The sequence below is a fragment of the Mustela lutreola genome, chromosome 1 (genome assembly GCF_030435805.1).
Source record: "Mustela lutreola isolate mMusLut2 chromosome 1, mMusLut2.pri, whole genome shotgun sequence".
Taxonomy (NCBI): domain Eukaryota; kingdom Metazoa; phylum Chordata; class Mammalia; order Carnivora; family Mustelidae; genus Mustela; species Mustela lutreola.
Genome location: NC_081290.1, coordinates 50,753,798 through 51,042,155, shown reverse-complemented (window position 1 = coordinate 51,042,155; position 288,358 = coordinate 50,753,798). Strand labels below are relative to the sequence as shown.

The 288,358-nt window shown below is 40.3% G+C and overlaps 1 protein-coding gene across 2 annotated transcripts; it reads right to left on the bottom strand.

Moving 5' to 3' along the window:
- Positions 1 to 129,834: 129,834 nt before the first annotated feature.
- On the bottom strand, positions 129,835 to 254,338 carry ADGRA3 (adhesion G protein-coupled receptor A3). 2 transcript variants are annotated; one of them, XM_059164658.1, is made up of 19 exons: positions 254,002 to 254,338; positions 217,952 to 218,023; positions 204,847 to 204,918; positions 198,697 to 198,768; positions 194,485 to 194,556; positions 191,899 to 192,059; positions 189,535 to 189,748; positions 184,909 to 185,073; positions 181,714 to 181,915; positions 180,645 to 180,800; positions 164,791 to 164,952; positions 161,710 to 161,913; positions 154,396 to 154,609; positions 153,977 to 154,185; positions 145,121 to 145,245; positions 143,877 to 144,000; positions 134,148 to 134,293; positions 131,566 to 131,661; positions 129,835 to 131,425 (listed from the first exon to the last, which is right to left on the bottom strand). In XM_059164658.1, the coding sequence occupies exons 1-19, from the start codon at positions 254,253 to 254,255 to the stop codon at positions 130,183 to 130,185; spliced, it is 3,963 nt and encodes a 1,320-aa protein (XP_059020641.1). In that variant the 5' UTR covers positions 254,256 to 254,338; the 3' UTR covers positions 129,835 to 130,182. The 2 variants fall into 2 exon arrangements, with proteins under 2 accessions (XP_059020641.1, XP_059020648.1); XM_059164665.1 differs by lacking the exons at positions 204,847 to 204,918; positions 217,952 to 218,023; positions 254,002 to 254,338 and adding an exon at positions 200,310 to 200,376.
- Positions 254,339 to 288,358: the final 34,020 nt, after the last annotated feature.

The following is a 288,358-nucleotide window of genomic DNA, read 5'->3' as shown; positions in this document are numbered from 1 at the left end:
TTTTGCTTTTATTTCCCCCAACTACTATAAATATCTTTTGGAAAATGCCTGTCTTTGATCAAACTTTTATTTTCCAGCAACTAGGACAGAAATCCGCTTCATCATGGATACTCTTGTAAGGACCTACTTAGCAAGAGGCTTTCATTAAAGTTAAACTGTTTCTGCTCCCCTTTCCCCAGGGGATTCACTTAAAAACAAGTCCTGGAAACCAGCTCCAGGTAACAAAGCCCAGATACAAAGGTGGGTCAGGCCAGGTGGAGATATCCCATCAGTGGCGGGGATGCATATTGTCTCCCTGGTTACCAAGGAGTTTGGGCCCCGCCCTTTGGGAGCCTTTTGGGTGCCAATCCTAACCAAGGTATGATAGGCTAAATAAAATGTCTACTAGGGTAAATTGTAACTCAGTTGGTCACCGAGCATCACTGTGGAGTTTCCTGTGTGTGTTAAAATCTCATTGATCACCTGTGCGTGGCCAGGCCTGACCGCATGGCCTTTGCCCTTAAAAGTTAGACTGTGCCAGCTTGCATTCCAGATGAATGGATAAAGAAGATGTGGTATATATACACAATGGAATACTATGCAGCCATCAAAAGAAATGAAATCTTGCCATTTGCGACAACGTGGATGGAACTAGAGCGTATCATGCTTAGCGAAATAAGTCAAGCAGAGAAAGACAACTATCATATGGTCTCCCTGATATGAGGAAGTGGTGATGCAACATGGGGGCTTAAGTGGGTAGGAGAAGAATAAATGAAACAAGATGGGATTGGGAGGGAGACAAACCATAAGTGACTCTTAATCTCACAAAACAAACTGAGGGTTGCTGGGGGGAGGGGGGTTGGGAGAGGGGGCTGGGGTTATGGACATTGGGGAGGGTATGTGCTTTGGTGAGTGCTGTGAAGTGTGTAAACCTGACAATTCACAGACCTGTACCCCTGGGGATAAAAATATATGTTTATAAAAAATAAAAAATTATTAACAATGAAAAAAAAAAAAGTTAGACTGTGAAACAGAGAAGGGTTGCCCTCTCTCTGTAAGAGCTGCATCGGGAACGTTTGGTTAGATTCTTGATGCTTGGTGCGAAATAAAGCTTTGCTTGACCTTCACTTGATATCAGTCTCGCTCCTTTAATCACGGACCCATTATTGGGGCATAACACTCTTTGATTTGTAATGAGTGAAAGAGCAAATGGGTATTAAAAATAAACAAAATGAAAGAACTGGAAGTTTGAGGTGGATGACTGAGACGAGGTGGAAGGGGAGAGGAAGAAAGAACAAGATCTGGATTAAGAAAAATGAGTTTCATAGGCCAGCAAATTCTGACAGGAAGATAATCTGAATGAAAAATTACTAAAAGGGAATCATGCTTCAGAATTATTATGTCCTGTGGCATTGCATTTGATGAGAAATTCCCTTTTGCACTTTCGGCTCCAAAGAAATTTCATCTAGCCCTCATGAATCAGTTTCAAAGTCAGGCTGAAGCATGGGTTTGGCTGTTGCCACAGAGCAGTCTGTCTCTCTCCCATCAATGGGAGAACACACAGCCTTTTTCTCACAGGGTTGTCTTCTTGGCCTCTAAGAACTAAGGAAGCCTCAGCATCCTGCTTGTCAGAGATTCTGCCCTTGAGATCCCTGCCTGAGGGTAGAATGAGCAACAGCAGGAAATGAAGCTTTTGACACTTGATAACCTCACCCCCTCAACCAGAAAGCAGGGAGTGATCTCAGAGCAAAGGGGACAATTTCTGTGAAAATGTTCAGAGGGCTTCCTAAAGAAGGAACTCTCTCTTTGTAAAATCTTCTTTTTGTTTCTTGTTAAGGAATCTTCTCTCCAAAGTTCTTTTCCGCTGCTTTAGGATTAAAATTAGCATGCACAAATGAGAAAGAACCTATAATAAACCTTTCCTCAAAGGAATATGGAAGAAACTAAAAAATAAATTTAAATACTTGTGTCTTAAAAGAACCTGTTCACATCTCCTCTTAAGTTACAGTTTCCCTTACGCAACCCCCATTTCATCATCTGTATGTTAGAGACAGAACATTGCACTTTTTCTGAAATTTGAAACCTGAGCATGTCACTTGCATATTTCAAACCCCTCAGCTATCTTTTGGACTTGACCCTGACAGTATGAAGCAATCATGGTCTAACCTACAAGGTCCAAACCACCTCTCTCCCAACACTCTTGTGTCCAACTCTGGACTCCATGCTTACCCAAAAACTTGGAATTCCCAGGCAGAGCATCCCCATGTTTGCTAGATTTAGGATGTAAAAAATATTGGATGCCCAGTAAAATCAGGTTTTCAATAAAAATTTTAGTATAAGTTTGCCCTACACAATAATTTTAGGACATACTTATACTAAAAAATTATCTTGTTTATATAAGTTTCAAATTTAACTGGGCATCCTGTATTTTATCTGGCAGACTTGGCCCCATTCTACCCTATAGCCCATTCTTCAGGATACAACTTCGTGAACACACCTTCCTTCCCCACCCACCTCAGTCTGAGCTGTATGGCTTCCCTGATGGGCTTTAGCATCCCCCCATGTTTACTCTTTTTATAAAACTTACTACACTATTTACAATTGTCTGTTTACTTCTAAAGCTTAGTTATTAGATTATAAATTCTACAAGGATAGGACTTATGTCCCATTGATCACTGTATCCCCAAAGCCTAAAAAGGTGTCCACAGTATAACAGTGGTTCAATATTTACTTATTAAATGAATAAAAAATTCACTGTTTACAAAGCACCTTCACAACTCAGCAAATTATCTACTTCTGTATTTATAAATGGAAATTTGCTCTCTGCCCTAGGATAATCCAAGAGAACCATTTTAAACATCCATCAGAGTACTTTTTGCTGTTGATCAAAATCTTTCAAAGGCTTGCCACATCATTAGAAAAAAAACCCAAGTCCTCCATAGCTCATAAGTCCCAGTGTGAACTAACACCTTTTCCTTGCTTATTGTTCACCAAGCACTGCAATCTTTGCTATCCTTGTCTTTGATACTTCTACCCAATGGTCTACCTCAGGGCCTTTGCACTTGCACTTCCCTCTGCCTAGAATCCTTTCCTCAGGTGTATGTAGAGTTCCCTGCCTCATTTCCTTCAGGCTGGACAGTATCCTCATAGGAAAAGCCTTTCCTGGCCACCACCCTCTCTAAAATAAGCCCCTGGTCACTCTCCAGGCCTTTACTCCACTTAAGTCTTCCTCAAAGCACTCATCACTATTTGATGATTTATTATATATTTATTTATTGGTTTGTTTACATGCTGGTTTTCCAGAACAGTATGAGTTCTGAAGGCAAGGACTTTATCTGTCCTCTCCCTTGTATTCTTATACTTAGAGCAAAGCCTGGAATGTGGAGATGCTTAATAAATATCTGTGGAAGAAAGGAAGGGATGGAAGAAAGAACAAAGGAAGAAAGACCTTTACATGTTCTTTGGAGTCTATTCCCATCTGAGATGAAGGTTTAAACATATATGCCCCATAGAAAAGTATATACTGTCTTAAATTTACTAGAAGGTATACATGAGTAAAAAAGAGCCATTTCAGAAGTAAAATATTCAAGGATGGTAGAAGAGGTGCTTTCTACCCAAGGGCTGGGTTAGTGAGAAATACAGGAGGAATACGAGCCACAAATGGAAAAGAACGTTGAAGAAGCAGGTGACGACAAATGTTGGTGAGGACACAGAGAAAAGGGAACACTCTTAACACTGTTGTAGGAATGCAAGCTGGTACAACTATCCTGGAAAACAGTATGGAAGTTCCTCAAGAAGTTGAAAATAGAGCTACACTATGACCCAGCAATTGCACTACTGGGTATGTATCCCAAAGATACAAATGTAGTGATCCGAAGGGGCACAAGCACCCCAATGTTTATAGCAGTGTCCACAATAGCCATACTATGGAAAGAGCCAAAATGTCCATTGATAGATGAATAGATAAAGAAGATGTTCCATGGATGGAACTGGAGGTACTACGCTGAGTGAAACAAGTCAGTTGGAGAGACAATTATCATACGGTTTCGCTCATATATGGAATATAAGAAAAAGCACAGAGGATCAGAGGAAAGGGAGGGAGAACTGAATGGGAAGAAATCAGAGAGGGAGACAAACCATGAGAGACCTTTAACCACAGGAAAGAAGCTGAGGGATGCTGGAGGGAAGGCGGGTGGGAGGAAGGGGTAATTGGGTAAGGGACATTAAGGAAGACATGTGATGTGGTGAGCACATGGTGTTACAAGCAACTGAAGAACTCCTGAACTGTACATCAGAAACTAACGATGTACTGCAAAGGTTCATTCACTTTCAATCTTACTGTCTTTATCCCTCTACCTCTAACCTCCATCGTCAACACCATGATAGGCATTTTTACTTGCCTATCCAACATCGATTCCCACTTTCTTGCCAACAAAGCCCATTTGTCATATTACTCCTGAATTTCTCCCTCATCCATTTCCCTCCCTCCCCCTCCCTTCATCTAGGAGTCGTGATTTGATCTAAACCAGGGGTTGGATGGTATAACTTTTTTTCTGAAGTACCGAATGATAAATATATTAGGATTTCCAGACCCTATGGTTGCCATCACAACTACTCCACTCTGAGGCTATAGTGTGAATGCAGCCGTAGAAAATATGTTAGTCAATTGATGTGGTTCTATTCCAATAAAACTTTGTTTGGAAAAGCAGGCAATGGGCAGATCTGGCCTAGGAACCATTGTTTGCAATCCCTGCTGTAAACTATCCTGTTCCTCCATATTCCCAATCTCCCACACAACTAAAAAAGGTGACTCAATCCCAAAAATGAGACTGTGAATTGAATGGCTGGCTGTGGGGGAGAGGTATAGAATCCGATCATTGCAGGAGTAGCTTTTGCTTTTCTGACAAAAGAGAAGGGACAATAGCTCTATTTTTTTTTTCGTCTCCTTCTTTCCTGGTTTACCATTAATATGGCTAGAGCTGCAGTAGCCATTGTGAAATCATAATGGAAAGGACAACAGAATTGCTGAGACTTGGTCCTGGCACCACTGGATCCTTGAATCAACAGCAGCCTACCCAGAGTTCCTGAATTGTGAGCAAAGTTAACACTTACTTACTAAACTCTGCCCTAGTTTGGTTTTCTATTATTACCAGCCAGATGCATTTGTAATTGATACAAAATTCACACACACATGCATGCACATACACAGAGGCACACACAGGAACACAACAGAGGTAGGAGTGTATTCGCCCAAGGGTTAACAGCAAAAACATCTTGCCCCAGTATCTGGTGGCCTCTTCTTTATACTTTTCTGTTCTGCATTAATGTTATAATCATAAAAACTATGAGCATTTTTTTTTTACCTCAGGAATGACAAATTTTATTTTATTATTTTTTAAAGATTTTGTTTATGTCAGAGAGAAAGCTCAAACGGGGAGCAGCAGGCAAAGGGAGAAGCACACTCCCTGTTGAGCAAGGAGGCTGCCTGAGCCACCCAGGCATCCCAGGAAGAACAAATTTTAATTTGGGGGGGCTCTATCAGCTGACTTATTCATAAGAACAACTAATTCTTTTCCTTAAAAGGCCCTTGCCTGTGCTGAGAGAAACAGGCAAACTTAAAGATCTGGTGTAGAAGGAAGAGGGAGAAGGAGGCAGATTGGCTAGTCATTAAACCGCCATAGCGATGGCCATTCTGTTGGGATGGGAAGCTGCTCACTCAGACATTTTAAGAGGAAGAGTCAGAAGCCCCTTACACTTTGTCCATCTCCACCCCTGTTTCTTTGCTAGAAGACACTTGGGGTTTGTTTCAAGTGCTGATTTTTGCATCTTAGCATCTGTTATGGTTTGAATTGTGTTTCCTAACCCCCACCCTGTGCCCACCAAAGATATGCTGAAATACTGATCCTCAGCACCTCACAGCATAAACTTACTTAGAAATGGGGTCATTGCAGGTAATTCAAATTAAGATGAGATCAGATTAGAGCAAGTTGGCCTCCAATCCAATATGTCTGATATTCTTATAAGAAGAGAGCCGTATGAAGACACAAAGACACACATGGAAATGCCACATTAACAATGAAGGCAGAGATTGCAGAGTGATATGTCCCTAAACCAGGGAAGGTCCTGGATTGCTCACAAACAACCAGAAGCTAAGAGAAGTCAAGGAGGATTCCCCTACAGGCTTCAAAGGAAGCATGGCCCTGCTAATGGCTTGATTTCATAGTTCTGGCCTTTGGAACTATGAGACAATAACCTTCTGTTGCTAAAAGCCACCCAGGCTGTTGTACTTACTCAAAGAAACTAAGAGCATCTTTGTTTTTGTTTCTTTCCTCAAAGATAAAAACAATTGCTAAGCATCTTTTGAAAACACTCAAATGTGTTTACCTCATTTTCCAAACAACCTTGTGGAATAGGTGAATTTGTGTATGTGTGTTGTGTGTACTTGTGTGTGTACATATATATATTTTTAATGAGAAAATGAAAGACAACCTCAGCTGTTTCTACATCATAGCACTCCTGGGATGCATCTTCATCTGTTTACAAATTCTGTCACTTGTGGGAAAGAGTGCATCGGTCTATTGCGGATGCTTAATTCCTATGACTGGGTCTAATGGTTCTCAGCACACATTTATTCAGTGAACAACTAAAATGATTTGTCCAAGAAAGGAGGGAAGAAAGCAAGGTCATATCTACTGAACATAGGCTGTGCATCAAGACTTAACCTTTTGAACTTCTTCCATTTTTATCCCCCTACTGTTCAAGAAAGGAACTGTTACCCACAATTTACAGGTAGAGAATCAAGTGCCCAAAGGCTACACCTGGTTTGGCAAGAATTATGTAGCCTGGAAATGGCAAAAAAACAAAAACAAAACAAAACAGAACAAGTCAGTCCTCATCAAGAGCTGGTGCACTCTCAAAAATTGCTCACTGAATGCAAAATGTATAACTTTCACAGAGAGAGATTTGGAAAAATCTACCAAAATTACTTGTACATTTACCTCCGACCCAGCAGCCTCATATCTTAAAAATACACAAGCAAGTAAGAGGAAAGCACAGAGCCCATTGTATTTATAATATAGTTATAACAACAAAAGACGAAATAGCCCAAGTGTCCAACAAAAGGGGACAGTTTGAATAAATCTAGTATTAATAATGGAAGGGTCTCCTGGGTGGCTCTGTCTTTAGCTCAGGTCATGATCCTGAGGTCCTGGGATTAAGCCCCGCATCGGGCTTTCTGCTCTGCAGGAAGTCTGCTTCTCCCTCTCCTACTCCCCCTGCTTGTGTTCCCTCTCTCGCTGTGTCTTTCTGTCAAATAAATAAAATGAAATAATAATAATGGAATATCATGTACCTACAAAAAGGAATGCAAAGGATCTCCACATGTAGCCATGGAGTGATCTCCGGAACACTTCAAGCTGAAAACAAGAGGATGAATCGTGTGCGAAAGAGCTAATTTTTATTTAGATAAGGAAAATAATAAATATATGTGTATACTCATATACCTACATACACACAAACATATATTTGTATTTTGTGAATTGGAAATTGAGTGAGCTGGGAGCACCTAAGTGGTTCAATCAGTTAAGTGTCCAACTCTTGATTTGGGCTCAAGTCATGATCTCAGGGTCTTGAGATGGAACCCCATGTCAGCTCCCTGCTCAGTGGGGACTCTGCTTGAGAATCTCTTTCCCTCTGCTCCCTCACGTACTCTCAAAGAAGAATGAGGAGGAGGAGGAGGAGGAGAAGGAGAGCCTGAAACTATAAAGTAATAAAAAGATTACCTATGAAGGAAGGGCAACGAAGATCGAGAAAGTAAATAAAAAGTTAGAACTCTCAGAATGCCCCTTGTTTAATTTTTTTTTACTCTAAAATTATATAAATATTTACACATTTAAAAACAAAATTTTAAAAAGACAAAAAAATCTCCACAACTAAAAAGGAAAAACAACAACAATAAATATAAATGCATTTAACTATAAGAAATCAGTGATATAACCCCCTTAGGGAAGAATGCTTTGACACTTTAAAGTATTTTCCACTGTACTTCCTTAAAGGAATAAATTCTAAGGACAACAACAACTACTACAAACAGCAAAGACATCTTAAACCAAATTCAGTAATCTTACACCAAATTCAGCAATCTTAAATCAAATTCAGTAATAATACTTGCATTAGTCGATAACAGAAAAAAACAATAAATTACACTAATGTCATTAGAAAGCAAAACATGTAACAAAGAACTTCAAGCATAAAAATCAAGGCATGAACCATGTACTGCAGTCTTTGAATTAGAAATTTAATATAAACTCATGATTTTTTTTTTTAATTTCCAAAAACCAAATACTACATCTTATCCCTGTCTATTGAGTTGGCCTTGGAGCAAGGACAAGAACATGCCTAAGCATCCAGATTGTGGTCCTTAAATTCTTCACGCCCCATACACAAAGGAGCTTAGGAGAAATGCACAATGCAATGTGTGGGGCATAAAATACACAAGATGAACACTCGATAACATGTACTGCCATAAATAATGCCACCATAAATAATGAGACCTTGACAAAAAGACAGGAGGATTGAACTTGAAAGGCTTTCCAAAGGTCACAAATGGGACCGGTCAAGCACTGAAAATAAATTAATGACAGCAATGTGGTCAAAACACACAAATAAATAACACTACACAAATTCATAATAATAATAACAACAACCCAGAAAAACCTAACGGGTCACCTTAAATTGTAGCAAAACCACCATCTCCGTATTCTGAAACCTAATGAAGAGAAACAACTGGCATTTATCCTACTTTTCATATACCAAATTTTTTCAGGGAAACTAAATTATCGATAAAGTTCTTCCTTAGAGAAGAATTCCGGCTAATGAATGCAGAAGGAATGTTAGAAAAACCAGTGTTTTGTAACTATGAATGACAACAGATCTGAACAACAATTGTCAACAGCTGCAAAGACCACTGGGTGAGTCCCCGAGAACATTCTGGGTCTCACTCACAACACCTGCAACCACTTGTATTAGTATCTATTACTATCCTAACAAACCCCATCTAGCAACTTAAAACAGTTGTGTACCTTACCGTTCTGTAGGGAAAAGTGGGCTCAGCTGGTCTCCCGACTGCAGATGTTAGGCCAGAAGCAAAGTATCAGCCAGACAGGGCTGTAATCGGATGCTGCTCTGGAAAGACTTGGTTCCATGGTTCATTCAAGCTATTGGCCAAACAGGTTTTGGATTTGGTGCTGCCCTGGGCTACAGAGGCCTTGCTCAGAACCCCATGTGAGGGCACACCACACCCTTGTCTGCCCGCTGTCTCTCCCACTTCCCTCCTACCTCCTTCTGTGTCTCCCTCATGCTGCTTCTGACTTCTGCTGGCAAGAGCTCCTGTCTTCAAGGCTCATGGGATGCAACTGACCCCACCTGGGTAATCCTGGCTCCTCCTACTGGAAGGTCGGCTACCTTAATCAATCTACGAAGTCCTCTTTGCTGGAGAGTATAGCCGATTAGGGGTGGACATCTTTGGAAAGTGGGGGTATATTTGGCCTACAACCCTACTGACCAAGTTTAACTTCACGAAACTGAGACAGTTCAACCTCCTGAAAGTGATCAAATATATCCACCCATGCTGTGAGAGGATTTCATTCAAAAATGGAACTGGAGGACAGGAAATGGAGCATTTCTTGCATGTGCCTTCAGGAAAATGAAGTTTAACAGACTGACACACCGGTTTCCCCATTAACCCTGATTTATAGAAAACCGAAACATCCCTAAGCCAATGAATGCCACCAAGAACCTCCACCCATCCCTAAGTCAGTGAACTTGCTGCTTGAACGCTAGCTAAACCCTCCTCTCTTTGCACTCCTTTCCCATAAAAACAGCTTACTCCAAACCCTCCAAGACTCCTCTCTAGCTTGCCATGGTTCCTGTGACCTGAAATGCAATTCTGCAATTTCCGAATAAAGTAAATTTCTGGTCATTCAAACTTGCCTCAGTTTACCTCTTTATTTAGGTGGACAATGCAATGATAGAGACAATACATGGCATTGCCCATGGTGTCTAGATCTAGCTAACAGTTTTACAGTAAATTGGGAAGATAAAAAAACATTTTTCAAATGCCACATGGTTCAGTCAGCCAAACTGAGTATGTGGGAAATTCTACAGAGCAAATGACTCAGGATTCTCAACAACAATATGGCAGACAGAAATAAAAGGATGGTTAAACTGAGAACACTGACAACACCAAATACCCATGAAAATGTGAACAACAGGAATCCTTATTTATTGCTAGTGGAATTCAAAATGTTATAGCCATTTCGGAAGATGTTTTGGCAATCTCTCAAAAGTAAATATACTCTTACCATATGGTAAGCAATCATACTCATTGGTATTTACCCAAAGGAGTTGCAAACTTATGTCCATAAAAAAAAAAAAAACCCTACATATGGGCATTCAGAGAAGCTTATTCATATATGCCAAAACTTGGAAGCAACCAAGATGTCCTTCAGTAGGTGAGTGAATTAAATAATTCAGCACTAAAAAGCAATGTGGTCAAAGCACACAAACAAATAACAGCTCATGAATTCATAATAACACCAACAACAACCACCAAGAAAAATCTATTATTCAGCTCTAAAAATATATGATCTATCAAGCCATAAAAAGACATAGACGAATCTTATATATACATTATATAAGATATATATATATATATATATACACATTATATATTGCTAAGTGAAAAAAACCAATTTGAAAATGCTTTATGTTTCTGACTATATGACATTCTGGAAAAGGCAAAACTATAGAGATGGTTAAAAAAAAAAAACTGTGGTTGCCAGAGATTGGGGTAGTGGACAGCGATGAAGAGATAGAACAAAGATGATTCTTAAAGTAGTAAAAATATTCTGTATAAAGCCAAAATGATGAGTATGTGTCATTATACATTTGACCAAACTAATAGGCAGTACAACACCAAGAATGAACCAGAAGGTAAAGCATGTCTTTGAGTGATTACAAAGTGTCAATGTAGGTTCACCAACCATAACAAATGTACCACCCTGTTGAGGGTATAGATAATGGGGAAGGCCATGCGTATGTGGGGCACAAGGAGTACATGAGAAATCCCTGTACCTTCTTCTCAGTTTTGCTCCAAGCCTAAAACTGCCCTTAAAAAAAAAATAGTCTCAGTCTTATCATAAAATAAAATTTAAAAATTATTACAAAATAAAATTTTAAAAAATTCTAAATATAAATAAATAAGAGGGTGGGAGGAGGTAATGGCTGTAGATTATGAAGATGTATGCAACAAATTAATCAAATGCAATGGGTGGGCCATCTTCGGATCTTGATTTCATCAAACTAACTGTAAATATACATTTTTGAAACATGTTAGTAAAACTTGAAGGCACATTGATTTGAGATGGTAATAATTATTGTCTACTTTGTTGGTTTAAAGTTGTGGGGGTTTTGTGTGTGATATTGTGGGTTTTGGAGAGGTTTTTATTTCACTTTGTTTTGTTTTGTTGTTTAACTTCTGGTTTGTTGAAGACACATTACAAAGTATTGATCGGGTGAAATGACGTGACGTGTAGAGTTCGTTTGAATATCCAGAGAGAGATAAAGAAGAGTTGTAAGAAGACATAAGCAAAACAAGATTAGCAAAATCTTTTTTATTATTAATATTGAGGTATAACATATAAAATTAGTTTCAGGTATACAACATAATGATTTGATATTTATATATACTATAAAATGATCACCACTATAAGTCTAGTTACCAAACATGACCATACAAATCTTGGCCATTATCCATGACAAATCTTCATACTTGTTCAATCTGAGTGGTAGAAAAACAATTCACTTTACTCTTCACTTTGTGTATGTTCGAAGATTTTCTAGACAAGATATCCACTATATTTTGTCACTCCCAAAGCCACATAGATGACTAGAGTTCTAGAGCAGGAATGTCACATCAAATCCTTTGGCTCTACCTTCATAAACTATCTCAAATAAAACCATTTCTCAATACAATCTTGTACATGCTCACTTACTGTAATAGTCATCTGCTGATTCTCTCCTTACTCTTCACTGTTTCCACAGAACAGCTGGAATGATCTTCTCTCTCTATTTTTTAAAGATTTTATTTATTTATTTGAAAGAGAGAGAGCATGATGGGGGGAGGAGCAGGAGAGGGACAAGCAGACTCCATGCTGATCATGGAACTCAATGGGGGGCTAGATCCGATGACCCCGAGATCATGCCTTAAGCCTAAATCAGGAGTCAGATACTTAACCAACTGAGCCCCCAAGCAGCCCTGGAGTGATCTTTCTAATACATAAATCACATTGTGTGCCATACCTCTTCTCAAGCCCTCCAAAGGCTTTCTACTACACATCAATGAAGGTGAAAGTCTTACCAAGGCCTATAATGCCTTATGGAATATGGCCTCTTTCTTTCTCCCAGATTTATTTATCTATATTTATTTATTTATTTATCTATATTTATTTATTTATATATCTATTATCTATCCATGCTTTCTTGGTTTAATACTCTTTAACTATCTGGCCTCCTTATTTGTTTCTCAAATAAATCAAGTCCTCTCCTGCCTCAGGATCTTTGCACATACTATTCTCTCTTCCAGGAATATTCTTCCCCCCAGTTCATATCTTATTCTCTCACTTTCTTTAAGATTTATTTGAAATATTGACCCCTCAGAGAGCTCTTTTTTGACCATTCTCTCTAAAAGAATGCTCATCGCCCTTCAAATCCCCCTGCCCTACTTGATTTTTCAACATAGTGATCACTATTTATGTGATGTTATTTTTATTATGAATTTCCTGTACATGATAAATATAAGCTTCATGAAAATAAGAACAATATTTGGCTCAAAATTCTGTCCCTTGCATGTCAGATGGAGCCCAGTGCTCAAATATTTATTCTTTGAATGAATATCAACCAAATGAGACTTAGAATATAGGTCCTTTTTGGGGCACCTGGGTGGCTCAGTGGGTTAAGCCTTTGTCTTCAGCTCAGGTCATGATCTCAGGGTCCTGGGATTGAGCCCCATATCAGGCTCACTGCTCAGCAGGGAGCCTGCTTCCCACCCATCTCTCTGCCTGCCTCTTTTTTTTTTCTTTTAAGATTTTATTTATTTATTTGACAGACAGGGATCACAAGTAGGCAGAGAGGAGGCAAAGAGAGAGGGGCAAGCAGGCTCCCTGCTGAGCAGAGAACCTGATGCAGGGCACGATCCCAGGACCCTGGGATCATGACCGGAGCCAAAGACAGAGGCTTTAACCCACTGAGCCACCCTGGCACCCCTCTCTGCCTACCTCTTTGCCTACTTGTGATCGATCTCGATCTCTCTCTCTCTCTGTCAAATAAATAAAATAAAAATCTTTTACAAAAGAAAAAAGAATATAGGTCCTTTTATTCACAGCCACACTGTCCAGTCATTTTCCTTCTTCATGTCTTTAGTCTTTCATTTACTAATATTCAAGTAACCTAGAACATTTTCAGTGTCTTAAAGCAAGGGATACATGTTAAGACACATACTACTCCTCAAGTGAACTTAATGTCTTTCTGGAGCTAGAGAACCAAAGAGAAAATAATTCATTGCCTGGAAAATTCTCAAAGATGGCTTTCTTATAGATATGTTTTCAAATTCCTTGTCTAGAGCATGAAACTGCAGAAATTCAAGCTTTCCTTTTTATTGGGAGGCCAAGCACCCAAGGTTCACTTAAGTGGAGTATCATAGTCAAATGCGATATTAAGTCTTAATCGCTCAGAGAAGGAAACACTGCTTTCTCCCCTTGGCTCATAACCTTAGGCAAAATCCCAATTTACTTTAAAATGCACAAACAGTTCATGGTTCACTTTTCACCAACCTGTCCCTGAGCTTTGTATTCTTGCTTTGTACTTTCCCTTTGTATAAACCCTCTGATTATTTTTATCCACAGGCTTGTCACCCTCACCCAGCTTTTAGTTTTTAGCAGAGACATTTTAAGGTATACTTGAAATTAAGCTTTACATTGGCACTGAAATTGGCAGACATGAGATCTAAAGAATTGTATCCCAGATTTGCTAATACTTTCATTTTTACTTCTCTACAAGCTAACCAATGTAAGCATATATATTCTAAAGCAAATGCATGTATTTTCATTAGTTTAGTGTCCTCCATGACTTCCAATCACTGAATGGCAAGAAAGCATCTACAGTAAGTCCTATGTTAAAGCAAAGGTTGCTAGAGAAAAAGCAGGTTTTCAGAGATACTAGTTTGGAGTAGTGTTGCCACAGACATGCAAAGTTTACTAAATATTTTTCTTTGTCCCTCACCTCAACCTTCCAAGGAAAGTGATTCCTCTCATTTCACAGATGAAGACCAAGTTTAAAGAGAAATAACCTATTCAATGTTGGAGGGGTCATTGAGAGGATATAACCACTGGTTGACCCACAAGCTGGACCTGGGCAATGGGAGGCCCCTCACCCTCTCCCCTGTCCTTGGAATTACTTTTTCTGCCCACAGTTCCCAAAGTAGGAGCTGTTTTCAAGGCTGCAGCCTTGGGAGAGGAAGGTATTCTTGAGAACATCTGGACTATGTACACGCAGTTAAGGCCTCTATAAACTTTAGATATTTAGGTGGGTGGGTGTGGAGATCTATATTTCTTGCAACTATCCAAGACAAGCCTTGTATGTAAGTTCTCTTGCTTATTAAGCCTGTCACCTAGAATATTCCATTCCCGGTATTTTCAATGGGATTTACCCTACTGTCCTTTTTACCAAGGGTTAGAGGAACATGACTGTGGCCAAGGGACTGACAACTCTCTATTCTCCTGACCATAGTGATTAGTTTGGGGACCCAAATTTGGTGGGTCTTATGGAATTATGGTCTCTTTCTCTGAGATCACAAGCTTTAGGGAAAACTAAGCCAAAGTTATCTCTGGCAAATCTCCTGGGTCAAATCTGGATGATATCTTTCAATGTGAAAAGGCTGGCCAACAGAACCAGGGTTAGAGGGAAAATGATATTGCATTTATTTGCTGATGCGAACTTGAGCTGAATTTCTGGCCAATGTTTCTGGCCAGAGTGCCAGTAGACTAGACTCAAATCCAGGTCCTCCAAGAGTCAGTTCTCTCTTATAACTACACCCACGCAATCCTAGCCTTAAAGGATCATAAGAGTCCATGTCATGGGTTTTTTCTGGTCACTCAGAGGTTTTACCTCTATACTTTGGTGCCACAAAGAGCTGGTTTCAAGGCCTGCTGCAGCACTTACCGGGTCTATGATCTGGGACAACTTACCTGACCCTGTTCTCAAAAGCATTATCACTATAATGAGAATATATGTAACGGGAGGACCTATCTCATAAAGCTGTTACTGTCTGTTCAACATCTAACTTGCACATGGTGAACACTCAGGAGATTATAGCATCCATAATTATCATTCACTACTAAATGAGAGATCTTTAACGAGATAAGGTAGAGAAACAAGAACCTTTCAAAGACCCATATGTAAAAACAATTAGTAGAATGCACAGATGACTTTTAGCAGCATCTATCACATAGATTTGCAGGAAAGGGAATGAGAAAGCCAGGAATTCTGGGTTTTATTGGAAAACTGACTCAGTGCTTCTGATACTAACAACTTGTATGAAAGAAAAGTGATGTAATGAGGGATAATAAAAAAAAAGTTAATATGTACTGAGCATCAGCCGGGTGTCAAGCGTGTCCTAGGCACTATCGTAAACAACACATCATTTAATCCCTACAGACATTCTGTAAGGAACCAGGCATTATGACGCCCACTCTATGGATCTGAAAAGAAAAGCTATGAATGGAATGAATGGAAACACACTGCTAGTAAGCGGAACTAGGATTTACCAACAGTAATATCCGGTCTCAGATCCGTGTTCTCTTGCCGTAGTGTGCCACTCATAATGGGTCAGTATAACAACCCCCGTGTATTTGGAAAACACGTTCTCCCATAGATGTGGAAAGACATGCCTTCTTCCCAGATCATAAACTCCTACAGCTATGCCTACTGTCTCTCCTCTAAAAGAAGGGGACCCAACACCTTAAGTCATGAAACCAAGGGAAATCTTATGCTTATTGTATCGCCCATTCCAGATGCCCCATCTTCTCCCCTAAAACTCCTTCTTGACTCTTGACTCTGAATTACCAATAAATTGAGTCGTTTTCTACTAGAGCCAGAATAGAGTTAACATCAAAAGGTCTGGACTATTTCCAGATTTTTCATTTACCATCTGTGTGATTAAGGACTTTCTCCAGCTCCCTGTCTATGAAATAGGAACAATACTTGCATATTCACTTTTATCTAGGTAGTGATTGTAAAAAAAAAAGCCCCAGAGAGAACCAACCATAAAACGAAATAAAAACTGCAAACATGATTACTTGCTTTGCTCTATTGTGCTCATTGTCTTTTCCTTCATCCTTTCAATATAAATTCCTCAGGAAGAAAACAGTATCTCTCCTTTTTCAGTTCCACTGCCTGGCCCCCTGCTGTATGCACAATTGGAATCTATTGATTTATGAACCTTTCACTAAATCTAGAATACCACTTCTTTCCAGTTCCTTGGTCTCCAACACCAACCTCTTAAGATTGGGGAAGCAGTTATAAATGAGGCTTTATAACAACCTAAAAATAACTTCACAGCATCCGCAAAGAGCCTCTTCATTGGTTACATGTTCTGCCACCCTTTCACTGTGCAGAAATGACCATATCAAAAAGCTCTGTAGTGAAAGACTGTGGATGTGAGGAAGTACACAGTATTTTTAGCACATGCCCTATTCCAACAGCAAAATATCTTGAAATGTTCATGGAATGCGTAGCTGTCTTGGAATGGACTGCACCATCAAGTAGAGTTCACTGTCATTATTCTTAGTATCGTTCCCCTCCAAACATTCATCTTCTTCACCCTGAAAGAGGCTTGGCCTTAGCTACTTGCAAACACTGTAAAATAAAAACAACTGCTTTCTCTGTTTATTAAATTCTCCAGGGTCTTGTTTTTTAGGCTATGTCCCAAGAAACCAAAAATATGTTAGGGAGTCAAATAAATTTTGGAAATGTTGCACCTTTCAGAACCTTCTTGGAAAGTCACAGTGTGTTCATTTGCATATTTAAAATTCATAATAGACCTGCTCTAAAGGAGTCTTTTAATTTAATTTAACATAATTCTTCCCTTTATGGACCTTGTTCAGGTAACACTAAATAATAGTAAAGAATTACTGTTCATTTTGTTAAGCGTAACACTGTCTATAGTGGGTGCCATAATGAGCCCCAATGAGCCACCCTGATCCCCTTCAGAAATTCAAGATTATTCCTTATGCCACTGGGAGTACTGCCAGCTGCCACCTGCTATGCACCCTCTCCAGAACTGCCTTCAAATTGCTTTTGGCTGAAGACAGACACCCTCTTCCAGGTTATATCCACTTCCTGGGAACAGGAATATGGGAGCATCACAGGAATATAAAGGCCAAACTTTCTCCCCCAGATTCAGGACAACTGAGAAGTGCCCAGCTTTATAACTTTCCATGGGGGCCAGCAGATCCTTTATAGAACCTACCTGTCAGCTCACTCTGGCTTCTTTTCCCTCTCTCCTGTAGATGCTAATCCTGAAAATCCTAATAAGCTTTCTGCTGGCTACTCCTCATCTCAAGAGTTCACTTTCCAGGGAAGCAGACCTGCAATAATAGCATGGGGAGTTTTTATTTTATTTTATTTTATTTTATTTTATTTTATTTTATTTTTTTACCCATCTGGAGATAAACCCTGAAGAATTTAAGGAAGAGATGATATGATGTTTCACGATTGCAAAGGAAAATAATGTGTAGAAATTGATGGAAAAGGATTGGCAAAATGTTAAAAATTGTGGTGACTGAGCAATGAGCACATAGAGGTTCTTTGTAAAAATTGTTTTTTGGGGGCACCTGGGTGGCTCAGTGGATTAAGACTCTGCCTTCAGCTCAGGTCATGATCTCAGGGTTCTGGGATGGAGCCCTGCATGTGGCTCTCTGCTCAGCGGGGAGCCTGCTTCCCCTTCTCTCTCTGCCTGCCTCTCTACTTGTGATCTCTCTCTCTCTCTCTGTCAAATAAATAAAATCTTTTAAAAAATTGTTTTTTGTATGTGTTTGAAATTCTCTATTATTAAATATTTAATATTTAATAATATTTAATATTAAAATAATTTAAAATATTAAATATTTAATAATATTAAAATATTATTACCGAAGCTTCCAGAGAATCCTCTTTTCGAGTAATACTGCTATCATCTAAAAAAACAAAAACAAAAACAAAAAAACACTGCGATCATCTCGGAACAGATCTGATGCTCTTTTGGTCTTAACTAGGACCTACATAAACCCGGAGAGTTTCCCTATCACTTCCTATGGCACAGAATAATCCACTGACTCTGGATCAGAGTTCCTCAGATGGGCCTCATTAACATTCCTGAAAAGGTCACAGATGCTGATAAACAGCCAGCTCTGACAACCAGATGCAGTAGCTAGAGAGGCTTGGAAATCAATTGTTGCCTGATGATAGACCCACCCTTCGAGGTTACCTAAATGTGCAGAGCTAGTGGGACTGAAAATGCCCTCAGGCATAGGGAAGAGGGTGGAATGATGTAGAAAAAGCCTCAGGACACCAGACCAAGATAGCAGAACCAATTAAGCATCTGAGCCACCACTTGGACGGCTGGAAACCGGAGAGTGTAATTACTTCTCATCTGGAACATTAGCCTTTCCTTGAAATCCTGGGAAATGACCTGGGGGCAGCTCCAGGGGACTTTATAAATAAAAAGTAGAACACGATTCTTTGCCTCTCAGACCTGAAGAGCCCAGGATGGAATTGTTAGCATCTCATCAACAGGAGAATAATACTATTAATGATGGAAGGCAAACCAGGCGGCTATTAGGGTTTTTTTAATCTCCTTAATTAAGACTCCCTTTCTTGGAGTAGCCTAAAGTGTTCAGCTCCTGTTCACCAAGCCATCTGCTCTGCCTGCAGTTTCTCTCCCCTCATTTCCTCCCAGAGGAATCTTTAGAGCTTCGGGACACGAGGAGACCTGCCTGGAGCTGGATTTGCATCTCTGAGTCTATTTTAAGGTTTCTTTTGTGAACCTAATGGCTATGTCCTGTCATTTCCTACTTTCAGCGAGGGTTTGTGTCTCCTCTGAACACTGAGGAGAGCTCAGTTCTCCCCCAGGGTTTCTTTTTGACGTAGACAGACACTCGCAGCCATAGAAACTATCTGGCATGGCAACATGTGATAAGATCTTCACCTTCATCCTTCAGGGTCAGGAGGAAACAGGTTGCTCCAGAACCTTCTCTGCAGCCTGTTTTCACAGACAAGTCCCTCATTCAAGAGCACCTTCGGGCCAAGAGTTGTGTAGTCTCTGCCTTGTCTTCACTGATCCTCTGGTTTATCAGACCCTCCGTGACCCTGTGCCTTCCTCCTTCCTGAACCCACAGTTCACCTTCCATCAGGAGCCATGCTGGCTTCTTGGCAGCTCCTAAACCTGCCAGTCACATCGCCTCCCTTCTTTGCACTTTGCACTTCTGTTCCCTTTCCCTGAAACGTTCTTCTCCTGGTCACTGTTGCTTGGTTGGCTCCTTCTTGTCATTTACATCGAGGATGAATGTCACCACCTCAGAGACACCTTCCCTGACTGCTCAGACAGAAGTGACCACCTCATCATCCCATTTTTAATATATATATTTTTAAAGATTGTATTTCTTTATTTGAGAGAAGAGAGAGAGTGCACAAGTTGGTGGGGGGCGGGGTGAGGAGAGGCAGAGAGAGAGGGAGAAGCAGACTCCCCAATGAGCAGAGAGCCCAACACAGGGCTCAATTCCAGGACCCCAGTATCATGACCTGAACTGAAAGCAGACATTTAACCAACTGAGCTACCCAGGCACCCCACATCACCCCACTTTAATTATCTGCACAGCACTGATATTTTCACTTGTTTATTTCCTATTTCCCCCTCCCCCTCAATCAGTAGGACAGCTGAACAAAACAAGACACTTCATTCTACCCTCTCACCGCTTGCCCACAGTGCCTGCAACTGGGTCTGGAATGCCATAAGTGCTTCAGAAATAATTGCTGGGTTAATTAATTATTAATTGATCATGTTTTTTATTTCATCTTCCTAACTTAACTAACACTAAAGGTACACCTGATTATTTATTCCCTTTCCCAAAGGAGTCAAGGGGGGGTTAAGAATTAAGTAGCATGGACAAGGTCACTCAGATCTCAGGAAGAATAGGTTCTAGATTCTAATCCATAGCTGATTCCACCTACTCCAGCCCTCAGGTCTGTGAGGCTTCTGGTGAGATGTGAGAACAGGTCACTTGTGTGTCCGTGACATCTACGGATGTAATTTTGCTTTGTTCCAGGGATGGGTGACCCACAGTTCCCGTTGGGGACCATTTCATTTTGTGCCCCTCATCTTACTAGGGAACATGCCAACCCACAAAGGGAAAGTAATTGGCCCAAGGCAAACACACAGCAGCCAGAAGCAACCTCAGACTGAGTCCCCCTGACTCCTCATTCCAAGCCATGACCCACCATATATAACTGCACACGTCACACCTCCCCGGAGGTGATGAGGGACATCTGGGCAGTGTCTGGACTGCAGGGGCACTCAGCACTCCATGCAAAGCGCCCACATGGGCCTTTATGTGCCCTCCCAGAGGGGACGCCATTTTCCATTCTATACATTATTAAACTGCCTGCCATCTATTTGCTTACCCGCTTCCTGAGAGAATTCAGAGGTCTAAAAGGAAACTCTTTCCACCTTCTTGGACTCTAGAAGTTTTTGGAAAAGTAGGTGAAGGCACAGAAGTTATTCATCTTAGAGGGATGAACTGTGAGCGCTCACTCAGTTGCTGACTCATCACTTCCCTTGCTAATTAATAGACAAATCTTAAGGTGCAGTATTTTAACTAAGCAGCACTTGGGGAGTTCACAATGATATTATACAGAGCGTTCCCAGGTTTATGCTTCTTCTGGTCCAGCGATTTTCTCTCTTTCTCTCTCTTCCCCTTAGGACATTCTTATCCAAAACTAAAATCCCACTTGGGATTCCACAATATTTGATGAGTAAGATATAATAGATAACAATAAGCCAGGAATCTTCTCATTCTAAAGCATGCTTAAGAAACAAACAAACAAACAAACAAACAAAAAACACCTCTAGAAGGAGATGTAGCAAGCAACATATGAACAGTGTTTGTCTTTCCAGGTGTGGCTAGGAAAGAATTATTTTCTTGCTGCAGCTTTCTATAGTGATCTCCGATAGGAAGCAGGTAAAACTTTTATAGTGAAGAGGACAACATTGTATCTCTGAAAAGACAGTGAAACAGGAAGCCAAAGCTGTAGCTAAGAACTGCAAGCTAGGATTTGGAGCCACCTGCGCAGTTGGCTTCAGCCAGCTGAGCAGTGCAAGGTACTATAATACAGTTTTTGTCATTCAAAGCAGGAGTGAAACCTGTCACCATGGGTCCTTCCCTTGTAACAGCAGAAAGATGGCTGGGAGGGGGGTAAAACACCAGACCCCAAAGAGGGAATTATTTTTATAAACACTATTCATTTGAGCAGAACAGGGACATTGCTTTGTCTTGAAGGCAGTCACTGGGCTTAGCCTCACTGTTGTCCAGCAGGTGGACAAAGCCAGCAGTCTTCTCACGGGCCATTCTCACGGGCCATTTCGTGCTGTTTGTTTCCTTTGTGCTGACTTTGCTTGCCTCCTACAGAAGAGTTAGCAGGGGGAGGAGCCACAGGAAGGGCTCAGAAATGAATCCTGAAGAAAAGAATGGGTCAAAATGAAATCATAAAGCCAAGAAAAAGCCAGGCAAGAGAAGAGAGAAAATGTTCTCTGCACTCTTAAACAAGTGGAAAAAGCAAGAGTTGAAAGAAAGTTCAGCAACCTTTTGCTTTTCTATTTGTAAATATTTTCTTCCCCTATGCCCTCCTCCCACCGTCCTCCAAGAAAGTCTGGAAACAAATCTTTTACTGAACTGTGTCCCTAAGACCTGCTCCAACTTCTAAGCCTGCACAGCAGCTGGGTGTGGAGTTGGTAAGATGTCAGCCAACTTGGGTTTCACGGCCCCAAAGTGCAGTCTCAGACCTGGGGACTTTCGGGAGGCATCCAGCAACAGAGAAAGCACATAAGTTTGTTGATGAAGGCATGCTAAGGGGATTGGAGAGAAGGAAGCTCAGGGCCAGAATTACAAATAAAAAACACAAGCCCACAGCTAGAAATGAGAAGCCAGCGGAAAAAGGTAGGAAAATTCAAGACTTTCCCACGAAACAGGATGCAGTTACATGGCGCTGCCTCTACTAGGGTGGTGGCGCTGTGACGAGTGGTTGACTTGGCTGAGGTTAAAAATTGGTCCAGGGACTGATTCAGTGTTAGCGACTTTGGCAGGAAGCTCACGTGAATCTTACAGACCTCACCAAAAAGATGCCACTAAAGATGAAGATAGCCAGGTCCATTGAGAATTAGGCTTTCTGAGACTCATTCATTCACTTCCTTTCACTAATCATGTTTGTGATCTTGGGACCTTGGGCCAGGTGCTTAGAGTATAACAGGGATCAAAAGCACAGATGTGCTGACCCCGTGCTCTCCGTGGAACTTCCTAACTAATCGAGAAGGAAGATATGAATCATAAACAAATTGTATACAAAAAGTCGGAATTAAAGCCATAGGTAAGTGATAACATTGTGTCATTGGAAAGCAAATTAATGAAAGATTGATCCTCACTACCTGAATCTTGAACTGTTGAAAAATACAGAGGATTTGGTCAGATAGAAATAGAGGCTGACCAAAAGATGGCCTGCAGTGTGGGGTTAGGTGTGTGACAATAATGGCTGCTTTGCTACAGCGTGCTTGAGGTTTGAGCTGCAGGAAAGACACACTTACCTGGCAGGACTGCACTGAACAGATGTGAAAACAGAGCCCAGAAAGGCTGCTCTGGTTATTATCAGACACCAACGGGACCAGTCACCCCACTGTCTGAGGGGATCAGGCAAGGCTAGAGGCCAGGACTATTTAAGGAAAATTCCTCCTCGTGGATTGATGCAGTGGGAATAAATATTCCTCTCCTATATTCCCTGTCTTTTGTTCTCTTAAGCCATGGTTAGTTAGTCAGGGTTGTGCAGTCATGTACCTCAGGAGGGCTCAGCCAACTATGTCATCCAGCTCTGACTTTCAGAAGTCTAGTACCGAAAATTGTCTTGGCTTATTTGAGTATCTTCCTGGCACCTTGAGGACAGTTTGTCCCGAGAAGATCTTTAGATGGTTCTGAAGAATATAGTGATAAAACTGTACCCATTTTCTATTCTATTTTCCATCCAATTATATCAGCTCTTAACAAATATATGGCCTCCTGAGAGTGATGCCACCATTTGGGTATTACCATACAAGACATTGGCTATGGCCAGTGCAGTTGACATAGCCAGAGCCAATCTCAGGTCATGTTGTTGTTGGGAAGTGACCTCTAAGAGCTTGTAGATAAGCCTCGTTATCCACATGGATTATCACAAATCCAGTAGTAATGGTTTCCTAACTTGTTCCTTAATGCTATTCTAAATAACAGCCTCTCCTAGGCCACTCTCAGATTTTAAAACCAGAAACTCTCACACCTGAACTCTCTGCAGCATACTCTGTGCTTAGTTGTATTTTGAACCCCTGACTTACAGACTTGGCCAAAAAAAAATGTAAATGCTAAAATAACTGTTCTATCCACTAGATTTTTAGATATCTAAGTACGAACCCATTCATACTTAGATTATCTAAGAACATAATAAGATCATCTAAATATGAAATTAGGTGGTATTAGGAAAACTAGACAGCAACATGCAAAAGAATGAAACTGGATCATTTGCTTATACCAAACATAACAATAAATTCAAAATGGATTAAAGGCTAAAAGTGATACGGAAACGATTAAAGACCTAGAGGAGAACATAGAGAATAACCTCTTTGACATTAGCTATAGCATCTTCTTACTGGATAGGTCTCCAGAGGCGAGGGAAACAGAAGCAAAAATAAATTATTGGGACTTCATCAAAATAGGGAAACAACCAATAAAATTAAGAGGAAACCTACCAAATAGGAGAATATTTTTGCAAATGGCATATCTGGTAAAGGGTTAGTACCCAAAATATGTGACGAACTTATAAAATTCAATACCCAGAAAACAAATAATCCATTTAAGAAATAGTCAGAAAATATGACTAGACACTTTTCCAAAGAAGGCATACAGATGGCCAACAGACACATGAAAAGACACATTCATCATCAGGGAAACGCAAATCAAAACCACAATGAGCTATCACCTCACACAAGCCAGAATGGCTAAAATTAACAAGACAGGAAATGACAGGTGCAGCCACTCTGGAAAACAGTAAGGAGGTTCCCAAAAAAGCTAAAAATAGACCTACCCTATGATCCAGCCATTACACTAGTATGTATTCACCCAAAGGATACAAAAGTACTAATTTGAAGGGATACATGCCCTCCAATGTTAATAGCAGCATTATCTATGAAAGCTAAATTATGGAAAGCACCCAAGTGTCCATCAACTGATGAAAGGGTAAAGAAGATGTGAGATATGTGTGTGTGTGTGTGTGTGTGTGTGTGTGTGTGTGTAATAGAATATAATACTCAGTTATCAAAAAATGAAATCTTGCCATTTGCAATGACATGGGTGGGGCTAAAGGGTATTACACTAAGTAAAATAAGTCAGTCAAAGAAAGACAAATACCATATGATTTGCTTACAGGTGGAATTTAAGAAAATAAACAAGCATGGCCGGAAGGAGAAGAGGCAAACCAAGAAACAGACTCTTAACTACAAAGAACAAACTGATGGTCACCAGAGGGGAGGTGGGCAGGGGGATGAGTGGAACAGGTGATGGGGATTAAGGAGAGCACTTGTGATGAGCACCAGGTGATGTGTGGAAGTGCTGAATAACTTAAGTCAGCTAATACTGCATTGGAGGTTAACTCACTGAAATTTAATAAAAGCTTGAAGGGAAAAAAAAGTGCGAACTTGGAAGGGTTGGTTGTCTTTTTCTTCTTAATCAGTATTTAAAAAGAACTGTACCTGCTCTTGAGGCCTGCATGTATAAAAGTGCTCAACCCAACATCACTGAACTAGGTCCTGTATGGATCACTACACAATGTAATAGTGTGAACTGCACTCAGTGTGAGCTAACATCCAGTGTAGAATTGTGAACTGCCTGCAGTGTGAGCTAATATTCAGTAGGGTAATGTGAAAGACATACAGAACTAATACACAACAGAGCAGTGCAAACTGCTAAACAGTGTGAAGTGATTTGGTATAGTAGTGTGAACTAGCATACCATATATTATAATATAGTGTGAACTAGCACACTGTATATTATAGTGTGAATTATGGTTCACACAGTGTAGGGTGTGAATTAGCACACTGTATATTATAGTCTAGTGTGAACTACAGTTCACACAGTATAGTAGTGTGAACTAGTACACAATATATTATAGTGTGAACTATAGTTCACAGTGGATAGTATGAACTAGCACACAGTATAGTACAATATAATGTCAACTATAGTTCACACAGTATAGTAGTGTGACCTAGCACACCATATATCATAGAGTGAACTATCATTCACAGTGTATAGTGTGAACTAGCACACCGTATATTATAGTATAGTGTGGACTATAGTTCACACAGTTTATAGTGTGAACTAGCACGTGGTATGTTTTACCCTTGAACAATGTGGGGATGAAGGGCACCAGCACCCTGCACAATCAAAAATCCAAGTATAACATCTGATTCCTCTAAAACTTAACCATTAATAGACTAGTGATGGTCAGAATCCTTGTTGACAGCATAGTCAATTCACATGTACTTTGGATATATATTATACACTGTAATTGATACAATATACTAAGGTAGGGAAAATATTATTAAGAGAATCATAGGAAAAATTTTTACTTAAAAAACACATTTACTAAAAAAAATACAGTCACTGAACTATATTTCTTAATAAATAAAATCCATATATAAGTGGATCTGAGCAGTTCAAACCCATGTTATTCAATGGCCAACTATATAGGAGTGTAAACTGTTAGTGTGTACTAATACATAGAGTAGTGCTATGAACGGATAAATCAGATAGACAATTACACAGTATAATTGTGTATACTTGTGTATACTATATTATATAATTGTGTGTAATTGTGTATCCCACTGCAGTGGGAACTACTATGTCAAGTAGTAATAGGAACCATTTCACACATAGTAATATTCAGTACCATGGTGTTAACTACTTCACAATACCTTTCTGTGCAGGCCACACAATCTTTGAAACTTTTCTATAAATCTAGGATGACTCCAAGATAACAGCTGATGCTCGATAAAGCTTTCCCTTTGTTGTACTGTCCTGATAGTTTTTGAACTCTCCTCCTCTTCTTGCAGCCTATTACCATAACACGTACAACCTAAAGATTCCAAAATAATTATTGCAGCTTAACTAGAATTTGATTCAGAGCATTCTTATTAACAGCAGAATGAAGCAACTCAAATAGTAACACAAATTCTGTGGAATATATAATGAATAAAAGGAGTGTGTTAGGCTGAGGACATCTCCAACAAGCACATCAAAGAACAATACATACAGCATGATTCTGATTACTAAAAGAAACAAATCCAAGAAAAGTAAAGCAGGATGAAAGCAGAGAGGGAGACAAACCCGAAAAGACTCATAATCATGGGAAACAAACTGAGGGTTGCTGGAGGGGTGGGGGTAAAAGGATGGGGTAACTGGGTGATGGACATTAAGAAGGGCATGTGATGTAATGAGCACTGGGTATGATAGAAGACTGATGAATCACTGACCTTTACCTCTGAAACTAATCATACACTATATGTTAATTAACTGAATTTAAATTTTAAAAAAGGAAACAAAAAAATTGTGAGGCAATCAATTACAGAATTCTTAGTATTAGGAAGAATGAAACTTTTCCTAGTCCCTTAGCACAAGCATAAGCTTTTCCCAGAAAAAATCACCTCAAGTGAGACTTTATTAATGGGACACCAAGTGCTATGGAAAGCAATGTTCTCAGAGGCAAATACAATGAGAAGTTTCAAAGGGCCTTTGAAGTGACTTTCTATAGATGTTGAAGGTAAAGCTGCACAAGAATTCAAGGAAAGCAATTCCCAAAAGGCTAAATGAGCTTATGCTACATGCATAACATTCTGGTGGCACAGGGGATGATAAAAGAATGCAGATTGCCCGGGAGGGAGATGAAATGCATGTTCCATACCCCTCGCCCTACAAGTTCACACTCCCTCAGAAGGGCTTCTGTTTGGGGCTGGGAAGAAGAAGAGAGTTCAAGGTTGGCTCTGATCCAGCCTAGAATACAAAGATTCTGATAGCTGGTTGGAGACATCTCACTTGAGATAATACACAGTGATTAAATGAAGAGGCAAGGTTATAGGATTCTATTTAAGAAGAAAACACTTCTTGAGTTTCATAGCAATTGATATGACAATGGAGAAGTTACTTAGTCTCTTTCAATTGGGACAAGAGTAACTGCCTTTCAGGGATGTTACCAGCACTTAGAAATTCATTGGGCCAATATGACAACCAATGATAATAACAGTAACAGATAACAGCAATAATAATAATAATAGTAACAATGTCTGTCATTTAGAGTCCTTGCATTATGCACTCATGTACACAGTAAGTCCTGTAGATGTATCTTCCTTAACCCTTGTAATAACCCAATATTGTCAATATTTTAATCATTTCTTCTGAAGAAACAGAACCAGAACATTAAAACTACTTACTGAGAGGACAAAACTGGTACTTGTCACAGCCAAGTCTGAATTCAAATCCCAGCTCCAACACTGACTGGCTATGTGACCTTGGGTAGGTTACTTAAATTCCATGTGCCTCAGTTTCTGTATCTGTGAAATGGGATAATAACAATCCTTCCTTTGTGAGGTTGTTGTAGAATTACATGAAATAAGAGACATAACATATCTAAAAACACTGTAAATCCTCAATGAATGACAAGCTTTCATATTATATAAACATCGCATGGGAAGGAGTTGGGCTAACACTTTATAAAAATGGAGGCAGGCAGGGGCACCTGGGTGGCTCAGTGGGTTAAGCCGCTGCCTTCAGCTCAGGTCATGATCTCAGGGTCCTGGGATCGAGTCCTACATCGGGCTCTCTGCTCAGCAGGGATCCTGCTTCCCTCTCTCTCTTTGCCTGCCTCTCTGTCAACTTGTAATCTCTCTCTGTCAAATAAATAAATAAAATCTTTAAAAAAAAAAAAATGGAGGCAGGCATTTAACCAGAATTTTCACTTGGATCAAAGGCTACCTGAGCTTTTTATTGGAAAGCAAACTGCAGTAAAACTAGGCTTTTTTTCAGAAAGCAATATTAAGAAGAAGAAGAAGAAGGTGAAGAAAGAAAGCAGCAATATATCTGATGGAACATAGGAACACCATTTAATGCAGTCTCCAATGTTTTATGAATCATAATCACTATTACCAATGTAACTTTTTCAGCTCTAATTGAATATTACAGCATTCATCAAGGCACATTAGTCCATAGAAGGAGGTATGATACCAAGGGTCCTCCATTTACAAGGTTAATGTAAGTGATGGAGGTCCCATTTCTCTCTAAATATTATAAGAATGGTCCTGTACCATTTCCATTATTTCTGCCGTATTTGCATGTAACATGCTTTAATGTTACACATTTTCTCCAAGTTGAATCATTTTTTACTGATCCAAGTTTTACTGAACTACTGAAAATGAGTACCATCCAGAATGAGAATCTGTCTCTATGGACCATGACCTTAAGAAAATCAAGATGATACTAAAATAGAGAGTTTAAGAAAAACAAAGCAGCAGGCTTACATTGTAAAGACACCATTGAACCAGACATTGAAATGGATTTGGATTCCAAACACTGTTGGAAACCCTTCTATACTTGCCTTCAAGTGATCAGCTTTAACCACTACTGGGACAGAGAAACCATGACCTCCCAGAGCCAATCGTTTTATCTTCATACCCAGATTCACTATGAGATCAAAAGTGAGCCACCTCAGTGTAATAGCCTTGGTGTGTCTAACTCAGGGCAATTTTCTTGCCTCATACTTACAAAATCTAAGTTGGTTATTATATACTTTTTCTTGCCTCATACTTGCAAAATCTAAGTTGTTATTATATATACTTCTTTCTGAAATGGGACAAAAGCCTATTAGTTATCAGGAAAATGTAATTTAAAACCACAATGCAAAACCAACCCAATGGCTAAATTTGAAGAAGATAGACAATATCAAATGTTAGTAAATGCAGAAAATGATATTGTCACAACTACCATAGCAAATAAGTTTGTACATATACTCTGTATAAAATGTTTGGCAGTATCTATCAAGCTAAACCCATGTCTATCATATGACCCAGCAATTCCATTCCTAGTTAAACACCTAACACAGTTGGGTAACTATGCTCACAAAAATGAAAATGACCTAAGTATTCATTAATGGTATATAATGCATGTAACGCATAATTAAATTGTAGTATATTCACACCAGGAAAACGACATGACAATGAGAGTGATCAAATTACAAATGCCCAGAGTAGGATAGATACATATCATGGGCCTAATATGGGGAGAAAGGGGCCAACACAAGTGGGTTTTACTCTTTTAAGCACTGGGGAAATATTAAATAAGAATGGGAGAAATTGTCCGTAATGTAACTGCTGAGCTAAAATACAATGGCCATCACCAAATCACAGAAGTGACAGTAATATTAATATATAGAATCAGATTTTTAAAAATATTTTATTTATTTATTTATTTGACAGAGAGAGAGAGAGAGAGAGAGAGATCACAAGTAGGCAGAGAGGCAGGCAGAGAGAGTGGGAGAAGCAGGCTCCCCACTGAGCAGAGAGCCCGATGCAGGGCTTGATCCTAGGACCCTGGGGTCATGACCTGAGCTGAAGGCAGAGGCTTTAACCCACTGAGCCACCCAGGGACCCCATTTAATCAGATTTTTATTCTCTAAACATAGTAGGGAGTTTATCAAGACTATCAGTTTGGGTGCTGGTTTTTATGCTGCTAACAGAGACCTGAGTAAGCTGTAGTTTAAGCCAGAGGGCCAAACATCACGAAGTAGATAGATTTGTGTTTCTCTCTTGCATAATAATTCAAACAGGTATAGCAGTTCAATTCTCCCAAGTCTGCAGAGGTCAGAACGTGCGCTATTTTGCTGCTCTCTCATCTTTAAGGTGCTACTGTGCCTCTGGTCCAGGAAGGCTTCCTTTCCTTATCTGTAACACGGACAAGAGGAGGGGGAAAGGGATGGAGCTGCTGCTTCCATTACAGGGCACCCCGACAAGTTACACCCAGTTATACCCATCCAGGGCACTCCTAGAAGTTTTGCTTATATCCCATTGACTAGAAATGAATCATATGGTCACATCTAGCTATAATGGAGAATGGAAAATGTAGTCTCTCTTTTGAGCTATAAATCTGGGCTTTTATTATGATAGAAGAAGAGGTGAATATATCTGGAGGAGAAATAGCAGTCTATGTCACAGCATGCAGTTTTCAATGATGATGTACAATTAAGATATACTTGGTAAGTATATCTTCGTAAGTATATCTTCCTAAGTATATACGAAGTATATCTTAATGTATATCTTTGTATAACTGTTAAAGCTAAATCATGCATCGAGTTTCACTGCACTATTTTCTCTATCAATGTTTATGTTTGAAAATTTCATAGTTAAGAGTTCTAAAAATTAATTGTATCAGCATATGCTATGGGATTTGTTGGAGTTTGGGTTAAGAAGGAGGATTTGTCAAGGTTCAGTAAGAAAACAGTAAGCAAACGGAGGCTTAAAAGTGCTTGCACTTGGGGCACCTGGGGGGCTCAGTTGTTTAAACGTCTGCCTTCAGTTCAGATCATGATCCCGGGGTCTTGAGATAGAGCCCCGCTTCAGTCTCCCTGTTCAATGGGGAGCCTGCTTCTTCCTCTCCCTGCCCCCCCACTTGTGCTCTCTCTCAAATAAATAAATAAACTCTCTTTTTTTAAATGCTTGCTTGTAGAGGCTTTCCTTCTTTTGCTATGCTTGAATGCATAGGGATAAACATGAAGTAGGCTCCTGAAGGGTGAAAAGTCCATACTATTAACCTTAAAAATAAAACTGTCAGTTATTTTACCAACAAAAATGGGTTTATCCAGGAATAGCAGAGAATTGCAATTCAAGATAAGCAAGCTATGGCAAAACTATAGTCAAGATCAACAACAACAAAAAAGGAGAGAGAGAGAGGAACAGTATTTTTATGGAGGTGAAGGAGGAAACTGGGAAGAGTGAACAAAAGTCCATTGGCGAAAAGCAAGAGTTTAAAATGACAATAGTTTCTCATTGACTGAGTTACAGGGGTAGTCGATTGTAGGAGAGCAAGATGCATCTTTTCCCTGTTGGGACCTGTAAATGACAATTCTTCCTTCAGGTGACATCAGGTGGAATGGCTTCCCTTCTAGCCTCTCAACTCCACTTTAGTGAGTTTATCCTCTATTAATTTTCACAATATGGAGGAGAATGGAGGTACCACAGCTGACAGCTTGTCACCCACCAGATGTGTGAGTGAAGCCATTCTAGATCATCAAGCTGAAACCGTAATACTAGCCAATCAGAAACCCACGACAGACACCATCAGAGAGAAGCTGAACTAGCCTGCGTGTCATCCAAGGACAGAAAGGGGTTAGGATAGATGGGCCTTTGCAAATTCCAGAGGAGCCAGACAGCCTATGTGGTACTGACGAAGCTTCCTCTGAGCCAGCTGCCAACAAGAAGCAGAAACAAACAAAAAACTGATCTGATCATTCTTTGAGGATCTTAGAGATCCTCAATCTCTATGTTATTCTGGTGGCTCCCTGGAAGACCCAAGTACCTAGAGTGAGGATTCTCTTTCTAAAAGATAATTTTTGATTCTGGCTTTTGGAAGCAATGCCCATCCCATTCCAGCTGTGGTCTAGGGGCCTGCCAGGGGCCACCATGCATGCCTCCTGTTCTCACTGGTTCTGCTCCAACCTCCAGAAAAGGAAAGTGGGTGCTTTTGGTCATTCTTTATCTGAAGAGACCTAGGATTTCATTTTATAATTATCCCTTTGTTCTTGAAGTTTTAAACTTGTTCCTAACCTGAAGTCTAAAAAGAGTACATGACCTCATGCAAATGAGATCTTTGCATTTAGCATCCTACCGGGAGCATCACTTCTCAGAGAACAACTCATTAGCTCTGAGGGCTCATGCAAACTCTCCCACTCAGAAACTTTGAAACCTTAGCAACTTGAGGAAATTGAGGCCCACTTCCTTTGTGTATGCAGTGAGGAGAATAGTAAGTCTTTTAAAACCAGCCCTGGGGGTGCCTGGGTGGCTCAGTGGGTTAAAGCCTCTGCCTTCAGCTCAGGTCATGATCCCAGAGTCCTGGGAACAAGCCCCTCATGGGGATCTCTGCTCAGCGGGGAGCCTGCTTCCTCCTCTCTCTCTCTCTCTCTGCCTGCCTCCCTGCCTACTTGTGGTCTCTGTCAAATAAATAAATAAAATTAAAAAAAATAAATAAAATAAAATAAATAAAACCAGCCCTGGTGAAAAACACAAGTGAAGTGATCTTTAACTATATGCATAAGGTTTTTTTCAAGTTCTTATTTCTCCTTAAGTTTAATGTTTGTAGGGATTGAGGAACACTTTTCCTTAAGTTCTAGAAAATTCTTCCTGGCCTCAACAGGCTGGTGGTAAAATGAGGGCTGCATTCAGAGTTTCACATGGTGTTCTGACGCTGCCTCCATCCATGATTGTAAGACCTCCAGTTCCCTTTATTGAATATTGTATTCTTATAAACTCTTGGGTGTTCTCACAGGTTTTTCCAAGTGCTTACCATTTTAGTCCTTTTAGATATAAGGCGGCTTTTGACACGGTTATTATGGCTTCTTCCCTCTCTAGTAGTCCGTAAGGACTCAGAGGCTCACAAAGCCATCACCACAATTAGGAACACTTCCCTAGGAAAACTACAATGGCTCAAAACAAACATGGAGGATGTTGCTGATCTAAAATTTCTGCTCCCACCCTTTGGTCCACTTCCATCTTCATCAGCCCAGTATTTCTTTGGTTTGGAAATTAGTCTCGATTTTTTTTTTCTCTTAACCTTGTATGCATTATTGTCTCAAGACATCCATCTTAGAAGAGAGTGCTGTTAGCTGTCACCTTCATAATGAAGGTCAGACAGGCTCTCACTACCTCCATGTTGCACTCAGCTCTGTGGGTCTTGGTACCAAGCCTCTGAGCTCCCACTTCTTGGTGAGGATTTGAGGAGATTACCCTTCTGAATCCTTTGTAGCCCTTTCTTGGGAATACTCAAACATGAGTACATGATACTGGGCTAGGAAATAACTTAAAAGAAGGGCATTGTACCCCAAATCTCCTTCCTCTCTGATTCTGAGACATTGTTTTTGAATCAAATGAATATTTCTCACTTCTTTATCCCCTTATCAAAATTCTGCATGGGGATGTGCTTCTGCCCTTCATGCCAATGGACTCACCACATCACTCCCTGTGACCAGGCACTTATGAATTCTAGGAAGGACACAGTCCTGACCAAATCTAAAGCAGCCACCACATTTTTGGGGAGGGGCTCCATTTCACTTATAGAATCCCTTGTGGCTATCCCTTCTCACAACCTTACATGAAAGATGAAATTCCATGGATTTGTGAGCTAGTGAAACCATTTGGGTTAGTCAAGTTTGTCATCTGCCAGTACCTACTGATTACTACTAGGAATGGAGTGAACATGGTATTTGGTACAGGTGCTATGCAAACTCTGAACCTGAAATATGTTACCATATGATCATCTTTCATGGGAGAGAAAATAAGAATATTGTGATTAGCTATATGTTTTCCTTTCTCATAATATTTCTTGCTTCTCTTCTTCTTAATTCTCTGTCTTATTTCTGGATCTTAATAAACTCAAAATAGACTGTTTACTGCTTGAAATTTCTTTGTTTTATGCCTTGAGCTATATACCAAGGGAAAAAAATCACCAGTCAATCAAACATACCAAATCTTTGCTATAAAAAGGAGAGAAAAATATTCAGGATGTTCCAGACATAAAACTATTCCAATTTTTAATCCTGTTTTACAGAAATTGGAAACTTGGTGCTAAATTTAGCTGGATCTGACCTGTTTCACCTAGACTCACTTACCATTAACAATGAGAAAAAATTTTAAAACTCCAATTCCTGTCAGTTCCTGCTATTAATAAAAAAAAGCATTTCCTTAATCCTTCACCCAAGAGCAGTTTCATTATAGTTTCAAAGTTCATGGCAAGAATTCTGTTCAAAACGTTATTTTTTAAGAAAATTTTATTTTAAAAGAAATGGAAATTAAGTAGTTTGATAGTACTGTGTTTATGAACTATTCACTTTTTTAAAAGAAAATTCAAAAGGACAGTATGCTCATCTCATGAATTCATCCTAAAAATTGTAACTGTTTCTTTAAATTCTTGTGGAGTAGCAGGTGGCCAGGAAGTCATCTTTATTAAATTTAAAAGCTTTTGACCTTGAGTCACCATTCTTTTAATTTTCCTTTGGAGAATGAAAGAGTTAATTTATATATATATATATATATATATATATATATATATATATATATATATTTTTTTTTTTTTTTTTTTCATGAAGGAGAGACTCTAGGTTCTGAATCTCTGAGCTCAATGCCAAGGCTGCACTAAATAATGAGAACTGTATTACAGATCATTTCATCAACATTGCAGAAGGCTTCATACTTGTTAAAATACCACTCTACCCTTCCTCTGTAATAAGCATGTGATATGGTGTGAGAGCAAGAAATCGAATCTATCTGAAAATGCCTTTTGCTATTTGTTTAACTCTGTCTTAATTTCTTGGCAGTTTTTTCACTACCACAAATTAAGATGCTGGACTCTCAGGCACTTAGATACTCTGGCCATGCCACTTCAAGTAGAGAGAGCTTCTTGACACATTAGCTAAAAAAAAGGTATGGCAGGGGCATGTGGGTGGCTCAGTTGGTTTAATGAGTGCCTTCGGCTTGGGTCATGATCCCAGGGACCTGGGATCAAGCCCCAAATCATGCTCCCTGCTCAGTGGGGAGCCTGCTTCTTCTGTTGCTCTCCCTGCTTGTGCACACGCTCTCTCTCTCTCTCTCTCTCTCTCTGTTAAATAAATGAATAAAATCTTGGAAACAAAAAAAAAGCCATGGCAGAGCCCCATGAGCAACTTAGGGGACTGTCTCCCATGAGCCTCTTTTGACCAAGAATTTGGTCCTTGGGCACTATGTATTTCACTCATATCATTTTGATAGGTAAATCTTCATCCTTTGAGGGGAGAGACTGAGCACAGGGAATGGGTCAAATTCAATGTGAACTAAGGGTCCAGGGTAACCTGGTGCAGGATACTTTTGGTAATGGGACTACATTGGTAAGAGCTGGTTCCCAAGGAGAGATCTGTATTGGGAAAATATTGTTGGAAATAACTCCAATTCCTACAGTGACAAAAAAGGATAACAGCTATTTGGACATACAAGTTGTAATATTTTTCTTACATCTTTCTGTTTTATAATCATACCTCCACATCTGAAACCCGAATTTCGTATAAATCTGTGCATAAGCATCTCAAGGCCAGGTTTCATTCTCAACCTGATAATTGTATGAAATCATATGCACTATGAATCTTAGCCCTAAATGTATTTCCCCATCTCCAAGGCCACTCAAATATTCAATTTAACCTTTACTTTTATATTCTTATTTGCTTTGAATGATCTTAGAATGAGGGCATTGGCATGTACCTAAAGAAAGAGAACACAGCTGAATAAATAAACTAAGTCGGACACTGCAAAAAGAGTAGGAGTCACAAAGAGCAATGAGACCTTGCCCCTGTTCTTGAAGAACTTACAGACTAATGGGAAAAAAAAAAAAAAAAAACCCACAAAACAGTAACAAGAGCAGCAACATTTCACTACACTATCTACACTATGGCAAGTGCTATGGAAAGGTATGCCCCAGATGCAATGAGGGCTCAACATCAGAGCATTTAGTCCATCCTAGGAGTTCAAGATAGACCTCTTGGAAGAGATAATGTCTAAGCTAAGTCTTCAAATCTCAAGTAGGGGAGGAACACTTCCACTGTAGGGTAAGGACTTCCAAAACACCATGCCTCAATAAATGCAAAGAGAAAATGGACAAACTATTTTCCAAATGAACTTTTCTAGAATGCTAGAAATTAACGAAAGGCTTATAATAATATGAGCCATATTTATTAAGTGAAAACAACTGATTCACAGTAAGAAAATGAGATTTACTGTGCTTTGACTTACATTATTCCCATAACCCTCTTCCAAGCTCTGCAGTAGCTTTGAAAACTAGCATTGCCACAACTGTGATAGCTGTGAAAAACAGCAGTCTAGCAGACACTGGAGAGGACAGAATGGATTTAAAGCACTGTAAAAAGCCCAATCACCAGAGAATTGTCACCATTTAACCTCTCTGGTGCTCCCTGTAAATGCCCCAGTCACAGGACTTGTCCTTAGATGACCTACTCAGCTCTGACTCCATGGGAAAATTCCTAACCCCAGGATATTTGTCCCAAAAGTAAACAGCAGCAATTGTTTAATATCATAGCTGCCTAAGCTGGGGACACAAATTGGGACATAAGAGGCTTCCCAAAAAACTTAAACAAGAATTCTAGGAGTTGAAATGTCTATGGAGAGTTTTGAAAACCTCTGGTATATTCCTGGGGATCCAGAAGACCATGTGCATGCCAGAAAGATCTGAGAAGACCCTAAGCTTTTACCCCTGGCTAACCTTGAGGCTCTTTGCATGTAGTAAGAGAAAGATAAAGTGGAGTTGTAAATTGCCAAAGTATTGAAGGCATGCCCCCAACAAACTATACAGAATCCCTTGGAAAAGATTGATGACTTATTGCTCGAGGCATTTAAGGGAATTTCTTTCCAAACATTAGTTGATCACTAAGCAGAGACTTCAGTGACCACACACAACACAGGATACAGATACTACAAAATTTGTTCAGAAAGTCATTAAACAAACAACAAACAGAAAAACAACAAAGTCTATGTGGGTGGTGGCGGGGGGATCTGATTTCCAAAGTTGTTGTTAGGAAGATAACACAAAAAACACATAAGAGAAAAATCACAGGAAATTAAAAGTGGGACACTAGAAAATATCTAACACAACAGACGACAGTAATGGAGAAATAAAGAAACAAAACACAAGTCATATAGAAAAGAAATAGCAAAATGAGAGAGGTAAATTCCGTCTTACCAGGAACTACATTAAATATAAGTAGAATAAACACTCCAATCAAAAGGAAGTCTGCCAGAATGTATACAAAGACATGATCCAGGTTTTAACTGTCTACAAGAGACACGCGTTAGGTCCAAAGACACAAACAGATTGAATGTAAAAGAACAGCATGTAAACAATAACCAAAAGAGAGTCAAATGACAATACTAATATCATACAAAATAGACTTTAAGATCCCAGGGTCTTGGGATTGAGCCCATCAGGCTCCCTGCTCAGCAGAGAGCCTGCTTCTCCCTCTCCCTCTGCTGTTCCTCCTGCTTGTGCATTCACTCTCTTTTTATTAAAAAAAAATGTTTTTATTAAAGAAGTGTTTCTAGAGACAAAGAATAGGTTATAATGATAAAAGGATCAATCCTTCAGGAAGCTAAAATAATTATAACAAACATTTTGCTCCCACTCCATTCAGTTCCAGAGTTAAAATATATATATATATTTAATATATATGTAAATAAATATTTACAAATATATATCTATAAATAAATACATATATAAATATATATTTACTTATATTTATATATATGTAGAGAGAGAGAGGAAAAAATATACACATATACCCCACATGTATACTAAGTATGGAATAAAATAAAAATATTCACCTAAAGAAAAATCTGAATAAAAGGTGATTTCTTTGTAATTTTGTTTTTCAATAATATTTGATTCTGTGAAAAAAGAAAAGCCATGGAATGAAATATTGTCAGGAAAATTACTGATAGGTCTTGCTTTTGCTGTTAATTTTAATTATCCTAATTAATCTGGGCTCTCTTGGACCTGTCTTCTGGTTCTGTCATTAATCAGTGATTTAACTTTACGTGAGTCATTCTTTCTCTTTTCCTAACTAATGAAGAAGTTGAACTAGAAAGCCTTCAATGTTTTCTTTCAGCTCCAATAATATTTGTATTTCTGAAGTATGGATTAAAGTTTAGTTATCATCTACTTACATGTTAAATTTTCCTTGCCCCACCATAAAAGCTACAGTAACAAAATCACTAATAAGTTAAACATTAGAAAAAAAAATGTTTCATTTAGGTTCAGGAAGGGAAGTAAGTGGGGAATTAATATCTTAGTTGATTAAGTATGGGTTTTACAATTGCCTATTTTTCTATTAGTGCCAAGAAATCCAAGGTATAGTGTCCAATTATAGCCAAATTGTCTTCAAGACCACTTTTAGAACTTCAGAAGGTTTGATAGACCTATTTTTAAACTGTGTTTTTAAACTGCTTGCTTTGGAAATTTTTATAGAATAACTAATAGAAATGGGTTTTCAAAGAAAAGTAGGTTTATTTCTCTAAATCTAAAACTGCTCTGCATATATTTTTTAGCCTTGTGGAGCCCATGGAGATATATACTATGTTGTACAAGAGACTCCTAGATTATATAACCCTGTTTCTGAGTACACCCACCACACCATAAATATTCTGCAATAGATGTGTGACAAATATTATTATTTTCTCTATTAAGTTATTCAGTTGGAGGTTATACTTTCATTGCTATGCAAATATGTTTAAACAATGACCTATTTGCAAATACTATGTCTATAGCCACAAGAATAGATAATACCAATATTACATTTCCTCTGACTTCAGCCAAGCATAAATGCAACAAATGGGTTTATTGCTCCACTGTGTTCAGCTTAAATCAGAGATTTAAATTTGAATAGTCCTAAATAGCTCTCTGTACTCAGGTAGCACTCCCTTGACCATCTGCCAACATGCACGTTTCCTAATATAGAACACTGTTCCCACAGGCAAATTCATCTCCTCAGTTTTCTAGAAGCTACCGAAAAAGCTCCGCATAGGTACAGGCTCAGACCTTCCCTTAGAAATGGTGAACACCTCAAAAATGAAAATCATCCGTTTCCTTGAAAAATTAAAATACAATTTGGCATGCATACTTTCTCTGGGCCCAACCTTGCCTTAGAAACATGCTTGGTGATTGACTAGTTATTTATTTGAATCATTTAAGAGCTATTTGAAGACAGATGAGCTTAAATCACATCTTTAAACAAAGCAAAATAGATTTAGACTTCCACAAACATCTGTTAATATTTCATACACACTGAATCCATTAAGATAATTCACCTTATGGAATAACTCACAACAAGGTACTCCTTCCACAACACTGAAGAAAGGAACATTCAGTTATGCAAATGATTCCATTTAAACTGTGCTCAGTGAACAAGAGAAAGGGTAAGTGATTCAGACAGTATGCTAATCACCTTCACATCTACAGAGCTCTAGGAAAGCCAAGGCCAACAAGGTCAAAATTTCAGCAAGGTTCTAGAATTATAATATTCTGAGGGTGGAAGACTTGTCAGATCATCCACATGATGGAGAACCAATCTGAGCTAGGTGTTTCCTCTACTTGAATCTACTTCATGGGTGACTTTTTCCTCTGCTAACATATTAGAATGATTTGGGGTAATGAAATAATACCTGGTGATCTTTCTCAAATTATTCAACTTGGATCAAATAAATAAGTGGTTATAATCACCTTGCAGCTGTGAATAAAGTGACCATTGGTCCTTGGTAACTGAGGCAGAGATACTAGCTGCCATTATTTGGCAGTAGCCCCAAGAAACTCTGAGTTGAGTTTCATGAGAACTTCTCATGAGAACTGAGAGTCCATTGGCATGATCAAGAAGATTTTGTGGCTGAAAATTTTGGCCAGGGGTCATACTGTGTTTGGGACATCTGCAAGGGTTTGGTGTACTTAAAGTAGCAAATTCTGGCACAGAAGTGTCCTTCAGATATCTCAAAGACTGGTTTTAATGCACTCACCAAAAAAAAAAAAAAAAAAAAAAAGCTATTTCTATCATTCCTTCACATTCCTACGGGCCTTGAATTTAGCATACTATTTAAGTATGGAGTACTTCTGGGCTAGACACTGTACTAAACAGTATGTAGTTTCACCTAATCCTCAGAACAATATTATAAGATAGGAAATGTTATATTCATTCTACATTTGAAGGATCTTTGGGTCAGGGAGTTTAGGGTATTTACATCAAAAGCAAGCACAGAATTAGGATTTAAACCCTGGTCTAAATGACCTCCAAAGGCCATGCTGATAACAATATGCTGCATAGCATGAGTTATGATGCCCCCTGACCTCCAAGGCCATGGGGTTCCCTCTTCCACCCCTAGGTGTGATTTGAAGTGTCAGCCTAGAGTTCAAAACTCACTTGCCCGAGGCTTTCCTTAAAAGATTTTAATTCCATGGGTCTGGGAACCAGGCTGGTAGTTTTTAAAAGTCACCCCATGGATTCTGATGCACACTTTCCATCAAGAACTACTGAATCATATGACTTAATGATTCTATAACATGGGAATCCATATATATATATTACCAGACATTCTTGGCAATAGACAAAGAAATTTTTTTTAATTATTCTCAAAGTTATTCTGGACCTGGGTAACCACACCCTGCCAGCCCACTTGATTCCTCTCTGTTTCAGCTTTTCATTTGTAGTCCTTTACTCATTCACTCAACAAATACGTGTAAGTTCATAATACGTATCATTCAGTGCACACTAGTAAATACAATGATAAGAACATTTCCTCATTTACTACGTAGTGGTAAAAATAGTGACAACCTCTTGGGTTGCTGTGAAATCCAATGCAATAATCACATAAAGGGCTTCAAAAAGGGTTTAGCATATAGTAAACATTCAGTGAAGGTTACGTATGGATGTTGTCACTGCTCTTTTTCATTTTTTCGAGTAAACAAAAATTTTAATTTCCTATTATACTACGTGCTATAAACAAAACTATAGCAGGGTAAAGTAATAAATAGCAGCAGGTAATGGGTGTAAGATGAAGGTGCTGACTGGTGGTCTTAGAGATGTTCTTCATTTCAGTGATATTTAATTAAGTGGCCTGAGGGAAGTGATGAAGCCAGCCACACGGCCACGTAGGGAAAAAATTCCAGGTCAAGGAAACAGCCAGTGCAAACTTTCTTAGACAGAAATTAACTAAGGTGTTAGCCACTTTAATTATTGTCATTTAGCCACAGGTGGTCATGTAAGAGACAGAATGTAACTGTCAATGGAATGTTTCTCAAAAGGCTGAATATCTTGTTATGGGATGAATTATATCCCACCCCTTATTCCCATGTTGAAGTCCTAACCCCCAGGACCTCAGAATGTGACTGTGTTTCAAGACAGGGTCTTTACAGAGGTAATTAAGTTAAAATGAGGTCATTAGGATGGGTCCAAATGCCATATGACTGGAGATTTGGACATAGACATGTACAGAGGGAAGACAACATGAAGACACAGGGAGAAGATTGCCATCTATAAGCCAAAGAGAGTGGCCTAGAACAGACCTTCTTCCATGGACCTCAGAAGAAACCAACCTTGCTAACACTTTGTTCTCAAACCTTCAGTCTTCAGAACTGTAAGCAAACTAATTTCTGCTCTGTTCAAGCCACCCAGTCTGTGGTTCTTTGTTAGGGTGGTCCTAGCAAACTAATACAGACCTCATCCTCAAGAATAAAAAGGAATTTTCCCCTTCAGATGGATCTATTTATTATTCAAATTAAAAGTTAATTCTGAAAATATTTTGATATATTCAAAAGGATAATAAGTATTAATTCAGATTAGGCCTCCCAGGACTTTTTTCAAGTGGGTTGGTCAAATAGGAACCAGTTCAAAGGCAAACTAGTTCTCTAGGAGATATCTGGACTAGTTGAAGCTCAGTTGACATCTTCCACAACATCCTGTCCAACACGTGATTGTTAACTTTTGTTGTGGATGGATTTAATGGCAGGAATTAAGATTCTGGGGAAAGAGTACAGAACAGTCATCTGATAAAATATCAAGCACTTTATAATTCCCCTTACCACAATGGGGTCCCAAGTCTTCTTGTTGGGAGCAACATGCTAAAAGTCAGATCATGTCTGAGTCCACCTTCCAGATTGTGTGCTCAGTAGGAATTACCCAGGAATCATATCTAAGAATAAGAGGTAACAGGGTTGTAAAGAAGAGGAGCTTGGTGACTAGACTGTTCTTTTACCCTCAGAAGTTCCTGACCAACCAGAGAGAGCTGGGGCTGAGAAAACTGAGCAATGTTGTATTCATCAGGATTGGAGGGACAACAGCAGGAAGAGGAACAGGAGTAAGAAATGACAATGTTTGGGAAGTGAGGACTGAACCCAGACCTAAAGCTTCTATCACAGAAGGTCTGTATGGATATCCCCTTAAGGATGAAAATTAAGAATTTTAACTTTTAATTTAATTTAATTAATTTAATTCTTTTAATTCTATTTTAAAAAAAAATAGAATTACATTCTATTGCATGGAAGATGAGTGCTTACAGGGGGTGAACTACCCCTGAAAATAGACACAACGGAGGAAAAAGACTTGACTGCATTTGAATGAAAGTGGCACTTTCAAGAAGGGGAAAAAAAAATTTTTTTTTTCACCAAGAATAAGATGTGCCAGGAGGCAATGTTGCCATGACATTTCAAAGTGCTGGTTGCACCGAGAATCTTGGCTGTAAATTGAAATGAAGCCATAATCAGGTAGCATTCAAACTCAGGCATGTTATAATTAAGTAATTTTTTGATCCAATGGTTTTATTAAGTTTCTCTCCACAAAAGCCAGCACTTCTCTTCAATTTCTATCGCATCCATGATATTTAGCTACTGCTCAAGACTTCCTAATAGAAAGGCTAAATATCTCGCTTCCTTTACTTGTTTATAAATGATAATACAATGACTAAAGCTAAGATACTGGAAGTGTATGACTTACTGAAATATAGTCAAGCCTTTTTGAATGAATTGGTCACACACAAGGCAAAATTATAATTTCAGCACCACATACATGCTATGAAGATTGATTAAAGGGGGTACGCCTGGGTGGCTCAGTGGGTTAAGCCTCTGCCTTCTGCTCAGGTCATGATCTCAGGGTCTTAGTATCAAGCCCTGCATCGGGCTCTCTGCTCAGCAGGGAGCCTGCTTCCCCCTCTCCCTCTGCCTGCCTCTCTGCCTACTTGTGATCTCTTTCTCTCTCAGTCAAGTAAATAAATAAAATCTTTTTTTTAAAAAAAAGGATTGATTAAAGGGATGGAAAATAACTCATGGATTATCTACTTCCTTGTCTGGGACAAGGACATTTGAGTAGAGACTAGAATAATAAGAAGAAAGCAGCCATGATAAGATCTGAAAGGAAATTATTCCAACCAGAAGAAGCTGGAAGTGCAAAGGCCCTAAGGTAGAATGAACCTGATGTAATTGAATGACAATAACAAGAACAGTAAGACTAACATGTAGAGTGTGAAGGGGAAAATAGGGGAGACCGGATTGAAGAGTCAGGCAGGGTAAAGATTATGTAAGACCCGAGGGGGTAAAGTAAGAAATCTGGATTTTATTCTAGTTGCAATCAGAGTCCCTTAAAGACCTTTAGCAGAAGAGTGATATTATCTGATTCATTTTTCCTGAAGATCCCAGGGGCTTTTCTGAGGAAGAATGCAAAGGAAACAATAAGATCATCTAGGAGGAAATTTCAAACCAAATGATGAAGGTGGCTTATTTACAGTTTAGTTAGTGGTGATGGTGAGATAAATTGCTGATTGATTGATTAAGGGGTATGAGGAAAATACCAATTATAGAAGAGTCAAAGAAGGATCCTAGGTGTAGGGTCTGAGGACAGTGATGCCACTTATAAAGACGGGAAATTTGGGGGAAGAATAAATATGATAGGAAGGACTATCAATATTTCTGCTTTGCTCATGTTAAGTTTGGAATACCAAATAGGCCTCCACATAGAGAAATTGAGTAGTAGTTAAATATAAAAGCCCTGGGCTCAGGTTAGAGTGTTAAAATAAACCTATAGATTTGGGTTCCACTATCATAAAGATGGCACGCTTTAGAGGCAAAATGGAGACAAGATCATGTAGAGTGTAACTTAGGGAGCTACGAGAAGAAGCTCTGTGTCAGTCCTACACTTGGAGATCTGACGAAGGGATGAAGCCAGCAAGGAAGGTGGATAAGAAATGACCAATATAGTCGGAACACACACACACACACACAAACAAAAACAAAGAAAAGGGCATGGTCAACAATTACAAATGCTGCTAGGAATTCAAATTAAATAAGAACAAAGAATTGACCATTGGGTTTGGAATTAATGGGAGTGGGAGGAGGTGGAGACCTTGAATGAAGAAGAAGGCTCATGAAGTTGTTCTTTGAACAGAGAATGGCAAGATGGGCTTAAAGAGACTCTGAGGCCAAGAGACAGATTATTTTCTAGTAGGGTGATATTTATGAGTATGTGGTAAGCCAAATGAAAAAATATCTAATGGAGAGAAGTTGATTGATTGTATTAATTATGCTAGGCTAAGTTATTCTGCAATAAGATATAAAAAACAAAATCTCATTTGAACAGAATAGAATTGAATTGCTCATTTTCAACCATAGTTACTGGCGGAAGGAGTACTGGAGTGGGGGTGCATTTCTCTGTCTTGGTTTTTGCCGGCATTCAAAGAGACTCCTTCTACTTCAACACAAACCCTCCAAATTCCTTGAAAGGAGAGAAAGGTCAATGCAGGGGGGTTGATGGCAAGGTGTAGAGGTGGCATAATATATTTCACTTTTTGCCCACATTTTATTGGCCAGAACTCAGTCATATTGCTCCAATAACACAGTGGGAGAATGAGCAATATGATCTTCCAATGTAGTCTGCAGGGAAATGAACTGGGTTTGATAGATACCTATCATTGTCACTGCAGATGTCCCTACTTAATGGTTTCCAAATATGCATTTCATTCTTTCCCACACATATAGAACATGCTCACCCTTCCCCAGAGAGGCAACCCAGAGATCTGACCTACAATGAAACTAGTTCCGAGTCCAGGATTTCTGGGTGACCTCTCCATTTCTGGATGTGGTTTTCATTGTCTATGAGCTAAATAGCAAAGAGCCTATGAGCTAAAAAGACAAGTTACCTTCCTCCACTTCCACATACGATATGCAGTGGTGGCACAGGGACAGAATAAACAGGTAGACTACTTCCAGTCAAAAAAAGGAAAATTGGGAGATGCTTCATTGTCACTTGTCTTTAGCAACTCCGAAATACCACTGGACCAACTTTGTGGAGGTCTACCATGAAACAGGTGAGAGCTCCTTGAATAGACTCCAATTCTGCTCTCTGAAGGAAAAACTCTTCTTAATTCTGGATTCACTCAAGGATATTCTTTCCAATTTATTAACCCATGTTGGCCACATCTAATTTGGGTGTTGGAGAGTGTGCCCTTGTTGAGAATTGCACCAGTCACATGGCCCATGTCCTGCATGAGGGCTGTTCTTAGATTCCCTGAACAGTTAGGTTTTCTTTTAGGCAAGGCTCAAGAACCCTTTGGCAGCAAACCCTGTCAAATAATCATTATGCTTCTGATTTTCTTTTTTCTAGTGAGATCCATGAGTTGATAACTATGTTCAAGGTTATTTTGTAGATTTAGATCACAGATTTCTCTATTTCTTTACTTCCTTACCCCCAAGACTGTCTCTCTCTCTACCTTTAGGCTGTAAAGCTTGAGTAGACAGGTGATTTATTTGACTCAAAGCTGAACTCTGCCTTAAAGCTGAGTGATTCCATTCAACTAAGAAGTCTCACTGCATCTGTCTCTCACAGCCTTTTAAAATCTCATCTCTTCCTTTGAGTCTGCAGGCAGTTGACATCCAATTCAGTAGGACCCTGACTTTGTAGACCTTATTCCCTTTCATTTTTGCATATAACAACCCATTTCTTTTCTGAGCTCATCTCTTATTTGCACCACATTTTATTGATTATAAGATGCCTATTCATTTCTCATGTTAATCTCTTAAGACTGGCCACATTTCATAACCAATGCAATAAAAAGTCTTTATGGAGAACTTAATTGAGTTTATTTTTCCCTTTCTGGGTAGTACACAAAATGAAGGTGTGTCTTACAAACATAGTCTATGAACTATAGAAATAATTTACAAAGTGTAGCTCATAACAACCAACATAAACCTATTAACAATCCCTTTCAATCCCTCCCTTAAGAACTGTACACTCAGCACATAGGTAGCTCTCCAAGTGACCAAAGGTATCATTTTTATCAGAGTTTTGCCACCACAGATGTAGATTTCCTCTCCATCTGTATTTCTATTTTTGATTTCTCAACACTTGCCACTCAACTGCTAAGCAAATATCCTGGTATCATTCCCTGGGAAGATACAGTAGTTTTCCCTGCCACCTCTGCAAAGAAACTACACACATGCTTGCACAGTTTATTCTGGCTTTTGCTCCTCCCTTCCCATGAGAACAGCATGTCTCAAGTAAATCCGACCCTTCAGTTTAAGTCCCAAGATAACACATATAGACCAAGGCTGAGTAGATGAAAAATAACATGAAATCCAAAAGATACTAAGTTTAGGTGATTTTTAGAGATGATTTCTATTAACCATTCAAGGAACAAATAATCCTTATTTCATACAAACTGCATCACAGAATATTAAAAAAGAAAGCTACAAATTCATTTTATGAGGCTACTGTAACATTGATATCAAAACTAGAGAAGAACAGCACAAGGGAAAAAGATTTTAGCCAATCTCACTTGAAAATATAGAGGCAAAATTTGAAAATGTGTGTAAGTATAATACATTTAGTAATCTATTAAAAGTATCCATCAAAATCCTTGAGGAGAACACAGGCAGCAACCTCTTCGACCTCAGCCGCAGCAACATCTTCCTAGGAACAACACCAAAGGCAAGGGACGCAAGGGCAAAAATGAACTATTGGGATTTCATCAAGAGCAAAAGCTTTTGCACAGCAAAGGAAACAGTTAACAAAACCAAAAGACAACTGACAGAATGGGAGAAGATATTTGCAAACGACATATCAGAAAAAGGACTAGTGTCCAGAATCTGTAAAGAATTTAGCAAACTCAACACCCAAAGAACAAATAATCCAATCAAGAAATGGGCAGAGGACATGAACAGACATTTCTGCAAAGAAGACATCCAGATGGCCAACAGACACATGAAAAAGTGCTCTATATCACTCGGCATCAGGGAAATACAAATCAAAACCACAATGAGATATCACCTCACACCAGTTAGAATGGTTAAAATAAACAAGTCAGGAAATGACAGATGCTGGCGAGGATGCAGAGAAAGGGGAACCCTCCTACCCTGTTGGTGGGAATGCAAGCTGGTGCAGCCACTCTGGAAAACAGCATGGAGGTTCCTCAAAATGTTGAAAATAGAACTGCCCTATGACCCAGCAATTGCACTATTGGGTATTTACCCTAAAGATACAAACGTAGTGATCCAAAGGGGCACATGCACCCGAATGTTTATAGCAGCAATGTCCACAATAACCAAACTCTGGAAAGAACCTAGATGTCCATCAACAGATGAATGGATCAAGAAGATGTGGTATATATACACAATGGAATACTATGCAGCCATCAAAAGAAATGAAATCTTGCCATTTGCGACAACATGGATGGAACTAGAGTGTATCATGCTTAGTGAAATAAGTCAAGCAGAGAAAGACAACTATCATATGATCTCCCTGATATGAGGAAGTGGTGATGCAACATGGGGGCTTAAGTGGGTAGGAGAAGAATCAATGAAACAAGATGGGATTGGGAGGGAGACAAACCATAAGTGACTCTTAATCTCACAAAACAAACTGAGGATTGCTGGGGGGAGGGGGTTTGGGAGAAGGGGGTGGGATTATGGACACTGGGAAGGCTATGTGCTTTGGTGAGTGCTGTGAAGTGTGTAAACCTGGTGATTCACAGACCTGTACCCCTGGGGATAAAAATATATGTTTATAAAAATTAAAAATTATTTTAAAAAAGTATAACAACTAATATAGGTTAATCCCAGAAAATCAAAGATAATTCTAAATTAGAAAATCTATTACTAGGAATGCCTGGGTGGCTCAATGGGTTAAAGTCTCTGCCTTCGGCTCAGGTCATGATCCCAGAGTCCTGGGATCAAGCCCATGTCAGGCGCTCTGCTCAGTGGGGAGCCGGCTTTCTCCTCTCTCTCTCTGCCTGCCTCTCTGCCTATTTGTGATCTCTGTCTGTCAAATAAATAAATAAAATCAAAAAAAAAAAAAAAAGAAAAAGAAAATCTATTACTATAATCACTAGAATAACATATTAAGGGAAAAAAACATATAATGATCTCAATCAATGAAGAATCACTAAATCCTATTTCGGAAACCAATATTATCCCATATATTAACTAGAATTTAAATAAAAGCTTGAAAAAAAAGGAAAAATCACCTGACAAAAACAATTTCATGAAGAAAACCTATAAACAAAGAAACAGGGAAACTATTTTTCTCAATAAAAATTATATATGAAAAGAACTACACTAAGTCTTTTTCCTTACAACCAAATATTAAAGGAATTTCTTAGAACAAAAGTGCAAAACAAGGATACAACCAAGATCATTTACATTCAGCAGTGTATCAAGGCCTAGCCAAGATAAATAAGATATAAGAATTGAGGCTAGAAATTATGTTCTGATTTGCAAATAATATAATTATAAAAATTCCTAGATGATTTGCCAACAAATTATCAGAACAACTAAGGTAATTCAGCAAGGTTTCTAGAAGAACTTCAGCAAGAAAAATGAGCAGCCTTCTTTATGTGGTTAATAATCAATTAGAAAATGTAATAGAGGGGCTCCTGGGTGGCTCAGTGGGTTAAGCCTCTACCTTCGGCTCAGGTCATGGTCCTAGGGTCCTGGGATAGAGCCCTGCATCAGACTCTGCTCAGCAGGGAGCCTGCTTTCTCCTCTCTCTCTGCCTGCCTTTCCATCTACTTGTGATCTCTGTCTGTCAAATAAATAAATAAAATTTAAAAAAAAGAAAAGAAGGGGCACCTGGGTGGCTCCGTGGTTTAGGCCTCTGCCTTCGGCTCAGGTCATGATCACAGGGTCCTGGGATCGAGCCCCGCATCGGGCTCTCTGCTCAGCGGGGAGCCTGCTTCCCTCTCTCTTTCTGTCTGCCTCTCTGCCTACTTGTGATTTCTCTCTGTCTATCAAATAAATAAAAATCTTAAAAAAAAAAAGAAAATATAATAGAAAAATATATGAAACATGTTGAAATATTTGAAATATATGAAATAATATCAACAAAAAAACTTAAGGCTTGGGGCACCTGGGTGGCTCTGTGGGTTAAAGTGTCTGCCTTAGGCTCAGGTCATGATCCCAGGGTCCTGGGATCAAGCCCCGCATCAGGCTCTTGGCTCAGCGGGGAGCCTTCTTCCCCCTCTCTCTGCCTACTTGTGATCTCTGTCTGTCAAATAAATAAATAAAATCTTTAAAAAGAAAACGACTTAAGGTTTGAGGAATAAATTTCACAAAAGATTTTCAAGACCTTGATGAATAAAATAATAAACCATTATTAAAAAGGGAAAAATTCAAGGGAACAGCTGCCCCAAATAAGTGAAGACATATACAGTGTTCAGGAATAAGAAGAATCGATTTCTTGGTGGCTTAAACAACACACATGTATTTATGTTACATCTCAACAGTTTAGAACTCCAAAGGGTCTCATTGGACCAATAAAAATGTATCAGCAGGAGTATGTTTCTGGCACATCTAATCAGCATCTTTATCTTTTCACACTTGTCAAAGTTGCCTACATTCCTTGACTTGTTGTCCCCATCTTCATCTTCAAAGCCCACCATGTTGCATCTCTCACCGTTCTGTGGAGTCAGAGCTCCTTCTGCCTTCCTCTTTGACTTCTGAGGATGCCGGTGATTACACTGGGCTCCCCTGGGTAATCTAGGATAATTGTCATATCTTAAAGACAGCTGATTAGCAACCTTAATTCCATTGGTAACACCAATTCCTTTTGGCCATGTTACCTCATATATTTCCATGTTCTGGTGATTAGGATGTGGCCCCTTTGGAAGGCTGTTATTCTGCCTACCACAGACAGCATTTTAAAAGATCAATAGGCACCCAGATGCATCCAGGTTTGCTGAAGCCTGAAGTTTATAACAATTTAGAACAGGTGCTTTCTTTAAGAAAAAGAATACAAAAATATTTTTGAAAGGCTTATAGAAATATATGGCTATGTAACTATAGTGTTAAAACTCTTGCTGGGGTCTTAGAAGAGTCTAGTAAAGTGAAGATACCTAAAGTTTATGCTGCATTAGCTTTATAGTAATTCTATCTCTGAGCAAAAAGTTATGATTTAATATAAGTAAGCTGGAATCCTTCATTAGCAATATGGACAAAGATAAAAACAAATGCCTTATATTACCTCTTCCAAAAAAATCCCAGCAAAATAAAAAGTTAAATACAAAACAGAAGTTCAAAACATTTAGATGAAAATATAGTAAAGTATTTTTATAACCTTGGGACAGAAAGGGATTTTGTTTTGTTTTGTTTTTAGGCATATCCTAAAGAAAATATGGGGATTTTAACTGCATGAAAATTTAAATCTTGTATTAAAACTTGAAACTCTCCAGTTTCCCTTTGACTCCCACTCAGTTTTGTCTGCGTTCAATCCTTGTCTCCCCACCCCCTAGTCTGAATTCTCTGTTGCTGCAGGAGTGGGAGGAGTACGTGGCATTCCGTCCTGCAAGAATTAATAACTTCAGGTTTGGCTGTGCAATAAAGACAGATGGCCCCTTGCATAGGAAATGGACAGCATGCCGTTCAGTGTAACACTGTCCAAACTCCTCTCAGATGAAAGGAGCTCAAAGTCTAATTGTGTGATCACTGAATGCTGGAGACTGCTGGACTGAGTCTGCTCTATGTAGCATACTCTTCATGAAAGAGCTGCCTTGGCTGGTCTTGTGATAATCTTCCTAACTATGTTATTTTTCCTTAAGGAATAAAAGGGTTTGGATGAGTCTTGGAAAGCAGGGCTATTGGGAATTAGAGGGAAATATCAGTGTGGGGAGAAAGATGTCCATCTATGTTTTCTGTCAGGCTGCTCTACACTAAATTAAGAGTTTTCTATAACCACTTTATGTTCAAATTTCACCCTCTGTTTATTAACAGAAATGAAGTTAAAATATAAAAATCAGTATCCAAAGGTTCATATGTGTGAAATTTTGTAAGAAATGCTGGAGCCACATTTCAAGCCTGTGGAGGTACTGGAGTGCTCATGTTTCACCAAGTCCTTCTTCCCCGCCTTTGACGCCTCTTCTGCTCCAGGGAGAAAAGCTTTGACTAACACACCTGCAGTCACCTCGTCAGCCATGCCTGTGCTGATCTAAATCCTGAAGCGGCGCAGAAGAAAAGCAATGAAGACTGTTCCCCAATGTTCCTTTGACTGCCATCGCTTCTGAGTGCCAAAGGAAGCCAAGGAGCTTGAAGGCTGTCACAGACACTCTCTTGAAAACAAAACAAAACAAAACAAAAACAGCATGTCAAGTGCCTCCAATATTCCTTTGGCAGCCAGAAAAAGTGCTACTGTCACTTGAATTTCTCTGACAGAAGCAAGGAAGGTGCCAACTAGGTTTTCTTGAAACCATGTCCTTGCACAAACACGCCATATCTCCATGCTTCTGCCATTAAATCTGATAGCCGTTTAAACCACAAAGGCCAGCTCCAATTTTTGTTAGGTTGTTTTTGTCATTCCTTTAGTTCTCACAACATGGGAAAGTAGTAGGAGTTAAGGAGGAAAGGACATGCATCTGGTATATTCTGCTACTTTTTCTTTTCTCCAGGACTTCCTCTTTCTCTCTATTTCCTGGGTTAGGAAACCAATGCTAAAACCAGCAGTAAGTGGGGCAACATCTCCACAGGAACACTTCCTGCCATGTTCTTTTCATGCCAATTACAATGTGCTGAGACCAGTTACCTCATTTCCCCTCATTTTACCTTTCTTTTTTTTTTTTTTTTTTAAGATTTTATTTATTTATTTGAGAAAGAGAGAGAGACCATGAGCAGAACAGAGAGGAAGAAGCAGACAGCCTGCTGAGCAGGAAGCCCCATGTGGGGCTCAATCCCAGCACCCTGGATCATGATCTGAGTAGAAGGCAGAAGCTTAATGGTTTGACCCAGTCAAGCTTAATGGTTTGACCCAGTCAAGTGCTCCTGGTTTTCCCTTTCTTACAGCATATAAAACCCACAGCACCACTTCATTCGTCCAACAAGTATATCTTAAGCAACCTGCCAGGGCTTTCCATTAGCTACAAGAGATACAAAGGCAGATAGAATATGGTTTCCTGCCCAGAGGGAGCCTCTGATTCATGAATAGGACAATGCAGGAACAATAACAATGGAATGCTAGATAGGCTGTGTGTGGGAGCACAGAGGTGGGGCACCCAGCCCCACTTGGAGGGATCAGAAAGAGCTTCCTAGAGGAGATAACATCTCAGCTGGGTCTTATGTGAGTCACAGACACCCAGCTAAGAGAGGAAAAGGGACAGGAGCAGACCAGGCAGAGGGAATGATATGCACTAAGGCAAGGCTTCTGAGTCTCAGAACTACCAGTATGTGGGGCCAAATAATTCTTCCCTGCAGGGGAGGACGGCTGTCCTGTGCATTGCTCAATGTTTAACAGCGTCCCTGGCTTCTGTTCCTTAGATGACAATAGCATCCCCTTCCTCAGTTGTGGTCATCCTAAATATGTCTGGATATCATCAGATTTTACCCCTAGGGAACAAAATTGCTCCTCTTTGAGAACCACTGTGCTAAGGAGACTAGAAAAGGTTGGCATATCTACAGTGTAAATTATGAGACAGAGAGCAACTAGTGTTGGAGGTGAGGTAAGCAAAAGCCAGATCTCCCAAGGCCTTTCAACTTTAGGAAAGAGTGTTTCCTCTTTTGAAAAATAGAAATAGTGATACTTTCCCTAGAGGAAGGTGATGAGGGCTAAGTCAGATCACACAAAGAATGTAGCTCAGAGCTTGCAACACATAAAAAGAGATTTGTCCCCTCTCTCCTGTTCAGTCCCACTGTCCAGTATGGGAGTTAGGAGGCTGCAAGGGAGGCCAGGCCAAGGGTGGAATGAGTGGGAGGCAGAGCCCCTGAGGCAGGAACCGTGAAGCCAGAGGCAGAGCTGATGAATGCAGAGCTGGACCTGCTCCCACCTGGTGAATGGAAGTTTGAAATCCTCCTCGACTTTGCCTTTATCCACTTCTGAGCTTATCTTTCCAGAACACCTGGCTCACATGTGTTAGCCACATTTCTTTGTCTAATGGTAATCTCAACCCAGCAAACCGCTATCCTGTTCCTTATATAGACATACTAGGTCATGGAAAAGGGGGAGAAGACACGATAATAAATAGAAAATCTGGCCTTTGGGACCTCCATATAAAGTGTGAGGAAAATAGACCCCTGCTCCTCCTGTGAGGAAAAACCTCCCTCTCTCTAAGCCAACAGGTTCAGGTCCTAGCTCAGCCATCTGTGTCTCTCAGAAGCCAGTGCTGGTGGTCCCCCTGTCCCTGCTGGAGTTCAAGCTTCATTTCTCTAAACGACACATAGCATCTATACCTCCCCTCTACTGTAGCCATTGGCATGCTGCCATATAACTGATTTGTCAGTTGGCTTGTTTACTAACAAATGACATAAGCAACTTGAAGGCATACATTCTCTATTTCTCAGACACTGACTGAATTAACGTGCCTAGACACATGGCCTCAGGACAGCACTTCTATGCCTGAATGAAAGCAAACCGAGACACTTGCCTCCCCTCATTTCCATGCTGGCGTGTGATATAGCTCACATGTATTTTGTTTAAGTTTTGCGTCTCAGATTTTCTGACCTCCCACCTTGGCTTCTAGGGCTGCCGTTAACAATGCCATAAAATTAAAACAACCTTGGTGACTTTAATCAACAGAAGTTGATCTTCTCATAACTCCAGAGGCCAAAAGTCTAAAATCAGTACCACAGGTCTCAAATCAAAGTGTTGGCAAGGCCATGATCCATTCAGAGGCTCTAGAGAAGATTCTTCCAGATTCTGAAGGTCATGGGCATTTCTGGGCATTTTGTGGCAGCCTGTCCTCAATCTCTGCTTCCATGGTCACACTCTTCCTCCTTTTCTGTGTCTGTCCTCTCTGGTCTATTCTAAGAACACTTGTCATTAGATTTAGGACCTGTATAATCTAGGATAATCCCTTGATCTCAAGATCCTTAACTTAATTTTATCTGCAAAGACCTCTTTTCCAAAAAGGGTCACATATGTGTATTCTGGGGATTAGTCTTGGACAGATCTTTTTGGAGGCCACCTGTCAAACACTAGCCCATCCTTCAACCAAGATGCCTTGTTTAGAAACTCCACCTGGTATGGTTAGTTGCTATAAGATTTTAGCCTTTTGGAATCCAACTTTCTATAATGAGACTTAAACAGAGAGGGTAGGCTCTTTAGAGCTCTACCTAGTTATAGTAGGTAACACATGTGTTTAAAAGTATTTTTCTTTCCTCCAGCATGTTGCAGCAGAAAGACCTCTGTGCCCGGCATTGAGCATAGGAAGACAGAATCCTAGGTTTGCACCTTGAAAACAAGTTAGCTACAGTTTCCTTATTTGTAATCAAGGGCCTTGGACAAGTTCATGGGTTTCTTTACCTCATGTCCATATTTTCTTTCATTTACTCTTTGTAAAAAGCCTTCAAGGTGGGAACTATTGCAAAACTGATTCTTAGAAATCAGGAAATTGTGACCTCGTACAATTAAGCAATTTGCCCTTTATCACAATATGGGTCAGTCTAAGGCCTGGTCTGACTCCAAAATCTCTCCTTCCCCCAAAACCATGCTAGACATCTCTTCCACCATATCTGGGGCAGGAAACTCTCCATTTTATCCAGAATTATTCAAATATAGGATTTCATCAGAGAACCAGATTCAAAACACACCACACACACAGACACACAGACACACACATACACACTCTCTATGCATAAAAGATTCTATAAATAATTGAAAATCAGTTTTCATTTGCTTGACACTAAGTGCTGACAGGGCCCTGAACAGGGACCTACTTCAGCATTTTTCAGAGGCTTTGCTGGTATTTGATAACTACTTGCAGTGAAATAAACTCCCTGTCAAACAGGCTGGGTTTGAGATAAAAGTTTCTGCACAACAAAAATCTCTTTTCCTAGATTGTCAACCCAACCTCAATGAGGTAGTGACCCTGTTATGACTTTTTTTTTTTTTTTTTTTTTTTTTTTTTTGGTCTGTGCTGGCTTTTAACCTGATTTTGTGGTTTGCCAGACAAATAGCCAACTTAGTTGAAGGCCAAACCTGTGGCAGGAGAAGAAAAAAGAGGGCAATAAAAACTGTACACTGAAAAGGAAGCTTTCTTCGTCTGGTAAATAGGTCTTTCCTCCAAGGAACATATATTTTGAAATATTTGGTCCTCCATAGTGCATTTGCAAAGTAATAATCCATCCTATGTTTTTGTTAATTATAGACCCAGGTAAATGCCAATCAGAGTTTCTGATTAGAAGTTTATCAGGATTTTCATTCTGAGTTACTGTACTTATATGAAAAGCTCCAACTCCTAGCAGCAAGACCTAATACTGTCCTAGGTCTTAACACCTGATGTTAAGGATGAGAAAATCAAAACACTGGGGAGTGGGAAGAGGTTGGTGAGGTGGGAATGGGTAGGAAGAGGACATCTTGCATTCCCTCTAGAGGCTGGAGTGGTGACCCCTCACATCTGGGGCTTGCAGACAGAAAACTGTCATATTAAGCAAAGCAAACTTCATCCTGGAGCAGGGCCCATACTAATGGCTCATGCTGACTTCAGGATTTATGAGCTGTCAGGAGGAAGCTTGTGACTACCTGAAGGCAAAGCTACTCTGTCACAAAGCTACTCTGAGAAATGACAGATTACACCTTCAGTTTTCTCAAGAGTCTGATGAGGCTAATGTTATGGGACCAATCTACAGATAGATCATTTAGCTTTGACTTCACCCATGACCACAGGTTCACCCTTAGTGACATGACAAGGCACCTGGGATCACCTAGCTTCCTCTTCACAATGACCATCATTGCACCTAAATACACATGGTGCACTCCCTCCCTTCTTTAAGTCTTTGCTGAATGAACACCTGCTCAATAACACATGTGCCAATCACTCTTTTAAATGACCATCCCCCACCAAGGCACACCTGATGTTTCTTATTAGCCTTTTTCCTTATCTATAGTAATGGCCAGCTTCTAATAAACCCTATAATTTATTTATAGGTTCTATCTCTTTTCTATTTTCTATCTCCTCTGGTAGAATGCAAGATCCATAAGATCTATGAGGACAAGAATCTTTGTCATTTTCATTCATGATGGAATCCAACAACTTACTACACTGTCTAGCACATTGTGAGTTCTCAGTAAAATCTTTAATGAAAATGAATGCAAATATCAGCACAAAATGGCAACTATAGAAGATCTTGACATACATGGTGAATGGTAGAATTGCGATCTTTTTGTTTGTTTAGGATAAGATATATTTTGTTTGTTTCTCTACTTGGATAGAAATGACCACCAGTAACTCTAGGTAATGAGATACACAGGATGCAAAATATCAGGAAATGTCCCCTGGCAATGCCAAGGCATACTCCACCTCTGAAGACTGCTTATTTAGAGCCCAAACCTTGCCATCATCTTCCAAAAGCTCAAGCTCTGAGTCTACCACTGTGTTTACCGTACATGAAAAACAAACTCTTTAGGACTCAGTAAACTATAAAATGAAGGTAGGAGTAATATCATGTTTAAGTAAGATGATCCATGGAAATCCATGAAAAACCTAGAAGACTCCCTAGTTATTCCGATTATCATTATATACTTAAATCCTAAAACACTTTTAGTTTATCTTGACTTGATAAGCTTTCAGCCAGTAGAACATAACCATGTATCTATCAATAAACAAAACCAACCACAACCATCTACCCATGCTCATATTGATTTCTTAGAATCTTTCTAAATTATAGTCAATCAGCTTCTGAAAATCTGTCCCATCAAGGTCCCAGTTCACAATCTAATTTCTTTGATAATCTCATTCTATCACTTTGGTTTTCCTAGCTTCTTATGCCACCTCAGGAAATCTAACTCAGACTAACTCCATCAGCTCTTCTAACTTAGATTAAGTAAGTAGGATATGCAGCCAAAACAGTACATCAAAATCTGAGTTGTGAGCTTTGGGCTTATCCCTGGCCCAACCAACTGATTCTCCTTGACCAAAGGACTTAAGTGTTCTAAAGCACAAAACTTGACTGTTGAATCCATCACTTATTTTCTTTGATGTTATACAAGATATTTACTCATTCATTCATACAGTCAGTGTTCACTGAGCATTAGTCTATGTTTATATACCGACATTAATGCCAGGATAAACTAATTTAATATACAAAACCAAAATATACTGTGTAAATTATCCCCAAGACTTGCAATATATTCAATGACATGTAATATATTTTCTCGCATAGTCAATACAAACTGGGTAACTGTACATCTTGCTACCTGTGAATCAGAGTAATAAACTATCAAGGGAAAAGGCAGATATACCAATTCAGATCAATAGAGCTTAATGTTGCTGCAAACTTATTAAATGCCAGGCCACCATTGCCTTTCTCATGAAGGATGAATTGCCTAAGGAATATTAATAAATTTCTAAAATGAAAAATCTTATATAAGGCCATTCCTAACTGAGACATATATCATTCCTTTTACAATTCAGATTTTCAAATACATAAATGGGACAATAAATTTTGAGGGAAGCTATTCAACAGGCAGTGGCTTCAGTTCTTGCTCCTAGCATTCTCTGTTAGTGACAGTATCATCAACATGAGTCCAAAGAATGAAGCTCTGTTTTGATCTTTGGGAAAATCCAATTCTAATACCACAAAAATGAATTACTCTTTCCTTTTACCATCACCGTTACTATTTGATCATGGTAAATGTTCTATCTTTGGCTTGATGCGATTAAATTACAATCCCTTGTTTTGTTATTACTCTCACTTTTTTCAAATTGGATTTTTCTAAAGGACACATTCTTTGTGCAACCTGAGCCATGGTGCTATTGCTTGGTGCACAGAGAGTCTCATGGAAGTTGCTCCTTTCAGCACTCAGATGACATACAGTTGCGTGGACAAGATTGCAGAGGCAAATGAAAGAGTCTGCAGGCTTGGAGGGAAAGGCATTTAATTATAGTTTGAGTTCCATGTCTGAATTTCTTGGGGTACATCCAAGGTTTCCACCTCAGTGTGGGCATCTATAAAACAGGTAAAGCACGTTTCATAATCTACCTTCTCACAAGAAAATTATCACCCACATCTATTCCTATTCAGGAACTCTGGCTATGGCAAGACCAGTGAGATGGGGACAACGATCTTTAAAACAGTGTGAGAGCTAGTGGTGAAACTGGCCAAATTAAACCATCACAATTATTAAATACAGAGAAGAGGCAATAGAAGGAAGACAAGAGTAGCCCCTGCACCATTTATTGACCACGTGGCAGATGCCAGGCCTTCTGTAGGTGGCTTTATATCCCTCATTGTAAATCATCCCTGCCATCTTGGAAAATTAGTATTATTCCCATCTTTTTACACAAAGGAACCCGTGGAGGTTTATAGACATCAGAGAGTTGGACCAAGTGCTCACATATAACAAGAGCCTGTGATTAAATTAAATCCAGTTCCACCTCTGATGCTTAGAAACAAGCTGTAGCTATGTAATTGTCATGGGATGCAGAAAAATTTAGGGGGGAGTGGTGGGCTATCATATACTTTACAATTATCTCAAAATCTCCAGTGGTGGGGACTATGTGTTTTCTGTCTATAAAGGCTGACTCACATGCTCCTTTCTTCTCCTTTGTTCGGTATTTCCCAAATCACAGCAAATCTTTAGCCATCTTTGGGATATTCCACAGCACAGTGTGACTTAGCTCACTGATCTCGTTATGTCACTGCTAGTAACAGTTGTTGTATATGCAGCAAGGATTATCATTACCCTTCTATGTCACTATTCCAGAATCTCTGGTGGCCCTAAGTCCAAAAGCAATGGAAATAGCCATGTTTGAGACCCTCACAACCATATCTGACTTTTTAACTTCTAGTGAGAATTTACCATAGTGGGATGAACGTTCTGACAGCTAAACCACCTGTCCACTCAACACACTGCACTCTTTGCTATATTTAGGACTTGGCCCATACTGTTTTCTCTACCTAATGTCTTTCTGCTCTATGTCTGGTGCAATTGTATCAATGGTGTTCATTCTTCATGGCCCAGGTCAAATATCACAGCTTCTAGAAAGCTTTCTCAAAAACTCCCAGACAAAACTAATCTCTTTCCTGTTTCTATTCATATTTTATACTTTGCTATGAAAATCTAGTATCTATTTAAATAGAATCAGTTGTGTTCATCTCCCTTATTGTACCTCATCTCTGTATTCCCTGCATCTAATACAGGGCCTGGAGCATAACAGCAGCTCAAAACCATTCACTGGGCTGTGTGGACAAATGAGCTCCTCATTGTAAATTTTTAGAAATTGGAAAGATGGCATGTTGAGGATCATCCTGGATATACCAAAAATGTACTACCTTGGGAGGTAAGTACTAAATTATATTTAACTTTCAACTTCTGTGTAAGGATTTTCTGGAGATAAAATTCATTCTGAAAAGACTGAAGGAAGAAACAGAAGACTGAGCTGGGCGGCGGCACGAGCAGAGGGAAAGCAATGAGGCAATGATAAATGCCCCATGGAAGCATGTTTGCTTGGGTTAATAGTTCCTATTTGTAGCCTGGACTCCACATTTGTGAAATGCTGGGGAGTTCACAAAATGTTTCTTAGTTAGAATTATCTGGGGGCGCCTGGGTGGCTCAGTGGGTTAAGCCGCTGCCTTCGGCTCAGGTCATGATCTCAGGGTCCTGGGATCGAGTCCCACGTCGGGCTCTCTGCTCAGCAGGGAGCCTGCTTCCCGCTCTCTCTCTCTCTCTCTCTCTCTCTGCCAGTCTCTCTACCTACCTGTGATCTCTCTCTGTCAAATAAATAAATAAATAAATCTTAAAAAAAAAAAAAAAAAAAAAAAAAAAAAAAAAGAATTATCTGATGCACAAAGTATGATCCCTCTTTGTTAACAAAGAACTGAGCCTCAGAGAACTGCTCAAAGGTCACATGGAAGCTTATATAATTGGTTGGTGGCTGAGAAGAAACTAGGACCTAAGTGCGGTTTTGGGAGGCTTTGGTTTAGTTTGATTCCACCGTTATTTGCCTTACAGCGTACACTGTGTCAATCAACAACTTGCAATTGGCAGTTGTCCTCAGCTCACTCTTCTCCGTTATCCCTTTTTATCACTTTTTTTCCAATTTCCTTCACTTTTCTCCCTGAAATCCCTGCACAGACTCTTTTAGATTGTCACTGTGAAGAAAAAGCCCTGTAAACAATGCCAGGTGCTCTGCCTCGCCTTAAATCATTAAACCCCAAGTCTGCAGCAGGAAAGTGACTATTGGCAGCAAATTGGTCTTTTCAGATACACCTGTTCATACAGAGAACTGTCACTCCTGGGAGAACCATCCTAAAATATTGACTGTTCTACTTTCAGAGTTCTCCAAGGTACTGCCATTTAATACACTTGGAGAAAAAAAGTGCTGTTTGCTAATAGTATTTCATGTCTACTGCTCTATAGCTGCCCAAATTTCAAGTCAACAAAAGTATATTGAGCATCTAATACAGGTCATGCCCTGTTATGAACACTGCAGATTCTCCAAGTTAAATGAAACATGGTCCCTGCCATCACCGTGGTCTTAAGAATAGTAAGTTATAGTACAGTAACTGAGTAGAATACAGTAGGGTGAATTTATATCTCACAAACTGAGCAGAATGGTCACTCTACAAATTTACGGCTTTCTTTGGCCCTTTCAAAGCCACTAAGCAGTCCAGGCACCCCTCTGCCTCTTCCTAGGCACCTTCCTAGGCACTCCTTTCTATTGTCCACAAAAATTCATACCTTCACCACCCCTCACTGCTCTCCTAATACCTTGATCCTTACGCTTGGCAAAACACTGCCTGTCACCTCTTAGAGAAGGTTGAAGAAGTCCTTTCATCTTCTGAGCACTGTTGTCTCATCTACTGTGGCAGCACGGGCTTATCTGGAGCCTCTTCCCTCTTTGTGCCTTGCTCTCCTATCTCCGTGGAAATGAAAGTGATGTTTTTACTCCTACTGGCACCCCATATCCTCTTGCTTCTCCAAGACTTCCCAACACTAAATGGCCTCTACCTGTGCTGTCTGGCTAATATTTTCCACCATCCCTGTTCAGACAGTTGAACAAGTCACTCTCATTCTCCTGGTGTTCAAGTCCGAAACCTGAGTCATACTTGACTCTTTTCCCTTCCTGCATGTCTAATCAGTCACCATACGTGGAGATTCAAACTCCTAAAGTCCTCTTCCGTCCATCGCCGTCTGTACTAATTGCCATTGCCTCAGTTCAAGCCAGAATCCTTTCCTTCAATGGTCATTCTAGTAGCTTCCTGACTAGCTCTTTCTCTTGTTCTATTCTTCATTCTCTCCAATCTAATTGATGCCATGCTTCCAGAGAGCTTTCTAGTATCTGCAACTAACCATGTTCCTACTCTGCTTAGCATCTTTTGATGGCTCCCTCTTGCCTGTGGAGTAAAATTAGACTCACTTATATAATGCACAATGCTTTCCCAGATCTGCCTCCTACCTGCCTGGCCAGCCATTCTGCCTCTCCCACTGACACCCCAGCCTTCTTAAACTTTCTTCCTCCCACATCTTTATCCTCTTGTTCATGTTCCCCCTCTGCCAAAAACATATCGCCCTTTCCATAGTCTAGCTTTGTTAAGTCCTTTCCCTTGACAGATCCTTCAGGAAGATTTCCCTGACTTCCGTTAGGTCCCTCCCATGAACTCACACACACACACTGACGATGCGGTCAGTAATGTCAAATGTTTAGAGAAACCAGAAAAGGAGAGTCATTTTACCTGTTAAAATATTGTTTATTTAGGGACTCTATCTAAACCGATTAATCTAAACAGCCCATGTATTATTTGGGGGCTCTGTTTCTTTGAAAACCGAGTACTAAATTATTACGACCTCACTCATTTTCCTTTTTTGACATGAAACCCCTGTTTTTACAGAACCTAATTTTCATGTCAGGAGGAATTGCTTCGGAAATTCCAGCTCCAAAGCACAGCAGATGCAGACGGCTCTGGGAAAAGAACAGTCAGAGGCAGTTAATCACGAATGCCTGCTTTTCAGTAAGCAAAGCCAGATGCTACCGTTGTAGGTCAGTGACAGGTAAACTGCAAATAAAGTAAATTATCACATAGGCCACATCACATTTCAAAGCTTTAATTGAGGTTGAGGTTTTTCATTCTTCAGGAGAAAACATGCACTTGTTTTCCATCAGGAATGAATAAAGACATCCCTCTCCTCCATCTGGATCAAAAAAAGATCACCCAATTATATATAATCAGTCCACTGGAGCCTCTGTCCTGAGGACAGGCTCTGACCGTGCCATCATTGCCAACAATGGTGCCCTGTGTAGCTTGTGGTCTTGAGAATCCTTTTGCCTGGGTTTAAGCCCTGGCTTGGCCACTTAGTGGCTGTGTGGCTTGAGGATGTTCCTTGAACTCTCAGTCTGCTCCTCCACAAGAGAGGATTAATAAAGATAATAAAATTTACCTCACAGAACTGCTACAAAGATTAAGTAACATATGCAAAATTCCCAACACCTGTTCAATGTCCAATAAGTGGCATTAATAGTTATGTCAGTATTAAATGACAAAGTCTAACAGAATCCATTAAGAGGGAAACACTCTTCTTCTACAAGTTTTGCTCATGTTTTACTCCCTCTCCTAAACTTCACCTCTAACTATCATTCTTCTGACAGCACAGTGCAGCTGCATTTGGGACGATGGTTGAAAAAAGATTTGGACTGATGCAGACAATTTTACCATCAAGATCTTAATTCCAGTATTTTTGCAATGATTTTAATTTTAAGAGGGAAATTTCGGGGCGTCTAGGTGGCTCAGTGGGTTAAGCCACTGCCTTCGGCTCAGGTCATGATCTCAGGGTCCTGGAATCGAGTCACACATTGGGCTCTCTGCTCAGCAGGGAGCCTGCTTCCCTCTCTCTCTCTTTCTCTCTCTCTCTCTGCCTGCCTACTTGTGATCTCTCTCTCTCTGTCAAATAAATAAATAAATAAATCTTTAAAAAAAAAAAAAAAAAGGCCCTGGCTCTGTATTTCAAGAAAAGATCCCTGCCCAAGATTCAGTTTGCTCCCTGAGTCTTCCTCTTACAAGGTGGCCTGTCAAGAGCACACTGATTTTTATGCCATCATACTGGGTAGTTAGGTCACAGAGGAACCCCTCTACAGAAATTCACATTGCCCAGCCTGTGACTAAAGAAAAATGCCCAACACTTACCAGATAGAAAGGTCAACAGAATTTACCTTGGGGTTTTCTTTAAAAAATTTATTGTGGCCCTTACTATCTAAAGCAAAATTTTAAGTTTGTCAGAACTGCGGAAGATATACTAAAGTAGTGGTTTTGAAAACTATTCTGGTATTTATTTTGATTGGATCACTTCAAAAAAATAAGGGAAGAAGGAAGGAAATGGAGAGAGAGAGAGAGAGAAGGTGGGAGGAAAAGGACAGAAGAAGGAGGAAGAGATCATTTCAACTTTTTGTTTTAGAAAATACCACTTTTGGGTGCCCGGGTGGCTCAGCCAGTTAAGCATCTCTCTTCCACTCAGGTCCTGGATCCCAGTGTCCTGGGATCCAGCCCCACATTGGGCTCCCTGCTTAGCGGAGGAACTACTTCTCCCTCTCCCTCTTCTGCTCCTTCTGCTTCTCTTCTCTCTCTCTCAAATAAATAAATAAAATCTTTAAAAAAATTAAATCTCATTTTTTTCCTTATTTACATATCAATGCAAAAATCTATCACTAATTAAATGCAAAAATCGTCCACTAATATGGACAGATGTAGTCTGAGTTCTGGGTGAGAAACAGATGTAGGTATATACTGTACACACACACACACACACACACACACACACACATAGTATTTAATATAGGACAAAATTGGAGGAAATAATTTCTAGTTTCTTTTTACAAGAATTTGAATGGTTTTCGAGCATGTACAACACATTCTGTTACACTGTGTTTTGTATCTCCTTCTCTTTTTTTTTTTTTCAAATTTGTTTCACGATACTCCCTTGAGAAGAGTAGCCTATGAGTTCACAAATTAAAGGAAAATTGTCAAAAAGGGTGAGCAATTTCTTGTGTAGGAGCCAGGGACTGGGTTCAACTCTAAATTTTGCCGTGTCAACTCTTACTTCTTTTTTCTTAGCACTTATTTTCCATTATTCCCTTAATGGGTTTGAATGTTTCTCCGAGACCTTTCTAGAGTCTTCAGTTCTATCCTGTAGGTCTATTTCTCTGTCTCTCGAAAGCAAGTGTGTACACACACGCACACACACACACACACACACACTTGTTTGACTCTAGACTTAGATTTCCTCATTCATTGAACAAATATGCATTGAACACCTGCTCTGCTTCCATCTCCATTCCAGACATGAGGGATACAAGAAGCCTACAGGAAGCTTGCACTTTGCATGGGTAAAAGATATTAAAGAAATGTATCAAACAAAATATTGTTGATCACAGTCATAGCGAATGCTAGAGTAGAACATAGAGTATGAAATCACAGCTCCGAACATGGGGATCTAACCCAAAATGGAAAAAAGCACACTAAAATATTAGTTTTATTAAGAACATATTGCACTGATCCCTCTGTGGGCAGATCCACTCACTTCCTGAGGGTGTGAACTAGCTCCCTTTCCCCTGGCTTTCTCACTGCTTAAAGCAATTGTACACTTTTGCTCCATGACACCTTGTCCCCATACCAGACCAAAGGTTATAGAAATCCCAAAGCCTCTCAGGGTTCAGCAGGTGCCTGCATTCTGATTGTCACGAGGCATCCCCTTATGCTAGCTTTTTAACATGTATATGTTGTAGCTTCCATTATTAACCTATGGATATGTGTCTTTGGATTTGACCTTCTATCTCAGGTATCTTTCTTTCTCTTGATGACTCTTGTTGAGTACACACTATAAAAATGGACATAAGAGGATTTTTACTGTTACTTTGCTTAGCTCTTTTGTATTCCTTCTCGCAATCACAAAATGTATAGTGGACACCGACCCTGTGCCAGGCATTGTGTGACCTACTGAATACACGGCTCGGAACAGAGCAGGCATAACCCCAGCCTTCACGGAGCTTACACATTAGACTGACTTTTTGTTGCTATATGTTTCCTCAAATACTTTCTAAAATGTCTTGAAAAAGGCTTAGCACTGTCAAAGATGTGGCTGCTGCAGAAAATAAGATTTCTGGTCCTGCAGAATTGAAGTTCTTATGAGGGAGATGCACACAAAACAATACATTAGATTATGTTGTGAAACAAGGAAATGGATATAGATTCGAGGGTCCAGGGGAGACGTCTCTGAGGAGATGAGGTTTGGAAAGTGCCTTGAAGAAAAAATAATCTTGGATAATTGATGAGCAGAGAGGAGCTCATCGGGGTGGAAATGACAGAGGACGATTTGATAAGATTGGAGAAGAGAGGAAAGAGACAAGGTTATCTAGATGCAGGCTGACCAAAAGAGAAAAAAAAAAAAAGGTGGGGTGTTAAGTGCGAAGATAAGTTTTTGAGAATTGTTTTGACGTGATAACATGAAGGGTTTTCTTTTCCTGGTAAGTGAGGAGCTCTTGGATCCTTTTCTAGTCATGTTTATGCTACAAAAACTATTTTTGAAAATGTATCTGGATTTCAAGGATGGGGAGACAGATGAGAACATTGCTGATTTGATTTAGGCGTGATATGTGTACAAGCATGTACCCAATGAGACTGAAAGAAGTGAATCTAAGAGATAATATATAAGACTGTGCTACAGTCTGAATGAAAGGGATGAGGGAATGATGGGCAGGAATATAGGCCAGGAAATGTAAGGAGTCAGAGAGTGAAGGACAGACACAAGCAGATAGCACAAGAGTCTCGGTTAAGTTGGGGGTTGTTGAATTTTACTTGGTGGTGGAGCTTTTGCAAGAAAATGTCCTGTGTTTGTTTAAAACCAAGGACTTGGTGCCTGGGTAAGTCTAGCCTAGAAGTCGGGAAGTCACTGGAGCAGGAGGGATGTACAATTCTGAAAATAGATGCGCTCTATGGATGAAGGGGATACAGAGACAAACCCAAACTTTCAGAAGCCAAAAAAATAAAAAGCAATAACTATCTACTAGAAATTTTAAAAAAATGAGAATAATTAGCCTTCAGATGATAAGAATGCCTATGCCATTGGTATCAGACATTTATTATGCTTACAAATTTCTTGGGAAAATGTAAATGCTAATGGGGAGGGAGCTTCTTCATTAGGTTGCCCTTACTCTAATTTTGTAGTTTCTAGAGAGGTCAACACTGTTGGCTTGGAAGAGGCCAGCTTCCATAATTACCTGACAAATGCTAATGATGTGTGGAAAAATGGTAAACTCCCTATAAAGACAATGAGAAAATGGAAGCTGATTTATTTCCAGTAGCTGCATAAATCATAAGAAAACTTGAAAGATTTAATTAGGAACAAAAATGGCCCCCAGACAGTTTAGTAAAGGTGGGTTTTTCCCCCTAGATTCTTGTCACTGTTAGCTCAAGGCCCCCTATGTTGAAAGCTTTAGTGACAGATAACAAGCTTTTATTTCCGACTCTTGCAAACGATTTGTGATCTTGTCATTGAGTATGTTCTACTTACACCAACGTATTTGCCAGTGAACTCTCACGACCCCTCTTCCCAGTCACACAGGAGAAACTCACAAAAGTATTTAAATTTTAAATTGCAATTTTACTTTTAAAAATACCAGAGAGTGAAGGTATAATTGGAAAGATATAATCCATGTGACGATTTCTGAATGCAGACACCGGTTCTGATACTCAAAGCTTTTAAAAAATCAAAACACGTTTCAAGTGTTAGTATTCTGTCTTGGTCTGGCTGCCTTGAGTGAAGCATATTTCAGTCCATACTACACCCACTTTCAGGAAGTTATTCCCAAATGGAATATTAACCGTGGTATTGCTAGTTTCTTATTTTTAAGTGTCTATCTCACTAGGCAATTTAGGATGAAAGAATACCTTACAGTTTTAAGGTCTCACTCTATCATCTTGTTCCGACAAAACGTTTACCTAATTTCAAAGTCCTTTCCTTCTGAAATCATTCATTCATTTACAAAGAGGAAGGAGGAAGAGAAGGAGAAAAAGAAGGGGCACCTGGCTGACTCAGTTGGTAGAGCAGGTGACTCTCGATCTTGAGTTCAAGCTTCAAGTTGGGTGTAGAGATTACTTTAAAAAAATAAAATAATTCACTCATCCATTCAACAACCATCTAATTGATAAGTGATGTGTGGATAGATAGAAACAAGACAGAAGAGCCCCTGATCTTACGAAACTTACGTGTGTGTGTGTGTGTGTGTGTGTGTGTGTGTGTGTCTTGTGTGGCAAGGGTGCAGGGGGTACTGGGAGGAAAAGACAAACAAAAGAAAAGCTAGGACCATTTCAGATATTGGTAAGTACTGTGAAGAAGGAAATAAGGAGTGAGTTGCTGCTAGAGGGTGAGGAGGAGACCTCTGAGCTCAGATCTGCAAGAAAATGGGGAGCCATCCATGGGCGTGTCTAGGGAGAGCGAGTTCCATGTGGAAAGTCTGAGGTGAGAGCAAGCTCAACAAATACAGAAATAGAAGAAAGGTTGAGATACACATGGTGGTATTGGTTCTAACTTGCAGCCCCTACGATGGTGCACTGTTGCACATTTCACAGCGATAACTATGTGGAGCCGAGAGGAAAAGGCGAGGAGAAGCAGGAGTGGGACAGATCACATTGGGTCTTGCAGGTCTTAGCTGGGGGCTGGCTTTCATTTTAAGCATAACAGGAAGCCCCTAAAGGGTTTCAGACAGTAGAATGTGATTCGCTCTGTATTTTTTAAAACCTACTTATGGCTGTGCAGAGAATACACTGTAGCATGGCAAGAATGGAAATGAGACAGATGCAACCAGTTGCCGAAGAGGACCCAGGGCAAGTGGACAGCAGCCTGAATTTGGGAGAAAACAGTGGGGTTGGAGGTGAACCAGCAGGTTTAAGATGCAGTTTAGGGGAAGAGTTTGGCTGGACCAGCTAATGGACTGAATGTGGACGATCAAGGGAAGGGCCAATTCATGCGTGATGCCTATATTTTTGGTTTCATCAGCTGGGAAGATTAAAAGGAACAGAGTTTTGGGGGAGGAGTTGGAGCAGGAAACCGAGAGATCACCACCCCCCAACTCTTCTGACCAGTTTTCTTACCTTAAATACACCTTGTCGCTGTGTGTGCTATGTTTTGTTGTAACTTCTATTCTAATAGATTTCAAGCCCCCAGAAAGGGTCTTATTTTATTCGTGTTCCAGATACTACTTAAGTGTCTGGCACATAGTAGGAGCTCAAAATACACTTATTCAATAATCCATGAATTGAAGTAAAATGCTACAAATCTAATTGTTTTTCTCTTTGGAAAAGCAGTGTTTGCATAATTGAATATTTCCTTTTACTTTGACTTATGAACTTTAATTCACACTGGAAAATGCATACCATAAAATAAAAAAGCTACGACTATGATTTAGATGTGCCATAATTAAAAGAAGTCCATATTTATATGTAAAGCAGGTCATAATTTATGTAAAGAAGAAATCACATAAGTTATAAACAAGAAATCTTTGCAGTCCCTACAGGGTTTGGGTTAGTCCCCATGAATTTAGTAGGGTTTCAATACATATTTATTTAATAAATGGAATTGAAAGTAACAGAGTATTTTATGTAAAAGCTTTCATTGGTCTATAAAAATTATATATGAGCGGGGTCCTTCAGAATAAACTATTAAAATCTTGGGAGGGTTTAAATTTGCTATCTTGGAAAAGAGAACCATTGGTATTTAAAGGCCCGAGTAAAGAATCAAACAGGCACTTTTCATGCCAATTGACCCCTGGAGATTATTTTTTCCAAGGCTGCCCAGCATGCTAGCTCAGTAACGTGTTCATTGCATGTAACTTACTGTTTTTGTTGTGCCTGCCACCTTGTATCTCATAGGAAAATGAAATGTTTAAACCACAAAATCCCAGGTGGTTCAGCCGACAGGTATAAAAAGCAACACGATACGGAAATAAAACGTTGTCAGTTTTTGATTAATGGGAGGAGAAGTTTTGATCTAGCAGGCGGGCTTGAGTTTTTTTCTTTTCCTAAGCCAAAGTGTTCTATAAAATCTCTAGCTACACAGCCACTATCAAAAAGCACGGAGAAAAGTCTTTCTCTGGATGCAGTAAGGAACACACTGGAAATGCTGGTCTTCCTTCAGTGTAGCTAATATATAAGAAATTGTAGAGACACAAGACCTCAGGTGGAGAAACGGGGCTGATGAGGACTCCGCGGGGGTATAGCTGAAAAATGAAGCCATGACAAGGCTTGAATTCTGCATTTCTTGTCTAGCAGGACCCAACCAACCTGTCATGGGGTGCATGGGAGGGGAGGGGGGACATTAAAAAGGGTGCCAAGAAAGCACAGCAACAACAATAAACAAAAGTATTATTTATTAGATCTTTTAGTAAACAATTTCTGTGGCTCAGACAGTGCCACAGGTGTGTATCTGTAAGCCCTAAGTTCACAGTCATCTCATGAGGCAGATGTGTTGTTACCCCCACTTCTAGCAGAAGAACCAGCCATTCAGAAATGATACAGAAACTTACTCAGAATGATATTGCCAGGAAGAAACCAGCCAGAATCCAAACCCAGCTATAGTGGATCTGAAACACCATCCTGAACTACGGAGTGATGCAGAAACAGGTGACATCGGAGGGCCAACGCATGAAGCAGAATAGAAACAACTCCCTTAGCCACATCTGTGACCAGGTCCTAGGGAGAACACCATACTGAGGAGGAGTCCTTCAACTTTGATAAAGTACTCACTGTCTTTCGTGAATGTATTTAGTAAATACAGCTTTTAAGTATAGTTTCACTTCTTCTCAACTACTTCTTGCTGTCTCCAAAATGCACCAAAGTAATGCCCCATTTGAGGTATTATTGAGGAAATGGACCTCAAATGACTAACACACCTGCTCATGGCGGTCAGGGTTTTTATTCCCAGAGGGGCAAACCAGGTAAGCAGAACGCCCCAAGAAGGTGTCACCTGAACAGGGACCTGAGTGTGCCACATGACAGAACAGGTGGAAATGTTGTTCAGTCCCTTCCCCAATCCCTTAAGTGTCTACAGTGTTTAGTATGTTTCCACCAAAATAGTTTTGTTTGGGCTGCATTCAGTAAATATATCTCTGGCCCATTTTCCAGGTGCTCTGTGATTGTAAGCTGTGTGTACATCACGAAGGCCAGCATTGACTGTAGTTCAACTGACATACTTTCCTAAGCCCTTTTCATTTTTACAGTTTATGATCACCAATGCCCAATTCTGTGTCCAGTAACTTTCTAGGCACATGGGGGTTGATGGTAAGCTTTCTTAGAGGTACAATCCTGTTAGTCAATCTCAAAGATAAGAGAAAGGATGAAGAAAAACTCAATTCTTTGATAACAAGAATGAAATACAGGAGTCTAGAGAAGGGAAGGGAGGAGCTGCGATTAGCAAGGAAGAAAGGATTAGCAAAGCAGTAAAGATGCACTGGTCTGTGACAGATGTTGGGATTTGTGATCCCAACATCTGGGATTGGTGATGTTGTTGGGATATCAATGCTTACCGAGCAGCAACTATGTACCCAGCAACTTCTGAACACGTCATGTAATTTCTCATAGGCAAATTTCATCGATTTTACAGATGGTAACAGGGAGTTGTAAGAGAATATATTACCTTGGCCAATGGTCATATAACAAATAAGAGGTACTCAACTATTCAAACTCAGATCTGAATACGTCAAGATTCTGGGCTATTCCAAGTACACCAGAAGACGGACCATTATTTCATGGCTCGGGTTATAACCTGAGTAAACCTGAAGGTTCTCTCTGTTCTCAGGTATGCCAGACTTTGCAACGTGTCCTCTGCAGGGAAAATCTTCTTCCTGTTTTCTCTTGGTTAATGTGTAACATGTCTATCAAGTTTCCATTAAAAATCAGCTCATCAAGAAGTGATGGGTGGAAAAAGGGAGGAGAATCAGAAGATCCCCTGAACCTCCAGAGTGAGTGAACCCCCTGTCTTCATAGCCACCTGCACCCTCACACCTGTATTAGGATTAGGCTTGGCTAAAAGTTCTGACCTTTGATTCCTTGGTCTCAGAGAACTCCTTCTTCTCTCACCCCTCAGCTTTCATTTCCCCCCAGGCTGTAGGCTTACTTAGCACGTGGTTGTTTTCAGAAGTGTCTCAGGTGAAAGTCACACTGCCTCTTTGGCCATAGCATACAAGTGTCACCAGCTTTCCAGCCTGTGTACCTGTATCTTTGCCACTCACCTCCTAATGGGGAAGACCGTATCACATTTTTAAGTTAAGTCCAGGAACACAGTTGAAAAGATGAAATTTTAGGCACGCCTGGGTGGCTCAGTTGGTTAAGCAGCTGCCTTCGGCTCAGGTCATGATCCCAGTGTCCTGGGATCGAGTCCCACATTGGGCTCCTTGCTCGGCAGGGAGCCTGCTTCTCCCTCTGCCTCTGCCTGCCATTCTGTCTGCCTGTGCTTGCTCTCTCCCTCTCTCTCTCTGATAATTAAAAAAAATCTTAAAAAGAAAAAAAGAAACGATGAAATTTTAAATTTTAAATGAGAAGTATCTTTAGGGGGGAGAATGGAATTCAATTAAACCAATGGAAATCAATCCAACTTTCCTACCTCCCATCTGTTATAAATTATTGGGAATCACTTCAATTTAAAGTGCTTTGTGTGGGGCTCCTGGGTGGCTCAGTGAGTTAAGCATCTGCCTTTGGTTCAGGTCACAATCACGGGGTCCTGGGATAGAGCCCTACTTTGGGCTCCCTGCTCAGCAGCGACCCTGCTTCTCCCTCTCCCTCTGTGCTCTCTCTTGTTCTCTCCCCCCTCCCAAATAAAGTCTTTATAAAAAAAAAAAAAAGTGCTTTGTGCAATATAGTCCTCGAGAATGATGAAAACCATAATTCAGCATGTTTTTTCTTGATCTTCCAACATTACATCTTATTATCAAAAGTCTCTCCGTTCATTACCTATATTTTCCCCAAACTGCCTTAGATTGCAAACACCTAGTTCTTTTCCTGCTAACAACTCACAGCAGCCTCTGGCAGATGAGGCTGAGAGAAGTCTTCATTCCAGGGTGCTGCCCTCATTCTTGGGGTTCACAGCTCCAATCTGGGCTCTTCTGGGATGCCCCCTGAGCCCTCCACTTAACCTGTATTTGAAGCCTTGGGTTTAAAGCCAAATTACTTAAAACTCTTAACTTTTCCCTCGGCTCTGGTAAGTGGCCTTGGGTCTTTAAGAACGTGTGTGCATTTCTCTGCTATTCTAACAGAAAGTGACAATATCCTCGTTTGTGTGTGTCTGTGTATTTGCTGACAAAACTGAATGAATCTCTCATCTCTTGGCTACAGTCTGGATGCCCAAGGAACAGACTTTAAGACTCCACGTCCTTCCTCTCCTTCCAGACAATGCGGGTTGGCTTTTCCTTTCCGTGGGTCGGTACGCAGATAGATGAGCAACTGACAGGTGGAATTGATAGATACATGGATGAGGAGAGAGAGGCATGTGTGTGTGGTTGGGTCAGACAGACTCGAAATCTAGCTTAGGCTCATCCTGAATGGAAACCTATGTTGGTGTCCCCAAGGCTCCTGAGAATGTTCCTTCTCTCACACTCACTCTCCTTGAGCTGCGTACTCTTGTCTGCTTGCTTTCTTGCTTTCGCTTCGACGTAGGCAGCAGTGGCAGCCAACTCCAGAAATCTCACCTGCTGTTCCATGGACTGATTTATCCTGTCTTCTGCTTTTGACCCTAGCTGCTTCCCCCACTTCATGCACTCTGATTCACTGGCCATAAGAGCAAAAGCCCAGGGCATCCTGCAAAGCTGTCTTTCAGAAGGCCACGCTGGGCTCCTGAGTCCATGCAGGGTCTGTCTTCAGCTTTGCCTGGTGCTGCAGAGAGCACATCACAAATCCCAGCAGACCAATGAGGTTTCTGGGCAAAGCCTGCCCTATTCAGCCCTTCCCACTACCAAATGGGTTCCTGAAAAACAAACAAACAAACAAACAAAACTGCTCTTGAGCCTCTGGATTCTAGAGTCTGCAAAGGGAAAATATCCTGAACAACCAGCTAAAGTCCCTGAGCCCAGAGCCAATGCTCAGGGCAAGGCAACAGTTCCAGAACTCCATTCCTCCCAGGACTTGATGCTACAGCAATTAAAGATTTATTCCTATTGACAAGCACCTTAGTAAGAACTAAATAGATCGGTTTCTTCTTAAAGCGTAGCTATTTTCATCCTCAGGGAAGAAAGAAATATTGTTTAAGAGGGAGATAAAAACAAAAACAAAAACAAAATGATGGGGAGATATAGAATATGTAAGGAAGAAAGCTGGAGAAATCCTGGGTGAGACTAATATGGTGCCTGATCAGGGGATTTGAGAAATAGGAACCTAGACCATTTTAGTCTTAGAGCAAAGGCTCTAACCTTTGGAGAGGGTGATGAGAGACACAAGGGGATGGCGTCCTTTCCCTACCCGTAAGTAGAGTGTGGAGGAGGGGCAGTTCAAAATCAAATAAACCTCATTTCTCATTATTTCTATTCAGATTCTCCTTCACACACTCCATTCAGGCCCCTGCAGCCCCTCCTGACATACCTCCACCATCCCAGACATGTCACCAGCGTGTGCAACAGAGTGGACCTTCTTTCTGCCTGCCCACTCAGAGAGTTCCCTAAGCCTCTGTCCTGACTTCCTGCTCTCTTTAGGACTTATCACCAGCTAGCATGTTTTACACATTTTGCTGACTATGAACAGACTTCCGTCTGTTTTGTTCCCTCATTGTAGCTCCACTGTAGCTAGAGAAGGGCCTGGAGGGCTAGAGCAGACCCCTACTCAGTATTTGTTGCTACTTTTCATGAATGAATGAACAAATGAGAGCCTGACTGCCCATGGAGCCCATTCAAAGTTCTGACCTATTAGCTCTTCCCCTTCAGACACTGCAGTTTGACTTTTCTTTTTTATGTTCATCAGAGCCAAAATCCATATCCTGATCACCTAGGACTAAAACAAAAGGATGGGTTACTTTCAGGAGACTCTCAGTCATACAAGCCACATCAAGTGAAGGGAAGGTTGTATCTAATGTTTGCTTTGTTTTGTTTTGTTTTTATTTTAGTGGGCTCCTGCCCAGCTTGAAGTCCAATGCTGGGCTTGAACTCATAACCCTGAGATCAAGACCTGAGCTGAAGATTCAGCTGTTTAACCGGCTGCATTACTTGGGCACCCCCTCCCAAGTATTTCTTTAGCTTAAAGAAGAGCTTGTTTTCCTGTGTGCAGCAGACACTCACATGTAGGTGTGTTGAGCAAACCTGTAACTGTAACAGGAACGCTGCTAGGAATAAATGACAGGCTTTCTAAAACTTGGCTGTGAACCCAGTGTCCAGGAAAGTGTGTTAGACCACTTATACCATTCTTTTCACATGAAAAGACATCCTCATTCCCAAACAAGGTCACAAAATACATTCTGAAGTAAAATTGGCTTGTAATTTGGGACTTGCCTAGAATACTAGAGATGTAAAATGTGGAGCCCAAGGCCAATGAAACACGCTCGTTCTGACAAGTACAATGGGCAACTTGTGAATGGTTTACACTGGTGTATTGAAACCTGGGCAGAAGATACAGGCTATCAGCCCAATGAGTAGTAAGAGCTTGAGTGATAGCACCTCTATTTTAAGAATGACAAAGGCAAAAGTCTGTGGTTAATGTCTGCTGTGGCAAAACCAAGACTGGGTCTTTGCGTGCACCTGTCTTATTTTACTTACCATTTCTCCAGCAAAGGCATCCTCCAGTTTCTCACCCCCACAAACAGTGATGCAAACAGGGATCCTCAGATGTGCTGAAGAGGAGTTTATGAGCAGGAACAGGGTTGTTGGAGTATTACGGATACACACACACAATTTCATTTGCACTTCTGGATCTCTCTCCCCCATGTTTCTACTCGTGTACACTTTCTCCAGCAGAATATGAGAATTCCCATTGCATTCCCATCACCAGTACTTGCTATTTTCCTAATTACCAATCTCAGAAGTATGAAGGATTGTATCAGCCTTGTATTACCAACCTGAAGAGTATAAAGGATTAGATCATCATTGTTTTAATTTACACTTCTCTAATTATTAGTGAGTACAAGAATCTCGGATACTTAGAAGCATTCAGGTTCCCGTCTGTGAATTGCCAACGCACATCTGTTCATTATTTTCTACTTTGTTTTGTTTTAATTGCAGATCAACAAACACTTCTATTATGTCCTAGATAATACTCCGCTGGCTTTTAATGCTGCAAATACAGTTCCTGATCCCTAATTTGTAAGTTGTTTTGTTACCTTCACTGTCCTTTCCTGCCAAAAATCTTTAATTTTGTTGTAGTCATTATCCAATTATCCAGCCCACTCTTTGAGATCTTAAAAAACTTTTTTATTACTTTTTTTTTAAGAGCTAGAGAGAGAACACGAGTGGCAAGGGGCAAAGGGAGAGGGGGAGAGAGAGAATCTTAAGCAGGCTCCGTGTCCAGCACAGAGACCAACATGACTTGATCCCACAACCCTGAGAACATGACCTGAGCTGAAATCAAGAGCTGGATGCTTAACGGACTGAGTCACCCATGTGCCTCCTCCTTTTTTTTTTTTTTTTTTACATTTATACATTTTCTTCATGGAAATATGTCTACAACGTATTGTTAAAGGAAAAATAATGAGTTCTAAATTAGCAGGTATACTATGATCCCATTTATATACAATGACTCACAGATTAGTAACAAGTATGCCCCCCTTGTTGGTTTGAGTACAAAGTAAAGCCATATTTCTTTTACTGTTCAAATTACAATAATCCAGATCCTGTTTTGCTCAGTTTAACAGAAAATATCACTTTCTTTTTCGGCTCCCCTGTCCCAAGATCCCTCAATGTCAGTTTTCTTGATCTTTTCATAGAACCAACTCTTGGTTTGTTGATTTTTTTTCCCCCTACTGCTTTTCTATTCTCTATTTCATTTATATCTGCTTTAATCTTTGTTATTTTCTTCCTTCCGCTAACCCATCTTTGATTTTTAGGGCATGTGCGTTAGTATTTTTTCTAAAAAGTCACATTTTTAAAGTTTAGCTTTCTAGCTGGCATCGATTTTTAAACACTGGTTTTCTTCTCATACAAAAAGCAAAGTTCTTCAACGATTATCAATCAAAGAGTCCTTTCTTTCTCCATGATTTGTAGTGCAATTTTTATCATTTAATCAGGTGTAGATTCTGAGTTCTTCTTTATATTCCATTGGCCCTTTGAATTCATGTATTCTATTATCAATTAATTAAACAAATACTTACTGAGCACTTGCTATAACTGAGACATTTATTTTACATGCTGGGAAAACAGACACATGCCTGGCTATCACAGAGCTTATCTTAGGATAGGTAGGTAATGTAGAGCCTTCAAAGTCACTGAAAGAACTCTGGCATTTACTAAAATAACAACAACAGCCGGCACATATATTGTGATTACTGTGCACCAGGCACTGTTCCAAGGGCATTACACATATTAATTTACCTAATCCTCTCAACAAGCCTGGGATATACTTACTACTATTATTCTGCATCTTACTGATAAGGAAACCACAGCACAAACATCTTAAGTAACTTGGCCAAGGGCATACAACTACAGGGGGATGAAGCCAGAATTCAAATCCAATCAGTTTGATTCTGGAGCCTATGCTCTAACCCACGGCCTTGTACTGTCTCTAACTGGGAAGGGAACCCACTGTGTGAAACCACGAATGACCCAGATATTAGGTTTACTTAGGCTACTGTGTTGAAAGTAGGCTGTAAGTGGGCAAGAGTAGAAAAATGAGACCCATGAGGGATTCTTTCAGTGGGCTCAACAAGAGATAGTGGTGATCAGGACTAATTAGTAGCCAGGGAGGAGGTAAGAGGAGCCACATTCTTGATTTGTTGACAACTGGGCAGTGGAGTGTTGGAGAGCGAGAAGAGTCACTGATGATTTCAAGGTTTTTATTTTGAATGACTTGAAGGATGGAGTTGTCATTTACTAAATGGGGAAAACTGCCTGAAGAACAAATTAAGGGAAGAAAACTCCCTTAACCTTTTAGATGCTATTATATAAAGGGATCAAATAGGTCCCTTTTAGATGTCATTAGACACTGAGATTTCAATCTGTAGTTGTATATGTGAGTCTGGAATTCAGGGCAAGATCTAAGACATATAAATATGAATAACATGACCATATCAATTTAAAAGATTAGAAGATATCACCAAGGAAGAGAGAGTAGGAAGACAAAAAGGTCCAAACACTGATGTCAGCGTATTCCAACATTAAGAAGGCACATAGGTGCAGAGGAAATAAAAAAAGATTAAGATGAACAGTCAGTGAAGTTGGTGTAAAACCAGGGGGCTACAGTTTTAGAGAAGTGAAGTAAGATGAGTGTTTGGAGGAAAAAGTAATCCACTTTATCAAATACCCATGACAGGTGTTGATTAGTACCACTGTTTGTTTTTGTAAACTCATGTCTCAGATATTATTAGTTATAATAATTTGTTTATTTCTTATTGGCTTATGAAAGAGCTCATAAATCTATAAAGAAGGACTGTTTCGTGTCTTGTCTCCTTTTCCTATTAATATACTTCTATGGTAGTTGTTAGAAATGCCCACCAATATTTCCTTATCTTTCCCTTTCGGGGTCCCTATTAGGATTTCACTTCCTGCCTCCCCTGTCCATGGGTGGGACCAGGGACTCTTTCAGGCCAATTGAGTTTTCAGCCAAGTGACATGTACCCCTTTGGAATCACAGCATTTAATGGTGGATGCCAGGCCTGCCCGAGCTGTCTTTGCCCCTTAGATGGCAGTGTTCAAGATGATGGCTCTTCCCTCAGCCTGCCTCTCTGAGTGGTAATGAGGTCAACCTCTCTGCCAACCCATAAGGAGCATTTAGCAAGAGGAACAAAGTCTTGAGGTGGTGGTGGCCGGTGGTGGTGGCCAGAGGCAGTGGTGAAGGCCATGTGCCCCAGGGGGACCACGTCTCCTGCCGGCCACCCAGAGCTGGCCAGGCCTGTGTCACAGTGTGAAGGAGGGCACAATGGGTCAGCCAAGAGGATGCCCAGGCAGTCCTGCAATCACAGGCAGGTTCTCTGCTCCCTCCCATCTAGAGATTAGGTCTGAGGGAAACCGAGTTCCTGCCAGATTGGTAGCTCTCCAGACCAACGCCAAATCCTCTTCCAAGTGTCTTCAAAATGATTTTCTACCAAGACGGCCTTCTATTCCTCTACTTCACCTACCTCCATGAGGGCTTTCTCACCCTCGGGCTGACCTGCACCTCCCCCCAGCTGAGCACTCACGGGGAACCCCACCCCTCACCAGCACCCCAGCTGCAGAGAAGGTGGCTTCACAGACCGGTCAGAGCGGGAATGGCCGTGACCCCCAAAGAACTGTGCAGCAGCACCTTTCCCATCTTCAGCTGCATCTCCCTGGGAGAGGCCCAAAGATCCTTCCCCAAGGATTGCCTGCAGCCCATCGTGCTGGGGTCAGGCCAATGCCCAACTGAGCTTCCTCCACCAGCAGACACTCAAGAGCCTCCCCACAGCCCGGCCCTTTGTGCACAGGATATTTGGGATCTGCGAGGGTCTCAGCAGGCAGTCGGCCTCATACCCATCCGCCCCACCCCGGAGTGGCGCTGCCCCAAGACAGCAGGGTCACCCGCCACCCACGCACCTCCATCACTGGCCAGCCAGCGAGAGGAGGGCGATGCGCATGGCCCAGGAACTGCTTTGACGGCCCGATCGCCATGGGCATCAGCTTGACCATCTTCAACCTCATGCAGGTCCGTCGGTAGCACCTGCAGAGCTAGCTGCCTCTCCTGAGACATGGAGCCAAGCTTCAAAGTGCGGGGAACTACTGACCCCTTTTGTTTCTGAGCTGGTGGGGTGGGCTTGGTTCCACCTTCCAGGTCATGGCGGAGCACCTTGTAGAACTAGCTGGGGGTGGGGGAGTGGCTGTACTTGGTCCCAGTGGTCCAAGAGTAAAGCCAGCTGGCCTTGAAACACAATGGGCTTGGTGAATAGGGCACAGTCTCCCCTACCATCCTCCCCAGGGCTGGCACTGCCTTCCGAAGGCATTGCCCTAAATGCCCTGAGCTGGGAGTGACAAACACCACTTCCTGGCGCTCTGTGACCTTGGACATGCTTCTAGTTCTAGTGACCCTCTGCCCACGGGCCTCAGAGCCAGACTTAGCCTGCCCCTATGCTCAAAGGGAGCGGGGAGCTCCAGAGTGAACAAGAAGCTGGCCTCCAGGTCCCTTGCCAGGTCGGGCCAGCCTCTGGGTCAGCTGCAGCCCTAAATGTAGCCTCTTCCCAGTCCCGCCTCTCCCCACCCTTCCTGTCTAACCATGGCTTCCCAGAGAATCTGAATCCTCTTTCACCAGAGCCTCCTGATGGGGAACAGCCTTCTCCCAATGGCATTATTCTGATCTTGGGACTCCACAGCCCAAGTCTGGGTGGCAGGAGTGTGTTTCTCTTCCCACTCCGTTTGTAATGTTCCCAGGAAGGTCACACCTCCTCCAGGCTGCAGGATTTGAGGAGTTGCCATGGGTTGGGGTCTGAGTCATAACCTGGGGGCATCTGGCACATCCTTGGCTCCCCACCTGAGCAGGCACTTGGCCAAGACACAGGGCAATGTAGGGCCCACAGGGCTGTCTGATTTCCACGAATGGAGTGCTTGGAGACTGCTGGCAGCTTTCATCTTCCTAAAGTGGGAGACCCTGAGACCGTGTGTAGCATGGGGGAAGCTTGGAGGAATCAGAGTACCCCAGGGCAACTGGTCTCATGGAGAAGTCCCCTGGGGCCTGCTGGGTGTCACAGGGATGAAGAAACCCCCATGTCTGGATGATGTTTGGGGTTTCTTGATTTCTTGGTTTTGTTTTTCAATCCGGCTCACCCTGGCTTTGGTCACAGTAAACACTGACCAGCATGATACAGTTCTACTCGGAGGGTGACCATAGGGTCAGTTTTCATGAATGGCTTGGCTGCCACCATGTGTGAAAGGGGTGCTTGAGTGGCTCAGTCTGTTAAGTCTCTGGCTTCAGCTCAGGTCATGATCCCAGGGTCCTGGAATCCAGCCCCATGTCAGATTCTCTGCTCAGCAGGGAGTCTACTTCTCCCTCTGCCCCTTCTCCCATTTGCAGTCTCTCTCACATAAATAAAATCTTTTTAAAAAGAAAGGGGGGGGGGTGTGCCTGGATGGCTCAGAGGGTTAAAGCCTCTGCCTTCGGCTCAGGTCATGATCCCAGAGTCCTGGGATGGTGTCCTGCATTGGGCTCTCTGCTCTGCAGGGAGCCTGCTTCCTCCTCTCTCTGCCTGCCTCTCTGCCTACTTGTGATCTCTCTCTGTCAAATAAATAAAATCGAAAGAAAGAAAGAAAGAAAGAAAGAAAGAAAGAAAGAAAGAAAGAAAGAAAGAAAGAAGAGTAAAGGAAAGGAAAGGAAAGAGGGGCGCCTGGGTGGCTCAGTGGGTTAAAGCCTCTGTCTTCAGCTCAGGTCATGATTTCAGGGTCCTGGGATGGAGCCCCAAATCGGGCTCCCTGCTCAGCATGGAGCCTGCTTCCTCCTCTCTCTCTCTGCCTGCTTCTCTACTTGTGATCTTTGTCTGTCAAATAAATAAATAAAATCTTTAAAAGAAAAGAAAAGGTAAGGTCTGAGAGGGCATGTTTGCCCACACACACATTTCCAATCATGGCTTTCATTTCTCCCCTTTGTTCTGTCCCTTTTTTGTTCTTGCCTTGGACCTGAGGTGTGAAACCCATCTCTGTCCTCCCTTGCATGTGTCTGCTGGTGAGCCCCTGTCTCCCTCCCAGGGTCCAGGGCAGACCGTGATGGCTGTCCTGTTAGGTGGGCTTCCCACCAACTCTCCCAGCCTTGCTTACTAGCTTTGCCAGGCTGGACAGGAGAGGCAGGGACTATTCACAGGAAGAAGGGGTGAGGACCCAAGGGCCTCCGGGTGAAGGAAAGTAGCAGGGGTTGGGGGTCCACTCCAGGCAGGTGAGACCAAATGAATGGTTGGGTCACAATCTATACTGAGCTGCAGGCTGGGCAGCAGAGGGGAGGGCCCCCAGGTCCTGCTGACCCCCATGTTCGTCCCCAAGGTGGCTCGCCGCAGAGTGGGCCTGGCCAGCCCCCTGCACCCTGAGCCCTGCATGCTGCCAGGCTGGTGCTCTCCAAGGTCACAACCCTGCCTTTGGTGTCCATCCTGATCTGGAGTTACCTTTGATGTCATGAACACACTTTGTTTATATATTTTAAAGCTAAGTGCCAAGATATAGTGTATTTAATAAAAACGAAAATGACCTCCCAAAAAGAACTACTGTTTTGTTTTGGTTTTTTTTTTTTTTAGATTTTATTTATTTGTTGAGAGAGGGAGAGAGAGTTTGCATGAGCAGTGGAGAGGAGCAGAGTGAGAGGGAGAAGCAGGCTCCCCACTGAACAAGGAGCTTGATGTGGGGACTCCATCCCAGGGCCCTGAGATCATGACCTTAGCCAATGTCAGATGCTTAACCCACTGAGCCACTCAGGTGCCCCCAAAACATGTTATCTTTAATATCAATATACTTTTTAGTATTTGGGGGCAAGTGGAATCGTATAGGAAGAGAATAGAAATAGAAAAGCAGTATTTTGAGATAGTATGTTGAAATCTTTTTTGTTCCCATTTCTTTCAGACCCTTAACTGACTGAGCCACCCAGGCACCCACTCTTGGGGTTTTTAAGCAATTAAAGTGCTTAGATTTTATGAAGTGTAGCATAATCTCGATCATCCTGATTTGATATGTGTGATATGTCTCTCTCTCTTTTTATAATCTTGTTGCTATTTTTATTTATTTATTTATTTATTTATTTATTTATTTATTTGACAGAGAGAGAGAGAGAGAGAGAGATCACAAGCAGGCAGAGAGGCAGGCAGAGAGAGAGAGAAGGAAGCAGGCTCCCCGCCGAGCAGAGAGCTCCATGCGGGGCTCGATCCCCGGACACTGAGATCATGACCTGATGGTCAGGACCTCCAATTCCATGATGAAGAGTGATGGTGGTAGTGAGGAATCCTCATTAATTATTAAACACCATTACATAATGTTTGTAGTGGATTTTAATCAAGTTAAGTAATTTTCCATTTATTTCTCATTGCCCAGATTTTTTTTTCAATCACAAATAGGAATTGGATGCTATCAAATACACTTTCTGCATCTATTCAGTTAACATGTGATTTTCTCCTTTAATCCACTTGATGTAGTAAATCCCTGTTATAAACCATACTTGGATTCCTGAGATAAACCCTAATCATGATACATTGTTACATTGTAGGATTTAATTAATATCTCATTTGCATTTAGTCACTTATATTTGCAAGTGAAAAGGGTCTATAATTTTCTTTCTCATATTTTTGTGTTTGGAAGAATGGTTTTTCTAGTCTCATAAAACAAATTGCATCTAACAACACTATCATGCCTTACACCTTAAACCTATACAATTATGTTTATCAACTATTTCTTAATAGAACTGGGGAAAAATGAATTGAGCATGTCTTTCTGTTTTCTGGAAATAAATCACTATGGTAGGAATTATCTGTTCCTTGGTAATTTGATGAGACTCAATGCAAAAATTGATTTATTTGTTTTAATAGTTTTAAATACTTTACTTATTTTAATTTTTGATTTGATTAATATTCTGTATTACTTGTACTCAATTTCATTGATCTCTGCATTTATCTTTGCTACTGTGGATCAAGTGAGTTAAGCATCAGTAATAATGCCTGGGATAATAAATGCTATAATATAAATGTTAACTTACTGTTATAAATTGTGTTTTATTTCTTATTTGGGTTTAATAATACACATTCTTAATTCCTTTTTCTTTGAGCAACCAGTTCATTTGACTTCAGGTTTTCCTGTAGTAAATGTTTTTAAAGCTATACATTTTGCACTGAATACTCCCTTAGCCATATTCCATAAATTCTGTCATATGATACTTTTGTAAATCCATTCTAGTTATTTCATCGGTTTATCATTATTTGTCCTTTTCCCCCAGGGTTATTTAATATTGTGAATTAGTTTCCAAAACTGTGCTGGTTTTCTAGCTTTCCTTTTGTTCCTTATTTCTAATTTGATTGCATTTTCCTGTTATGTTGATTCTTTTATTGGTGAAAACTTAACTGGGGCACCTGGGTGCCTCAGTTGGTTGGGCATCCAAATCTACTTCAGCTCAGGTCATGATCTCAGAGTCCTGGAATCCAGCCCCATGCTGGGCTCAGTGTTCGGTAGGGAGCCTCCTGGAGATTCTCTCTCCCCTCTCCTCTGCATCTTCCCCCACTCACGTACACTCTCATTTCCACGCTTCTCCCTCTCTTTCTCAAATAAATAAATAAGTCTTTAAGGGAAGTGGGTGGGGGGATGGGGTAATTGGAGGATGGGCATTAAGAAGGGCACCTATTGATATAATTAACACTGGGTGTTCTATGCAACTGATCTATCACTAAATTCTATCTCTGAAACTAATTAAAAATGAATAAAAATAAATAAATCTTTTTAAAAAACCCAAAACACCTTTTTATTGTCACATAGTATTTTTAGAGTTTGTAAGTGTTCTGTGAGCATTCAGTAATGCTAAAAATTTTCTACGTATATTTTGTATTTGTATTTCTGTATAAGTCTGAGCATATTAATTATGAGGGTCTCATCTTGCATTACACTTAATTTTTGTCTGTCTGCTGACTTTCAAAGAAACGTGTTAAAACACTACCCCACTGTCTTCTTATAAGCAGTGCGGTTGGACTCAGCCCCTCTGCCTAGTTCTAATGTTAGATGCTTCAAATTAGGATAAATGTCAGCATCACTCAAACATGACGCCCCAGCCTGGCCAAGGCTGAGCTGGAGCTATGGGTTTACTAGGCCTCGCTGTGGCTCAGGCATAAACAACAAACCACCACCACCAACAACAACAACAACAAAAGAGTACAAACGAAGCCGATTCCCCAACCTCTCTCCCATGGGTACTCTGGTACCCTGTATTCTTCCTACTATCTCCCAGGAGATCCTCACAATTTGACAGTACCATCTATGTTTCTATGTTCCACAAAAGCTAACATTCAGTGGGTCACCATTAAATCCCAATAAGCATAGAAAGGACTAAAAGGTGATTAAACAAAGTACTGGACACATTTCTCCAGTACCTCCTCACCTCTGTAGCATTCCCAGATCTGAGATCAGGGTAGGAAGCCAGTGATGCAGGCAGTTCACCACTTTGCCAGCTAAGACATTCAGGAAGTCTTTGCTCCTTTTCACCCACTTTAATGGACCAGGGGTCTCTATCATGATACCATAATGCTTCTCTGCCCTGGGCCCTTGCTCCATTACTTAGCTCCCTTGGTGTTTTTCCCATCTTAATTCTCTCTACTGGCTTCATCTCTTCAACCTAAAAGCAGACTCAGTATCCTTCTACCCACCTTTTGTTTCTTTTCTTTCCTCTCCTCTGGGACTTCACTAAGTTATTTTTGGAAAACTGACTCTGCCATTCACTTCTAGTAACCTGTATTTGGGCTAGAGCCAGAAGACGGGGCAATGACAAAACAAGGATGGAATCACCTCGGAATGCAGCGTTTTGATAGTCCATGTACAAATGGAAGGGAGTGTGGACAGATGTGGAGTAGAGTTCAGGAAAAGTCTAGAACGGGAGGAGAAAGTGCTTAGATAAAGCAGAAAATGTATAAAATACTTGTTCCAGAAAGTTAGTTACTAACAAAGTTAATAGGTTTGCTCAGCTGTGTATCCACTTGAGTTTGAGGAACAGGATTTATCAATGTACCTGCCCCACTGTGTGATCTCCTCTAACAAGTTTCAGATGCATGGAGACCGCCAATCCTGAAATTAGCAAAGCTTTGTGAACCCTGGATGTGCTAGTCATCTCCTCTAGATTAATCTTCTTAAATCCGTGTTGGGGTTAATTGACTTCTCTGCAGTAATATATGCAGAGAATCCACTGCCTGCATAACAAAATGTAAGGGGGCGCCTGGGTGGCTCAGTTCATAATCCCAGGATCACAGGATAGAACCCCCCATTGGGCTCGCTCCTCAGCATGGGGTCTGCTTCCCCTCTTTTTCTACCCCTTCTCCCTGCTCATGCTTGCTCTTAAATAAATAAAATCTTAAAAACAAACAAACAAATAAATAAATAAAATTTAAATATTTCTTAAGAAGGCATTCAAGGTCTCTCCATAATTTGGCCCAAATCAAACTTCTCAGCTTTACCTTCTCTATCTCATTCACTTCCTGTCATGTTGAACTATTGGCCCTTCTCAGAACACATTCTGTTTTGTTTTATAGGCCTTTGATACTGCCTTTCCATTTACTGAAGAAGACTTCTGCCTTCTCTTTATGTTCCCCAGCCTTACCTCTCAGGTGTGTCCTTAAAAACCGAATGCAAATCCCAGCTCCTCCATCAGGCCTTCCTTCTCTGACTGTCCAGCAGGTTCTGGCACCTTCAGAGGCTTCCTTTATTTTAGTTGTCTGGGTCCTTGGCTTGGTTAGTTAACACATCACCTGGTAAGAGAGGGGCAAGAGATCTGGTGTTTCACTTTCCTCCCAGAGTCCATCGTCTCCTCTTCCTCTGAGAACTGCACTTAGATGTTCCTTTGGGAAACCACCTCTCCTATACTTTTAATCCATTTAACTTTGGGAGAGGCACCCTTGGACGAGGGAGGCATAAATAACCCAGGCCCACAGGCAGTAATTGGCTCCTGCAGGAAGCAGCTAGGTCAATGTAGCCATAGAAATTCAAATCCATGACCATCAGGTCCTGGAACTGCTTCTAGAAACATGGAGAGGCAGAGGAGCTCCTTCCTGGTGCTATAAAGCTGGCAGAACATGTTTCTGAAGCAGTTAGGGGCAATCTGGCCCATGGGAAGAGGACTTTGCTGAGAACTAAGCCAATAGAATAAAGGAAATCCAGAAGAATGGAAGACAAATATTGTTGATGTTTTCATTTGTGTCCTGGGATGTGCCCATGCCAGAGGAATCTCTCGGTTCTTCAGCTATGCCCCAATGAATGCCCTTTGTTCATGCAGTTGGGAGTTTTAAATCCTTCAAGTCCTATCACCTCTACAAATAGCCACACACAACATTCTCTCCCAGCTCCAGGCCTCTGGGGCACCTACTGTGTAGATACTAATTCAATATTTAGGACAAAGTGGGATATACAGTCATTGACATGGTTAATTCATTGTCTGCCTCTCCACCCAACAGCAGATTATCTGAGGGCAGTTTTCTGCCAACTCTGACGCCTGGGTTTGAAGGCTGGTTTTACCTCTTACCCGCCGAGTGACACTGAGCAAAGCAGTTCACCTGCTTAGGCTTCTGAATCATTGTCCATAGATGGGAATTAAAATGGTAACAACTGAAAAACAAAAACAGAAAAAATAGTACCATCTCAGAGACCTGCTGTGAGGAATTAATATATGGAAAGCCCTTAGAAAAGTATCTGGCACATAATATGCACCATACCAGTAAGCCCTATGTAAGTGTAAGCTATTTTTATTACTATTATTATCACAACGAGGCTGATTATCATTATTATTATTTGTAACCCCACTGCCTACCGCAGTGCCCCTCAATTATAAAGAGTGAATCACTCTTAACTGTTATGTAAGGAATTTTAATATAATACTTGTTTGCCTGGCCCTACACTTTTAACATGGATCAAACCACCAAGGGATTAAAAGGAAGCCCCTGCCATCTCAGCTCAGAACACTGCCATAGTCCCAAATCTCCCTGTCTCATTTCTACCCTTTCCTTCCCCTTTCCCTCTGTCCCTGCCTGAGCTCACTGTCTGCCCTATTCCTTTCCTCGCTCATGCCTAGCACCCAACAGGCCCTAGAACTTAACAGATTTCTCCTTGTTCGTTTCTTATCTTCAGCTATCTCTCTGCCTTACAGTGGTTCTTCTGCATTACCTCACTCTGGCCTTCTGCCCTGGGAGATTAGCTAAAAGTTAACAGGAGAGCATCTATTGCTCAGTAAGGCCTTAGAATATACTCTAATCAGAATTTAAAATGTAACCACCAAGACAAAGGAAGTAACTAATACTAAGTATTTCAAAAGGACTAAGAATGAAAATATATCTTTTCTTCAACTAAAATCCTGTCCCCTCCCCCATGTCTGTTTTCCTCCAAGTTTAAGGAGAAATTCTAGGTTAGGTCGTGGCACTGCCTGTCAACAGCAGTCAGTCACCTAAACAGGACTAGGACACTGATTGGGTCAGAGTAATCACTTACAATCTACTCATTTACAATCTCAGGTTGGAGGAAAGAAGGGCCACTAGTTTGCAAATCATGAGCACTACTGAGCTCAATTTAAAGTCTATTTATTAGGACCTGGCCATGCTGAGAGTTGAACACAGTCACCAGTCTGGATGCAGAAGAAACTGCCATCATTCAGGATATTACCTGAAGCAAAGTGGGAGATAAAGTTAGCAAAAGGCACACAACCCATAAAAACATCTATGATTTAAACATGAGACATTTCCAATGTGCTAAATTTGGAATGATTTGCTTACCATTGGTCCTGCTGGAAGAAATAAAATGCACAGCTTGGGAAATGAAGGAAGAAAACATATCAATGTTTTGCTTATAGTGCTGAAAGAAACGGAATTATCTGAACCATGTGAATTCCAAATGTACCCATTTTTAAAAAGCACATTGGCTATATTTGGAATACAACTTGAGAACTTAGACTTTCAAACTCCTAAAAATTCAATAGTGGAATTTTTAAGGCAATTTATGGTTTCCATACAACAAATACATATAAGCTGCACCTTTATACATGAACACACTCAGCAGAAAACTTTTCTGTATGGCTTATTATAAAAAATATCAAAGGTCAAATAAAATCTTATGAAAAGTCATATAGTAGCAGAAGGCATCCTAATAGGACACTGCATGTAATGTTGGTCATTGATTCTTTCTCACCTAGAATGAATTACAAAGGCACAAATACCACGTTAAACAATGAAAAAAGTGTGTGGGGGGGGGGATGAGCATACTCATTAGATTTTAATGTATATTTTTTCCTAGGTCAACTTCCCAAGAAGCAGATCCTGAGATGGAGGTTCACGTGCAAGGGATTTATCAAGGAAATGCCCATCAGTAAAACCAACACGAGGCTGAAGGAAGAAGGACACAGAAGGGGAGGAAGTCAAATAAGAGTATTATCTCAAGCAAAATCCCACACAGCTTAATCCCACAGGGGACTTTGAAAAAGAAGTTACCACCTGAGAGTTGTTCTAATCTGAGTCAAGGAAGGAGGGTTTGAAACTCCATTGGCAAAGAGCATTGCCAAAGGGTCAACCCAGGAGGAACATAAATTCCCATGTATTCAAAGAAGGTTCCAGTAGACCAAAGAAAGTCTTCCCCAAAATCATTTTAGATTATGAATGATGGGCATAAAAGCACAGTGAAGTCTAGAGACACAAAGGAACAGTGAAGAGGATTATTATAGAATCCAGATAGAGTACTAACATTATTTACTATTTGGTTCTTTAATGATGATTATTCATATAAGAAATGCCTCATACCAATTTTATTAACTTTATTATCTGAAAATACTGGATAGATACACTTGCACAATTCAAACACTGGATATATCTTCCTGATATGAATGGATGGATATGTTTAACTGCCTATACAGATTAACTCAAACCAAGAATTTATTCCATGTTCCACCATTTTTATTTATCCAATCACTCAAAGGTATTCATTGATTGGCCAGTACAGAGAGTCAATTTAACCATGTTGTTAATAACTTTGGAGTCATGAAGAACTTGTTTTGAAGCTCTACTGGTTACCAACTCTATGATTTGGAGCAAATGACTAAATTCTCTAAATCCCTGTATAAAATGGGGACAATCATATAAGGATTAAATGAGATGTTACATGTAATTGACTTTGCATTAGTGGATATCACATAAGTGTTCAATAAATGTTAATGAAAATTATGATAATGTTCAAGGCAGGGTGATAACTTCTGTGTATGCTGTAGTATGCTTCAAAGAAAAACAATATGTGGTCCCTGCCTTAAATAGTTCATCTTGGAGGGAAAAGCATAAATAAACATTTAGCACAGAAAAGTAATCCAAGAAAGCAATGTATGATGCTAAGTGAGATACATAAAAAACTAACAGATATCCCACCACCAATCTCTCCTTCCCACTAACATGATCTCCACACACTGACATTGGAGTTCTTTTTCTAAAACATAACTCTAATAGTGACACTCTTGTGTCAGTAACTGGTAATGTTTCCCTTGTATTATCTACATTAAGCAGTCCAGGTTCCATAGCCTTCACCCTTGATCTATGTGATCCCTGACCCCAGCAATCTACTAGAGTAAATGTCTTCGGCTTCATCCCAGTTATAGTTCTTCATCCCAGGACAGTTAAGAATATTTTTCTACTTGTGTGTCACAGCTCAAGCTGTGAGATTCCATGTGGAATCTCTTCTCCACTTCTTACTGTTGAAATTTCTCCATCCTTAGACGTCCATCCCAAGTGTCATCTCCTATATAAATCTTCCCTATCTCTTCCATGCAGATTACTTCTCCTGTATCCATCTCCTGTAGTACATTGCTCTACTGACTAATGGGCACTGCCTGGCTTGATACTTGTTTACTAATAGATGCATCAAAATAAATGGCTGGAGAGAAGAGCTCTATGCACTGAGACTGTAGCGTCCACTTAGTAATGTCTCCCAAAATGTTGGACTTGGCACTAAACTGTAAGTTTCCTGAGGCCAAGGATGACCCCTAAGATATCATGGTGAATTACAAAGAAGGTAAATTAGCATACTGCCATATTGTGGAAATTAAGGGAAGATAATTTCAAGAAAGCAGATGAAGGATTTGGTGACAAATACTTCTGAGAAGTCCAGGAAAACAATGAATGAGATTTGTATAGGCAAGGTCATTGGTGATTTGGGAAAATGCAAATAAAAGCTATGAGACATTGTAGCTAGTGGTGGGAGGTTGAGGAGATTTATGTCATGGGAAAGTAATTTGTAACATTTTTTAAAAAGCTGTTTTTGTTAAAGGATAAAAGAATGATTCATTTAAGGGAAGACATATTAAAAATACTAAAGAGGATTATTTGAGAAGGAACTGTTTTTTTTTTTAACTATACTCAAAACTTTACTCTGTAATTAAATAATGTGATTGTGTAATTCCTATAATTCCAGAATGTGGAAATTAAAACCACCCAAACTCTAGCTTGACCTTTGTGCAATTTAGCATTTTTCTATTACCATTATGCAGCTAGATTCACATATTTGAATTCCAACAGCAATTGTCTGCTTACTGCTCCATTCTTAGGTAAATTCCCCATTGCTTCTTAAAAAAAAAAATCTTAAGTTTTTTATATTAATCTCAGGTGTACAACCTGGTGATTTCATATTTATATACATTCCAAAATGGTCATTACAATAACTCTAAATTACTGTCACCATACAAAGTTGTTAAAATATTATTGACTATATTCCCTATAATGCCGTATATTATACCCCTGTGTCTTATTTTATAACTGGAAGACTGTACTTCCTAAACCCCTTCACGTCTTTCTTTCTTTCTTTCTTTTTTATGTTATGTTAGTCATCATGAGTTTTTGCTGTACTGTTCCATGATTCATTGTTTGCATGTAACACCCAGCACTCCATGCAACCTGTGCCCTCCTTAATACCCACCACTAGGCTAACCCATTCCCCCACCCTCCCTCTCCTCTGAAACCCTCAGTTTATTTCTCAGAGTCCATAGTCTCTCATGGTTCTTGCCCCCTCTCTGATTTCCCCCAACTTCTGTTTTCCCTTCCTTCTCCTAATGTGCTCCATGCTCCTCATGTTCCACATATGAGTGAAACCATATGATAATTGTCTTTCTCGTTTGACTTATTTCACTCAGCATAATCCCCTCCAGTTCCATTCATGTCAATGCAAATGGAGGGTATTCATCCTTTCTGGTGGCTGAGTATTATTCCATTGTATATATGGACCACATCTTTATCCATTTGTTTTTGAAAGGCATCTTGGCTCCTTCCACAGTTTGGCTATTGTGGACATTGCTGCTATGAACATTGGGGTGCATGTGCCCCTTCTTTTCACTACATCTGTATCTTTGATGTAAATGCACAGTAGTGCAATCACTGGGTCATAGGGTAGCTCTATTTTTAACTTTTTTTTAAATTTCTTTTTTTTCCCTATTTATTTTATTTTTAAATTTATTTTTAGCATAACAGTATTCATTATTTTTGCACCACACTCAGTGCTCCATGCAATCTGTGCCGTAATACCCATCACCTGGTTCCCCCAACCTCCCACCCCCGCCACTTCAAACCCCTCAGATTGTTTTTCAGAGTCCATAATCTCTCATGGTTCACTTCCCCTTCCAATTTCCCCCAACTCCCTTCTCCTCTCTAACTCCCCATGTCCTCCATGCTATTTGTTATGCTCCACAAATAAGTGAGGAATCTCCCTACTGTTTTCCAAAGTGGCTGTACCAACCTGCATTCCCACCAACAGTGTAAGAGGGTTCCTCTTTCTACATCCTCTCCAATATTTGTTGTTTTCCAGTCTTGTTAATTTTGGCTATTCCAACTGGTGTAAAGTAGTATCTCAATGTGGTTTGAATCTCCCTGATGGCTAAGGATGTTGAACAATTTTTCATGTGTCCGTTAGCCATTTGTATGTCTTCTTTGGAGAAGTGTCTATTCATGTATTCTGCCCATTTTTTTCAACTGACTCTTTGTTTTTTGGGTGTTGAGTTTGAGAAGTTCTTTATAGATCTTGGATATCAGCCCTTTGTCTGTAGAGTCATTTGAAAATATCTTCTCCCATTCCATGGGTTCCCTCTTTGTTTTGTTGACTGTTTCCTTTGCTGTGCAGAAGCTTTTTATTTTGAGAAAGTCCCAAAAGTTCATTTTTGCTTTTGTTTCCCTTGCTTTTGGAGACATGTCTTGAAAGAAGTTGCTGTGGCTGATGTCGAAGAGGTTACTGCCTATGTTCTCCTCTAGGATTTTGATGGATTTCTGTCTCACATTGTGGTCTTCTGCCCATTTAGAGTTTATCTTTGTGTATGGTGTTAAGGAAATGGTCCAGTTTCATTCTTCTGTATGTAGCTGTCCAATTTTCCACTGGTTCTATACAGTTCTACCTTGGTCTGCAAGGTTGAGTCTCTCCCTTCAAACTCTCAAATCCACTCAAGATGACCAGATTCCCCAGCCTGTTAGCAGAAGCTTCCAAATGTTCAGGACAGCTGGAGAGTAGCTTGATCGTCTGTGCAAGGTCAGTGTGGCAGGGGTCCGCAGTAGAGGGTGGGCTTATCATGGGTCACTTCCAAACGAAGGGCCTTTCCTCTCCCTCCCACTTTGGGGACTCCCTCGTCCTTTTTCCCAGTTCTTCCCTTCCAGAGTCACTGCCCTACCTTTCCTTTTCTCTTTCTCCAGGCCCAAGCCCTCAACCTTATGGTCTATGAGATAAAGAAAAACAAAACAAAACAAAAGCAGACTCAAGAATCTTTATTTAGAATTCAAGTCAATAGTCTGAATCTTTTTATCAGCATTGTGTGGGGTAAGGAAGGGAAAAATCCTTAAGAGATACAGAAATTAGATTTGTGGTTATTAGAAGTGGGGTGTATGAGGTGGGCAAAATGGGCGAAGGAGTCAAAAGTTACACATTTCCGGTTCTAAAATGAGTAAGCCAAGGGGTTGTAATGTAAAGCACAGTGACTATAATTGATTATAGGGTTCTGTATATTTGAAAGGAGCTGGGAATGCGGATATTAAAACAAGTTCTTACCACAAGAAAAAAATTTGCAGCTATATATGGTGATGGACGTTAACTAGACTTACTGAGGTTATCCTTTTGCAATTAATATAAATATCAAGTTATTATGCTGTACACCTGAAACTAGTATTAAAAAGAAAAACCGCATATTCCAGTAAAAGCAAATAGGAATAGAAAAATATACTAAAAACAGATTAATGACCTGAGGCACAATTCTGGCATGTTATGAAACAGATTAATAATAATAGTGCTTATTATCTGTCAGACATTGGTCTCATCCTTTATGTTTATAACTTATGTAATCATCATATAAACCAGTGAGAGCAGTGCAATTATTTCTGCCACTCTACAGATAAGAAATGGAAGCACAGAGTGGTTAAATATTTTGCTTAAGGTCACTCAGCTAAGAAGTGGTAGAATTCTGAGTGGAATTGAATTCTGAGTCTGGATGGTCCAGTTCCAGAGAGTCTACACTCGTAATCATCACACCATACTTCTAGGATATCATGTTCTTCAGTCTGCTACAACACATCTTCTCTAAAATAAAAACCATCACTTTGGGATAATATTTCAAAAATAGATATTTTTATATTACCACCCTGTAGAGAAAGACTATGTCATGCAAATCGGCATTCTCTGGTCCCTATGTTGGTCCAGCTATAAAAGTGCAAAGTATAGTTGTAGATGCCTAGTGAATGCAATATTGAGAATATTATATGTGAGATCAGAAGTAGAGTGACAGTAACTAGTTACATTCATTACCTTAATTTACATGGATGGTTTATAAAACCACATATAACTTGCTCTGAGAGTACGTAGGTGGTTTTTAGATATATTGAGAAATGTGGGAACTGACAAAATAGATTTGTCTCAGTTGTATGATTTCAATTAAGTTTTTATATAACTACTTTACACATTGCTTGAGTAATGTGAAAATCATCTGCAGAGGACAGCATGGTTATGTCATATGGGTTCTGAGGTAGCTAATTACAGTTATCTCCAGAAACATACTATAAATATTCTCTACATCCAAATGAAACCTTCCTAGAGAACCATCTATAAATACAAATGAAAGCATTGCTGAGGAAATATTAAAAACTGGTAATTGGTTTTTTTTTTTTGTTCCCCATAGAATTTCTATATAGAATTAATTCCCCTTAGTGTTGACAATATCTAAAACAGTGGTGCTCACTCATTCTAAGCAGTTAATTGTGTCTTTGAAATATAGTTTCCTGGACATCCACAGAAATTCTGATTCATTAGGTCTGGGCATGGCCCGCAAATCTGTGTTTTTAAACAAGTTCCTCTGGGAATTCTGGTACAGATGATTAGCCCACCACACTTTGAGAAACACAGATCAGAGACAAACAAACTCAGGGCATTGTATGGCTATGTCCTGAAGACACACATGCTTTGCTCAGTAGTGCCTGGGAAAGAGACCATTTACCTGGTTTGGTCCACAGCCATTGGCTACCCAACTGTGGTACCACGCTTAAACACTGCTTACAGATTCAGTGACTTGGGGTTTTGAAAACCAACAAAAGGATTGGTTGAAACTGAACCTGGAAAACAGAATGAACTCTCTGCTATTTACTCAGTAACTATTTAATACTTGCATTATGCAAACATGTACATAGCAAATTTTTAGGAGCAGTTATTAATATCTAATCTCTCCTCATCTAAGGACTAACAAAATATATCCAGATGACATTAGGAGTAATGTTTTTGTCCTTATTACTGTACAAATCATCCCTTTTTATTGTCTTAGTTTAATGGAATCTGCTGACTCCCTTCTTGTCTCAAGTGTTCACATTGATTCTGCCATCTATACTATCTGTAATCATTCATTAAGGTCTTTGTCAGTGATGCATCTATAACTATGGTTTTCCTCCTTTTCTTAGCTACTGCACAGATCTGTGTAGAATTAAAATCTGTTTCTCCTCTGACTTCGTGAACACATTCTCATGTCCAGTTATGACAGTATGGGGACAAATACCATCTTTGTTATGACAAAGTGAAGATGACAGAGACAGTCTTGCCTTTTCACAAGATAAGAAGGGCTGCCAAACTGAGTGATGTCTAAAACAGTTTCCAACAATGGGCAGAAGGTTTTACTTTTTCAGTATGTGTTACATAATCCAACGCCCAAATGGATGTTGCTATTTAAACAGACCACTCCCTCTTCTGTGTGGGTTTTACAAGCTTAGTTTATGTTACCATGTTGGCTCTTTTGTGACACAGAGTTGCATCAAAATCTTACTTGCTGGGGTTGCAGTTTATAGTGGAAAATACATTTTCAGTATCGTTGGAAAGCTTGGAATTTTATAGAGTGGTTTTTTTTTTTTTTTTTTTAAGTGGGGTTTAGGAAAAGGGTAAATCTTAAACATGCCAAGAACTATGGAGAGACAGTTGATAATTGTTTTCTATCCATTCTTTTCCAGTGATAATTTCCTAGGAAAACCACAGGATCAAATCTTTCTTTATATCCTTCACTGTATAGATTTCAATTCTAAAAATTTGTAAGTCATCAACAAGGCTAAAAGGAAGAGTCAGGTACCTTTGTGCTTCTGTGACACACACCTCTCATCTCACTCAGTAAGTAGAACCCTGATGAGAATCCTTACATAACATGCACCATGGAAACTGCAGTCCCTGTGGGTCCATGGCTCTATGTGGGGAGCCAGAAGGCTCAAAGTCAAGCATCTGCACCCAAAAGTATGTCTGGGAAGATTGGAAACCAATCACAAAGAATTTCTATATTTTAGCTCCCTTAAAAAGTAGGGGAAGAAATCCTATTATCCTAAGTACAAAGAAACCAAAGTAAAATCTGGCTTTCCCATTAGGTTATGTGTTCTACAAAACCATAACAAAACAAACAAGGATGGAAGCAACTCTGAGTCCTTGCTTAACCTTAAGGTCATCCTAGTTACATTCTGATCAATAAACTTCAGAAGTAGCTGTCTTGTTTTTTTCCCCCCTCAGACACATATCCTATTTCTTGAATTCTATGATACTTACTATTTTAAAGTATCTATCCATTCTTAAGGCTCTAAAGTTTTTGTTCTGCCCACTTGTGTAAAATTTGAGGAGTAATTTTTTTTTTTTTTGCTTTTCCTTGAAATTTCTTTGTGTAGTTAAAAGTCTCAGAACTAACATTTGTATTTTTGATAATTATTTTCAGAGCAAATAAACACTTCAGTTTCATTAAGCTCAAGACAAAATAGTCATTTTTTTTCTTAAAAAAAGAAAAAGGTTCAAAAGCTCAGTGTCATATTGGTTCATTAGTTGGGATAAATACACCACAGTAAAGTAAGATATTAATGTGAAGGAAAACTGGCTGGGGGTATAAGGAGATTCTCTGTACTATCCTTGCAACTTTTCCGTAAATCTAAAATTATGCCCCCCCACCACCAAAAAAAAAAAAAAAAAAAAGCTTTTAAGGAAATTCAATGGGTACAAAGAACAGAGATAAATGAGGTAAGAATTATGCGAGACTATAAGATGATCTAGCACGACCACCTGCTGAGCATAGAAATCTTTTTGTCAACCTCACTCAGAAAGTGTCATCTGGGTTAGAAACACTTAAATTGTATTGCAGGCAGAAAAAGCTCTAAGCCAAGGAGACTTAACAGACTTGGGAGTCTGAGAGACTCCTTACAAAGTTCCCATGATGGAGTCCAGAGCTCTCTCTCTGCAGATCCCATTTTGGAGCTATTCCTTGGAGTCATCTCTGGCACGGGCCCCTCCAGTTCATACCCTCAGTTCAATACTTTTTAAATGCAAAGAAAATCTCACGTTTTCTGTTAGTTTGCTAGGGCCACCATGACAGAAAACAACTAGACCTCTGTCCTTGGCTTGTAGCGGCCATGTTCTCACCATGTCCTCATGTGGTCTTTTCCCTGCATGCACACATGCCAATACCTCTTCTTATGAGGACATCCATCCTACTGGATTAGACCCCTGGCCTTATAATCTCGTTTCATTTTAATTACTTATTTAAAAGCCTTATTTCCAAATATAGTCACATTGGGGGGATAGGGCTTCGTTCAGCATGTGAGTGGGGAGGGGGGAGCACAATTTAGTCTACAATACCCCTTGTAAGTATTAAAGTCCTTCAAATATGGGAAAATTGCAGTGAGATATTACAGTACTTTATGGAGTATGGACCTGGGGTTAGTCCTATGTTTAGATTCCAGCTCAGGCACTAGTCAGCAAGATGCCTAAAGGTAGCCATTGAACCTTATAGAGTCTTCATTGTCTTACATGGAAAATAAGAATAATGGTAATTACTCGATATGGTATTATGAGGCTTTAATTTATAATTCATGTAAAACACTTAATAGGATATCTACAATATAGCAGGGCTTTACTTAATACTAATGATAATAATGCATCTTGAATGGTGCCTGGGTGGCTCAGTGGGTTAAAGCTTCTGCATTTGGCTCAGGTCATGATATCAGGGTCCTGGGATCAAGCCCCGCATCGGGCTATCTGCTCAGCAGGGAGCCTGCTTCCCACCCCCTCTCTCTGTCTGCCTCTCTGCCTACTTGTGATTTCTGTCAAATAAATTAATAAAATCTTTTTAAAAAAATAATGCATCTTGATTCTCCTCTACCCTAAGAAACCCTTACTTCTTTGAAGTAGTTTCAGTCTCCTGAACCTAAACTGTGTGTCCTCAAGGTGACTGTTCAGGTGTATCCCCACACATAGGTTACATTCAGCCAACCACTTCCATGGGGCTGGAAACATAAATCCTAATACTAAAAGTGAACAGAACAGGAAGCAAACTTACTCTTCTTGCTCTCAGATCACAATACCTTCACATTCAGCTATCCAGTAAAACCCCAGAGTCTTTCTGACTCATCAGTCTACTTCTTTGGAGATTTCTGCTAAGGCAAGTATCATCCTCACCTAATGGGAGGGTCAGTTTCCTAGAACCAAAGGCATGACTGCACATTCATTTATACCAAAATTCATCTTGTTAGCATCACGTCTTCTTCTCATTCTCTAAGTGTTCACAGATCATGTTCGTTCTCATCAATGATCTGTTGTAGAGGTTTTTTTAGATCTACCCAAGTTTACTGGAACAGAAGGGAACAGCTCCAGCGTGACAACTGTGCAGATATCCATATAACAAAGCTTGAATCGGAGCTAATCCACCTCCTGGCAGAACACTATCCTGGAGGGCAGAAAGGGTGGGCGGCCTTTAAGGAGCTGCTAGGAAGCCATCTCATACCCATGTCTCTATCTCCCTGTGTGGATGTTACGAGAGAGTTTCTTCATCATCTCCTGGGTTCTGATGAAGGACAGGCAACTCAGCAGCAGAGCATCCCACAACTAGTTTTGCAGTCATTGCCCTCTGGGTGTGATCCTTTTTGGTGGATAAGACACAGAGCTCACTCCTCTGACTTACTCTCCTTCCTGTTCATTCATTCATCATGAACTGTCTACATCTAAAAGGGGCTCCATGGGGGCATCTGGGTGGCTCAGTGGGTTAAAGCTTCTGCCTTCGGCTTGGGTCATGATCCCAGGGTCCTGGGATCGAGCCCCGCATTGGGCTCTCTGCTCAGCAGGGAGCCTGCTTCCCTTCCTCTCTCTCTGCCTGTCTCTCTGCCTACTTGTGATCTCTGTCTGTCAAATAAATAAATAAAAATCTTAAAAAAAAAAAAAGATTCTCTAAAAAAATAAAAAAAATAAAAGGGGCTCCATGTATCTCTACTGGTTGACCAGTCAGGCTTGCCTTTGCCTCGTGTTCTAAGTGTGGATGAGCTTGTGGCATAGGGAAGCTTCTCATCCTTTAAAATAGGAAATAAGTTTACCCAACTCCAATTCTTTCAGAGTTTTTTACTCCTCAGAATTGAGAACAGCTAAGACTTAAAGCAGCTGGTTGCTGCTCATTTCCTTAGGATCTTTTAACCCATTTGAACTTCCTTTCATGCTTATCCAAGTTCATTACATACTTCATAGCTTCTGTTGTGCATGCAAACTTCAGCCACCATTACCCACCACCATATGAATGTCTTGGCTCTAGAAATCACAGCCTCTGACTCCTGGAAAGCTATTTTGCTTTGTGGCACACAGATGTTCTTTTATTTGGGCACAAAGCAAGTAGTGACTGTCAAGGAGCACTCAAATACTAAGGGGTTAACACTTAATCAGCAGTCCTTAGCAGGCATGTGTTCTTTACAGGTACAAACCTATTAGATTCTCACAATAGTATTATTTAGTATGTTACATTATTAATGGTGTCCATCCTATAGACAATTAAAACTGCAAAAGGCTAATTACATTCTAGTCACCACAAGATGAACAAGGCATGACCCCAGAGGTTCAGGGGCTCACAGTCCAGCACCTCTGAGTCTGTAAGTTCTAAGTCATTGGTCCTAAAACTGTAAATGATACACTAATGAAGGGCTTCCTGAATCTAGGGCTAACCAGAAGTAGAGCACATGGTGCCAACAGGTGGAAACAAAAGAAGATCATGAAAGATGAAGGAAGGGAATGAGAAGACCTGAGCTGAGATCATGACCTAAGCTGAAGTCAGATGCTCAACCAACTGAGCTACGCTGGCACCCCAAAAGCAGTATTTTATAGCTCACATAGAGAGAGAGCAAGTTACTGTAAGGAAAAGGCTCACACTGTTGCAGAGGCTGAGAAGTTGCAAGGTCTAGACAGCCAGCAAGCTGAAGACACAGCAGAGTCAATGGTATAGTTCCGATCAGAGTCCAGAGGTCTCACCACCAGGGGAGCTCATGTTCTACATTCCAGTCTAAGACTGGGTCCCAAAGCAGGACAAGGCTGGTGTTCCCACTTGAAGACAGTGATTTCTCTCCTATCTTGCCATTTTGTTCTGTTCAGGCCTTCAGTGGATTGCATGGACTCCACCCATCCCCACCTTAGTAAAAACAATCTGCTTTACTCAGGCTAGGATTCAAATATTAATTTTATCCAAAAACACCCTCACAGACACACTCAGAATGACATTTAACCAAATATCCGGGCTCCCCCCTGGCCCTGTAAAGCTGACACACAAAATTAACCATCACAGCACCATCAAGCCATCATTCCTGTTCAGGGTAAGAGCAAAAAGAATGTATTTTAAACAACATGTGTCTGATGTCATATATATCCCTTCTGTCCCTATGCTACCAACTAGAAAGTAGTCACATATACAGGGAAATAGCCAAGCTTTGTGGAGTCTGAGATTTAAAAGACACAACACTTAACATTTATTTAGAAATAACAAAATATACAGATTTTTAAAGCTGTCAATTTCCACAAATATTACAAAATCCAGAAAAGCAATGGTATTACTCTCACCAAACTTTCATAATACTATTATCCTATGCTAGCTTTTTTTTTTTTTAAGATTTTATTTATTTATTTGACAGAGAGAGACACAGCAAGAGAAGGGACACAAGCAGGGGGAGTGGGAGAGGGGGAAGCAGGCTTCCTGCTGAGCAGGGAGCCCAATGCGGGGCTCAATCCCAGGACCCAGGAATCATGACCTGCGCCGAAGGTAGATGCTTAATGACTGAGCCACACAGGCACCCCTATTTTCCTGTTTTTGACACTATATTTTGATTACTACTTCACACAATACTCTCTAATTATCATTTTGTAAAGTGAGAATAGAAAAATAATTTCCTGTAATACGAATTATCAAAATTTGTATTTCACTATTGATGGTTTAGAAAAGTTCCTTTCAGCTTCACAGTCCGCTGTTGGTAATGTCAATATCAGGCAACATATGATACTCTGAAATGAATAAAACATGTAACTTAAGATACAATCTGTTTGTAGAACTGCTAAAGATTTATGTACCACAAATTTAGGAATTCTGATCTGTTCATTTTCATGCAACTCTCATGTAAGTAAGAAAAGTGTGTAGCATGTTTATAATTGTACACTTTAAGTGTACTCCAGATGGGAAAGAAGTTCCATTTTGACAAGGCATCAATGAAAACTGAAACCTCTGACCCCAACCTGATCACTGAAAGACCTTTCCACAGTCTAGCTTCCGACTCTGCACAGTTCAAACCTACTTTCCCCTCCAGTACCCACACACTTAAGGGCCCTGGAGGCCCCCTCTGCACTGAGCCAGCTAATGATAATGAAACTCTCCAAAGAAATGATTGCAAATCACACAAATACATCACAATGAAAACTAAATGGACACTACTACTCTTCCCCTAGATCCCCCCAAACACCAGTGACCACTCCCTCAAAGTGTAATAAAGAAAAAGCTGGAAGGCAAAGACATAGTCGCCTTAACCTACTGTGATCACAGTATCTTACTCTTACAAATTTTCAAAACTTAGGACAAAACAAAACAAAACAAAACAAAACCCAAATACCAAAACTTAAGATTGGGTGAACATATTGAGAGGGTCCCTCCTGGGTTTGGGAAATGACTTTTGCAAGTAAGGAAGGATCCTGAAGCTTACGTGTCACTGGTTTTGTTGTAAATCTCCTTCAGAAAAGGCCATAAAATGTAGTTACTAAATGAGCAGCTGTGAACCTATCTAAAGGCATAGGTTCTACCGCTGAAAGACAGAATGAGAGAAATGAATACAGGAAAGCCATCAGCGATCATTCATCTCTAGCTAATCTCTATTCAGCTTCTTTCAGTGATAATCTCTGTCTAGGGAGAGAAGAGTTGAGAAAATAGGCAAATATTTACTAATGCCTGTCGTATTTTCAGTGCTTATGTCATGACTGTGCAAAAACTTATAGTAATGATTTATTTGTTTCATATATTTAGAAATAATGGACATTGATTCTTGAACCAGGCTTTGTGTGAACACAACCTCAGCTCATCTAGGGGGGCAAAAGCAAAAACAAAACAAAACAAAACAAAGAGACATCTCAGAGTAATGCCTCTACCCACATCTTCCTATTGTTTGAGAAGCACATATCCTCATGCTCATTCTCCTTCATAGATAATTTGTATTTGCTAGCTCTTGTTGCATAACAAATCACCCACAACTTAATAGCCTATTATTATTTTTCACAACTCGGTGGGTTTGTTCAGGAGTAACTCAGTTCTCTGCTGGGAGAGCCAAGGCTGGGTGGCCTAAGATGGCTTCAATCATAGATCTAATGGTTGGCAGCCTGGCATGTGTGCCAGCATCTCAGCTGAGACAGCTTGTGTCTGGTTCACATGAACTCAACTCCTCCATATGCTAGCCCATGCTTCTCTCCATGACGGTCTAGGGCTCCAAAGAGGAGTAAGAATAAGTAGCGTTTATATTTTTGGTTGTGTCACTTTTGCTAAGTTCCTCTGGCCAAATCAAGTTACATGGTTAAGCTTAAATTCAAAAGAGAGAGAAAATAGACTCCATGTTTTGATGAGAAGAGCTTCAAAATATTATGACAATTTTTGCAATCTACCACCATCCATACTCTAGCCAGAATCACTTCAAATCTTCCCAAATGGGAAATATGCAAACCCACAACCCCAGGGCCCTGAAGTCTCATTTAATTATGGTAACAGACTCAAAGCCTGTGATCTCATGACCTATATCTTGTCAAGATGCAGATAAGGCTGCTTGAATTCAAATCATGAAGAACTTCTGTGGGTCCAGAGACCTGGTTAACTAAGAAGACAAACTATCTCCCTTCAATGAAAATGCATTGGCAAGACCAGAACAGGATAACCACAGTGGACACTCCCATTCAAAAAAAAAAAAAGAAAGAAAGAAAAGCAGGACGCTGGAAATATTTCTTAGTTGAAGTTTAGATCTTCTCTCTGGGAAAGATTACTCTTTGTGCCATTTTCTAATCTCATCTTCTCCCTCTAAAATATCCTTCCTTTTTAATAAAATTCTCCATGTTTCCAGAAGACAATGCTTCTGAGGTTCCTTCTTAGCCATGAAAGTTGGAATCCTAGAGGTCTTCTCTCACTTTTAACTTTCTCTGTCCTTTTTGGCCCAAGGTGGATGTACATTTCCTAGCATAATTTTCTTTAAAAAGTGATTTGCATGTTCTACGCTAATTAGCTGGGTTCATTTCATTTGCCAAACACCACATCCGTAATTCTTCCAGAGAAATTTCTCTGTACTGGACCACAATTTAAATAACTGAGCAATTGGATAGTGCTAAGTCAGAGTCTTGGCTGAATTCTTTCTGGTTCTGATGCTTACTGTTCCTGAATGATGGTGTCATCAGTGGCAGCAGTGTAAAGGCAATGGAGGCAGAAATGGGGGTGGGTGATTATTATTATGGCCAGTCCTTACGAGATTTCTACTGGGTATCAGATGTCAGGAATGAGGGTGCCCAGGTGGCTTAGTCAGTTAAGCATCTGCCTTTAACTCAGGTCAGGATCCCAGGGTCCTGGGATCAAGCCCCATGCCAGGCTCCCTGATCAGCAGTGAGTCTGCTTATCTCTCTCCCTCTGCCTCTCTTCTTGCTCCTGCTCTCTGTCTCTCAAAAAAATAAATAAAATCTTAAAAAAAAAAAAAATGTCAGGAAGGGGTATAACTGTAAATGTAGAATCTGGTATATTTAGCCTTTGTGTTGTATTTGTTTTTTATCTGCAACAATATGGACTCCTTTAACTCTAAATATTCCTTTTGCTTGTCCCAAAACTCTAGCCTTTTATATCTTCACTTAGATGGGGTCTAATATTATCAAACTCCATGAAAACAGGATTTCCATACTAAATATGAAAAGAAACAGAATTTCTGGCAGGCTTTTTGATTTCTTTAAATAAATTAATTAATTCCAAATCAATGTCTCTGCAGGGTCCTTAAATAAGGCTAAAGAAAGGAGAGAGGACAAATCTGTATCACTTCAAATTAGAAAAATTGATCCAGAAAAATAAGGATTTCTACAAGCCATGTAAACCAAGAATTAATGGTTCTACAAAATACATTAAGTTCAGCCTTTAAAAAAATGGTGAAAATCGATGACATTATTACCAGGTGTATGGACAATGAAAAAAAGTTCTGCCAAATTCAGAAAAGAACAAAACTGCAGAGATGCACAATAATGTTCCCTCGACAAATCTAATGGTCTTAATTATATGGTTTTAGTCTCTTTAACTGAGAAACATTCTTAATAGCTACTAACAACTCTGTTTCTACCTTAAGAGCTGTAGCTTTATCACAATTAGCTCTTCTAATTTTCTAAAGAGTTGATAAAATTTGCACTTCATGAATAGAAAATGTATTTTGAGCAAACTGTTTGATAGACCTTGGTCACCTCTATAGGGAATGAACAAATGACACTGCAAGTTGTCTTCAAATCTAATGGGGAAGAGGGCTTCACTTCCAGCAATGCTAGAGTAACTGAGATCAGATTTGTGCAACACAGTAAAGAAGTAGGGAAATGGAGAAAACATGTGAAACTCTTTGTGGACATTAGAGAACATGCAGCAAAGGACAATCCCTAAAGGAGGGGCAACATCTAGGAGGGTGATACAGTCACCCCAGCTTTCTGCCTGGTAGCACTGTCTCAACTGTGCTGGAAAAGAGAACCCCAAGCAGAGCACAGGAGTGTCAGTGAGTCCAGAAAGGAAAGACTGGCACTCAGCGAAGCCAGTGTGGTTGTACTTGTAGAAAAGAATCAGAAATGAGAGGAATATACAAAGAAAGAGCCCCAGGAATCTGCATGGGGATCTGCTCCAGATAATAACTGAATGCTAGGTTGTGCAGGCATGAGGCAAAATTTCACCTAGTCAGGAAAGAGCATTTGAGAAACTGAAAGAACTCTTACGTGGAACTGACAGATGTCTGGGTTTTAACCAGGCACAGCAGGGGGGCTACAATACCCACCCAGAATAAACACCTGAGGGTTACTGGTAAATTACTGTTAAGTTTTAGGGGTAAACCAGCCTCATGGTGAAGTCCACACTACAAACCCCTGAAATAACAGCCTGCTGAGGATTAAATAAATCCTCCAGAGTCTTAACTGTCTTCAAGAAGAAAAACTCTAGTGCTTAAGACAACAAACTCCAGCACTCAACATAGAAATCACAGTGTACATCCTTCATTTAAAGTCAACAGACTTAAAAAAAAAAAAAAAAAAAAAAAAAAGTCAACAGACTAAGAAGCTGGAAAATGTCACCCAGGAATGATGGGGGGTGGGTGGGTGGGAAGCCAACAATAAAAATCACTAGAAATGGCATAGGATGACAGTATCAGACAAAGACTTAAAGGAGCTATTGTAAATACACTCCATATTTTATTCTAAAGAGAAACATAGACATGATGAAAAATACAAAGAAAGACCAAATTAAGTCCTAGAGATGAAATATACACTATCTTAAGTGAAAAGCTGGATGGGCTTAACAGAGATTAGATACTTTAGAATAAAAGATGGGTGAACTTGAAGATAGAGGAATAGAAACTATCCAAACTGAAGTACAGAGAGAAAAATAGATAAAAAATGAACAGAACTCCAATGATTTTTGGACAAGGTCATGCTGGTTTATGTGTAAGGAAAAGAAAAATCAAAGGAACAGCCTGCAGATTTCACAAATTTGATAAAAATACTAAACACATAGATCCAAGGAATATATACACAAAGACAGACACACCAAACACATCATAATGAAACTGCTGAAAACTAATGACAGAAATCTTAAAAGTAGTCAAAAAGATAAATATTTTACTTAAAAAAATCATCAATTCATCAACAGGCATAACAGCTCTAAGTTTATATATGCACTTAATTACAGAGTTTCAAATATATGAAGAAAACAATGACAGAACAGAAGGCAGATAGGTTGAATATTCTGAACCAGTAAAAGAATGAGTAGACAGAAATCAGTAAGAATGTAGACATCCTTAGTAATGCTGTCAATCTAACTAATCTAACTTACATTTATGAAACATTCTATCCAAAACAGTAAAATATACATCCTTTACACATGTTCACCAAACACTCAATGAGAGAGATCACATGCTGGATATAAAACAAGCCTCAAATCAACAAGGCCTAATGACTTATGAAGCGTGTTCTCTGATAACAAAGGAATTGAATTAGGGAATCCATAAAAAATAATCACATCTGGAAAATCTTCCAGCATACTTCCAAACAACTCATGGGTGAAAGAAATAATGAAGAAAATTAGAAAATATTTCAAAATGAAAATGAAAATTGAGGGGATCCAGCTAAGGTAGAATTTAAGATAAATTTTATAGCTCTAAATGCTTACATTAGGAAAGAAGAAACAATATCTAACAATGGTGAAGAGTTTCCATTTCAAGAATAGAAAAGAATAGCTTTGAATTAATAAAAGGCATGTATGAAAACCATATACCTAACTCATATTTAATGGTGAAAGAATAAATGGTTTTCCTTTCAGATTAGAAATGACATTAAGAAAATGAAATAAAACACCTACAGATGAGAAAAATTAAAACTGTCTTTACTTGCAGGTAACATGATCACATATATAGAAACTCCTACAGAGTCTACAAGAAAATTACCATTAATTGCCATGTAAATTTAGCAAGTTTGCAAGATTTATTAATCATAAAATTGTATTATTTTTCTATCTACCTCAATAAATAATTAGAAACTGTTACTTCTTTTCCTTCCTGTTAATCCCATTTTGCTTTGTTCCGTTGCAATTCCCAACTGTTAATTTGTTATCCAGTCTTTTCATGTACTACATTCAAATCAAAACACTCAGTTAACCACAGCTCAGGAGGAGTCTCTTATTACCCGTAGCTTGCAAAAATGGCCATTCCTCTTCCTATCTGTATGCACACTCCTTTGAAGTATGACTTTGTAGCTCTTCTCATCAGCACATAGTCTGTTCTCTAGGTCCTTGCATCTGGGCTTATCCACATGATTTAGTTGTTAAGCTGAACCTCAGAAAATGCATCAGAAGCAAAGGCACTAGGGTGCCTGAGTGGTCAGTTGTTAAGCTTCTGCCTTTGGCTCAGGTCATAATCCCAGAGTCCTGGAATCGAGTCCCACGTTGGGCTCCCTGCTCAGCGGGAAGATTGCTTCTCCCTCTCACAGTCCCCCTGCTTGCTGTCTCTCTCTCTCTCTGTCAAATAAATAAGTAAAATCAAAGAAGAAAAAAAAAAAAGGAGGAGGAGGTAGGAAAGAGGAGGTGGGTGGGGGGGAGGAAGAATGGAAGGGGGAAACGTGGGGGAGGGAGAGGAGGAGAAGGAGGAGACAAAGATGAAGACGAAGAAGAAGAGGCAGAAGCAGCAGCGGCAGCAGCAGCAAAGGCATGAAAAGTGCTTGGGCATTGGAGTTTACTTTCTCTTCCTTGTCTTTGGAACCCTGGGACTCCTGTATGAGGAATCCAGAGCTAGCCTGCTGATGGATGAGCGAACACACAGAGCAAAGAGACGATGCCAACCGATGCCCTCCTCCAGCTACAACCGGGCTGACAGCTGACCGCTGAGATAAGCCAAGCTGAGACCAAAAAGCATGCCTACCCAAACCCCAGTATCATGAGAAATAATGCTTGCATGAAGCGACTAAGTTGTGGGATGATTTATAACACAGTAATATCTAACTGGTACAGGTTACTCCTGTTCTCGTTCCAGGAGTAAAAGCAAATCACATGCCCACAACTCACTTCGATGTCCAGTGTCCCCAGCAGTTGTGGGAAGTAAGCTTCTAATGAACAGTAATGCTCTATGCTTCAGGGGTTAGGCTGTGGATCATCTTGGTTCTTTAGAGATACAGGAGGATATATTTAGGTGAAAAAATGATAGGATGTCTAAGTTTTCACTTAAAATAGTCCTTACAGGAAAGGAGGGAAAGGAGGAAGAAGGTAGAGGGACAGATGAAAGAAGTGTGGCAGAAGAGTGATAATTACTGACAATGGGGTGTGGACAGAGTACATTCACGTGCTTGGGCTGTCATGACAGAATTCCACAGGTGGGTGGTTTAAACAATAGCTATTTCTTTTCTCACGGTTCTGGAGGCTGGAAGCTGAGGTGAGGGTGCAGGCATGGTTGACTGCTGGCGAGAGAGCCCTCTTCCCCACTTGCAGGGGGTCACCTTCTGTGTCCTCAAGTGGTCTTCCTGTGTGCATGCATGTGGCGAGAGATCTCGCTCCTCATCTTACAGTCCTGAGAGAGGAGAACTTCATCCTTCTGACCTCGTTCAACCTTAGTCACCTCCAAAAGTCCCCATTTCTAGAGTCACATTGAAGGTGAGAGCCTCAACAGATGAATTTGGGGTGGGGACATGATTCTATCCACAGCAGGGGGATCCATTATACTATCATTTCTAAATTTTTACATTTTGAAAACTTCTGTCAGGTTTAGAAGGTGTAACTGTATTTTGACTCCTGTGTATTTATACTTGATTTAGTGAGAAATAGAAAATGCTGGAAGGTTCTGTGGTCCCATTATACCATTAAAAATCTCTAGATTATTAGAAATGACAGCTCAAGACAATGATAATAAAGATAGTTAATGTGCAATCTTCCACTTCCTTCCAGGTTGCTGGTTCTACTATAGTTCCACGTCTGCCATAGAAAAAGAAGCCAGCCAGCTTCCCCACTGCTGTGCCTCATCTCCCTGTCTATCTACAAGTGGCTTTAGCTTTGATCCAAATGGACATACTGGGGGAAGAGAGCAAGAAAGGTGTGACTGGAACAGGAACTGTCATATGTTGGCCCTGAGCTCTCTGGGACCAACTCAGCCACAGTTTCCTTGACACAGATGGATGCATACGGTCCCCTGGAATTCCTTCCTAAACCACAGAAAGTCAATGGCCCAGTTCCAGACTCTTCTGGCAGAGACTCCCTACTCCCACAGAGGGCAGTCCTGGACATGCCAGCAATCTCTCCTGCAAAGCCTGTATCTGATCCATAGAAAATATTCACCCTTCCTTTCCCCCCAGTCTGTGCCTGTCAACCTACATCACAGCAGCAGCATGCTTGAGCTCTCTCCCCAAAGCAGCAACCTGTGTCTTAGTTTCCAATTACACAGCAACACGTTATTTTACAGTTCAGGAGATGAGATGTCCAAAATCAGTTTCACTGAGCTCAAAATCAAGGAGCCACGAGGGTGGCATTATTTTGAAGGGCTCTGAAGAAACGTGGAGAACCCATTTCTTGCCTTTTACAACTTCTAGAGGCTAGCTGCGTTCCCTGGCTCATGCCACAGTGCTCTGACCTCTACTTCCATTATGACGTCACCTCTGGCTGACCCTCCCATCTCCTTCTCCAGAGGATCCTGGCTATCCAGGGTCTGGGCCACCTGGTTATCCAGGATCATCTCACCACCTCAAAATCCTGAACCGTTTTTGCAAAGTCCTGTTTGCCAAGTGGGGTAACATATTCACTAATTCCAGGGATTAAGATGTAGACACCTTTGAGGGAACATCCTGCTGTCTATGTTTCTCAGGGGCTGGGATGACTTGGACCCGAATTCATTATACCTCCATTTCAGAGAACACACAGCAGCCTTCCCTGGTTTCTTCTGTCCCCACACAAAGGGCTATCTGGCCTCTTCTCTGATCCTTAGTTTGTCAGATAGACACAGAGCTGTGGAATAGGTACCTTCACACTTCTTCTACAGAATTTGTATGCAATGCTCTCACTCCATTTGGTATCTTGATATTCATAGAATCAGCACCTTAGTTGAAACTGAGGCGTGGAATGTTCCACTCTAACATCCTGTACATAACTATCTCCCTAAAGCAGAAACATGAAACTATAAATAGATCCTCATGAATTGTTAAATTCTTAAAGCTTGTCTTCTGTTTGGTGACAGAATGTATTTAATGAGTCAAAGGGAATTTCAATATTCAAAGGTGAATATTAAATGAGTAACATTCTAAAGAACACAAAAATACTTTTAGGAGAGTATTTTTGCTTCTGAATAGCTTTTCAGTTAGTTATACTGTTCCTTCTTGAATTAAGAGCTATCACTCAATCTTCTGTTCATGTGAAAAAGAGTAATTTGAGCTAGAGAGCAAACGTCACCTGCAAAACAGTAAATGTGTATGTTGGATGCTGGTGTACTCTATTTTGCCTAAAGAAAGGTACTTTTTCATTCTTAAGCCTATCTCTCATAATGTGATAGCTAAAACATTTATAAAATGCACAATATAATGGTGCCATAACTTACATATATCCATTATTAGGCATTTCTACTCAAATGATAAGAATGAATGGAGTGTTTATGCAAAAATGAAACTACAGTATTTGATAGTCAGATCTGGAGTATTTATTCCATCAAAACAGAGATGTCAAATCTCTGAGAACACACCAAAAATTGAGATGGAGGCCCTATTGGTGTATTAGTTTGAACTCTTCTGGGAAGCAAGTAACAAATCAACTATAGTTTCAGCCAAAAAAAAAAAGAGGAGTGGGGGAGCAGAAGACAATGATAGAATGTATCACACAGAACTCAGCAGGCAGGGAATGCAGTTGGACTGGAGGAAATTTCTAAACTCTGTTTCTTGTCTCCACTGCCTCTGGTTTTCTGCATTGTTCTCTCTGGCTGAAGGATGACATGACAGAATATAGGACAGCCAAAGGGGATCCTAAGTCTTTACCCATCAAGTGACTAGAAGAGATTTCTTTTGTTTATTTATTTTTTTAAGATTTTTATTTATTTGAGGGGGGTAGGGGGCAGAGGGAACAGACTCAATCCTGGCACTCTGGGATCATGATCTGACCCGAAGGCAGATGTTTAACCAACTGAGCCACAAAGGCATCCAAGAGATTTCAAGAGAGTTCAAATTCCCAAAGAAGCAATGGTAACCCTGGCTGGGGTCATGTAGCCATTCCTGGAGTAATTAATTATGGCCAGGAGATCACACTGCTTGAAGATGTCACTCACTGTAGATGAGCGTGAGATGGAGAGCTATAAGAATGTAACTGTAACAGGTCACTCCAAAATGCTGGGATAGAATAATGCTGATTAGCTAAGAGACAGTCCACATCTGGACTCATAAATCCTATAGGTCTCCGAGAGTATGTAATTTCAGGCTTGTATTATGTTTGCTTCTTCCATCTGTGGAATTGGCATCAAGCAAGGCCATATTTATTTTACTATTGCTAGTTGGGGATATTCATAGAAGGATGCAGGCAGTAAAAATTTAAATATGAACCCATGTGGTTATAAACTCACAGAGGAGATAAACCTATTTTCTATCTCTAAAAGTGGGTAGATTTCTTCATGTGGCTAGAGTCCCTGAGGCACTCAGTATTGCGTGGTAATCTTGGCTGCAAATTCCTGCCTCTGTAGGTATCAAGGTCTTCTGTCAACACAACCAGCCAAACCTTTCAGGCCTGCCATGGGGTCAGGTTGCCAATGGAACCCTGATGTCAGTAGAAGGTATGGAGATCTCATATAAACGCAACTCATCAAACATAGTTTGCTTTCAGTGCTAAGAACTTTCAAGTTGCGTTATAATATTTCTAAAGTTTCAGGGTTTTCTTTATTTTTTCATAAAGCTAAACTACTTCAGGGAATATTCTAGGTGAGAAAATCATCTATGTGTCTCCTGAATCATAGTTAGAACTGTTCTGCAGCGAGATACTTTCCTCGGGTTTTGCCAACACCAAGGAGTCTCTCAGGCAATGTATCCTCAAACGGAAGCACATTCTGGCATCTTTACTACATGCCATTCACCCTAGAAACATCTAATGGCATGGAAAAAGAAGAAAACCTGTCAAAATGAGGAGTTATGAAATTTAAGCATGTAAGGGGATCCTTCATGGGCAGGTTAAAAACAGAAATGATGAATAAACTTAAAAAAAATAGTTTCTCACTATACTCTAAGGCAAGCAGAAGTAGCCTATTATTTTATTTAAAATAAACAAAAAAGAAAACATGAAGGCATTTACACAAAGTTTACAAGATTTCAATCACTAAATCCTATGGTCCTTATTATTTCCAAACAACATTCACAGAGAAACACACAGCTCTAACTGTAGATTTTTTTTTTTAATGGAAAACATTAAAAACCCTTTTAAAACGTCAGAGAAAGGGGTGCCTGGGTGATTCCGTTGGTTAAGCATCTGACTCCTGGATCTTAGGGTCGTGAGTTCAAGCCCCGTGTTGGACTCCACACTGGCTGTGGAGCCTGCTGTAAGTGAGTAAGTGAGTAAGTGAGTGAGTGAGTAAGTAGAAAGATAGACACCCAGGCAAAGAATAGCAATGCAAACCACAAAAAAAGGGAGAAGGAATAATGAAGAACAAAAGGCCACAGCAGGAGAAAGCAATCATAAAATAGATAATACCAGAGCTGATTTTCTGAAAAGTTTAACACAAGTGACAAACCTCTATGACAGAATTTCCTAAATGAACAAAATCCAAGTAGAATTATCAGGAATAAAATAGGTGAAATTAGTATACACTTTAAAAAATAATTTTTTCAAAGATTTTATTTATTTATTTGAGAGAGGGAGAGAGAGAGCATGAGAAGGGAGAGGGTCAGAGGAAGAAGCAGACTCCCTGTTAAGCAGGGAGCCGATGCGGGACTCCATCCCAGGACTCCAGGATCATGACCTGAGCTGAAGGCAGTCCCTTAATCAACTGAAAAACACTGGCATCCCTAGTATACATTTTAAAAGATCAGACGAAATTAAAAAAATCTTTATGACAATAAATTTGTCAACATTTTTTTTTTAAATTTGTCAACCTTTGACGAAATGGCTGGATTCTTTAAGAAAATATAAATCTGGGGGCACCTGGGTGGCTCAGTGGGTTAAAGCCTCTGCCTTCGGCTCAGGTCATGATCCCAGGATTCTGGGATTGAGCCCCACGCCGGGCTCTCTGCTCAACAGGAAGCCTGCTTCCTCCTCTCTCTCTCTGCCTGCCTCTCTGCCTACTTGTGATCTCTGTCTGTCAAATAAATAAATAAAATCTTAAAAAAAAAAAAAGAAAGAAAATATACATCTGATGCAACTGAAAAAGAAAATACAGAAAAATTTTAATAGTTCAAGATCTTTCAGAAATTTCAATCTGTAACTGAAGAAATACCTATGGAAAAAGAAAAACAAAACAAAACAAAACAAAAACTTGAGGCCCAAGTAACATCACTTGAAAATACTTTCATGTACTTAAGGAAAAACTAAACAATCTCATAAAAACTCCTTCTGAAAACAGAGGAGTATCAAGTATCACAATTCATGTTAAGAGACCAGGATAACATTCACCTAAAACCCTTCAATAAGGATATTAAAAGAAAAGTATAGACCAATTCCTCTAGTAAATGTAGATGCAAAAAGTACATATGAAAACCAAATCCAGTTTTCTAAAGAAAGGGTAATATTATATGACCAAATAACACTTACTCTAGGAATGCAAAGTTGGTTTAGCATTCAAAATGCAGCTGAGTACTTGACTATGGTAATAGAATAAAAAAGAAAACCATGCATTTCAAAAATATAACAAAAGCACTTGATAAAACCCAGATCCCATTCATGGTAAAAACTCAGCTATCTAAGCATTAAAAATACTTTCTTAATATCATGAAGGGTATCTACAGAACACCTATTTCAAAATCATATGTCAAAAGGTGAAAGATTATGATTATCAGGGCAAAAATCCTCAATAAATACTAGCAACAAAAATTCAACAGCACATCAAAAAGATTATACAACATGGCCAAGTGGGATTTATTCCTGGAACGAAAGGATGATTTAACATATGAAAAATCAATCAGTGTTAATATACCACATTGACAGAATGAAGAGAGAAAAGACATGATCTTCTCAATTGCTGCAGAAAACACATTTGACAAAATTAAGTACCCCTTCTAACAAAAAATTCTTTTAAAAATCTAGGAACATAAGGAAACTACTTCAATATAGTCAAGGCCATCTATGAAAAGCCCATAACTAAAATCACATTCAATGGTGAAGAAAAACTTTCTCCTCTAAGATCAGGAACAAAACAGAGATGCTAACTTTTATCATTTCTATTCAATATAGTACTAGAAGTCCTAGCCAAAAGCAATTAGACAAGAAATAGAAACAAAAGGCACCCCAATTAGAAATGAAGTTAAATTATCTGTTTCCAGGTGACATGATATTATATACAGACAACCCTAAAGATTTGGGGGAAAAAAAAAAAAACTGAAACAAAACCCTGGTAGAATAAACAAATTCAGCAGAGTTGCAGGATACAATAATACCAAGACACAAAAATCAGTTGTTTCTACACAATAACAATGAATAATCCAAAAATAAGTTGAAGAAGACAATCCCATCTACAAGAGCATCAAAAAGAATAAAATACTTGGGAATATATTTAACCAAGGAAGTAAAAGTCTTTTACACTGAATACTACAAAACACCGCTGGAAGAAATTTTAAAGAAGACACAAATTGATGGAAAGACATTCTGCGCTTATGGATTGGAAGGCTCTGTATTAGGATGTCAGGATATTATGATCACCATTCTAAGTGATCTACAGTTTTTTTTTTTAAGTATTTATTTATTTATTTATTTATTTGATACAGAGAGAGAAAGAGCACAAGTAGGGGGGTGGGTGGCAGGCAGAGGGAGAGGCAGAAGCAGGCTCCCCAGTGAGCAGAGAGCCCCATGCAGGGCTCAATCCCGGGACTCCAGGATCATGATCTGAGCTGAAGGCAGATGCTTAACCTACTGAGCCACTCTGGCACCCTATGATCTAAAGATCCTTCTCAAAATCCAAAAAGTATTTTCTGCAGAAATAGAAAATGCAATTCTAAAAATCATAAGGGATCTCAAGGGGTACCAAGTAGCCAAGTACTTTGTGTTGAATTATATACCCGCCAAATTCCTATGCTGAAGCTCTAGCCTCCCCCAAGCCCTCTCCACATAGCTCAGAATGTAACTATATTTGGAGATAGGACCTTTAAAGAGCTGAGTTAAAATGAGGCCTTTGGATGGGTCTTAATCCAGTCAGACTCTGAGAGGAAATTCAGATCAACAGGGACACCAGGGATGTACCCACAGAGAGGAAAGGCCATGTGAGAACAGAACAGAATGGGATCATCTGAAAGCCAAGAAGATAGGCCATTTAAGAAACCAAACCTGCAGACACTGTGACCTTAAACTTCTAGCCTTCAGAACGGTGATAAAATAATGTGAGAAATAATAAAAATAATAAATAAATTAAATAACTGTGAGAAAATATTCTGCCGCTACACACCCTGCCTGTGCTACTTTGTAACAGTCTGGTTTTTTGCTACTTTGTAACGACAATTACAAAGTAGCTAACTAATTACTAGCTAACTAATATAGCAGTCCTGAAAAAAACAAACTTAGAGGCCTCACAGTTTAGGATTTCAAAACTTATTACAAAGCTCTAGTAATCAAGAGTATGGTACTGGCATAAAGACAGACATACAGACCAATGGAGTAGAATGGAGACCTCAGAAATAAACTCTCAGTTACAGGGTCAAATGATTGTCAACAAGTGTGCCAGGACCATTCAACAGTGAAAGGACTGTCTCTTCCACAAATCAGGTAGGAAAGAATAAATATCCACACACAAAAAATGAAAGTTGGATCCTTACCGTAAACCACACAAAAATGGCTCTTTCATCTGGGCTGCCAACATGTCATGCAGACTAAGGAAGACACAGAAACCTCGGCGCCATCAACGCCAGGGCCACTGCTGCTTCGGCAAACACCAGAAGGACCCAGGAGGCCTAGGTCATGCTGGCCGTGTGCATCGCCACAGGATCAACTTTGGCAAACACAACCCATGTTGCTTTGGAAAAGTCAGTATGAGGTATTGCTGCATGAAGAGTAACTCGAGCTTCTGCCCAACTGTCAACCTTGATAAACTGTGGACCTGGGTCAGCAAGGATCCATGGGTAAATATGGCCAGAAACAAAACTAGAGTTGCTCTTATCACTCGTGTGGTGCAATCAGGCTACTACGGAGTTTTGGAGCAGGGAGAGCTTCCAAAACAGCCTAATATCATGAGAGCTGGGGAGAAGATTAAGCACTGAGGGTTCTGTGTCCTGGTGGCTTGAAGCCACGTGGAGGGAGGTTCATTCAATGCTAACGAGTGAAAAAAAAAATGCAAAAATGAATTTAAAGTGGATCAGAGACTTAATTGTAAGATCTTAACTCTTAGAAGAAAACAGGGGAAAAGCTTCATTACATTAGGTTCGCAGAAATTTCCTGGATATAATACCAAAGCATAAGGAACACAACTAAAAATAGATAAATAGGACATCAAATTAAAAACTTCTGTGCCTCAAAAGACACAAGTGACATAATGAAAAGACAACCTACAGTATGGAAGAAAATATTTGCAAATCATACATCTTCTAAGGGGTTACTATCTAGAATATTAAAGTACCTTCAACTCCACCACAAAAAAACCTAATAAATCGATGAAATAATAGAGAAAGGATCCCTATATTTCTCCAAAGATACACAAAATGGCCAGTGACAATCTGAAAAGATGCTCACTATCACTTATCATTAGCAAAGTACAAATCAAGACCCAAATGAGCTACCCCTCACACCTATAGGAAGACTGCTATGGAATAAAAAAAATCAAGTGTTGGTGAGGATCTGGAGAAATTGAAACCCTTGGGCAAATGGTGAGAATGCAAACTGGTGCAGCCCCCAGGGAAATATTTCGGCAGTTTCTCGAAAAATTAAGAACAGAATTGCTATATGATATGGCAATTCCACTTCTGGATATAAATCCAAAAGAATTGAAAACAGGGTCTCAAAGAGGTTACTTGTAGTACACCAATTTTCACAGCAGCATTATTCAGAAGAGTGAAAAGATGGAAGCGATCCAAATAAAGAAAATAGGGAACATATGCATAAAGGAATATTATTCAGTTTTAACAAGGAAGGAATTCTGATGCATGCCCCACCATGGATGAATCCTGAGGGCATTAGCTAAGTGAAATAAACCGGTCACAAAGAGACAAGTATGTATGATTCCACTTATAAGAAGTACCTAGAGTAATCAAATCTATAGAAAACAAAGTAGGACAGTAGTTGTCAAGGGCTGGGTGGAAGGGAAAATGCAGAGTTGTTTAATGGGCATTAAGTTTCAGTTCTGCAAGACCAAAAATTTTGGAGATTAATTACATTGAATGTATTTCCCCTTTAGCAAATAAGCCTTGCAATAATTCCTGTTAAATAAGAATATTAAGGACATAGATCAGGATGGACACTGAATTTCCACGTATTTACCGAATTCTTTTAAAAATGTTGACCATGCTTAGCGAAATAAGTCAAGCGGAGAAAGACAACTATCATATGATCTCCCTGATATGAGGAAGTGGTTATTCAACATAGGTGGTTAAGGGGGTAGGAGAAGAATAAATGAAACAAGATGGGATTGGGAGGGAGACAAACCATAAGTGACCCTTAATCTCACAAAACAAACTGAGGTTTGCTGGGGGGAGGGGGGTTGGGAGAAGGGGGGTGGGGTTATGGACACTGGGGAGGGTATGTGCTTTGGTGAGTGCTGTGAAGTGTGTAAACCTGGTGATTCACAGACCTGTACCCCTGGGAATAAAAATATATTATATGTTTATAAAAAATAAAAAATTTAAAATTTAAAAAAAAAATGTTGACCATGACGTAATTTGGGAACTGACATGAAATCTAACACTTTTGTTTGGAACTCATAATAGGGATTTTTTTGAAGGTAAAATTTGTAACAGGTTAAGAAGACTGGGTGGGAACAGAGCTCGCTCTTGTCTATCCTAGGACTCTATCCCTATGGCTACCTGGTTATTTGTTCAGCAAACCATCTCTCCTTCCTTCCGAGTCACACAGCTGGACTTGGTTTCCTGGCCCACTCTGCACTTAGTTGTGGCCACAACTTTTCTCTGGTCAATGTGACATGCCATAGGCCATCTCCAGGCCCGATCCCTACAACCCTCCCATGTGCTACCACTCACCCTCTGAGGAAAGGCCTAGAGAGCACAGAGCTGGGGTGAAAACCCCTGAGGGAAGCTGCCAGACTAGTGACATATATAGGAGAGCACTGCTTCACAAGAAATTCTTACTGCAGTAAGCCCTTAAAATGATGCATTCTTTAAAATACAAAGTTTCAAAGAAAATACTTAACTAAGCAGTAAAAATTGTTGATCATGGTTGCCCACTAAACATTTTTACTCAGCATTATGTAGGGATGGACACCAATCACAAAACAAACACTCTGCTTAGTAGTGGAGGTTCATTACTTCCATGTAGAATATTTTCCTAGAGCCATTCATCACCTAGCTGGGGACCCATGACTTCTCCTGGCTTTGTGAGCAATCACTATTTGCTCATGTGAACACTACCTATACAAACCAATGTTCATTGATGTTATATTCAAAGACACTGAACACAATGATCACAACATTCCAGAAGGCATTAGCTAGAGTCTTTACATTGTGAATTCATCTAAAGAACCCTTTAGAAAGATTTTGAACTTTTAAAAAAAGTGCATGGAATATTCTGGTAAAAATTTTCATCAGGACCTTCTCAAACTAGATGATGGCAGCCAGTATGGATTAAACATATACACTCATACATACTTTTCTTCCACCATATTGTAGACATAACACAATTAGAAGGACAACATGTGTTTCAGGCAATATAAAGCAAAAGTTGGCTGGAAAGAATCTAACAAGATTTCAGCCAGGAATTAATTCTAAGCATCCAACTCTATAAGTGTAGGTAGTGGTCCATCTCTTACTATAATAGGGCTCCTGTAAGTTCACACTCGGTGTCCACCTCTGAGGCACTGGCATCCCCAGTGAAAAGAAGCTGAAAGAAAGCTATGACCAAAGGCTGCTGAGGGTTTCACATATACCAGACAGGATGAGCCAGCCTAGAGTGACTAGAGTACACAAAATAAACAGTTACAAATTCTCCCAGAGGAGTAGGCTTCATTGATATAAATAAATGTATTGGATTTATCATCACTTGTATTTTGCTGGAAAAAAAAGTGAGTAGACCCACATGCCAGTATTAATATAAATGTTGGAGAAGTATGGCAAAATTGGCGAGAGTGATGAATGACCCAAGTTTGGGAAACACTATCCTAAGTGCTATAAATAATCAAATAATTTTTCAGATAAAAGCACTGGAGTGACTATTAAAATAATTAAATGATTCTGGGAATCTGAAAAGAAAGAGAATTAACAATTGTTTTAATATTTGGATTGCTGTTGAAGGACTTACTTTTCTTGATGATTTAGTTTAATTCCTGGCTGAAATGTTTTCAGTTAATTTTTTCTTACTTTCGCATTTTTTATGGTCTCAATCAACTTCAGCTTGGGCATTCTGAACTCAATACCTGAAACACGTAGGTTTGCATGTTTTAACTTTCTAATTTTTCAATAATAAGCAAAATGTAAGCCTCAGCATCTATATATAAATTGCCATCTGTTCATAAATTACATTTATATAAATATATTGAATATGGGTGCAGAGTTACATTAAATTGCATGTGCAAAAAATTCCAAATTTCTAAATTAATTAATTGCTACCTATTTTGACCTGAAATATTAATATACATTTGTACACTTATATAAATCTCATCACAGAAATACTTAAGCACAAACCTGATTTTTAACTGTTACCCTAAAAACATAGGCTAGCATTTAACACTAGTAAATAACATCACTTTATTATGTTATATTATACAGTGCATGACCATAGGATTAAAAAACCTTTCATGGAATAAAATAATAAATCACATGCATTTTCTTGAGCAGGACATGACCAATTATAACTCATTATGAAATTAAAACTCAAAAGAAATAACAGGGATGAGAAAATTTTGTTAAACTATAGATCATAAAAACCTGCAGAGCCCAAGTCATTGCCTCCAGGGAAGCAAGGCCATGTGCTGCCAAGTGTGGTGACCACATCAGAGATGGGTCCTGCTCCTAGACACTAGAGCATAACTGGCCAGCACGTTCAAGTCAGAAATTCTTTGAGGCCCAGATGCCAAAAATTTTAAATGGGGAAAATGAATTAGCCAATCTCTGAGAAAACCAAAACACCTCTTCACAGTTTATGGTTCTATGAAAAATAGAGAAACCTCATCCAGCAATGAGCCATAAATCATAAATGACAAAGGTGGGGGGATACAATGTGTTCTTCATATCCTATACACAAACATAACATTCAGATTCCATCAAATACTGTGTGGAAAGCATAAAGTCAATGCTCCCCACTCTCTATGCTTTGAATATCAACACACTCCAAATATTTTTAATGGAATCTTCATTTTATTCCAAGTATTGGTTTTTTTTCCTGTCTTCCACCCCTCTCCTAGGCCCAGGTTTCCTGTCTTCTATTACCTACAAAAAGTTATGTTTAACAGATGCTTACGGAATGGCCAATGTGTCCAGGAAGGGAAATTCCTCACTTCCTGTGAAGAGGTAGGAAAAAGCAGAGGAACAAAGTTCTTTGTCTATATGGAGTCGACCTATGGGTCAGAAAAAGAGGTCAAATATTGTAAGAATGCTCTGCAAAATATAAGGGCAAAATTAAAACAGTGATAAGGAAATAAGCATTATTCACTCCATCTCTTACTAGTTTATCTTTGTTATTTCTGAACATTATCCTACACATATACATCAACTTCCCTGGAGACCCTGGGCCAGGCAGAGGTTCAGCATGCAAGTATCAAGTCTATCCATTTGGTTTCCTTGTTTCCCCTAACAAAAACAAAAGTGTCTTTAATATCTGACAAAAGGCTAAACAGAACTACCAGTTTTATTATTACAAAGCAAAATAATATCTAATGCAGTAATCCAATGACAAGTGAACATTCACACTCTAATAAGTGATCTTGTGAGGTCTCTTGAGAATTACTCTAAGTGAAACAGTACATCTCAGGTATCAAGCTAAACTTGACTCTCAGCATTTCTTGAATGTATACTTTGAATCTGATTTGATTCAAACCTTTAGTTAGCTGTCACAGATCTGAGCTGTGTGCCTCACTTCTCCAGTGTTGTCTTGCCTGAGGGCATGGATGCATAATAGAGTCAGGGCAGACCCATTCTGATCTTCAAAGCAGTTGTAGGAATGAACTTTCAGGGAAGAAGGTGGTGTGGGAGGACCCTAAGCTCTCCCTATCCCATGGACCCAACCAGGTAACAGCCAGGTCAGTGTAAATAACCCAGAAGATAACCCAAAGACGGATAGGACAGACTCTCCACAGCCAAATGTAGAGAAGAGGACCCACTGAAAAGGGTAGGAAGGGCAGAGACAAGGTTGGGAGTTAAACCTGCAGGATTCTCCCCAGGAGGAAGGGGCATCACAGGTGGAGAGAGAAGAGAGAAGCAGACTTTCAACCCAGGAAGTATGCATGGGAAAGATGAATTCCCATAATGTTTGGCTTTGAAAACCAAGTGGCCAAATCTCGAGTTCTTACATTCAGCAGGGCTTAACACCCAGAACTTAAAAAATCAGCAGGCTCTAATCCAAGACAGCAGAGGATGGAATTCCTACCACTGTGAAAGAGACAGTACAGCAAACAGCCCCATGGAGATGCAGCATAGAAGCAGCAGTATGAAACATTCCTGGGGCATACAGGAGATAGATTTGTTTACTAACCTCAGAGCATGTGCTGGAGGACCTGGGATCTTTGGGAGACTTCTCCAGAAAAAAGGAGCTGGCAGGTGCCATGTCCGCCCTCCCCCCCACACCTCATTCTAGACACATGGACATCTGTGAGAACCAGCATAGTGTCAACATTCACTTCCTAACTTGCTGACACCATGCCCCACCCCGATGTTCTCCTGCAGACACACCCCCTCCAGCCAGGTACAGAAAAGTTCCCCTACCACAGCAGACCCACACAAGACCTGCTAACACCACAAGCCCACCCGACCTCCCCTCTACCTGCCATGCTTCTACAGATCCACTCCCTCCGCCTGACCTTCCCACAGGGGACCAAGGCAGACCTTACTGGTACTATGTGCCCCAATACCATGTTTTCTGCCAATGAACCCCCTCCACTTACTCCTGTCTAGAGCCCATACAAAGCAGTGCCACAAGCCTGACAGCATGCCAGCAGCCCTGACGGGCCAGCACCACTCCGAAGTGACCCCTGCCCAAGGGAGAGGGGAAGATAACTACACACACTGGTCTGACTGCAATGGGCTGGTGGCAGACATCAGGTCTGATGGCAGGCCCTGTTTTACATTGAACACTTCTAGAACAAGATAGGGAAAGCACCCAGCAGTTCAGCATGACTATAACTCTGGCAAATAACTGGCCTGACTCAACTTAAGCCCAAGGTGGCCCCACACTGGCCCACTAACACAGGGACCAAATCCTGCCCATAACAGGCAAAGGGAACCACTGCAGATAATTGAAGCACCAGGTTCTGAATAACAGGGGACACTGTACTAGAGGACCCTACAGAACTCTTTTTCATAAAGCCAATGCTTTCAAGAGCAGGGGACATAGCTTACTTTCCTAACATAGAGAACAGAGTTAGACAAAATGAGGAAACAAAGGAGTATGTCCCAAATGAAAGAACAGGACAAAATGACAGCAAGAGAGCTAAACAAAATGGAGGTAAGTAATATACCTGCCAGAGAATTTAAGGCAATGTTCCTAAAGATACTCACTAGACTTAAGACTATATGACCTCAGTGAGATCATAAAGAGAGAAAACAAAAAAGAACCAGAGATGAAGAACTTGCTGAAATGAATAATACCCTAAATGAACACACAGTAGACTAGAGGAAGCCAAAGAGCAGACCAGTGTCCTGGAGGACAGAGTAATGGAAAGCAATCAAAGCTGAATAGAAGAGAGAGGGGAAAAAATAATATAAAATGAAAACAGACTGAAGGAACTCAGTGACACCAACAAGTGTAAGTGTAATAACATTTGTATTATAGGGATTTCAGAAGGAGGAAAGAGAGAAAAGGGGGTGGAAATTTTAGTTGAAGTACTAATACCTGAAAACTTTGAAATTTGGGGAAGGAAACAGAAATCCAGATCCAGGAAGTACAGAGAGGCCCCAACCAAATTAACCTGAGGAGATCTACGCTAAGACATAGTAATTAAATGGTGAAAAGTAGTAATAAGGAGAAAAATTTTAAAAGCAGCAAGAGAAAAAAAAGCAGTTATGTACAAGGGAAACCCCATAAGGTTATCAGTTGATTTTTTAGCAGAAATTTTGTAGGCCAGAAGAAAGTGGCATGATATACTCAAAGTGCTGAAAGTAAAAAACTTACAGCTAAGAATACTATATCCAGTAAGGCTATCATTCAGAATAGAAGGAGATAAAAGAATTTCCCAGGCAAACAAAAGTTAAAGAAATTCATCATCACTGAACCAGCTCTACAAATAATGTAAAGTGGACTCTTTGAGTGAAAGGGAAAGACCGTAAGTAGGAGTAAGAAAAGTAGGAAGCACATAGAAAAACAAGTATAGCTACCAAAATCAGTCAAGGAATTCACAAAACAAAAAGAATTCACAAAATAAAAGGATGTGAAGTATAATACCAATACCTAAAATGTGGGAGAGGAGAGAAGTAAAAATAGAGGTTAGAACCTAAGTGACCTTCAACTTAATATAGACTACTATGTGTAATTATACACAAATCTAATGGTAACCACAAATCAATAACCAGTAACAGAGCTGCAAAAAACAAACGAAAGAGAGAGAGAGAGAGAATAGAATCCAAGTCTATCAATAAAGACAGCAAACCATGAGAAAAGAGGGCAAGAACAGCAAAAGCAACCATCAAACAAATAGCAAAATGGCAGTAAGTACATACCTATCAATAATTACTTTGAATGTAATGGACTAAATATTCTGATCAAAAGACACAGGATGATGGAATGGATAAAAAACAAGACCCATACATATGCTGCCCACAAGGGACTCATTTCAGACCTAAAGACACCTGCAGATTGAAAGTGAAGGGAAGGAGAAACATTTATCATGCAAATGGATGTAAAAAGAAAGGGTAGCAATTCTTGGATAAAACACACTTTAAAACAAAGTAACAAGAGACAAAGAAGGGCACTATATAATAATAAAGGGGACAACCCAACAAGAGGCTATAACAATCATAGATGTTATGCACCTAACATGGGAGCACCCTAATACATAAAGCACTATTACAAACATAAACAGGTAGTAATACAGTAATAGTAGAGGATTTTAACACCACACTCACATCAATGGACAGATCATTCAAACAGAAAATCAGTAAGGAAACAATGGCTTTGAATGGTACAATGGACCACATGGATCTAACAGATATATTCAGAACATTCTACCCTAAATTAGCAGAATACACATTTTTTTCCAGTGCACATGGTCCATTCTCCAGAATGGATCACATACTAGGCCACAAAATAAATCTCAACAAATTGAAAAAGATCAAAAGTCATAACATGTGTTTTTTTTTTTTTTTAATACAACACTAAGACACCAAAAATTAACCCCAAGAAAAAATCTGGAAAGAATATAAAGAGGTTAAAGAACATATTACTAAACAATGAATGGGTCAACTGAGAAATCAAAGACAAAATCAAAAATACATGGAGACTGGGGGGCGCCTGGGTGGCTCGGTGGGTTAAAGCCTCTGCCTTCGGCTCAGGTCATGATCCCAGGGTCCTGGGATCCAGCCCCGCATCGGGCTCTCTTCTCAGCGGGGAGCCTGCTTCTCCCCATCTCTCTGCCTGCTTCTCTGCCTACTTGTGATCTCTGTCTGTCAAATTAATAAATAAAAAAATCTTTGGGACGCCTGGGTGGCTCAGTTGGTTGGACGACTGCCTTCGGCTCAGGTCATGATCCCGGAGTCCCGGGATCGAGTCCCGCATCGGGCTCCCAGCTCCATGGGGAGTCTGCTTCGCTCTCTGACCTTCTCGGCTCTCTGACCTTCTCCTCGCTCATGCTCTCTCTCACTGTCTCTCTCTCAAATAAATAAATAAAATCTTTAAAAAAAAAAAAAAAAAAAAAAATACATGGAGACAAATTAGGAAGAAAACAATGGTCCAAAATCTTCGGATGCAGCTAAAGTTGTTCTAAGAGGGAAGTTTATAGCAACAGAGGGAAGTTTACAGGCCAACATCATGAAGTAAGAAAAAATTCAGCTTGACCTTACACCTAAAGAAGCTAGAAAAAGATGAACAAACAAAACCCCAAAACTGTAGAATTAAAGAATAAAGATTAGAGCAGAAATAAACTAAAAAGAAACTAAAACATAAAAACAATAGAACCGGTCAATGAAACCACAGGTTGGTTCTTTGAAAAGGTCAACAAAATTGATAAATCTTTAGCCAGAATAAGAAAAAAGAAAAGAAAGGATTTAAATGAATAAAACTGGAAATGAAAGAAGAAAAATAATACTACCCCAGAAATACGAAGGATTATAAAAGAATGTAATGAAAAATTATATGCCAACAAATGGGACAAACTAGAAGAAATGGATAAACCATAAAACCTACCAAAACTGAACCAGGAAGAAATACAAAATTTGAACAGACCAGTTACCAACAATGACACTGAATCGGTAATCAAAAAACTCCCAAGAAACAAAAGACCAGGGTCAGACAGTTTCACAGGTATATTCTATGAAACGTTTAAAGAAGAGTTAATAGCTATTCTTTTCAAACCTTTCCGAACAATGAAAGAGGAAGGAAAGCTTCCAAATTCATTCTATGAGGCCAGCATTGCCCTGATACCAAATCAGATAAAGGCATTGCACAAAAGGAGAACTCTGAGCCAATCTCTCTGATGAACATGGATGCAAGAATCCTCACAAAATGTTAGCAAACTAAACCCAAGAATACATTAAAAAAAAAAAAAAAATCAGTCACCATGATCAAGCAGGATTTATTCCTCAGAGGCAAGCATGGTTTCATATTCAGAAGTTGATCAACATGATAAGTCACATCAACAAGAAAAAGGATAAAAATCATATGATTATTATAACAGTATAATACCCATTTGTGATTAAAAAAAAAAAAACAAAAAACCTCAAAACAAAGGTTTACAGGGAACATATCTCAACATAACAAAGTCCTTGTGTGAAAAATCCATAGCTAACATCATATTCAATGAGGAAAAACTGATAACTTCTCCTTTAAGGTCAGGAACAAGAAGACAAGGATGTCCACTCTCACTACTGTTATTCAACACAGTACTGAAAATACCAGTCACAGCAATCAGACAACGGAAAGAAATAATGGGCATCCAAATTGGTGAGGAAGAAGTAAAGCTTTCACTATTTGCAGATAACATGATACTAGATAAAGAAAATTCTAAAGACTCCACAAGATAACTAGAACTGATAAATGAATTCAGCAAGGTCACAGGACACAAAATCAATACACAGAAACCCATTGCATTTCTATACAATAAAAATGAAGTAGCAGAAAGAGAGATTAAGAAAACAATCCCAGGGGCAGCTGGGTGGCTCAGTGGGTAAAGCATTTGCCTTCTGTTCAGGTCATGATCCGGTACTCCTGGGATGCAGCCCATGTCTGGCTCCCTGCTCAGCAGGGAGCTTGCTTCTCCCTCTCCCTCTGCCACTCCCCCTGCTTGTGTGTGCTCTCTCTCTAATAAATAAATAATATCTTAAAAGAGACCATTTATAATTGTACCAAGGTAATAATAGTAATAAAATAATAGTAATAAAATTCCTAAGCATATACTTAACCAAGGAGGCAAAAGATCTATAGACTGAAAACTGTAAAACACTGACAAAAGAAACTGAAGATGACACAAACAAAAGGAAAGACATTCCACGTTCATGGATTGGAAGTACAAATACTGTTAAAATGTCTATACTACCCAAAGCAATCCATAGATTTAATGCAATCCCTATCAAAATATGAACAGCATTTTTTTCATTTTTTTCACAGAACTAGAACAAAGACTCCTAAGATTTGTTTGGAACCACAAAAGATCCCAAGAGCAAAAGAAATCTTTCTTTTTTTTTTTTTTTTTAAAGATTTTATTTATTTGACAGAGATCACAAGTAGGCAGACAAAAGCAATCTTGGAAAGGAAGATCATAACTGGAGGAATCACAATCCCAAATTTCAAAATACACTACAAAGCTGTAGTAATCAAAACAGTAGGTCACAGGCACAAAAACAGACCCAAGATCAATGAAACAGAACAGTGAGTCTAGAAAAAATGCACAATTATATGGTTGATTAATCTTCAACAAAGGAGACAAGAATATGCAATGGGAAAATGACCGTCTCTTCGACAAATGGTGTTCAGAAAATTGGACGGCTACATGCAAAAGGAATAAAACTGGACCACTGTCTTACACCATACACAAAAATAAATGCAAAATGGATTAAGGACCTCAATGTTAGTCCTGAAACCACAAAATTCCTAGAAGGAGCGGAGATAGTAATTTCTCCAACATCAGCCATAACAATATTTTTCTAGATATTTCTCCTGAGGCAAGGGACACAAAAGCAAAAATAAACTACTGGAACTACATCAAAATAAGAAGTTTCTACACAGCAAAAGAATCAATAAAACTAAGACAACCTACTGAATGGAAGAAAGTATTTGCAAATGATAAATCCAATAAAGGGTCATATCCAAAACATATAAAGAACTGAAACAACTCAACCCCCAAACACAAAGAATACAATTTAAAAAATGGGCAGAAGAGAAATACAATTATCATATGACCTCTCTGATATGAGAAATTTAAGAGGCAGGGCAGGATGGTTGGGGGGGTAGGGAAAGCAAAAATGAAACAAGACAGGATTGGGAGGGAGACAAACCTTAAGAAACTCCTAATCTCACAAAACAGACTGAGGGTTGCTGGGGGGAGGGGGGTTGGGAGAAGGGGTTGGGTTATGGACATTGGGGAGGGTGTGTGCTATGGTGAGTGCTGTGAAGTGTGTAAGCCTGATGATTCACGGACCTGTACCCCTGGGGCAAATAACACATTATATGTTAATAAAAATAATTTTAAAATGGGCAGAAAACATGAAGACATTTCTTCAAAGAATTTATGCAGATGGCCAACAGACACATGAAACAATGCTCAACATCACTCATCAGGGAAATGCAAATCAAAGCCATAATGAGGTCACCTCACACCTGTGAGAATGGCGAAAATCAAAAACACAACAAATAACTAGTATTGGCAAGGATATGGAGAACAAGAACACTTGTGCACTGCTGGTAGGAATGCAAACTGGTACAGCCACTATGGAAAACAGTACAGAGACCCTCAAAAAATTAAAAATAGAATTACCATGTGAACCAGTAATTCCACTACAGGGTATTTATCCAAAGAATATGAAAAAATATGAAAACACTAATTAAAAGATATATATATACACCCCTCTGTTTTTTGTAGCATTATTTAAAAGCCAAATTATGGAAGCAGTCCAAGTTTCCATCAACAGATCAATGGATAAAGAAGAGGTGGTATGTACAAGCGCGTGCACGCACGCACACACACACACACACACACAGAGGAATATTACTCAGCCTTAAAAAACAACGGAATCTCGCCATTTGCAATGACATGGATGGATCTGGAGAGTATAATGCTAAGCAAAGTCAGTCAGTCAGAAAAAGACAAACACCACGTGAGTTCACTCATATGCGGAATTTAAGAAACAACACAAGCAAACAAATTAAAAATGAGAGAGAAACCAAGAAACAGACTCTTAACTACAGAGAACAAACTGATGGTCACCAAACGGGAGGTGGGGGATGGGTGAAACAGGTGAAGGGGATTAAGAGCACATTTATTATGACATGTGTTGAGGAATATATACTAATGTAAAGTACTGTAACAGTGCACATTAACTATACTGACATTAAAATTGTTTTTAAAATGCAACATATTAAATAACTTTAAAAAAAAAAAGGCAAAACAAAATTTCAGAGATGGGCTCCAGTGAGACTAGGGACCAGGGATGTTTGATGACTGCAGTGAATCAACACCAATGACAACATTTGGATCAGGGCAGTTTTTGCCCTCTGAAAGCAACTGAAAGATGAGTACTTCAGCATGAACCTGAGGAGCTCTATTTAAGAGCAGGGTAAGAGCCAACATAATGGCCAGTACTGAAGAACTCAGAATAAGTGAGTATGATTCTTACTTTTATGGTTGCTCCTCCCTTACATTCAAGAATAACAGATGTGCAGAATGTATAACAAAATTAAACCAAAATATAAATCACTGAAAAGCCACAAAAGTGACAAAACAATATTAATAGGACTGAAGTGATACAGCAAAGTAAGGCAATTTAGAAAGAGCTTTTTAGGCATTTTGATTTCCAAAAAAAAAAAAACATTCCATGAGATCTTTAAAAAAACCTTGTAGCATTTAAAAGTGTATTTATAAAATACATCCACCCAAAAAAGCTTTGATTTATAGGTTATAATCGCTGGAGTTAATTATGTGAAAGTCTGAGAACTGTTTTACATATAGTTCTTATTAAGACATCCCCATGTGTAAATATAGTTAGAACTACATGCCTCCCTTATAAAACACAAAAATGTAAGACTGACACAAGGACAAACACCTATTTATTGTATTAAATACAAGCCTGAAATGTTAAGTAGATAGAACAGGTTCCAAAAAACTACATTTCAGATTCTCCAAGTCCTGCTGGTGCTTTACAACTAAAACAGTGCTCGGAGGGCTTTTTCTTTTCTTTTTTAATTCATAAAAAAAAGCAACAATCGGGGGATATAAAATATGTAAAATCCCAAATGTAGAAGTTTATTCAAAACTGTTTCGAATCCCTAAGGTGGCTGTAAACCGTTTGCACACGTTCGTAGCTTAAAGGAATGTGAAACTCACAGTTTGTTGGGTTTCTGCCTCAGAACCACTCCCCCCACCCCAGCTCCCCCACTGCTACACAGCAGTTTCGTGTTTCCACAGCCCGGTCCTAACGTTGCCAGTGCTCTCTGTACCCAGCAAGGGGCCGTCCTGCCCGTTGCTTTTGACTGGTCCATTCTGGACAGCCAAGTTGAGTCCGTAAGACTTCTGCTGGCTTTCAAGTTCAACTACAATTGGCTTCCTTAAGGCATCTTTCTTACTACTGTTTGAAATGGGCTTTTCGAAATTTCTGCTGCTCTGGGGGAGTGTGCTACAGCCGTCGCTGCTCTCCTGCTGCGGGGGGTTGTACTGTCTCTCCCTGTGGGCTAAGTACGCCCTTCTGCTCCTCGAGTGTCCTTCGTTACTGCCCGACCGGCTCTTAGGGAAGCCGTTCTGCACACTGCCCTCCACGCTTGTTGGGACGTCATAGGCGTATTCTCGGAGGACTGTGAGTCGGCTCGCTCGGTGTCCTTTACTCCTGTTTTTATGATGGCGGCCCGGGTGCACGTTTGTGCGAAACTGAACCTCCAAAGGCGCCACGTGCATCTTGATATCATTGTCCATCGAATGTTCTGTCAAACTGTTGTCGAGCTGAGGCGCGGAGTTCAAGGGCAGAGCGTTGGCGTGGCACTGAGCCGCGGCCGCCTGCAGGTTCGTCAGTTTGCAGCCCTGGGAGGAATTCTTGAAGCTCGACGTGCTCTTGTTGGTGCACGAGGACTCGGCGCTGCTGTTGGTGCACTTCGGGGCCTCTCCGTTGGTGCCACCGGAGCTGGGGGGCTGCACGTTGACCTGCACGGAGTACGAGCTCCGGCCGGGGCAGCAGGTCATGACCCACGCGAGTCTAACATCCTCCCTGTTCACGCAGTGGTGAACCACAATGAAGGCACTGAGGCTTAAACACGAGGCCCCAAAAAAGAAGCTAAACACCAAGTCCAGAGGGTAATACAGGGAAACGGCCAAGGCCCCGAACATCCACAAGGCGACATAGAAGAGCAAGGTGAGACTGGCCCCCAGCAGTTGAGAATGAAACGTGTGCTCATTTTCCAGTGCTGACGTGGAGATGAGAGACAGAGACAGCGAGTCCTGGCGACGCCCTGCGCCATTCTCGTCAGCCGCCAGCCGCTGCTGCTCCTCTGTGGGCTCTTTCAGCTCGTACTTGCGCTCAGGGTGCCTCTTCAACTGAATGAATATGCTGAGAAAGTACATACAGTTTACGAAGGTGATGAAGCTGGCAGGCCCATAGAAGGCTCCCAAGGAGGGCTCCCAGGCCATCCAGCAGCTAGAAGAGAAGACGAGAAACGGGTCAGAGGCGACACACCAACGAGCTGTTCCAGAAACTGCAATCAAGTCAGGGCCTGGGAAAATCATTAAAAAGGGAAGCAATCGGGTCCAGGTACACAGAGAACACAAAACACTCACTAGGGTGCATTTGGCCGACTGCCGTAATTCTTGATGTTTGCCGCAGCCGTTATGCCACAAACTATGATGGGTATGCCACCTCCGATCAGGTAAAACCTGGAAGGAGGAATAATGCAAATATCAGCTCATCACTCCCAAGTTATCAGGGTGTACACATCCCAGTATCCCTGTCCTGCAAAAGCCCTTCCTTCGTGACTCATTATTATTCCTATCCCCATTAACAAGCTGGAGGTTAACTTTTGGAGGCTGTTAGGTTAACAATAAGTTTCTGAAATTTTTAAAAAATTTTTGTTTGGATAGCTCTTTTTTTTTTTTTAAAGAACAGGCTACCAAGTTTCCAACTGAAGGAAAGCTGGTCAGCTTCTGCCACCCTGTGGACAGGACAGGCTACTGCAGGTAAGGTTTTCATTCTTTTCTTGCCGACGGAACTGCCTTCCAACCAGAAAGTCAGCCCATTACCAAGTAGACTTGAATGTCTTGCTGTGCCATAGTTCAGACTAAACACATGACATTAATTGTTTCTTAATGTCTGGCTAAGCCTGCGTGTTCTGGGACACCCTAACGCTGTGTATGCTTGTCCCTCGTCACTCAGGTAAAGCAGGTGCCAGGTCCCAGCAGCTACACACGTGCGCAGGCCCTTCCTGACCCTCCCCCGTGGACACACTGGGGACAGCAGAAAAAAATGACGGTGCCATAATAACAGAGGGAGAAGAAGTGGTGGCAGGTCCTACCAGAGAAACATCCTTTCTCAGCCAGAGCTTCTTTGAGCTCTCTGAAAAGAGTTAGTAGGGACTCTGTGCCCTGGCCAGTTCCTCCCAGGCTGGGTCATAATCCTAACTCTGAATCTGCCACTTCTAGAGACACAGCCCGAGTCCTGAGTTGGCTGGCTGAAGATAGCATTGGGGATTTAACACCTGTGCTTGGTGTTTTTTGTGTTTTTTGGTTTTTTGTTTTCTTTTTTTCCCCCCTCGGAACCTAACAGGAAGGAGGGTGGGATCCCCAAACCTCTTCTTCAAACACCATCTCTCGGTTCTTTTAAGGCCAGGGACAGAGGTGTCGAATAGAGTCCTATAATCTGACTCTGTGGCCGAGCGTGCCTGCTGCCGCCCGTCGTCCACGCACCACTCGCCCCCTGAATTTTGTATGTTCTCAGGTGTTCTCTTTCAGTTCTTCCCTTGATTGGCTATGGCCCATCTACTAAATGTCATTATGGCCCCAGGACCATGCTAAGTTATCCCTGTGGCATCTGGTTCATCATCATTGCTTCAGTGACTACATGTGAGAACATATCCTATGCTGTTTCCAAAACGCCTAACACGTCTTCCCCGTGGAGCACCCTGTTTCCAAAAATGTAATCTACTCACAGAAAGAACTAGTGAGCCTACCTCCTCTGCATGTACCCTCCCTGCCCCCCATTCTACATTTTCCATATTCTCAGACGGTAAAAGTGCCATGTGCTAAGGTGCCCTTGGTGAACGAGAGTAATCTGAAACAATCTTTGAATTTCTCTCCCTCCCACAATTTTAAATCTAACTGGTCATCCATCCCAGAGAGGCTGCTTCAAGTGTCCTGAACATGCACCCCCTCCATTCTCTATGAGGGGAACTGTTGTAGTTTCAGTCCTCACGCGGACCACCCAAACAACCTCAGCAGAATTCCTTATCCTCAGGCTCTCCAGTTTATATGGCGTCCTAATGCAAGGCTGTCCTTCTAGAAAGATACCTCGTCCAGCCATTCCCTGAGATAAAAGTCTTCCACGGAGCCCCACATTTTCACACGGTTCCCACAGGCCTGACACGGAGCTTTCACCCTGGTTCCACCCAAAGTTTATTTCTCCAAGTTCCTTCAGGTCTCCACGTAATCCTGTGTCTGCAGCATCGCTTCTCCCCTTTGCCCTAATCACTCAGGAAGGTCATCCCTAATGGTTAATACTTCCCAATACCCACCATCGCCCCAAATTAAGGGCGCCTTTGTTTGCACTTTCATGAGAACCTATCCCTGCTACAGTTCCCACACCGCCCTGAGGGGCTTCTTCACGGTCTCCTCAAGCAGACTGTAAACTCCTCAGAGGCAGGGCGGCTTGGGTGCCTGGCCCAGTGCCAGCCACACAGCCAGCGGTGGATCCACAAGGTCGGCACTGGTCAATTTTTACTCATCCAGCCCGGTAATCCATTATTTATTACAGTTGGGAAGAAGAGTGTAACTCCAAAACTGTGTTGTCTTTTGTAGAGAATAATTAAATTGAAACATACTTATGGAGATTAAAATCTCCAACATGACCTCTAAGGAAATAAAAACAGCGAATATTTTCTCAGAGCCTGTTAGACGGCCAGTCCCACCTTAAGGCACTTATTTATTCCCACGTTGCAGATGAGGGAGAGAGGCTGGGAAAGGGTGGAGAACTTCACGAAGGGCTCCCAGCTGCAAGGCTACGCAGCCAGTACTCAAACCCAGGAAGCCCAGCTTCCAAAGTCCCTTCTGGACTTTCCAAAATTTACTCAGCATTGTTTTGTTTTATTTAAAGTAACTTCACCTCAACGGTTCAGTGGACATTTAATATAATAAACAAAGATCTTAGATACCTGAGCATTGGTCTTGGTGGAGGTGGCAGTTCATCGGGATCCTGGCATCTTTTCGCCTTTTTAGTGACTTGTTTATAGATATTTCGAGCTGTCACTCCCACCCATAGTACTGTAGCAAGGGTGGAATAATGAAGAATTATTCCAACCTAGAAAGAAGATTGAAGAATATATAAACTAAAGGAAAAAAAAAAAATCCCCAGTAATAGCTGCCTCCAAGGTTTACCAAAAATACCTGGTATGTAACTTTCGAAAACAGAACTCAAAAACCGTATGAAGGTATATCCTAAAGACGGATTCCTCTGCCCCCTAATGAAACAAAGTATCCAAACAGACATAGAACAGAGGATGAGGTGCTCTCACAGAACAAACCAACATTTGAATCTAGGAGGCCCGCAGACCACATAAAATGTACACCCAAGATAATCCTTCATACCTCATGGAATGGACTCTTAGACAACATTAAATCAAAAGTGTGTTTCTCTCAGATGCCATGTTCTAAATCAGAGTTCGGTTTCTGAGGCCCGTGGTAAGGAGGAAGGCAGAGGGCAAGAGTAGCCAGAAGTCACAGCACACCAAGCCTCGTGTGACAGACTTGAGTTGTTCTAATTCAGAACTTTCATATATGGCAACGGTAGGTCAGCAATATAATATACTGTTGGTAAGACAATGAGGTCTAGAATCAAAACTTCTATCTGGTGCTAAAACCAAGACCCTCCCCCTTTATCTGTTGTGATACCTCAGCAAAGGTGTGTAACATCTCAAGCACTATTTCCTCATTCATCCACAGAGAGGGAGACGAAAGTACTGTGGGGCTAAGATCATCTACATAAAGCATTTAGCACATTGACTGGCAGATGAGAAGCAATCAAGAAAAATGATATCTATATTTTTATTATTACTTATTCAAAGTGTGCTTTTAAGTAAATAATGTAACCTCTCTAAATTAATTTTCCTCATTAGAAGAGTGGGAATATCATCAATAACCATCTCAATCCAGCATTTCTGTAGGGACTGTATGGGCACAGTATTTGAGACGTTAACAGGTTAACCTAATAAATACTGGAAATCTGCAATAAATGTAGTGCTCACACTAACTTTCTTTCCCAAGGGGGTGATGGAGGACATGTTTACAGGTGACCTGTGTGTGAAGTAACTCTATTTGGAGATAAAATTCTAGACAAAGCTATATATGGACCTAAGAAAGGTTTAAATCCATTTTAGGAAAAGTATATCTGTCATTGGAGCATCAAGGACACTATTCAGCTTTCTTATCTGACTAATTACTTACTATCTGCTCGATCATTTCTTTTTTTATAATTACCACAGGTAAAATCCTTCTAATGAAAATCTTTAAGACAAATTTTTTTCATTCTAAGAGGATGGCTCTCAGGTCTCAAGAAAATCAGACTGATTGACATTATCAAACCTAGAGCAGTGATAAAAGCATTTAGATTGCAGCCCAGAGTTCATTTTCAGGCAAATGAAATCCCAAGTCTTATTTTGCAGGGCAAAAATGAGGACAGTCATTGTCCAGTGTGACTCTTGCTCTGACCCGGGAAGTGGGCATCCAGCTTGGCCAAACTAGAAAACTCATAGTTATTTTCTTCTTTAGGAAAAAAGTGGCTCCTTGGTTTCTATTAGTTTTACTGTCTGTATGGTTAAAAGCAGTATTTACAGAGAAAAGTAGAACAAAAAGCATAAAATAAACCTGAGGCTATATGGAATCATACCCATTACTAGAAGTAAAAATATTATAAATGAATCTGGTACACAGACACAGAAACGTTCAAGACAAATGCCTGACATTGACTCAAAACGGTAGGCTCCTCAGAACCGGAGGTCAGAAGAACGAGACCGAGCGGCGAAGTTAGTTTAAAAAATAGGAGTGAGGGCGCCTGGGTGGCTCAGTTGGTTGAGCGACTGCTTTCGGCTCAGGTCATGATCCCGGACTTCCGGGATCGAGTCCCGCATCGGGCTCCCAGCTCCTTGGGGAGTCTGCTTCTCCCTCTGACCTTCTCCTCTTTCATGCTCTCTCTCACTCATTCTCTCTCAAATAAATAAATAAAAATCTTTAAAAAAAAAAAAAAAAAAAAGGAGTGAAAGGGTACCTGGGTGGCTCAGTGGGTTAAGCCTCTGCTTTCGGAACAGGTCATGATCTCAGGGTCCTGGGATCGAGCCCTGCATCGGGCTCTCTGCTCAGCAGCGAGCCTGCTTCCCCCTCTCTCTCTGCCTGCCTCTCTGCCTACCTGTGATCTTTCTCTCTGTCAAATAAATAAAGAAAATCTTAAAAAAAAAAAAAAAATAGGAGTGAAAACATTTTCAACACAGGCGGTGCAAGATAGAGCATTTTTTGATTTTGGATCTAAGAGGGAAAACTTAACCTTTAGATTCTGAAGTGTTTTCTAAGGCATTTCAAAATTTCCAGAGTGTTCACACTTGAAAGATAATAAAAAGCCTTCAGTCAAACAAAATCATTACCAACAGTAGAATTTTAGGGGTCTGATGTCACCTAGTAATCATTATGTAAACAAATCGTCAGATATTCAACAAGAACCAGAATAAAGGGAAAGCAGAGAACTGGCAGAGATGGTATTTCTTTTGGAATGGGATATTTCCTACTGTTTTCTCCATCAGACACTTGAAATGCAACCTCACTGTCAAACTTCTTTCACATAAATCAGAAATACACAATTGGAAAGTGTGTAGTTGGGGAATAAGGAATCCAATTCATAGGGAATTTAAATGATTAATTAAACGCAACAGATGATTACTTTAAAAAAGTCATCTGACCTCAGGACATCAATTTCCAAAACTGCAAAATAAAATAATTGTCCTAGAGAGTTGCACTTCATGTTACTGAACCATAAGCTCTCACAAATTAGTGACCGGACATTATAACGATCCTATTTTTAACCACCAATAACCCTAAGATAGTACAGCATGCATAGTGAGTGTGCAAAAAAAATGATCTTTATATTCATACAATCACATATGAATATATGCAAAATAGTAACAGCTTCCACTATTGAATGCCCACTCTGTGCCCCAAAACGCATGAAGACAATTTGTAAGTGCTTCCGTTTTATCCTCCTGATGTCACTATTCAGTGAAGGGCATTAACCTTGAGCAAGGCATGCAATCATCCCCTGGAGATCACCTGGTCAGTGGCAGGGCTGCAGCTCAAACCCATGTGTGCTGGTTTCCAAAAGCCATGCCCCTATTAGGCAGTGCTGGTCCTCACTAAACAGTGAAGCACAATGACCCCAGGGGAGGGACGGAGGACACCTGAGTCAGCGACATTGGCATCTGAATCTCGCCTCTGCCACCCAACAGCCCTAGTGATTTAAGACAAGTTGTTTTAATTCTGTAAGACTCAATGTCTGTATTGGTAAAACAGAGGAGTAACAAGTACCTCCTGGGATTAATATGAAAGTTAAGATAACACATCGGCAAGTAGTTGGCAAGTAAAATGTCTTAAAACTCACTGATTAAGTGTCCCCAAGGCATTTCACGTGCCATGGCAGAACTCTGGAGAAGAGACACAAAAGGACAGCAGAGAAGGTTAGCCGGCTCTGGATTTAATAAATTAAATCATGGAGTGGTGGAGCAACACGGTGACTTAAGTAAGATCCGGCCAAATCTTTTCACTGCATCGGTAAGGAAACCAAGGACCAGAAAATTAATTATCACACAATCATTTGGCTGCACATCATGACCCAGAACCCAGGACCCTTCCAACCGGGAGTCAACAGCCCTGGCTACTCTGTCCCTCGGCTGCTCAGCTCTCCTTTAGCTCCTGCTGCAAAAGAGAGTCCAGACCTGCAAAAACGCACCCGTGGTCCCCAGGAACAGACTTAAGACTCAGAGTGGGAAGGAAAGTGCCTCACGGCACCCCCAACAAGTTCAACCCATCACTGTGGGGAGGAAAGTACCGTAGAAGCTGTTCTCACCCTCCATAAAGTTTACGAGCTCTGGGAGGGAAATAAGAAACATAAACCTATACCGATTATGTGTACACACATAAAAAAGCATGTAAGGTATGCACATGTGAGGATTCTAATAGGTGCACATGGGGCTCAGCTAGAAGAACCTTAATGATCATGTAAGTTACCTAGCCCAACCCCTTATTTTATAGAGGAAACATTAAGCCACTACAAGGTTGAGTGACTAATCATACTGCTGTGGAAAACAAAGGCAGAAGAAAAATTATTATACTTCCTTACTACCTCCAGCCCCCTGCCCAGTCCCTCAACAGGCAGAGAGACATTGCTCTATGGACTCAGCTGCCTCGATGTTAGCACTTTGCTAAGGACAAAAGGCAAGCTTGGCCCAACCCCCGGGATCCTGTAACCCTACTTTAACCTAGAAAAATTTCTTTGGAAACTTCCTTTATCTCTACCACCCAATATATATACATGTTGGCAATCATCTCCCAAGTATGTGACCCACCAATATACATCTAAAGGATTTCATGAGCAAAGGAGGCGCCAGGATGGGTCAGTCGGTCAAGCATCTGCCTTCAGCTCAGGTTATGATCTCAGGGTCCTGGGATGGAGCCCCACATTAGCCTCCCTGCTCAGCAGGGAGTCTGCTTCTCCCTCTCCCTCTGCTGCTCCCCTCAGCACCTGGTAATACATGTATGTACTCTCTCCCTCTCAAATAAATAAAATCTTTAAAAAAAAAAAATCTCATGACTAAGGCTTTACCAGATGGTAACAATAATAATAATCCAACAATAGCTAGTCCCCTCAAGGTCCTAGAAATCTTGCTTCCAACAGTCCTTAGAGACTTCTGCTGTCCCTAACCCCCTCCCAACTTGAAAGTATATAATGGACCACTCCTCATGACCCCGGTGCCGCCTGTCCTGCCACGGAGCCTGTCCCTGTGCTTTAATAAAACCACCTTCTTGCACCAAAGACGTCTCAAGAATTCTTCCTTGGCTGTCAGCTTCGAACCCTAAAGTCTTTCCTACATCAACACTCGTCATCCCGGCAGACACAGAATTAAAACCTACCTACTAGTGTCTGGAACCCCAGGCCAGTGCTGCTTGCCTTCCACTGACTCCCCTCTTGGCTGGCACCTACCTGAAGTATCGCAACAGCAAAGAGAAGCCAGTCATTCTGAGTCAGAAACAGCAAGAGTGTTATGTTTCTCATAAAAGGGAGAACAGTGGGAAAACAGAAGAAAATGAAATGTAAAAACATCTAAAGCCTTGCCTTGCCTTTCCCTTAAAAAAAAAATTAAATACATCTTTAAGCCACAGATATTCAACATAGAGATTCTGAACACTCCCTACAAATTCACCTCCTTTTAAAGCTTTCTAGAAAAGGTATAAAATATCACTCAGGACAATGAAAGGCAGTCCTCTTCACAATGGCCTCTTCCTGTTCATTTCCTTAGTGAAATCAATGTGTCTGCTTCGTGAAAACAATGAAAACTTCTAGACAAAACCGAGACTCCCATGACCACCACCGTGTGCCGCACTCTCTCCCCACAGCCTCTGCTCAAAATGGCTCCAGAGTCGAATGAGTTTCTACTATTTGTAAACCGAGGCCATTTTTGTCCATTTGCCCAATAAATATTTGCTAAACATCTAGTATCACCCACTCTGGGTCAGGTCCCGTGCTGATCCTAGGATACACACAGGTGAATCAGATTAATGGGATTCCTTGCAGAGCGTCTGGTCCAGAGACAGAAAACAGGTAAACACCAGTCAACTGTGATGGGCTGTAGGCATCATGGAGACTGAATGAACACCACAGGATAATGAGGGGACGGAAGGGAGAGACCGTATCTTTCAAACAGTAACAGTAAACCAAGACCTACAAACAGGATGAAAAGGAATCGGGGGTGGGGGGTAGTAACTGAGAAAACAGATTATCTTCTATGCATGGATTCAGTTGACTTGAAACCCACTACCTGACCTCTCATACGCCCCAATTAAGTGGGATATACTAATGGCCTACAACAGAAATACTCTGCACAGCAGAGAGGGCATTTTTTCAGTAGTGATGGTAGCAGTAATAGCCACTCCCCATTGAGCACTTACTGTATACCAGGTACTCTTTGTGCTGTAATCCTTTCTGTGAGTCTTCTGCACACTTCATTTTAAGCTGGGTGTCAGCTGTATGACACTGGATTAGTTGTCAACCTTAGGTTCAGGACACATTCTAGTGATCGGACCAGGCACGTCCTGCTTTTATTTAATTAGTTATTATTCCTAAGTGTCTAAGAATTTATCAGCAAGACAAAAGGCAAGACCTTGACCAAAACCTATATCAAACAATATAATCCACTTCCCCCAAGGGAATCATTACTCTCTATCTTATGTTTATCATCCCTTTGCTTTCCTTCTACAGTTTTAGTGGATCTACATATTTTCATTAAAAGTGAGCTGTTTCATTGTAGTTACTTCTCGCTTTATTAAAAAAAAGCAGGGTGGATGTAATTTATGGGACTTAATTTTTTCACATATATTCCTAAGACTTACTCATACTGTTAGACGATGCTGTAATTCATTAGTTTGACTGTTGCATAATATCACAGTTTATTCACTCACTCTGTCACTGATGGGCACTTGGGTTGCCTCCAGGTTCTCTCTCTTGGGCACAGTGCTGCTATGAATATTCATGGACACACGTATACTCCTAGACACACGTCTGTTACATATGGGCGAGCGGACTCTCAGAGTCAGGAGCAGGGCTGCCGGGTCCCAGGGTCCGTGTGTGTTTAACCTCAGACCGTAAAGCCTCCCAGAATCATCCGCTTAACATTCCCACCCACGATGCAGAAAACATGCGGACCCACATGTTCTTCACGACTTGGCATTGTCAAGCTCAATTTTTTGCTGACAGAAAAGGCATAAATGCTACCTCATTGTCTTAATTTGTATCTCCATGACCACCCGTCATGCTGAGCACCTTCTCCCGTACGTACGGACTCTGCCTATCCTCTCCTCTGAAAAGCCTGTTCACTCTCACCACCTCTCCTACTGGGCTGTTTGTGGCATTCTCACTGATTACAGTTCTTTGTGTATTTTTTATTCCAGTGCCCTTTCAGGGGTATGTATTAAGAAAAGCATCTTCCAATTTGTTAGCTTGTCTTTCCACCTTCATTAAGGAATCTTAATTAACAAAGGCTCTTATTTTTAATTTGGTTAAATTATCTCTCTTCCAGTCAATGCCTTTTAGTGTTGTATTTAAGAAATCCCTACCCCAAGGACTGTGGTATTTTTTAATATGAATTTTAACATTTTGGCTTGGCCATGCTAGTTTTTTAATCCATGCAGAGTTGACATTTTTACGAGGCACGACTACAGATCCACTGTAACGTTTTCCCACGTGGATTTTCCCCAGCTCCTCTACACCGCACAGACGTGTCTCTTCCCCACACTGAAGAGCATGCAAACCTTGGTCTCACACCAAAGTCCCACATGGGGCTGCTTCGGAGTCTCCATTCTACTTGCTGGTCCATGTCTCTGTCCCTACACCAAATGCTACAATGTTAATGACAAGAGCCTCCCAAGTTCTGATGATCAGAAAGACAGTCACCTTGCTCCCCTCTTCCTTTGCAGAAAGGTCCTGGCTATCTTCATCTTGGATCCTTTGCTTTTAACAGAATTTCAAAAATCATTTTATTGTATTTTGTGAAAAACCCCCTTCTTACGTATATATTAATTTCAGAGGAACTGCCATCTTTCTGATATTAACACTTCCCGTCCTTGAGCCTAGTATACCTTTCATTTATTTACATCTTCTTAAATAGCTATTACAATTTGGCCTGTAAATCATGAACATCTTTTATCTTTTCTTAGCACTTGATATTCGTTACTATATAAATGGCATCTTGACATTAATTATGTTTTCTCATAGCTGCATTTCTGCATCCAACTTCTGTAGTTGTATGTTAAACTCATATTCACTCTTGGCTAAACCTTCCCATTACTTCAAATCATTTCTCTGTAAATTACCTGTAGGATTTATATACGTGTGTGTGTATATATATATATATATATACACATGTATATATAAACACACACACACATACATATATCACATCATCTGACAACAACGTAAATGTTAGTCCCAATTTATGGGTGAGAAAGCTAAAACACAGAAAAGTTAAACACTGAAATCACAGGATCTCAAACAGGTATCTGCACCCCATTGTTCACTGCAGCATTGTTCACAGCAGCTAAGAGACAGAAGCAACCTAAATGTCCATCAACAGATAAATGGATAAAGAAGAGCTGGTGTAACCATACAATGGAATATTACTCAGCCATTAAAAAGGAAGGACCTCGTGTCCCATGCTACAACACAGATGAACCCTGAGGACGTTATGCCAAGTGAAATAAGCCAGTCACAGAATGATAAACACTGCATAATTCCACTTAGACGAGGTATCTAAGTAATCAAGCCTCAGAAGGTAACACGGTGGGGTAACACAGTGTTTTAGTCATGCGAGATGAAAAAGTTCTAGAAATGTGCTGTGCAACACTGCACTTCTATTTAATATTAAACCGTACACTTAAAAGTTTGTGAAGAGGTAAATCTTTTGTTACGTTTTATTGGCAATTAAAACAGAAGTTAAATGAATTGCCCATAGAAACAGCAAAGGAGACCTAAGACCCAAATCCAGGCAGTCTGAACTCAATGACTACACGGCACCACTTCAATCATGCATATGGAAAACAGTACACGAATAGAGGAAATATGCACAATTTTTTATGTGTATTCACATGTTGAGTAGTTGTTTTTTTTACACATGTTCCAGAAGAATACTGTTCACTGAGGCTATATATATATAATAATTTATTTGAAATTAAAAGTTGACTATTTTTAATTTTTCATATTTACCATACATGGAAAATTTCTGGTATGTATGTATGTATGCATTTATTTATTTTTAAATATTTTATTCATTTATTTGACAGTGAGAGAGAGCACAAGCAGAGGGAGAGGCAGGCAGAGGGAGCGGATGAAGGAGGCTCCCATGGAGCAAGGGAGCCTGACGCGGGGCTCAATCCCAGGATCCCGGGACCATAACCCAAGCCCAATGCAGACACGTAACGACTGAGCCACCCAGGTGCCCTGGGAAGTTTCTGATTTTTATATCTTACAGTTAAATCTTTTCAAATTCCTATTGTTTCCATAAATAGGTGAAACAATTTTAAAAATCCTACTATTGGGGCACCTGGGTGACTTTGTCTGTCAGGTAAGCATCTGCCTTCAGCTCAGGTCATGATCTCAGGGTCCTGGGATCAAGCCCCGAGTCAAGCTCCCTGGTCAGCGACGAGCCTGCTTCTCCCTCTTCCTCTGCTGCTCACCCTCTTGCTCATACGCTCTCAAATAAATAAATAAAATCTTTAAATAAATAAATAAAACCGTACTGTCAAAAAAAATACCACTTTTCTCTTAGCCTAAGACAGGGTTTTACAACTTTTTAAAAGTAAATGTTTAGCATTATAAAAGATGTAACAAGTAGCAGTGAATTCCCAAGGATAAAGAGACAAGCTCCTAAGTCACATGTTCGGCTATGAAATAATAGTTCAAAAAACGTGTGAGTGACAGACACTTGGTTTAACTTTAAAGAACATACTTGGTTTAACTTTAAAGAACATACATGGTTTAACTTTAAAAAACATGCTTCCTTTTATAGTTAAAAAAACATGAAATTACTTTCTAATACCATTATTTTTTCCCATTTCAGGTTTTCACCCTGACTTACCGCTTGGCAGACACTGGCATTTCTGGTTTGGGTTATTCCTCCCACGAAGACCACACAGGTCAGGAAAATATGAAAGCACAAGTTCACAAGCATATGCCAGCCCTTGAGACTGATTCTAATCAAGCTGTTAAAAGGAAAAACATTAATATTCAGGCTAGTTCATATGAAGCAGGACGCTATGATATTCAACCACAAGTTAGCAATCCAACTGCATAAAAGGCCAAATGTAGATGTTTTATGCTTAAACATTTTACTTAAAATGCATGAACTATTAGACACACACACACACACACACACACACACACACACACAGGATTTGAGACCTCATTTAACTCAATACAGTTTCTTAACATTTCACTTCATGCACTGAAAAAGACAAGTCATTTATGGAACTACTGCACCCATAAAGGCTAAACAAATTCTCCATAATAAGAAATATCTGGGCTTCTCTAGTCACCACGTCTTTTGACAGCTGGATTACTTGTTTGCTTCCAAGAGATTTCTGCAAGGTGCCAATCTCTGCTTTTCCTGACCTACTAGGATAACACGGTCTAAATGCCCAGTACATTTCCTTCTGGCCTTTCATAACAAAATGTTGAAGTCTTTCTTTCTTTTAATATCAAAATCTCCTTTTGTTTCTTAACTAAATGTCAAGAAATGCCATATAAGTCCAACTTAAATAGGAAAATACATTCTAGCAAAACCTCTTGCAAAGTGAATTTCTACTTAGCAAATCCTTCTAGTTTGTTATTTCCTACCATAAAATAAAAGTTTCTGTAGCTTTGCCTCCAATTAACGGAAACCATATCCATGCTTAAATGCCACAAACTTCCTTATGAGTGCCATCTATAACATAAAGAATATCACAACATGCACAGAGTCAAAAATAGAAGTCCCACCACAGTCAGCTTCTGGAAGACACCTCCACAGGTAACAGGTCTCCAGTTCACCTCACCCACCGGCTGCTGCCCCCCTGCTCCACCTCCCAGCCCCCAACACATACCTCCTATATTCTTTCCTAGATACAAACAGATTGAATGCTATAAAAGATGAATTTGCCATTTCATGGACTCGTTACTTATGTCTTGAACTCCATGAACTGAAGGAGCCCTGAATGTGTCCTGAAATAACCACTCTTCCTTTGGAGGGACAGCAGAGTTCTAAAGTCCCTTTTGCCCTAATTCCATGTGAAATAAACTCCCCTGAGACTTGAAATCCCCCATTTGCCAAGTGGCCTTTCTTACCTGTGATGGTATATGTAGCTGATGGTGACCGCCAGAAGGCTTAAGAGGAGAATGACGGCGGTAGTATAAACCACGGGGTGTAGCAGACTGGCTGCCTGGGTGTAGAGTTCGGATCCTGTCAAGTCCTGAGAGAGAAGAGAAAGCCCATTCCAGCTGCACGTTTCCGGACATGACACACGGATATTACCTCCAGGGACAAACACAGGCTGACCCTCACATCTCTGTTTTACTCAAGAACCAGTGTTTCATGTTATCTTCTTCACACCTTACTCTGCCTTCCTAACTTCCAATGTGTAAGCTACTTACAGAGTATGTACATATGGTGTGTATGTGTGTGTGTATATGTATGTCTATATGCATGTGTGTATGTATATACATACACACATGCATATGTGTACACACACACACACACACCTGCTCTGCATCTGAGCCGCAGATAAACTGAATGCTGGCTTGGCTCCGAGGGTCATGGAAACACAGCAGCAGCCTTGTGATAAGGCCCAGCAGTTCTGCCAAGACAAACAAGCCTCAACGGGCCTTGCTGACCATCTGAGGTCAAATTCAACTCTGAGTTCAACAAATACAAGCAGACTGACCACTGTGTAAAGCACTGCGAACGGGATGGTAAGACATGGTTCCAGCCTTCGAAGGGCCGCCCATCACAGGGGAAAGAGACCCACAATCAGATCACAGTGATGTCTGAAGATGGTAAAGGCAACAGGGTTTGGGAGCAAAGAGCTCAAAAATCTACACTGGAAATAGCAGCAAGTCACTGCTATCGCACTGACCATGACGCAGGCACCATGCCCCACTTTACACCGAGGAACTCTGTGGGCTGTAGCTGTATTAGCAGCCCCATCGTAGAGGTCAAGCAAGTGAGGCACAGAGAGGTTAAGCGCCATGACGATTCGGTCCAAGGGAACGTAGCTGCCAAGTCTCTGTTCCCGAACACAAAGCAGACACTGCCCGACTCAAATGGAAACACTCCACACCCCAAGGCTTCCTCCTTGTGAAGGACCACAGCAGGCTGGGCGGGTGCCTCTGCCCTGGCCACAGTTGCCGTGCCAGAAAACAGGGGTTGCAGAGTCACCAGATCCTGTCCTGAAATGACCCTTCTGAATGGACTGCGGAAGGTGCAAATGGACAACGGGATGGAGGAAGCCACTCACAGTAAATGCATCTTTCAACCAGAGATGGCCAAGACATCTAGAAAAGCTAGATGGAACAGGGGGCATATTTTCCTAAAGAATCGGGAAGTGGGGGCACCTGGGTGGCTCAGTGGGTTAAGGCTCTGACTTCGGCTCAGGTCATGATCCCAGGGTTCTGGGGTCGAGCCCCGCGTCGGGCTCTCCACCCCACAGGGAGCCTGCTTCCTCCCATCTCTACCTGCCTCTCCGCCTACTTGTGATCTCTGTCTGTCAAGTAAATAAATTAAAAAAAAAAAAAAAAAGAATCGGGAAGTGGCCAATATACAAATTATAGATCGAGCAAGGTCGTTATCAGAATACCTTAACAAGACCCTCACTGTAACGTATGAGGAAGAGAGGCTCACAGAGCCTGACCAAATTCATGGTTAATAGGAAACTGGAGATACAACATGGGAAATTGAATTCTAGTCTGAGAGCACCCGGGTGTCGTGATGAATCTCAAGCCTGCAATTCATCTATTTATTTGACAAATGTTAATTGGGTACCTACCACGGCCAGGCACAACGCCAAGCGTCGGATACTCCGCGAAACACAGAACGTAGTCCCAGCCCTCGAGAGCTGACAGGCTGTAAATGGACAACCAAAAAAGGGAAAATACAGGAGAAAAAGCCTATCACCACGAAGTCAGCACAATCTGCCCCTGTGAGATGCTCCCATGATTAGTCTATGGTACAGGGCCTCAGTGCCCTCACTATGTGCCAAGAGTCTAGAACATCCATGGGAAAATTTAAACAAACACTGGGGCAATGAGAAGCAGTTAGATGCTAGTAAAAGCAGACACATTTCCTCTCAATTTCTACAAAGAGCTACTCTTCCCAATCAGAATTAATAACAGAAGATAAACTTCCAATATCCAGGATTTGGCCTCTAGATACCCTTCATACACCACATACGTAACATTCCTCAAACATCACCCCTCTCTTGCTGGCTACCTGAGTCTGGAGCCATTGCCTGCCTATAAAGTGAAGACACCACCGGTCACCTGGTGGGATCTGGGTCAGGGCCAGAGAGGGCACCCTACTGTGCCTTCCACGGGCCTCATAGGAGAGGAACCAATGCAGGTGGCCACATGATATCTAAGGGAACGTCAGACAAAGCGCCAACTCAGTTCCCAAAATATACTGTATATAGTACTTACATTTAAAAGCAATTAGTATTTTTCAAAAGTCAAGTGAAGAGAATACAGTATAAGAAAGAAACTGGAGGTGAAAATAAAGGGCAAAGACTCTTGTAATTCCAAGTTACAAATCGAAGAAGGCACAGATGCTCCTGTCACTGGTCCTGCATGGCATGCTTCTTCTGGGGCATTCTGGATTGTCACCACAAACTGACCCGCCCAAAGGGAAGAGAACCCTCACTGAGAGACTGACCCAGGGAAGGGGATAAAGTGCCAGATTGGAAGTACTTTAGGCTCTGAGGGCCAAGAGGGAAATTGAGGCTACTGTGAAGGGGCCCATTAACCTCTTAAAGCAGATCATGGGACTAGGCCCATGGGTCACATGTTCACAATGGTTTACAGACCTCAGGTATAAAGAAAACAAACTAAGAAAACCTATCCTTAAAAAGAAAAAAAAAGATTATTTATTTGAAAGAGAGAGAGTGAGTGTGTATGGGAACGGTGGAGAGAACAGGAGAGGTAGAGAAATAATTCCAAGCAGGTTCCAGGCTGAGCACGGAGCCCGATGGGACACTCCACCTAACGACCCAGAAATCACAACCTGAGCTGAACCCAAGAGTTAGACACTCAAATGACTAAGCTGCCCAGGTACCCCAGAAAACCTATCTCGATGACGCTAGAAGACGAGAATACAAGGTTATCTGAGACAACTGAGAAGATTAAGATGCTAGAGAAGTTAAAGATCTAAAGCAACAAAGCAGAAATCCGAATCACAATTATTTTCAATCATACTAGTAAACACATAAGCTTTATAATACTGTAACAGAAGTATCACTAAATACACTGTCTGAGTGTGACCACCAGGAGGCGCCCGTGAAAAGAAAAAGAAAAACTTTGCAACACAGTAAGGAAATGGGGAAGACTTTGCTTCTAGTGCTTATGCAACAGCCCATCACTAAATGTTCATATCGGTCAGTCTTCTTTATGGCACAAAGTTTAAGAAAATAAGGAGAAAGGAAGTGAAAAGTATAGTTTTTTTTACATTAGTTAATTTGCCCAATGTAGAGTATCCAAACACTTGACAATATGGTTAAAAACAACAACAAAAAAAACCATACAAAGATGAATAAGGCCCCAACTAGAAGACGAGTTTTTGAAAAATTTTTGTTAACTTAATAAACAGAGGTTCACATATTTATGTGTTACTTCTAAACTGAGACTCGCTAAATGTAAAACCACTGGCAGTTTTTTAAAATTTTTTTTATTTAAATTCAGTCAATTAACATACGGTGTATTATTAGTTTCAGAAGTAGATTTTAGTGATTTATCAGTTGTATATTACAACATCCAGTGCTCATGACTCCAAGTACCCTCCTTAATGTCCATCTCTCAGGTACCCTTCAATGGCAGTTTTAAATAATCCATTGTCATTACAGTAGTAATAAGGGTAATTATAAATCAGTAACTATCTAAACCTGTTAGGACCTGAACAATGGAAGGAAATCCAAAGAAATACACTGTCAGAGTTCAAAGAATTATTAAAAAGTTTACCAATAAAATAAAGTTTAAAAATAGATCTGAAATCAGAAATGGAGGGGGGAGGGGGGAAGACTATGACTTCTATGGTTTTTAAATTTTTCCCCTAAGGAAAAAAGAAGAATGTCAAGATTTTGCTCCCCTTACCTCATACCATACACAAAGGTCGATTCTAGTCAAATCATGGATTTAAATGTAAAAGATAAAAAATATTAATTTTGAGGTAGAGAGAGATTTTTTAAATAGCATATAAGAAGCAAAACCTTAGAAAAATTAAGAAACTCTATTCATAAAAAGACAGCACTAAGAGGAAAAGGACAAGGGCACTTTTATAGACTGAATGTTTGTGTCCCTCCAAAATCATATGTTGAGATACTAATCCCCAATATGATGGTATTAAGCGGTGGGGTCTATTGGGAGATGATCAGGACATGAGAGTGGCCTCATGAATGGATTAGTACCTGTATAAAAGAGACCCCGGAGAGCTTCCTTGCCCTTTCACCATGTGAGGACACAGGGAAAAGATGCCATCTATAAGCCAACAAGCGGGCCCTCACCAGATGCCAAATCTGCTAGTACCTTGATTTTGGCTTCAAGCCTCCAGAACTGTGAGAAATAAATTTTTGTTCTTTATGAACCCCCAGCCTGTGGTACTTTGTTACAGCAGCCCAAACTCATGAAGACTGGCGTGGACTGGGAGATATTCACAACACATAAACCCAACAAGGAGCTCCTATTCACTGCTCATACCAAGAATTCCTGTAAGTCAGCAAGAAAACAACAGATAAGCAAAGTAAAAATAGGCAAGATGTATGTATATGTGGGATCTTAAAAACAAACAAAACAAAATGAACAAACCAATAAAAACCCTCATAGAGAAAGAGATCATTTTTGTGGTTACCAGAAGCAGGGGATGAGGGGAGGGAGAACTAGATGAAGGCGATCAAAAGGCAAAAATTCCCAGTTATAAGATAACACTATTATTATACGGTGTATTTGAAAGTTGCTGAGTTTCTTTCTCTCTTTTTTTGGTATTTATACAAGATAACAGATGTTAAATAAACTTATTGTGATAATCATTTCATAGTATGTGGAAGTCAAGTCATTATGCTGTACACCTTAAAAAGTGTGGCTTGTCAATTATATCTCAATAAAACTGAGAGAAAAAAAATTAAAAGTCAAAGATAATGAAAACAGGCAAGATCTGAGTGGGAACTTCACAAAAAGGGACACCCAAACTGACAGTAAGAAAACAGAGTTCTCAGCATCTTTAGTCAACAGAGAACAACAAGTTAAAACCATTTTTAATTTGAATTAAATTATAAAAATTAAAATTAAATAATAACTTTAATAAAACTAAAATATCAGAATACCACCATCAAAGACTACAGTTAAAGATGTGCACTACCAGGCACCTGGGTGGCTCAGTGGGTTGAGGCCTCTGCCTTCAGCTCGGGTCATGATTCCAGGGTCCTGGGATCGAGCTCTCTGCTCAGTGGGGAGCCTGCTTCCGCCTCTCTCTCTGCCTGCCTCTCTGCCTACTTGGGATCTCTGCCAGATAAATAAATAAAATCTTTAAAAAAAAAAAAAAAAAAAAGATGTGCACTACCAAGCACTGGCAAGGACATGGAAAAACTAAAACTTACATTACCGTCAAGACTATAAACCAAAACAACCACGTGGGTCAACTGTATGGCATAAGCAACCAATAAATGTATGGAGACCCTATCATCCAGTAATCCCACTCCAGAGTGCCCATGTCCCTCAAAAATCATGCACATGAGTATTCTCAGATTCTTGCAAAATAGTATTGTACAAGGCAATTACTGGAAACAGAGAGAGACCTAAATAAGTCATGGTAGGAAGATAAAATAACATTTAATGGTGAAAAAGTAGGAAGCTGGGGCGTCTGGGTGGCTCAGTCGGTTGGGCATCAGAGTCTTGGTTCTGGCTCATGTCCTGATCTCATACGGGTTATGAGATCGAGCCTGGAATCCAGCTCCATGCTCGGGGGGGGGGGGGGGGGGTTCTGCTTGGGGAGTCTCACCCTCTGCCTCCCCCCCGCCCCATCAACTTATTCTTGCACTCTCTCTCTTTTGCACTTTTTCTAGAATAAATCTTATATATATAAAAAAAAAAAGAATGAGGAAGATACAGGAAGAATTCAGAAAGGAGATTTAGTGGACTGATTAAGAACATTGATTTCTGGAGCCTAAATTCAAATCCCGATTCCAACACTAACTTTACAAAGTTGCGCCTGGTGCTAAACCTCACTATGCCTCAGTTTCTCCACCTGTAAACTGGGAATAATGTTAGTAGCACTAGACCTCATGAGGTAGCTATAGTGACCAAATAAGTGAATGCATGTGAAGACTTCAGGAGAATGCCTAGAACATAAGCACTTAATGAAAATTAACCACTAGCATCCTAACATCCTAAGGCATCATAAAATATATTATTCCAAGGACACCATCACTGTCATAAGATACACTGTTTCATGGGGGGGAAGCATGGTTTGAAACAATGTTTGCAGCATGCAGCCTTCAAGTAAAAATGGGAGAAAACAGTACTACATATTCATTCCGTTTCAATACACATGAAAATCCCTTCCACAGGCAAGAAACTTCTGTTAGTGACAGGTTACCTACTTTGCACAGATAATAACCATGATGGGAGAGAGGGGTGGAGGTCAAGTTTTCACTATATATTAATGTGTAGAAATAATTAAAACATTTGATCCCTGTGAATGTAGTCCCTATTTAAGAATTATGTTTGTTTTTTTTTTTTTTTTTTAATTTGACAGAGCGAGAAATCAGAAGTAGGCGGAGCAGAGAGGGGGAAGCAGGCTCCCCTCTGAGCAGAGAGCCCAATGTGTGGCTCGATCCCAGGGCCCTGAGATCATGACCCGAGCCGAAGACAGAGGCTTAAACCACTGGGCCACCCAGGTGCCCCAAGAATTATGTTTTAAAAATGTTGCTAGCACGCATATTTAGTTACAGTGTAGGTGAAGCTCAAGTTTGCTTTCATTCAGCAAGTTTTACAAACAAAATTTCAAAGCCACACTAAAGGGATGTAATAACAAATGAGAGCTCTCTAGTTTACTGTATTTCTCTGTGAACACAGTAACAAAAGGGAATCACAGTCCACAGGCTATTTTATCTTTACCACTATCACCGACTGGGTATCAAGTACTACACAAATAGTCTGACCCTACACGTTACCTCTGTACTACTCACCTTTATCTCCTACTGACCGCAACTTCCAAGAATCTTTCTGCCTCAATTCCTACTATTTCTGATCATTTATTTCAAACAAACCCAATTTCTGCTTAAGGTTTTACTCTGGCTCCCACTGTGACCTAGGATATACATAACTGGTCACAGCAGAACACCTACCAAAGCAAACCATGGTTTCTATTCTGGATTTGCAAACAAATATATTCTGTCTCTCTCTCTTTTTTTAATTACAAAATTCTTTAAAGCCTGATGAGGAAAAGGTTTTTATCTGCCAAAATAGGAATTCAGATTTGTTACAGGAAGCCATGTATTAAGACAGTTTTCCAGACAATAGGATTTTATTGATTATTAAAAACAGCGTCAGGGAAGGAAAAAATATGCTAATTTCCAAAATTTAGGAGATACCTGTTTTATCTCAGATATAACTTTATTCAAGACTACGCATAATTTCACTAGCTGTACCTTCACATTTAATCAGCAATTCTAAAAATCCCATATACTAACTTTCTTACAATTTTGATTCACAATTTCAGATACATTTTACTTTGCGCCTCTAGGTGGCACAGTTACATTTTAAAAGAGCAAAAGAAAGGCGAGTCTTTGAAAATAGAAAAATATCCCGGTATTGTAATTTTAGCTTTAAAGAATTGTGTATTACATTTTTTAAAAGATTAAAAGCATGAAAGATAAAATAGCTTATTCTTTCTAGAAAAGGATTATGCCAATTTAAACAGTTTAGAAGAACATCTAGGAAGTTCAAAAATAGACGCTTTTAACTAGTATTAAATAAAAATAAGTTTCACATGTACAGCATCACTTCATTAACAGTGAAGCTTATAAAATGTCTTTTGTGTGTTTTGTTTCATTTATTTTGCCCAACTTTCTCTACTTATGAAGTTCAGACAATGTAGGTCTATTATTTTTCCTCCAGTAGTTCCTAATTTCAAGTTATTTTATAATCAAAACCTGAACCTGTGCCATTTCTCAAAAACGTCTTTCAGATTTGTAATCCCTTCTCCTGTTCTCCAAACGCATGTCCACGTACCCATGCATCTACTGTAATATAAAATATAAACCAGTATAGCTAATTTCATACTCACCAGCCCACGAACCAGATTCACTTAAGTAACTCATTAATAAAAGAACTGTTCCTATACATTCATAGAAATGTTTATATACATCCATAGATTTTAGTTTCCCTGAGACTAAAGAAATGGGCTACCACAGACCAACAGGTATGAACAGTCGTAAATAACAGAAAACAACATTAGCTTGATTAGCATTAACCGTGAAAAGCCATGACCTGGGTCAAAGCCGTCACTTACCGTGACTAAATCGAAATTGCTACCATTACTCTAAATTCAAGCGTCTAAAACCTACCATGTATAGCGAGAAAAGGTGGTAAATGGAGAAGAAGGAAAATCTCTCGCTCTTCACTGTGTATCTTTGGGCAAATGAGTCACTCTTCCTTAGTCAAGAGCTGGACTGTATGAACCCAAAATGTCTCCAAATTTCGGAAGGTCAGAGTTCAGGGGAAGTAAGTCACTTATAAAGTTTCCTGAAAATCCCCATAACCAAGTTCAACTCCATTTGGTCATCACTTAATTTCCCCTTTAAATTCAGAATTACCCCAAATATCACCTCCTGATGAAATGTAACAGTTTATGTTAAAAGTAAAAATCTTCACTTGAGCTTAAATATGCATAGGGAAGAAATGAGGAAATTCAGCGTTTATGCATCAAGTTAACAACTGCCATACCATTAAAACCGCATAGTTACTAAGGGAGTAGCACTGAATGGTGGTGATATTTTCATCCGAGTAGAGTATACGGCACCCATCTGACTTCCAGCCTCCTTGTCCGTTCAGCAAATCAAAATCCCACTGGGCGGCCACGGCATCTGCTCCGTGTGCGATTCGACGCAGTGTTACATTAACAGGGATGTGGTGGGTATCCACATTCATACCATCTGGAGAAAATGGGAAATGGAAACATTTCTGAAACAAACTCCAGAAACGATTAAATGTCGACTTATACACTAATGGGTACTCTGTGGTATCTTTTTTCACTAGGGACTCATTAAAATGAGAAGGAACAAAAATAAGCATTTTTTAGGTACGGCATCTCATAAAGTCCCACTGCCCAGTTACTACAGTTGAACATAAGCCACATAACAAACCTATTTTGGTGAGAATCACGGGGGTAACTACTGTACGGCGTTTTCCATCATCAGCCAAATTTGTTGAATTCCCGGTAGCTGGGAAAAGCTTTCCGTTGCGGAATGCAATTAGTTGAAGCTTACAGAGAGAGTCATCAGTGGGCCTGACTTCCCTTTTCTGCTTTGGTGAGAAAAGGGAAGGAGGCAGCTGAATAGAAGCCTCGATGATAGTATTCTGAAAATACATGAAAAACAAAATCAAAGAAAGGTTACCATATTAGCATGCAGAGACCAGAAAGAATAGTTCAGACGGCTATGAATGTTTCCTAACTGTACCCTGAACAGGTTTCTCAATGTATGTATATGAAATTTAATAGCTAGAACAATTTATCAGGTATGTGAAGTATCTGAACACCACACCAAAGCACAGAAGCATAAAATAAAGAGAAATGCAAACTCCATTTCAAAGGGTTGAAATTACAAGGAATTATTTCAGACAATAGAGTGAATTTTCCCACGGTAACAAATACTGCTAATGTCGATAGCATTAAACAGATCAAGAATCTCAGTGATCACTCTATCAATTTTACAACAATCAATTATAGACATAAGCACCAATGTAGCCTACCACAAATGTGACTTTAATTAATTTGGACTTGTGGAATTCTAAGATGATTTAGGACGGATTCAAACTGTCAACACAAAGAAACTGTACAGACTTAATAGAAACTTAGATTCAAGTAAACTCTGATGTTAGCAGAAGTGCCCCCTGAGACTAAGAAACATGTTAGAAATTATGTTAAGAAAAACATAGTATCAAACAGAACAGCTGGATATGCTGGCTGAATGTTTTACATACTTCTTTACTAGGAATTGTTAAACTATAAATTATTCAGCATTCAATAAAAATCAAATCCGGATACCAAGGAGGCAAATAATTAACCACCTAAAAAAATTCCGCTTTAAGACTTCATCAAAAAATTTTTCTCTTTTTTTAAGATTTTATTTATTTACTTGACAGAGACACAGCGAGAGAAGGAACACAAGCAGGGGGAGTGGAAGAGAAAGAAGCAGACTTCCTGCTGAGCAGAGTGTCCAATGCAGGGCTCTATCCCAGGACTCTGGGATCATGACCTGAGGCGAAGGCAGACGCCCAACGACGGAGCCCCCCAGGCGCCCCACAAAGTTTTTCTCTTGACATCAAACTCTCTCCAGTCCTAAGTCCACATCGCCAACAGAATTTCAACCGAAGAAACATATTTGCTCTTCTATTAAAGAACACCCCAGTTCGCCAATATTTAGAGAATACTGCCCCCAAACCTAAGTACATCATAGGATTTGGCTAAAATTTACATCTCAAATTCCTCTTCTAACATTCCCTATACCAACACCTGTAACCTGGCACCCTGAATATACCAACCCTTGTGATTTCCTACATTTTTTAAGCCACTTGTGAGCACTGCACACGCCAGGATCCCTTGCTGAAATGCTCTGCTCTTCCTTCGCTGGCAAACTCTTGAACTGGGCAGATATGATTTCGAGCAAGATAACTCTGCAGGCTATGTCAAAGATGGATCAGAATAAGAGCAGCTGACAGCCAAGAGAAAGACATCCTTAACATGGGGCCTTTTGGGATGATTAATTACGTGACTCCTCACTATACTGCTTTTCCGGTCAGCTGCTCCCTCTGCTGGCCTCACGTGGCATTCTGCATACATCTCTATCTAACACCTGCACTACCACAGCACCAACTCACTGTCTGCCCCTTTAACTACAATAGCAGGATTTCTGAGTGCGGATCATCTCACTCATTTTTCTGGACCCCCCCCAACCCATGTTAATAATAGTTCCCGGCACTTTATTTGACAGAAGTAACCCACTGTTTGTAAAACTAATGAAAGTCTGTGTGGCGTGATTATATTTTTGAAAAGGTTCTATTTAAGCAAGTGATTGACTTTAAAATGAGTTTTTAACGGCTGTGCTTGGAACAATGCTGAAACACACAAACACCTGCAAAATAAAGTATTTTGAAGTTTGAATATTAGAAGTTTGAATACTTATTTTAAACTGAAGATGCCATGAAGATATATGGTAGAAATAATCTGCCTAAGAAACATACACAAAAAGGTTTCTACTGTTCTCACTTACAAACATAAATAATTTGATGGAGACACAAAGTCTGATATAAATTCATCTAGTAAATTTCTATTCTGTATACAAATTTATCGGAAGTGTGAAATGAGGAATGCAAGAAAGGAAAAACATCAACAGCTTGACTAGTTAAAAGGTCAAAATCCTGATGAAGCGTTACATACTGGACATTTATTAAAACTTAAGAACTAGAAGATTCAATAAAACGACTTTATTGTGAACACAACATGACTTAAAAAATGGAGCGCCTGGGTGGCTCAGTGGGTTAAAGCCTCTGCCTTTGGCTCAGGTCATGATCCCAGGGTCCTGGGATAGAGCCCTGCATCAAGCTCTCTGCTCAGCAGGGAGCCTGCTTCCACCTCTCTCTCGGTCTGCTTCTCTGCCTGCTTCTGATTTCCATCTGTCAAATAAATAAATAAAATCTTTTTTTTAAAAAATGACTCAAAAGCACAACACAACTCTCTGGGAAAGCATTACTTAGGGGTTATCAAATTAATTTTACAAAGAAGACAGACTGATGACATTTTCTAAAAGAGCTGAAAAAGGAAACAACATCTATGATTTCTAGAAGTCTGACAATGTTTTCTTCCAAAGTTTAAAGTTATAAAACCATCCAAAACAACAAGAAATTATAAAAAGTCAGAGGAGTATGAACACATCATCACCAGATGAAAGCTACATACTTTGGCTTTTACCCTTTATTGGGTGCCTGAATGGCTCATTTGGCTAAGCAACTGCCTTCGGCTCAGGTCGTGATCCTGCGGTCCTGGGGAGTCTGCTTCTCCTCTGACCTTCTCCCCTCTCACGCTCTCTCTCAAATAAATAAAATCTTTAAAAAAATAAAGTAAAATATAATCTAATATAATATTATATAATTACCCTTTATTGGTAGAAATGCAAGCTGGTGCAGCCACTCTGGAAAACAGCGTGGAGGTTCCTCAAAAAGTTGAAAATAGAGCTACCTTACAACCCAGCATTGCACTAATATTTACCTTAAAGATACAAATGTAGTGATCTGAAGGGACACCTGCACCCCATTGTTTCTAGCAGCAATGTCCACAATAGCCAAACTATGGAAAGAGCCTAGATGTCCATCAACAGATGAATGGATAATGAAGATGTGGTGTATATATACAACGGAATACTATGCAGCCATCAAAAAAACCTTGCCATTTGCAATGACATGGATGGAACTAGAGGGTATTATGCTGAGTGAAATAAGTCAATCAGAGAGAGATAATTATCATATGACCTCAATGATATGAGGAATTTGAGAAACAAGACAGAAGATCATAGGGGAAGGGAGGGGAAAATGAAATAAGATGAAACCAGCAAGGGAGTTAACAGCAGAAAACAAACTAAGGGTTGCTGGAGCAGGGGGGGTGGGAGGGATGGGGTAGCTGGGAGATGGACATTGGGGAGGGTATGTGCTATGGTGAGAAAAAAAATATTTTTAAATAAAAATAAAATAAAATATCCTTTAAAGTCCAATATGGAATATGGCTCAATAATAATTCCAGGGGCTCTGGGATGGACAGAGGATGGCTAAGAGAGCCAGAAAAAGTATCAATAATGCATAATGTTTGGATTTTTATAGTAAGAATATATTTGTATAATTCATTTCTTTAAAAGAAGTGATAATTAATTATGGAAAAGTTGTAAATCTCATGAATCAAATCATTGAGGAACACCCACTGGTAACATCTGTCATGATTTTACCTTTTGCCACTTGACCTAAAGGCAAGGAACCAGTCTGTCATTTCACTTAACCATCTGTTCACGTTAAAATGTATGGATCACAGCAATGGAAACAGACACGGCAATTATAGCCAATCAATCAGAAAAGGTGCCCTTAAAACTCTTGGGGAAGTATATGTTTTTGGAGTCTAATGTTCATGACTGCAGGTCACCTGCCACCCCTGGGGAAAGGAACACAAGATCTGAAACAAGGAACCAAGATGGGGGGGTCCCAGACTGATCACTCCATGGTCCCTTCACATGGCACAATTTTGTTTACACTCTCCGGGTCTCCGCTGTCACAGGCATCGAAAGACCTTTCTAACAAACAGCTGTGAGGACCACAGGGGATCATGACCATGACAAGCACGGGAGGTTACAGAAGTGTGGGTGGGATTATTATGACTATTACTGCCTCAGTGTGGCAGGTGGTGGTCTGGAGGCTGGGGAGACAGAAAATGCCTTCAAGTAACAGTCTTTCCAACAATCACTGAGAACCTCATCCTATTTTAACTTCTACAACATCCTTTTAGTATTAATTTCAATACTAAAATTGACACAGTATGAACACATGTGAAATAGATGTTATCATAGAGCCCTTATTATTTTATATGCAAAATTCATGTGTATTTCCCTACTCACAATGACATTAAACCAGGAGAAAAATACGCATCTTAAGGGATATTAATTCAAATACTTCTACTACACTTCAGCACCTTTCCTTTATGAAACAATCTGAACTTCTGATACTGTGTAATTAATAAATTAAAATTTCCTGAAATCCTAATTTTGCTCACTTCTACAGAATTTGAACACTAAAACTGGAATGAGTCGAAGAGGCACCTGCTTTAAAACAATAAAATACTAAAAAAAATAATAAAAATATTAATTTGCTCATGTTGTCTTAACTATCTACATGTTCGATAGACTGGGTGGTGCTCCCTGGAGGAAAAGCAGCAAGGAGGTACTCAGGAACTGGCCCAGCAGCTAAATACGATACAGGGTAAGGAAGTATTATTTTAATTTCTTACTGACTGTCCTGGTTGCATTGATACATGCTGGTTCAACATCAGGCAGGCCTAAGTAGACCAATCTATATGAGAAAAGTGGATTTTTTTTTTTTTAAAGAGTTTATTTATTTGACAGAGAGAGACACAGCGAGAGAGGGAACACAGGCAGGGCAGGTGAGAGAGGGAGAAGCAGGCTTCCTGCCAAGGAGGGACTCGATCCCAGGACCCTGGGATCACGACCTAAGACAAAGGCAGATGTTTAACCATCTGAGCCAGCCAGGCGCCCCTGAAGCATGCATTTTTTTTTAAATATTTTATTTATTTATTTATTTGTCAGACAGGCAGAGAGGCAGACAGAGAGAGAGTGGGAAGCAGGCTCCCCGCCGAGCAGAGAGCCCAATGCAGGGCTTGATCCCAGGACCCCCCAGGATCATGACCTGAGTGGAAGGCAGAAGCTTAACCCACTGAGCCACCCAGGCACCACTGAAGGATGGATTTTTAAGGAAGAGCCTAGAGACCCAAGACTAAATGGAAAGTCAAATGGGTAATATAGAAGTCCAAACAAGACTGTGATGGTAGCAAAGACAGAAGGACAGAAATTGAAGAAATAAAATACACGTAAGGCTCCTATTACTAACAGAGAACTGCCTTTTAGAGGTATAACTTCACATATTAGCACATTCTCCCATTCAAGGGTAATATCATCAATTAGGAGGTGTTCACATTATCTTCTCAGTGTATATTCAAGGCATTAAAAAAAAAAAAGACATGCAAAAAGAATAAAAATTGCCCTAGTATAAAGTTAAAAATGTAAAGTAAGTTTTCTAGTAAAGTGCTAAAGCATTTTGCCCCGTTGATGTTACAATTTTTAACTAATTTTATGTCATGAAGGATATCGTCCTTTCTCACTCGGTTTAATCATGTCCATCAATGAAGCATGAATAATAGTGTAATGTGTCCTTGGTTTCTGGCCACAGATGATCTTAAAAGGATAGAATAGTATGAAATTGACAAATCTGAGTGTGTTCATTTAAAGCTTTCTACTCTGGCAGGTAGGAGCTCTCCTTACCCAGAGGGGTAGCTTGTGAAATTGATGAAATGTAGGGTTTCATCATTTGTAATCCCTTTCTACCGACTATGATCATCTAAGATAGAAGGGTTCATCAATTTTAAGTGCTCCTCCAAGACACAGGCCTCTCTCTCTTGGGCTGGTGTGCGATGCTGCTTCTCTGCCTTCTGTGGTATGTTTTTACCGGTGAACAACATAGTAAGGAAAACAGCAGGTCGGCAGGAGCATGGCTGGGTGCGTTAAGTACCCTCCCAGAACGAAGAGTCACAAATAAATCTTGCCAATTTTCCTCAGAGTATATTATATCAAGGAAATATATTATCATTAGACATTCTGACCTAGCTGAGATTGTCTTCGGCAGTGGGAGAACCGGGACTACTTCTAAATTGGACAAACCAGTTTTTATGGAGGTCACCCACGGCAAGGTATAACAAAAATAATGTTGATTTTCTTTCATTCATTCACTCACTCATTCATTCATTCAGTACTTCCTAAGTGCCCACATCCATCCATTCATCCATTCGGTATTTACTGAGTTGTGCCCACAAAGTACCAGGACATATAACACCTATTTGAGCAATTACCATGCAGCCTTTAAAGTGAACGCAATACTGTTTGTGATAGAATTCAGGGACAAGCCAGAAACAAAGAACATACTGTGTAATTAAAATCCAAAGAGAACACAGTTACACATGGCCACACAAAGCTAAATGAGAAAATGTGGTTCCATTAGGGTGTCGGAATTGTACATCTACTATGTGCGTCGATGTAGTTTAACAAAACACATCTATATCCTAAATGTTAAAACTCAATAAAAATGCTTTCCATTTGGCTTGATGCAATAAAACACACATTTTCTGAAGACAGATCACATGTTGGCACCTCTTTGCCAAAAATCTTGATCTACAGCTTGCCTGGTCAAATGCCCGATCTCAAGGCTGGCTTTTCCATTAGGTCCAGCAAGCCCAGAGCCAAGGGGACATGCAGTACTTGGAGGTCGTCTACGGAAATGTTTTCATGTCTTTAAAACCAGGAGCATAAAAATGAACTTTCAGGTCAAAGAAAATGTTCTAATATGTATTAATATATTCATCTTTTTACCACTTGGCAGTCATAATGTATGATTTTGATATTTCTGTGTGGAAAATGGGGTCCAAACGGCACAGGTGTCCAGTCCCATGAAAATCACATGTCCCTTCCAGGTCTGAATTTCTTTTCAAGCAACAGCCAAAAGAATCCCAATACCCACCACACCCCACCCCTAAGTATCTTCTAATAAGGTTATTGTGCAAAGCAAACCATTTGGAGTATTCTAATCTGACAGCGCTAACGCTAAAGTGTCTTAAATGCTTATAGAATATAACGTACCTTCAGTGCCAGACTTGAAAACGTATTTGAAACATTGCACTTAAAGCTCAGTTGTTTATCCAGGTTTCCGTCCGGGTCCCGCCTCCCATACTCGGAAAGGCCTGTCCGGTCAGCAGCTGCTACCTTCTGGAACACGGTGCATGTCATCCCAGTGAAGCCCACGGCCTTGATGACATAAGCTTCCAGAGCAATATTGGGTGAATACTTCAAAAGTCAATCAAACAGGAGTTATGAAAGATTTACAGCATGAGGGAAAAGCACTTTCTAAGAGTTTTCAAACACAAAACACTGTACATAAGTGAGAAGCAAAAGCCAAGATTCTTACTTAACAATGACACTGTGCAGGTAACTGGCACATAAAAAAAGAGGCTGGAAACAAAAGGGTATCGTAAACTAGACAGATACCGAGTGAGGAAACAAGTCATAAACTATGGAGGGTCAGAGATAAATGAGAAATTGATTAAAAAATCATGTAAAGAACACTTTGTAGGAAGCTAGAAGGTAAAAATGAAAGTGTCTTATAGGGGCGCCTGGGTGGCTCAGTGGGTTAAAGCCTCTGCCTTCGGCTCAGGTCATGATCCCAGGGTCCTGGGGTCGAGCCCCGCGTCGGGCTCTCTGCTCCGCGGGGAGCCTGCTTCCTCCTCTCTCTCACTCTCTGCCTGCCTCTCTGCCTACTTGTGATCTCTGTCTGTCAAATAAATAAAATAAAATCTAAAAAAAAAAAAAAAAAAAAGAAAGTGTCTTATAAAAAAAAAAATGAGCTAACAGAAATCAGTGGACTCTCTTCATGATAATACAAGAGGAGTATCAGGGTTTGAGAAATACACTTTTAACAGTTGCCTTGCTCTGGGCTGGCTCACCCGGCAGAGCATGCAACTTCTGATTTTGGGGTCATGAGCTAGAGCCCCATGTTGAAGAGAGAGGTTACTTAAACAAAAATTTAAAAAGTAAAATTAGGGGCACCTGAGTGGCTCGGTGGGTTGGGCCTTTGCCTTTGGCTCAGGTCGTGATCGCAGGGTCCTGGGATCAAGCCCCACATGGGGCTCTCTGCTCGGCATAGAGCCTGCTTCTCCTCTCCCTGCCTGTCTCTCTGCCTACTTGTGATCTCTCCCTGTGTGTTAAATAAATAAATAAATAAAATCTTAAAAAAAAAAAATAAAAGTTTAAACTTATTTAAAAAAAAATAAACATAAAGTAAAATTAAAAATTTAAAAAATATTCTGGGGATAAAAATAAAAATATATGTTTATAAAAAATAAAAAATTAATAAAAGAAAAAAAATTTAAAAAATATTTAAGTGCCCTCATTCCAACACTTCATGTCCTAGTCACTCTTCATATTACTGGGAGATCAAGTTAACTCTTTGCAGATAGACAGCATCTCTGTCCTTTCTTTAAGGATGACTAAGTGATGCCTACTGTAAAGCCAAGGCACTGTTCTATGTACCATATATAGGCAATGTCCTCTTTCTCAATTTCTTTTTAAGTGTAAAACTTCTGTGTGAGGTGTGTAAAATCTCTTCGGAAGATACCAATTAAAAAAACAGGAAAGGCCACCTAGAATCCACCACACACCACAGGCATGATAGAAAAGAAGTGGTGGTTTCCCCAAATATTCAAGACTAACAAATCTTTGCGTTAGTTTCTGTCACACAATGACACATGGTGAAGAGTCTGACAAGTTCAATGATATTTGTTAACAAATGACATTCCATTCTTTTACTGAGCAAAGATACATATAATTATGACAAGCATGTGAAACCTCAGTCAAAAGAAAGAAAAGTGCAATTCTGAGGTGCTCTGGAAGCCGTATCATATTATAGAAGCATAACTTCCTGGAACCTTTCTCACACTTAGAGTGCAGACATCTACACTGCAGCTGTATCATATCCTTGAGTTCTCTGAAGAACCGATGAGCGCAGATAAAGGAAGAAGCTCTTGGAGCCAAGTAGTTAGGCAAAAACATGGGACTTAAAATGGATCTAAATGACCAGGGAGGTCCAAATGTGGCCATAAATATGGCGAGCCGGTTTCAAGAAAGGTCATATATCTGAGAAAGAAATCACCCTGAACCACGTTGTCAGGATAGCAGTCATGGAAGCCCTCCATTCCATGTATTATTCAAGGAGGTAATCCCAAGCCTCACTGAGCAAAAGGAACGATGAAACACAGTATCATAAGAAAGATCCAATTGATCTTTGGAAAAACAGTAATCTTTAATCGTATAAAATCATAGGAGGAATTCTAAAACAGTCTATGAACCCACTAAAATAATTAGGAAATGAAAACCTTGGATCAGATCAGAGTGCATGTCATATGGGAATGACACGTTATTTATCATATTTTTTTAAAGATTGTATTGATTTATTGAGAGAGAGAGAAAGATCACAAATAGAGAGGCAGGTGGGGTGGTGGGGGGAACAGGCTAGCCCTGAGCAGAGAGTCCAGTGCGGGGCTCAATCCCAGAACCCTAAGATCATGACCTGAGCCAAAGGCAGAAGCTTAACCCACTGAGCCACCCAGGTGCCCCTATTTATCGTATTTTACCACATTTTTAGAAAAAGCAGGACACCAACTCAATTTAGCACAAATAAAATTTTATACTATTTAACTGAGTGATTATTAATTATAAAAACTCATCATTCCAAGAGCGAGACCGCTGGAAATGCCAAGAGTTCACAGGGGTTGGAGGGCCTCCCAGTTCTCTTTTGAAACTGGAACGTGGGCAAGCAATCTGACGCTCTCTCGGAACATCCCTCAGGGCCCGGAACAGAGCATCTGCTGGGCTGGACGTTGGGTCTACAACAGCACAGCAAAACTACCATGTGCTTATGTTGTTTTACATGAAATGGTGAGAACCATTCAAATGGCAAATTAAGAAAGTATTTTCCAGTTATCAAGAAAGCAGATTACTCAAAGCAAAATGAGCTTTTAAATGGTGAAACAACAGAAAATTTTGTAATAATCAGCAGTGATACCCACCCTATCATGGGGGTTGGTGGGGGGGGAACAACCTGTCTTTTTTAAATTCAAGTTGGCTTTCAATGAATTTTTTTCTTCGAGTGGAGGACATTACACTTACTGTTGAATAAACATGAGCTCCGTTTGCTAATCGGTACGTAGCAACGCGCTGCAGACACTGAACGATTCTACTGCAGGCCCTCGCTTCCCTCTGCGCCAGCCACAGGACACGCTCGTCAGCCAACATGATGTTACTTGCGATGTCAACCATCACATCCCCGAGCTAACAAGGGTGCAGGAGAGGAAAGAAAGACTTTTAAAACCAATGCGGGATGTTTTACATAATCAAAATCACAATGAGACACCAAGATTGGCCTCTAGTCTTCAATGTTCAGGTGAAGACTTTAATTTTTTCTCACTGAAACGTTTTCGGAGAGGCAAAGCATATTCGGTTATGACCATTTGGTAACATTTAGCTCAAAAGAGTAGACTTAAATAACCACCAACTCACTGCGGAAGGATGGCAGGTGGTCCATCATTGGACGCGGGGGGAGGGGGTGGCAAATGAAATTAATCAAGGAGAAGGGAAAGACGACATCCCAGGATTCCCAGAATTAAAGAGACATCAGCTCTGGGAAAAATTAATAAACACCTCTTTCTCTGTAAATGTTATCTCAGTATTCTTATTAAGAAATAGACATGGTCACCTCTTTCATATCCTATCATGTCCAAAAACCTAGGTGTCTCCAGCTACTATGAGTTCCCCACAGGGGTTGGGCCACTAGATGGGTCTCAGCACAGACAGTTTCCACTACCTCGAATGAACTTCCTCCATTCCTCCCAGCTTGGTGAATGCTTTAAGACCCAGTGCTATGAAATAAATGGATCCTAAGAGGTGCTCACTTTTCCACCACTTGTTTTGTTTCTTTTACTGAATGTCTTTCATTAAGTTCAGTTCCTCATTCACAGATGTAAACATCTGTCAGGCAATGCCAGCAAAGTGTCAATTAACTCTTGTTGACGCGGACTTGTATGTCCCATGTCAGAGAAATGCAATGAGGAGCCCAGGCTAACGAGACATACTGGCGTCAAAGAGGTTTGGTATCGAGGAAAAATGTTCATGAGAGGGAGATCTATGGCAGAAACAACTACAAAAGCATTCCAGAGGCAGGATCAGAGGATTTACAAGCTGCCTGGTCCTCTAATCAAGAAACAAGTAGCAAAGGCAGTAAGCCCCAAAGCCAAGTGAGAAAGCTGAGGCCGTTTTAGCAGATGTCTTTTGATCATCCCAGAATATCCCAGATGAGTTCTTCAACTCTGTTCTGCACCCAATACTCTTCCCACGATGTATAATTTTGAGGCTGAGGTGGCACTGGGAAATGTTGGGTCCATTATTTTATTGCTCCCCTCCCCTTTTCTTAACATTTCAATTATAGCACAGGCCTTTCTTTGAAGATAGCTCTAGAAGGAGTGTTAAGAGGGGTGGTGCATTGCATTGCATTTGGTACATCCAAAAATATGTAAGAACTCATGTAACTCAACAGCAGAAAAGCCAATCTGGTTAAAAGTCAGGTAGAGGATCAGAAGAGACATTTTTCCAAGGAAGACCCACAGATGACCAACAGGTACATGAAAAGGCGACCAACATTGCTAAGCATCAGAGAAATTCTCATCAAAACCAGTGAAGTGAGATGTCACGTCACACTTGTGAAAATGGCTATCAAGAAGACAAGAGTAAAGAGCTCACGAGGATGTGGTGACGGGAGCCCCAGGCACTGCAGGTGGGAACATAATCTGGTGCAGCCACTTATGGAAAACAGTATGGAGGTTTCTCAAAGGATTAAAAATAGAACTAACATATGATCCAGCAATTCCGCTTCCAAGTGGTCATCCAAAGACAATAAAAACACTAATTTGAACAAATACATGCACTTCATTTCCATACCAGCATAACTTACAATAGCCAAGATATGGAAACAACCTAAGTGTCTACCAAAGATGAATGGTTAAAAAAGACATGGGGGGCGCCTGGGTGGCTCAGTGGGTTAAGCCTCTGCCTTCGGCTCAGGTCATGATTTCAGGGTCCTGGGATCGAGTCCCGCATCGGGCTCTCTGCTCAGCGGGGAGCCTGCTTCCCCTCTCTCTCTCTGTCTGCCTCTCCGTCTACTTGTGATTTCTCTCTATCAAATAAATAAAATCTTTAAAAAAAAAAAAAAAAAAAAAAAAAAAAGACATGGGGGGCGCCTGGGTGGCTCAGTGGGTTAAGCCTCTGCCTTCGGCTCAGGTCATGATTTCAGGGTCCTGGGATCGAGCCTCGCATCGGGCTTTCTGCTCAACAGGAAGCCTGCTTCTGCCTCTCTCTCTCTGCCTGCTTCTCTGCCTACTTGTGATCTCTCTCTCTCTGTCAAATAAATAAAAAATAAAACTTAAAAAAAAAAGACATGGCATGTGTGCATGCCCCCCCCACACACACACACTGGAATATTACATAGCCATTGTGACAACATGGTTGGAACTTAACTTGTATTATGCTAAGTGAAATAAGTCAGACAGAGAAAGAAATACCACAGGATCTCGCTTACCTGTGGAATCTTGAAAAACAGCAACAAAAAACCCAAAATGAAACAAAAGCCCATCATGAGAACAGACTGGCGGTTGTCAAAGGTGGTGTGGGTAATGGGTAAAATAGGTAAATGGAATCATACAAATTTCCAGTCATGAATAAGTCATGGGGATATGAAGTACAGCATGGTGACTGCAGTTAATAATACGGTATGATATATTTGAATAATACCATATTGTGTATTTGAAAGTTGCTAAGAGAGATCTTTCTCATGACAAGGAAAAATTTTCTAACTCTATAGTGATGGATGTTAAGTAGACTTATTCTGGTCATCATTTCACAATACATACAACTGTTGAACCATTTTATGTTGTACACTAAGAACTAATATGTCAATTATACCTCAATAAAAAATAAAAAATTGTACTGAATTTAGAAAGAGGGTTGCCTTCTTAAAGTCTGTGTTCATATATAAATAAGATCAATGCATCCAGCAAAACTGTCTTTCTCTCAAGTGCTGCTACTTCAATTAAAAATAGTTTACTGACTTCCCAAGGCCCCTAACACAGTATATCACAATTCTTTCCTTATTTTATTTCCAACGTAAACATCTCGAGGGCAGAGACAACACAATGTCTTACTTATATTTATACCCTCATTCAGTAGTAAAACTCCTGGTATAGAAGCCCACAGCTACACAGTTCCGTTTACTCACTGACTGAATATTTATTGAGGACCACGGTAAGCCAGACCCTGTCCAGAGCAATGAGATACAACAGTAAGAGAAACATACAAGATCTATCTGGGGGCTTACAACCTTTTGAGGAAAATACAAAACAAACAAGTAAACACGTTTTTTTTCTAAGTGACTAGGGTTGTGATAACTGCAGTGAACAAATCTACCAGAGGGATAGATGATGAAGAGTAATGGGATTTAACCCAAGCACCCTATTTTAATAGACTCAGACACTCTCAAATGGCATTTCCCCCAAACCCAAGGCATTAACAAGATCAGCCGAGAACCAAAAGGCCTTATAATTAACCTCAGTGCAGTCCAGAGCTTACTCATTTTATACAACTCATGGACTATTAGCATCCTAGTATATATTCTACATATTCCTAATAAACAGGTATGGGGGTGAATGCCATTCTAACAGAAGCGCTTTGGGGCACCTGGGTGGCTCAGCTGGTTAAACATCTGCCTTCAGCTCAAGTCATGATCTCGGGGTCCTGGGATCGAGTCGGGCTCCCTGCTCTGCAGGGAGTCTGCTTCTCCCTCTTCCCTTCTCTTGCTCTTTATCACAAATAAATAAATAAAATTTTAAGGGAGGAGGAGGGTGACCAGGAGGAGGAGGAGGAGAGTGGAGGGAGAGGGGGAGGAGAAGAAACCCTTATTTCTGGAGTTATAAAGAAGGGCAGTGATTGCTAATATGCCAACTGCTCAGTATGTCTATCAGCCATATGTACAGCAACTAGAATAATAACTGCCAACTTTTTTTTAAAGATTTTATTTATTTATCTGACAGAGAGAGTGAGAGAGCACAAGCACAGGGAAGAGCAGGGGGAGAGGGAGAAGCAGTCTCCCTGCCAAACAGGGAGCCCATTACCAGCCTCAATCCCAGGCCCCTGGGACCAGCACCTGAGCTGAAGGCAGATGCTTAACCTTCTGAGCCACCCAGATGCCCCAGAATCTCCAACTCTTAACAGAATTCAGATTAGCTGGAATAACTTGGCTAAGTGTCTATTATTACCTATTGCTATTTCCAATTTTTATGCAAAAACAAATTGGTAAAAGAGATGATGCAGTTAAAATATCCTCTACGGCTACCAAAGAAATTCCCATTGGCTTCAAACGCCTAAAAGATAATGTACAAGAATATCCAGATTCTAAGGTACTAGAGAAATAAATATATAAGGTATTTATAAATTAGCACAATTACTACTCCACTTGTCTCATACATTTTTTTTGAAGTTTTAAACGTATGCACTTTATAAAGATCCAACATGAGACCTGACAGATACATCATTTCCACTGAAAAACTTAGTTATTACCTGATCAAAGAGCTACGGCTTATGGCCCACTAGGTAATGCCAGTAATGCACTTTAACGTGTGTTAATAATTGTAAAGAAAAGAAATCTCTCTAAGAGGGCACATACTAGCCCAGAGTGATTGCTTTCCTGAGAACAAGCTATCTTTCTCATTATTTCATTCCAAATAGCTAAGAATGTAGGAAAGGGATTTGTTGCCAAAATACTCCCCAGAGCAGGTAATCATAAAATGCTGTATACTTCTGTAGCTTGGTTATGGAAGCAGTTCTGAATCTGTCACAGGGGCAAAAAAGGACACAAAAAGGATAACAGTGCATGAAAAATTACATTGGATTAAAAAAGTATTCCTACGATCTGACACACAAAGATAGTCCGGCAACTGCAGGAAGCATTAGAAAGCATTGTGTTTCTCCTTGACCTCATTTCCTGAAGGCCACTCCAGCCACAAAAGGGTCGGAAGGAATCACGCACCTGCTCTTCCACCTGTCACACTAAATGGTTGAAGCTCAAAGAAAAACACGTGCGAATGCACTTTTATCAAAGAGAAAAGAGTAAAGAAATGAAAATGCCACATGAGTAACAAGGAAAGTATTAAGTGTCATTTGTTGTAAGAATATTTCATGTTTTCAGTATGTATGTTCGGAACTCCAATCAAAATGAGATCCACGTCATTTGTAAATTTCATGAATTTCTGATATGTTAGCATATGAAACACACGAGATAATACATAAATGAAACTTGGTATTTAATTTTAACAGAAGAGTAGAGTACAACCCTGAAGACAGGATATTTCTGTGGTTAAATACTCCTGGGTTAAGACTTCCACTCTGTCACCTGCCAGTTAAATGTCCACAAGTCAATTACTGAGCCTCTCCAAGCCTCGGTTTGTTTGCTCATTTGTAAAATGAGACCAAGAGCCCTAAGAGAATTGCTTGGAAGGTTTCATCCCATAGTAAATTAAGAAAACAAAACTAAAGACAAATGTCCTCCTGAAGCAATTTATGCCATTTCTGAGAGAAGCCGGAGGATCTAGGCCCCTCCCCGGTTTGCATTTTTAAGCACAAAGCAGCAGGGGGCACCCCCCCTCCATTAAATCTAATAACCAGAAAAGCGAGAATTACAGACTCCTACATGGAACTGGGCAGTTGTTCGGGGACAGATAAGGTGGTGATGGGCTGTACAGAAATGACATGCAGTCCAAACTTGGCTAAATAAAAAGAGTCATAAATAATAATAATAATAAACAACAACAGCAACAGCTAGTATTATTTATAAAGTTCAGGCAATCCTCGTGATCTCCTAGATACAAATCACAAAAAACGCTGAGATCATACCTATCACAAAGTATGTTATTGCCCTGCTTACTTTCAGTGAAGGACTTGCCCCATTGTGAGGCCAAGTTTTAAAAGTGTATTTATTTAATTAAAAAAATTTAAAAATAAATAAAAATAAATAAAATAAATAAATAAAAATTTAAAAAATTATTTTTAAAAAGTGCATTTATGTCCCTTTTCACTAGGTTTGGTGTCCTGAGTGCCTCAGGATCCCACTGTAGGCTTCTCTGCTTGCTTAGTTAAGCAGTCAATATTCAGTGAGAGTCTCACTGTGATAATCACCAGGGCCTGTGGCAAAGATTAAAGATCTGATTTTATTGTGGTCTGGGAGCAAAGAAGGTAATGAGGAGGAAGACGATGAGGACCACAGGGATCCAGGGAAACAGGTGAGGGGTGTGGGGAAGAGGGTGAGAAGAATGCTGTGTGGAGTAAATGTCACATTTATGGCCCATTTCCTCACAAAAAGGATTTAAAGTAGCTTAGCAAAATAAAAAGGATTATTCTTTTTAATTAAGAAAACAAAGAGTGGGAAATACAGACTTACAAGAAAAAAGAGACCCAGGTAAAAATAGGCATCAGCGCAGAGCTGCTAGGACCCGGGCAAGGGGGTGTGTTTCTAGTCAAAGTAAGGAAGACAATACTGCAATCATCAACAGAAAGAATTATTTCAGGGTGCCTGGATGGTTTAGTCGGTTCAGGGACCAACTCCTGGTTTTGGCTCAGGTCATGATCTCAGGGTCGTGGGATCGAGCCCCACATCAGGCTCTGCACTCAGCTGGGAGTCTGCTTAAGATTCTCTCTCTCCCTCTTCCCCTCCCACTTGTGCTCTCTGTCTCAAATAAATAAATAAACCAGGAAGGCAGGAAGGCAGGCAGGCAAGGAAGGAAGGAAAGAAAGGAAAGGGAGAAAAGGAAGAAGATCTCCTCCAGGTCAACAAATTCTCAGAACATAAGAGGAACATTACTCAAGAGAGGCAGAGCTGGAGGGTGGACTGCTGCACCCTCAGCCAGACCTTCCCCGTAAATGGAAGAGCTTAACTCCAGAGAGTCCTGCAGTTCTCCTGAGGGAAGCAGATTTTTTTTTTTCCTGATTAAAGACATATGTGCATCTCCCTTTCTGGGAGGATGGAGAACCAGGCACTCAGGATGATTCTCCTGCTACACAGGAAAAGTGCTGAGCGAAAACAAGTGAGAGGAAAAACTCTACCACTGACCCGTCAGATGAAGACTGTTCCAGAGGCCAAGAGCAAAACAGCAACAGGAATCCTCGGAGCCCTGAGGTTGAACTCTGATGGCCAGGCAGGGCCCAAGGCTCCACCAACGCAGGCGCACTAGGAGATCACGGCACTAAGCTGGTAACAAAAAGGGGCACACCTCCAGGGTCAGGGAGAACCAGCAAGCAAATGTGCCAGGGTCAAGACAGTTTCACCAGGAAGGAGGTGAAAAATCTCTTCCCTGACAATCTGTAAACACAGCTAATCTTCACACCAGACTAGTCAGACATGACATTATTTCTGAGGTCAGAAAAACCTCCAGTTGAGACCTAATTTCAAAGTGAACCCCTTACCTCGGTATTGCCCGTTAGGAATTTGACAGAAGCAGACAAATATCACACTTAACAAGGACACATTCAACTATTCCCATTAAGACTTCCTATCATCAACATTAATCAGCAATGTTCTAGAGGTTCTTACTAATGTATACACAGAAAAAGAAAAATTAAAAAAAAAGAAGAATACAATTAAAATAGGAACAGATAAACCAAGTGTTATTCACTGGTGACATCTGTCTAGAAAATCCCATATAACCAACTACAAAATTATGTAACTCAAGGTGCACATTTTTTAAAAACCTAATCAAGGAAAATTGAACAAGGACTAGATATTTGATGATATTAAGGACTCAGAGCTCATTTGAGTGGCATAATTAATGGTATCATAGTTCCATTTTAAAGTTCCTGATATTTCAGAAAAATTACAGATGAAATAAGACATCCAGAATTGGCTATTAAATGTTCCTGTACTGAAAAAGGAAAACAAGAAAGAAAGAAAGGAAAAACAATGAAAAAGAAGAAGAGAGTGGAAGGAGTAGGGAGAGAGGGAGTAAGCGGACAGATGAAATGAGATTTCAAGCCTGGGGAAAGGTAAGACGCAGCTATTAATGATAACTTTTCCTACCCTTCTGAAATTTCCCAGTAACGTTTTGGGGCACCTGGGTGGTTCACTCAGTTAAGCGTCTGCCTTCGGCTTAGATCATGATCTCAGGGTGCTGGGATCAAGTCCTGCGTCCAGCTCCCAGCTCAGCAGGGAGTCTGCTCCTCCCTCCGCTTTTCTTCCCCCTCTCTTGTTCTCTTTCAAATAAATAAATAAAAACTTTTTTAAAAGTTTCTGAAAAGTTTTTAGGAAGTGAAACCCGAAGAATACTTTTTTTTTTTTTTTTAAAGAGGCAAGACAGGGACAGAAACAAAGTTACTGCAGCAGTTCTCAAAGTTCCTGCAAAGTCACGCCACCCAGTGTCCCCTCTGTCTAAATGCCCATCCTCAGACCTCCCTGCAGACAGGCTGAATCAGAAACTCAGGAGGCGGGCCCACCAACCCATTTAACAAACCTTCCAGGGGATTCGGATACACAGTCTAGTTTTAGAAATAACATTTTAGAAAGGATAACAAAGCCAGGCGTGGGATCTCTGCCCAGATTAACAACACGGAGAAGTCTGACAAAATCAAGAGGGGGAAAAAAAAATTAGTGCTACTGAAAATCAAAACAAAAGAAAACGTAACTGTTGATACAGAAGTGATTATGTCTTAAGATAAGTACGTGAACAACTTTACATTTTGAAAACTCTATACATTAAAATGTGCCAAATGAACTTTGTGATCAGCTAGCACTAAGGCTCTGGCCTTGCTCCGAGATCTACAATGGGGAGCACTATGAGGCAAGACCAAATCTGATCTTCAGAGCCCCTTCTCATCTTTTGAAATGCATATAGATTGTTTTCCTCAGAGAAATCACCATGGCAAATATGGAACAGACACTTCAATTGCCTGATGGACAACCTGCCACTGTTTTTAAAAGACCCCACTAAATACAGCATTTCGAGCTGGCAGCTAGAGAACTTTCAGCACCCACCCAAAGACTGCAGAGCACGGGCCTGTGCTGCCTGGACTCAATCACGGGTTAAAAAGCAACTGCCTCCCAATATTGTGCATATGAATTATTTATACTAGAGTAATTTTTTAGACGTAATGCAAAAAATCAATTTAATGATTTGTCCAACTAAGCTGTATGCATTTTAGGATACCTTAGAATAATTTCATGGTAATTAACATAAAATGAAGCCCTTAAACCTCACGATGTCTTTTTACTATTCTAATAAATGGTGAAATCTATGGCCTATACCTCAACTTTCCAAAATCTGAGAGGATGTCTGTCGCTGTGCCACAGGTAATAGTATTACATTCATACTTCAGTTATGCAATCCTGAATATTTTGCCTCTGTTTCTCCTGTTTGTGCTTAATAATTTGCCATCATTTGTTTCCAAATGATGTGTCATCAGTGAAAGTGACAGCAGCTTCCTCCAAACTAAGTTTTTAGTTAGATAATTAAAGCATGCTGGTGATTTTTTCTTTTTAAAGGACCTCCTTCTTAGCTTCTCAAATAAGAATGTTAAAGAGGGCAAATATCATCCCTGTTTAAAAATAAAGGGCCCAAGGGTAATACGTAACTCATGAAACCAGCTCACCCTCCAGTCCTCAACAAGATGCTTCTACCAGAGCACGCAGCAAAGTCACGGCCTTTCCCCTGCACAGCAGTGAACACGGTGAGAGGGACACTTTCTGGGCAGGGCCCATCATTAGCTAAGAGATGCACAAAGCTCCTGCACATACAAACAGGGCAGCCTGGGAACCCAACTGGCATTACATGATGGCAAACTATTTTTCAATGTCCACATTCCAGATGATATTCCAACTATTCTAGTGAGTCAAGCCATTCCACTTCCACGCCTAATGTCTCACCACGTGGCAGCTAACCTGTGATTAAAATGAATAATGGAGCCCACTGCTACCACAGAGCCAGAATCCAGACAGCTGCTCCCACCACTGGGGAAATTTACCACCAGGAGCAGGCTGTGGTCCAGACAGACGACCAAGGATCAACACCATTCTTGAGAAAACTGTGCTCTCAAGTTCAGACAGCAACACTGAAATGACCATTATCCAGTGGTCCTATTGACCTGGGTCTCACATAAAGACATGTAACTATTTTCCTTTCTTTATTAACTACATCATATTAAAGAAAGCACCTAACATCTTAGGGCTGTATGTAGCTCCAAGTCCCCAAACTTATCGCCAAAATGCAAGATATTAATAGTCTACCAAAAAAAAAAAAAAAAAGTCCTTGGTTTAAATGATTTAGAAAAACAAGGCACAGTATTTAACTTTTAACATGACTAACGAATCTGAGATGTCCTACATAAAGAAATATATTGGACTTTATTCACTGCAGTGGTTTCCCCACGGCTGTATGCAGAGTTCTTCCAGAATACCAGAAAGTGAGCGTGAACCTGCAGAAAGCCTCTGGATTACACACACAGGATTCCTGGGCTCTGTGTTCAGACCTGCCCTAACCTCGCCGTACAGAAATTCAAACAAATCATTTAATTTTCTTTGGACTTCTGTTCATTACTTGATCTAGATTTCGTCTATCTCTAAAATCCATTTTTGCATAAGTAACTATCACATAAACTGTTATCTATCAAGTTCTCGGGTAGCTTGAAACTTACATTTTAAGAATATATTAATCTACATCTAAAAACTGACTCAAAACATTATTTTCTGCTCATTCACTTTTAAAATGGTGGTTGTCAATATTTTCACCTAAAAGATACCATGCTATTAAGCAGAATTTTAAGAACATTTTCAAAGTCACTAAATTTTCCTAACCTGTGTATTATAAGCATTTGGAATTTCAAAAAAAAGTTCCTAAAAAGTGGTTTCATTTTCCAAGATATTATAAAAGAAATGAAGCCATTCAATACAAGATCTGGGTAACTAAAGCTCACATGAAGGATGACTGTCCTGCCAGGGCATGGGAGCTAACCCACGACTCCATCTACTCCTGAATATGGTCTCCAGTACCAACCGTATTCAGTAAGCCTTACAAGACAATTCAGGCAAACACAAAGCCCATCTCACAGCCTCACCTGGGCAGAGAACCAAGCCAGCAGTTCTCAGCCAGGGGCACAAGCCCCATCCCCGTCCTCAGAGTTCTAACAGTTCCCTTGCCCACAAGTAGATGATAACAGCAGGTCCCACCTGCACAAGGACATTACCAGCAGACACATCCAGAAACCCAAACAGAGCTGACTAGTGAAAAAAACCCATGAAGGTTAGAAGAGGAGCCCCATTATTCAAACGCAAAGACACAAACATAACAAAGGTCATGAAAAGTCATGTAAATATGACATCACCAAAGGAAACTAATAAAGTTCTAGTAACTAACTCTAAAATAATGGAGGATCCATGAGCTGTCAGACACAGAATTTAGAATAATCCTGGTAAAGAAGTTCAGTGAGCAAGGCACCTGAGTGGCTCAGTACAGTGGGTTAAGCCTCTGCCTTCAGCTCTGGTCATGGTCTCAGGGTCCTGGGATCGAGCTCCACATCGGAATCTCTGCTCCACAGGGAGCCTGCTTCCCCCTCTCTTTCTGCCTGCCTCTCTGCCTATTTGTGATCTCTGTCTGTCAAATAAATAAATAAAGTCAAAAAAAAAAAAAAAACTTTAGAGAGATACAAGAAAACAGAGACAACTAAACAAAACTGGGGAAACAATGCATGAACAAAACCGTAAGTCTGACAAAGAAACAGCAGCCATTCAAAAACAAACAGAAATCCTGGAGTTGAAAAATATAGTAACTGAAGAATTCAACAGTTTCAAAAGTAGACTTGACCATGCAGAAAAAAGAATCAACAACTAGAGAAGATAGGATATTAGATATTACAGAGTCAAAGGAGCAAAAAGGGAATGAAATGGAATGAAAAAAGCTTACAGGAGTTATGGGACACAATGAAAAAACAAAACAAAAAGTAAAATATTCACATTATAGGAATTCCAAAAGGAAAAAAGAAAGAGAAAGGGACAGAAAGAATATTTAAAGCAATAATGGCTGAAAACTCTCCAAATCTGAGAAGGGAAATGGACGTCCAGATCCGTGAGGCCCAAAAGACCCCAAAAAGGCTGAACCTGAATAGGGCACACTGAGAAACACTATAATTAAGTCAAAGACAAATAATTTAAGAGCAGGAGAGAAAAGAGGGACATTACATACAAGGGAGACACCAGAAGACTCTCAGTGGATTTTTCAAAAGAAACATTTTCATCAAGGAGAGAAGAGGATGACATGTTCAAAGTATGACAGAAAATAACTGTCCGCCAGGAATTCTATACCCAGAAAACCTGTCCTTCAGAAACAAAGAAAGGACTAAGACCTTCCCAAACCAACAAAAGCTGAATGAGTTCTTACCACCAGATCGGCCTTGCAAGAAATGCTAAAGGGTGTTCTCTGAGTAGAAGTGAAAGAGTGCTAACATCATAAAAACACAGAAAAGTCATGTAAATCTCACTGGTAGTGGTAAATATATAGGCTTTTTACATTTTGCAAGATGACAATAGCAGTGTATAATTTGCTTAAAACTCTTGAAGTTAAGAGTATACTTAAAACAACCATAATGACAATAATCTGTTAAAATTTACATGATATTTCTTAAGTATTTTTATGTGAACTCTATACCACACATGGGGCTCCAACTCGTGACCCAAGATCAAAAGTCAAATATTCTACAGACTGAACCAGCCAGGCACCCTTACATGTTTTTCACATTGTATAAATAATAATGGCACAAAACTAACACGTGAAGAAGAGAAGGAGGAAAAGGTAAAGCTTACAAACTCTACTAAAGTGGTTGTCAGTTTAAAATATGTGTTGTAAGTTATAAGATGTTATATGTAAGCCTCGTGGTGACCGCACAGAAAAAATCTTATACTAATTACACAAAAGAAAATAAGAAGTCAAAATATACTGATACCAAAAGACATCAAAAAACAAAAAAGGATAATAATCGTATAGAATAATGGATCTACAAACAACCAGAATACAACTAACAAAACGACAACAGAAAATTCTATCAATAGTAACAACAGTAAGGACTATCAATAATTACTTTGAATGTAAGAAAATTAAATTCTCTAATTAAAAGACACAGACTGGTTTAAAAGATAAAGACAAAACTACAAGAAGCAAAAATGCAACAATATGCTGCATACAGTCTTACTTTAGCCTTAAAGACACACCTAGACTGATAATAAAAGGATGGAAAAAGACCTTACAAGGAAATGATAACCAAATCCAAAACAAAACAAAGAAGGTAGCTGTATTTGTATTGGACAAAATGGACTTTAAAAGTAGTAAAAAAACAAACAGAGATCATTATACAATATAAGGAGGTCAATGTAACAAGAGGTTAACAATTGTAAATCCAACACTGGAACACGTAAATACACAAAACAGAGGGGCACCTGGGTGGCTCAGTGGGTTAAAGCCTCTGCCTTCAGCTCAGGTCATGATCCCAGTGTCTTGGGATTGAGCCCTGCATAGGGCTCTCTGCTCAGCGGGGAGCCTGCTTCCCTCCCCCTCTCTCTCTGCCTGCCTTTGCCTACTTGTGATCTCTGTCTGTCAAATAAACAAATAAAATCTTAAAAAAAAAACAAAACAAAACACAAAGCAAAAACAGAACTACAAGGAGAGACAAACAGGAAGACAATAGTAGTTGCCATCTTTGAAACCCTGCTCTCAACAATGGACAGATCATCTAGACAATCAAAAGGAAACAGTGGATATGAGTAATACTATAGATGAAATGGCCCTAAGAGACATACACAGAAGCATTCTACCCAACAAGAGCAGAATACACATTCTTCTCAAACACACATAGAACATTTCCTAGAATGGACCATAGGTTGGGCCACAAAACAAGTTTTAACAAATTTAAGAAGACAGACATCATCTTTTCTGCCCACATGTCAGGAAACTAGAAATCAGCAGCAAGAAGGAAACAAAAAAATTCACTCACAAACACATGGAAATTAAACAACACTCTACCCAATAACCGATGGTACAAAGAAGAAATTAAAGGAAATTATAAAGGGCTCCTGAGGAATGTATGGCTGGCCAGCTCACTTGGTAGAGCATGTGACTCTTGATCTCTGGGTTCTAAATTTAAGCCCCATGTTTAGCATAGGGATTACTTAAAAATAAAACCTTAATCTAAAAAAAAAAAAAGGTTCTTGACACAAAAATGGAAACACAATATATCAAAACTTGTGAGTGCAGCAAAAGCAGTTCTAAGAGCAAAGTTCACAACAATAAACACCTATATTAAGAAACAAGAAAGATCCCACATAACTGTATGCCTTAAGGATCTAGAAAGAGAAGAGCAAACTAAGCTACTAAGCTCAAGGTAGCAGAAGATAGTATTGGGCAAAGGAGCCAATAATACTCAATGGAGAAAAGACAGTGCTAACCATTTATCTAGTAAGGAGTTAATACGCAAAAATAAAAAGAACTCAAAACAACTCAGTAGCAAAAACAACCAAAAAAATAAAAAATTAAAAAACGGGCAAAGGACATGAATAGATACTTCTCTGAAGAACATGTATAAAAGCCCAACAGGTACACAAAAAGGTCTTCGACATCCCTAGACATCAGGGAAATACAAATTAAAAGCACAATGAGGCACCACCTCACACCTGGTGAAATGGCCATCACCAAAAAGTCAAGAAAATACCTGCAAAAATATAAGGAAAGGGGAACCTTTGTGTACTGAGTAGAAACATAAATCTGTAGAGCCACTATGCAAAACAATACGGGGAACCCTAAAAAAGTTAAAACCAGAGCTACCACATGATCCCAAAATACCACTTATAGAAATATATCCAAAGGAAGCGAAAACCCCAACTTGACAACATATCTGTACCCCCATGTTCATAACAGCATTAATTGATAATAGCCAAGACATGGAAACAACCTAAGTAATAAAGGAAAGAAACTGTGATATACACATGCACACACACAGAGGAATATGGAGGAACACACACACACACACACACACAGGAACACAGCCACAAAAAATGAGGAAATCCTATCACCTGTTCCAACATGGAGGGACCTTGAAGACATTAGGCTAAATGAAATAAATCAGACAAAGACAAATACGTTGATCTCACTTACATGTGGGCAAAAAGAAAGCTCACAGAACAAGAACAAACTTACTACCAGGGGCAGAGGGTGCGGGGAGGGGGAAGAAGGGAAAGAAGGTGCAAACTTCCAGTCATGAGGTAAGTGCTAGAGATAGGAAGTACAGAAGGTGACCCAGCTAAGAGCTCCACTGCTGTGTGGTATACAGGAAAGTTGTGAGGGTAAATCCTAACAGACCCCACCACACAAAGAAATGTTTTCCTGTCTTCCCTTTTCTTTTTATTGGATCTCTATGGGAAGATGGATGTTAGCCTAACTTACTGTGGTGACCCTTTCACAATATTTGTAAAACAAACCATCATGCTATACACCTTAAATTAATATAGGGATAAATGTCTATTTCTCAATAAAACTGGAAAAAAGAGAGAGTGAGTGAGAGAGGGAGAGAGAGAAGGATGAACACATGGCTGTGTGGATAAGAGAAATCCCAGAATGCCCGAGAGAAGGAGCTGCAGCCAACACACAACGTGGACGCAGGACGTTGCTCTGCTCTGTCACGGTACCTTAATTTCCAAGAACTGATTGTTCACCTCTATCCCTTCCAACAACAGATGACTATAATCAATGGAGCATAAATTTCTCCACAATAATGTTGGAAATTAAAAAGTGCATTTAATTAAAAGAGAGCAAATATAAAAAGATTTTTAAAATAGAGAGTTCTACCACATGAGTCTTTGTTGACATGCTATATGCTACAAAGGTGAACCAGAAAAATACCTCTTTGGACTTTTCCTCTTTGGTAAATCTTCCAAATTTTTCTATCATTTCAGCCACAAATATAACATCCATCTTGTCAGAAAAATTGGCGGCTTCCACAGTATAAGCCAGTAACTGCCGGGCCGTGGCCACAGCATTAGTGAGATTGAGAGGCATCTACATTAAGAAGGCAAAAATGAACAATGAATTTTGACATCTTCACATTTCAAAACATGGCAATGAATTCAAACTCTTTATCATTTATCACCAGGACCTTCTTAAAACACTTTTTCAAACCTGAGGAAACTGGAATTGTAACAGTCACTAACCTGAACAAATTTTTTTTTTTTTTAACTTTGAAATATAATAATACGTAAAAATACATCTGGTCAACACACTGCACCATCTCTCCCTCTGTACTTATCCAAATTCTACACACTCCATGTCAATTGCTTAGTAAAGGCTTTCCGGAGTATTCCAACTGGGAGAGATCGATAACTCCCCTAGAGCCCGGTGCGCGGGAGGAGAAAGCATTTATCTATACCACCACGCACTGCCAGTAATGTCCTACATTTGCTTATTTATTGACTTAAACACAACTTAGCACCAACCATTCCACAAAGGGTGTAACAGGTACCAAGGAGCATAAGAAAATATGTAACACAGAAACCCATCTTCCAGCTGTTTCTCATCTGGTCAGGTTTACAACGGACGCATAGAACAGAGACCAGAAAAAGGCATCTGAGGAGCACGAGTATGACAAGGGATCCCAGGTGACAAAGAGATTATACAAGAAGCCCAAGAGGCAGCTTCCCAGATGGATTTGAAGGAGGGCTGGGATTTGTTCCAGTGGATACAGGTGGTAAAGATATTCAAACAAAGGCAGCGACTAGAAAGGAAAGCAGACACCACAGAGGGCCCTGAATACAGGGGGTGGTAACCAGGCCTGACCCCGAACACAGATCAACTGAAGGTAAACACCCATCCTCATGCTTTACTCGTATTTAAAACAAACACACACACACACACACCTGGAATTTCAACTAACATACATTAACAACCTTAGCAAAGGGGAAGACTTTGTAGTTACCTGATTAAACATATAAAGCACCCTAGTGACATCGTTTGCATACTGGCAGCGAGAATAATCATCACTGGCCCAGAAGCCACCTCTGTCGCATCTGCGCCAAGCCTTCCTCTCATCCTGGGGGTTTCCGGGATAGATCCCACTGCCATGGGTATTCCGCGTGCACTGAAGGTACGCAGTAATGCCAGCTAACGTCCTGGGCCACCTAGACAGGCGGAGACAGAACAGGATGAGAAATCCTACATGGACACAAGTAACAGCGGAGGAAAATGGAGGGGTAGGACTGGTCATGGATAATCATAGAGAAAAATCAAGAAGCAGCAAATTCCTTTCAGAATAACGAGTTTAAAAAAATTAAAAGGCTAGCATGGACTAGGCTGATATAAACTATCAGCCACATTTATTTTAATACCGGAGGATATTTTCTTAAAATGTTCTAAATGTTGCTATAAACACACAGGAAAATTGTCTTATAGCCAGTAAAAAAAGAAAAAGACAGTTCCCAGGTGTGCAGACAAGTCACCAAAGCAGGTACAGAACTGCTATCCTCAGCAAGGCCTGCTTTGTTGCCCTGGCCCTTCAGTGGTATATAGAAATCTGGGACTTGAGGGAGTCTTCCCACGAACAATTAACTGGTAAGTGGTGTTCACCATGCCTACACTGTTTGGACAAGCAGTACAGTGTATGCTCAAACTTGCTTTCTTGCTGGGAGTCTGAAATTATGGTACATGCTAGACAGAGGGTGCCTCCTCCACCAGCAATAAGAACTTTGGATACTGAGTCTCCAACCCGCTTCCCTGGGCAGCAACCCTGTATCCACCTCCATATAGGGTTGCTGCCCTTCCATGGCTGGAGGAGGAATGGGAAGAAGCCTGCCCTTGGATCTCCAGAATGCACCTATGTCTTTTCTCTTGCTATCCATCTTCCTATCTTACTATAACACTATAACCTCTCTTACCTGTGACTACAACTACATGCTGGGTCCCATGAGTCCACCTAACAAACTTCTGCACATGGGGCAGCCTAGCAGACCTCCAACACAGTACACAGCTGAATTTATCTGGGAGAAGGCACCCTCTGAGCAAGTGACTTCACCAATCTGTGGGCCCAGATTGTCACTAACAGTTGGAAGAAATCTGTCATGTGAGCTTTCTCCAAAACTGGGAATGAAGTGAATATATATATGTATATATGTATATATATGTATATGTATATATGTATATATATATATTTTTAAAGATTTTATTTATTTATTTGATAGAGATCACGAGTAGGCAGAGAAGCAGGCAGAGAGAGAGAGGAGGAAGCAGGCTCCCTGCTGAGCAGAGAGCCCGATTCGGGGCTCGATCCCAGGACCCTGGGGTCATGACCTGAGCCGAAGGCAGAGGCTTTAACCCACTGAGCCACCCTGAACTGAATATATTTAATGGAAGTTACAGTTGACCTATAACATAGGGACTGATAAATCAAAATAGCAGTCATACCAAAATATAATTAATTCCCCAAATCTGCATAAACAGATTAAGCAACACTAAACTAAATCTTATTAATGCAGTGAAAGTTTAACTGCATAATACACTAAGGAGTGTCAAAAGCTAATTCATTAATCAGTCAAATAATCAGATTCTTCTATTTTTAAAAATGTAAAATAGTCAAATTATGAGCAAAAATAGAAAATCCACCATAAATGGAAAACATTATGATTACTTAATAAAAGATGCAGAATATCACAAAATTCACAAGTGTTATCTGTTTTGCTTTAAAGTATACAGATAAATATCATCTATTAACAGTTAATCTACATAAAGGATTTATCCATTGGCAGTAATAAATATTTATTTCCATATACTCGGGTCAGGGAGAATTTTTTTTTAAAGGACAAAAGATGGTTTTTTTAAAAAGTACTTAAGAATTAGCTGAGCTAAAGATGTTGCTACTGCTTCTTCACCTTTGATTTATTTTTCATTTTTATTTACTTATTTATCCTTTAAAATTCATTTAAATTCAATTCATTAACATATAGTATATTATTAGGTCCAGAGGTGGGGGGCAGTGATTCATCGGTCTTATATCACACCCAGTGCTCATTATAAGTCACGTGCCCTCCCCTCCCTAATGTCCATCACCCAGTTACGCCATCCCCCCCATTCCCCACCCTCCAGCAACCCTCAGTTTATTTCCTATGATTAAGAGTCTTTTGGGGTTTGTCTCCCTCAATGATTTTGTCGTTTTACTTTTCCCTCTCTTCCGCCATGCTCTTCTGTTTTGTTTCTTAAATTCCATATATGAGTGAAAGCATTCACCTTGGATTTAAAAGCTTAATACCAAAGACTTTTCTTACCCTTAAAATTTGGGCAGTAGGAGTAGCAATCACAGGAGTACAAACTGGGTATTCAACAAACTTTATGCTGCTGTAAATTTCCCTTCATATTTCCCATTTAATCAACTATAAGGTCCTTATTAAAATCCTGAATGTAAAAAACATTAAATAGTAATATACTGAAAAGACGTTTTTAAAACAACCTTGAAAGTGAGGAGAGTTTAAGACAAACGCCGTTACCTCTCACAAATTCTAAATTTTTGATTTAAAAAAAAAAAAAAAGGATTATTCCACTCATTCTGCTCATCTCAACACAGAGCCCAACACCAATGGCTCCCAAAGTTTCAGCCATCCAAAATCTTTCATTTCCCAAAGTCCTTCTTGCTTAGAACCAAACAGGAGAGGAAAATGAACTTGGCTTTCTCCTAATTATCACGTCTACTTAACTGCCAATAGTTAAAAGTAACTTAGCAATACAAAACCTTCCAAAGTTCATCCATTAAAAAGCCGTTAAAAAAAAAACAGGACACACCATTAACCTTTTGAATTCTGCAATTTTAGTAAAATTTCCAAAATGTTTCCCTAAAGTAGTGGTTCTTAAATTTTACAACAAACCATGAAACGTGAAACACTCTGTCTGCAGAGACTGTTAAATCAACATATCTGAGATACAGTCCAGGCACGTTTTCTTCTTAATCTTCATACATGACTCTGACATCACTGTACTGAAGGGCAGTCCTCAGATATACAAGGACATATATATGAATACATACATATTCTTAAATTTCCTTCTTGAGGATAGTAGACCAATTATGCTCCTTTAAGAATAAAAACAGATGTGGGCAGATCATTTTTCCAGCACTCTCCATGTCACTGACCTGAACTCCCCTTTATTGTTTACCACCCTCTCGGGAGGACAGTACTGTGCAGAGCTCTCTAACACCACAATATCGACAGTTCTCGTATTGTTCCCACGTTTGGTCTGGACATGACAGCCCCAATTTCCGGTTGATCCAGCCTGAATATTAGAAATGGTTAGGGCACTGCATGGAAAAAGATTTTAAAGACAGAGAAAAAATGGTTAGACAAAAAAGGCAGACAACCCAGGCTTCTATCATTCATTTAGCAAGTTATGTCTGAATGCACAGTGTGGGTAAAGCACCTATTAGATAAAAATGAATTTAAAAAATGGCCCCTCCACTTAAGTACTTCAGCAGTAAGTCTAGACAAGCAGGCAAAGGGAGAACAGGATGCAGCCAGGAACAGGAACAGCAAACCCAAAGGTGGAAACGTCACAGCATGTTCTTCAGGCAAAACTAATGGAGACGTTTCCGAGTTATGTCTACCTTTTCACTGATTCGGAGGGAAATATTCAAGCATGAAAGAAGGAGATTAATATTACTAAGTGAATAATTAAGAAAATATTTAAGGATATTTTACAGAGGAACTCATTAAGTCTCTAAAAAGCTTTAATAAATTACCAATTAATGTTTTAACAAAAGGAGTTTTCCATGTAAAGGTGTACTTCAATTTGTAAAATAGCTATATTTCTAAAGAGCTGTCAGTAAATTCAATTTTCAAGATGAACTCCTAATTCTCTAATATAAGGCCTGTTAATTAAAGAGCAAATGTCAGAACCTTCAATTAACCTTTCTCCCCACCACATGGCCCACCACGCTATCCTCTTATGTAAATAGAAAAATAAAGAGATAATTAGACATAAAGGATGTATCATTTTAATTAATTTACAAAGTTATGCCTTGAAGTTAAGACACATTTTTCCAGTCTCCTAAATCATTAATGGCTATACAACATTATATGTTCTAATAAAGACCTTGAGGCGCTATTACTCTGAATCAGAGAAAATGTTTATAATCTTTGTTAATTAAGTCAGTGAATAAACGAATATGCTATAATAAATATATTCGAGATAAAGTGACATAAAAAGTATTTCACATTAAATTTAAACAATGAAATTCCAAAATAAGCAATCATTCTCTAATCCAGAGGATCCCAAAAGTTCTTGGTTCATAGCACCTTCACTGACCAGAAAACTGTTCGACAGAGCCCCAAACCCAAAGAAATACCTCCATTGGTCTAATTATTAATTACATCCCAGAACTGTGTACCTATGTCCTAATAACGTCATAGTCATTTGAAAAAATAAGGCACATCAATTTGAGATAAGTATTTCATTCCTAAATAACCCAACTTCCTGATGGGCTGTATTTGTCTTTTGAGCACACCAAAATTAATCTAATGTCAAATACAGAACAGACAGCGAGACCCTTATTTCATGTTCCACGATAACTTTCTCACAGTATTTGCGTTGCACCATAGTAATCACCAAGAAATCGGCACCCTCAAGGATGGCACCAGCAAAAGGAAGGCACATGATCAAAGGACATCATCACTGCCTAGGGCTGGTAGCCATGTGGTCCCACAAGCATCAAGCATTACCATGCTTCTTCCAAAGCTTAAAATACCCCATAGCACCTCTCTAGGTGAACTCACTGTGACGTCCCAGGGCACTTCAGCACACCCACAGGGAGCTAAGGTCCTCACATATTTTGCCAACATGTTTTTTTTTTTTAAAGATTTTTGTTTATTTATTTGACAGAGATCACAGGTAGACAGAGAGGCAGACAGAGAGAGAGGAGGAAGCAGGCTCCCTGCTGAGCAGAGAGCCTGATGCGGGACTCGATCCCAGGACCCTGGGATCATGACCTGAGCCAAAGGCAGAGGCTTTAACCCACTGAGCCACCCAGGTGCCCCTGCCAACATGTTTTTAAAGATGACCTTTAGCAATACCTTCAATGTCTGAAAACTAAGGACCAGAATAGAATTTCCAGGAACCTACAAGGCAGCATATTTAGAAATTTAAGGAGGAAGAGGCGGCTTCAATTTCATCTTTGAGGAAAACTACAAACTCTGATTCTTACTAATGAAGGATGGATAACATAAAGAAACCAATGAAGAATCAACAGCTATCTCAGGTTAACCAATTCAATAACTGTATGTCCTTTTTCTGCAACTCTGTTATTAATATGGAGGCAAATTCTGGGTAAAGGACTACAGTCTTCATATGGAAGATTTTCACAGGAGTCAAGTGTCCCTCCCAAAAAATCTATTAGGCAAGGATGCTAACCTTAGAATTAATTTTCTGTACTGCTATACAGAATTTAAAGTATGACTTGCAAAAATAAATTTATAAAGTTAACCTAGTTACTTCACAGTTGCAAAAGTTTTAATTTAATTTAAGAGTTTTAAATTAGAGAGAGCATCAGCATGATCAGGAGTGGGAGTTGGGGAGGGCAAGGGACAGAGGGAGAGGGAAGACAGAGTCTTAAGCAAGCTCCATGCCCAGCATGGAGTCTGATGTGGCACTTGATCTCACGACTCTGAGATTATGACTGAGCTGAAATCAAAAGTTGGAGAACTTAACCAACTGAGCCACCCAGGTGCTTCCAGGGTTGTGTATATTTTTAAAGCTTTATTGTTATAGCATGTGTCAATTATTACCTATTCATATAATAAATTGCTTAAAGCTCACATCTTAATGAGTTTAACATATATATACGCCTATGAACTTATCACCACAATACAAGTAAGGTAACAAAAGTCTTCTCACTGGGACCTAATAAACTGTTTCTAACAATCTTATTCCCTAATAAAGGAACCCTGATTCTGGTTATAGCAGACCTGCTTCTACTAAACTACCCACTGTGCAGTACACTATTACTTATAAGCTCTAGAAAAACTACAAAATGACAACTATCCAAACACATGGCCAGTGATCCAAAACAAGCAGAAACCAGAGAGAAGTTGACCCTGGGAAGAAGGCATCAGCACTGGGGAGTAAGAGCAGGAAATGGTTTTCAATGCCTTTTGTCCAAGGACAGGTTGAACTCAAACAGAAATTCACAGCCTTACTCGCTGAAAAATCAGAGCACAGAGGAAGAAAGGAACGTGGCTGGAAGCCCAAGCTTCTGCATATGAAATTGACGCATATCTCTAACTGGCCCCTGGTTCCCACAGACAGAGCAGGGTCCAAGCAGATTTCAGCTGCTGCCATCACAGAAAAGACAAAACTAGGAGTTTGAGATTAGCCAAACTAACTGCTTGAGGGAACAAAAACCAACTGACTTCAAGCAAATAGAAGAGAATCCAGTCAGGAATTTGCAAGAAGTGGTTTTCTTTAAAGGCAGGATAGTAATTACTTTGGGCTTTTCTGGCCAAGAAGCAACATCGAAGATATTATATAGCTACTTATATAACCATGTGAAATGTAACCATTTATAAATGTAAAAAATATTCTTCGCCCATAGGCCCATAGGCCACATGTGGCCCATAGCCTATACTTTGCCAGCTTCTCTACAGTGAATCATTCATACTGTCCAGGATAGAATCCAACATTACTAGACACATAAACAGTATTTTTTTTAAATAGTAAAATATAAAATATATACATAAGCAAAGTAGTCAGGGATGATGTTCCCAAGATGACCCAGATGTTGGAAACAGCAGGCAAGGATTGAAAAGCATCTACCATAAATATGTTCGAAGACACAAAGGAAAATATGCTTCTAGTAAACAAGACAGGAAATCTCAGGAGGGAAACAAATTATAAAATAGAACATTCTACCCCCCAAACTCACAGACATGATTCTCAACTCAGAGGGTCTTTATTTTCTAGATAGATAGATATAGATTTTTTTAAATGGAACTTCTATGAATCTGAAGTGATTCTTATTACCCTAAGACGCCCTGGCGGAGTGTGGAAACTACAAATCTATTATTAAATATTCAAGTTGAGTTCTGTCTTTAAGAATTTAGTAGAAAGGAAAAAAAGAAAGAGAGACAGAGGCATGCAGAAACAGAGAGAGGTTGGGGAGGGAGAAGAAAAAGGAAATTCAATGCCTACAGATAAAGATTTTACCAAAACAAAATACAGTGATGATAATACATATATCTTCACTCTATTTTTTACACTTTATAAAGTTCATTTGAATTAATGATTTTGAATCTGAATTAATGAATCAATAATCATTTGAATTAATGATTAATGATCATTCCAGGCATGGGATTAATAGGACAGGTGTTATATTCTTTTATACTAGTGGAACAGAGAAAGGAAATCTCGTAAGATGTAGCCTTAATCAACAGAGTGAAAATTAGGTGATTACTAAAAGTGAAAATCAGAGTTTAGCAGCAATAAATGGTTAGAAATTATGTTTGGCATTAAGAGTTTACTTTTTCCCACCTAAAACTTTAAACAAAAAGTTTAACAGTGTTTTCTTTTAATCCTATGTTTTTTGGTCACAATTGGATGGAAAAGGTAGCTACTTAATTTCTGGAGATGAGTAATAATCAGGAAAAGGAAACCCAAAGGTTTGCATTTTTAAACGCAAGAAGGTAAAATATCAATTTAAGTTCTAACTAAACGTGACAATTTTGAAATAAATAAAATCCACAGAGACAATTCCTCATCTAAAAAAGTTTACCTTGCGATCAACGAGCAGTTGTGAATCATGTTCTTTTCAACAAAGATACCTTGCGATTCATCAGTTTCAACTATCCGTCCATCCTGATACCACAACACTTGCATGTCCTGATCAATATATGAAGCCATACACTGGAAGGGAAGGCTGTCTCCTTCAAACACCACTTGGCGATGAGATGGAGTCATGTAGAAAGATGGTAATTCGAGGGGTGGATCTACAGACAAGAAAACTAAAACTTAGTAAACAAACACAATACTATATTCACACTCCAGAATTAAAAGTTACAGAGGGGCAATCTGGGTGACTCAGTCAGTTAGGCATCTACCTTAGGCTCAGGTCATGATCTCCAGGTCCTGGGATGGAGCCCCGCGTCAGGCTGCCTGCTCAGTGGGGAGTTTGCTTTTCCCTCTTCCTCTGCCCCTCCCCTCATTCATGTATGCATGCACACAACTCTCTCCCTCTCTAATAAATAAAACTTTTTAGAAAATTATAGAAATTCTAATTAAAATTATTTTAAATGGGAGAAACAGGTTTTCCTCAGTAACGAGCATTTTAATGTTAGCACCAACAAGGCTCCTACTGAGATAAATGGGTCCTAGATGAAAACAAAATTAGTAAAATTGAAATGAAACCATTTTATAATCAGTCCTGACATTTAAAGTTGTTCCTTTTGGTGGTAGCTAAGCAATTACTAAAAAAAAAAAAAAGAAAAATAAAAAAACCATAAAGTGATACTTAAACCTCGAGAATGAAACTAGTGATAAGTAAATACTAATAAATATATATAATTTTAGAATACATTTCGGAGAGAGTATTACCCTTGATTAAACCACTGGTTTCTGCTTATATAAGTAATACATACTTAATGAAAAAATTTAGAACATTTAAAGAAAGGTAAAGAAAAATCTTTTAAGATCCCATATATTACCATCACCATTAAAAAGTTGGTATACTTCCTTCCAGTCATACAAATAAAAGTGAGGAATTCTAAATATGTATGCAAAAATACACACAAACACCATGGGCTCATAAGAATATTTAGCCCACTGTCCACTACTTTTCCAACAGTCTATTCTAAAGAAAAACAATACATATACAAACATGCATGCAAGGAAATTAAACCTTACAATTATTTATAGAGAAAATATTAACAACCTAAAGAGACCTGATAACAACCTCTATATCATGGATTAGTATGCATCTATTTTATATGAAGAGGAAATGGTTTACATGATCTCAGGTTTAAAAAAGTTACAAAATATCATTAGAGTATAATGACATTTTGTTCAAAGTACAAGAAAAAGATGAAGAAAATATACTAAGTTATCACTGACAACAGCTACCTTTGAGAGATAAGAATGCAATGCAGGATGGGCTTTAGTTTACTTCTTTTAGTTTCCCTTCTCTTCCAGCTTTACTGAGGTATAACTGACAAATAAAATTTTAAGAGATGCATTTAATTGCTTTATTCTCTCCTCCCCCATTCAAAATTATAAGATATTTTAAGAGTACATCATGATGATCTGATACATGTATATGCTGTTTCTTTTCACAAATCTTAATTTTCATCCAATAGCATACTTTGCTTGTGAAACTACAACAGTAATGATAATAAAGAAGAAATGTTGGTACACAACTGCTTATTTCCAGCTACAAAGACTAAACTGGAATCTCCTTTGATCATTTTAAGGATGGCTTTTGGTTTATGTTTTTTTTCTTTTTCTTTTTATAAATGTTATTTTATGTCTCTCAAGCCTTCAGATAATACTCAAAATCATGATTTTCAATAGCTGCATATTATAAATGAATGTGTCACAAGACATTCAACCAATCCCCTATTTTTCAGACTCAAAGATAGGCTTGTATTTAAATACTGACATACAAAGCTGATCATTTCCTAGTAATTAAGCCCTCATGTAGAATTCCTGGATCAAACTCTATCAAATTTTTAAGAACCCTGACACATACTGCCAAATTCTGTATCAAAAAGGCTCTATTATTTATTATTTCACACTCCTACCAACATATAATGATTGCATCTTCAGATTCTTTTTTTTAACCACCAACAGACCCCTGGTTTGCCAACTAATGGAAAAATCTGAAGATCTATACTATTCCCTGGAATTGTTTTTCATAAAGAAAGCTGTTCAGAACCCAAGAACCTTAAACACCAATCCAAAAAACAATTTTTTATCCAGCTGACTTAACTGTTCGCATAAACTAAATATGTATTATCAGATCCGTGAAGATTAATGGTTGTAATCAATTCCAGCACGGTATAAAGAGAACTTTCAGACTGTCAAGAAAAACAGAGTAACAAGTAAAATACGGCAAACCCTTCCTCTGCTTTCCCTTCTCCCTTACCGCATGTCAGCAACTCCTGCTTCACCCCCGTGACTGGCTGGGCCTGAAGGGACTTTGGATAAACACACCGCGTGTCCCGTACGGTGATGTTTCTCTCCTTCACCCAGCGATGCATCCACAATATGTTGCAATCACACAAAAGATACTCAGTCTGAAATTCTCTGTAGCATACAAAATACAAATTAGTGAGTGTGGTGAATAAAATTAAACAGCATGTTTGCTTTATATTGGCTTCTGCTTTGGGTGACAAGCACACCAGTGCTCACCCTCAGTGGCCTTAGGCACACAACACCAACTGGTTCTGTTTTCCTTTCCGGTGAGAAGACAGGCAGGATGGCTGACCCCAGCACATCTCCCTGGTAATTCAGGGACAAAATGGTTGAAATCAAAGCTGGTATGCAAACACAAATCTAGCTATCATCCCTCTTCTGGGCAACAAGCTCCTTAGTCCCAGGGTCTGGAATACCAAATCTCCCATCTTTTATGGCTATCCAATTTCTATCCATTCATCAGTAAGCATGGTGGCACTAACACTGGACCTTGAACACGTCTCCAATTGTTCTAGCATCATGGCCATGCTTTTGCCTTAAATGCCTACAAACTATTAATTTGGGTAACATAAAGGAATATTTGACCATTTATCATGGTTATATTTTGTCTGACCAGAGTCTAAGTTTATCAAGAGTGGAGACTCTCTTGGACACTTCTCCACTTGCACCAAGTGATACCAAGATACTTACCAACGTAAGGGGTATAAAGTTAAACCACTAAAAGTAAAAGAATACCTCATAGTTGATATGAAAGAAAATGCAGAATTATTTTTATATGAGGCAAGAAATTTTATAAGTTGGCACCTGGGTATAAGAAACAAAGGATAATATATACAACTGGGATAAAAGCACCATAATTTATTGAATATTTGGTTTTATAAAGCACTACTTATGTGTTGCACGATATGCTAAGTCCAGCTAATAACAATAAATACAGATACTGTCCCCTGTCAACCTGCAGGACATTATATAATAGTGGAACAAAACAAATAACAACCAATACAGAATGTAACCTGTTCTATACAAATAAATCAAAGTTCAAAGAGCAAACATAACGTGTGCTCTTAACACAGCACACCAGCACAGACTTTATCTTATTAGTTCTGCGAAAAAAAAAAAAAAAAAAAAAAGGAAAGGTGGGAATTAGAATTGGACTAATTTCTAACTCCTAAGCACCACCTTCTGGTCGGTTTCCAGCACTAGTGGGTAAAAGAAAAAAACTGGCCAGAGCGCCTGGGTGGCTCAGTCAGTTAAAGCCTCTGCCTTTGGCTCAGGTCCCAGGATCAAGCCCCACATCAGGCTCTCTGCTTGACAGGAGCCTGCTTCCTTCTCTCTCTCAGCCTGTCTCTCTGTGTACTTGTGATCTCTCTCTGTCAAATAAATAAATAAAATCTTAAAAGAAAAGAAAAAACTGGCCATTTTCCCCCCATTTGGGAGGAAAATCCTTCTTCCATTCCTGCTGTCCAGGGTCTCAAAAGCCAGATTATTCTTTGTCATCTTTTTTATTTTCTCAACTTCACAGAAGTGGCAGACCTGAGCCCACTAAATATGCTAAAAAGAGATGTTTTCACTAAAAAATAATGGCAATAAAAAGACCAGACAGAGTTTAATCCAACATGGCTCCAGAAGCATGTACATGGGTCCACCATGATGTCAAGGAGCCAGATGAATGCCTAAGTATTAGCTACATCTCAAGGAAAACTGCTGATAAGTCTAGAAAATTCAAGAAAAACAGCAGAGAAGGAGAGGGGAGGAGAAGGGATGGTGGGAAAGAAGTCAAGAAACACCAAACAGCAACTGCTAGGGAAGAAGACATTCTTCCTTGGAAAAACAGTCAATCCCATAAATTATACACAATAAAAATTTAAAAAGCATTATACTTAACTGTATTTCCAATAGAAATTAGTATAACTTATAGTTTGAAATATATTATAGTTCAGCTGGAAATACCATTACTGTCAAAGGCACGCCCATACAATCTCAGTTAACAAAACTGTTATAGGAGGAGGGGGAAAAAACCCACCAATTCTAAAGCTACAGAGAACTGAGTCCATATGATTTTGCATTGATTTCATAAAGCAAGACATTCCTAGCAATGTCAGTAACAACTTGTGAATTCAATTTGGGGAAAGGGTTACAGGATAAAGGTAAATCCCCAAAACATAAAATATTCTTAATTACAGATTCTTCACAGGGAGGGATGATATTTTATATTTTGAGGATTCATCCACTAGTCAAACAATAAAATATTTCCTAACTTTAAAATAAAATGAAAGAGAAATAATTGTCAATTTATATTTATTCTAAATATAGAGAGATATAGTATTCTCAGGAGAAAATGGTTGTTCCAGTCTGAAACACATTATTCAGGTTTATAGTAGGTTTTTCAATGAGAATGCACACTCTCAAGTGAGAGTCTAACTTTTGCAAAATCACCAAATTTTCCCCATGAAGCCTCTGAAACCATTTAATAACTGTTTTTAATTTTTAAAAACCAAGATATATTTATCAAAACAGAAAAAAATTTCTTACTTACAAAGACCGGAGTGAGCCAAGATAATCAAAAGTTCCTTGAGATAATGAAGAAAACAAATTCCCTGAAAGGTTTCTAGGAAAAAAAAAATAATAATAGTAATTTCATTTAAAAAATACTAACAATTATTTATCATTTTACACAATTTGCTAGCATATCCTATAATCACTGAGTAATGTTATAAAGAATTTATGAAAGTTGTTTTAAATCTTATAAAAAGGAAACTAGTAAAGGCGTTATCCAAGGGTGAAGAAATTTGTTCTTAATCTATATAAAATAACAAAATTATTACTATCAGATAATGACTTTCTACCAAATACTAGGTGAACCCAAAAGCTACCTTACTGAGCCAGAACTTTAGTCACGCTCTCGTTATAAGTGAATTACTCTTCATGTGTTAACTCAGCTTCACTTAACTAAACAGAAATGTAAAAACAAGAAAAGGACAGGGATAACCTGGATAATCAGGGGCACCAACCCGCAGGAACTGAATAAAATATGTCAACAGAGTGCAATGAGTCCAGGGTTTAAAACACGTAATTCAGTGTTGTCCTTAGGCAAATTACTTAACCTATCTTGTTTCCCCTTGTATCAGATAACTTTAATAAATATTATCAACCTTTGCGTAGTTTTATATGAATTAAACCCAGAACACCCTATGCTAAAATTTGAGGTGGTTTGTTATACCCGTAACGATTCCACACTTGACCCTAAGCTCCAAGAGCAGAAGGCCTTGTGGGTCTTATTTGCCAGGCAGATAGTAATAAGCTGGGGTACACAGTAGGTGCTCAATAGAGGTGGCTGACTATTCGGGATGTAGACTCTATCTTCAGGAAGCTTCTAATAGTAAAACAGAGCTGAGGGCTCTGGGAAGATGGCAGGATGGTCTAACTACCACAAGCCCTGTTCAGAACCTGTTGTAGTATCAAGAATAGATAGAACTTAAACCCAGAATTCTCAAGGAAGATGTCCTGAGACCTGGGAGGAGGCCCGCCTCTCCTCTGGAGTCTGGGCTGAATCCCTCCCATGTGGGAGAAAGTGACAGTTAACAGATGGATCCTGCAGCAGTATATTCCTGGATGGCAAGACTTAATATTACACAAATGCCAATCCTTCACAAATTAATACACAATGAAATTCAGTAAAAACATCCCTGGATTGGCTTTTAAATGTAGCATACAAATTTTTGATAGAAAATGTCTGGATAAAAGGATTCTGATCTTCACAGAAGAACTACCTGGGAACTTAAGCAAATAAACAAACAAAAAAAGGGTCAATGAAAAGAACAAGGAAAGAGATGCCCTTCTTTTTTCTGGCGTATAAGAGGGGATAGTGAATGTAGCCTCTGAAAAGGGTATTGCTGGTGGAAGTGTAAATCACTGCTGTATTTTTAAAAAGGAACCTAGATGCAATTAAAGCGAACAACAGTATTTTTATGAAGCTATTCTGTGTGGAATTATGTGACTACTCAGATCTGGAAGACAAAGAGATGGCAGATGGAACTAAAACAAGGCTGGCTGTGAAGCTGCCAAGTGTTAAGACTGAGGAAAGGGTGCATGGAGATTCCTTACACGATTGTCTCTAATGTTTGGTTTTTTTGTTTTGTTTTGTTTTTTACAAGTTTGAAGACTCCGTAATGGTAAGTTGAAAATAAAACTCTATCATACACATATGGGACTTAAGTATAAAAAAAAAATGGCATTTTACAGGGATCATTAGATTCTAATTATTAGGTAATTTCATTCTAATCATTAGATATTATTAGCTATTTCCTCTTAAAAATCACAGAAGAAGGAATCACACTGAAGTGAGACATGCCATCCTCTCCGTAAATCCCAACACAAACCAATTTTCCCTCCAGTGTCGGAGCAAGGCTAGCTGAACACCAGAGTAACTGGATTTGGTTTGGGAACCATAAAAACTTACACACATTTTAAAACACTAGAGCCAAACCCCAGCTCTGAGATACTTACACAAAAGAAGCAAAAAGGTACGGAGAATGACAACCAGCACAGAAAAGTCATTACTCCCATGTCTTATGAGCTCCCTGAATGGAGTAGCCAGTGAACTATCTCCATCCATCCCCATGCCCACCTTCTACACTGGGGTTTCTTAATATCTTAATTTTTCTTTATTTACTTGACTTTTTGCTAAACAGATATATTTGAATGCCTGTAGGTTAAATATGTATGATGACGCATCACCTATGTATATACAAGAGATGTTTACCAGGGCCAATTTGTTAAAGGAGGGAAAACGCAATCAAATGGAATCTTCTGCAACAGAAGAATAATTGACTAAATTATAATCAGTTCTGTACTTGGAATATTCCGTAATTATTAACAAACATGAACTGTATCAACATGTCACCCTCTTGAAAAGAGATTAATGACATGCTAATAATTTTTTTCAATAAATTGCTGAGTACAGCACACACTTAAAGCTCTGTATGTATGCCTGTATGTGGGGGCAACAGAAAAATCTTAAAATGATCCACCAGATAATTAGTACAGGCCAGCTCACAATATATCTGAAGTGATGGAAGGGAGGTTTAACTTTTCCTTCAAATCTGTATGTGGTTTTATTACTTAATGATCTCAGTAATTGCTCAGTTGTATAAAGGAAGTTCTTACAAACATCACTCACTGATTATTTATTTTTTTTAACATTATTTATTCATTCAAGAGAGAATGAAAACAGGGGGTGGGGCAAGGAGAGAAGGAGAAGCAGGATCCCCGCTGAGCAGGGAGCCAGCCCCCTCCCCTGGGGGGTGGGTGTTGGGTGTCCTCAATCCCGGGACCCCAGGATTGTGACCTAAGTTGAAGGCAGATGATTAACCAGCTAAGCCACCAGGGCATCCCCACTCACCAGTTATTTCTGATAGAAAAGTATTAAAGGTATAATTCTCAAAAAAATAAAAATTTAAACTGATCAAAATTCATGAAAAAAGGGGGAAAAAGAAAGCTTTTGATCTGTTAAGCTCCTAACAACCTTTCTGGGAATTAAGGTCCTAAGTAAAGGACAGAAACTTCACAGAAGTTCATTTCTGGTTCCCCATCTTTGGTTTGGCAGTTATTTGCACTGTGGAGGGAGAGGGTAGGGACCTCTGCAAGTTACATCTTCCCCTCTGAGACAGTTCTCCCCAGAAATCCTCCATCAACAAAGGCACAGATCCATACACAGAATTAATCAATCCCCCACATCCACGCCCACTGAAGCCTCCCTTACTGCAAAGATGAAATAATCTCACTATTGATGGCCCTAAGAGCTTTTTCAAAGTTAACATGAATGAAGTTGCAGAAACATTCTGAAAAGCCACAGAAAGAACCAGGCACAGACAATCCTTGTAACTAGACCTTCGACCCTAAATCCCAAATTTCATCCTGCACCCTACTCGCAGACAACTAGTCTATAAAACAGGATTTTATGCCACTTTCCCAACATAAATGTCCTTCAGTGGCTTCCTATTGTTAAATCAGTTCTAAGCCTCTGTCTGCCTTTCATATGCTCCCATACGAAGTTCTATTAAAGATAATCAGCCTTATTTCTAGTCACTCCCAAACAGAGCTTCCTCATTTTAAAAATAAAATAAAAATGTATTTGATGGCTTATACAAAGTTCTTCTGCATTTATATTATATGTAAATTATAAGAGAGGGATACAGATCATTCAAACTCTAATTAATCTTCATAAAAACTTTGAGGTACTGAGAACCTCACAGATGAAAAAAAAAGAAAAAGAAAAGCTCAGAAAAGTGGGTTCACCCCAAATCGCAAAGTCAGAGGCCTGACTCAAATGGTGATTTTACTCTTCATGCTGACGGCTTTCCCCTTGACACCGGCTTTGCTCTCACTTCCACCTTTACGCATCATTGGCTCCGCTTCTTTTCCTTTCTAACTAATCCAATCTTTGCAATCTCTGCACCATCAGCTTAGGTTTTGCCCCGTCCAGGAAACTGATTCAGACCAGGAAAGCTTCTGACCCATCTCTCCCAACATGAACATGTTCTCTAAGGCACATACCCCGACTGGCTCTCTGCGTGTGTGCGCGTGCCTGCGCGCGCATAAAACACAATATTATGTTCTGATGACATTATATCTCCTTCCATAATCCTGACAGCTGCTACTTTACTATCAGACATATCACAGGTGTCTATAAATGTCTGGGTACCAGTTCACATGTTTTCTTATATTTTAATGGAAAAGACGTACTTACAGCCTAACCAGATTGGTGAGTCCTCGAAATATATCTGCATTCAGACATCCTATTCGATTGTTTGTCAGATCCCTAAAGAGAAAAGGGAAATAAGTGTCTTCAATTAGTTCTCTTGGATGACGGTTTCCTATGTTCAATATTCAAGAACAGCACCCAGGTATCATGCAAGATCTTTGTTTTCAGCATCCTTGAGAAGTTTACCTACTTCAGTGACTTAAGGGGAACACTGAGAGAACAAAATAGTCCTTGCTCTCACCGACTTCTGCCGCGTACAGACTAAGCACTAATTACAGTGCCCTCTATATTTCAAGCATTTATTCCTGTAAAATGACTCACGATAAAACTGGAGTGGTAAAAATGAGACTCAATCTATCTTACTGTCTGTGAAAGAATGCCTTAGATGACCTACACCGTTCATTATGCTGGGGAGTTAGGGACAGAGCCCAGTCGCAGTGAACATCAGACAGACAAAAGAAAAAGGGGCAAATTACCAAAATGCTGGAAGTTTTATTTCTTAAGAATTCCTGAAACTTAATGCTTTCTGATGTCATCCCTGAAATAGTCAGTTTTAACTGTAATGAGAAAACTGAGTTTGCTTTTACCTCACAGATCTATGGTTTAGTCTCCAGGCCAGATTACCTTTTCTAGGTAACAGCCTAATAATTTTTTCCCATCACGCTAAACTTTTTCTTTCTTTCTTTCTTTTTTTTTTTTTTAAAGATTTCTTTATTTTAAAGACAGAGAGAAAGAGAGGGAGGGAGAGAGGGGAGAAGGGACAGAGGGAGAAAGAGAATCCCCAGCAGACTCCCCATTAAGCATGGAGCCGGAGGAGAGGTTCAATTCCATGACCCTGAGATCATGACCTGAGCCGAAATCAAGAGTCAGACACTTAACCGACTGAGTCATGTGGGCGCCTCACTCTTAACTTTTTTAAAAAAGATTTTATTTCTTTATTTGAGACACACAGAGAGAGAGAGAGAGAGAGAGAGAGAGAGTAAACACGAGGAATGGGAAGGGCAGAGGGAGAAGCAAACTTCCCTCCCCCACGCAGGGCTCACTGCTAGAACCCTAAGATCAAGACCTGAGCAGAGTCAGGAACTAACCAATTGAGCCACCAGGGTGCCCCACCCCACTCATATTCTTATGTTACTTTCTAAATACGGTTTTTATCAGTTCCTCCTCAGGAATTACTCATCCCTTGGATTTTGATAAAAGAATTAAAGCAAGATTCTAAACAAAACTTTCAAAAATATTTTTATCACCTTTTTCTTCAATGTCCATATTATTCTTTGTAGTGGAAAAGTACCTGTTCTTTGAGTCATGCTTTGAGTTACTCTTTAGAGAAGCAATTTGTATCACCCATTTCTGAACTAAAATTGTTGGGTTCTAAATTGTATAACTTGATAACAGCAGAAACTGTATTAGCTGGACGAGAAACCAGAAATGATAATGACAGAACATCTGAATAGAATACCTACGCACTAAGTTTCTCTCCAAGGTATTCTGAAACCTAGCTCAGGTAATCCTGAATTTCCCTAAATTTCACAGCTCTGCCTTTCCTATCTTATAGCAACTTTTGATTAAAAAAAAACTTAAGCAATACGAAACGTTACCCACGCGTGCCGTGATTCCAGGCTCCTGCTCCTCAGAATATTAAAGTGAGGTATGTAATCCGATGGGACTTTTTTTTAATTCCAGCTGATTTTCCTTTTATTTCTGGGTTTTACTGTTTAAGAAAATTAGGCATCATTTTGTGAATTGCTGCTTAAACAAGCATTTCTGGGCTCAATTCATTATCTTGTTTCACTTCTGAGCTTTAACTGGTGTAATTACCACTGATTCTTTGGGAAACAATTTCATTATAGCTATACCTATTTAAAATGGTATTTAGGTATTGATAATGGGTTTTATTTAGATTGAGAATCTGCCTGAATTTGTTGATAAAGCAAAAGAGAAAGTGAATAGGTCTAGGTTTTACCTACTTTTGGTAGATTATCCTTCAGAAAGCCACTTAATCTTCCTGATTCAAATTATCTATAAAATAAAGGCAAAGGCCTGCTACACTTACAAAAAAGCTTTATGTGTGCTGTCGAGTGAGAGGCACAATTGGAATGAATGATTTAGAGCCTCATAAGAAAGAGTGCCTGTATCCACAAGCAACCAGCAAACATGAATAACACAGAATATCTTTGTATCTCATTGAGTGTACATATAGGACTCTCTCAGCTTGCAAGCCATATACCCTAAGTCCCATTACACGTGGGCTGTTTGAAATTAAGAATGTATTTTCCAGTGGGAAGAATATTATAAATGGCAATTACCTTCCTAGGCAAGAACACAAGAGACTACTTAACATGTAATGCAGGGAAAGGACGCTCAGGCAGTGCTAGGGACGATACCAGTAATTAAATGCTACTGAACAAGAAATTTATTTATTTATTTCGGATGGAAGTACTTGAGAAATTATTTACTGAAGGATGGAGAACTGGGTAGAGAACCAAAGATCTTCTGTATATCCTTAAAACATCCTGATGAAACAGCTTTGTATTAGCAGTCAAGTTCCCTCCAACCTGTATCTCAACATGAAGATATTATTAGCATGTTCTGCTCCTAAAGAGCTTCCCTCCCAAAAAAGCTGGAACTAAAGGGGGGGCCAATCACAAAGGGAGAGAATAAGTTGTCTGTCTTTGTCTGGCAATATGACATCACATCCCTCTCACGGGGAGTCAGGGGGAAGCTAGAGGAAAAGATATTCTAGAAGTTCCCAAACATTAGCATCAGAATTGCCAGGAGGGCCAAAAAAACAAAGACAGTTTGGCCTCAGCCCCAGTTTCTTTTCTTTCTTTCTTTCTTTCTTTTTTTTTTTTTTTTTTTTTTTTTAAGATTTTATTTATTTGACAGAGAGACAGCAAGAGAAAGAGAGAGAGTGTGCAAGCAAGCGAGCACAAGCAAGGGGAGCAGCAGACGGAAAAGCAGGCTCCCCGCTGAGCAGGGAGCCCAATGTGGCATTCCATCCCAGGACCCTGAGACCATGACCTGAGCTGAAGGCAGACCCTTAACGAGGAGCCATCCAGGCGCCGCTCAGCCCCAGTTTCTGATCAGGTGGGTGGAAGACCCACACTCCGGCTTCCTGCTGGAGGCCTCCTCTTCCCCCCCTGATTCAAACTGACCCATCCAAACACGGTGCCTGTGTGCCTCTGGGGAGGAGCTCAGAGAGAGGGACTCAAGGTCATCAACAAGCTCACTACACAGCTGCCCCTCCTCCCCCGGGGCTGGTGTGGCAGCCTGACCATGGCCATGTTCTACACCCTCGGCTGTGTCAGGCCCAGTGAGTCCTAGCGGCTCTCAGCAGCTGTACTCTAGCCAGGGCTCCCTCTCCCGGTACGTAGAGTCCACGTCCACATCCAGGCTCCTGGGTGCTACACAGGATCCCACCCGGCTGCCAACCCCTTGAGGTGCCCCAGAGTTACCCCCAGATCTCTGGAACCGAGCGCACCACTGGACCCCCACAGTAGACTTCATTTTTATTCAACAGAACGGATGCTGCTCCGTCTCACCACCGGATCTCACCGCTGGACCCAATTACTACTGTTGCTGGGCTCTACACCAAGTAGAGCGGAATGGTGGCTCGCCTCCAGCACTTCTGTTTCCTACCCAGAACTGCAGTCTGCATTAACTCCACTGTCCTGCTCCGGACGGGCCTGTTTTTCTGAGTTCCCTCATTAAAAAGCCTTAACTGGAAAACAGTGGAGAGTAGAGTGTACAGGGAAGAAAACAGATCCAGGGCGAGACCTCCTGAGACAACCCCAGGGCGTCCAGAGCGCAACAATGTCTGATGAAAACAATGAACCGCCACCCTGTGGCCTCAAGAAAAACCATGGTCGTAATGTCCCCTCCTACAGAGTCTGACTGAAATTTCAAACAATGTTACACAGTGAAGGGAGAATCCTTTAACCCCTGCGATGTCTCATCTTCTAGAATTCTGAACACTAGGACTGACCAAAGACAGGGCATTGAGAGGAGAACTTCAGAGAATACATTTTAGATGAAAAAAAAAAAATTAGTTTGCATAAATAGTATTTTTTAAATAAGCAAAAATAGCATAGCCAACTCTAACAACCAGACCTGACTGTAAAAAGGAATGAGTCTAGAAGGACAGAATCATAGATACAAGATGTTAAAAGTATTAGGAGGGAAAGTCCTTGTCAGCATTTAACTGTCTTGGCATGATTCAACTCAGAGCAAACGTAGCTTATTTTATTATACAGACAACACGGGAAACAAAGACAACAGGAAACAAACAAACAAACAAAAAACAAAACCAGGCACCCTCAATACTTTATAAACATTAAATAGTAAGAGAGCATGAGAGAGATATCTGGCCAGCTCAGTCTGTAGAGCAGGTGATTCTTGACCCCAGAGTTGTGAGTTTGAGCCCCATGTTGGGCATAGAGATTATTTAAAAATAAATTCTTTAAGTAAATAAATAGGGGTGCCTGGGTGGCTCAGTGGTTAAAGCCTCTGCCTTCAGCTTGGGTCATGATCCCAGGGTCCTGGGGTCGAGCCACGTGTCAGACTCTCTGCTCAGCGGGGATCCTGCTTCTCCCTCTTTCTCTCAGTCTGCATCTCTGCCTACTTATTATCTCTGTCTGTCAAATAAATAAAATCTTTAAAAACAATAATAAACAAACAAAGGGGCATGATAGAACAACAACAAAAAAAAAAAAACATGGAGAGAGAGAGAGACAGGGACAGAGGAAGGGCTGATTGTTAAGAAGAATGAAAGCATCGTCTCATCCCCAACATCCTCTGCCCCAATTGTGTGCACTTACATGATTTCTCCTTCCTGCCATCAGAAACATTCTGAAACACAATTCTGATATCAACTCCATATTCAAAAAGTCCCGCTAGCCCCACACTGTCTAAAGACACCCGAAGTTCCTTAACCTGGCAGGTCATTTCAGGCCAAAAAGAGCCTAATCTCTCTGTGACCAGACTGCATTCCACTTTATACTTATGCTCTGGCTCCACAACAACATCCACTCTGCTTAGAATGCCCATCTTGTTATGTTTCGATATGCAGGACTCATCCCTTGGGAGCAAGGTCAGATTGGAAGGTCTACTCCTGTGGCAGCCCCCCCCCCCAGGTGACCCTCTCCCTTCCTTGGCACGTTTTGAGGATGGCTTTATCTGTGACAGCTCCCATGTGCGTGTGGTAGGGCTATTTCCATTAACTAGAGTTGCCACGAAGAGTCTGTAGGCTCTTCCCAACAAGTCAGGCCATGGTAAGCAGCCAGCACTTAATAGTAAGAAATGTCTTTCGAAGGAATAAGGGATGGTGGGACAGTCCACAGGGCTCGAGTGTAGGACAACCTCACCAATAGGAGAATGTTCATAGGCAGCTGTGGAAACCACATAAAAAGGAGTGAAGAGTTGTTTAGCTTCAGAAATAATAAAAATTGCTTGTAGGTTTTGAAATAATAACACACAGATAAAGTATACATGCAAAAAGCAAGACTTTAAACCATTAATAGAAAGGGGCCTCAAATGATACGCATATACAACAGATAGAGTTTGCATGCATTCATACCACTATGCATGACATATGATCATCACTTCAAAGCCAATACAGTAATCATTTCCTTAGCGTAAGAAGGATTCAACCATCTATCATCAAACAAATCAAATTATTGCACAAATTAGCCACTTTCTACACTACCTATATTAAATATTCCTTTTTCTATCATGGACCTAGTCAATAAACTAAAAATTGTTTAAAATCCATTTCTTTTAATCATGTTAAAATTTGAAGGAGGGTAACAGCTCCTTATAAAAGGAACAGTCCAGGGATGCCTAGGTGCTTCCTCGGTCAGTTTTTTGATTGTGGCTCAGGTCCTGAAACTCTTGATTTCAACTTGGGTCATGATCTCAAGGTTGTGAGATGGAGACCTATGTCCTGCGCTCAGGGCAGAGTCTGCTTGTCCCTCCCCCTCTGCTCCTCCCCTGCTCAGGCTTCCATGCACACACGCTCTTTCTCTCATGCATACTCTACCTCCCTGTAAAATAAATAAAACCTTCAAAAAGAAAAAAAGAAATAAAGAAAAATAAAAGAACAGTTCAAATTTGTAGGCAAGCAATTCAAATACTTACAATCTTTTTAGCGATGAAAGTCCCCAAAAGGCACCTGGATCTATACTACTAATGAGATTATTTCGGAGGTCCCTGTTAAAAACAGAATAAAAGTTATCACTTATAAGCACTATAACAAATATTTAGGCAAACTACAGATACCTGCCACACAGAAAACAACAATACTGGGAGGAAATCAACACCAAAAAGGTTAACCTCTATAGCAAGTGGCACAGCCAGAATTCAAATTCAAGAAATCTGATTCCAAAGCCATTTGTTTTGGTCAATGTAATAAAGGCACATACAAAAAAGGATATATATGTCCCTATTTCGTTTGAATTCAAAGTTATGGCCAAGCCACGAGCCTATATATTCTTTCTACAGTTTTATTCTTAGTATGTTATACTTGAGTTTTATCAAAACAAATCAGAAATTATATTTGTGAACACAATTAAAATGAATTTTTAAAAACCATCTTCTAAAATATACACTCTTAAAATTCATGTCATTTCATTTTTCGTATTTTTCATCTTTTCCCTCCCTGGGCTTCTATGGTTAGGATTCCTATAAAATAAAAATGTGATCATTCACAACATGTAGCTCAAAGCAAAGTTCCAGCAGCCCCTAAGGCTAGGGCATCTGAGGGCGGTCTCAATCTACTCCCACTCTTGTGCACAGCCCTACCATGTCAGCACACTGCCACCAGGGGCCAGTGGTGAGCCCCACAGCTGTAGCCCTCCACCAGTGAGGATCTGGGCCTCTTGCTAAGGCTGCTGCTCTCTGGTGGAAGCCTGGGCCCAGCTTGGGACCCAAGTGGCCCCACACAAAAGTTCACACAGGTCTCAAAGATAGCAGACAGTCAACTACAGGAGCACTCAGAAACAGAACAGTGGCTGGCCCACTCTTGAGCTTTGTCACACCCTTGAGGGGGACTCACTCAGAACCTTGCCTGCTGAAGCCAGGAGTGGCTTCCAGTCACCTCTCAGGCACCTGTCATCAGACTATGCACAGAAACCCTTTGCAATTTCTCTTGTCCTCCCCTTCTCCCTTATTTACCTAACAGTGGCAACACCTTGGTGTTATAAGGACGTGTGTGACATCTCCTTATAAATACACATGGCATAGGGCTGCACACAGAGTTGGTGAAACCATCCAGAACCACAGAGCAACGCCCACTACAAACCACCTCACCAGGTCCTCTAGTCCCTTACTTACTGGAGACTTAAAAGTCTTCCTAGAGGCACCTAGTGGCTCAGTAGGTTAAAGTCTCTGCCTTCGGCTCAGGTCATGATCCCAGGGTCCTGGGAAAGAGCCCCAGGTCAGGCTCTCTGCTCTGCAGGGAGCCTGCTTTCCTCTCTCTCTGCCTGCCTCTCTGCCTACTTGTGATCTCCGTCAAATAAATAGATAAAATCTTTTTTAAAATTTTTATAAATAAATAAATAAATATGGGACGCCTGGGTGGCTCAGTTGGTTAAGCAGCTGCCTTCGGCTCGGGTCATGATCCCAGCGTCCTGAGATCGAGTCCCGCATCGGGCTCCTTGCTCAGCAGGGAGCCTGCTTCTCCCTCTGCCTCTGCCTGCCATTCTGCCTGCCTGTGCTCGCTCTCTCCCCCTCTCTCTCTCTGATAAATAAATAAAATCTTTAAAATAAATAAATAAATAAAAGGCCTTCCTAGAAGTGTGTCTTGAGCCACCAGTGCCACCTGTTAGCATGACACTGATGTGACATGTCTCTGGGATCTTCTATAATGTTTGCCCCATCATGGAATGTTAGCCTGAGCCCAAACAGTCTATAAACTAGAGAAAAATCCAGCGTATACCTTTTTCAAACCACACCAACTCAGAAAGTGTCTGACTTTTCTTGTCTATCTGTGCTGAAGAGAAGCACCCAAGCAAGTCTTACTGTAGTGTGCACCGACCGATATTATTTTCTTCCATCCAGTGAAAGGAAGCACATTCAATTTTACCATCACATCAGCTAATGGAAACTACCTGATGTATGGCCTGCTTCATAACATGCTATTTTTTTTTCTAATGGTTCATTCAAAGTATTGATATATACTAATGACAACACTGGCTTTAGTTTCTGAACAGGTTTCCTGAAAATTTTACAAAAACATCCTGATGAGACTGGCCATCTGCCCTTCGTGGCAGCGCTCGTTTATTTACTGTTAAGTCTGGCATCCTTTTTTTAAAGATTCTATTTATTTATTTGACAGAGTGAGAGATAGCACAAGCTGCAGGAGTGGCAGAGGGAGAAGCAGGCTCCTAACTGAGGAGGGAGCCTGATGTAGGAGCCCATCCCAGGACCTTAGGATCACGACCTAAGCCAGTGGCAGACACTTACCCAACTGAGCCACCCAGGCACCCCAGCATTCTTGCTGTGTCACTGACACTGGCTTTTCCCACACTGGCCACGCTGTTTAATACATGGAGATAGACACTGGTCAGAACACCTCAATAACACTTCTCTGGAAGTAAGTGCAGTCTGTGAACCCCAGAAGCATCATGCTCGACAGCAAATCCTGTTCCCCCTTTCTGGAGTCTTACTCCCAGAGTCACACACCAAGTATTCTTTGGGGGGGGGGGGGGGGCAGAACCGCCATTCCACTCTCCTCCCCAAATCAGAGCCCTACTTGTCTAAATAATACTGAACCCCCAGTATGTTATAACTCTTAAGAAAAAATAAATAAATAACTGGGGCACCTGGATGACTCAGTCAGTTAAGAATCACCCTTCGGCTCAGGTCGGGATCCCAGGATCCTGGGATCGAGCCCCGCATCGGGCTCCTTGCTCAGCAGTATGTCTCCTTCTCCCTCTTCCTCTGCCACTCCCGCTGCTTGTGTACTCTCTCTCTAATAAATAAAATCTTAAAAAAAAATAACCATTAAGCATAAAATCTATGCTCTGATTACCATTACTAAGTATTTCATTGATCAGAACTCAGATTTGCTATTCCACAAGAAAACAGCTTTGTCAATGCTGGCAACTGACCTAACTTTTTGGGTTTGGGTTTTTGTTTTGTTTTGGGTTTTTTTTTGGTTTGGGTTTTTTGTTTTGGTACCACAGCCTCTAAGATATTTTTTTTCAATAAAGTAAGCGAAAATATCTAAAAAGGCCAGGTAGCTTCACAAAATGGAACTGGACAGTAACAAAAGTTTCAAGAGATATTCAGGTAAACTCACCAATCCTACCCTTCTCTCTGAATTTCTAATCAGCTTTTAAGTTCTCCTCTTAACTAAGGAGTAAAGAAAGAGATGTCTTTGGTGTAGCAACTTGGAAGAGAAAAAGAAAACCAGGCAGAGAATAAGTTCCCTGCTACAAATGCCATGGCCTCAGCATCCCTTATTCCCAAAACCTGCCGGGGGCCCAAATGGCTCCAGTGGCAGACAGCAAGCCTAGGATGGATGCCCCCCGACCCGCCATTCTGTCCCGCAGCCTTTCTCTCAGCTGGCTGACTCCTAAGAGCCACTCCAGGGAAGTCAGAACTGAAGGGCATAAGGGATGCTGGGAAGAACCGCCACCCCACGAGAGAGGGGAGCAAGAGCAGCCCGGCCTCTAGGGGGATAAGGATGAAGTGTGCTCCCCCAGGAAGGCACCACACACCGGCCCTCTCATTGTCCCACTCCCTGATCTGTGAGATTTCTCGGACCACCACTCAAATGAACCACCTGAACCCAAAATTCCATCTCAGGACCTGCTCCTGGGAAAACCCAGATGAAGACACTGGCCCACTAACACGAAAGCCCCCAGCGCCAGGCCAAGCATGCACATCTAGGGCACAGACCTCAGGAGACTCTACCCACCCGCTCTGTTTTGAGGGCCAGAGGAGAAAGGGGAAGACTGTCATTCATTGAAAAATTCAAAACCTTAAAAAATAAATAAATAAAATGCATTCCTATTGGGGGGGGGGGATTCAAAACCTTTAGAGTAGGTGGAGGTGAGGAAGGAAAGCATATAAGAAAGGTCCCAGAATTTAACAATGATAACTCAAACTATGACTGCTATCAATTATTTTATGTTTAATTGCTGTGCCAAACATTTTTTTTAGGTTTTGGGGTTTGGGTTTTTTTTTGTTTTTTTGTTTTTTTGTGTTTTTTTTTAGGTTTTTTTTTTGCTGTCTTCTCCCTTGCACTGTAGAGAAGCACACCTACTTCTCTCATAGACCATCTGGTACAGACAGTGCTCCAGAATCCCCAGCACCACTCTTCCAGGTATGGCCCTGGATCAATCTCCAACCAGGTTTTTTAAACACTGTAGTCTTAGTAACTTGGCAGGATTATATGAACCCGGTCCAACTAAACCTAGGGCCTGGGGCAGTGGAGAAGAGATAGATGCAGACACGGAATGGCCACTTCCACTGGTTTAATTAGAGGTCAAGAGGTAACCCCAAGACCCTCTTGCTACCATAATTTAAGAGCCTGTGTAGGGGGCACCTGGCTGGCTCAGTAGATCAAGTATGTAACTCCTGACCGCAGGGTCATGAATTTAAGCCCTGTGTTGGGTGCAGAGCTTACTTAAAAAATAAATAAATAAATAAGAGCCTGTCTAATGAAGCCAAAAGATAGGAAAAGAATTAATGCTGAGCCCCTGGATCCAGCCAAGCCTGAAGTCCAGCTCTAACTCTTTGGTCTCCTTAGTTACACAAATCACTAATTTCAGCAAGTTGGTATCTATCACCTACCACTCCATTAAGCTCTCAGAATCAATCCCAAAAGATAGGATTCTGGCTGCAGATAAAAAACTCACATGCAAAAAGATTATGAAACTAGGCCCAATTCTGAGTGGCCAAGCCAGAAGTCAGGATTTAAACACATCTTTCTGACTGACAATAGTGGAGATTTACTAAAGGAACTGAGTCAATTTACACCTAGAGCAAGAGGGAGACAGATAAAGCAAACATGCCAAGAAATTGGCAATGGTTAAATCAAAGTGCTAGAGATACCATTCTTTCAAATTCTCTGCATGTTTGATAACTTTTATTCATTGAAAAAAGCTATTAGATGTGGTACAGTCCAGCCTTCCAGCCTTGTGGGAAAGCCATTCACCTCTCCCTCCTCCTCGCCATCATCACGCCCACACAGTGCTGGCCGCTGTCCTCGCTCCTCTCATCTACTCTCCATTTAAAGCGACTTTCCTGGGGTGCCTGGGAGGCTCAGTCAATTACGTGTCTGCCTTCAGCTCGGGTCGTGATCCCGGGGTCCTGGGATCAAGTCCTGTGTTGAGCTCCCTGCTCAGCAGAGAATCTGCTTCTCCCTCTCCCTCTGCCACTCCCCATTACTTGTGCTCTAGCTCACACCCTCTCTCTCTCTCTCTCAAATTAATAAACAATCTTTTATAAATAAATTATAAATAAATAAATAAAGTGATCTTCCCAAGCATAAAACTGAACATGTACTGGTTAAAACCTCTAAGAGCTCCAGCTCCCTCAGAATAAAGTCCAGACTCTTTAAAGTAACTTACAAGCCCCTCCACGGCCCTGGCCTTACCTGACGTCCCACTCTGCTCCACACTTTTCTTTAACACTTAGCCAGCCTTTCTCTCTTCATATTACTAGTCATATTTCAGACATTTTTAGAAAGAGTCCTATTTCTCTCACCTCCAGACCTTGGCACACGGTTGCTCTGCCCTTGACATACACACTCTCCCCCAGCATCTATCCTCACCTCTATCCTGGTTTTCTTGCCTAACTCCTACAAATCCTTTACACCTTGAACAGCATTCCTCTTTCAAAAAAAAAAAAAAAAATTCTCTGAATAACAGTGCCCTGTATTTTCTCTGCTGGGGCCCTTGTCACTCTCTACTGATTGCTTAAACCACCTTCACGGAGAGAACAAAGCTCCACCCAGGCAGGGTCTACGTCCATCTATTCAGTTGAGAGGGACTGACAGACATTACAGAGTGCAGATGGACACGGCTATGGTCTGGATGTTTGTGTCCTCCCAAAATTCGTATTTTGAAATCCTACCTCCCAAAGTGATGGAATTATGGGGGGGGGGGGGGGGGGGGCTCTGAGAGGTGATTAGGTCATGAGAGCCAAGATCTAATGCATGAGATTGATGCCTTTATAAGAGAGACCCCAGAGTGTCCTCTTTCCCTTCTGCCATGTGAGGTTACAGCCAACTAAGAAGCAGTCACTCACTGAACAATGAATCTGCTGGCACCTTGATCTTACACTTCTCAGCTTCCAAAACTAAAATGTTTGTTGAAAAATAAATGTTTGTTGTTTGCAAGCTACCCCATTATGGTATTTTGTGACAGCAGCCAGATGAAGACAGTTGATAAATGGATAAAAAAACTACATCATGGCTGAGAGACAGAATTATGTTACCTGACCTTCACTACAAAAGTCTTTTTGGTAAATTACAGCTAGCTACAAAATCATTATGATATTCATAAACTCAGGCAACACAGAGACAGCTGCATCTCACTCATAACTACTTACATTTCTCAATAAAGGCAGAGGGTCATGAGGCCTGCAATTGACTTCACGTAATTTGGCAAATGTGTGGTATGTGTAGGCACGTTCCAAGAGAAAGCAAAAAAAATGATAGCAAATCATTGCTAATTATTGCATCTGGGTAAACAAATTGGTGATATGGGAGATTACTACATTAATTCTTTAAATTTGTATGTTTTAAAATTTTCATTAATAAAAATTGTTTTTTGTTCCCAACTTTTTAAGTCCCAGGAAGTAAAATTAATCTTCAGGCCCAACCTATTAGTGTCTGTCTCCCCCTAGCCCAAATGATCCCCATCCTACACCTCGAAGAGAAATGATATTTTAGGAGAAAGTTCAGTTGACATATTTTTGACTTGTATTGGATAAGCAAAATAGCTCTGCAAAAAAAAATATGTGTCAGTTCCATTTTTTTTAAAACATATGTTTCCCTTTTCAGATTTTAAACCACATCTACAACAAGCACTGATTTAGCTAAAGCAGTCCATAAATCTGTGGCCAATGATGTACTACATGTGTTTCTACATTAAACCGCTCATGAGAACTGTAATATGATTTAAAGATACACTTTTTGATTTAAAGATACACTTTTTCTTTAATAATAAAGAAAAAGACATATTATATAATACTTAATAACAGCCATATTAATCAGGCATTGCCAAAAGATATTTAGAGCTAGATTCTTTCATTTAACATCTCCCCTTCCCTTACCAATCACAGCTTCCCTAGGGAACTGGAGTTGAACTTTAGGGTCTATTGCTACATCCAACTATGCTGGAGCATTAAAACATAAATGAAAAAGTGCCCAAGAATTGCTGAAACAAAATTAAAGCAGTGTGTTAATAGTTCCTAGAAAACAGAGTGAACTCCTTTAGGAAAGAATGTCAAGTGTAGCAGAAAAGACACTTTTTTAAATTGCAAGTATCAGAAACGTCTTCTCAAAAAGGTTTCAGCAATAAAGGAAATTCTCTGGCATTAAGGGAAATAAAGACCTAGAACAGCGTAAGTGGTTTCTCCATGTTTCTCTGACCTTCCCAGAAAGTCAACTCGGCCTTCAGGCTGACCCTCAATCGTGACAGGCTATGCCAAGGTCCACAAACCACCTCCAAGCACAAAGTCATGACAAAGAATGGATTCTTTATTCCTTTATTCCTCAGGAGCCAGGAAAACTTTCTCAAAGCCCCATGGCTAAACATCCCTCGTCACTCTTACTGGCTCCGGCTGGCCCTGGCAACAGCTAGAAAGAGATGCTATGGTGACCTGGACCCATCATTTGGGATAAAACAGAAGCTTGGGAGTCAAACACATTGCTGGTATGTCATTTTAGTGTCAGTAATAAGTCTATAGAGGAGTGTCACTAAATACATAACGAGAACCACAATACTCTAGGGGCACTTGGGTGGCTCAGACAGCTAAGAGTCCGACTTTTGGTTTCAGCTCAGGTTAAGATCTCAGCAGTAGTGAGATCAAGCCCTGAGTTGGGCTCTGCGCTGAGTGGGGAATCTGCTTAAAGATTCTCTCCCTCTGACGCCCCCCCCCACCAACCACCGCCACTCGCATGCTCACTCTCACTCTCTCAAATGAATAAACCTTTTTAAAAAAAAAAAAAGAGGAAGAATCACAATACACTAAAATGAAGGATATGTGCACCCAGGCTTGTTTTATTATATCAGAGAGGGAGTGAGGGAGAGAAAATGAATCCCCTTCAGAAGCTATCCTTCAAATCAAAGGAACTGACGGAGGCAGCTTGACGTGCAGATTTCCTTAATCTCTGAAGTGTACTTGCTAGTTAATTAAACGCAACCAGCCTTTAATGAGAAGGAAGCCCATGCAAGGGGCACTGATGAGGAGACCTCCAGTCCCAGTGGGGAACTGTGGAAGCGAGCATAGAGCAGCCGAGGGGTCACCCCTCCTGAAAGGTGGGGTGGTCAGGTGGTTGTCCACCATCTGCTCTCAGGCATTGGTTGAGGGTTCCCAGGGCAGAGGGGAGTGGTTTTCAGCCCAGTGCTGGAGCACCGAATGCTCTCAGGCTCACATATGGAAGACCTAAGGAGAAACGTGCAGGAAGGACAAGCAGTGAAGGAATAAAATCAGACACTCCAAAAATTTTGAAACTGATGTCATTTACAAAGACCTCAAGTCACTTAAGCAGCTAGCTACGTCTTCAGTCCAGAACTCAACTTAACTAGCCCAGACCCTAAATAAGTCACTTACTGCCAGCTCTTTGCAAACAACCACATCTCTTTGCTCAACAAGGGCCAGTCTGCTGTTCCCCCTGGGAAACTCTACAGGACTGTCCTAGCCCATGTGCCTCAATGGCTATGTGACCAGTTCTTCTGCCCCTATATTTCAATGGGCCCTGGGAAATTCCAAGGGTTTGCTTCTTCTCCAGGAAAGAGGCTTCAAAGACCCTTTGCTCTTAGATTCAGAACCATATATTGGTTTTATTACTTGGTCTTTTCCCCTGTCCTTTCCCTAAACCAATAGGGATGGGGAAGCAAAGAGAGACCCTTCTTAGGGACTCACCAACATATAAGATCTTTCTACATTCCCTCTCACTCCCCAGTGAGCCCATAGAATATATATCTAGAAAAGGAGGAAGTTCCTCTTATGTTACCTTTTCTCAAATTTCTTTTCTGTATTGGACTCGGTAAGACTTTTGGAACTCAATAGCCAAAAACTAAGTCCTTTTTCTCTGTTCTTTCATCCCTTCCAAGGCAGAATAATTGGGAATTAGGAACAGGCAAAGAAAACAGACATTAGCAAATCTACAAAAATGTTACATCATTGTCTTAAGAATTGTCCCCTCCAAAACTTCTTGTTGAAGTCCAAACGCTTCTTCCCTGGAAATGGGACTGTATTTGGAGATGGGTTCTTTAAAGAGATAATAAACTCAAAAATGATGACATTGGAGTGGGCCCTAATTCAATGTGACCAGTGTTTTTATAAGAGGAGGAAATGTGGACACACACACACACACACACACACACACAGAAGAAACACCATGGCAAGACACAGGGAGAAGAAAGCCATCTACAAGCCAAGGAGAAAGGCCCGGAACAGATCCTTTCCCCACAGCCCTACAAGAAACCAACCCTGCCAGTGCCTGGATCTTGAACTTCCAGCCCCCAGAAGTAGAAGGAAATAAATGTCTGCTGCTTGAGGCCCCCAGTCTATGGTATCTTGTTACAGCAACCATGAGCAGTCTGGTAACAACCACTGCATTCACACAGCTTGTGTCTGATACACAGAGAACCCAAAGTCCTCAAGTCTCTGCGGGGTCTTGGAAGAGAAGACCCCTAAGATATTTCACAGATTTATGATGAGATCCCAAGCAAACCAGAGTACATGAATAGAATCCTACAGTGACAAAAATCACAGAAGAATACAAAGCTTACAACTCAAAGAACAAAGTTGACTGACATGAAGGAAGACAAGATAGTCTTAACACAGTGGGACACAGACGTGGAGTAGGTTAGTTAAAAGTTAGATGACCTGGTAGAGAGGGAAAATGAGAAAAGCTATGAAAAGAGTAGAAAGAATTAAGAGGTTATTCAAGGAGGTGGCATGGAAATTACAAAATCTATACAGGCTTTAGCTATAACATCAGTACAGCAAAGCAGAGAAGAGCAAGGCTGTAGAATGTGTAACTGCGAGAAACACAGTGCTGGGCTACAGGGGAAGGAAAACCTCAAGCCCCCCAAGCCTCCCTCCTTATCACCCTGCACCAACACCGACTTGCCACGCCCACAGAAGATGAATGGAGCTATACCAGGAAAGGCCTGGGAAGACATTCATCAGTATTTGGTCATGAACTCCTCGCAAAAGGTCAAGCCACTGGCTATGGGATTCCTTTGTTTTACCTAATTTTTAGAGCACAAGATAAACCAAAGACCAGGGAGTTTCCACAAAGGACCAGTCAGCCTCAGCTCTCAGGCCATCTGGGGCCTTTCCAGCTACTGGTCCCAGCAGGAACCTGCAGGAATAAGGAGTTCTGTCTGAGCTCATGCTCACAAAGGCCCTACTGATAGGGCGCTTCCTCTGGAACCCTTGCCCCCTGTCCTTCCTTCTCAAAACCAGACAGGAAGAGCCTAGCCATATTATCTCCTTTTCTTTCTTTCTGTGGTGTGCTGTTCTCCCATGGTGACAGTACGGGGGGCAGGTCCCACACAGCGGCAGTGAGGTCAAGACTCAGGTGTGGGCTTTGAAGGGTCTGTAGGAAATGCAGAGCTTAGGTAAAAATGTTTTCCAATAGAGACGGCCCAGTTCCCAAAGTCATCACTGGGGTCTTAGTCTGTGTATATGTGTATATATATATACACACACACTCATATATGTAGTACACATACGTATGCATGTGTGAGTCCTATCTATCCTATCTATATCTGTGATCCTACAAAAGAGAGGTGGTGTTCTGGGATTCAGGTATAAACAGACCCTTAGCTAAAAACAATCACAGCAGCATCTTCCTATCACCTAACAGGTGTGGCAACCTGGTATGTTTCTATCCTGTATAGGGATTTCTCATCAATAAATGATGGAAAATAAGTCAGAGACCAAAATGAAATTAAAAAGTATGTGTAAAAAGGGTAGTTATTCACACCCATACTTTGTATGATGTGCATGGACAACCACAGCAACTCTAGCAGCCAAAACTAAAACATGTTTATAAACACAACAAACAACATTTATAACCTAGGCATCCCCGTCATCCTTCCTTGGGGAAAAAGAGATCCCACTGATCCTTCCATTATTAACCAAGCAGCTACTCAGTGCCTGACATTGTGCAACATGCTAAGGCTATCTGTCAAGCACAATGACTTTTCTTACAAGAAACAGAAAGCCCAACGAGAACATACTGCCTCACCTTACTTCAGCAAGGCCCCTCCAGCCTCCCTGCTGCTGACCAAGATGGGCTCTACTCCCTGATCTTTGGTGTGTCGGCTCCGGCCCAAGCCAGTGGCAGCAGTCTCTAGGCTGTGCAACCATCTGTTCTGTTGACAGTAAGGAAATTCCTTTCCCAAAAAGTGCTGAGCAAATCCTGACTCAGTTAAATTGGTCACTGCCCGTTCCTCACCCTGGGCCCATGGAATGTGAGTGAAGGGCCGTCCGCCGTGGAGTCGGGCCTGGGGCTTAGGTATGACCGGCCCCTCTGAGGCACATGGCCTACGTGGAACAGAGCAGGAATAGTTGAATGAAAACAGAAGCAACAAAATCTGAGAATTAAGCACTGAACACTATACACATGTGTCTGTGTACATACATACATATACACGTGTACGTGTACGTATGAAGGTACTGCTACTTCATATATGGAAAAGCGCTATTTTTATATATGTTTATAAAAAATGGAAAAACCTGATTTTAAGACTTTTGATTTAAGGGGCACATGGGTGGCTCAGCTGGGTAAGTGTCTTGACGCTTGATGTCAGCTAAGGTCTTGATCTCAGGGTCATGAATTCAAGCCCCGTGTTGCGCTCAATGCTGCACATGAGGACTACTTTAAAAAAAAAAAAAAAGACTTTTGATTTAAGACATGAGCAATGAAAAGAACAGAGAATATAAAAGGATAAATAAAAACTCTTACATACATGCTTAAATAACACATATGTGATCAAAGCAATAATGTCTTGTGGGAGTTTATAGAAACCACTGGGAAAGATGGTCAAGGGAAGACCACACAGAAAGAAAAAGAGTGAAGCAGAGCACACAGAACCAAGAAAGTAAGGGAAATCTCTAATTTCACAGAACTGGGGAGGCTCACAGTAGAGCTTCCTTATATTACTCAAACCTTACATACATCTGAAATGTTTTTGAGGGGCGTCTGGCTGGCTCAGTCAGCAGAGCATGCAACTCTTGATCTTAGGGTCATGAGTTCAAGCCCCACGTTGGGTGTTTAGCCAACACCAAAGGAAAAAGAAGAAAAAAAAGTCCTAAAATATAATCCTAAATGTATGAGTAATAAGAAGAATTTGAAACGTGATCTAGGACAATCAATCCTAATACAAGCAAATTAAATATGCACTCTGTAAAATCCAAGGCAAAAAAAATAAGCACTACTACTAATATATCTGATCATGAACAAAATTAGACCTAATTTCTAAGCAAAACACAATTATTGCATTCAAAGACATATGAATAACATATCAAAGTTGATCCAAAAAGTTCCCTCCCTCCTTTAGGTGTTTAAATTCTACTTGACTATTTTATAAGCCCCAACCACATTTCATGAGAGAACTTCGACACAGCATCTCTGCTCCAAAAGCCAGTGGTCAGCAAATCATGATCCCCAGCCCACTTTGCAAATAACATCACCTCAACATCGATTCATTTATTTATTGTCTCTTGCTGCTTTCCCACTATACTGGCAAAACCGAGGCATCGTGAAAGAGACCATATGGCCTACAGAGCCTAAATTATTTACTATCTGGCCCTTTACAGAAAGCTTGCCAACATCCAATTAAATAACTGTTTCTTGAAATTTTATTCTTAAACTTTTTTATAATAAAATTTTGGGAAAACTCCAAATTTTTATTTTAAAAAGTCGGGAGTTCAGAAAAAGACTTAAAATAAAAATGCGGCTAAGTATTATCTTTCACTCAAAGAAAGCTCATAACAAAAAAAAGGCAGTAAGTAAAATAATAATAAGATATTAAAAAATACTCACAGTCTTTCAAGGAGACTTAACCCAGAAAATGAGCCATTCTTCAGCTCGGATATTTTATTGTTACTCAGAATCCTAAAAATGACAGGAAAAAAAAGTAAGTTGCAGAATATATGTACACCATCAATATCAAAATAATTTAGCTCCTTATTTTTAAACCTACAAGGGATTCTAAGAAGTCACTTATTAGGCAGTTTTTGAGATGCCTGACAAAAACAGGAGCTTCTTTCTCTGTCTTTGAGAAGTCACCTAAAACAGCCCACTCATCTTATCACCTCTTAAATTGTTCCCATCACATTTGACTAAAAATTTTAAGGTAAAAAGGGAGATAAGTGAACAGAAAATAGCTCCCAAGTTCCATATGAGAAGAACACCACATATACTTACATAATTAATCAACTTATATAAGTCGCATACTTACTTAAAAACTAGAAACTTAATGGGAAAAATGTGTCACATACTATAAAATATTGCTCTTACAAAGAAATAAAGCATCCTCTAGATCTTTCAATGCTGAACATTATTTGTAATTTAACAGTATGCAAATCTACTGTCTCCATGTGTGAAAACATCCTTTACACACCCTAACATACAGACAGCACGGGCAGATCTACTGTAATACTCCATCTGATGTATCAGGACAATGCTCTTAAAGATACGACCGAACACCAAGAATTTCTTTCAAGAAGTCGGAGTCAAGTCACCCACACGATGGGACTTGCCTAAGAAGACACTCCGTGTTCTTGCTCCCCCTCTAGGCATTGTAGCTATGCGCCCCCTGCAGCTAAAGCACGAATGAAGATTCTCCATAAAGAAAGTGAATGTGCTAAAGCTACCTGATTCAGACATCGAGATAAGAACATGAAAAAACCAAGGCAGAGAAAAATTAACTAGGTTAACGGCCCAGGGGGACCGGAGCAAATGCCAGAACCAGATCACAAACCCAAAAAATCTCGACTGCAAACCTCCCGTTCAACATATGTCAACATAGGTCCAGAGAGACACGCTGCTGGCCTCATGGGCAGAAAGTTCTGCATCACACTCCGCGATGCACTTCAGGGGTGCCCTTCACACGGGGTACAAAGTTGCACAGGGCCCCCTTCCCCCAGATGGTGCAACACAGCAATTCTATGTATATACAAATAACAGAATGCCTCTGGGTCCTTGGGAGTTCAGGTATTCATTTTTAGTTTCTCTACTTTCATTATTCTAAATGAAAAACCTTTAATTATTTGTCTTCAAACAAAAATAGCCATTTGACATCTGATTTTCTTTTGATATGAGTGGAATCAAAAACAACATCTCTGTTCAGACTGATTCACCTTTCAGAGCCTATTTTGTGGGATGATTATTACGAGCTTCTCGAGTCAAGGATACCGGTTTTCGAGCTCAGCTCTCTTGCTTTCAAGTTCCACTGATCTTGGCCAGTCCCTCCACCTCTCTGTAAGCGTTCCTCATTCGTAAAACAGGAAGAACAATATCTACCTCATAAACACTAGAAAGAAATTAGGAAACGCATGACACATTCAATGAGTATTAATTAAATTTCAGATTCTGTTTCCTTGGTTCTAAGACACACATCCTCTCTCATTCTAATGTTACTTGCAATCAAAGTATATTACCGTGTAATATCTTGCCTCTCCCCTAAGACATGGCTAAAACAAGGACAGGGCATTGTCGACCATTGGGACCAAGAAAACAGAAAACATGGTGGTCAAAAACACTACAGTTAAAATACAATACCATTTTCTCTAATCAAAATTACAAAGGTTTTTACAAATGAGGTGGTTGGCTCTGGCAAAAGCAAACTCATTCTCTTTCACAGCCACCAAGGTCACTGAAAAAAGCTTTCTCAAGCAGCCCCTCACTGTATCCTCAAGAACCTCCCACCATGCTGCTCAGAACATCATCCCTAAACACGTCCCCAAGTCTGACAAGAAGGATACCCTGTGACCTTATTTCAGCATTATGTAAGAGGAAGAGTAAAATGATGGCACATTCAAAGAAAACTTCAAGCGTCCATTAAAAAAGGATTCTTTCACAGGAAAGTTGATAAAAAGGAAAATGCTCGCACTTAGTTCAGAGGCAAACAAAATTGGTATCACTGATTGAAAGAATCTCTGCAGAGATAAAAAATAAAAAACTTAAAAATTAAAAAAAACAACCAAAAAAGACTGGGAAAAAACACACCCTAATGGATCAGCACCTTGGTGATGAGGCTTCTATGAGTTTCTCTTACTCTCTATAATCTTGTCGTGCCTTTTGAAATATCTAGCAGACAATTCTTACTATTAAATATTTTCTCTGATGATTAAAAACATAAGAAACTTCCTAACCAGGGAGAGTCTGAAATTGAGTTAATTTTGCATATAATTCTATCTTAGAAATAAACACTGAAGGAATACTTTAAGCTTTGAGATTAAAGGCTCACATTTATTTATATTCAAGAAATGTTTATGCAGCTACAGTTTGCAACTTAAGAGGCACTATGAATAGACACTAAAAGTAGAGGAATGAACAATGGTGTGGAGATCCAAAGCCCAGGTTTTAACGGATACTCCCCCACCTCAACAGTAAGTGATGTAGGTCACCTCTCTAGTTGAACTTCAATGTCACCACTTACAAGATGGAAAAAATCAGACCAGAATGACCACCAAGTTCCCTTGTAGCTTCTTGTAATTTTCTGTATTCATATTCTCATGAGCAAAACTGCTGAACCCGATGGTGACTGAGAATTTATCACTGATAAACTGAGAACTAAAGAAACAAAGGAAAACTACGCAGGCTACCAGGTAACAGACTCAGTGACAGGTCTGCCCTGTGTATGGTGAAGAATGATTCCCAAATATGGAGGGAGCTTATGAAAAACTGTCAGGGCGCCAGCTGAATTACACTCGGTACTGTTGCAGCTAAAGGACTGTCGTTGGCTCAGTCATAAAGGCTTTAGTACAATAAATGATAGATTTTATTGAGAAGAGTAAAAAGGAAGACATTTCATCACACTTAAAAAGTTATAACTGTAACCTTAAAAATACAGTTTACAACCTCATGTTAATATATTCAGTCTATCCATTACTTGGTGTGTTTAAGGATTTTGTGCAAGAAAACAGGTTCGGTATGAATAAATCTACTCTGCAGACAGTTTTTATACTTGATTTTGAGACTGGAGACTGTGGAGCGAGCAAATGCATAAACTCACGTAGCATTATAAACCTAAAACCCATTCTAATCAATATTTTTGCTGACATCTTTGAAATTTCAAACTTTCTAGGACGTAACTGAATGTAAAGTATAAAACTTGACCAAAGTTATAAAGCTTATGTATACCCATTTCTGTTCTCTACTAGCGACGTTTTAACACCACCTGATCTATAGACAATGCTTAGGAACGCGATGCTGGGCTCCTGCCTCTTGAATTTAAACACTGTAAGAAGACTTTGACGTCCATTATTACATTTAACACAGGTTAGTTCAATATATCATTTTGGCTGAAACATGAAAAAAGGAATAAGACCTAATGTAGACATGTTTAAAAAAAAAATAAAAAGTTTATGGAGCAGAAAAAATTAAAATTAAGTATTACAAGTTCTCAGTCACTTGCTCTTGCAAGTCCCAGAATGGAATGCTAGGCACAGCACCCACACCCTGGATGGCAGAAGGCACAGAATAATTTTCCTTTAGAGAGGAATTGAAAATACATGTCAAGAGCTCTAAATATTCAAATCAAACATTAGTAATATAATTAGTAATATAATTCTTGAACTAGTAATATAATATAAGTCGACCCCTGGAGAAGAAAATAAGTAAAACAATCAAATAGTGCTCTTACAATGGCTCGAATGGTGGCACTCCAAAAGATATGCCCACCCAGAGCCCAGGACTATAACCTTAATGAGAAAAGGATGTTTGCAGGTGTGATGAAGCTGAAAGTTTCAAGATGAGATCATCCTCAATTAGTGCGGGCCTTAAATCCAGTGACAAGTATCCTTAGCAAAGAAAGGGGGAAGACTAAGAGACTGCCATATTTAAAACAAGGGCAGTCTCATACAGACAAAAAAAAAAAAGAGAGAGAAAATGAAAGGCAGACAGATTGACAGATTTAGAAGCTACAATAACTAAAGATTTTCTAGAACTAAGGAGTAAAGAGGACTACATTTTTAAAATCATAAACCATGTTAAAAGATAAGCAACAAATACTTATGACTATTACCAAAAACAAAGACCTCATTTCCCAAATATATAAAGAGCTCTTTAAAAAAAAATCCCTAGTAGAAAAACTAGCAAAGGCCATAAAAAGACAGTTCAGTGAAAGTAAACACAAATGGATCATAATCGTATGAAGGGATATACAACCACAATCATGAGAGAAATGCAAATTAAAACTAAAACAAGATATCATAATTCACTTAAGGAGTGCAAGAAAAACGTGATAACACATTTTATAATCAGAGGGAAACCACCACTCATAGTCTCCTCTCAATCAATATAATCATTATGGAAGGCAAAAGTACAAATGCATTTACAACCTTTGATCCATTAATTCCCCTTCTGGAAATTTATCCCAAAGACAAATTTGCAATTGTGCTATATACATGTTATATATTAAATCATGCAATTATATACTTAGACAACACAATTATTCATTGCACTATTATTTGTGAAACTTAATGACTGGATATTTAGGTTGATTCCAGGAATAGAGGATTGGTTCTGATGAAATACAGGACCTACAAAATGGGATAGCAGATGAGGGGCTGCAGAATGGGAAGAGAGAATGCTCTTTAGGCATTCACACAGAAAGCTCAAAGACCTACTAAGGACTGAAGGTATACATTTACATTTTAAAATTCTCCATCCCTCGACATCTCGGATTTGCTCAAGCAACAGAAACTGTAGTAACACAAACTGATTCTGCACTAGATTTATTATGTAGAGTAATACTTGCTATTGCTACATCTTTATCAAATACAAAAGGGGCGCCTGGATGGCTCAGTCAGTTAAGCGCCTGCCTTCGGCTCAGGTCATGATCCCAGGGTCCTGGGATAGAGCCCTGAATTGGGCTCCCTGCTCAACGGAGAGCCTGTTTCTCCCTCTCCCTGCAGTTCTGCCTACTTGTGCTATCTCTCTGTCAAATAAATAAAATCCTAAAAAAAAAAAAAAAAAAACCAGACAATATGGCTAGGCTAAGCTTCTGAGACACTTTCATAGGCACATGTTCTAAAAATTTAGGACCACCTGTGATAAGCTAAAATCAGTTATGCTAACTCCTCATAAGTCCCTTTTGGTGCTTTGCTTCATTTATCCTGCTAATGAAAACTGGTTACTCCCACATTCGCTGAAGTCCTAGTCCAGGGGGTGGCCCAATCCAACCCACCACCTGTCTGGACAGCCTGTGGGCTTCTAAGAATGGTGTTTACATTTTTAATGGTTGGGGAAAAAAAAAAATCAAAAGAATGGTATTTTATGATACATGAAAATTCCATAAAACATAGATTTCCATGTTTTTAAAATATTTTTGGCAAACGACCATGCCCATTTTGTTCACATACTGTCTGCGGCAGCTTTCCTGCGATGACGGCAGAGTGGAGTAGTGTCAACAGAGGCTGTCGTGGCCAAGAAAGCCTAAAATATTTACTATCTGGCCCTTTACGGAGAAAGAGAAAGTCTGTCAAGGCCTGTTTTAGCACACTCTGTCCCAGTTTATTCTTTGGTTTCCGGCAAATGAAAATCAAGTGTTCTTTTCTAAATTAATTCTTCCTAGCAAGTAAGAGTAAGTATTAACTAGATGGCAAAACTCATCAATCTGAGAAATCTTTGTATTAAAATCACATTTAATTCAGCACGCCATCGGTAACATGCACATTCTGTCCGAAATATTAGCAGTCTGTTTGCCAATGTGTCCCCAGTTCTTGATGCATCCCTTAATTCAGCTCTACAGAGAAAATTCCGGGTGGTGGGCTTTAGTTCCAGTGCATCAAACGATGTTTTGCCCACCAACTCTGCCACATCACCTTGTTTTAACAAGGACTTTGCAGTTGGTGAAATTCCTGTACAGGGACTTGTGTATTTGCCGTATCTCCCGCGACTGGGTGAAATCCGTGTGGGGATCTTTCTGAAACTGACCATCTCTGCATCCCCACGAGAATGGATCTAACAGTGAACACGTGAGTCCATCGTGCAGCCTCTCCTTATACGGCTGTTCTCAGTTACTCTTCAGAAACGCCCTACGACATCAGTATTATTTCCCTTAAAACTAAAATTTGCAGGGCACCCGGGAGGCTCGGTTGGTTAAGCGTCTGCCTTCAGCTCCTGATCCCAGGGTCCTTGCTCAACGGGGAGCCTGCTTCTCCCTCTCCCTCTCCCCCTACTCCTATGCTAATAAATAAAATCTTTAAAAAGAAATAAAATAAAACTAAAACCTGTGAGTTTGGGGACTTGTCCAGGTTCAGATTCAAACCAAGTGGCACAGTTAAGATTCGAATGACACCAGGTACTTAATAAGACACTCTGGTGGCCATGGAGGTGCACTCCTCAGATCTTCCTTCAAGAGAGACCCTGCAAAGGAGGTGGTTAGCAGAGAACTTCCAGCTGCAGCTGTCCCGGGGATCTGCCTCAGTTTCCAAGCAAAGTCCGCCCACTTTGTAAACAATGCCAGCCAAGGACTCAGCACAGCGGGGTGACAGATTCTCCATTCCTGGCCAGCACAGACTCCCCAAGGGGCGATCTCTGCAGCAGCAGTGGCCCAGACTTCGGCACAACTGTCCTATCCAACCGTCGTTCCTTTCCTCTCTCCTTTCACAGAGGCCAGCTCTGCATCCCAGTCTGAAGGGTCGCATGCCCACGTCTGCTTCATTTCCCTTCATCTTCCAGATGCAACTCCAGCAGCACAAATCTTGTACTTCTAACCTCTGCTTAACACTTGGCTGTGCTTCCCAAAGGATCCAACTGGCAAGACGCCCAGAATATCTTTTCAATAAATGAATAAAATAAAAATATGGCTGGATTTAAGGTTCTGCATTCAAAGATCCCTCTTAAGGAGCTAATAACACAGCATCTACAATGTACCCAATGTCCCAGCTTCCTATGGTACAGATGAGGAGAATAAACCTCAGTGCTGTTCTCATGACTTCCTCTCTCTGAGGCTTAAGGAATTTATTTTTGGGGGAGGGGGGAGAATAAAAAATTCTACCAGAATCTATCTAGTTCATGTCTTTTAATACTGCAATACAAGTGTCCTAAGCTACTGTTTTCCACATTTTCACCCTTCTAAAATTAGGACCATCTTAAAATTGGTATCAAAGGAAATTTCCAGCTGCTAGGAAAAGGAGTAAGTTGAGAATTTATCAGTCGTTGTCACTGTTGGCATACACACAAACTGTGGATGAATTTTAAGTCTGGATCCTTAATTACGGCTTAATGTTTACACATTAAGGTTTCACTATGATACAGCACTGAAATAAAAAGTTGTGTAATAGAAGATTGCATATTATATGGCAGTCGGCGTAATTAAAGGCAGTAGAAATGCTAAATCTCTCAGAATTTAACATTTAGGAGAGGTTGGTGGGATTCATTCATGTGTCATAGAGAACGATCACTCACGCAGCTCAGAAGCTCTCATTAGCCACCAGCTCATTTATAAGAGAAGCAGTTAAACTTCCAGTGATGCATGATTAAATTAAATGGGGGGGGGGGGGCTTTTTAACTTAACTGAGTAAAAGTGCAAACAAAACCCAATCTTCATCGATATTCAAATGATACTATCATGACGAAAGATGGAAAGAAGTCAAAATCACCTTAATAAAAAAAGATCAGCGGGTTACGATGTGTGCATTTAAAATATATTTATCACACACAGAAAGAAAAAGAAACTGATACAGAGGTAAAATGTCATTAATAGCAAAAGTTCCAGGCCAAGCTGGGTCACTTCCTTCCTTATGTTTTTGAAAATTGTAAGCAAAACTGACCTCATTACTCCAAGTTGATATGAGGTAACCACTAACCAATTCCTCTACATTTACGATAACTCTTAATATTACTATCAGTCCCTGCAAACAGCACTCACTGCCTTCACACTCCTAGAAGCTACCGTGGAGCTTCATTCCATGTTTGGGTCTGAGTGCTCCTGGTCTGCAGTCTTTTGAAGAGTGCACAGTAAACTGTGACTAAGGACTACTTTGGTGATTCACTGGTTTCCTGTTAAACTTTGGACACAGGTCATTAGAAGCAGATTTCTGGATTGTTCCTGCGTTCTCTCTGGCTGCTGGGTCCTCTGAAGTGGTCATGGTTTCCTTTGTCTGGCTTCGACCTGCTTCAAAGCTGTGCTCAGCCCGAACCCCTCTCTGCCCTTCTAGCACAGCCTGAGCTTGTGAGTGGTAATGGGAGAGCTCGGCAGCGGTCCCAGCTCTGGCCGGCTGGCGAGGGGCACTAGCAAAGCTTGCCTGAGGAGTTAAATGAGATCAGACCCCCATGTCTGAACACTGAGCTAACAGATTTATGAGGTTGGGGAAAGACAAAATGTATTTGGCCTCCGAATTTAGAAAATCTTTTCTGCAGATTCACAGAGTCAGTGTCTCCTAAGAGCAAAGCGTGGTTTTCGGGAAGGGGCCAAGGGAAAGAATTATGGGCTCTGATAAAGGAACTCTTTGAACTTGACTAACACCTATCACCAAAAGAGTTTTGTTACCCTGAGGAAATTCCTGGCATATCATGGCGGGATTTAGAGTAGAAGGGGACCTCTGGTATCTTCCAGCACAGGGCAGATCTCTCATTCATGTCAAGTTTCATTTCACCCTGATGATTCATAGGAATTACTGGGAGTAGCTTCCGAGGCGGTTCCTCAGCCCCATCGGTGTTATTATCTTAGGGATCTGAAGGTTGAGCGCTCCCTCTTCTTGGATAATTAGGTTGTTTGCGGGCAAAGTCCTCTTTTTCAAAGTCCCTTTTGCTTACAGTCTTGACAAGTATCCTTGTCAACATGGGCAGGTACGAAGTTAGTTCTAGAGTTTGGTTGACGCCCCTGTAGTTGCTGGTAATTGTAGAGCCATGACTTTATTTGCTTGACAACCCTTGTTCTGTTCTAAAATTCTTTCAAAATGCTGCGCAAGATGTTGGAGCTCCAAAAGGGGAGTGATCTCCCGTCTTAATTTATGTTTCTTTAATAAATCATGAAGCTCAGGGAGAAGCCCATTAAGGAAATGAGCAGACAAGGCACTACCAGCTTTGCAGTCCTGGAGATCAAAATGCTCTCTACTTCTTCTAAGCAAAATCAAAAATCTGTAACCGATTTGCCCCTTTTTTGCTTAAAGGCCTATACCATGGCCCAATCAATTCTCACAGGAAAAAATCCTGCGTGTAGCTTCAAGGAGTGACTTTTCTCACTTTTTGAATTGTTGTTCTTTTGAGGCATGTGTGATGGGATCCTCAAAAACTTTTTGGAAGGGTCTTTCCAATCATCTGCATGGAGCCACCTGTGGGCACCTCCTTACCGCATGTAAATGAATTATTATAAAGCAGGAAATCCAGGGTCATGAGCTCCAATAAGAATTTTGAAGTCTTTACAAATGTAGTTTGATCCACCTTTAGGCCTGGACAATCCTTTACAAACCACAACTTGGGTGAAGGGTTTACGTTTTGCTGCAGCTGTGATCCACAGTTCACGGGATGGTTTCCTCTCAAGGACATCAGGAACTTATAGGAGGGGAGGGGAGGTCAAATGGAACATTACCATCGGGACAATCAGGCGCAGACGGGTTAGACGGAGAGTCGAGTCCTCAGCCTCAGTCGGAGATTTTGTCTTCAGTGTTTTGTCTCCTTGTAACGACTGTTTTTAGAAAGGCTATTTGAGGGAGCCTGGGTGGCTCAGATGGTTGACAGACAACCTTCAGCTGAGGTCACAATCCTGGAGTCCCGGGATTGAGTCCCACATTAGGCTCCCTGCTTAGCAGGGGGTCTCCCCCTGACCTCCGCACCCCCATGCTCGTTTTCTCTCTCTTTAATAAATAAATAAATAAATCTTTAAAAAAAATAAAAAATACAGAAAGAAAGGGTATTTCTAAGCCATGCTGTCTTCTGGCATATCTGTTAACAAACCAAAGATTACATTTCACTGCTTTTGGGAGACTTGAAATCCTCTTCTCAAGGGCACCCCTAAAGTGGATCATCTTTTCTAAAAGGGAGGAAAAGAAGATTTAGACCAGCTGGAAGCCACCTCTACCTTTAGATTCCTTAAAACAAACCATGGGGAATGGGGTAAATCCACCACTGCCTAAAACCCAGGGAATCCCAGGTTTCTCCCCTTACAGATAAGGAGGGTAACTTACCAAAGCAGCTTCAACAGACAAACAGAAAGCAAGTGTGCACAAAGTTGGACAGCTCAAAACCCAGAGCAGAGCCAGGATCCTAGAGACTGACCTAAGAAACTCTACAGTTGGTGAGAGATAACAGTAAGCACAAAGGGCTCGGTGGGAACTGGCACCTGGTTTGCTCACTGGCCTCGGGGTTGTATGAGGTCTGTGTCTAGAGATCCCACCTCTGAAACCATTGTGCACACACCAAAAAAGACTACAAAACCCACAGCACCCCCACCAAACATGGAATGGGGTTCTGAGGCACACTGTTCTAATACTGCTTACAGAGCATGAAGGCAGCGAGTATTTATGCTCTATAGTGACTGGTTACAACATCAGAATTTTCTTAAATGAGAGGGAATTGGCTAGTCATTACCACTTTTCAATTTGGGGGAACTATTTCAGTTCTGCTTATGATTTTCAGAGGCATAAGCAAGAAGTGACCCAGGTCAAGTTAACCTTACTTGTCTTGCAAAATAAACTAAATTAAGCATCGCTTGTACGACTAACAGGTTTCGTCTGTTCAAAGCATTTTCAAGTACAGACTCCATTTGTGTTTGATTTTAACATGGAACTATCAGATGGGACATAAAATCTACTACATAAGAAAAGACAAGTCAGACAACCTACAGAGATGTAATAACAGTATATAAAATTAAGTTTTTTGGAAGAACATGGCTTATGTCTTTAATGTGCAATCCTAGCCTTATTACTGAGCTGTAACGTACATACAATAAAACATACAGAAGTATTCAGTGTGATGACCTGACCACTGTACATGCCTTTGTAATCACCACCCCAACAAGACAGAGCAAGTGACCATCACCATCCTCTCAGAAAATTCCTCCCTGACCCTCCCTGCTCTCCTGCTCGTGCCCACGTGATGCCCCCAGCCCATAGAAACCACGTTCTGACTTCCATCATCATAAGTCAGGATGGCCTTTGTGGGGGACATTTATTTAATCACAGTTTGGGTATATCACAGTATGGGTATGTCTTTTGTTTGACTTTTCTTTTTTTTTTTTTTAAAGATTCATCCACACTGTGGTATTCTGATTTGTTCCTTTTTATTTCTGAGTCGTAGTCTATTCTAGAAATATACTTCCATTTGTATACTATTTCCCTGTTGATCAATATTTGGGTTTCCAGTTTCCAACTACAATAAGACTGCTGTGTGTGTCCTTTTGAGGACTAAGTTTTCTTCTCTTTAGTAAATCTGCAGAGTTGGAACTCCTGGGTCACAGGGTAATACATACATAAGACACTGAACTCAGAGCAGTTGTACGCTCTTCACAGTGCCCCCTGGCCCTGTGTGATGGTTCCAGTTCTTCCCACATCTATTTGATTTTGGCCTTTCCAGTAGGTCTGCAGCAGTATCTCATTTGTACTTTTGTCCATGTAAATGTGGAGCTTTTCTTAATGTGCTCATTGACCATTTCTAGATATTCTTTTGTAAGGTGTCTATTTACATGTCCTGCTCATTTCTTGGGTTTGGAAGAGGTGAACACATAAGTAACTTAATAAAAGGCAACAAAGGCTTTAGAGCACACAAAATGCTGTTTGGTAAGTGGGGTGGGCAGAGAAACCAGGAAAGCTAGAATATCATTTCCTAGCCACCTCCCCCCACCCTTTTTTAATGTATTTGAGAGTCACGTGTTGCACGTGTCAGTAGTGTGCTCCTTTTTCTTGCTGAGTAAGTAGTCCATGGTAGAGACGGACCACGCTTTAGCATTCCCCAGCTCAAGGACATCTGGGTTGCTTCCAAATTTTGGTGATATGCATAAAGCAGCTATAAATATCTGAAGAGAGGTTTTTGTGCAAGCATATGTCTGTCTTTCTTTTAGTAATTTTCTAGAAGTCTGATTGCTGGCTTATATGGTAAATGCATGCTTAATTTTGTAAGAAACTATCAAATTGTTTTTCCAGAGGATCTGTACCATCCTGCTCTCCCACTAGCACTGTATGAGGGCTTGCCCCAAATCTTCCCCAGCACCCGGGACTGGCAGCATTTTTTTTATTTAAAGCCATTCAATGTGCAGTGGGATCTAACTATGGCTTTCATATGCATTTTCCTAAGAAATAATGATTTGGAGCATCTTTTTTTTTTCAACATGATAAGTGTACTCCTTAATCCCCACTACCTGTTTCTTCCACCCCCTCCTCTCTAGGCTGCTTCATTTGTCTCTTTTTTCCTCCCCCATTCCTCTGTGTTGTTTCTTAAATTCCACATATGAGTGAGATCATATGGCTTGACTTTTTAAATGCAGCCGATAAAAGATAAGAGGATCACTACTGGGAGGCACATCATGCATCTGGAGTATATGCAAATAACAGGGGCTCCAGGGGGTAAAAAACAAAAAAAGGGAACAGGTAGTGGGGCACCTGGGTGGCTTAGTTGGTGGAGCATGCAACTGAACTCAGGGCTGTAAGTTCAAGCCCCACGTTGGGTGTAGAGATTACTATAAAAAAATTAAATTCAAGGGGTGCCTGGGTGGCTTAGATGATTAAGCATCTGCCTTTGGCTCAGGTCATGATCCCAGGGTCCTGGTATGGAGCCCTTCATCAAGCTCCCTGCTTGGCGGGAAGCCTGCTTCTCCCTCTCCTTTTCTGCTGTTCCCCTCTGCTTGTGCTCTCTCACGCTCCATGTCAAGTAAATAAATAAGATCTTTTTTTTAAAAAATTGAATTAAATAAATTTTTTTAAAACCGGAATTGGTCGAAAAATGGTTACAATTAAATAAGAGGAAAACGTCTGCAGAAAGTAGAACAGAGGTCAGCAGGGGGCAGGGGAGGAGGGCTTAGGAAACTATTACGTAGTGGGTACAGGGTTAACGTTGGAGACGATGAAAATGCTGTGGGTATAGACAGACAGTGACAGTGTTTCTATAAAACACTGCAAAGGTCTTTAACGCCACTGAATTTACACTTACAAATGGTGAGAAATGATGTTATATGTCTTTTACCACAATAAAGAAAGTCATGTCTAATAAACGTGTATATAAAACAAAACAAAACGAAAGGACACGTCTCCAGTTTGAAGACATAAAAACCAGCCATATGCCAGGCAAACGAATTTAAAAACAAAAAACAAAACAAACAAACAAAAAGCCATGTACACCCAGGCATAGTCTAATAAAATTTTTGAGTTCCATGCTAAAGAAAAAAAAAAAACCGCTCTACATTTCCAAACAGACATTGAAAACATGCAGGTGTTTTTATCATTTAGTTTTATGATCTCTTCCACAGACATGGCGAATTAGGGGAAAAGGTCAGTGTATCCACCTGCCTTCTTGAAGCTGTATGCAACAGTACTTCCAACTTTAATCTCGGTGAGGTGAATAATTATTAAAACGAGACAGCAAGTCAAAGACATCCACTGCTAACATACTACTGTGGGGTCACAATCTAATTTATCATCAAACAGACACTTGAGAATAACACAGGGTGCCATTAATAATTACACTAAGACAACAGGTGTCAACCTGGGCATACGCTCACATTTAACTATTCAAATGGTTCATTAAATAACCTTTCAAGTTTCCATGCATTTTTCATCAAAGACCTGACATTTTTTTAAGGCCTGGTCTCTCTTCTGATTATTTCAGATTCTTTATTCAGCGGCTCTATAAACAAAAAGGAAATAATCTATTTTTCTGCTCTGACACTGAACAGTAAGTCTATGTGTATTTAAATAGCATTTGGTTAAGAAAAACAAAACGGTTTTTTATGCCATGCTAGATACACGTCTGAAATGCCTAAAAATGGAAAACTCTATATTAAAGAACACTTCATCTTATCTTACGAACACACCAGCTCCATGAGAAAAGAGAGCCCCATTTTTCAAGGCATCTACACATCATAAAGAACACTGGACACTTAATATTTATGATACAATAAGAACCAAGTTATTTGGCATTTTAATCAAACAGGGAATACTCTATACTGAGGTCTTTTCAGAATTTTGAAATCTTTGATTTTTAAGCTAAAATTCATGATGGACCCACCACACGTTAACTGAGAATATACTGAAGCACCTACTGTGTGCTTGGAGCGACAGATTCACATGCAGTATTAGTCCTTGAGGTCTAGTGTAAAGTGCTTTATGCAGGATGCAGGACTGATCCAAATGAAAGAGGGTTTTGTTTTTTGTTTGTTTTGTTTTAGGATTTATTTATTTTAGAGAGAACATGCACACGCAGGCCCAAGTGGGGAGAGGAGCAGCGGGAGAGACTCTCAGCCAGACTCCTCTCTGACCACAGACGCCCCTGCAGAGCTCATCTCCGGACCTGTGAGACTGTGACCTGTGCAGAAAACAAGAGTTGGGAGGCTTAACCCACTGAGCCACCCAGGCGTCCCAACAGAGTTTAAATATTACTGAAATGCAGAATGATTCAGGGAAAGGTGTCTGAAATTTGTTTAAAAATAATGAGTAGGAATACAACGGGCAAAGAAGAAGAGGGAGATCTTTTAAACAGAGAAAACCCCTCAAAGGTCTGTATTAGTTTTCTGATGCTGCAGAACCAATTACACAAACTGAGTGCTTTAAATCAACACCTGTAATTGGGTGCACAGCTGTACAGGTCTAAAGTCCAGGCACTGAATGGGTGGGTCCCCTCCTCACCAGGGGCTGGCTATGAGTCCATGAACACCAACAGGAGACACGCTTGAGTGTGAATGGAGGGGAGGCAGGGAGGGATTTAAGTATACACATCAACTACAAAGTATTCTTACCACAGCCACACTTGCATCTAAGTAGTGAAAAGTGATGCCTCAAAATTTTAATTTGCATTTCCAATTGTGAATGTGCATTCCCTTCCTGGAACCATGTGTTGACCATTACAACACACTGGTTACAAGCAGGAGCTCTTGAGTCAGACTGGGCTCAAATCCTGGTTCCATCACTTACTAGCTAGTGACCTCAGGGAAAATAATAAGCTTCCATGCCCCACAGCCTCAGACACAAAAGAGGGATCATAATAATAATGATCTCATTAGGGAACTGTATGAATTAACTAATACAACACTTAGAACACGTGGGACAGGCTCTGGCATGCTCAGCAGACATTACCTATAATTACTGGCCCATATTTCTGATAGATCATGTATTTCTTTTTTACTAATTTGCAAGAGTTCTTAATATAGGGAACCGAGCACTTTTTTCCAATACAATCTCCCAAAGATCCTTAGGCAGCTGGTCCAAATGCTAGGAGCCACTCCACTAGAAGATATTTGGAAAGCACATTTTCGAAACTATCGCTGAGGAGTGAAATCAATATTTTTGACAAGGATAGAGCTTACTACTAAGTACAGAATCTAAATAATTCTCCTGGTAAGAAATCTCTCAAGACCTTTTGTAAATTTAGGTGGCTAAGCCACTCTTTTAAAGTAGCTGTTGAAACTCTCTCAAAGTGTAAAGAACACTGATATGCACAAAAACCCATTATGATCCCCAGATTATAAAACCAAAGAAATGATTAATATAGTCATTAACGGAGTCTTGGGCTTCTACGGCCAATGGCAAACAATGGCACGTGTCCCGCCCCCTCCCTGTCCCGTGCCCAGGGAAGATCATGAGTCACTCCTAGCTCTTTCCTGATAAGCTCACACAACATTCCTGGTGGCTAGTCCCAGTTCACTGGTGCAGACATTCCAGAAACCTATTTGCCATCCTGGTTCTAGTGCAGAAGTAGATCACGGTCACCTAAGACCCCTGATGTACCTTTATAATTGGTGGAGGGCTGGTGACCAGGAACTGGCCAGCCTCCTAGAGAAGGGTTAGGTATTAAGGGTCAGCAGGGAACCGTGTGGAATAGATAGCTTCAGCCAGAAGGCTGGCATTGAAAGTTTGTAGTAAATATGTCCTAATACAGGCAAAGCCAGGAAGGGTGAGCATGCCAGCAAGAAAAAATAACTGTGGGGGCACCTGGGTGGCTCAGTCGTTAAGCGGCTGCCTTTGGCTCGGGTACTGATTCCAGGGTCCTGGGATCGAGCCCCACATCAGGCTTCCTGCTCAGCGGGAAGCCTACTTCTCCCTTTCCCATTCTCCCTGTTTGTGTTCCCTCTCTCGCTGTGTCTTCTATCAAATAAATAAATAAAATCTTTAAAAATAATTTTTAAAAAGTAAAAAATCTTTAAACAAAAAAAAAAAAAAAAAGAAAGAAAGAAAAAATAACTGTGACACACACATTTCCAAGATCTCCATTAAGTCTGGAGATAAAAGGAAAAAATACGTGTCTGTGTGTATGAAGTTATGGTTTCTTCACCATACTGAAGGGGGAAAGTCTACAATTCCAAATGTTATGGACACCCTGTAAATTTCTTCTGAGACTGAGAAATTCAGATAAGCTGACCGACTTACTGAGCTAGGGGTGTTAAAAATTTGTATTCCTGTAACAGAGGTAGGAATAGGGTTCTACGAAGAGACAGCCAGAGTTCCGATGCTAAAAAAGCCTACCAAGATCTTAAGGGGGGGGGGGGGGGGACTCAGAGACAAAACAGAAATCCAATTAATAGAAAGGGAGCACAAGCTCCCAATGTTGGGAGCAGCCTTAGGGAATGAGGGCAGGTCTCAGCCTGTTAAGCAAGGGGTACTCGGCCGGAGGAGTGGTGAAAATGGCATGCAAGCTCCAGAACCACTCAGGCCAGACCCTAAGGAATGAACCAACCCTACACACATTCCCTCCACCAAGAAAAAAGGCCCTGCACTTACTACCACAATGCAACCAATCAATTCTAATAAATCAATTTCAGCTTCATTAAATGTGCATATAATGTCTGTGGATTTTTAAATATACCTCTATGATCACATCAGGTGTGGTTTGCTTTAGTGGGATATATGAAATCATAGAACTTTAGCAGTTCAAGAGCCCTTAAAGATCATCTGCTTCAAAATCCCATTTTACTGTTCAGGAAAGGGAGGGCCAGGTACATTATGATCAGCTGAGGGTCACAATTCTACTTGGGAGCAGAGCTAATCAAGGCCCCTGTATCCATTCAGCCTCATAGTTATTTCCTCTGTACACTCCTTACTGGTCACCTTTACAAATAAGAATGCCAGTTCCCTGCTCACCCAGCACAATTGTGACACGTAGGTACAAACCCTCTCTAAAAGGGGAAACCTGCCTAAAAGGCAACTATTTCCCTATGCTGCTATGATTCCTTGCATCTTAACAGGGCAACTAAGCTGGAGATGGGGGCAATTATTCCCAGGTAAAGTTTTCAACCTCAAAAACGCAGACAAGAAAAGGGCTGCTTATTTCATCATCGATAATACTACACTGCAGTTTAAACCCCTCAATGACAGCAAGAGGGGATGTTCTAATTCCTTCCCCACAGCTCCTTAGACTGAACACCCAGCAGGTGAGGATTCTCAGTTCCCTTGTCATCTCATCAGCCAGCCACCTCCAAGAAATGGTTCAAAGAGAACAAGTCCCATAGCTTAATTTATTCATCAAAGACTTAACCCCCACTCAACGGCCAAAGTGAGCCCTGAAGTTGTCGGTTACATTTTTTATGGACATGATACCGAAAATTATAGGCCTAAAGGTCATGATCGGGGGCCCAAAACCTACAAAACAGGTAACTTGAGAGGATCAATTTATCTGTCCATGCTTCAGCGGGCACACCTGTCGGAGGGAGATAATACCAACCTCACAAAGCGATTTGAATGAGATGTGGTAGGTGAAGCATTTGGCACAGGACCTGGCACAAGATAAATATCCGAATGTTGGTTGTTACTGCAATTTTTAAATCAGTTTAGAGGTTCCTAAAGATAAAGTCATTTCTGTAAGCCAAAGAGCTGTATAGACAGCTTAAGGTTCTCTCGTCATTCTATTTCCATGTAATTACCAAACCGGTCTTGGGAGAAAGTTAAACTAAGCAACAGTTTGTCACCACATAACTCAATTGTGAATCCTGCAGGTTACATCAAAACTGGAAACAGGGGATACCTGCATGGCTCAGTTGGTTAAGCGACTGCCTTCAGCTCAGGTCATGATCCCAGGGTTCTGGATCAAGCCCCGAATCAGGCTCCCAGCTCAGTGGAGAGCCTGCTTCTCCCTCTCCCTCTGCTGCTCTGCTCACATGTGCTCTCTTGCTCTTTCTCTGTCAAATAAGTAAATAAAATCTTATTTAAAGAAACTGGAGACAGCAAGTCTATCAAATTAATTTATCAGAAGGCTAAGCTGTGTTTTCTGAGACCCATGCTCTTGAAAGAGAACATTAAGAAGACCAGAACCTGGGCGCCTGGGTGGCTCAATGGGTTAGAGCCTCTGCCTTCGGCTCAGGTCATGATCCCAGGGTCCTGGGATCGAGCCCCACGTCGGGCTCTCTGCTCAGCAGGGAGCCTGCTTCCTCCTCTCTCTCTGCCTGCCTCTCTGCTTACTTGTGATGTCTCTCTCTCTGTCAAATAAATAAATAAATAAAATCTTAAAAAAAGGGCGCCTGGGTGGCTCAGTGGGTTAAGCCGCTGCCTTCGGCTCAGGTCATGATCTCAGGGTCCTGGGATCGAGGCCCGCATCGGGCTCTCTGCTCAGCAGGGAGCCTGCTTCCCTCTCTCTCTCTCTGCCTGCCTCTCCATCTACTTGTGATTTCTCTCTGTCAAATAAATAAATAAAATCTTTAGAAAAAAAAAAAAAAAAAAAATCTTAAAAAAAAAAAAAAGACCAGAATCTTTCCACTGATTTTATTACCCTGCAACATCCCAAAAGAAAAATAAATGCACCCCTAAAAATAACCCAACCTAAGCTGAAATAAATTAAAAATAATCACTCAGGGTCAGAATAAAATATAACCATGAAGGCTTACCTGTAGAGTCATAAATTAGCAGAGCAGAAATATAAAAGGGCACGAGAGAGCCTGATTGGGCCATATGGTGTTCAGCTCCCAGCAATATTTTCCAGGCACAAGGGGAGCCTGGTATTCACCGACCACAGGTCCCCACACTTTCCTTTTGAAGAGCCGCCACCATCTACTACCACTCAACATCCTAAGACCACGTAGAGTGCCTCCATCACTCCTCTCACCTGTGCTCACACAGTGACAACAAGACACACACAATTTAAAGGGTTTTATAATCACTCAAATGGGAAAAGATGGTAACTCTAATGCAAAGACCTGAGAACATTAGAAATCTTAAACAAGGGAAAGTCTAACCAGGCTTTTACACTCCTGATCCCAATCTGTGGTTGCTAACTTCTAGCAGAGCTGATGCACCAGTTTTTTTCAACTTCACCCTGGAGAGAAGAGAGGTTTTTTTTGGTTTTGGTTTTGGTTTTTTTTTTTTTTTTTGGTTTGTTTTTTTTTTAGTAAGGAGCCCTGAAAAACCTAGTCACAGAACAGCTCTCCAGTATTCTTTAAACAAGCAGTAATCTCAAGTGGACAGTCTCTACTTCTCAAGGGTTCAGATTGGATGACACTCATTCTAGTACTTCAGAAAGCATTAATCAGGACATATGGCCTTCATGGTGGATCCTGGCAGGGAAGCCATACAGCCAAGTGAGCCATCTCCCCTCTAAGGGCTTCCCGGCCCAAACCACATGAACTGTGAGCCTGATAAGAGAGGTGGGGACCATCAAGCAAAGGGACCAGAAGACGATCCATGGGGTGGTGAATGGAACATGTCTGTGTCTAGACAGATTTCAGACCAGGCACGGTACAGAAACTAGACAGCAGCAGGTTGAAGCTGAAATGAAAAGTAAAGAAATGAAGACAATGGTTCAAGCCACTTTTCAAGAAGCTTTATTGTGAAGGAAGAGAGCAACCCCTCCAATACAGTGCAATTACGGGAATATTTTGGGGAGAGGAGAAAAGATATGGCTATGTATATCCAGGAGAAACATCACAAACCAGGGGAGAAACTCAATACACAGGAAAAACAAGTGATGGTTTCTCAAGAGACAGGAGGGAAGGGGATCAAGAAAAGGTCAGGGGAGGGGGGTAGCAAACTAATCTGGGTAAGATGTTTTCCATTATCCAATGAAGAGTGAGGGTGTAAGCCTTGACCTTATAGACTGGGTATTCCACTTTGAAGAACCTCAAGTTTATCCATGATAGATTCATCCCTCCTTAAGGATGATGCAAGATTCTTCCCCCACTCCTACTTGAGAAAAAAAAAAATAGTGGGAAAAACAAGATTTCTTTACACAAAGATTTACTAAGTACTTGTGCACTAGACACTGAAAATAAAGAAATAAATATCACCATCAAGAGTTCACAATCCGGTAAGAGAGGGAGGATTATAAATAGCTCAAACAGTATGAAGCCTGCCTTGTTGCAAGCAAATAAGAGACAGGACCTAGTTACAAGGAATGAAGAGTCAGCCCAGGATGGTCAAGGTGGACTGCAAGTCCCACAGTATTGTAAGGACTTCAGAATTCTAGTTGAGTCTTGGCCATTAAGGAAGAGTTTATGCTTGGTCTTGTCTAAAACACAAACAAAAGGCAGGTTAAAAAAAAAAAAGATTAATCTAATAGAAAGCACATTTGTCTTAAACATGGTCCTGGAGACAAATACAGGACTTGTCAATTTCTCTTTGCCTCTTCGTGAGAAAAGAGTTGGGGAGCATTGCACAATAAAACAAAGGATGCTTTTAAGTCTTATCTCGATGGGAAATGAATCAATTTAATTAGACTCAGATTCAAACAGACTCAAAGAAAAGTTTAACAGTTGCCTTAAAGAATGTCATCCCCAACACAATCTACAACCCCTTTTCTCTTCAGCCCCCACTATGAGGCCACCACAGAAGTGCTCTTAAATAGGTATCCCTATTCCAGGTGCTACAGTTGCAAGAGGGAGCAAAACCGAGTCTCTAACCTCAATGGAACAAACATTCTAGATGAGGCCAGGTCACATATTTGGAACTGTACGTTCTAATTCAGAAATACCTCCATCTAGGGAGTGAATTTAATTCACAATCACATACTGTGCATTACCTCCCTGTACTAGAGATGCAGTTGTGGAGATGGGGGAGAAGGGGGCTAGGGGAGCTCTGATGACCCGGCCTCAGCAGGGGGCATGCTTACTCCTCTCCTGTGGAGATATCCTGGCCTGCAAACACCATTCTTAAATAGGGAGGAAGCGGTGCCTTTTCATGTAGGGCTAGCAATTTTGCTAAAAGATTTCCTTTATGCCCAGAGCACTGTCATCTAAAAAGTCTGAACAAAAATTCTACAAAGATTCTAAGGATCTGGATAATTTAGCCTCCTTTGTATAGAAAACATAATTTTTTAGACCTGCCCCCCATTAGAATTACTCAGGAACAACAACCCAAAAAAAAAAAAAAAAATCAAATATACACAATTCAAACACTGTGTAATTTATACTTAAGGCAAAACGAGGGAGGGGGGGAGATGCATTTTTATTTTATTTAAACTAAGAACCAGGAATGTCTGTCATCTGAATTGATAATAACCTAAAAGCAACCAGCAAAAGCCTGCTGTATGAGCTGATGCAGGCTCACACAGAGAATAGAGGAAATACATCCCTGTCTGCCCACGATGCCCATCACTTAAGAAGTCAAGAATATGACAAGAATGCCCACGGTCTAGCCTCCTTCACCCCAGCCAAAACAGCAAGAAAATAATTTCTAAAATGTTACCAGATGACTAGATAGTTTCTAAAAAATCTCGAGACTATCAAGTACAGAGGAAAAAGTACTAGAAAATGAAAGATGTACAGAGAAAGTGGTCAATAATAATGACCCTTTTATAAACATGCCAAATTATATTAAACTTCACTAATAATCACAATGCAAATTAGAATAAGCTCTTCTTTTTCTTTTTTTTTTTTTTTTACTAGTAAAGACCCCAGCCCACCCCCAAAAAAAACAATCCCCAGAGCAGATATATATACTTGGGAAATTGGGCCTCTTATGCTTTCTCCATCCTTTTATATTAATAATGCATTATAACCAGGAAATTGTTTTTTAAAAAATAAGATTTATTCACTTAAGAGAGAAGGTGTGCCTGGGAAGAGGGAGAGAGAGAGAATCCCAATCAGACCCCCCGCTGAGCACCAAGCCTGTCTGGGCTGGATCCCATGACCCATGAGATCATGACCTGAGCCAAAATCAAGAGTCAGAAACTCCACCAACTGAGCCACACAGGTGCCCCAGGAAATCTCGATTTTAAATCTAAAATACTGGATTTAAGGTACCTTATGTGTTTTGTGGCCTGCTCTACCTGAGTACCAGGCCCTGAAATACTGATTTGGATGAACGCTGGCTGCTATTAGGTCTTTCAGTCCAGTTGCTGCCACCACACGTGCTAAAACCTTAGTGTCCTTATCCCCATGACCAGGTATTAAATCCACCTTCAGCAGCACATCACCCCCCTGACAAATGCTCATTGTTCTTCCCTCCTATAAATAAGCCTCCCCCACCCTGTAAGGCCTTCAGCAATCTGTCTCAAAAATTCCTCTTGATTTTCATCCATCTTTGCTTCACTTAAGAGTCCCTCCCTCCCAGGTGAGGGAGCTGCCCCTAGTTCGTTCCTCCCTTCTTTGACTTCTGTGGCAGTGGAGGACAGCAGGTCCTGGTTAAGGATCAGGTCGATAGGCTACGAGACAACAGGTTCTCAACCCAGGTGACATCAGAATCACCTGCAAAACTCTGAAAAATACCAGCGTCCACACCTCATTCTGGAACAATCAAACAAGAGCATGAGGTCTGTGGCCCAGGCATCTGAGCTTTTCATGTTCCCAGGTGATTTTCACGCAAGGCTGAAAACCTCAACAACAAATTCACCATCCGGGTTACAGGAAGGTGGAGACAGCTGCTCCCCTCAACACCCCCGGGACTGGGATGCAGGGGCTGGGGCATCACTCACACAAACATCATCGTTGCCTACAGGTAATGGCATGAAAGTTCTCAGAAAGAACTGCCATAAATAATGGATGCAATAATGTACTATAAAAGATCTGAGACATACTAGATTGGAAAAAGGTTTTGTGCCTGGCAGGAGGACATGAGGGGAAAACAGTGAGGGTCACTGAACAAAAAGGTATCTCCGGTCCTTCAGCAAGGTTTTCTTAAGCCAGTCTTGCAAATTTCCCTTTAGAAAATGCCTGTAAGAATTTCGACAAACCCACCCATTAGTCCTCTGCTCTCTCTAGCTCTCTTAGCTAAGTGCAGCAACAGACCAAGATGCTGGTTAAATCACATCACAAAGAGCCAGACGGTCAAGTCTAACCAGGGAAAAGTAGGCTAGATACTCTATGATTTAAATTCAAGAAGTGGAGTTCCAGAAAGGGAGGCAAACATACATGACGAAAAAAATCTGGTCTAATGGCCAAGGAGAAAGTCAAGCTCAGAGATAAAAAGTCACATAAGCCCACCTAAGTCTACAACAAACAGAGTAAGCAATGAGTAACTGCTGAATGAATGCAAAAGCAAGCAATTGTTAAAAGTAGGATAAGAATTATCAAAAATGCCACCAGAGCTAAACAACACGCTACAGAACAACCAATCAGTCAATGACAAAATCAAAGAGGAAATTAAAAAACCACTGGAGACAAATGAAAATGGAAACACAATGGTCCAAAACTTTGGGACACAGTGAAAGTGGTTCTAACAGGGAAGTTTACGAGGACACAGGCCCACCTCAAGAAACAAGAAAAATCTCAAATAAATCTAAACCCACACCTACAGGAACTAGAGAGGAAAAAACAAAAACGGGGAACCTGGGTGGCTCAGCTGGTTAAGTGGCTGCCTTCAGCTCAGGTTATGATTTTAGTGTCCTGGGGTCGAGTACTGCATTGGGCTTCCTGCTCAACAGGGAGCCTGCTTCTCTCTCTAATTCTGCCTGCTGCTCCCGCTGCTTGTTCTCTCTCTCTCTCTCTCTCCCTGTCTCTAGCAAATAAGTAAATAAAAAAAATCTTTGGGAGAACACATAAAACAAAAACAAAAAAACAAAAACAAAAACACGCCCAAAGTTAGAAGACAGGAAATAAAGATCATAGTAGAAATAAGTGAAAGAATCCAAAAACATAAAATAATATAGAAAAGATCAATGAAACCAAGAGCCTAGTTCTCTGAAAAGATAAAATTGATAAAACTTTAGCAAGACTTATCAAGGAAAAAAAAGAGGACTTAAATAAAACCGGAAATCAAAGAGGACAACAGACCTCACAGAAATATAAAGGACTGTAAAAACTACTACAAAAAATTGTATGCCAACAAATTGGGCAACCTAGGAGAAATGGATAAATTCCTAGAAATACATAATCTTTCAAGACTGAATCAGGAAGAAACAAAATCTAAACAGAGATCTAGTAACAAAAGTCAATACGTAATCAAAATAACTCCCATCAAACAAAAGTCCAGGACCAGAAAGCTACACAGATGAATTCTACCAAACATTTAAAGAATTAGTACCCACTCTTCTCAAATATTCCTAAAATTAGAAGAGGAAGGAAAACTTCCATATTCATTCCACAAGTCCAATATTATGCTGGTACCAACACCAAATAAAGACATGACCAAAAAAGAAGAAGAAGGAGAAAAAAGTACAGGCCAATATCCTTGTTGAGCATATGGGCAAAAATCCTCAACAATTTCAGAATTAGCAAATTGAATTCAACAATTTAGTAAAAGGATCATTCACAGCCATCAGGTGGGACATATTCCAGGAATGCAAGGATGGCTCACTATCCACAAGCTCAACACGATGCATCACATTAACAAAATGATAAAAATCATATTATCATCTCAGTAGATGCAAAAAAATAAAAAATAAAAACGCACTTGCCAAGTACAGCATCCACTGATTAAAAATTCTTTAGAAAGTGTGTTTACAGGGAACATACCTCAATATAATAAAGGCCATACATGACAAACCCACAGCTAACATCATATTCAATGCTGAGCCAAAAGCTATTCCTCTAAAATCAGGAAGAAGGACACCCAGGTGGCTCAGCCAGTTAAGCGTCTAACCCTTGGTTTCGGCTCAAGTAATGATCTCAGGACTGGGAGATGGAGGCCCTGTGTTCAGCAGGAAGTCTGCTTGAGGTTCTCTCCCTCTCCCTCCTCACGTCCCGTACTCACGCTTGCACACATGCACTTGTGCACTCTCTCTAAAATAAATTAATCTTAAAAAAAAAAACCTACAAGTTACTCTTATCCTGATACACAGTAAGTAATTTATAGAACTGCTGAATCACTATATTGTACACCTGAAACTAATGTAACACTGTACATTAATTATACTGGGAAAATTTTTCAAAAAACCATACTATAAAACTATGGCAATCAAAGCAGTATGATACTGACACAAAAATACATATAAATCAATGCAACAGAATGGAGGGCCCAGAAATAAACCCATGCTGATATGAGCAATTAATCTACAACAAAGGTGGCAAAAATACACAATGGGGAAAAGACAGCCTTTTCAAATAAATGGTGTTGGGAAAACTGGATAGCTACATGCAAAAGAATGAAACTGCACCACTTTCATATACTACAAAGATAAACTCAAAATGGATGAAAAATCTCAGTGTAAGACCTGAAACCATTAAAAACTCCTAAAACAAAGCATGAACAGCTATGTCTTGGACAATGGCCTTAGCAATGTTTTCCTGGATATGTCTTCCCAGACAAAGGAAATAAAACCAAAAATAAAGTATTGGGACTAAAGCAAACTAAAAAGCTTTTGTGCAGCAAAAGAAACTATAAAATGAAAAGGCATCCTGAGAGAAACATCTGCAAATTATATATATCCGATAATGAGTTAATATCCAAAATATATAAAGAACTCACACAATACAACACCAAAAAGAAATAATTTTTAAAAATCCTAATAATTCGATTACAAATGAGCAGAGGACCTGAACAGGCATTTTTCCAAAGAAAATATGCAGATGTAAAGATGGTCAACATCACGAATCATCAGAGAAATGCAATCAGAACCACAATAAGATGTCACCTCACACCTGTCAGAATGGCTAGCATCAAAAGACAAGAAATGTTGTCTTAAGTGTTAGCAGGGATGTGGAGAAAAGAAAACCCTTGTGCACAGTTGGCAGGAATGTAATCAGGTGCTGCCACTGTGGAAACCTGTAAGGAGGCTGCTCAAAAAATTAAAAAATAGAAATACCATATGACCCAGTAATTCCATTGCTGGGTATTTAGCCAAAGAAAACAAAAACATACGTTCGGAAAGATATATGCACCCCTATGTTTACTGTAGCATTACTTACAACACCTAAAACATGGAAGCAACTTAAGTGTCCATCAACAGATGAATGGATAAAGAGGCGGTATATACATACAAGAAGATATTACTGAACCGTTAGAAAGAATAGAATTTAGCCATGGATGGACCGACAGGGTATTACCCTGAGTGAAGTAAGTCAGAGAAAGACAAGTACTATGTGATTTCATTTCCATGTGGAATCTAAAAAAACAAATGAACAAAAACCAGAAAGATGCAAATAAGGAGGAAAAAACTGGTAGTTGCCAAAGGATGGATGAAACGGGTGAAGGAGATTAAGAGGTACATACTTCACTTCAAGCTACACAATGTTACATGGAAGAAAAGTACAGCATAGGGAATGCAGTCAACAATACTGTCATGAGTTTGAATGGTGACAGACAGTAATTATATGCACTGTGCTGAGCAGTGCATAACGTATAAAATTGTCTAATCACTAAGTTGTATACCTGAAACTAATATAAAACTGTATAAATACTATACATCATTTTTTAAAAGATTTTATTTATTTATTTGACTTTTTACTTTTAAATCTTATTTTATTTTAAACTATTTTAAATTAAATTAAATTAATTAAATAATTAAATTAAATTATTTTAAATCTCAATAAAAGATTTTATTGAGACTAAGAGGGAAGCAGGCTCCCCACTGAGCAGAGAACCTGATGCCATGCGGGGCTTGACCCCAGGACCCCCAGACCATGACCCGAGCCGAAGGCAGAGGCTCTAACCCACTGAGTCACCCAGGCGCCCATTTTTTAAAAAATACACTACTTCAGAAAATACCAAATACTTTTCCATTCTATGTCTCTTCAAAACAGGATCGTTCGAAATACTGTTTTTCCTTTTCTTTCCTGGTTTTAACCTCAAGGAATCCTTTAAAATTTACGTTTTATTAAGAATTTATAAGATTACAGTTCATTGGGGAATACAATTTCTTCCTATATGCGATTTACATTATTTTCTTTGTATTTTTAAACCAATAAAATGAATAATGAAACCCAAATATTAGCTGCCATAAGAGAATGTGGTAAATTTATTAAAGTTGGATACTAGAACCATTAGGAAAAAAAGAATGCCACTAGAGAACAGCAAATATTAAAAGTGGATTCTGGTCTTTGGACAAACCCTGCTGTATGCGGAAAAGCCAGATTTAAGCCTGGACTTGCAGCTTTACAAAAAGGAAAAAGAAGACCCGAGGTGCGGGGGGAGGGTGCTGAGGGTGGGGGGGATTTGTCCTGAATAATTCTTACACAATCCATTAAACTCTTTTTGTTCCCTTTAAACCCTGAATAGGAGGGATCTAAGGACAAGAAATGCTTCCCTGGTGACAAGCCTTGTGTTCTGCTTGGTACTAAAATACACACGTGCCTTCTGTGAGATGCTTTCTACATCTCTGCTCCCCCAAATCCAACAGGCAGGCCCTTACCAGACAAGCAAAATTTCTGAAAAGTTTAGTCATGAAGAAAAAAAGAAAAACAAACAACAACAAAAAAACAGCTTGGGAAAGGATGCTTACTTTCTTTAAAACTCTCTCCTCAGATTAAAATCCTCTGCATTTGAACAGAATTCTGCAAGCTACACCATACACAAAGCATTAAAATTATATTAAGTCTTAAAATAAATTTAGTCGGGCAACAATTAAAACCTCATTGAGCACGTATGCATCTATCAATTCCTTATCTTTGCAAAAGCTGATTTAATAAGCTACTAAAATTTAAGGGACTCTGTATCCTAATTTTTGTCTGTGTATGAAAAAAATGTTGACACAACAATAAACGAGCTGTATTATCTGGATTTAAGGTTCCTCCACAGGAACACAGCCAATATTTCAGACATGCAGCTAAATAGGAAAAAAAAAAAAAAATCATTGATGATACTAAAACTTTGCACTGTCTTTTTCGGACTTACTTTCAAGAGATTCTACTTCTGATTTTGGGAGGCAGTGGGGGGAGACCAGTCCACTTTTCAAAAACATCATTATAGGCTCCTGAGAAAAGCAGGTGAACTGGAGCAAGGATCTCCAAAGGTTCATGTGTTCTTTTGTTCCTGGTATTCTAACTCGTGGTTTATTGCCAAACCTACCAACTTCTCTCATACACTCCTGACAATGCTGGAGCACTCCAAGCAGGCAAGAAGCAACAAGATTCAGAGGATGGGTCATGTAACACCCTCTCACCATATTGGAAAAAAATTAATATTTGGCTTTTGCCCCAAATTTTGCAATATTTCTGAGCAACTTGCCACCATACTGTCTCATGTGCACAATCACCGCACACATAAGATCACTTAAATCAACTGTAAATTGGGGGGGGGGGGGAGGGGGCTGGGTGGCTTAGCAGGTTAATCAGCCAACTCTTGATTTTGGCTCAGATCAGGATTTCAGAGACCCGGGATGGAGTCCTGCGTTGAACTCCAACCTTAGTGGGGAATCTGCCTGAGATTCTCTCTCTTTCCCTCTCTTTGCCCCGCCCCCCGCCACCACTCACATACATGTACCCACTGTCTCTCTCAGGCATCTTGGGATGCCTGGGTGGCTCAGTCAGTTAAGGGTCTGCCTGCAGCTCAGGTCATGATCCTAGGGCCCTGGGATCGAGTTCCGCATCGGGCTCCTTGTTCAGCAGGGAGCCTGCTTCTCCCTCTGCCTGTGGCTCTCCCTCTCTTTCTGACAAATAAATAAATAAAACCTTTATAAATAAATAAATATTTTTTAAAGGAAGTGTAACTATAAACAGATTTAACATACCCTTGAACTGGGGTATGTTACCCTTCTTGAACTGGGGACCCTACAGCCATGAAATGCTGCCCAAATAAATAACTGCTCTCATTTGCTGTAATAGGGTAAAAATCTGAATTTACACCCCTCTTCCACCCCTGCACTTGTCCTTTTGTCCCACCATACAGTATTATCTTTGTTAATATGACTCTCGTCAATAAGGAACAACTATGTTCTCACCCATACTCTAAGCACTGGGCTAAAGACAGGTTTCCCAATCCTTCCCTTCAAGGTATGTGCTCTATACCCTATGACCCTACAATTAATTGCACTACTGGGTATTTACCCCAAAGATACAGATGTAGTGAAAAGAAGGGCCATCTGTACCCCAATGTTCATGGCACATGGCCACAGTTGCCAAACTGTGGAAAGAACCAAGATGCCCTTCAACAGACGAATGGATAAAGAAGATGTGGTCCATATATACAATGGAATACTAAGCCTCCCTCAGAAAGGATGAATACCCAACTTTTGTATCAACATGAACAGGACTGGAAGAGATTATGGTGAGTGAAATAAGTCAAGCAGACAGAGTCAATTATCATGTTTTCACTTACTTGTGGAGCATAAGGAATAACATGGAGGATACTGGAGATGGAGAGAAGAGGGGGAGACAAACCATAAGAGACTGTGGACTCTGAGAAACAAACTAAGGGTTGGGGGGGTGGGGGAGTTGGGTGAGCCTGGTGGTGGGTATTGTGGAGGGCACGCACTGCATGGAGCACTGGGTGTGGTGCATAAACAATGAATTTTGGAACACTGAAAAAAAAATCATTAAAAAAAAAAAACGATATGTGCTCTAGGAGAACAATATCAAGTGTCACATAAAGTGACACACAACACAGATGGTAAGCACCACCTGGGCTCAGAGAAGGGACGGATCAAAAGCCAGAATGGGAGAAAAAAGCTCGCAGCAGTGAAGAACCCAGAATTTACCAGGACAGGGATTCCAGGCAAAAGTGACAGACTAACCAGAGACACATAGGAAACCAAGTCTAAGCCCTGCTCAGGGACAATGAGAGGCACACTTAGATTAAGCAGAGACTTTGGGTATAGGACCAATCCTTAGATGAAAGAATCATGTCTTATTTTTCTCCTTGAACAGCCCTAGCACTCAGCACAGCACAGTGCCTACAGTATTCTCCGTGACTCAACCCACGTGCAGGAAAAGAAAATGGAATTTGTACTGGGAGTACTGGGAAATGAGGCTGCAGAGGTAAGGAAGACTTCGAATTCAAAGATAAAAACATAACCCTGGGGCACCTGGGTGGCTCAGTGGGTTAAAGCCTCTGCCTTCGGCTCAGGTCATGATCCCAGGGTCGTGGGATCGAGTCCTGCATCGGGCTCTCTGCTCAGCAGGGAGCCTGCTTCCTCCTCTCTCTCTGTCTGCCTCTCAGCCTATTTGTGATCTCTGTCAAATAAATAAATAAAAATCTTAAAAAAAAAAAAAAAAAGAAAAAAGAAAAACCCTGACCCATAAGACTTCAGGCCACAGCTCTAGTTTCTCCTTCTGATGCACTTCCTGGGCCAAGAAGCCACCAGGCCAGTCCCAGCTAGTCACACCTTGGGGCTGAAAGCGGCTGGACAAAGAACTGAGCTGACCATCTCTGTCCCCTCGAATCTGACCACAAGGCAGAAATAGACAGAAGTCCACTCTGCTGAGGCTTCTGTGATCCCCAGCGTGCTCACTCTCCGTTTCCAGAAGGACGTCCCACTCCTGTGTCTCCTTCCACTCCGCACCACCTGCTGCCCCTTTCTCCCTCACCGTGCCTCCCTGAATTCTTTGGGAAAATAAAAGCAATGGGGCAGAAACTCCCAATATCCTCTGCTTCACCACGCCCTTCTCTCCTGACATGGGGATGAACTGCGCCCTTTGCCAGCAGCACCTGCTCCCGTGCGTTCTCCCACCCCATCTCACTTTCCAGCATCCATTTCTCCCACTCCCAAGCTATTGCCCAGCTTATGCTCATTAACTGTCCCTAAGAAACCTTCCTTCGCCCCCAAATTCTTCCTCTTTTTTTTTTAAAGATTTTATTTATTTATTTGATAGAGAGAGACAAGAGAGAGAGGGAACAGAAGCAGGGGGAGTGGGAGAGGGAGAAGCAGGCGTCCCGCCAAGCAGGGAGCCTGATGCGGGGCTCGATCCCAGGAGGCTGGGATCATGCCCTGAGCCAAAGGCAGATGCTTTCTGCTTAATGACTGAGCCACCCAGGCGCCCCAGTTCTTCCTCTTTCAGATGCTACTACTACCGTCCTCCCGCCCCTCCTACTCCCTCAAGCTGCCCCAACCTGCCCTCATGGCCTCCGGTCCACAGAGGGCGCCAAAGCTCCAGGCCAGCCAACTCAGTGTCCAGCAACTCCGTTTCCTAGATTAGGTCTCTCAGCATCTCTCAACTGCGGAATCCTTCCTTCCTTCAAACCTGAATGTACCTTGGCTTCTACGACCACATTCTCCCCTCTAAGTCCCCCACCTGACCACCTGCACCTTCTCAGGCTCCACTACTGGTCCCTGGAGTTTCTGCCTGAGCCACCTCCCCTTCCCACCTGTACATACTCCCCTAACTGACCTCCACCACACCTGGGCTGTAAACACCCAATACAGCCCACTGGCTCCAAAAAACACCACCTTTCCCCTGGAGTAGAACCACTCTGTCCACACCCCTACCCTGAACTCCAGAATGCCCCACTCAATCCAATCTTTCCCTTTCCTCAGGCCATGCTCAAGTCCAAACTTCCATTAAACCTCCCAGCGCCACCAAAGCCCCACTGATGTCCCCTCTTATCAGGCTTCCTAGAGCATTTAAACAGTTGGCACTACAGGATTTATTATTTAATCACAGATACTCTACAATTGTTCCCTAAATGCTGCTTTTGTGCAAAACCTTTCTTCCAACTAGGTTTAGGTATCTAAACAATACAAGCATTCCCTTTTGTGTACCCTGGTTGATGTCTGGTTATCAGGTCTTTGATGGCAAAAACAAGCATAATGTTTTACAAAGTAAAAAACAAAACTCACGAAAACAAAACTCACGCATTATGTTACTTTGATGAACAGTCTAATAAAAATATGGACTTTGTCCCGAAGTTACTTGACAAATCATAAATTAAAAAAAAAGAAGAAGAAGAAAACCTTTACCTAGAATCACTGTAGCATTATGGGTAAAAACACATCTGATTATCAGGGCTAAATTTGTAAAAACCTTCTATCACTGAAGACTTAATAATTTTTAAAACAAAATATCTAGCAGCATTTCAAATGAAACACATGAATAGAATAACTTCTATTTCCAACAAAAATATTGGAAAGTTATTCTATTCATGTTTGGATATAAATAATAGGGCAGGAATTAAAGAATTTAATTCTTTAATACAAAAGACTACATGATACAAGAAACAAGAGTGCTTGAGGATTTCTGTTGGACTTCTTCATAAACCCAGTTAAATAAGAAAGTAAATGTTGTGCACTAAGGTAGTCAAAGTATATGAGCTCTTGGCTATGCTGAAGTACAGTTTACCCCCTAGGTAGAAATTACCTTATCTTCCATTATTTAAAAGAAAAGAAAAATTCTATCCCATCAATTTTCCTTGTGGCAGCCATATCATAGTTCCCCTGAAAGACGTTGGCCATACCCAAGGGATTAAAACTCAAGCCAGAGATACTGCCTGGCCTTGACCCGGCCTTTACAGACTTCTGTGACCACTCCAGGCAGTGGACACTTGCCCTTGACATCTAGCAACACTGACTGCACAGAGCAGCAACACTGCTGCCTCCAAGCCTGAGGGCATGCCTGGGGGTGGGGCGGGTCTCCCACTGACCATACTCCTCATCTCCTCCCCTTGACTTATCACTCACTGTTTTGTTCACAATTATCCATCTCATCCTTCTCAAGTTGGCTCAGGAGCCTAAGATCCTGGATCCCACCAACTATGTCCCAAGGGGACTTTGGTTGCCCTCCTGAGTTCCTTTTGCTAATGTGCACACCAGTATTAGAGCATTTACCATACTGCTCTGAATTCATGAATATTTCTCTCCCAATACTCATATGTTCCTGAATACAGACCTTGTTTTATTTATTTATTCTTTAGTGAGTTGAACAATATGCCCCCAAAAGGAGTCCAAAGTTCTCACACCTGGTTACCTCTACAAGTGACCTTATTTGGAAATAAGGTCTTTGCAGATGTAATTAAGTTATGCACCCTTAGATGAGATCATCCTGGGCTTAGGGTCAAAACTGAACTCAATGACTGGTGTCCTTATAAGAGAAAGAACAGTATCTGAAACATAGAGGCACATAGGAAAGAACCGACCTTAAGACAGAGGCAGAGACTGGCGTTGGGGTGCTGCAATCCAAGGCAGGTCAGGAGCTGAAAGGCCCTTCAAAGAAAGCACCATTCTGACCACCCCTTGATTTTCCAAATTGTGGCTTCCGGAGTTGTGAAAAAAGAAATTTGTTGTTTTATGTCGCAGAATGTGTGGTAATTTGCCACACCCTGAGGAAATTAACACCTAGTCTAAACCTCAATGTGCTGCCTACTACCCAGGAAACACACACACCCACAACTGTTGAACTAAGAAGAAAGATAAAGAGGAACCTGGGTGGCTCAGATTGACCCAGCACTGGGCTCTCTGCTCAGCAGGGAGCCTGCCTCCCTTCCTCTCTCTCTGCCTGCCTCTCTACCCACTTGTGATCTCTGTCTGTCAAATAAATTAATAAAATCTTTAAAAAAGTACGAGGTGGGGGGAAAGAGGGGGAGGAGGGGAGAGGAAGGGGAGGAGGGGGAAAGTGGGAGGAAGGAATGAAAGATGAAGGTCTGGGGAAAGATGAGAAAGCATCTGAACTGCACAGCGGAAATCTGGGACATGGACCCTGTCACTCAATCTCTATAGGAACTTGGGCAAGTCACTTATCTGCTATGATTCTCTCATTTATTCCCTAGTAAATTGAGGGGACTGGCCCAGAAGACCCTCTCCCAGGTCCCATATACCTTCACCCAACTTAATCCAGAATGTCAGCTGATCCTTAAATTAATTCTAAGTTCTTCTCACTCACTAAATTCTGTTAATTTTATTTTCATCTAAAGAGGTTTCAGGTGCAAAAAATACTGGATTATGACATTTCAAAGGCATTTATATTTTAATCTGCTCATGAAAAATTCACTGAAATAGTTTAACAGATAATGTGCTGAAGAGTGACTTTCCATACCTCCTAAAAATCTGCAAAGCAAACACCATTTACGAATAGCCCATTTAATACTGCTAAAACTGCTGACATTCTGAAAAAAACTTGACCTAAACTTGAATCAGCTGGAGTGCCACTGATCCAGAACCCAAATGTATGATGACTAACTTCTGCAAAGTTATAAAGGGATACCTCCAACACAGGGGTTTTTCTCTACTTGACTCAAGACTGTAATTAAAGGTCTCATATCCAAAATTTCCACTTCAAAGAATCTGGCTAAGAAATAAATAAATACAGCTGCTGCCACTACCAAATGGTCAAGCGTCAGTAAAGGAGTCAAACAAAAACTATTTTACCCATTTTCATGCCTCCATAAACAGAAACACATACAGTTTTCCAGTGTTAAAACTTTCGTAATTCAAACAAATGGAAACGAGAGAACAAAGGTGTAATAAAAATTATTACTTCTCTTACCCATACATCCCACTTAATTTGGGTTAAATTAAAAACCATATTTTACGCCGTATTTTAAACCATATTTTAAGCTTTTCATAGGTCATGGAGCTCTCCCTGCTTTTACAGTGGTAGCCTTGATTCTTCTTTAGGAAACCAACCAGAAGATAGAGGGGGCTCTTATTTCAGTTCGACAAAATATCCACTAGAAACACTTAAACTTTGCCAAACCATTTCATAGTTCCGAAAATAAAACCAAGTGTCCAGCCAGAATGGGCAGAACCACATCTGCAAAACTAGAACGTGAGTCTGAGCACAAAGGGTGTTATGAGACCAAAAACTTCTCCTTCCTGGTGGGAAACTCACCTCAAATATCAAGACCCTCGAGATGGAAGGCTCAAGAAACCCAGTTTTCAATCCCAAATTTCTGGACTTTTAAATGAGTGCTCAAACCCATGAAAACCGTACTGGAAGGTGCACCTGAAATGTTCCACCTGAAATGTATTTCTCGCCCTTAGTAACAACTCCATTTTAAAAAGTGTTCTTTTACTATGACAAAACTAAGAACGGAAGGCCAGGGGAGCCTGGGGGTTTGGGAATTACACACGCGGGCGTTCCAAGTCCCGGGCTGTTTTGGTATTCTGCAAACTATGCTTGCAAACTTCACGGCCGTGTAAGTTAATGTGCACAGAAGCGGAAAGTCCCGCGCTTCTACGGAGCACTGTGTTTTCTGGGAGCCCCAGCACGGAATGAAAGAGCTACAACTCCGCCGACTGCATGTTTACTTGCATCCTCACGTGGCACCGCGCAGCCACAGGAGCGCTGCGCCCTGACTGCGCGGGGCGCGTCGGGGAACCCGAAAACTTTTACTTTGCAAACTAGCGGAACTGGAAGGCGCCGCTGAGGCAGATTCACTTGCCTTCCCCAAGATGCGCGCCTGCCAGGCCAACCACCCCAGCACCACCCGTGCCTGCAGCTTCATTCGCACAAAGGCGCGTGGGTGCCGGCAGGACCCCTCTCCAAAGTTGCGCGGAGAGAAAGCCGCGCGACCAGAAAGCGCCCCAGGGAGACGACCCGGCGCGAGGCTACTCACAGGGTGACCGTGCGGTTGGGCAGCGTGTCTGGGGGCAGGACCTGCGCGAGCTCCAGGCTGCTGCACACCACCTTGCCCTCGGCGGCGCCCGCCGTCCTGCCGGCCCCTCGGGGCCGCCCGTCGTGCTTGCAGCCAGGGGGCAGCGCCGCGGCGCCGCCGCCGCCTCCGCCCGCCAGCAGCGCGAGCAGCGTGAGCGGCAGCAGCAGCGGCGCCGGCCGCGGTGTGCGGCCCCGCCGGCGCCCGGGCGGCTCCATGCGGCGGGCCGGGGCCTGCGGGCCGAACGGCGGCGGGCTGGCCTAGCGGGCCGGGCCGGCGCCCGGGCTGGCGGGGGCGCGGCGCGGGCCCGGCGGCGCCCGGAGCCTCATGGCGGCCGCAGGACCGGCCCTCCTCGGCGCCAACATGCTCCTTTGTCCGCAGCGGCCGCGCTCGGCCTCCGGGGAGCCGCGGGGTCACGGCCGCGCGGGTCCCAGCGCCGCTCTCTGGCCCGGCGGGAGCGCCGCCTCCTCCTCCTCCACCGTCGCTGCCGCCGCCTCCCACGGCCACTGCCCGCGGCGGCTCCTCCCCGCCCGCGGCCGCCGCCGCCCCTTTCCCTTCCTCCTCTTCCCTCCTCCCCCTCCTCCTCCGCTCCTCTCCTCGCGCCTCCCGCCGCCCGCGGCTCGGGTTAGGAAGAGCGCGCTCCGGGACCCGCGCCGCCCGCCGGGGCCCGACCCCCGATGCTGGGCTCGCCGGCCCCGGCCTCGGCCTCAGGCCAGCAGCTGTGAGGGCCCCGCGGGAGACCGGTAACTCGTGAAGAGGGCGGAAGAAAGTTCTAGTCCAAACTCCAGCCACGGTGGCCACTCGCCCTCGCTTCCCTCTGCTGCCCTCCAGACAAAGCAGCCCTGGGCGCCCCTGGGGGCCACCCATCCCTCCCGCGGAGCCCTGGCCTGGAATTTGGAGTGAGGAGAAGAGCAGGAATGAACTTACTCCGGAGAAAGAAAGGGAAAGAGCCTCAAACCAACTGCACCTTCCCATCTCACCCTCGGCCCCCCTCAAGGAACTTCAGGCCCTGTTTCGGAACAGGGTCCTCTCATTTGTCCCAAATGCACCAGAGGAAGGAACGGATCCCTCTCTGGCAACGTGGACTCTCAGAAGCTGTTTCTGGCCTTCAGCAGCTCCAGCTGTGAACGCTGGAGAGGATGCATCTGGTCCCGCTGGACGGGCCAGCAGCCTTTTGAAGGAATTTTTCCTCTGACATCCACAGATAACTGAGATTTAACCAGTTCAAGCAATAATGGCCAAACTAGCCAAGAGAACATCTCACTCTTCTCTAGTAGGGCTGCCAGCCCCACCCTAGTATTTGCAGGACCTGGGCTGACATAGTCTGTTTAAATATTTACAAGTAATATGGCAAGCCAACAAATAAAAGATACTGCTTTCTTACCTTGAGTAACGTACCTTCATAACACCCCCAAGTCCAGGTGTGACTGCAGAGATAGATACCTAGTGGTTCCACCCTGAAACTGGCAGGGAGCAAAGAGCCAGACCCCAGCCCCTGGCCTACACACTTCCACCCCACTTTGCTTCCTGTGCCAGCTCCTTTTCTGAGCAAGAGGGACTTTCAGCACATGTATGGTTACCTGAGCCCACTCATCCAAGCTCTGTCCAGGACCTCAAACAGTCACCCTTGGCCTAGCAGTGTACACATCAGTTTTTTGGTATTCCTTTGGGAGGATGATTCTGGAAAGGGGCCTGCTCAGGACCTGAAAGTAGCCTTGGGAATTTTTTTTTTTTTCCTTTTAAGATCTATGCATTTATTTGAGAGAGAGCTCTCATGTCCATAGGGCTTGTGAGTGGGGGAGGGGCAGAAAGAGAGAGACTCTTGAAGGGGATTCCCAGCTGGAGGGAACCAGGGGCTCCATCTCATGACCCTGGAGCTCATGACCTGAGCGGAGACCAAGAGTCAGGTGCTTAACCAACTAAGCCACCCAGGCACTCCGAGGAGTTTTTAATGGGTGAATTCCCGGGTCCTGGGTACCTTGGATTAGGTCTAGAAACAGGAAAGGGACACAAGCTCTTGGGGAATACATCGCTTGTCCCTGGAGAATTTGTCCTCTTTGGGAGGGGAGCTAAGATGGTGCCCTCTAAAATGCAGAACCAGGACAGGATTTTTCTTGCCTGGGTCTAAGGCCCCAGCAGTTTCTCCAAGGGACCAATTCCGAGGAATCTATAACCAGAATTTTCTCAATATTAAATAAATCATTTCCATATAACGTACACTCTTGCATTAATATTTAAATAGGACTTCATTTGACCAACATTTTTTGAGATTCAACTGTATAAACCCAACAGTATCCATTGCTAATAATAAGTCTCTGACAGAAATATTCTAGGTCTGTGTTGTCCAATATGGCAGCTATAGGTGGCTATTTAACACTTGATGTGTAGCCAGTGGGAGGTAAGATAATTTTTCATTTTATTTAATTTTAATTAATTTAAATTTGAGTTTAAATAGCCCAGGTGGCCTAATGGCTACTGCATTGAACATTACAGATCTCACACTAATGGGTAGAAAAAGTGGGAGATCATCATTACTATTAAGTAGCTCTAAATCTGTAAATCAAGGGGATCCCAGCTGGCTCAGTCAGAAGAAAAGGCGACCTTTGAGCTGGGGTTGTGAGTTCAAGCCCCACCTTAGGCAGCGAGCCTACTTAAAAGATAAATACATAAAATAAATCTTTATATGAGCTAAAAGGTAAAAATAAGTGCCTCTGTGTTAAGTAGGCAAAATTGCTTTTATCTCTCTTGAATTTACATAAAGAATTATTATCCACTAACAAAATCGTCTTTATCATCATCATCATTATCATCATCCATTTTCTTTATAAAAGAAGTGGAAGCAAAATAGAAGTTTTTAATAGCCATGTTACTATCGTCATAGCTACAAGTTGTCATGTGAATTTAGGATCTGTGCATATTTTCACATATTCTATTTCAGCCTAGAGTTGAAATAAATGTGCATGTCTGTTTTGAAATTTGTGTGCCGCAAGTACTAACACCAATTTGGTACATATCTTCTTTTTACTTCACTGTAGTTAAGAAAGTTATATAAAGTATGGAATTACAAGAAAAAGATCTCAAGTGGTACCATGAATCCAAGGAGAAAAATGGAGGAAATGAAATGTTTTGTTACATGGATAATTTCAGCCATTCTTGCACAGAAGTCTTTGAAAAATAAAACTCATTAGAGATCACGAAATAATGGTATAGGCAAGCTGGAAAGAACTTAAGGAAACCTTATTTCTCAACATGCTAGCCCTTTGAATCATCCGACCCTCATTTATCATTATTTCTGTACCAGTATGGGTTCATAAAATGGCAAGCTGTCCTGTCTACACTTAGAAAAATCTCAGAGGATGATACCGTCTGAAACTTACCATCGCTTACCCTCCGAACAATCAAAACCTTTGCTTTAATTAAGCCACCCCAGCCCTTTCAGCCTCTTGCCAGACAGGTCCGTCTACTGCTGATACCCCCTCAGGCATCATGAACATCATAGCATTTGAAGTCGTAGGACGTAATGGGTCCTTTCAAAGTTCTCACTGTGTTTGTGATTGTCCCACTTTAAAACACTCCATAGAAACTCCATGAGAAATCGCTCGTTAGCGTTGTATGTATACACATAGTCCAATAAAACTGTGTTGCACCAGTTGTTGCTTTAAGGATGGTTGGTGGACCACATTCCAAAGCTTCTATGCTGTGAATCTTGTCTTGCTATTTTACCTAAGGCTAGTAGGAAACATGGGAGAAACACACCAAATGCTTTGTCCCTCCAAATAGGAACAATGTAGAACTATGTATGTGTGAATATGTAGTAAATGTGTGTGTGTGTGTATATGCCACCTGGTTTATTGTTAATGATTTATTTTACATGCTTATCTTCTTTCTCTACCAGACTGTGAGCTCCTAGAGGTTTTTCCAGCTGCCTTCTTAAATTACTCCTACCTCCAATCACTTCCTATTCATTACTCTAAAATCTAGACCAATCATCTAGACTAAGTCTAGATAACATGGCTTGTTCAAACGTGATGATAGCTCCCTTTTAAAATTTATTTGTTTATATTTTTATGTTGTTAGCCTCCCATACTACAGCACCAGCTCTATGACACTCTTAGCTACTTTTTATCACAGACACTGTTGCTTCTGCCAAGGAGTCATTCCCAAACCTTTTCTTCCTTAGAGACCGAAAAAGCTAATCATTTTCCCAGCCTCCTTTGCATCCCCGCATGACCATAACCTCCCTCTAGCCAAAAAGAACCAAAAGTTATACTGTCCAGTATGGTAGACATTAGAAACACTGGAGTATTTAAATGTAAATTAATTATAATTAAATAAAACTAAAAATTCAGTTCTCTCAACAAACTATCCACAAGCCAAGTGCCCACTAACTATATGTGGCTGGTGAATACCATTTTGGAGAGCACAAACTCCAGAATAGTTTCAACATCACAGAAGGTTTTGCTCATCAACAATAATCCAAGGGGAAGTCTGCAGAGAAGACTCAGGACTGAAATTTTCTGTGGTAGACTTATAGAAGAACATCTCTTCCACCACCCTCACTCCCCCAGCTTTGGAGATGGTAATGTAGAGACTGGAGACCTGGAGCTGAAGCAGGCATGTTGTGATCACTAGGTAAGAAGCCTAAAGGAAAATTCCAAAATAATAGGAGTGAATGGAAGGACAAAAGCCACCACTTGGGTCACTGAGATCATGGTTAAGCTGGCAATTAAGGCTGTGGATTTATTTTTATTGGTAATGAATATTCTCTGGTTTAACGCACTGCTGTTATGGTTTTCTAATTCCCAGAATAGTGTCTGGTACATGGAAAGAAGTACAAAATGTTTGTTGATTCACATAGTTTAAATTTTGGTCATTTTTAAATTCCAAATATCCAACACAATTCTTTATATATTATTAGATATATATATGTATTGATATAGATATATAATCAGCTGGTAAGTAAAAGCCTTTATGAGTTAACTATTTTCGATACCTGGGCATGAACTTCCAGCTAAAACCAACTAACTTGAGAAGAAAAACTGGAGTTCAGTTTTCTAGAATCGAAGGGCAATGTATAATGTCATGATTAAATTGACAGCAGGAAAGAAGAGTGATTTTCAGCCCTTGAAATGTCTCAGTGACACCTGTATACACTGTTAGTAAATGGACATTCTCTGTATATTCTTGCATCATTTAATGTTTATCTATTAAATGTGATAGCTGTAGTTCATATTTTTAGTCATTACATAGCATGTGCTAGAATGCATGAGCAATCATGACCCAGGACCCAGATAGGAACAGCAGTAGTATCTCAAATAACCCCTTAGCTTCTTCAGGCAGCACTGGCTCCTGTTCTAGCTTACTAGTTACTAGGAATAGTGATCTTCACCAAGTCACTAAATTTTATCTTTCGAAATGAGTTTGAACTAGAATTGGCTTTTAAGCACTATGGGTTGATCCTGCTGAACCATGAATTCTTTTTTTGTTTGTCTGCTACAGACAGACTATTATTGGAATGTATCCCTGTGACAGTTAAGTGCTCTCTTTAGATGACCAACTATCTTTCTGAAATGCTATATTCTTTGCCCACTCCAGTGTAATTACCATCAGTTGTAAATATAAAGAAGAAATACGAGGCCAAAATTGGCCAGCAGTGCCATGTAGGGAATTACCTCAATGAGAGTACAAGATCAGGCTGGTTACGGAGAGGTTGTGGAACAAATAGGCTCACCATTCAAATAAAGATACTCAAATCACATAGTTGATTACATTCATTTAAAGCACTTGGTGAGAAGCAGAAGAAAGGGGTGCGGTTGGTTAACCCACACAGGATGGAATGCAAACAGATAAAAGATCACACCACCTGAACATTGGGCCACATGGTGTTCATGAGAACTATCTGAGTCCATCTATCTGTCTCTGCCCCTTCGAAGTCAGACACATCAATCTTTCCCACTGCTGACATGCTTACCGGGACCAGAGCTGAAGTTTGAGCAAGGCGATCCAACAGCCGGAAGGTATCTGGGGCCAACATCTTGTTCACTCTCTTAGAGAGATGCAGGAACAATTGTGCCTGACCATGATGACAACTTGCCTGAGAAGCAGCCGTGGGTTTTATTGGTGATTCTTGGATAGAGGATACATAGGGCCAGATTGGATATCACCAATGGAGAGCTGGTTTTCAACCCAATAAATATTGAGTGCCTCATATGCCTTATGCGTACTTAGTGAGCTGTAAATATTTGGTGCATAGTCCGTTTTCCATCCTTTTCTCCCTGTAGGTCATTTTCTCCCTTGTCACATCATTTTTATCTATTTACCACACATGTGCCCTACTTTCTTTCCCTATGTCTGCCATGTGCCATAAGCTATTTGCTTCTCTACTTAGTGTCATCTATTCTTCTTCCTTTTTTTCTATTTTTACAACAGAATTAAATATTTTAAAATAACAGAACACACGCTACATGACAGATGAAACATAAGACTTTGGCAAAATTTAGAAATGTTGTGCACACCAGAGATGTACCTATCTTCCCCAAATAGCAGTATCGCCTGAGTATCTGTGTCCCAAAGACAATGTTAATAACCTGTCTTGTTGTATCAGCTATGTTCTTATAAGTTTTAGTCTTATGTACCAACAATGTTGATCACAATCAGCCAACTAGTAACAATTAATCATAGGTACAGTAGCAGATATGTCAATCAAAAAATTTCCTTCTATATTTAAAAAAAGCCCAGTAGCTTCCTTCTTCCTTAGTGTCAGTTAACATATCAAAATCCATTTGTTGAGCTGTATGGAACAGGAAGGTCTATTTGAAATGACACATTTCTCAACAAAATAACTGCTACTTCAAATCAACCTCTGAATCAGTATATTGATAACACATGAACATCTTGGTATTTGGATTTCTGTAACTTTTTTTTTTGGTAGCATATTTTTTAACACCCTCTTATATCACTCAAAAACCTCAAACATTGCTAAATCCTAAACTTAGGTTATTTAAATAAACTTAGTCAAACTTCTAAATTTTAATTTAGGTATGTTTAGTATTCCTCCATTATATTCCATGTGTTTTGGGCAACAGGAATTATTTTAGTTTATATGCCAATGAATCAGAATGCATGCATATTTTTGTATAACTTTATAGAATGCTAAAATATAGAGGAAATGTGAAAATATGGAGGAAAAAGCATTGATTTTTGAAGTCAGGAGATCTGGATTAATATACCGACCTAGCTGGGTTTCCTTAAGCGAGTTACTTCATTTCTTGGGACCTGGATTTTCTCATTTGTTGTGAGGTTTAATTTAAGGTTCATTTATTTTACAGAGAGAGAGCATGAGTGGACACTCATCGGACTGTACCACCCAGGTGCTCCTGTTGTGAGGTTTAATTTAATTTAAAATTTAATTAAATTGAATATGATAACACTGAAAGCTCCTGGAGCATGACTCGCACACAATAGGTGCCTAGTGAAGGCTAGTTGAACCTGAACCTAGCTCATTGCTTCATATTCCAGATGAAGAAGCTGAAACCTAGAGGTTATGTGAAGGTCTTTAAGGTCATACCCTTGGTGCATGAACAAGACAGTACAGAAGAGCTGGGAAAAATGCAGGTCTAGCTGGTTTCCCTTATAAACCTGCAATCAGACTTTCTTATCATCTGGTCATGAGTTAGCACTTAAATAAGTCACTTACTAAATATCTCTGTTTCTCTACGGGCAGAATCAATGGACTAATAATTGCCCCCTATATTTTAGTAATATTGGAAAAGCAAAGAAGTAATGCATGGAAGAAATCACAGGGAAAAACATTCTAGGTAACCAGAGCATATCATTATAAGTTTTAGAAATTGCAAAAGCATCTCATCTTTAATAACATGACATTTCAATTATATATACAGCTGCTTTCATCTCTAGATCTCTAAATTCTGAGAAAATTAGTGGTGTGGACATTCTTAGGCAATGGTTCTCCTAGGAAGGTAAAATGGAGAATTGAGGCAATCATACACAAAATTTAGAGCAAGCCCTGGGCACCTGGGTGGCTCAGTGGGTTAAACCTCTGCCTTCAGCTCAGGTCATGATCTCAGAGTCCTGGGATCAAGCCCTGCATTGGGCTCTCTGCTCAGCAGGGAGCCTGCTTCCCCCTATCTCTCTGCCTGCCTCTCTGCCTACTTGCGATCTCTCTTTCTGTCAAATAAGTAAATGAAATCTAAAAAAAAAGAAAAAAAAAGAAAGAAAAAAGCAAACACATATTCTCCATACTGACTGATTTTACAGTTCTGTTAGTCCAGGTAATTACCTCAATTGTTCTCCTCTTTTTGCAAGAGAATCCCCATCACGTACAGATACACATGCATTCTAAGTTCAGTTCATTGTAATTGAGATGCTTCTGAATGTCTCTTCTACAAAGGGAAAGACTTTGTCTTGTTTATTTCTAGGTCCCCAGCACTAGAAGGGTGCATAGCATACAGTAGGCACTCCTTAAATACTTGACTGAATAGGTGAATGAAAAAATAAACAAAAGAATTAATAACATTTCTCCATTCATTAGTTTGTCTTTTCATGACTACAAAATAACCACAATTTAATTGCAGTACAGTAACTTAAGCAAAACTTTTATTTATGAACTCCTCTCTTAGCTCAGTTGACTATGCATTGAGATTTCTCAGACTTGCACTAACCCTGTAAAATTATTTGAATAATAGGGGTGTCTGAGTGGCTCATTCAGTTGATCATCCGACTTTTGATTTTGGTTTAGATCATGATCTCAGGGTCATGAGGTGGAGCCCCATGTTGGGCTCCATGCTCTGTGTGGAGTCTGCTTGGGACTCTTTCCCTCTCTTTCTGTCCCTCCCTCTACTCATGCTCTCTTTCTCTATTTCTCTCTTTCTAAAATAAAAAATAAAATATTAAAAAAGAAAACCCACTATTTGAATATATGATGCTATCACTGCTAGATTCTAAATGATAAAATTCTAGCAGTCTGACTCCTGTCTGTCCCTATCAAGAAAAGTTACTCATCTATTTGAAGGCTGTTTGGCTGTAAAAGCTCTGTATATTAAATTCTAAATCCACTTAATTAACTTCCCTAATCTTCATGATATAAAACTCAGTCCCTTCTGATGGGACTATATAATAAAAACAACCTCTCTGGCAGTTAAAATCTCAATATATAGTCTTAAGGGAAGAGAGAGATTCTTTCTAAGGCACCGTCCAGTGCTGTCATTCACCTTTCCTTGATCCCGTTCGGGGTTATTTCTTACTCACTCAGCTAAGAACATTCTTTTCTTGGTGCATTCACACCCCTAACCTCCTCCTTGCAGAACTCTGAAAGGAGGAAGTCAAGAGTCAAGTGTTCGTGGGTTTGTGCCCATAACACCATGAAAGTCTATGGAGTTATAAACTACTCCTATTATAGTCAAAATTATTTCAGGTGAAAGTGACAGAAAGATAACTCCAACTAGCCGAAACACAAAAAGGAATATATTGGTTCATGTTAATAAGAAGTTGTTTCAGGTAGAGTTGGATCTAGGTGCTGAAGCAATGTTCCTAGGTGTCTCTCTTCCCATCTCTTTACACTTCGTTGGCTTTGTTTGCTGGCAAGAACTATTCACTCTGCAGTTGGAAAGCCATCAACAGCTCAACCCTTCCATCATTCTCACACTGTAAAATTCCAATAAAAAATAAAAATAACAAAACAATCCCCTTTCCCAGCATTCCCCGTGAGAGATATGATTGGCTTGTCTTGGGTCACAGGAGAGGAAAGGAGAAGGGGCAAAAAGTCCCTCTGTGACGAACCTGGCCTGGGTTGAAAATACACTTCCACACCTAAAGCTAATGTAATGTGGGTCAATTACACTTCAATAAGGAACGCAAGAAAGCAAAGAGAAAAAGAGAGGAAGGGAGAAAGGGAAGGAGGAAGGAAGAAAACCAAGTTTTAGAACACCTTATTTAAGGAAGGAAGGAAGGAAGGAAGGAAGGAAGGAAGAATGAACATCTACTGGAAATAGTGTCGGATAAGGTGAGTTCCCCAAATACATATTTGATGGTAGAAAAAGAAAGCTCTCCACTATGCTATCTTTACCCCTACTAGCATATTACACAGAGAAAATAATAGGAAGGAAGATTCACTAAATGTGAGTCATGGTTATCTCTGGATGGGAGGCTTGCCTGCAAATTTTAATGTCTTCTTTATATTTCTCTTTATATTATTATTTTCCATTTTTATAATGTACATGAGTTACTAATATAATTTAAAAATTAAGTATTCTTTTAGGAATATATCCATATAATCAAATAAATGAATGACTATAATTCCTGAGTCTGTTGTGTGTAAAGCGCTTTTCTAAATGCTAAGGACAAATCAAACGAATAAAATACACTTGGTGACTACCATCAAGGTAGTTGTTGTCAGATGGGAAGAACAAACACATACTCATTTAATTACTGTTGTGGAGCTCCTTAAATTCCTTTGGCAAAGGGATAATTACTATTTAAAATTTACCAGCCATTATTACTCACTGCTTATCACCAAATCCCCCTCTTTCATAAGAGAGAGATCAAAGATGTAAATATAAAAATATTATCATAAAACATGTTTAAAAATAATATTTATATGCATGTCTATAATCATCTAGATGATATGTGTGCACACGATATATACCACAGCAAGACACAAAGCTCAAAATGATATATTTTGTCTCATAAAATTTTAAATTCTGCCTGAACAAATATGATAAAAAAATAAAAAATCAAGTTGCTAAAAGACTTTGCACTATATATGGTAGAAGAATAATATATTAAAAAACTTAAAAATCAGTGAGAAAACATTGAAGTATTTAAGAAAAACAGGTAAACTATATGGACAGCTGACTCACAGAGAAAAATAAAAATGATATGATATGAAAGTGTGATATGAAGGAATGATTAGCCTCACTAAATAATTAAAGGAATGCAAGCAAAACCAAAAAAACTTATCAATAAAAATCAGGATACTAACTTTAACTCTTCAAATTAAAAAAAATTAGAGAGTTAGATATTATTTGGTGACTTTTAAGTGTTAAGAAACCAACATTCTCTTAATTGTAGAGGCAATATAAATTAATATGATTGTTTCTGGTTTTGGTTTTTTGCTTTCTTCCCTGACTTTATTGAGATGTAATTGATACATAACATTGTGTAAGTTTAAGGTGTCAATCTATTACTTTAATACATTTATGTGTTGCAAAATGATTATCATCATAACATTAGCCACTGTTTCCATCCCATCACAATAGTTTCCTTTTTTTAAATATGTGTGGTGAGAACATTTGAGATTCACTTTCTTGGCAATACTCAAGTATCTGATACAGTATTATTAGCTATAGTCACCAGGTGGTAAATTAGTAATACATCTTTTTTATGGGACAATTTGGAATCAACCTTTCAGAAAGATTAACAGCAAATATCCTTTGATATCACAATTCAATTCCCTTGAATTTTCCCCTTAGATTCAGTACCTACATGTATGCAAAGCTAGCACACATAAAACATTGGTGCTTTTTTTTTTTTTTTTTTGTAATGACAGAAGACTGGAAATAACATATATGTCTATTAGTAAGTTGAAAAAAGAGAGTGGTTTCAATAAATATGGTAAACCACAAACAGAGTTCACTACATTTCAAGTGAACTTAAAGAAAGAATGAGAAGAGCTCTATATGGTAATCTGTGGTGATCTCCTAGTTAAGTGAAAAGAGACATATAGTGGACCCCATTTCCATAAATAAATGTGTGTGTGGGTATGTTTGTACTGTGAATACTGAGTATTTTTGGAAGGATATAAAGAAACTGTAAATAATGAAATTTACCGCTGGGAGAGGGATCAGCAGTGAAGAGACTTATATTTCATACTGTAATTTTTTTTACTACTTGATTTTTACAAGTTTTATACCTACCTTTACTTTTTATTCAAAAGACAGACTGATTTTAAAAATAGACTGAGAGCAAAAATTGTAAATATATTTTTCAATTTTTTTGGCAGGAGTAGATAGTAAATCATCGTATTTGTTCCAGGAACAATGTCTTGAAGAAAGACTCTTAATGATCTAGGTGTCAAAACACTCAAGCAAGAAGGTATCCATTGCCAGGGAGTCCTCACCTCCCATTTTTTAGTTTGTTTGTTTGTTTGTTTAAGGGGTTGAACAAAATGGCTCTTTTTAACATTCCTCCACAGGTAGAGCCAGTCTTGGAGAGCAAGGTGAGTAAATTTGCATATGAACAAAGGAGATTCCTGGGCGCTTAGGGATGGAGACTAAGGACCAGGAAACCCTTCTGAGGCGCAATGGCTTTATATCTCTGATGGACTTAGCTAGTCTTGAGGGGGTTCTATTGTGAGTGGCATTTTAGCTGAACTCAGGGAAAGCTGCCTGTGGAAAGTTCCTGCCGCCTAAAAGAAAATAGAACATTTGGGAAAATAAGAAAAGACCAATCTGGCAAGGACTCCAAAAGAGGGGAGATTGCCATCCAAAGAGACCAGTGAGACAGGCCAAGGTCAGATCTTGCAGGGTTTGTGGCTTTGGTCATTAAGAATGCTGTTCACCTTAATAGCAGTTGGAAGCCACTGAAGGGTTTATAGGAGAGGGAAGACTCAAGAGAAGTTGCAGGTTTATATGCTTCTTTGGGCTCCTGCTTAGAGGTTAGAGGGGAATGGAAAGTGTACAGAAGTTAGATTCTGGGAGACAAGTTAGGTGTCTATAACGGGAGATGAGAAATCATTCTGGTACTTAAACAAGGAGGATGGGGATGGAGATGAAGAGCAGTGGGCATATGAATGATACAATATTTTAAAAACTATACGACTCATTTTTTTGTAGTCATTCAGATGGAAGGCATGAGGGAGAGGGTGATGTCAAGGATGACTCCCAGTGTTCTGATTTGCCCAGCTGCTTAGGGATAACTTTCATTAAGACAGGAAGACTTGGAGGAAGACGAATCTGCATGGGAGGATCAGGAACACTCACTGGACATGCTGAGAAGCCCATTTTATTTTATTTACATTATTTTTATTTTTTAAAGATTTATGTATTTACTTAAGAGAGAGCGCAAGTGCGGTGGGTAGGGGTGGAGGGAGAGAGAAATTCCAAGCAGACTCCACGCTATACCCTGAGATCATGACCTGAGCTGAAACCAAGAGTCAGATGCTGAACCCACTGTGATATCCAGGCTGCCCCGAAGTCCATTTTAAAAATTCAGGTGGCACTGTTGGGTAGGCACTGTTATAGCCTGGAGTTTTCAGCAAGGACTGGAGATTAATTTTTTTTCAAAGTCAGAGCATAAACATTTTATTTGAAGCATAGATAAGGATGAGATGTCCCAAGTAGGAAAATTAAAGTGAGAAAGGAAAAGGGATTGGTGATCATCTATCTTAAAATCAGCTTTTAAGTGGTGCGAGAAGAGAAGGCAGCAGAGAAAGCACAAGAGGAGAAGTTGGCAGCAGAGAATTAGACAAGCTGAATAAAGCCTTTCACAAGTGAATAATGTAATAATAAGTGATTGCTGATTGAGCCCTACCATTATTTAATTTCTCCTTGTGTTACAAAGTTAACGAGATCACTTCATGAAAAGTAAGATTTGTTATTTATCAAGAATGATATCTATTTTAAATGAACCCTTCTTAAATTACCTCCTGGAACACCAAAGATGCTGAACACCAATTTAAACACCAAAGGAACCTAAAGCATTAACACTTAAAGCACGAAATCACCTTTGCTCCATACCTTACCTGCCACACTCCATCCTCCCTCTACCCCGCACTCCCACCACCACTGAGTTAACAGAATCCTTTTCCCATTTATGGCATGGCTTATTATAAGAGTGTCTCTGAGTTTTTACTAATAAGTATGGAAATTTCAGCTGACTTCTCTGCAGCTATTATAGGAATCAAAGAAAATGATTCTTTTCTTTGTGTCTCTGCTCAGATTTTAGAAGACAGAGCTAAAAATGCCACGCCAGATGGCACCGGGGGAGGCATATTTAAGGATTCTGTTGTCACCAAGTCTTAATGGAAGAAGACCTTATCAATCAATCATTGAACTGGGGCCTTTGCCCATTTCTGTCTTTTAGAGAAAAATATCAAGTCTGGTCCTCTATACTCTCCAGCAAAACTGTGCCCCTTGGCAAAAAAAAGGTAAAAATATGGGACTGACTTCCAGAGAGAGATTTTCTTTACCATCAGCATGCTAAAGCAGGGGTCTTTTTCTGTAAAGAACCAAGTGGTAAATATTTCAGCCTTTGCCTGCAATGAAGTCTCGGTTACAACGACCATGGTCAAAGTAGTGATAGATAATACATAAACTAATGAGTGCCACTGTGTTCCAAGTAAACTTTATTTGGGGACACTGAATTTCATATAATTTTCACGTGTCCTGAAATGTTATTCCTCTTTTGATTTTCTTTCTATTTTAAAAAATGCAGACTATAGAGGACCATCTTAGCTTGTGGACTTCATAAAAATAGATGGTAAACTGATTTCTGCTCTAGAAGAGACCATCCCAGCAGGTCTTGAATTGTCACTCCCCTTTTTTCCTCCCCCCAATAATTAATTCAGAAAATTCAATTCCAGTTGTTGAAAATGAAAATGTTAACCCTGGGGACAAAAAAAAAAAAAAAAAAAAAAAAAAAATCTGGCAAATATTGGAGTCCAGTTCTTCCAACATTCTTATTTAAGGCAATCTTAGTAGTCTGCACCATCCGTGGTAGTCTGCACCATTTGCTTGGGTTTGATAAGACATAATAGTGACAGCTCAGATAAGGTTCCCAACTACAAATTTTCACCACTCATGCTGAGGTTGAATCAGAACTATTGTCAGTAAGGATGGTGTCTGTCAATCCCTGTGTTGCAAAAACTAGCACAGAGCTGATTGTTGTAGCAGATGTTTGAAATGTAATTATAAGCACTTAGAGCCATTTTGAGAGAGAGTCTAACCCAAGAAGTTCTTTTGATATCGGCCTGCAGAATCAATATGAATTCTTGAAATGCATTTTGAATGCTTCTGGAGGCCTTAGCCTGAAGTGACCTTGGGACCATTACAACAAGTAGGCCAGAGTGTGGTACGACTCTTTTTACAGTCTGTTATTATCTGTATTTGTCCCCAGATACCTGATGTTAATTTAAGCAATGAGGTCATGCAAATTTCTTCTAAGTGTTTTACACCCAAGATGATCTGATGACCCCCTTTCAGTAAATCAATATTATTTCTCTACAAAATGCAGCCTTGACATAAAACTAACTCATGGTGATGACTTGGCATCAAGTCTTTCATATTACCACTTTTTACCTAATTTGAGACATAGATCAATCAGGATCTTCTAGAAAGATAATTCTGTAATAGGATCAGCCAAAAGACATAAACACTTAGAGGCCCTCAGATGTTGATGACAAGGGCAAGATAAAAATCTGTAATCTCCAGGCATTCCAAGAAAAATTCTCAAAATCAAACCCCAGACTAGTAGCCAGACTCTTGAAGCGAAAGAAAACTCCTTGGCTGACAAATACACTAACACAGCTGCTTTCCAAGAACCCTGCTTGTCAACTGCCACTTACTCTCCCTTGCTGAGTCTCCTTTAGACACTGAAATTCTACTTAAAGAATTTTTTGGAGGATTTTATTTTTGAGTAATCTCTACACCCACATGGGCCTTGAATTCACAACCCCAAGATCAAGAGTTGCATGCTCTACCTCCAAAAAACAATCTGAGGGGTTTGAAGTGGCAAGGGGGAGGGAGGTTGGGGTACCGGGTGGTGGGTATTTGGAGGGCACGGATTGCATGAAGCACTGGGTGTGGTGAAAAAATAATGAATACTGTTTTTTGAAAATAAATAAATTAACTTATTAAAATAAATAAATTAATTAATTAATTAAAAAAAAAAAAAAGAGTTGCATGCTCTACCGACTGAGCCAGACAGGCACCCCCTCTCTTCTTAAGGAATTTAAGGCATAGGAACTGGTAGCATCTGAAGCTAAAAAAGCTAATTGAAAATGATGGATTTTTATCCACTCAAATGAGTTTTGGATACACCCAGGTCAGTCTGTCTTCTTCTCCTGCCTGCAATTTAGTCCTTAGCTTCTGTGAGATTACACATCATGACCAAGGAAATAAAGCTCTCCTGCAGAGATATTAGTGGGAATGCACCTGCCTTCATATTGAGCAGATGACCTCCCCTTGCTCACTCCACTAGAAACACAATCCTGGTGAAAACGTAAATGTGGGACAAGGATGAGAGCCAGATGCTTCTGGCTCATTTCTCCACTGGTAAATGGATTTTATTCAATTCTCAAGGTTTCTTGGGTAGGAATATGTTCTAAACCATAGTCTTCATATTTGCAGGACAGATGAAATATTTCCCTGAAAACGGGCTCTGCCACCATGGTGGAACAGTAAATACTTAGTCCTTTCTTTCCTCTATAGCAACAGGGGCACTCAGTTCACTGGCAAGAATATTCAGGGTGTTCAACAGGTACTACTGCTCTCACAAAATTGCATTCTTCCTACTATTCTTAGTCCTCTGGAAGAGGGGAATGGGCCAAACCAACCAAATTCCCCAAGGAACTCACATTTGCCTGGGATCAAAGTCATTCCTTTAGCACTGATCATTATTTGCTTCTCTCACTTCAGCCTTTATGAAATAATTATAGGCAGGAAACTGAAGATCCATTACTCCTCGTGGACCTTAGGACATGTAATTTGATTCAGTCCAATAAACTTAAATACTGCCAAGGTCTTATTAAATAACACTATACTTATCACCAGCAGGTCAATTCTGTTTTCCCCGACAGCCCACCCCTACATTCCCATGGTTTCCAGATTGGATACCCCGTTTTCTGGAAAAGACAGGATTGAAAAAGTGATCCTGAGTCCAGGTGGAAGGGACCGAACTCTGTCCTCCTAACCACCAGTAGTGCTGCAAATCTACAAGGGGTACAACCTTGGACTCACACTGCATGATTAAGGAAAATGCCAGCTTCATTTTGAATAGAAATCTGATCTAACAGAAGACCTTAAACTGAGGCTCTTTCGAGAGCCCTAAAACGCAGACAACAGCATGAAGTATATTGCTTTCCCAAGACCCACCAAACAGACACAGAGCATCACGAAATGGTCAGTTTCTACCTAAGACCCTGCACAGTTAATCTGGTTAATCCCTGGTATCTTTGTTTACTTTTTGTCAAGCTGCTTCTCCTCTTCCAACAATCTCTGAACCAGTGTTCCTCTTATTACCCAAAACTTAAACATGATTTTGCCCCTTTTTGTTCTCAATCCTTTCCTGCCCCACCATATAAACAAAAAGAGAACAGAAATCCTTCATTCTGTCTGTTCCATTTTTTCCAACTATCCCTATACTCTCAACCCATCCTTCACCTGAACACCAGTATAGACACCCCATTGCTGTTCCCCTCAACACATCCTAGGGAGACTTTGTCCTTAATGGTCTGTATTGGTAATTCAACTACTCTCACTTCATCAACCTCAACCTCTCAGCATGTACTACCTGGAACTTAATTCCCAACATAATTAATGCTTCTCTTGAAATCTTGAAAATTCATGACTCTACTTCTTCAGGGACAGGTGTAAGAAAGAAAACACACACACATTAGCACTTTTATTTCTAATAACCATCTTCTCCTTCACTACTTTTCAATTAACCTTGCAGACTTTGTTGAATTCTAAGCAATGACTATGGCCTCCTGCGAGATCTACCCCATGGTGAACTCCAACTATTATTATTAATTCCTATACCCCCCCCCCAAGTTTCTGTTTCCCCCTGCCAAGTAGATTACTTTTTATGTGGTAGTAAGCTTACACCTGCCTTCCCCACACCAATTTCTTTCCACTCCATCTTTGGGAAAATTATCTGGGACTTCCAATTATTTAAATTCACCAGTTCTCCTATTGACCCTGTGTCATCTGGAGATTTAAATGGTGACTTCAAAATGCATCAATTGTAAGTAATTCAGGAGAACTCCTCGAGGGGGAGGGTCATCCATTCTCTCTTTATGTGTGCTATAAAGGCCACTAAACCCATTATATAATGGAAATTATACAATCTGAAAAAATAGAAAGTTCTCCTAACCTGGGAAAATATCATAAATGATACCATTTCTGCCATAAAACCAACAAATAAGCCTAAATTCACTGGCTAGTGGTGTTGCAAAAATCACATAGCTCTCAACCTCTTCCCAGCTGGACAGGGAAGTGTCTGCTCCATAACCAACACTTCTTGTTGCACTTGGATTAACATCATAGACCAAGTATAGCAGTCAACCACTAAACTCAAGGAAAGGCTACTTGGCGCTCTTAAAGTTGATCCAAATGGCCTATCAGGCATGTTCTTCTGGATGGGAAATAGGAATACAGGATCTTGGCTTTGAGGTATATTGCAAAGATACTAAACCTCTGTCTCTAATGTTATACCTTGAAGTTAAGTGATGCATCCTGTCCATAGTCTTAAATGTTACCATGCAGTCATTGTCTCAGAATATGATTCAACAGTGTGACCCCCAAACAACAGAATTTCCAACTAACTTCCAACTACATAGAGGCTGAATTTGAGCTGATAGCTTTAAACACCAAGATCAAATCTGCACTGACAAAGGTGTATCACATCTGGACATTCCCCATTGCTTTGTTTCCCTTGTAGTTATTTAAGGACAACCTTATGTATGACTTCAACAAGAGCAAAGGGAGATGTGACAAGGTCAAACGCATAGCTTTCCCCTGTTGCCTGAATCTGCTAACAAGGCCAGACACCATTTTCCCCCTAGCCAATTTCTAATTCTTTGTCTCATGAATGTTTAGCTAACATTAAAAATGTATGTGCTCTGAACTAGCTGGACCCAGACATAAGCATTTCCTGTTGAGCTGACTGATATTTCCTCTGACTGTAAAAACTATTCCAACAGTAAATCACCCCATCTATAACTTAACTACTTCTCCATTTAAAAGTCTAAGGTGAAACTACCCTCCTGAGAAACTCATCTTCAGATCTAGATGCTCTTCCTGCTGTTATAGTATGAATAAAATCATTCTTCTCACTTGTTCACTTTTTGTCTTTGACAGAGCTTAGGCAGGTGGGAAGGGGCGTTTTCATCTTTCTTTGAGAATAGTATTACCACATCTGATCTCCAAAGAGTCCATTTATGCACTAGTAAATTTCTAGGTAGTCAGAAGAAAACGACTTTTGCTCCATTGAGGCAGATCTGGGGCCAGGCAGAGACTAGGAACCAGTCAAGCAGAAATTTCAGCAAGAAACTCCAGTAGGTGACATTGCATAGCATAATGTTGATTATTTTGTAGCCGGTTACTTCTGCTATTTCTAGCCCTGTTAGTATCTTTTCACTCTTAGTACTTGCTAAATTATTTTTAATGTTTAAGTCTGGTTCTAGCTGTGCTATGGAGAGTCCTGAATTCCATCTTAGAAGAAAATGCCAAAGAGGAGCTCCTCCTCCCCCTCCCCCTCCCCACTCCTCCTCTTCCTCTTCCCCTTCCTCCTTCTCCTTCTCCCTCCCCTTCTCCTTCTTCTTCTTCTAAGTAATCTACAATGATGACACAGCTATCCCTGTTGGAAGCTGTCTTCTAAGTGTGCAGGGAGACATTATAATCTACCTTTTAAGGAAGCCAGCACAAGTTAACAAGTTTCTTCCTCTTCCTCTTCCCCTTCCTCCTTCTCCTTCTCCCTCCCCTTCTTCTTCTTCTAAGTAATCTCTACACCCAACATAAGGCTGGATCCCACAATCCTAACATCAAGAGTCACACACTCTACCTACTGAGCCAGTCGGGTGCCCTGGGAGTAGGGCACCTTCTTAAAGTAAGAGAGGAAGTCAATGGGAAGTCATTGAGAAATCTCCAGGAACTAGTCCAAAGTCTTTACAATGGCGTCTCTCCCCATCATATATTCTTCCTGAGTTGTCAATTTGTGATGAACTGAGTTAAATTTCATTACAAGTAGTTTCCTTACACAAAAAAGAACAGAGTTGGTGGTCCCTTATATAGAACATGAGTTAATATGAAATTCAAGACCCAGGCACGCAAACAACAGAAAAATGTTTGTGGTTTGGAAGTATGCTCTGACTATTAGCGAGACGGAGAGGTTGTGCAAGAAAAACACAGAACAGATGGCCAGATAATTGAGAAGCTACAGTCTATTAATGGGGGGAAGATTGTTAAGGCTAAAAGCTGGATTAGTCAGGCAAAGTAGTTTCGAGGGGCTGCTGTGGACAATGTTCACCTTAACCGGGATCTTACTCCACTGGAGCCTTGAGGGTAAGTTAGTTCAGGAATCAGTAAGCATCTCACCTCAGGAGTTATTTCTCCTATGATTGAAGAGACCAAATCCTCCAATAAACTGGACTGTAAGTGAAACACTAACAACCTAAAGGAAGCTTGGATTTTTCCATTCACATCAAGGGTAGGTGGAGAATATTTGCAGTATGGGTGAACACCAGCCATATTAATGTGATCACTTAAGGAAGAGACATTGGAAATTTAACTTTTTGGATTTTCCCCACTGTTATCATTGTAAAATGATTTAGAACCTCCCATATATCTCTGTAATTCATTATCTGTCGATACTGCTGTGAGGTCATCAAGCACAATGACCAAGAAAGAATTCTTCAGTCTTTTACAGTGCAACTTAGTAAGTTTATTTAAGTAGAACGGGGGTGCCTGGGTGGCTCAGTCATCAAGCACCTGCCTTTGGCTCAGGTCATGATCCCAGGGTCCTGGGATTGAGCCCTGCATACGGGGTCCCTGCTTAGCGGGAAGTCTGCTTCTCCCTCTCCCACTTGCCCTGCTTGTGTTCTCTCTCTTGCTGTGTCTCTCTATGTCAAATAAATAAATAAAATCTTTTAAAAAAATTTTAGAAAAAAGGTAGACAGGGACAGGACTCCTGGGCAGAAAGAGCTGTACTTTTGCTGTATGAAGTTGCTGGTTATATGCTTAGTGCTCAAGGGGTAGGGAATGGACATAGAGTATTAGATGATAAATGTCTTCTTCAAATTTCTATGGGGGTATAGCTCAGTGGTAGAGCATTTGACTGCAAATTTCTATTCATAAAACAACTTTCTCAAGATTTCTCTGGTGCTTATCATTCCGTTCAATATTAACTATCGGTGAGATATAGAGGCAGTCATATGAGATCCTTTAAGGATGTAATAACCAGTAGCATTTGATCCTATAAAGGCTATAGGTCAAGCTTCTGGACTAAATGTGAACATTTTTTTTGTTTCTGTCTCTCATCAATACCAGAAAAAAGTGGTGTAGAAATATTGGATTGATGCTAAGAAAGAGAAGCACCAAACTCTAAGCCTTATATTGCTGCTCTTGGGTAGGTTTAATCATGTTAATGTTCATCACATCTCAGAAATACTGTATAACACAGAGGAATTAAAAAAAAAAAAAAAGTCTCTGGGTCCTAAGTAACTAGAGGCAAGCCTTAGGTGGCAAAAGAATTAGATGAAATATCCAACCTTTATTACAGTTGATGATGTGTCTGCGTTAACCATCTGAACTTTGAACAATTGCAGGTGTAGACACTGAAAGTTCTCTGCCATTGCTATGAAGAAGCTTCTGACGAAGGATATCGAACTTTAAGTCGGGTCACACCTCAGGAGACACGAGAAAGATTGGCTGAACTCCAAAATGAAGAAGTAAAAAGATACCTATTGAATCATTTTTAGTCCCTACTGCATCTTAACCACAAACCTGGTAGACTAATTCAACACTGTATGAGTTACATTGTATTAGGAACATACCTGTACATGGACAGATTCTCTATCAGTCCACTACCTAGCTTATTTACCTATCTATAGCTTATTTGAAGACTTTTCTGACCTGAAGATGAAGTCTGAGATTTCAAACTGCCAACCTTTATCCAGAGTTTGGACTCTGAGGAATTAAAATGCCTGTTCTTCTCACTCCTCACAGCTAAATGAACCATTTACCTTAACGTGATTTTACTCTTCCATTGTTTTCCCTGGTGTGACGTTCAAAAGACCCATTGATTCTTTCATGGAAAACATCAACACACAGATTGCATCTGAGGATTCTTTGAACGCCTTGTCTTAAAAATCCTTACCTGCTGTTTTGGACAATCCTGGGCTATGGTCTTTCGATCCTCACACCATTCTTGTCAAGCCTCCTTGCACTGAAGCACAGAACAAAATCTCTGATTCTCAATTAATTCTGGGTCTCTTCCCCCACAGAGACATGACCAAAGTTGGCAGAGGTGTGTTCTTCATTAATACACACACAATATACCTAGCTTTGTCTTATCCCCAGGTTGTGTTTGGGGTTATTTGAGGAGCCAGCAAGAAACCTCTCCTTTCCAGTTGTCTTGCAAAATTACACTTGTAGCTTTCAAGAGCATCTATAAATTGTTAACTTGTGCTGGCTTCCTTAAAAGGTAGATTATAATGTCTCCCTGCACACTTAGAAGACAGCTTCCAACAGGGATAGCTGTGTCATCATTGTAGTCTTGGGACATATATAATGGTTTCAGTAACTTAGGTACAGGATCTTTTAAGAACGTATGGCAGATGTTATGTTTTTTATTTTTGTTGGCACATGATGACCATTGCTTTCTTTCTTCCCTCACATTTATTTATGATATATGCTCTTGTTCTTGACCCCTAGGAGCTTCACTGTGGACCAATTGAGATCAACTGCTACCACACAATATGAACTGCAGAAACAGTTTCGGAGCTCTTTTCCTAATGGATTTTTGAACAGCACGTCCTCTTCAAGTGACCCTTTTTTGACAGAGAACATAGTATACATTATCATGCTAGAAGCAGAGACTTCATGTAAATATCTGAGGTTGAGCGGTGTTATAGGTCTGCTGACATTGATGAGTGCATGTTTTCATTCACTGATAACCTACAGGTCTGTACTGAAAACCACTGCTAGTATTTATGACTGAAATGATATGATGTCTGCAATTTGTTTCAAATGGTTTGGACCTGGGGACTTGGGAAAGTGGAGTTTCTAAATGAAATAAAATTAGCCTCAAAGATCATAAATTTGAGGCTAGGTGATAGATGTGTAGAATTTTAGTACACTGTTCACTCTATATTTTATCTCTACTTGAATTTTTCCTGTTATCAAGTGGATAAAACCCCACACAGTTTGGAACAGTTGTACTGGTTAGGAATTATCTTAGTTCTTCCAAAAGGTCAAATCTGGTATTGTCAAGAGATACCACGTAAGGGATATACAGTGATTTCAGAACAATGCTGAAGCTCTAGGGAGGAAAAAAAAAAATGAAAAAGAACACCATGGGGGCCACTGAGTCTTTTGTTCAGTTTCAGTTTCTGAAGAAAAGAGTCCATGGGAAAGACTCCCAGCTTTTCTCTCATCACTCCTGGTAAGTGAGGGGCCAATCGGAGTCATTGTTATGGCATGAGATGCAAACCTTCAAGATAGTCCATTGAAAAGTCATTTCATAATGGTTTATACCAGAACAGAGGTTTGCAAACTTTTGCCATAAAGACACCGAGAATGAATATTCTCTGCTTTGTAGGCCATATGGTTTTGGTCCACTCTGTTACTGTTGTGCAGAAGTGGCCGGAGACAATATGTAAACAAACACCCATGGCTGTTCCAATAAAGCTTTATTTACAAAAATGAGCAACAGGCTGGATTTGGCCAGATGTAATTTGCCAAGCCTAGGTCAGAATATGAGCTTTGGAATTACACAGATCTGAGTGTGTATCCTTATTTTCCACTTAACTGCGTGACCTTGGGCAAATCACTTCACCTTTGAGCTCTAGTTTCCTCAATTATGAACTGGAGAATTAGAGGATCTGTATTCAATGACTATTGAGAAGCATAAATTGATATACATGAAGCCCTTAGCCAAGTATCTAGGGTTCTTTAAGTGCTAAGGAAGTATTAAGTATTATTAATCAATGCTCTTTTGGTATATAATTTATTACTTATCTAATGACATACATTTAACCATTTTCTTTATCAGAATGCAGTCAAAGGTTTTGTTATGTAAGGAACAAGTATAAAACATCAAAGAATTATCTCAATTTACTAGTTTTCTCATTATTGTTGTTGTCCTCTTGTTGAGGTTCCAGTTGGCTGATAAATAATTTTTTTTCTTCACCCCAACCCCACATCTTCCCCCCTAATGACAGAGATACCAAAGTCAGATAGCGATCAGAATATCAGCTTTACTTTTTTTTTTAAAGATCTTCTTTCTTTTTTTTTTTTTTTTAAAGATTTTTTATTTTATTTATTTGACAGAGAGACATCACAAGTAGGCAGAGAGGCAGGCAGAGAGAGAGAGAGAGGAGGAAGCAGGCTCCCTGCTGAGCAGAGAGCCTGATGCAGGGCTTATGTGGGGCCTGATACTAAGTTTGATGCAGGGCTCCATGCGGGGCTGGATCCCAGGACCATGAGACCATGGCTGAACACAGAGTCTTAACTCTCTGAGCCACCCAGGTGCCCCAACTTTATTGTTAATAAGACTAAAGAATGTGGTTTGATCTGTGGCCACTGGTACTTCCTGATCTCCTCCTGCATTAATTAGTTCATTGCCATCTACGGGGTCAGGGCAGTGTTGGGCAAAACATGCTCCCCTTCACAAACCTGAAACTGCCTGAATAAACTTTCTGCTCAGCACAGAGAGCAACCTGAATGCACACAGCCTTCAAATAGGCTAGTTCCAAAAGAGAAAAGGAATATAAGCCAGAGAAACAGAGGATTTCCACTAACCCATAATACTAAGTCAGCTATGTGTTCCCAGTCATGCAAGGTGCTTGACTTCAACAAGCCTACGAGATGCTTACAACAGCCCTTGGAGGCAGTATTACGGGGAAACAGGACAGAAAGAAATGAGGGAGAATTCCCTAGGATCTCACAGGAAGAAAGTGATAGAGCCAGGACACATACCCATTGTCACTTCCCTGCTCTTCAAAGCTCAGGGTTCTTTTTAGCAAATGTGGACCTTCTGAAAAGAAAACAGACAAGCAACAAACCAAAAACAGAACAAGAATGCAAGCAAGTTCAGTTTAGATCTTGTTTGTGTAAGCCTTCATTGGTGTATCACCATCGCTGCATGATTTACCAGATGTGTGAAATGCATATGATTTACCAGATGTGTGAAATGCATATGCTTAATTAATCCACTCTAAAGATTTGGCCTGCCATCTATGTTCTACTTAAAACAAAACAGAACAAAACACTGCAATATCCTTATTTAAAAAACAGCAACAGGGAGCTACCTTCAATTTCCTGACTTCTGCTCCTTTCTTCATACCAAAGAGTGGTGCTCAGACTCCATCTACAAATTCCTTCAGCTTCCAAGATGAAATTTGCTTGGTCGCACAGACTGAAACTCACTTAAAGTGGCTATGTGCCCTTTTTACTATCTTCTCAACTATCTGGGGCTATAATTCCTTTTTTTTAAAATTGGACCTTTTCAACTTGAAGGAGACCAAATAGAAATATTTTAGTGTTCTATCACCTGTTAACATTATGTTTAAGCGGTATGCCTAACCCATCATTTTTTCCAGCTCCAAACAGTTGAAAAATCCCTTTCTGTCATCTTTAATGTCTTTTGGTACCCTAATTTACTTAGCTTTTTACCTTCCTGACTATTTTTAGAGGCTCTTCTTACTCTTTTATATTCACCTTCTGGTCTTAAAACATTCTATTATAGAACTGATGCAAAGGTAATTCCAGACAAGGCCATATATTATACCTTTGACCCATTTTCAAAGTACAGTTTTTGTATTGAAGGGTGATGTGAGTCAAATTGTTAGAGTCCATAAAAAATGAGTGAGGTGTTCTGACATTTTGATAAAATACTGTTCCCTTAAATAACCATACATTCAGACGTCCTATCAAAACAACCAACAAGATTGCCTTGCATGATTTGCTCCTGCGTTTTTTAATTCGGTTGCTTCCCCAACTGCTACAAATTCGTTCAGTGCTAAACCTGTTGTTTTGCTAAATAATGTTCATTTTAGCAGAGAGTAGTTATCAAAATTTTTGGTGCATTTTAGGGAATTTGGTTTGGATTGCCCTTCAAATACAAAATTGATGCTACTGACCTGCCATTAGTAGGACACGAAATTTGAGTTATTTCCCCTGTGCTGGTGATGGATTGTGCTGCCTGAGCTACTGGCACTCCTTTTCACATTATCCATTGTGACTAATCACATGCATTTGCAAGATGATTAGCCAAGGTTAGGGGTACAGCCTGTGATTATGGAACAGATTTTTTTCTTTATGTGAAAAATTACTAGCTTATAATAGCATTAAATTATAATTTTGCTTCATATCTTAGCCAATGGTAGGTTGTTAATAGCAACTCATACTCCGATGGCTGTTTATGTGTTGTTTGCTACATAGTTCCTGAATAAGGCCCTGTCCCATCCCTGTTTTTCTCCCATTAAACATTTACAACTTTCAAATGTACCAACTCCACCATTAGAGATCCAGAAAGTCATTCATTTGTTCAGCACACTGAGTGCTTACTATGTAGTAAGCTCTGTTTTAGTGTTGGGGATATAATAAATTAGTCCTTTTCTACTTGGAGCTCTTCATTTAGTAAGGGGAGATGGAAATACATACCTATACAAGTAAAGTGTAAGTCAGATGCTAGGAAAGATAAAGGAAGGAAGATAGGAAGTGTTAGGGAGGGAAATCATTGATAATTTATAGGGTAATCAGGAGAGGTCTCAGTGATAAGGAAACAGAGATGAAAAAGAGTAAAGGGAAAAACCATGTGGCTCTTAGAGAAAAGTCTTGTGAGCCGATGGAGCAGTAAGTGCAAATATTCTGGAAAAGGAGCATGGTTGCCTGTTCAACAAAAGCCAGGAGGTTGATGTGAAGCTGTTGTAGGATTTTTGCTGATGCTCCAAGTGAGATTGCAGTCTGTGGAATGATTTTAAGTGGAGGAAAGCCTTGACCTTTAAAACAGTCTTTTGACTGCAATTTTAGAATTGACTTTGGAGAGATGTGTTAGTTAGCTGTTGCTCTATAACAAATTATCCCCAAATCTAGGGAGCTGAACACAAACATTTGTTTTCACGTAGTTTCTGTGGGTCAGGAATGCAGGCATGGGTTGGGCCTCTGCTTTAGGGCCTCATAATGTTGCTGTCCAAGTGTTGACTGGGACCTCAGTAATCTCAAGGTGAAGGATCTGTCTCCAAGCCTATTGAGTGGTTCTTAGTGGGGTTCAGTTACTCGTGGGCTGTTTTAACTGAGGGCCTTGGTTCCTTGTTGGCTGATGACCAGAGGATGTCCTTTGTGCCATTCCAGACAGTCCTCTCCATCAGAGCCAGAAAGCATCAAGAGCAGAGAGGGAAATCTCATCAAGATGAAAGTCGTAGTCTTTTGTATCTCAATCACAGAAGTAATGCCCCATCATTTTTACTGTGTTTGGTTCATTTAGAGAGAGTCATACATGCAGCCCATGTTCAAGGGGAGGGGCTTACAGGAGGACATGGCTACCAGGAAGTGGGATCACTGGGAACCACGTCAGAAGCAGTCTATCACAGAAGGCAAGGACAGACACAAGATCAGTTAGGATGTTACTGGTGTCCTAATATTTATGGTGTTAAATAATTCCCAAAGCTTGATTTCTAATGCAGATTCTGCATTTATATTTTTTAATTAAGTTTTTATTTTAATTCTAGTATAGTTAAGAACTTGATTATCTCTCACCTGGACTTTAAAAACCTTGTCCTATGTGGTCTCCATCCCTATAGCCACACTCTACCAAGGCCATCCTTCTAGAAAGCAATCATTCTTAAATACTTTTTAAAAAAGTTTTATTTATTTATTTATTTATTTATTTATTTATTTATTTGACAGGCAGAGATCACAAGTAGACAGAGAGAGAGGAAGGGAAGCAGGCTCCCTGCCCAACAGAGAGCCCAATGTGGGGCTCAATCCCAGGATCCTGGGATCATGTCCTGAGCCAAAGGCAGAGACTTTAACCCACTGAGCCACCCAGGTGCCCCTTTAAATACTTTGTTGACTCTCACATCATGTAAAATTGAGTCTCAAGCCTTAGCATTTTTAGACTCAGTGTCCTTTGCAGACTTCAACATAACTCCAGGTTCAGAAATATCCAAATACCCTTTGCTCCAGAAATTCCCAACTTTTTTTTCCTCACCTGTGTTTGACTTTCTTCTTAGAATGCCATGCCTTCTCTCTTCTAACTATAAAAGTGTTACCCATAATTTAAGATACAGTTCAAGTGTTACCTCCTCTGTGTGCCTTTTATAAATTTAGGTAAAGCTAGTCTCTCCATCTCCTGGGCTCTTGGGGGTAATTTCTGCTTACATCTATGCTTCTAACAGTAGACTGTGAGATCTTTAAATACAGAGACTGTCCTGTTTATCTTTATATTCCCAATGCTACCTCATTGAGACATTCTGTAAATATCTGTTTTTACAGATGATAACACCACCCATATATCTCGTTCTGTTTTTAAAAATGTACAGATGAGCTGTTGCTATATGAAAGGAGACCACTGGGGCTCCTGGGTGAGTCAGTGGGTTAAAGCCTTTGTCTTCAGCTCAGGTCATGATCCCAGGGACCTGGGATCGATCTCCCCATTGGACTCTCTGCTCAGCAAGGATCCTGCTTCCCCTTCTGTCTCTGCCTGCCTCTCTGCCTACTTGTGATCTCTGTCTAATAAATAAATAAAATCTTAAAAAAAAAAAGAAAGAAAGAAAGAAAGAAAGGAGACCACTTCTTAACAGCATTCCATAGATTCCAGTAAGAGTGGTATTAGTCATCCTCGTTTAGGCACACCTAAGGTATATTTTGAAACTTTTTGTAAGGTGGAATTCCCTGCTGTTCTTTCAGTAGGAATTAGATCTCTCCAGTGAATTGCATAGATAAGAATAACACAGTTAAGTTACATATTTCAAGCCAATGACAATTTAAAATTGGTTAAATGTCATGCCATCACCACTGACTAGAACAGATAGCTTATCAATTTATTTGTTAGATCCTAGACCTGTAGAAACAACTCAGTGTTTAGGGAAGGCTACTAAACTGAGGTCTTGATGCTATTCCTTCTTGTTCTTTTTTTATCCCTTGCCTTTGACTACTGCAAACATATCACCTGCCACTTGTGTCGTTCAAATCTGTACATAGACCAACCCACATAAAACGGACACTATCTACTGAATGTTTCAAGTCATCTCCCGTCACCAACTTATTTTTAGAAATGGAAACAACTGAGATACTTTTGAAGTTGTTTTAATCTTGTTGAGATTAATTTATCCAGGAGTAATTTAAAAATGGAAAGTTTTCCCTCCCCAGAAAGTGACTACACTGAATATGTGTTTTACAATTTGTTGATGGCAAGGACATTTTCCTTAAACAGTTTCGATGTACTGCACTTTAAATATGGCCCTGAAATAGTGATTGTGCAAAGTGTTGTGCTAATTAAGCAAGCTGGGAGTAGTAAGAAAATCTATGGTTTATATGTTAACTTCTGGGCAAATAAAAAGATGCAGTCAATTCTGTATTGTACAATTTATTTGACATCTTTTATTACCTCCCTAATATCCATTCACCTCTTTTCAGTAGACTCCAACTGCTATTTGGGATATCACGTGATTTTAGGGAAGATAATCAGTCCATCGTTGGTCTGAAGAATAGAGCATGACCTAGACCAAGCCAGTTGGAACAACAAACTCACTCCTCCAGCTACCACGACTGGTTTAGGAGTTGACATGTGAGCACAGTTGATATAATCAGAGAGTGGGAACTCTGGGAAAGCCAAGACCTGCTTTTGTTTCAGACAGGGTGACCCACAGATGTGAAGTCTGGAATTCCTGAATCCGTTTTGTTTTTATTAGTAAAACTTGCTTATGGATAAGAAGGGCACACAGAGAAAGAAAGGGGTGAAAAAAACCCACCTCTGAGACACAGACTGATTACATTTTAACCAAACCATGCCTAAAGACTGCCCGATGTCTTGTTCTATCATTCAGAGCAGTTAATAAATTTTTCTTATTACTTCAGTTACTTTGTGTTTTCTCTTACTCAAAACCATAACATTCTGATATATCCATTTCGATGTGTTGCAGAATGGGTAAAAATCTTTGACTATGAGAAGTATGTTTAGGTATTTATATTTGAATACAAATGTGTTTGGTCCACAGTATTTCAAAATAAGTATAATAAAGCCACATTAGGAAGTCTTAACTCTGTAGATTATAAATCCATCATACTCTTGCTCAGGGTCCATGCTGGCTTTTTTTTTTTTTCTTTTCTTTTTTTAAGAAAGAATCACCCTTGACAAAATCAGGAGTAGGGGATTTCAGAGTTGAACTAGTTATACTGCTTATGATACATGGTAACTTGTATGCATCAACAGGGGTATCAGGAGCTCAACTGAGCTGGGAAAAAGAGAGCCAAGCAGTGAGGTATCAGAGTAATGGACTAAAGAAACAAGCCAAAAATGCAAGAGTTAAGTTTTTAACTGCTTACTGAAGTAATGTAAGAGGCTAAAACCAGAGAAAGTGCCAATTCCCCATGATCTATTTTCCCCTACGAAATGGTACACTGGTCCCAGTCTGCTAGATCTCTGTGGTATGGAGTTGTCTCACTATTGACAGAACCCTGAACAAAAAAGACTGTGGTATTGTTACAGACCCCAGGTGGCTAGGGGGGAATACTGAATACTGCGAAAGGGGAAAAATATCTTCAAGGTTTGCCCCTTTGCCTGAAAAGAAGACCTTGGCAGATGGTGGTGAGTATTATGGAGGGCACATATTGCATGGAGCACTGGGTGTGGTACATAAACAATGTACATTGGAACACTGAAAAAAAAAATTAAATTAAATTAAAAAAAAAAAAAAAAAAGGAAGATGAAAGCCCTGGCAGAGGTGCCTGAAGAAGCCCTCAGCCCAAGGCCTCAGACAAAGAAACCTCGGAATATAGAAGCTTGAGCTAGGAATGTTGATAGACATAAGAGCATGACCAGCCAGCGGAACCTGGGAGGCTGACTTCAAGTCCCTTCAGACACTGCAAGGCACTGCCTATGTACCCAGACTGATATAGGGAGGGCAACTTTCCCTTGTGAGACCTGCCAGGTTGGGCCTTTGTAACTGGCTATGATCAGGCCTGAACAATCACACATTGGTTTTTAACCAAGAGCTGGACCCTTAAGAGGAATACCAGATTATATTTTTATCCTAAGATCCTGAGAGTTTTCATAAATGCTATGTAATGCTGTCTAGGAGTACCTAATATGTATCATGGGTCAAAGTTAAGTTATCCATTGTCTGAATACTTTTGCATTTGTGCATTTTACCTTACCTTTTTTTTTTAAATTTTATTTATTTGTTTGACAGAGAGAGAGAGATCACAAGTAGGCAGAGAGCAAGCAGAGAGAGAGAGAGGGAAGCAGGCTCTCTGCTGAACAGAGAGCCCAATTCGGGGCTTGATCCCAGGACCCTGAGATCATGACCTGAGTGGAAGGCAGAGGATTAACCCACTGAGCCACCCAGATTTTACCTTTCCTTGTTGGAAACCTTTAGATTCGAAGACTTTTAAGTGGGTTACAATTTACATGGAAAAGTAAAACTCAATAGGCTCTGCTCAGGAAGAAATTGGCTGCTCTATATAATTAACATAACATGGTGTCACATATTCCAAAATTTAAAAACCTTTTTCTTTTTAGAAAGACGGGGGGGTATACATAGAGAGAGGGAGAGAGAGAATCTTAAGCAGACTCCACGCCCAGTGTGGAGCCGGATGTAAGTCTTGATCTCACAACCCTGAGGTCATGACCTGAACCAAAATCAACAATAGATGCTTAAAGGACTGAGCCACCCAGGCACCTTTAAATTTAGAAATCTTAAAAAATAAAGAGATCCCTAATTATTTGTTTCCTGGACAATCATGCAACTCCTAGATCATCAATTTTTTAAAATATTTATTTACTTGAGAGAGAGAAAGAGCACAATTTGAGAGGAGGAACAGTGGGAAAGGGAGATAGATCCTCAAACAGACTCCCTATGGAGCCCAAAGTGGGTCTCAATCCCAGGACCCTGAAATCATGACCTGGGTGGGTATTAAGAGTCAGACCCTTAACCCACTGAACCAGCCACGCACACCTGAATCATCAATGTTTATTTCACTGTAACCTCTTGTCTGATCCTAACTGTTTTACCTGAAAAGTATTATAAACTCTTCTAAATACATGACACCAATGCACTTTTCAAATGGCTTCTTGCAATTTACCAACTCAAGACAGAAAGTTCTACTTCTCTATCCCTGCTGAGTGCCACGAAGGGTCCTGAGGCTCCTCCCACGCTGATCCTAAGGTGAATCTGAAAGCATGTGGGAATTCTTGGGCACACTGCATGTAAAACAAAAACAAAAGCAAAAAAACCAACCAAACAAACAAACAAAAAACTGGCTTTGATGTGTTAAAAAAAAACGGGATAGTCTCTGCATGTGAAGGAAAAAAAGAAAAGAAAAAGAAACTGGGATGTGAGGGGAGCTAGGAACACAGAATGAGTGTCCATACTGGAAGATCCTGCGTGTCTCTGTATGACAATGAAAAAGTATTGGAAGTAAGCTTTTTAAATCAACATCCTGTTTTTCTTACAAAATTTTAAGTTCAGACATAGTAAATATAACTTTCAGCGGCTGACAGCAAACCGTGGATGAATTAATTGATAAAGGGGAGAGTCATAAAATGATCCCAGAAGAAAATGACATTTTAAAATCTTGCCTAGGTTAAGGTGGTATTATGTGTATTTTGCTATAATTAAAGAAAATAAAAGAGAAGACATCTTGTTTATCAGCAAAAGCCCAGATTTTAAAAAGAAGATAATAAAAGATGAGTGATAGCGAGATTTGGGTTAAACAAACTTTCTTTTTGCTCCAAAGACTCATTTTGGAATCATACTTATTTCCTACACTTATTTCAAACTGAGATACTTTAAAATAGTTAGAAATATATGCTTTATATTTCAAAATCTGATTTTAAAAATAGTTAGAAATATATGCTTTATATTTCAAAATCTGATTTTAAAAATTGGCAAATTTATTGGTTCTAGAGTAGTAAATTCTGTTATTACAAAATGTGGTATGTGTTTGGGGTACGTTATTTGGTTTCATATGTATTAAAATGTTGCCTCCAAATTAATATTGTATATTAATTCGAGCATGATCTGGTGATCTGGAAAAAGAATGGGTGAAGAAGTTTCTCTTGACCTTTCTCGAATCAGTGTATGATTGCTCCACCCACCATAAAAAAATGGCAGAGGCTGCGGGGCTTAACCAACGGGACTGATTTTCTCCCAATTCTGGAAGCTAGGTGTCGGCAGGGTAGGTGTCTACTGAAGTCTCTCTGCTTGGCTTGCAGATGACTGCCTGCTCTCTGTGTCCTCACGTGGCCTTTTCTCTGTGCAGAAAGAATGTGTGTGTCCAGATCTCCTGTTCATAAAAGGACACCACTCAGATTGGATGAGGGTCCACCCATATGAGTGTATTTGACCTTAATTACATCTTCAAAAGCCCTATTTCCAAATATAGTCAATTTCTTTTTTCTTTTTTTAAGATTTTATTTATTCATTTTACAGAGAGAGAGATCACAAGTAAGCAGAGAGGCAGGCAGAGAGAAAGGGAGGGAAGCAGGCTCCCTGCTGAGCATAGAGCCCGATGTGGGGCTTAATCCCAGGACCTTGAGATCATGACCTGAGCCTAAGGCAGAGGCTTAACCCACTGAGCTACCCAGGTACCCCATAAATATAGTCAATTTCTGATGTATTGGGGGTTTTGGCTTCAACATACAAATTTTGGTGGGACATAATTCAGCCCAACAGTATGGCATAATCATATAATATCTCACATAATTGCCAGTTTTTAAAAGTTTAATTGTATTTTATTTATTTATTTATTAAGTATTTTATTTTAATATACTCTGGTTAATATTTTACAACATTCTTAATACGTCAAATTAACATGATAAATATTTGTATATATCCAGTGGCTTTTGAGTTCTACATTTAGTTTATTTGTGATTAAAAAAAATATATATATATATACCCATGAATATATACATGGATATGAATATATAATATACATATTCATTTATATATAGGAATGAATTCTTACATTTTGATCCCGAGTAACATAATGATTCAGGCAAAATCCCAACAGACTCCATTGACATAAACTGCTCACTGTTAATCACATGCAACTCGAAAATGCAAGGTGTATCCTTAATCCTCCACCAGAAAAATGTGGAGATTTCATCTAGTTATATGAATCATTTATAGTTGCTTAACAAG

Bases quoted from the DNA above. Each gene is read 5' to 3' on its own strand.
- ADGRA3 (XM_059164658.1), bottom strand. From the start codon at position 254,255: ATGGAGCCGCCCGGGCGCCGGCGGGGCCGCACACCGCGGCCGGCGCCG. The intron at 185,074-189,534 runs GTAAACTTTTTT...TTTTCCATGCAG, and splicing joins AACTGCTCGTTGATCGCAAG to TGCCCTAACCATTTCTAATA. The intron at 181,916-184,908 runs GTCAGTGACATG...CCGCCTGTCTAG, and splicing joins AACAATAAAGGGGAGTTCAG to GTGGCCCAGGACGTTAGCTG.